The sequence below is a fragment of the Triturus cristatus genome, chromosome 7 (assembly GCF_964204655.1).
Source record: "Triturus cristatus chromosome 7, aTriCri1.1, whole genome shotgun sequence".
Lineage (NCBI taxonomy): Eukaryota > Metazoa > Chordata > Amphibia > Caudata > Salamandridae > Triturus > Triturus cristatus.
The window spans coordinates 1,845,256,693-1,845,545,050 of record NC_140590.1 but is presented as its reverse complement, the minus strand read 5'-3'; the positions used below and the strand labels follow the sequence as shown (position 1 = coordinate 1,845,545,050).

Genomic DNA, 288,358 nt, shown 5'->3' with positions numbered 1-288,358 from the left:
CAATGCTCTCACATCTTTCGATACTGACACTTGTTGCAGCAACGGATTTGAGACATCCGGGCAATGCAGATGCTACTGGATCTAAAGTAGCTGAAAAATAGGCAACTGGTCTACGGACATTTCCATGAACCTGAGTTAGAACTGCCAATGCACAACCTTCCCTTTCACAGCAGAATAAGGCAAATGCCTTGTTGTAATCAGGCATTCCCAAAGCTGGAGCGCAACACAAAGCTTCTCTCAGCCTCAAAAATGACCATAAACAGTCTTCGTCCCATGGTACCGGATCACTCACATCCTTACGCCTAAGCCGCTGTAAAGGCTTCGCTTCAAAGGAGAAGTTTGGGATCCATTGGCGACAGTAACCAACCATTCCCAAGAACATTAGAACTTCGCTTTGAGTAGTAGGAACAGGCATTCTCATAATAGCCTCAATGCGATCGGGTGACACCTTTCTCTTGCCTTTCTCAATTCTGTGACCCAAATACTGTACCTCACTCAGGCAGTACTGCAGTTTGTTCGGAGACACTTTATGCCCATTCTCCGCCAGATAGTTCAGCAGAGCAACGGTATCGATCCTGCAAGCGTCTTCAGTTTCCGACGCAACAAGCAGATCGTCAATGTACTGCACTGGAACAGAGTTCTGCGGCAACACAAGACCTTTGAGATTTTTCTTCAAGATCTGATTAAAGATAGACGGGCTCTCCGTATACCCCTGTGGGATACGACACCACGTTAACATACGATTTCCAGCCGAAAAGCAAAAAGAAATTGGCTCTCCTCATGCAGAGGAATCGAGAAAAAGGCTTGACACAAGTCAATCACTGTGAACCATTCGGCTTTACATGGGATCTGAAACGGGATCACAGATGGATTCGGTACCACTGGACAACATGGAACGACTATCTCATTAATCTTTCGCAAATCTTGTACAATCCTGAATTTCCCACTCGGTTTCTGTAGTCCCATAATAGGTGAATTGCATGGGCTAGGCTACCCATGATCTCCTTCAGAATTCCCTGCTTGATCATAGACTCAATTACAGGCTTAATCCCTGCAATAGTTTCGGGTGACAAGTTATACTGCGGCGTCCTAGGGAACTCTACATTCGGCTTAATCTGGATTTTCACTGGGTCTACCCCCTTGACTAATCCAATCTCCTCCCCACTGAGGTCCCATACATCAATTGACACTGAATCCCTCAGATCAAGTGGGAGTTCCTCCACCGTCCACGCTGGGTATATTTCTATACACACACGCTGATTCGCAACCTTAAAGGTCGCATCGTCATCCCTCGTCTGTACTTCCACTCCCTTCGGGGTACAATAGATGGGTAGAGACCTGTTGTGCAAGCTGAATTGCACAACAGGTCTCTACCTAACAGGCAAACTGGACTAGAATCGCACACCACAAACTGGTGTTTATCTCTAAAGTGCCCTATCTTTACTGGAATTGGTTCCGTCAATGGGCTAGTCAGCTTCTTATTTGCTACGCCAACGACTTGGATTGATTGTCCAGAAAGGGGTAGGTCTGGGACCACTGCAAATCATACAGTCGATCGAGTAGCGCCCGTATCAACCAAAAAGGTCGTAGGGTGACCATCAATATCTGCTTCCACAAAGGGTCCCCTCTGATCTACCTCTAAGACAGCTTCAAGCGCACAATCCTCTTTTCCTCTCAAGCATGGTCGTGCCAACAAATTTGGGTCGTATTCCTCACTCTCTTCAAACATAGGCATCTGCAAATCTGTTCGAGCTCCCTGTTGCATATTCTGTATCTTGGGTGGTTGGGGAACCTGCATCTGAGGAACACCCGTCCCGCCTTTGGCCATTTTAGGTCGCGTCCCCGTAGGGACCATGTCCGCCACAGGAACCTGAACTATTTCTCCTTCCTGCTGTATCTGATTCAAAGGGTTCAAAGGACACTCGCGTCTCCAGTGTCCAATCTGGTGACAAAGATGACATGCTGTAGTCTTTTTCAATGTCGCCACATCCATCCCTGTCTTAGGATCTATTGACTTTGGCCTTCCCTGACCCTGAACATTCTGGATTCCTCCTTGATTGTTTCCCTGTTTCCTTCCAAATGTTCCCCCATTAGGCTGTCCCTAGGCTGTTTGCATTTGAACAAGCATCACTTTATCCTTTAACTTCGTGTGCTTGGATTCTATCTCACCGCTACAGTATCTAGCATACCGTAAAATCTCATCTACAGGCTTGTTCTGCCAACAAATCAGATGCTGCTGTATGCTGCTGTATCATGAGACTAACCTCTGGCCTCAATCCCAACACAAACTTGGAAACAAACTGTCCCATGTCCTTTGTATCCAACACATCTAGACCACTATACTGTTTAAAAGCCTGCAAAAGTCTCTCATAAAACTCATGCACAGTCTCCTTAGGCTCTTGAACTGTCCTATCTATCTTCACCCAATCGATGTCCTGAGGTGAGATTTTCGACTTCAACCAAGTAATCACCTGTTCAAACTTTTTCATCACTATAGGCGACGGACCATTCGAGATTGGATCCCTGTCAGGCTCCGAAGTCGGCCACTCAACAGCAATTTTACATGCCGTCCACAAATCACTCGCAACCACAATATCAATAAGGTGTTCAAATCAACCCACAACACTTTTGAGATTTTGACAAAGCGATCGACTTGCTTATACCACTCCACAGGTTTCTCCCTTAATCAGGGAAAATCATTTGTGAAGGCAGCCAAATCACCCCTACTCCAAGGTACATGTACATTTCCTCCATTCTGCACCTCTCGTAAAGGGTAATTCCCTATCTTCGTCATCCCTCCACCCGGAGGTGGTGTCCCTCCTATTGTCCTCTTAGAGCTTTTCTTCTTGGACCACCTTTCTTCCCACTTATCAAGCATAATCCATGCACGCATTGCTATGATCAGATCTTTGATATGGGTTCTCAATCCCATGACTCTTTTCTCTTCCAATTCCTGATCACTGTACTGCAACCTATAACTTCCTTGCAATGATTTCGTTTTGGACAAATCCACATCATACCGCTTGGCCAATTCTGACAATTTCTCATGAGCGGTTCGTGCTTTGCGAGTCACGTCTTTCGCAACGAAGAGTAACTCATCTTGTTCGTACATTAATGTTCTCTCGAGGTAAATTTTCACTTATTATCTCATCTACCTCTGCCTTCAACCTTACAACATCTAACATCCTCCCTTTCAGGGCTCCCTTCAGTACTTCTCGACAAGCTACACCATCCCTTTCATTTTACTCACATTCTCGTTCCTGTTACCTACTCTCTTCTGACATACTCATGGTAACAGAACGATTCACTATTGTGCCTCGTTCGCTCTCTGCTGTTATCACACTCTGGGTCTGATTTCTCACTGGTGGTGTCCACATTCGCAAGTCTGATCTTGACTCAGCCAACGACCTCGGTCTCACTGGTCTCGGCTCTCCCTGTCCCCTCGAGGAGTCTGCTGTGGCTGGTAATGGCGTACTCCATTCTATAGGCTTTGGAATCTGCTCCATTCCACTCACTGACCCACTTCCCTCGGCCACACTCCTACAGCTGAATGTACTGAGCTTCCAACCTTCTCTTGATCTGGGTTGTAAACGGAAACAATAGGTCCAATAGTGACCGGTACCTTTTAGAGCATCCGGTAACCTCGCACCTCTCCCAACCTCTGCGCTAACTACAGACTGATTCCTAGTGCCCTCAGCTCCTGTCGAGATCTTCCCTTCTACTCTCACATCTGACTGAATTGGTACTCCCCCAGTCCCTTCCATTTGAGCTGACCTCCCTTCAGGGGCATCTGAGTTGTATGGGAGTGGTTTCGGATAATAACCTCACTAGTAGGCTATCATCGGTATCACTGTCTTCCTCATCATCCACTCTCTTTTCCTTTGAACCATCAGTCTTTACTAATAAGGGATACAATCTGTGTCCTTCTATTGCCTGTGCTCTCCATCTTTTCTCTTCTGCATCCCATCTCGCATCCTGAAATGCCTTAATCGACTTTTTCACCCTTTCCTGGTTTCTGTCTCTTCTCCTATCATGCGCTGCTCTAATCCACGCATGCAATGCTTCAAACTGTGTTGGCCTTGGCAAAGGTCGTAAAGCCGCCATCACAGACTTCAACTGACACAACACTTCCAACCTGAATGAACCAGATCTCGGTAAAGCTAATTCTCCCTCACCCTGGGTCATTTTATACCAATTTTCAAGCCAAATTATAGTATGCAATCCCACATTTCTTGCCATATAATGTGCCGGAGTATCCTCAGGAGGGGCTTCTTCTCCCCCACGAGTAACCACATGTTTGTCACCTCTACACAATTCTTGGAAAACTTTAAAACATTTCATGATGGCCAAGTTTCGATCGCACACAATATTTTTGTTTACTTCCTGTCAATCCTCCAATAACAGCGCGACCCAGACCAACCGACCTATTGCAGCGCGACACCCTCTGACGTCACTTTTCCTCCATTCGCAGAAGTTTCCCTCCTTCACAACCCACGTCTCACCCTTGCATTCGTCCCATTCATACGCTGAAATAACCGTTTGTCCCAAACAACTTACTTCTCTGACTGTACGTCCACAGTCTCTCGAAGTTGTCGACCTCGGTTGGCAACTGTCTCTCCCTGTCCGGCCAGACAAATCGCCTCTGATAGGTTACAAATACTCAAATCCACATACAACAACCTACGACCAGCATCGGTTTGTCATGCACTCACACATTCGTTCCCCCTATCTCGGTCCAGGTGTTCGATGGCGCCTCACGATCTCCTTCGGGTGGTCAACAAAATCTACCGCGGGTGTCTTCTACACCACAATCGCTTAAGCTACTCGTCGAGCCTAAGACTTTCCCGGGCTGCGCGCGCTCACAGCCGATCTCACAATCACTCAACATTCACACCAACTCCGCAAGACATCACACAACAAATCAACACCGCAATCTACAAACCTCTCACCCTATTCATACTCACTCCTCCTCGAACTGCTGCTTTCCGCCGCACTGCTACTCTCGGTCAACATCCATCAGCCGCCGTCGTCCGCTGCTCACCATCTGATGATTCACCATCACTTAGCGTCTATGGGCCTCAAGGATCACTTATCCTAATCTAAATCTTCCCTCACTATCGGAAATAGCCATCCGTCTCTGCTACCAACTGATGGGGCCGGATTCTTGTCTATCTAATTACCCACAAGAACCCTCTCAGGTCGCCAAGATCTTTTTACTTGCTGGATAGCGTAGAGGGAGTAAACACAATTATCAAAATGTATCTGCCGCAATTTGACATCGTTGGAAAGGATAAAGACTCCGGATTTAGAATTTTCGAGATTTTATTATGAGCAAAAACATCTGGACATAAAGGCATCTTAATACAAGGCACAACAGATAAATGGGCACTAATACAAACGCCAACCTACGCAGGATTCGCATTTGACTAAAAATGAAAAGAATTACTGATTCTAAAAGCATCAAATAAAGGATCGTTATGCTGATATCAATCTTTGGAATCATTGGTTAGAACATTTCTGTCCCTGCACTATTCTAAAGTGGCATCCCTACTTCGCATTCCCTCCCAGGCAAGAGAATCATGAAAAGGTGTCAGAAGTGAAACTTCCTAAGAAGTCTTCACTTAGTGAGAGCTCGATCTAAGATGCTCCTTCTAGCTTCCCACCTAATCCTCATCTGCTCAACCTACGGGGCACTGTCCCTAATACAAAATCCCAAAATCGTAAAACACGCCTTCGGCACACCTCTTCAGCCAGGTCTTCATCCGGTAAGTTTCCATCCCGAGCTGTCCATCTTCCATCGTCCGTTGGCTTGACCTTGGGTCCCAGGCACCTTCCATACTAAAAGTTATAATTGCACATTCCAATGCACTCCCCTGTCGGCTTCTCACAGCATTTCAACTCCTAAACAAAGACTTATTCTCACTAACGAGCTAAATGTCCTTGCACCTGCAACAGAAACATGGGAATGAAAGGAAAAACTCTTCGCATCTTGAAGTTTTACATTTCTCTACACCCCGAGCCTTTACCAAGGGAATCCTTTTTGGCCTACAAAATTTAGCTAATATAAGAAATGAACAGGCCTTCTCTTCTAATGCATATGCGGTTAGGCCTTACAAAATTAAACACACTACGAAATAACATTTGAAGCATTAATTCGACATCATCATCTTGTAAATAAGCAACCTACATTTTTTATTCTAACGTGGCACACGTTTAATCTATTACATTGCTTTGTGAAAACTAATGATCCGCATTATACTAAATACATTCACGATAATCTACAACATTAATTCTTGCACAACGTTATTACAATTTCCATCACTTCTATGTTAGACGATTATAGTAAACCCAGTTCTATGGCACTTCTAAACCTATGTTGATTAATATGCGGGTGCTGACTAACGGTGAATATGATGCACCCCTACAAATTTCAGGATCATATGGCGCTCTATCACGATCGTCCGCAACAGCGGCACTAGATATCCTACACTGGCTACTAATTCACAAACTCATTCTGTTTAAGGTCCTCGTTATCACTTTTAGGGCCTTCCATTCTCGGGGCCCGAATACCTTCGCACTGGTTTTAAGCGCTATGTTCCCTCCAGACGCTTGAGATCAGCAAATGCCAATCTGCTTACAAAACCTGCCTTTAGATTGGTGTCAAAGGGAGGAAAATCGCTCACGGTCTTAAGCTCAAAGGCTTGAAATAAACTCCCCCTCCCCCCCCCCCCAAACTCCGCCAGATCACATCAGGGTTCCTGTTCAGGAAGGCACTAAACACCTGGATCTCCAGTGGTCCGGACACTCTATGCAAAACGCTGATCTGACCTCCCATCCCTACTGTCTTGCAGTAAACCACCTTTCTTTTCCATCATTGTTAGGTCTCGGGACCATCCGGTCGGCAGACCGGAAGTCCGGAGATTTAATGACTTGGAGAAGAGGGGCTTGCACCCGCCCCTCTTCTCCCCTGTTCTCCATTGGCTGGCCTCTTGAATGCTGGCCAGCCACTGGAGAACAGGTCAGTCACTCCGTTGAAGCCCTGTCTTTTTCGGATCGGGGGGCGTGTTTTTTGCGTTCCGTTAAACCGCAAAACACGCCCCCGAATCCGAAAAAGACGCTGCCTTTCTCCGAAGCATTTCTGCTCTGCCTCGGAGAAAGGCGGTGGTGTCTTCCGGTGCCCTTGGCTTGTTTTCTGAATGTCAAAAGAGTGTTTTTCCCCTCAATACAAATCATTAAAAAAAAAAACGCAAGGAAACGGAACACTTGAGTTCAAAAAGCTCCTGCGCGAGCAACAATGACAGTCCCGCATTTATTTATTTTTTAATTAAGGTGTTAACAACGCGCAGCCGCTCCAGACGAGAAACAGGGCACATCCGCTTGACTAGCAATGAGCACTGCCGCGAAGAACAAAGAACAGACGAGATGCGATTATTCGTGTTGCCTGTAGTTAATTTCCTTCTAATTCTACCTGCTCTTGTGTGCGGGTTTCAGGACCTGAAGCAGAACCAGCTGAATCCAATTTAGTTTAACACATGCTGGTTCACGATTGATTCTATCGGTGGACCGCCTGTGCCACGCGCGGCGCTTCAAGGAGGACGCCGCGCTGGTTTATGGTTCTCGAATTTGCTCCTCGACTTGTAAATTTGCAGTCTAGTGGAATGAGGGCTCACATCCAATCACTGAAGGAGGAGAGCTCGTGGCAACGCGCTGGCCGTGGAATGCAAATGTGCCAATAGTCCATATGCACCCGAGAATGAGAACATTAAATATATTTTTCATATAAGTCAGATCAATGGATATCTAATGAAATTACCCGGTATCCGAAAGATGCTATATTGTCATGGTGGAGCTGTCACTCAGAAAGCCCGCAACACTATTGAAGGCACTGCTGATCGATAGTATTATTAATTTTTGACAAACTATGTTTATATTATGCTACATAATATCAACAATAAAAGTCCATGTGTTATATAAAAATACTTCGGTGTGTCTAAAAGTTCAATGCTGATTTCTGTGCCCAGTCATCCCAAGAAAAAATACCCTTTTACTGCTTAGTTATTATTCGCGCTGCTAGTCCATTCCTTTCCAGTCAGGCTTTACTTCATTTGAATTTTATAACCTTTTCCCACTCATTTATTGCTGGAATATTTTAATAGTGAACTATTCACTGTACAAGGAAAGCAGATCGCAAGATTGCTTGGTTTCAAGCAAGAATATTATCATAGAAGCCCAATGTAACAAGCATTTACAATGCAATGGTCTCGGCATTGGTAAAGTTAGAGCTATTGGCATTGCTTATGACATTATTTTTGTTTATGTTTTTGCTTTCAAAACATTTAAATAAACGGCATTGTTAAAAACAAAAACAAACAAAAATAATGTCATGAGCAATGCCAATAGGTCTAACTTTAACAATGCCGAGACCGTTGCATTGTAAATGCTTGTTCTTAACTGTACTGTCTTGCAAGGCCACTAATTGCTCTCGTTATATATACCCTTTGAAATGCTCCTATGTTATTTAGTAAATACAGTATCAATTTTGTTCATGTAACCTGCCTACAAGCAATAGTAACTCTTTTCATATAAAACGCACTGATAGTTCTGGGTCCAGTCTCTGTGTAAATCTGCAAATAAATTAAATCAATACTAAATTAAATAAACAGACGTTTGCGATTAGAGAAACAGGTAGACGGCATGCAGGGCTTGGAGCAGGACATCACTACAGTCTCAGCTTAAATTCCAGGAACAGGAGCAAGGGACCAAAGGAAATCACCAATTCAAACACAATACAGTATTCCAATCCCAACATCCAAAGCCTGAAAACCCACAGGGGCAGCAGCAAGAAACATGTACTGCGGTGCAAATAGCAGAGTGCATTTTGTGCAGGGAGTGCATCATGCGCACTGTAAGCTTCAGTCCTCACTGCTTTCTGCTGCTCATCAGACTGAAGGAAAGATCAAAACTTGAGGCAAACTTTCTAGAACTTTGGAGACGTCATGTATTAAACAAAAGATGCGGTTGCACTGGTGCATTCATGCGTGAGGTGGGAGCTGTACCATAAAGCGTTGCATTTTTAAGGATACATGTGAGGATGCCCTTGTGGGTTTCTTGCACTTATTGTCCCTTGCACAATGCTGTTTGATATTCAGAGGACTAACAAGCAGCATTGGAAGCATGCTTTTCCAACAGGCCACTTCCCTCGTGTTTTTCAGGATGGCGTCCAATGCATGTGCAGTGAGTCTGCTATTGTTGATTTAGTTTCTATGTCAACAACAGAAACAAAATAATCCAACACCGCTGATGACATCACGCGTGAGGTTCACCTTGGGCAAGTAAGAAGTTCAAGTATTTATCAGCAGGCTAATGTGTCACCACATTAATGCATATGTGCTCTTTGATTTGAAGAATATTAATAAGTTCCATGAGAGGGAAGAGGAAACCCTGGGTGGAGGAGAGGAATCCCAGGGTGTGGGTGAGGAATCCCTGGGTGGAGGAGAGGAATCCCAGGGTGTGGGTGAGGAATCCCTGGGTGGAGGAGAGGAATCCCAGGGTGTGGGTGAGGAATCCCTGGGTGGAGGAGAGGAATCCCAGGGTGTGGGTGAGGAATCCCTGGGTGGAGGAGAGGAATCCCAGGGTGTGGGTGAGGAATCCCTGGGTGGAGGAGAGGAATCCCAGGGTGTGGGTGAGGAATCCCTGGGTGGAGGAGAGGAATCCCAGGGTGTGGGTGAGGAATCCCTGGGTGGAGCTCCTGGCATCCCTACAGGCAGGACCAGGCAGGTTGGAATTAATTGCAGTGAGTCTCTGAGACCTGGACATGCTTTCATCATTGACTGTGGGTTAAAATGCTGTGTGCTGTGCAATCTCCAGCTGCCTAACTCTGTTGGTAGGGGCGGTTGCGTAACTGAGGGATTAATTATTGTGTCCTGAGTGTTACCTTTCCACTGACATATTTTCATCTAAGGTATATAAAGAGAATTGTAATGAGAAGCTAATTTCTTTTTTATTTCCCGTAAATACTTCAAACAAGTGTTTACAGTTGACGTTGCACTGCACTTACATAATCAGCGCTGGAATGAAAGAAAAACAAACTTTGTCTGAGTAAATGAGACTTAGTTGAAAAGCGGATTTAGGTTCACTAATGGGTCCAAGAGCAAGCCAAGGAAGCAGCTCTTGGGCCCCTAATGCGGAATTCAAAAGCTGCAAGGGTTCATTATTTTAAAATACCCTTATAATGCATTATTTCTTCATTAATGGAAAACTGAAGATAAAAATGCAGTTCACAGAGTGTGGAAAAGACAGTTCCGAGTTGCAGTTTATATTGTACACTGGCTGTAATCTCCTGCTGGGCTGCTAGCTTTTTATACTGATACCAAAATGTTATTGTTCAAAATATTTTCTGTGAATACTTACTGCAGCATGTGAATGAAGCACTAGACAATTTATTGTTTCACACAGGGGTCGAAGTGCATTAAAAAAAAGTATGGGAAGTGTGATGCTGCGTGCAAGAGGGCAGGGTAAGTGAGCGTGCGGGCATGGCTAAAAACCAAAATATTCTGTAACTTTTTTCGGTCTTTCACCTTCAGGTAACTACGTATAAAACGATGCACAGCTTAAATGAAAATGTAGTACCAGTTATATAAATCAGTAGGTTATGCTCTATCGTACATTACAAAACCTCGATTCACCGCAAAAGTGAGTCACACAATTCAATCCTGGTTGGTGCAGTGGAAAATAGTGACTTGGGTATGTTTAGTGCTACAAGGTCCCAGTCTGTGACAGAAAGCACTGTAAACATGCAAGTCATCATTTTAAACTTGGTATCACATGGTATAAGATAGTCTGCCACGGAATGTGCAAAAAGGTTTAAGATAAAAAGTGTTTCCAAAATATAGAATTTTTGCAGACTGTATGTAATGCAGTGTTTTGTTTATAATTTTGTTTTAAAAGCACACACCTCACAGCTGAGTTGGTAACTCCCTTACAATAGCGCTCAAAAAAGAATAAATGTGTGTCATTAGGCAGTTCTTTGGGCAGCTGTCATTTAAAAGCACAAACTTCCCATCTTAACTGGTAGCTCTTTTACAATACCTCTAAAAAAAGAATGAATTTGTGTCACCAGGAGGCTTCAAGTGATTCCATCAATTAAAGCCAATACCGGCTTCCAAGCACCCTTTACATTTGCAGATTGAACAGTTGCACACATTTACATTTCTTACAGGAAACAGGCACCTTGGCTAGAAGACTTGGTTTGCTGTCTGCTCCTCCCTCTATTTAACAGCACAGGAGACTCTCTGCCTTACACTTCAGTTAATAACCTTTTCTGGATGGTTGTCTTTTGACAAAAAGTAGGGGAACTGCTTTTCTAAAATTAAAAAGGTATTGTCAGGTTGTGCCCTTCAGATCCAGCCTGCCCTCCACTTCGACTATTGGTTTCACAGACCTCTAGGCGTGCATGAAGCTCTCCCTCGTTTGGTTCCTTTGTGAGGAATGCGGCACCACCTTGGTGGCCAGGAAAGAGGATTCCACCTTTGATGAGCAGAGACACTGAGCAGTTCTTGCAGTTCTTGCAGTTCACTGAGCAGTTCTTAAGGTTTGTCCAATTAAAGTGGATGATACTCGGAGGAACATAGCAAAGGAGCTGACTTGAAAATAAAGCAATTACTGCAATTGGATTTCCATACGCCACTACCTTTAGAGTCGAATGTACATGTCTAGGATGAACTATTTGCATACCGATTTGTGATCCCATATGAATGCCAATGAAAGTGCAGGGATGATGGTCTACAAAAGAAAGCAGACAACCTCCAATCAATCAATCAATCAAGGGCTTGTAAAACACAGCTCTCACCCATGAGGGTCTCATGGCACTGGGGGATGGAGGCTTCTTTGCATTTACATTTACTTTCCAAAACAATCATTTGCTGTTTCAACAAACTTTAATTGCTTGTGTCCATTAAAGACAGGCCCTACTTTTTAGGTCTCGGCTAGCGAAGGCTGCGCTTGCGCAGTCTCGCTCGCGAGATCTAATGACTTGGAGAAGAGGGGCTTGCACCCGCCCCTCTTCTCCCCTGTTCTCCATTGGCTGACCTCTTGAATGCTGGCCAGCCACTGGAGAAGAGGTCAGTCACTCCGATTACGCCCCGTCCTTTTCGGATCGGGGGGCGTGTTTTTTGCATTCCGTTTCATTAACTCCTCCAGCCAATGGCTGGAGGAGATAACAGCAAAACACGCCCCCGAATCCGAAAAGGACGCTGCCTTTCTCCGAGGCATTTCTGCTCTGCCTCGGAGAAAGGCGGTGGTGTCTTTCGGTGCCCTCGGCTCGTTTTTGGAGGGGGGGTTAGTATATACAAATGCGTGGAGTCTCTGTAGTCGCAATAGCTCGTTTTTCTAGCAAAAGGTGTAAAATGGTTAGAATGCAAATGACCTGCGAAGTTAACCTCAATTGCGATGTTCTAAGAGATGCCGTCTTCTGCTTTCTCATTTGATTTGAATCTGCCGGCTCTCCGCCAGCCTTGGCTGCTTCTCTTGAGTCGGCGGTCTCGGGGCGCTTCGCAGTCAGGGTATGCGAGCCGCTTCAGTGCTTAATTTGTAAAATATTAAGTGCTGGAGTCCTATGGAAGGTACCGCAGGAAGGCTGACAAGTGTTATGATCTTGCGCGCACTGTTTGTCTATAAACCCGTAAGCTCTGGTTGCATGCAGCCGATGTGTGGGGCAGGGTGGGCGTGAGGGAGAGTGCTTGTTGTGTTGTCAGAGCTAATGCTGCCCCTCAGTCCCACTATCCCTCGCCCTCACGCACCTGTGCACTGAGGTTGGCCTCAAAAGCGACCGGCTTCCCTGGGGCTGCAGTAGAACACGTGCACCGGAATGGTAAACTTCACAACGTACTTGTGAAAAAGAGGGGAGGGGATGTGGCCTCACGGCCAGAGATGCCGACTTTGGAGTTGGGGACCTCCGTTCGAGCCTCTGCCCAACATGCGGTGATTCTGGGAAATAATCTCCCCGCGCCTACCAAAATATGAATGTGTCCTTGTGTAACGTAACGGGTGCTCGGGTGAGGTGCCCCGATACCTTCGGGTCGAGTTCGCGCTATATAAATCGGCAAAAAAAGAACCATCTGTTCAGAGAGCTCAGAAAGTTACAGAGTGTCGTAATTCAACTATATCGAGAAGATTTTACATATTAGCAACAAAAACCGTCATAAAAGAAGTCAGCCTTGTGTGAGTGGCAGCTATGTTCCTCATTCAAAACAGATACTTGCTGCGTCTGTGTGGAACAGCGGGGTGCCGTCTCCGGTCCTGTAAAACCCTTCTCGGGGTTTTCGTCATTCCAGAGAGAACTGTGAACCAATGAAAACCTTACAAATCCACTTCTACGTGCAATACACCAAACCAGGCAGCGGTGCCCTCGCCTTCCAAGGCTGTTCTGACATTCTGCGGCGCGGGCGAAGCGAGAGGCCAAACAGTGCCTTGGAAACGTTACTAGAACCGCCAGATAGCATTAACGTGTGCCATGTATGTATCATCGGTACTACATTGTCCATATTGTATTCAAGGTTCGCTTTACCATGACGAATAAATAGTAATTCCTATTTGCATAGCGCCCACTCTGCCCTGTGCAGGTCCTCGTGGCGCTGGGCGGTGCTCCAGGGATCAGATATCACTTTCTGTTCATGTCCATCCCAGACCAGAGTCAGGTTGGTGTTTGTGGAGACAAGGGTCAGAGCAGTGTATTTGTCAGTTTTAATGAGGTGTGAGGTGTTTTCTGTGGATAATGCTAGCACAATTATTTATTTGGCAGTAGTGAAAAGAAAAGGAAATTCGCTAATATGATTCAGCGCAGCGTGTAGATTTTTAAAATGAAATCTCACTTACCGGCGTGCACTGGTTACACAGAGTGAACTCTGCAAAATAATCATAGAAATACTGTGCCTTTCTGCCCTCTGCTCCTGTCCCTCTCGTTTTTCCTTCGTTTTTTGTGCCTCTCTGCGCCACTCGTTTTTCTCTCTGTCTGTGCCTTTCTGCCCTCTGCTCCTGACGTTTTTGGTGCCCTTCTGTGCCATTCGTTTCTGTGCCTTTCTGCCCTCTGTGCCTTTGACCGGCATTAATCTCCAATCATTTTCAAAGCTGCTAGTTGCCGTTCGCTTTGGTCTGAACTTTTTTTCCCCCTGCATGCATGCCTTGTTTTTCTCAGATCAGTTTGCCGGTGGGCTGGGCCTCGAACCAGGTCCTGGAGATTTGTCTATCTTTTTGTTACATTCTCCGATCTAATAAAGATTGTTGTTGTATAATGGACACCGGCTCCCCTTCAACCAACCTTGTGACATCTGCCCTCCTCCAGGTCGTTTAGGCCAATCAGCAAATGGATTGTTGTGGTCAATCCAGCAGGCAGGTTACGTGCCCTCTGGTCTTTGTTCCACTTCCAGGTCATGTTGTTGAAACCGAGGGACATGCAGAGGCTTCGAGCAGAGCGTTTTGGTGTTATCCTTAGGAAATAAATATATCTCTAGCTGTATCTGTTTTTGCTGCGATTAAATTGGCAAAGGTGTAGGATGTTAAACCGGCAGGAAGGGATTGCGTGTAGTGAGATAAGTAGGGAGAAACCGAGACTAACGAGGCATCCTCCCCATCCCCCAAGGTGAGAGCTTTGAAACTTTTCCTATTTTTTAAACAAGAGGGCACAGGGATACCTTTCGCTCTGAGCCATATTCGAATACATTTGGTATTTTTCTATCCACATCTACAATCTACCCTGTTCTTTACCTTCCACGTTTATTTTTAACTAAACAGTGCAATTTCGACCCGAAGGTTTTGGAGCGCCTTATCACAGCATCATTTATATTACACAGGATAGGTTCATTTTTTAGACACAAAGCAATTAAGTGATTTACCAAGAATCACAGGATATTGAGCGATGCTGAGACTCGAACATGGCTCCTCAGTTCTAAACTGCATTCATAAAGCCACATCCTCCCCCCCCCCCCCATACGCTACAGGTAATGTATCCGCTTTCTGCCCTAATCCACGCATTTCTCCACGATTTACGTCAGTTCTCTGCATCCTCACTTAACCTCTCCGCATTTGATCTCGACTCTCCTCATGTTGCCTTTCCAACTTCTCTATCATCTGCACCCTGCACTCTACATGCTCAGTACCTACGCTATCACATTTATTCTAAAAACGGTAATTCTGCTGTTTACTTGGGCTTATCCTTCTTAAGGGCTGTCCACTCACCACATGCAGTCCTGACGCTTCATATGTGTTCTCCACTCACACACTCTACACTCTGAACATTCATTCACCACTGTGTAAATTCACCCTCTGTCCTACACAGCTGCTTTTCACCCCCACATGCACTTTTCATACAGTCTCCACACATTCTCTCTACTATCCACATACTCTTACATGTTTTCTCCATGATCAACACCACTGTGCCCACACTGTTAATATTTACATCACTTTCCAGTGAACTTCCACTGTTTACCATTTACATCAATTGCCACCCAGGTGTATGCTCTACACTCCACTTTTGTACCCCATCCTGCACTTGTACTCTACACCCTGTTCATCTGCTCTTAAGCCTGCACATTTTCTTTATCCATCATTTGCTCTCTCCATACTGTGCAGTATCCATTCTCAACACCACTTCACCACATCTACGGTGTAGAATGTATATCTTTTCTCTCACCATGAACATCAGCCCTCCATGGTCCACACCCACTCTCCATTTTTGCTGTCACACTGGGAATTTGCTATTCATTCTGTTCATCCTCTTTCCATTGTCTCCACTGCACAATAGTCTTCCCCCCCCATCTAGATGCATTGTCCACCCATGCTCTCCACTATGTACATCGGCTGTCCACCCTCCACTCGAGATCCTTCCTCAAGTCTACACACATGCTCCTTCAACCTTCATGTATACTCTCCACACAACAGATCGAACCATCAATAATGCAGCAGGTGCAGTGGCAAGGGAGTCCAGACGGGGTGAGGGGCATCTGCACCCTAATCATGGCACTGTTTCACTGCCTAAACAGGGCAGTAGGCCTTTTTCCGTTTCGGCATTGGGAGCCATGGTACTCTAGCACATGCTCTGTCTGTTGCGAGACATTTTGGTAGCTTACAGTAGGCTTAGAGCCCACCTATTGCTTACCCTGGTTGCCTTTATTGTGCCTCTTATTTATTTTCTCATTAGTCAGCTTATGTAGGCTTTCTTTAAACTTTTTATGTTTTTTCCTACCCTGGAGCATGGACGTGTTACTCACGTTTCAGACAATACTTTTTTTTGGTTTTGTTGAAGCACCCTGAGAGTACCTGTGCTTTCCAGCTGTCTCTTTTGTACGTCTCTCCCTGCTGTATTCCTCTTTTTCACCATCTCTAAGTTGCCGTTGTTGGTTCCTCCTCACCCACCTTACCTTGCTCTTCTTGCTCCCCACCACCCCTTTGTCCATGTACTTCCCCCATTCACTCCCTCCATTGTCCATTTGCTAGCCAGAGCTGATTCCCCACCTTGAGTTGTCAGCTTACGGCACCATCTCCTCCTTGCTTCTCTAGCCACGTCTGTCTACCCTCCGGGTGGGAGGGGCAGGGACAGCAAGCTGACAATGGAGAGTGGGCGAAAGGGACTGTGGCTCGGCATTGTTAAAGTTAGAGCTATTGGCATTGCTCATGACTGCCGTTTCTTTAAATGTTTTAAAAACAAAACCATAAACAAAAATAATGTCATTAGCAATGCCAATAGTTCTAACTTTACCAATGCCGAGACCATTGCATTGTAAATGCTTGTTTTTTCTGTTCTCAGCGCCAAAATGCTCCTCAGAGTGATAGTTGTGCTATATAAATACAACATTACATTACATAATTGCACTGCACACCACACAAGTCCTCAACTAACCATTCCAGTTCAGCCCATACAATCCCTCTCCAAACCAAATACATGCAGTGCACTCCAATCCAAACTGAAACACATGGGTAAAAGACATTGTCATTTACAGGGGCAATAGCTCTAACTCTAACCTATTGCATTGCAAGTGCTTGTTTTTCTTCCTGCGCCCTTGGGTGGGGCTCATGTTCCGGTGCTACACTTTCACGCGGGTTTAAATGCGCCCCGGTAATCGGGCATCAAAGCGTCAGGCTAAAGGCAGTAAATGTTTGGACGGAGAACACTCTTTATTCCAAAAGAGAATAAAGGACTTGTAGCCCTCTGTGAAAACTGTTAAGAGCTTCAAAGAACGAGGGCTGCTCAGCCCAGCAGCCTGCAGAGAGATGTGTTCATTTTTCCTCCTTCTTCTGCAATGCAACTTCATTATCATTGAAAGGGCAATTAAAAGGAGAAAACGCGGTGTCACAGAGAACAAAAGGTCCCATCCAGCTCACTCCGACCCCCCCTGCGAGTGTGAGCAGAGCAAACACCCCGCCGTTCGAGCTCGCGTCCACATCCTGTGATTCTGGGATAATCACTTCAAAAAAAACTTTTCCCTGGCTTCATTGTTAGTCAGGTGCACCCGCTGTCATTGGTGAGCGCGAGTGAGAAACGGGTGTCTCCTCCTCGTGAGCGGCTGCAGACTCTCCACCGGTCCGGCGAAGACCAGGTACATTGAAATCTTCAAGGCGCTGTGCAAGATGCCGGCGGGGGCACAAGAGCACGCAGAGGGGGCACCGGGGAGTGCCGGCCCCCGGAGCTCCGCGCACCCCTCTGCCCCCGGCCCGGGGGAGGATCAACCCTCCCGGGCTCTGCTCCAGGCGGAACAGACTCCATCCTCTGGGGGTGCGGGGGCGCAGAGGGGGCCCTTCCGCGGCCCCAGGAGCCGGGCCCGTGGTCAGGACGTGGAGGCGGCCGTGAGCCCCGAAGCAGAGCTGCCGATCACCCCAGAACAGACCCAGCAGCAAGAGGGGGCCGGAGCCCACCCCCGGGAGGAGCACGAGGGGGCCGGAGCCCACCCCCGGGAGGAGCATGAGGGGGCCGGAGCGCACCCCCGGGAGGAGCACGAGGGCGGCGTGGAAGGTGAGCCCCCACCCCATGGATTCAATGCTTAAGGGCCCCCATGTCATCCGTGCTATCATGAGGATATAACAGTCTGGCGACCGGCTCTTTAGGTCTCGCCTGCGCACAAGACCTTTTCAATCGCTTCGGATTTTCAAGTGTCTCCTGGAGTAAGGCGATTTTAACAAATGGTGACCAGGTTTCTGATTAAATTATGTATGCCTTGTATGCTCCCGGGGCTGCCCACAAATCGCCTCCTAACCTCCCAGGTGTGTCGCTGGTCACTGCTAGAGCCGCATAGCCTCGGTACTCGCGGCATGTTACGGTAGTTGGTGCGAAAAAAATACTGCGCCTACGCCGGAGGCTCACAAGTGCACAGCCTTCTTGGTGGCGCTCGCGGCCACGCCTTGATAGAAGTTTTAAACTTGTAACAAACACGTTTTCGCTCACGGAGAAAATAAGTGATCATAATATGGCTGTTGTTCATTATTATAGCGGTGTTGTGTTTGTATGTATGGCGCTCCTTCCTGTGTATAGCCTGCTAACGCATTCAGGGCCTTCTGGGGGAATCCAGTAACTGCAGTCATCTAGTTGACTGGTTCTGCCAGCATGACTGTATCCAGAGCACCTTTGTTCTTATGAAGTTTCTGGTGCGCACACATTCAATTGAATTCATAAGTTTAAAGTCCATGTTATTCCTATCTTATATGTACATTGTACATTTTTTGTTTTGAAATAGGAAAACTCTTTGTCCGTTTGTTTCTATTATAATATGCACTGATGTGTGTTACTCCTGGTCAATTCCAAACAAATGCATGCTTTGCTGTTTAAAACCACTTCTTCAGGGCTCAAAGCAAAATTTCAGGGTGTCGCTAGAAAACTTTCAGAGCCACATATGGCGTCAAATCCAGAGTCTTTGAGTTCTATGTTTAATCACAAGTCCTCAAAATGGGTTTTAACTTTTTAAACATCCGAAGATTACATTCCATACTCGCTCTTCAGTGCGTTACCTACTGCACTCACTCACATCCTTGAGCCATGTTCTAACTACGAGAAATATTTATTATTTCTCCCAACTTTTCAGATGTTGGCTGTGTTCTACATTGCACGACACCCATGTTTATTAGTTAATCTGAACATAGCGTTGTCTACTGGAAGGATACCCTTCCTGTACAAAACCTATGCTGGACATCATGCTTGCACCTATGCACTATGGCGCAATGGTGTGTGCGTTGCAGTGGGCAGCCTTAGGGAGCACTGAGAGAATACATCCGCACTCTCCCCCTAGTGCAATGTAACACAACTGGCTTTTGCATCCGGTTTTGCTATAAATTAGTAAACCTCCCCGTATGAGTGACTTTTACTGTGCACTGTGAGTCATTGATCTGTGTCCCTCTTTCCTTTCTCAGGATGCTGCCGTTACATGCTCGGCACCGTAGCCGTCCCTCGCTGGACTCTCGCCGCAACGTTTGGGGTCCTTCTGGTGGTGGCCGCCCTCGCAGGAATGTTGGGTAAAGTATTTCACCAGTTCTTACTTGGCATAGACAATATTATCAAAAACTGCATATGAGGACGTCTGCCATAACCAGGGCCACTGGAATTATGTGACAGCGGAACACCAAGTTATGCAGCAGAGTTGACTAACTTGTATGGCATGAAAAGCTGAATTATATGGCATAATGTGCCACATTTTTGATAACATTCAGTATTTTGTCATTTTTCCACATAGTAATACTGTCTGGGCAAATATTTCACTTCATTAGTGTCAGTTTTCCAATTGAATACAGAAATGAAATGAAAGATGACAAGTTAGGCTTGCCTTCCACTGTGAGTGAACATGTGCCGCCACGTTTTTACTAACTTAATCCGCCTGAGCTAGAAACAATTTTTTTGTTTAAATCTTCAGATTATGCAGCAGATGATGGATTTTATGGCAAATAGAGCAAATCAAAAATAATGCGAAATCCGCCACGGTCGCACAATCACATCATTCCAGTGACCCTGATCATAACAATTTCACGTCAGCATATTGTTCTCGCCATAGCGGGGCTGGAGGCCCGTGTGAGGTTCCCAAAGTGCAGGCAAAGTGATTAGCATCATCCTGATTTGCCCATGGGGAGGAGGTACTTCATTCTAATGTGCAGCAGCCTCGTACCGCCCAATCGAAACCACACAACGGCTGCCAGTAAAATGTGTGAAACCCTTCGAGGGTTTGATTGCTAGTTTTATACATTCTCTGAAGGACACAGTTTACATTCCTTAAGTGTGTAAGAAAGTGGAGTAGGCAATACAAAGTTTGTGTAGATTACTTAAAACCATGACAATAGAAAACATTTAAAAAGCATAGTATACGAAGGCAAAAGAGAATAATGGTTCCTTGCAAGACCCTACAGTGTAGCTGGCCTATTATGCCCGAAAAAAGAGAACTCTTGGTGTGCAGGCTTTCTGTCTACCTTCTTCCCTTTTCCTTATCTTTTATGGAGATAATGAATTAAAGAGTTAAAAATCCACCATAAAATGGATTGAGTGTTTCATCTAAGAAAAACTCAATTAGAGTGGTCAGACTCCACAACGCTTGATGTCAGCGATCCAAAAGCCAAGAGTTAACGGTTCCTGATCAACTCAGTGCTTTGTTGTGAGTTTTTAAGGAAGTCCTGCACTGCTTTGAAAAATGTGCCTATTCTTGCCAATACGACGGGAACCATGGTGCTAAAAATCCAGTTCATTGCAGGTTCTTATACCATGAATTAAGAGTGGCTTTAATAAGGATCGGTGGGAGTCGAGCAACATCGAACAGCTGCACAGTAGATGTAAAAAAAAGTTTCCGATTTATAGCCGCAAAGTCTTCACTTAGCTACTTTAGAAAGCAGCGGCCAGTTAGGATTAAAGTCTTTGATGTGTAATGCCAGCATCCTTACTGCCAAGATTTGGGTCAGGCAAGCTTTCCCTTTTGTGCAGTTAAGATAAGGTTGTGCCCGGAGTCCAACTTGGCTGTCATTGTTGTATGATGCTGCCAGGGCCCTTAATGGCGGTGTGGAATTATTTTTTTTGCAAGTCTGTGGTCTTGGAAAGTAGTTTAATCTGTTTTTTTCATTACTCTTTATTGCAGTAGACGTAAGTGAAGAAGTCTTTAGAGTGGGCAGGTCGATTTGTAGCACTACTACTGCCGTCCTTAAATAAGTGGACCACGGGTTGAGTTTGTTTGAAACTGTCTTGCAAAATAAATTTCAGGGTACCCAGCAATTACTTTTTTTTCCTCTATCTTTAGTATTGAGATAGCCAGGGTTTGAATTAGGTCAAGTTGCAATTCCAATTTATCGGACTGCCATGACAGGGCCTCTGCTGTATTTGCTAAAGTTGCATTTATAGAAGCCAATAGAGTCTTGTTCAATGTTTGTAATATTTTTAGATGCAGATAATATTAGGCTTTGCATAATGCTTGAACTTGGCGTGGAGCTGTGAGCCGCTGGGGGTTAAAGCTCATGCTGCTCAAATGTTTGCCTGGACTCTATAGATTCCCCGTTCGAGTCCTTGCCGGTGTTAGCTCTCCTTTGGCTGCCTTTAAAATTTTTATAGGCTGCTTGATCAGTGGTCCAGAGGCTGCAGATTGCGATGACCTGTTGTCCTGTAACGCCTGTGCCTATTTCCTTGGAGCTGTAAATCTGTGCAGCCGTGATTATAGAGTTTAGTTTAAGATGGTGTTGTGCCTTCTCCAGGCTATTCTTGAGAGGCGAATCCCCTTTTCGACTCCTGGGTCTTTCTCTGTCATGCTAGTTAAGTCCATGTCCGCCAACAGGCTGTCCGAGGGACTTCCAGAAGATATATCAATGACTGTGCTATTAAGTGTGGTTGCGCCTGGTTGTGCTTGCTATTTGTTGTGGGAGACGGAGTTATGAGCGAGATTGTACCCGCAGTGGAGGCTGGGGTAGCTGCTGGGCCTCCATTGGGTTCTTTTTTCTTAATTGAGTCTGAGGTGTCCAAGGGGTCAATGGCTGAATAATATGGGATTTTTTAAAAGAAAGTCCATCTATTGAGGTTTTTTTTCCATTTCTGAGGGGCTTCCGCTACTAATATAGCTAGCCCTTTTACTGTCCATGCGAGCCCTTACGATAGATGAGTATGTGGGTTCTAATGGGGTTACACAATCTCCGTCTTTGGTAGATTTAGTAGCTACCAGGGTCTCCAAGGTTGGTTGGTTTGTCTGATTGAGGCTGAGGTTGGACACCCCACCGAAGGAGAGGGGTGTACATGACCCATCTTGAGTTGTCATCTGCACTTCCCCCTTCTTTAGATATTTTTTTTGTATTGTGCTGCGTGACTTAGATTTTTGATCCTTCCATTTTTCGAGAGCGTTAGCTCGCCGTTGGTGCAATGCTCTGTGAGATGACTTTCATACTTTGAGAAATGGAAGTGCCCTCCTCGTTGCCTCATGGTTTGGGCCCTTGGCTGCTCTGTGGAGGTAGCAATTTCTCCGAATAGGCTGGGCCTCAGGCGAGGGCATTGGGGCTGCCTCATTTGGCCTGATTTGACCCTATTTAATCGCACGCTGAGCGGCTGTCCTCCCCTCCAGGTGTCCTTCAGTAATTTCCCAAACGACGATTTCCAGAGCAGGCTGGAGGGTCAGAGTGGAGGGCCAATCCTGGTTGTAACCTGGTTGTGACAGTGAGGCGGAGGAGGGCCTTCTCCACTGATACTCCTTTGCCCCTCTCTACTCCTCCACAGGGCAGTCTGTGGGGGATAGCTTATAGGAAGAAGGGGGATTGTCAGCGGGGCAAGGCAATGCCCAAGGGAGTAGCCCACACAAATGTTCAGCTCAGTGCGGTCAAAGAAATGGAGAGTTGAAGACACGCCGGCTGACCCAGACCCAGCCTGTTTCCAACTGTTCACTGAGTGGGGCAGACAGACGGTCAGGCGAAACCGAGGCTCCAGCAAGTGGACCTCCCAACAATTGCCCAGCGTTGCCGCGTCATTCTGGGCCGCCGTAGTCCTCCGTGGCTGCTGCTGCCACTGGTGGCGGCCTTTTAACCAGCGTCTGCGGAGGATCGTGGACAAGTGGGGCTGCAGGGAGCCTGTCTTGCGCTCTACCCACTCAAGCTGCCTGCATGCCTGCCTTCAAGCCTTCAGTCAGTCTCCACAGTTGCGGCTCTCCCAACCGGGAAACTCCTGCGCCCTGCACAGCTGCTCTGACACAAACGAAAGCCCAGAACATAATCCCTATCCAAGCAACACCATTGTGTTTGAAAGTGAATATTATTTGGCTTGTGTGACTACCCACCGCAAGGCATAAGAACAACCCATGTCAGGATGAAAACTCAAAATAACTAAATTAACCTCAGCTCACCCCCTGGTAACTGCCGCACAGAACAGACATGCTTAACTTAGGGCAATGTGCAAAATACTTATAAAATATCACAACATTAATGAAGTCTAAATGCAAAACAGTACAAAGTTCCAAGAAAAATAGACAAATGTAATTAACAAAATAACAAAAATCCAAGCAGGGTAACCAGGGATATGAACTTATAAAGTTTTATGTAGAAATAGTGTTGAAAAGCACAAACCTTCAATATGTCAGTTGTCTCCGTAGAACGGGACCTAGGAGCAATTTGAGGATGAGCGCAAGGAAGCGCGAGTCAGAAAACCAATCCGGCTCGAACAAGTCAAACATTTTACCTTCTGATTTATGGGCTGATTTAGAGTTTGGCGGAGAGTGTACTTCATCGCTATTGCAACAGAGTACTGTCAAACTGGAGGTCCTCCGGTCTCATTTAGAGTTGGGCAGAGCTTCATTATGTCGACGGCGGTAACTTCTCTGTCTCCACCGCCGACCAAAACCTCCACTGCCCGATAGGGTGAGGGCTGTCAGAGCTTTGGCCAAGTGTCCGCCCACTCGATTTAGAGTGGATGAACACATAACCCAGTTTTCACGGTCTGTCACTGCCAGGTAAAACCTGGCAGTAAAGGTAAGTGAAAACTGCAAAATGCCCCCCTTCTCATGGGTAAAAACTCCCATGACAAAGGGGGCAGCTTTTTTTATTTTCCACAACAAAATCCCACTTTGATTTTTGGGGGGGGGAATAAAAACAGCAGTGCCTGTCAACGCTAGAGATGTCTGCTGGGCTGAAGGACACCACAAAATTTGTCAGGCAGGGCCTCTATCAGGGAGACTGAGTATGTTACTACATGACCCTGATTAAATAAAATCTTGTCAGCCAAACTGTAAATCGACACATTAGTCTTTTAAGATTAAATCCACCACAGGAGTACACTTCTAAAGTATCCCAGGGGAGCCACTAAGGCCTTGATTACAACTTTTGGTGGTGTGGAAGTAGGCAGCACGCTAAGAATTGCCACCGCCCGCATGCTACAATATAATTAATTTTGTGGTCGGGCGGGCAGCGTGGTGGTCCTGCAGCAGTGCTCTTTAAAAGCTCTGTGTGAGCCTGAAACAGCACCTCGGCGGGACTGCCGGTGCATGTCCCTGCACAAGAAGAAAAGCACCATGTCCTGCATTTCGTCTTGTGCAGGACTGGGGGTGCAGAAAAACAGGGGGGCACAACATGGTCCACCCTGCATGCACCCCTGTACACCGGAACAAGAGGGGGCTCTGTAGGGCCCCCTTTCTTTCCTCACCGCCAGCCTTTTCATGGAGGAAGAACCTCCATGGCGGCCGTGATGATGAGGAAAGTCGTAATATGCTTGGTTGTGCTTCGGGGCACAACAAGCATATTTCGGCCCTCAGGCCACCGCACGGGGAATGTCTGTTAACTAGCGGCTGTGGCAGTGAAACGGTGGTCCAACCGCCCAACTCGTTATAGGACGGTCGAACCTCCAGTGTGGCAGTCGCTGGACTGCCACTGTGACGCCCGGCAAATCTGGCTGTCCTCTGACCACCAGTCTCGTATTTAGGCCCTAGGGTCATTCAGAGGCCAATAGCAGGGTCCAGTCCAGGTCGCCACTGGTCAGCTGGGTACTTCCAGAAAAACGCCTCTTGCAGCCTATTGTCTCCTTGTAGCCACACAGGTCAGCTAACTGACCCTTGGAGTCCACTTCTTTGTCCTGGGAACAAAAGGGAGCAGGTCCAGTCCTTCAGGGCTCCTCTGAGGTCCCAGCCAGCAGGTCCAGTCCTCTTCTGATCTTCCACAGGTCCAGAAAGTGTTCTGAAGTGGGTGCCTGAAGGTACCACATTTATGTATTGAACCAGATAGGAGGCGGTGTGACTCCTAGGCATGTCCTAAACGATGGGTTAAATGTTTCCAGGGCCAAACCGGCCCAAAATATCATGTGTCTGGATTTTATGATGGCGAAGGTCTACAGCCACACTATAAACAAGTGTGTGTGATATCCTACTGTTCTGCCACATATAATACTAAAATCCAGCACGCGGCAGGGACTGCACCCACGACAAACCCAGAGACAGGTATCCGGTAGGACAAAAGCAGGGTCCTCCAGGAATCGGACCGTGGATACACATGAGTTGTCTTGGTATATTATAGTGTTCTCTCCCTTTTAATTTTGCCCCAAGTGTGACATGTGGCTAAATAGACTTGTTAAGCATTATTTGACACTTTGAGGTCACAAGGACCAGAGACCCCACCCTACATATTCTGTGGAGTTCAGAAGAGTTCTCCCTGCCCATTCAGGTCAGCATATTATTTTCCCTTGGGAGGCACTTCGTGTCCTTTAAACACATATTTAATGGCACTGACTAGCTTGGAGAAGCTGGAGAGCCAATGCAAATTAGCCTACAATAATTTCAGGAAGGGGAAAAATAAGTTTCTAAAAGTCACTTTTCCTTAATATTCATTAAAAGATAGCTGTCACAATTGACTTGGACTTTTAATAGCTGTTAGAGAGTACATATATTTGTAAGATCACCCCCAGTATACTGGCCCTGCTGACCAGGCCCCAGGGCATGTGATGTGACCCTTAAAGTGTAAGTGCAATTGCCTAATCCCTGATTGGCGTATTTAATATTCCTATGAGTCCCTACTATATGGTACAACGTGTACCCAGAGCAATATATTAAGTTGAATATCACTAGTGGCTTGCAGCACTCATTTTGCGACTACTGCAGTGGAAAAGTGAAAGCATGGCTTTAGGTCTGACCTCGCATCCTAGTTTGGGAGCTTTTGAACTATCAACCCAACATGGCAAAATCAACCCTTTTGCAAAGTCGAAACCTTCCTTTTAAATATTTATAAGTCTTCTCTGGAATGCCTTAGTAGCCCTGAAGGCAGGGTGCTAAATATTAAAGGTCATCCCATTTGTTAACATGGAGTTTCACTAGCCAATGTTATAAGTGCGAACCTTCAATTGGGACCGCCAAATATAGTAGGCCAAGAAACTAAATTGTTTCATTAAAATTGACTCATTATTGAAGTCCAATATAGTCACTTAATAGTAAGGTGACTTTAGAAAGTCACCACTTTCCCGCTCTTAACTTCCAGTAGCCATTTCTGATTAACTACAGCACTTGTCACCTTAGACAGCCTGCAGACTTCCTACCAGGAGATGTGAAGTGCTTCCAGGAACAGGAAAGAAAGACTGAGTGGGAGGAGGTGTGTCCTCCCCCCCCCCCCCCCATCAGGATGGCCAGAGGGTTATGGCCACAGATGGCTCAGCTTCAAAGAGGCTACCACTCCTTTTGTGTAGATAGACAGGCTTGCATCTCTCCCAAACATGGGAAAAACCCATTGCAGAACTGGTTCCCCAGCAGGGGTAGCTAATAATACTGGACACACCTCAGGGGTGTGCCTCTAGCTCGGATCCAGAAAAGAAGTGTCCCAACAACTGGGATTTGGGCAGGGAGATTCACTGTGGGGTTGTTTAGTGCCAACCCCTACAGGAAATGATGTAAGAGTGGGTAGGGTTGCCCCATGGGAATTGTTGCCCTATTGACTAGGGAGTCCTCTACAGCCACAGTCGAAATTGGTATAAAAGTGGCACTCCTGGCTACCAGCCCAAGAACATTGCTGAGCTCTGAAAGAATAGAAGGACTGTACCTGTTGAACCTGTGGAACTCGGAATGAAAAGCTGCACCAAGGAACACTGCACCTGCTGCACTTACTGAAACAATACAGGACTTCAGAAAGAGAAGGGCTGCTCCTGTTGAATCCGTGGCGAAAGACCTCGAGGGTTGGACCTGCTCCCACTTGTCTCAAGTGTGAGAAGTTGGCCTGATATATGATGTTACTAATTCTAGTGTACACCTTGTATCAGTCCAAACAACCCTTATGGTGATTGGTTGTAAAGTCAACCTTATAGACCTGCTATCCTAGTGGTAGCATGGACAAGAGCAGTCTTAGGCTAAACTCTGAATGGCATGTGAAGCCAGCTGTTATACCATTTGTAACCCCTTGAATATCAAATGAAAGGACACCACAACAGATATATATATAAAATAAAGTGTATTTATTCTTGTCAAAATATCCTCGGCACTCTTTGAGATTAGAGGAAAGTACAACACAATCTTAATCAAGCATACATAAGTTACACAGGTAAGTAATACAGTTAGGCCCTAGGGGCCACGCAAACCATATACTAAGTAAGAGGTATAAAAACCACTGTCACGAACACAGGATAGGCCTAGGGAATCGCTGGGGCTACACTACACTACCAAGAGTTAGGAAGTGGGAGGCCCACGAGATTCAGGTGCAGAGTCGAAACACTCACGCGTAATGCGTAAAAGTCGATAGAAATGAAGTATTTAGAATTGAAGAGTTTTGGGACACTTCAGAAGTAACTAGGAGTTAGAGACTTGGAGACTAGACCCTAGGATAGTCAATACCCACGTGAGCACCGAAGTACTCGGTTTACCTAGCCCACGGGCTGCGCGTGCATAGGTGTGAACTTGTGTCGGGTTTCGTCGTCGACTCATATGGATGCCTGAAGAAAGATGCTGACAGGCAGTCAGTGAAGAGTGTCCGGTGGATCCCAAGATTGGAATCAGGAAGAAGGAGACCTGCAAGCAGAGGGGACAGAGTCTAGGTCACCAGCCAGGAGCCAGGAAGGAACCAGGAAGGAACCAGGCGATGTCATGAAGATGCAGGTGAAGAGATGAAGCTTGTCGCAGCAGCCACGGGTACCAGGAGGCGTCGAGGTCGTCCAGGACCAGGAGGTGAGCTGTTCCACGCAGGCTCTTGCTGGTGGCGTAGATGTCGAGTTAGGACCCAACAAGCCTTGGCAAGCTGAGGAAATATGAATTTTTATGATCAATTGTGTCCCCTATCTTAGACCCCAACGGCTCCATGTATATGCTACAAGTACATGTATGTTCCCTCCACTTCAAGCCATGAAGACGCAAATACATATGCGTCCAACGTCAACATGTCCTCTTTCAGATCCGCCATGAATGGGTCGAATATTCCGTTCCTAAGTATGCCTTGCCACCGTCTTTATATGGTATACTTTTCACGTTTCTCAGTTCTGGCAAGGTAGGCCCTGAATTCTGCCATCAAGCTTTTCCTGCCTTCTGCCTCTGAATGCTCCAGCCTGGACCTACATCTGTATCCATGACCTTCGTCTTACTTCCTGCGCGGCTAACGGTGCCTGGCCCGGCCTGTTGCCTGCCAAGACTGTATTCAGCCTTCAAGTTATCTGCTCCGCTCCTCGAGAAATGCATTCCTGTCTAGTAGTTTAGGTAAACATCCTTCCAGCTACAGAGCAAAGGGCCCGGCCTTACTGTCTCCGTGCAAGTAATTCATGGCTTTTGTTGCCATGGTAGGCCCATGCCCCCTCGCATCTCATGTAGACACATAGACGCTTATACACGCACTAGAAGTCAGTATAGGATAGCCTCTGCCTGAGTGACCTTCCCTTCCAGATAATACAGTTCCTTAAACACAAGATATTAGATACGATTTGGGATTAGGTTGTTCTGACATCCCAGACTTCTGTCTCCTCATGTAGGGCTAAATGTCAAGTCCCCTTCACCCTCCAGTTACACGTCAAACACACGTCATGCTACTGCGCGCACATCTCTGTCATGTATTTCTGCTGACTTAGCAGGATTCTTTTATGGATCCACCCACCTGTGTCATAATCATAATGACGTTTCTAAGTACACGCCTATTGTAACGCCTTGATTCATTACGTATGTGTATTCTTATCTCTCTTCTCAACTGTCACGCCTTCTGCATATGTCTTTACTGTAATGCATTGACTATATATATGACAACCTGTCAATAAAGTATTGCTCTATCCCTTCCCGAACCTTAGTGGTGACGGAATACGATTGCCTGGTTCGAACCAATTCCTTTGTAAGGAATAAACCCATTTTTAGACCTCAAATGCCACGGATTCTGCCTCTTATTTTTACTGAGTTATTCTTATTTAATTTTACCGCATAAATTAAGTCTAGGTAATTAAATTTACCACAAAATTGGCGCCCGAACAGGGACTCCTCTCACACCCCACGCGCCGGAGGTGCGTTGCAGACCCGGTCTCCTGCCACAGCCGGACGGACAACTACGCGTACCCGCAGGATTTCCTGTACCTCCCTCAGGCCAACGGAGGTGACTGAGGCTGCGATCAACACCCAGACGAGGCGGTGAGGAGTGCGGAGGATCCCGACCAGAGCCTAGCTGAGAGAGCAAGATCCGAGGTATACAGAGGCCCACCAGATTCCGAAGTTCCGAAGTAACTAAGTCACGAGTCGAGTCTAGTCCAGGTTGGTCTAGTCCAGACCAGACTTTCCGAGGCCTTCTGTTCCGTTCCGTGCTTCCCGGTGAGTACCGTTGCTGGGGACGCATCTAGACGTGCGCATTGGTTTGTGCCGGTCAAGACGGGTTTGGGTACACAGACCTGGTCTGCACTGTTTCAGCAGTGTATCTGTACTGTTTAGCAGTATATCTAGTATTATGCAGTTAACTAGTTTTTTCTAATTATTATTGTTCGTTCTAAAATGTTTTAATATGTTTTAAATGTCGTGGTATGAGTGATTGTTCGACCTTCATTATTGTGTTTATTGTATTAATTGTGTTCAAGTCCGAGTAAAAACCAAGTAGCAAGGTTCAAGATGCCGTTATTCTCGAAATTAAGACAGATAAAAACTAGGAAAGGGATACTCGAGGAAGCCGTTCCCATTCCACCTAGGGACACTCCAGGGTACTTTATGTACCATAAACATGGCCTAGATGCCGTATTATATCTCGAATTATGGGTAGACTACACCAAGGATTTAGCAGAGAATCAGAGATGGCCCACTACTGGGACATGGGATGCAGATTGCATCATGAGAGTAGAAGAAGCATTATGGAAAAAGAAAGCCAGACAGTCACAGAAAGATGCCATTGAATTATGGCGTAAAGAATCGCATAGACGCACAGAGAAAGCGCTCAGAAAAGAAGAGAGAAGTAGGGAGGATTCAGACAAAGCCCGAGAAAACGTATTGATTGGGGAAGGTATCCGAGTAAAAGCCGAACAAGTAGACAGACAACGAAACACTCTTATGAATGGTATGTATCCTCTTCTGGCCGAGGGTTTACCTAAGGCCACCCTGGAAGTACCGAAAGATCTGCCACCTCCATTGCTTCCGACTAAATTGCACCCCAAGACTGCAAAGGACATTTTCCTTTCTTCCTATTTAGACGATGTAGCCCCCGAATATGTTAACCCTCCGCAGCCACGCACACCGCCTGCTAATGGCGCTTGACCCCGAGAAAATCTGTCCCCACTCCCGCAGCAACATACTCCTCCGTCCGTTCAAAACCTTCCGCCCGTTCCTTCACTTCTCCCTGCATCTATTCTTCCTACCTTACACCCAACGAATCCTTTTGGACCTAGCACCTCAGGAGGTGCGACAGGAAGTTTTCATACGCCGCCATCAGTGCGTCGATTGACTTATAGGGATTTAGCACACCAACGTACACCGCAAACAGCGAATTATGACATACTTGAAGAGCCTCTTACAGATTGTAGATATGATCCAGTACCAGGTAAAGACGACAGAATGATGCTATCATCAGTACGTCTACGACGAGTTGCGAACTATTTAATGATACTACCAGGAATGATTGGTCATCTAGACAAAATATATCACTTTGTCCAAACAGGGCAAGGTCCTGAAAGTATTGGCGAGGCCATGGCATACCAGAAAGTGGACACGCAGAAACTGTTGTTACGCTTCTTCATAAACTGCCTGATAAGACACAGAGATAGGCCAGGTGTAGATGCGGAAGAAATGAGAGCCCTTAACAAATGGGGCCAGAATATAGCAGACGGAAAACATGATAAACAGAATAGTATAGAAAGTATGTATCGAAGGATCAGAAAAAAAGTAGAACACATATGTGAAAAAGAACAGCCTGAAAGAGAAACAGATGCAGATAAAACCGAGTCCTCAGGGGATGAGGAACAACTAGAAATAACAACAGGACAATTACAATTACCAGCTAGAGAGACGATAGCTTATGTAGGAAAAGGAAGATCCTTCAATAATCCAATACGTCCAGAAAGTACGAGAATTTTTCAAGCAGCTATGTCAAACCCAAAGACCCCCGAACACTTATTTCAGGCTACTGATAAAATACTTCAAGAACGAATGGGGTACCATGTACTCGATTCTATGGATGAACAAGAATTAGCCAGGTCAGCAGTACAATGGGCTGACAGTTCTGATAAATATAGTGATGATGCGCTAGTACATACGTTTTTGAATCTTTCACCAGACGAACAGCGATTAGCTGGTATATACATGATACAACATCTCCTCATATTATATAAAGGCCAACACTCCGATCCTGGTCCCCTACCTGATATACTGATAGAACTACTCATGAATAAATGGAGAGGTCTAGGTACAGATCTAATTAAAATAATTCTAGAACATCGACACAGATATAGTGCCTTTCTGTGTCCAGAACACGATCCAGCTCCCTCCATGGAAAGAAAGACGTATTACATAGACAGACAGAATCCCTTACGCGAAGTGCACCCAGTTAGAAACGATGATAATACTTTTAGACGCGTGTTCGTATACACGCCTATAACTAAAATAGAACTATTGGAAATGAAAAAAGTAGTGCCCAGCCATGACAGAGATCCAGCAGGTTTTCACCGTGAAATAAAAGACATGCTACTCATGGGTGGTTATACCTATCCTGACATTATGAAAATATTGAAAGTATTATTGCCTGCCGGTATTTACGAGAAACTCAAAGAAAAAGAGTGGGAGGTGGGAGAGCAAAAGATTGATTGGACAGCATTAGAAAACGAAGAAAATACCCGAACTGCAGGCCTAGGGCTTGGAGACAAAACTAAAGCGTTACCAGGATTATTAGTACAAGTGTTGCCACGTTTATTAACTACGAAAAAGGAAGACTGGGGAGCAATCTCAGCTTGCAAACAGAAACCCGATGAAGACACTAGTGATTTTTATTCCCGATTTGAAAAATGTTTTGGTATTAATAGCGGTCTGAAAGCAAGTAGCGATTCATATCCACATCTTTTTGTAACGAAACTAGTCGAAAATTCCTTGCCTCAGGTTAAGAATAGAGTATTGAAAGTAGAGAGCTCTTGGCAAGCTAATACCCCATCACAAATGTTACAGATGTTACAGTACCACCAGAATAGAATTAGAGAAGAACAAGAACACGAACAAAGACGTATGAAAGACACGAAAATGAAAATGCTTGTCGCCCAGTCAGTTCCAGCTGACAGTCATAAAAAGGGTGCGACACAGTTCAGTAATTCAGCAGTTCCTGTTAAAGGGACATGCAACTATTGTAAACAGCCAGGTCATTATATAAACGATTGTGCAGTTCTGAAACATAATATCTCTACGGGTAAAACCAAGGAGATACCGCGTCCACCTAGACAGGATCAGATCCAACAACAAGTACCTCAGAACGTACAGCCTATGCAAGCTGCACAACAGACCGTAGCGGTACCACAGCCACAGCCTAGTGCCGCAACACAAAACACGACACAACAGATGTACCAGTATGCACAAAATGACTATCCAGATTATCAGCGATACACATGAAACAGCCTAGAGAGGGAAGTTGGCTTACCCCTTATAGAGGTACCTGTAGATCAAGAGGGTCCTTATGTACATAGTCCAGTATTAGGGAAAGACAGAAAGTTTTTAATTGATACAGGGGCAAGCAGAACAACTATAAGTCACGACGAGGTTCCAGGGGCACCCCTCTCAGGCTCACAGAATATTTCCCTTGGATTTTCAGGAAAACCTATTGTTAATGAAGTATCGCAACCTCTGCCTCTTGCAGTTGGTCCATTGACACGGACTACAGATTTATTGCTTACAAAATCATGCCCAGAAAACTTGTTAGGTATAAAGACACTAAAAGCTCTGGGAGCTGTAATATGTTGTTCCCCGGAGGGGGTACGACTATTTTTGCGTGACTTTAAAGGTCACTATGTATTTAGAGACATGGATCACAGGTTACAGAATGTCCCTGCACATTTATGGGCACAAGGCCCCACTGACGTAGGTTGTATGCATATTACACCATATCTGGTCACACTCAAAGCAGGAGTGGTATTACCACGAATCCGACAATACAAGTTACCTCCAGATGCTGTAGTGGCTTTGCTGCAAATCATTGACGAGCTCATTGCACAAGGAGTGGTTGTGGAAACTGACTCCAATGTGTGTAATTCTCCTATTATTCCAATTCTTAAACGAACTGATCCAAAAGCATCTCCAGTGTATCGATTAATTATTGATCTGCGCGAATTGAATAAATGCATTGTACCACAATACCCCGTGGTTCCAGATATCTCTTCATTATTGACAGCTATTGATTCAGAAGCAACGTTCTTTACTGTAATTGACCTCAAGAACGCCTTCTTTAGCGTCCCAATTGATCCGGAAAGCCAATATTTGTTCGGATTTAGTTTAAATGGACGAAGCTTCAAATTTGCACGCGCACCTCAAGGATTCACAGAAAGCCCCAGCATCTATAGCCAAGCACTGAAAAGACAACTTGACAGTATCCACATGCCTGTTAACACTGCCCTGCTTCAGTATGTCGATGATCTGCTGATCACCGCCCGAAGCGAACCCGAAGGTGAAAAAGCATCACTGACGGTTTTACATTTTCTGGCCGACAAGGGGCACAAGGTGTCCCCTTCGAAGCTGCAATTTTGTGTTCAGCAAGTTGTGTACCTTGGGCACTTGCTGTCCAAGGGGGGGAGACAGCTCACACCTGATCGCATCCAGTTAATTATAAACATGCCACCACCCAAGACACAAAAGGAGGTGCAGGCCTTCATAGGTCTCACTTCATACTGTAGACAATGGATTCCCCAATATGCATTTCTAGTAAAGCCACTCATTCGGTTGACAACCCAGGAGGCAGCGACTTCGACTGTCCTCCCTTGGACCCAGGCACATACACAAGCTTTTGAAGACTTAAAGAAAGCCTTATGTCAAGCACCTGTTTTAGCGACACCATGTTACAGTAAGCCTTTTACACTCTTTGTTACAGAACGCGAAGGTACTGCCTTGTCAGTACTCACTCAGGAACAAGCAGGTTCACACAAGCCGTGTGCTTACTTTTCTAGCACATTAGATCCAGTAGCTCAGGCTCTGCCTACATGCCTGAAATCAGTCGCAGCGACAGCTTTAGCAATCAGACAAAGCGATTCCATAGTATTAGGACATCAATTGACAGTGCAAGTTCCACATTCCGTGGAAGTTCTTTTAAACAGAACTCAGACTCAGCATTTGACTATAGCACGACTGACAGGTTACGAATTAACATTATTTCAGCCACACATAGAAATCAGACGCTGTAGTACATTAAATCCAGCCACACTTTTGCCATTAAGTGGAACAGACCCATTGGCACATGATTGTATTGAAGTCATTACTATTACGACGAAACCCAGACAAGACCTGACAGACATTCCATTACCAGATCCAGACCTGACACTTTATGTGGATGGTTCATGCATGAGAACAAGTACAGGAGAATTAGTGGCCGCTTACGCAGTCACGACAGACACCGAAGTTATTGAAACAAATTGTATTGACACATTGTCAGCTCAAGCAGCAGAGCTCATCGCTCTGACACAAGCCTGTATTCAAGCCAAAAATAAAAGAGTCAACATATACACAGATTCACGTTATGCATTCGGAGTTGTACACGACTTCGGAGTCCTTTGGCGAGAGAGAGGTTATTTGACTTCTCACGGTGCCAACATTCAACACGGTCCCCTTATTCAAGCTCTGTTAGATGCAATACATCTGCCTACTTCGATATCTATCATGAAGTGCAAGGCTCATACAAAAGTCACCGTTATCATTTCCCAGGGTAACGACCTAACAGATCGAACGGCTAAGCAAACAGCACAGAATCGGACCCATGCAACTGACTTGACAAAGCCAATAGTTCAGACGTCGACACACTGCATGACAGTTAAGGATCCCGCCCTTGATGTAATCGACATACAGACACATGCTACGCCAGAGGAAATAAAGAAATGGACTGAACTAGGAGGGATCCAAACAGATCAGGGATGGATGACGAAGGGAAAATCTACATGGTTTCTCCCTGACTCAATGGTTCAAGTTATCATTAATACAATACATAGTTCAGCACATCTAGGAGAGAAAGCTATGTTAGACAGTATTCAAAACATTTGGTTTAATAAACACTTACGAGCTGCAGCCAAACAGAAAGTCCGTACTTGCATGATTTGTTGTCAGTTCAACCCAGGTAAAGGCGTACCTGTAGAGCAAGGTGGATTTCAACCTCCTGATCACCCTTTTGAAGTCCTCCAGATGGATTATATCCAGATGGAACGATGTCGAGGATTCAAATATGTCCTCGTAGTTGTATGCGCTCTTTCCCGTTGGACAGAAGCATATCCAGTCTCAGATTACACTGCCCCGACCACTGCCAAGCAGCTGGTTCGTGAATTCTTCCCACGGTATGGTTTGCCCCGTATCGTGTATTCAGATAACGGCCAACCGTTCTCATCCGAGCTAATGAAACACATTTCACTCCTGTTAGGTTATCAATGGAAATTCCACTGTGTCCGGCATCCCGAGGCAGCAGGTCTCGTGGAACGTCATAACCAGACTCTGAAAATTCGACTCTCTAAAATCTGTAGAGAGAAAGGCGTCGACTGGATAGTAGCCTTACCAGTTGCACTATTTTACATGAGAATGATAGCACATTCTCGAACAGGGCTATCCCCGTACGAGGTGGTCTTCGGTAGGCCACCAAATATGTGGGGGACGCCTATACCTCGTAAAATCACTGATGTTGATTGTAATATGCTGACAGATTACCTTGCTTCCTTGATGTCTGCACTACAATCTTGCCGTTCACAGGTAGCTGCAGCCTTTCCTGACAATACCGAGGTGAAGCCCCATGAAGTGGTTCCCGGAGATTTTGTCTTCATAAGAAATTTCGACAGGAGGAGCCCGCTGGAGCCTCGCTGGCAAACGCCGAAATTGGTACTTCTGACCACGAGGACAGCAGTGAAGGTCGAGGGTCGCAAGGGTTGGCTACACTCGAGCCATATCAAGAAATTTCATGGACTACCTTCTGATTTGAACTCTCAGCCCTGCCCCCCTCCACAGACTGATTCAAAACTTCCCCTGGTCGAGAACACTGCTTCCCAAAACTATAAACTGAAACTAAGGTCTAGCAAGTCAGACAATTTGATTGTTTAAGTCCTTTCCTAGGTGAATCGGTTAAATTAGTCTGACATGTATCCTCTAGACCGAAATCGAGAGAGAGATAGACAAAAACAGCTCAAAAAACGCGCATATTGTAAATTACTTCATAGTCACTGTATAGTGACATTGTTGATTATGTTTTTTCTAAATCTTCTGATTATTGCTGCAAGTATACTGTTGCACATATACTATCCTATTTTCAAGCGTGCTCATTCTGCTTACAATGTTACTGCCGAACATTCTTTTAGCGAATTACCTTCACATGAGTTGCCTTATAGACTTGCGCTGCGCAACAACACATTCATTAATATGTTACATCACTCCCATCAAGCCAACAACGCTACAAATTGTTGGATATGTGGCCGACTCCCTCCCTATCAGAAATACAAGGGAGTTCTGCCTCTCTTTCCTTATCCATTCACGCACAATGGTTCCTGTGGTGCATGGTTTAGTTTGATTAATTCCTTAGATTCAAATACCGTAGTTTACCAGAGCAACTGGGTATGGGGAAACCTGAACTTAGTTTTGCTTAAAGCCTGCTACCCTAACAAGGAGGGACTTCCCAAAAGGACAGGAACTGATCTAGAAAACGAAGTATATGGATTAGGTAACTTTACACTTAACCTCATGATTCTGAATGTTGAATCCGAAGCCGCATCAGTCTTGCCTGCTATGTCCGTGTTACCAGTCAAAGGTGAATTATGTGTAAGAAAGAATGGTACAGTACACTTGGGTCATAGTATATGTACTACTGTGATCGAATTCAGTGATAAAGGCAAGTCTACATTTAGAGCTTCCCGTCATTCCTACTTCATTTGTGGTCATACCGCATATATACGCTTACCTCTAGATTGGGATGCTACCTGTTACATTGCATTCCTTCTGCCACCTGTTTTCCTAGCCCCTCCTGATTATCATAGAAATACCCATCTAGTACACAATAGACCTCAGAGAGATCTCCCGATTGTCGACTACACTGAAACAGCATGGGAACAATATACAGACTTCAATAAAGGTCTCTTTCCCTACATAGGTGTTGTCTCTAATAGTAAACTGATACGCAGATTATCCAGAACTCTTGAAGCAGTAGTGAATGAAACTACCTCTGCCCTAGGCAACTTAACAGAGGAGCAGTCTGCGATGCGGATTGTTGTTCTCCAAAATCGTCTTGTCCTTGACGTCATCCTGGCCGATAGGGGCGGAGCCTGTAGAGTCATCGGATCAAGTTGCTGTGTTTTCATTCCAGAAAACGCGCCATCCGTATATAAAGCCATAACTCGTCTTCATAAGATTGCAAGCCAGATACATCAGAATCCAGGCACCTGGACGTGGTCCGGTTGGTTCTGGAGCATGTTGTCAGCCTGGGGATGGAAAGTCCTATCCTTCCTAGGTATTGCCCTTCTCATAGTATTCAGTTGCTGCCTGTGTCTACAATGTGGACCAGCGATTTGCGGCCTGTGTGCCACATCATGTATTCCACATTCAAGTTCTCGTTCAAAATCCCGGAAGAAGAAAGAAGAGCAAATGATGTTACATGAACAGATTGATGGATTCCTGAGGATCGATATTTCATGAAGGGTCCGTAGGGGACAAGGAGGGAATGAGGAAATATGAATTTTTATGATCAATTGTGTCCCCTATCTTAGACCCCAACGGCTCCATGTATATGCTACAAGTACATGTATGTTCCCTCCACTTCAAGCCATGAAGACGCAAATACATATGCGTCCAACGTCAACATGTCCTCTTTCAGATCCGCCATGAATGGGTCGAATATTCCGTTCCTAAGTATGCCTTGCCACCATCTTTATATGGTATACTTTTCACGTTTCTCAGTTCTGGCAAGGTAGGCCCTGAATTCTGCCATCAAGCTTTTCCTGCCTTCTGCCTCTGAATGCTCCAGCCTGGACCTACATCTGTATCCATGACCTTCGTCTTACTTCCTGCGCGGCTAACGGTGCCTGGCCCGGCCTGTTGCCTGCCAAGACTGTATTCAGCCTTCAAGTTATCTGCTCCGCTCCTCGAGAAATGCATTCCTGTCTAGTAGTTTAGGTAAACATCCTTCCAGCTACAGAGCAAAGGGCCCGGCCTTACTGTCTCCGTGCAAGTAATTCATGGCTTTTGTTGCCATGGTAGGCCCATGCCCCCTCGCATCTCATGTAGACACATAGACGCTTATACACGCACTAGAAGTCAGTATAGGATAGCCTCTGCCTGAGAGACCTTCCCTTCCAGATAATACAGTTCCTTAAACACAAGATATTAGATACGATTTGGGATTAGGTTGTTCTGACATCCCAGACTTCTGTCTCCTCATGTAGGGCTAAATGTCAAGTCCCCTTCACCCTCCAGTTACACGTCAAACACACGTCATGCTACTGCGCGCACATCTCTGTCATGTATTTCTGCTGACTTAGCAGGATTCTTTTATGGATCCACCCACCTGTGTCATCATCATAATGACGTTTCTAAGTACACGCCTATTGTAACGCCTTGATTCATTACGTATGTGTATTCTTATCTCTCTTCTCAACTGTCACGCCTTCTGCATATGTCTTTACTGTAATGCATTGACTATATATATGACAACCTGTCAATAAAGTATTGCTCTATCCCTTCCCGAACCTTAGTGGTGACGGAATACGATTGCCTGGTTCGAACCAATTCCTTTGTAAGGAATAAACCCATTTTTAGACCTCAAATGCCACGGATTCTGCCTCTTATTTTTACTGAGTTATTCTTATTTAATTTTACCGCATAAATTAAGTCTAGGTAATTAAATTTACCACAAAGCGTAACCTACGCAGGATGGAGGACTTGCTTCTGATGCAGACCAGGAAGGTCTGGGGTGCTTCTCTTTTGCAGGGAAGCAAGGGCTAGTCTGGAGGAGCCAAACCAGCGGTGGAAAGTTACAGGTTCGTCGTCGCAAAGGTTACTAGCCAACGGGCCAGCAACCGGACAGACGCGTCAAGCAGGAAAATGCAGAAGGGCCCCACGCAGAACTCGTGGAGTGTGGAGGGCTGATCTTCGGTGCAGATGGTGCTCTGGGTTGGGGCTTCTCAATCCCCAGGGCACAACTTCGATGATGCCTCAGAAGCTGCGCTGGAAGCTAGTAGCCTATTTTCCCAGGTAGCCGGTCCCACGTCTCTCGTCGCCTCCACGGATCTCAGCTGGGCTGTGGATGTGGATCAGGGTCGGAGAAGTCTGGAAGTCTCGGCGCTGGTCGGGCTCTGCAGTCGGTTCCTCGTAGAACGTGGGCAAAGCAAATGGCAGGTCGCTTGATGGTGCCTGTTTGCACAGGGTGGCCACTCCTTGGCCACAAGGGAGATTCTCCAGTCTTCTTGTCGTCGAATGTCGAAGGTCCAGAGTTTCTGTTCAAGTTGCAGGTTTTCAGGATAATATCCCGTCGTAAGGACCCAGCTCCCACTCTTATACTAATCTGGGGGGCTGGTTTACCTGTTGGGTCCCTCCTATGGGTGGGACCAGGGAGGGGGTGGTTACACCCCCTTCCCTTTGTCCAGTTTTGCGCCAGAGCTGGTGCTGGAGTGCCCCAGGACCGGTTTGAACTAGACTATGCATGGAGCACCTAGTGTGCCCCAGGCAGTGTCTCATTCCTTTCAGCCCACCCTGCCCCAATATACTAAAGTCTGTCTGGGGAGGTGCTAGCACCTCCCCAAGCAGGAAACCTATTGTCCAGGCCTCCCTGGCTGGGAGGGCTCCCGGCTGCAGGAGGTCAGACTCGTGTCTGTGGCAGCAGCATCCATTTTGTGATGCTGAGGCTTTGGTTAGAGTTAAACAGCAAAGTAGGATTTTAACGTCTCTCCCTCTAGATGGGAGGAATAATATCCTCATCCCCAGAAATGGTATTGGGGTATTATTCCAAAGTGTTAGACACCTTACACGACATGTTTTGATAAAGCCAAACCATAGTTACCATAACCGTTTAAGATTATAAGGCACTTAAGAGTATATGGTAGGCGATATCATAGAACGGCTATAAGGACATGGTTCCGAAAGCTGCAGACAGGCTCAGTTCATGCTAGAGCACCATCTCACATGTTATCAAGCACTCTGCCTCCAGGATTGTTAAGGCCTGCCATAGGAGTTGTTCACAGGTACACATGTCTATTTTAAGTGTAGATACAGGTATACTATATCTAAGCAAGGGGTGATTACACGACCTTGCCCCAGCTGAGTGATCAGCCAGTTGTGTCTGATTGTGAGGCCAGGCCAGGGGTGGCATAATACATGCTGCAGCCCCTGGTAGGCCTAGGGTACACCTATGCCCTGGGTACCTATGGTACACTGTACAGGGGCTTATAAGGTGATCCCTCCCAATTGTGTATGTACCTAGGGTACATGGAGTCCATTTTAAAGAGAGCAGACAGCCTGAGACCCTGAATGGCAGGATCTCAGGCCAACTAAGTCGAAAAACCAGCTAGACACTGGGCAAAAAGTTGGGGGTAACCATAGTCAGATATTCACCTTCCTACATCAAGGACCAGCGAGTGGACGCCAAAAGCTAGTTAGCTAGCCTCCTGTTAAGCTTCAGGGCCACAAAAGGTAAGTAGGCCTGTACCTGCAAAGTGGCCAGCTGACCAATAGCCACTAGACCTGCCCTGGGCCCCGCTGGTGTACTCCATGATATCTATTCATAGCCCCTAGAGGTGTCTCCCAGCTCCTGGACCCTTGGCTGGTGCTAGAGTGTGCTCTTTTTCTCCCTCCAGAACTGCAACTTGCAAGCCAAAGGCAAAAGATAAAGTCCAAGGCTTCTAGTCTAGCACTATTTGCAGGGATATGGGTAACCCCAAATGACACCCAGAACCAAGGCTCTCCGCTGGACTGTTGGACATCGCCTATCCTTTGACGTGGGCGCTACCTGCAGAGGAACCACCGCCCTCACTGTTGATGAGAAAAAGAACCAGGAAAGTTTTTAAGTGCAAAGGTAAAATTTCGACCGTGGTAAGCCCGGCGTCTGCATCCAACCCTGACTTCATTGCCATCGGCCTGAATCTTTGCCTTTGCCCCATATCATCAAGTTTGAGGTTCATTGACTACTGGTGCGAGTAAAAAGCAGTGATTGACAAATATTAGACCTGGGGGGTCGCTAGTTGGCTGAGGTAGGTACCTTAGGCCAAATGGGGACCCTTGCTTCCACGTCGGGCAAAGGAAGGACACCTTCTCAGACAGCCCCTGCTCACCCCCTCGGTAGCTTGGCACGAGCAGCCAGGCTTATCTTCAAGGCAAGTGTATAAAGTATTTGCAACCACGCTGTCAGTAACTCAATGATGACACCACAAATGGACTCCACACGAGTTTCATAAAAATAAGTATAAATTTATATAAAAAGATATACGATGAGACCACACAATATAAATCCGACATATGCGTATTTGTAAGATTCCTCCTGGCCGGTTATTAGCCCAGCAAGCCCTTGTAAGTTCTGGCGATATTAATGAGCAATTCTAAATGATCCACTGCAGTCCTAGTGCAATGCTATGCCGGTCGTAATGCAAGAATTGGACACTTTGCAATGTAAAAATAGTGCAGTTTGTTATGCAATAATCAAGCAGTTTGTAATGCCAAAATAGTGCAGTGCGTAATGCAACAATCGGGCAGTTCGTAAATGCAGAAATAATGCAATGCGTAATACACTAATCGGGTATTTCGTCCTGCAGAAATAATGCAATGCGTAATACACTTCAGTTAGTTTGTTATGCAGAAATAATGCAAAGCACACAGCGTCGCAGAGACTCACTTGAACTCTGGGTGCACGATAACAGGGCAATTCTCACAAAGGTCTCAGGCTGCACAAAGCACTCGCACACTGCGCCGCTGAGACTCACTTGGACTCCAGTGCACACGATCACAAGACTATCTTCATGAAGGGCTTGGGCTGCAAAAAGCACACCCCCCCCTACAGCTTTGCTGAGACTCGCTTGGACTCCAGGTGCCCACGATCACAGGGCAATTCTTACAAGGGTCTCAGGCTGCAAAAAGCACATGCACACAGTGTTGCTGAGAATCTCCTGGAAACTTTTGTGTTCCTGAGTTTCCGCAACAGGGAGCCAGCTCACCTCGGGCCCTTGGGGATAAGTTACTTCCGGACACAGCACACCGCAAAGTCCTTTCAAGCAGAGTCCCTATAGCCTCTCCTTGGTTAAAGCAGCAAACTGCAGGCCAGCCCCAGAACACACAGCAAGGGTCAGTCCTTTCCTTCAGTCTTTTTAGCGGTTTCTTTCTTGGCAGAGGCTCCTCTTGACCACAAAGTAGGTTCAATCCTTTTCAGTCTTGATCAATCCATTTCTCCCAAGTTCAGGGCTTCAGCTCTCTAGTTATGCCCCTAAATATCTTTGAAATCTTTGTGTTACTCCAGTATTGGAACTTACATAGATTCCCATGCTTGTTCTTTCCCCGTCGTCGGAATGGGAGTCCCCGGTATAAATAAAATAGCAATAGACACCATCACTAAAACTGAACATAGGCCCAGGCCCATCTCCGTTTTGCAAGATAGCCACCTCTTTTTGTAAAAGAGACCAAAAAAAATTAACAACCGATCAGATTAGCCTCACCCCCTAGAACCCTCCTGAGAGAAGCTCAGAACCTTAGATTTTCTACCGCACGTTGTGCAAGGGAGTCTCCACTGAGTTCTGCTCAGTTTTGTTCCTAGAACTTGTTTTTTTCTATACCCAGACCACAAGGCTTCAGACTGCAAGATATGCCGCACCTTTATTACCAAGACTTTGCGTGATCGTGAGGGGCGTCTTCTGACCTGGCTTCAGAAGCTAAACTCAAGAAAGGAGCCAGTGTCCAGTGACAGCGATGAGTTATCTTCTGCGTCCTCCTCCAGAAGGTCTAAGAAAAGGGGTGGAGCTTCGCCCTCTGAGAAACTCCCTGGTAAGGCGTTGAAAAAGACCTCTGATGGGTCTGAAGGGCTTAGTTCTGTTGAATCTCCTCACCATGGTGTATAGGAGAGGGAAGGACTATCTAAAGGAGTAAGTCTGGAGAGGAAATCCAAGTCTGTTCCTCCAAAGTCTCCTCCTGAGGCTTCTAAGTCCGTCAAAGCAGTCATCGTTGCCTTCTGAGGTAAGATCATCAAAAAAGACCCTCTCGTCGATGACTCATCGATTCAGTCGACGAAAAAGCCTAAGGTACAGTCTTCTTCATCTTCTATCACCCCGTCGACGGGCTCATCAACTGTTTCCTCATCACTGGTACTGACAGGGCTCTGTGTCGACGAGTTCAACGTCTGTGGCATTGGGCTCGTCGTCGTCGTCGACGATGGTGACGACGATGATGTCGTCTGACGTAGACTACTAGTGTAACAGCGAAGACGTCGATGTCATCGAATGGTGCGTCGACGACAGCTGCGTCGACTAAGGCGATTTATTTGTCGACGGTGGAAAAAAGGAGGGTGACTCCTTTACCTCCTGCACTTCTTCTTGAAGAAGAAGAATCAGTTGAGGAGGATGGACCTTTTGGCTATGCTGACAGCCCTTCTTAGCTACATGTAAAATGCCAGGACACGGACTCCGAAGGGGAGTATTAGGATTTTGAGCAGTATGATCCTCCCTCTCATTATCAACGCGACCATCATCAGGAGATGGTCCAGATGTCCTCCTCCTTACTAACCGATTTACAAGCTATGCTCTTGGATTACAGAAAACGATTTGCAGCAGAGCCTCCTGTTCCACTAGGAGTGCCGGTTTCTACTGTTTCTCCTGTGGCTCCACAATTACCACATCCTCAGCCACTGCTTTAAGTGCAGGATATTCTGCCAGTTACTCTTCCTGTCCAGGATGACACCTCTGACGACGACCAAGGCAATGTCCCAATCCAGGATCCAGATGTGAAGTGGGATGACTGTTATTCCAGATTCAGCTTCTCCTGCTCAGGCACCTGTTGATTTCCCCCCTTTGGATATAGGGGTTTTCCATAATTTAATGGAGAGGGCCGCCAAGAGGTTCGACCTGCCCATGACCAAGGTGGATTCGGAGTGCTTCCTTTATGATTTTAAGGAACCTTATAAGAAATTGGTCTGGTCAATTCCGATTGTGGACCATGTATGGGAGGAAGGCTTGAAGGCTATGCAAAATCCAGCCACGGTCATTCCAGTTTTACCTCGTCTGGAGAAAAATATAAGGCTCCGGAAGGTAGCCCAGCCTGTTTGACTAGTCAGTCAAAACCAGACTGTCATCTCGCAGGCCGCTGAAAGGAAATCGAGGAATCCATCAGCTCCCCTTACTACTCCACCAGATAAAGAGGGCAGGAGTCTGGATAATGTAGGCAAACTATTTTCATCTATGTCCAGCCTGCTGGTCAGAGCAGCTAATTCTTTGGCTATACTTGGACGTTGCGATCGCCAGATGTGGTGCGATTTGTCCCCGTATCTCGATCAGTTGCTGGAAGAAGCACAGAGAAGTGAAGAGGATTCTCTAGTAAGGTGAGATCACATCAGCAGAAATCATCGATTGTGCAATGGATATTGCAACTACTGCTTTTCGGTCCTTGGCGGGAGCGGCTGTTCTTCGCCGACAGGGCCTGTTGAGTGCCACTTGGTTGCGCCCGGAAGTACAGAATAAGATTTTAGATTTGTCCTCTGATAGAGAAACGCTGTTTGGAAAACATTGATGCTGCACTCCAAGACATTAAGAAGGATACAGAAACAGCAAAATCCTTAAGGACGCTTCAGTACCGCATGTTCCCATTCTGAAGAGCGCGGGGAAGAGGTAACTCCTCTTATAGGGGAGGCTACCAACAACGGTACTCCTCGTATGGTTCAGTCACAATCCTACAAGCCGAATTATAACCAATGACAGAATCATTCTTCTGCTTTCTCTCGCTTGAACAGAGTAAGACAAGGTCGCCAGGGCAGAGACCACTCTAAGTGCCAATAGTGGCTTGCTGGCTCTGACTACTGCCCCTCTCCTCCTGGATCATCAGTGGGAGGCAGAGTTTCATACTTCCTCCACAACTGGCAGCAAATAACATCAGACTGTTGGGTATTGAACATCATCCAAAACGACCATACCCTGGAGTTTGTCCAACCACCACCATCCAAGCCCCCTCGTGCCACAGTATTGAAATATCTCCGTCTGCTATGGTTAGAAGTCGATCAAATGCTCCTCAAAGGAACTATAGAACCGGTCCCTATTTCTCAAAGAGGAAAGGGGTTTTGCTCTCGGTTCTTCCTGATCCGGCAGACGGACGACAAGTGGCGCCGTATACTAGATCTGAGGGAGCTCAACACCTATCTCACAAAACAATAATTTTGGATGGTTTCTCTGCAGGACATCCTTCGTCTTCTCAACTCAGGAGATTTCATGGCCACTTGGGATCTAGAGGACGCCTATTTTCACGTACCCATTCAGCCAGCTCACAGGAGGTTTCTTCCCTTCACAGTAGCCAAGAGCCATTTTCAATTCAGAGTTCTTCCCTTTGGACTGCGATCTGCTCCACGGATCTTCACAAAGGTGTTTGCTCCGGTAGCAGCCTTACTGCAGAAACAAAAGCTTCAGGTCTTCCCTTACCTGGACGACTGATTGCTGAAAGCTTCTACCAAACAGGTGGCACAGGAAACAGCCATAGCGTGTACAGACCTGTTTGCAAATCAAGGGCTAACGATCAGAAGTCTCCTCTCCGTCCTTCAAGGACTGCCGGATTTCTGGGAGCAATTCTGAACACATCCGCAAACAAGGCTTTCCCGACCTTGGAGAGGCAAGAGAAGCTAAGGTCCATGGCTTCCCGATTGTTAAAAAGGTCACTTTCAGTTCGCCTCTAAAAGTCCCTGCTGGGTTCCATCTCCTCATGCATACTTCTAATTCCTCACTGCAGATTAAGAATGCATCCACTCCAAGAAGAAGTGGACTTGCAGTGGTGCCAAGTCAATAGATCCTTCGACAAGATCTGTTACTGAGGCCATGAGAGAGGCCGCGTCATGGTGGATGACCAAGGAAAACATTTCTCAAGGTCTAGCTTTCAGACTAGCTCCAGCTCCACATATAATAACTACGGACGTCTCTCTCGAAGTCTGGGGAGCGGTGTTACAAGATCTTCATGTAAGTGGCTGGTGGCTGTCTCTGCATCGTCTGATGCATATCAATCTGCTGGAGCTCAGAGTGATTCGCTTAGCTTTGCAAGCCTTTCTTCCACAAATACAACGGTCGACAGTTCTTGTTCGTACGGACAACATGACGGCCATGCATTACTTAAACAAAGGAGGCCCCAGATCTCGGCTGTAGTCGCAAGAAGCCCAGTCAATCTGGGAGTGAGCAATTCAACAAGAGATATCACTCGGAGCGGAACGCCTTCCAGGTGTCCTCAACAAGAAAGACCCGCTCAGCAGACTGAAGTCAGTCCGCCACGAGTGGGAACTGGACAACTGCACTCGACAGGTTTTTCACAGATGGTGCACACCTTCCATATTTCTCTCTGCCACCCCGGAGAACAAGAAATGCCGGTTCTATGCCAGCAGGATTTACCATCCGGGATTGTTGGGGAATGCGCTTTAGATGGCCTGGTCAGGCGCATTTGTTTACGCTTTTCCCTCCATTCCTCTGATTCACAGACTTCTCAGGAAGCTCAAAGAACAGTGCAGGATGATTCTGATAGCTCCGGTGTGGCCCAGACCGTTTTGGTTCACAGAACTTCACCTTCTCTACCTGGACCTTCCTCTTCCTCTGCAACCGATTCCTTCGCTGCTGACTATGTCTCAGGGCCAGTTCTGGCATCCGGATCCTCAATCTCTTCAGCTCTTGGCATGGCTCCTGAGCAGCGAGAATTTCTTGGTCTGAATTTCTCAGCAGAATGTAAAGAGGTGCTGTTTCAGGCAAGAGCCCAAGGTACGAATAGGACTTACAGGTTGAAGTGGAAGAGGTTCTGTATTTTGTGCCAGCATAACGGCCTTAATCCTTTTAAATCGGAACCGCATGAAGTTCTTCCGTACATTATATCATTAGCAAAAGCTGGACTGGCCCACTCTTCTATCAAGGTGCATCTGGCAGCAATTTTTCGCTTCAGGCTCACGTCTTCAGGCTCTTCCCTCTGGTCGGCGAGGATTATTAAACAGTTTCTCAAGGGACTTTTCAGAGTTTTCCCTCCTGTCAGGCCTCCTCCTCCTCTTTGGTATCTGAATTTAGTTCTCGCCCAGCTTATGAAGCCTCCTTTCGAGCCTATTCACAAAGCAGAATCGAAATTCCTCTCCTGGAAAGTAGCAATTCTTCTAGCTCTAACTTCTGCGAGGCGTGCGGGAGAAATGCAGTCTCTCACCATTCAGGAACCCTCTTTACAGTTTAAAAAGATCAGTAATTCAACGTACTAACCCATAATTCATTCCTAAAGCTCCTTCGGACTTTCATTTGGATGAGCTGGTCATTCTTAAGACTTTTTTCCCCTCACCCGGCTACTCCACCAGAGAAAGCACTTCACACACTAGACATTCAGAGGTGCTTGAAGTTCTATCTTCAACGAACTAAGGACTTCAGAAAGTCTTAAATGTTTGTGTCTTTTAGCAACCCTTGTAAGGGTTTCCCGCTTTCCAAGCAAGGGATTGCTCGTTGGATCACCAATACTATCCAGTGTTGTCACAGAGCAGCGGGAAAGCCCTTGGAAGGTTGAGTCCGTGCTCATTCCATGAGGGCGATTTCATCTTCTACAGCTCTTTGCTGGTGTCCCTGTCCAGGAGATCTGCCGTGCAGCGACCTGGAGCAGTACACATACGTTTACGAGGCATTACTGCCTGGATTCTGCGATGCAGAGTGACCCAGCAGTCGGCCAGGCAGTCCTGAGGAATCTTTCAGTAGTGGTGAGCTTGCCCTTTCATCCCTCCTTCCATGTTACTGTTATCAGCTTTAGCACATTTTTGAACCCTATGTATTTGTTTTCTATAGTTTCTAAATATATTATTAACCATTGAAAATGCGTTTTATAACAGATATTGACTATGCCTTTGTTCCTAATTTGATATTGGTCATGGTTCCAAATAATATGTGGATAACTGCTAGCTACTCTGATACAAGCATGGGAATCTATGGAAGTTCCAATACTGGAGTAAGAAAAAAAGTTACTTGCCTGTAACTTTGGTTCTCCAGTATTGGAAACCTTCGTAGATTACCATGCGACCCATCTGCCTCCCCTGGGAAAGCTCAGCCTCTACCATCTTCAGTGGTGTGGTTACACAACGGCTACCAAAATCTGAGGTTCTGAGCTTCACTCAGGAGGGTTCTAGAGGGCGAGGCTAATCTGATTGGTTAATTTTTTTTTTTTTTTGGTCTCTTTTACAAAAAGATGTAGATATAATGCAAAACAGATACGCATAGGTTCTGTTTTAGTGATGGTTTCTATTGCTGTTTTATGTATACCGGGGACTCTCATTCCGACGACGGGGAATGGTACGAGCATGGGAATCTATGAAAGTTTCCAATACTGGAGAACCAAGTTACAGGTAAGTAACTTGTTTTCTTCAGAAGGGTACTGACCCCTGTTGAAACCAGTTCTGGGTGCCTCCCTGCCACTGACACCTTCTTCCTTTGATTAGTGGGGGGGGTCTGGATTCTCAATCACCCAGCAGGAGATGGGACCATTGTTTTATGGCAGCAACCCAGGCCTCTTCACCTCCAGGGGCTTCTCTTCCCCCTACACTCTAGATGCAGGTCAGCCTGTTGCTGGCTCACCACCTCCCCAGGGTCAAGACATTCCCCAGATCCTATCACTTTCAAATCCAGACAGTCCATCCACAACCAGGCAGACACACAGAAGTGTTAGAGCACAAAAACCCAGTCACTTCTAAAAGAGTGGTTTCTAGACGCACAATGCAAAAACCACCTTCATAAAAACATGTTATTACATTGTGAGTTCAGGCACACTAAACTTCACCTCTCCATCTTAAGCCTTTGGGAAGATAGGCTGGAAAACATAGTACACAGCCTCCCCCTTCTGTCCTATGGGCAAGATGGCCTTTCAACAGTGAAACGTAATGGAGAGTATTTGACTGTCAGGACATGGTACACACCTCAGTAAATCTCCTATCTTTCACATGCACTGCACCCTGCCCAGGGGGTACCTCTGACCTACCATAGGGGTGTCTGATGTGCATAGAGAGGGAAGGGTAAGGTCTGGCAAGTGGGCGCACTTGTCAGGACAACATGGCAGTTTAACTAACTGCGTGCAGGCACTGCAATGGCAAGCCTGAGTTCCCTTTTTAAGGCTACTTGAGTGGGTGGCACAATTAGTGCTGCAGGCCCACTAGTAGCAGTTACATTACCAGCCCTGGCACACATAGTGCACCTTACTAGGGACTCTACTAGTAAGGCAAACATGCCAATCATGGGCCACCAATTACCATTACACTTTACACAGGGAGCACTTACACTTTGACACTGATCAGCAGTGGCAAAGTGCCCAAAGCATCTTAAGTTGGCAACACCATGTCAGAAAAAAGGGCTAGGGGGAAAGCAAAATGTTTGGGGAACTTTAGCCAAAAAGGGCCAAGTCCAACAACAAACTTTTAAAAACGTTTCAGAATGAAAAGCAGTGATTGATGAACATCTTGGAAAGATCATGACTCAGGTTTCCAGCATCTGATTTGTCATTTTGTTGTTTATTTAAAGAAAAAAAAATGTATACTATTTTGAAAATTGGTGTAAGTGGTTTTGACCTGTCTTTTACGTATTAATTGGTTTTGTACTCATAAATGCTTTACGGTTGTTTTCCTTTGAGTTAAGCCCGAATGCTCAGTGCCATAGCCACCCAGAACTGAGCTAAGGTTTTTATTTAAAGAACCGGCACAGAATAGTGACATTATTACTTTGTGAGCTCTCCCAAAAATCCCAACTAATAATCCACTTTACTCACAATAGCTATTAAAAAGTAGTTGTTTAATTATTTTTCTGTACAACAATGAGGGGCAAAGTCCTTGTAGGCACACACAGACTCCAGATGCTCTGTGTTAATTTAGTTTAGTCTATTTTTGTCAATCGCATTGAGCATGAACACTTGTAAACTAATATTTTTCGATACAGTCTCGTGTACGACATTCTTCTTTATGAAGATAGATTCCCTAAGTATTACACACAGTTGCTTCTAGCCAACATGTGTTTTGTCTGGTCCGCCATGACCTTGTCTTGCCCAGGGCTCAAAGAAATCAACATAGGTTACTATCAGTTATGATGGCATAGTAGATATGCGTCTTATCTTGTGCACCAGACTGCCCCATGGGAAAGTGCTCTTAAATCACCAGCTATAATTAACACCATGGAGAACTTCAATGGTTTCTAAATGAAACCAAAGTGTAAGCACTACTGCTACTAAAAAAGAAGAGTTCCTCTAAAATATTGATCATCTCCTGTGCATCTATTAATTTTATTCACACTGTAGCACAAAGTGCTGTTACCTATTCTTAACTAATTTGTAAATGCTTCTATTATTGACTGAAATAAGTAACTTGAAGGGAAGTTGAGTAGGAGCCCTAAAGACCAGAGGACTCTTAGGGTCACTCAATAGATGACTGTCTTAAGATAGGCCTTTTTAGAGATATTGGCCCCATGAACATGGGTACTGAAACAGGTCTGCTTGATGTGATTAGAGCTTGGTGTGGCATTTTGCTAAAGCCTTGACTTTGAGGTCCTAAGTAAAAGTAAATCTTGTCAAAGCCAACAGTACTGATGATTTTAAACGTCAACATCTTCTCTGTTTGGCAAGATTGTGTGCGTGCTTCTGTGGCTATGTGATCTTGTGAATGTGAAAAGTAACTCCATGGTTGGAGGAACGAATGGATTGATGGATGAATAATTGAGTGACCGAATGCATGGCTATCTAAATGCATGCTTTGAATAATAACCGCAAAGATGGATGGATGGAAGGCTAGATGAAAGGGTAAGTCAGTGCATGGATGGATGCAGACACGTTACATCAGTTTGACAGACCAAAACTAAATATATCAGTGGTGATAATCTTATGAAAACGATAATAGGTACCAACAGAATGCCAGTTCAAGCTTTACTCCAGATCTGTGCACAACAAACAGGCTAAAACACTTGCTACAGTAATATAGAACATGTGTGACTGAGTCGGTGTTAAGTGGGAAGTCATCAAAAGCTGTAAATAGTCTTTCACAGACTGAAAAGTCATAGATTCACCAAAAATTGAGCCCTCTTCATCACCAGTGGCAGTCTGCACCTCTGCACAGGTGTAAAGTAACCGGCTCTTTCTAGCCACTTTCCTTTTAAACAAACCAGTAAAAGAAAACGTTGACTGTTTAAGGCGATAACCGTAACCACAGTTTCAAGAGACTAAGATAGATGCTGACATTTGTAGATCTACTCCCACACTCAGGTGTAACTCTCCACTTTTTTACTATTCGCTATTTACGAGTGGAGATTTGCACCCAGGTGAAGTGGCTTATTTCTCTACATCCACTCCAATGAGGGGGTGGAGCCTCCTACATCTGAATTTACAAGTGTAAGATTGCTATTGGTAACTTTCCATCTGTTGGTGGAGATCTTAACCACTGGGGCAGAGACCTTCCTACAGGAAGATATAGGGACATTTTATGAAGTTTGTTAAAATAATTAAAACAACTTTAATGTATAATATAAAATACAAATTATCTTTCTAATGTGACACTGACAGACTCAGTTTTAGAAAAAAACGAAACATTGTTTCCAAAGTCTTTCTCCAATTGCATTGATGACCTCTAATGATAGATTCTCCATGTCTTTAGCACTCGTTTCAAATATATGGACCTAAATTTCTCTGATTAGCATCGGTTAATCTGACAACCTATGGACGGTGAATGTAGAAGGGTCTGTGCATTTGCCATTCTCGAGGAATCTAGACCTCGGATATCTTAATTGGAGGTGCCCTTGGTGAGGTGATGTGATAAAACAAGGAGTATATCTGAATGTAAATCGTATTGCATTGCACTAGAAATAAAGTTTTCATTTTTGATGCATGTTTTCTCAGCTATCACAGTAAAGCAGAATGGGCAAGAAAGAAGAGACCGCATCACAGAAACATTTAGTAGTAAGTATCATATTATTGCCAAATCGTATCGCAAAACAGAAGGTTCAGTATTATAAAACACCCGGCACAGAGTGCAGTAAGTGTGGGCCTAGAGCTACTGTAAGGATTTCAACCCATCTCCAAAGGCAGAGAAACATTCTTAAGAGACTTGGATTCAAGACTGGCAGCAAGAAAGTAGGTTTGCCTAAGATGACTAAACAAGCGTTTCTTAGCCAACAATGAATGCATCTTTTGTAGCACATGATCATAGATGTAAAAGTCAGACTGTCTGATGAGAAATTCAAACATATAAAAATGATTCACCTCCGTATGGGAAAGAGTTTAAAAAGCAGATACCAAGTTTAATGGAGTCAAAAGGGTGTGGAAGTGTGACCGAAAATTACCCGGATACAGACAATCGGCAAAATCTAGTGAAATTAGTTAAACTCTAAAATTATGGAAAATTGTGATGGGGTCGCATCTAGTGATGAAGTGGTCAGAGATCGCAACTGGTAATCTGTTCAAATGTTACGCTTGGGTAACTCAAAATGAACAAAGAAAAATACTGTGACATAAAAAATACTGTGTTAAAGTATTGCTAACAATCTAGATTTGTAATGCGTAAAAGTAAAGTAACAAAACTATTGCAAATATAAATATACAAAATAGAAAATATTTCCTGCAATGATCTAGCGTGCAGAAAAATAGTATTGTATAAAAAATATACAAATAAATAGAAATAGATGCAACTGTATTATAGTTTGCATTTTTATATATAGTTTAACAATATTAAAAAAAATATTAAAATCTAATTAATAAAAAGAAATTTAATTATTTTATTTAATTATGGTTTTTTTTGTAACACATGCATTTTTAACTAAACAATCAAGCTCTACATACAATATAAATGATAATTTAATTTTTTTCATAAAAACACTAATCTGTTTTAAAAATATCAATTTTATGTTTTTAATTACAGTTCTTTCTATTATTTACCTTTACAGGTTACTATGCTATTAACTTAAAATTCCATTTAAAAAAAGGAGAAAAAAGCCTGGTACTAAATATATTTGTAAATTAAATAGATTAATATTTTCGAGGGGGTCAGAAGACCTATTTTTATTTTAGTTCCAAAAACATTGGGGAAAGGGCATATATAAAGTAGTCAGATGTACAGTTCTATCTCCAGTGCCATAAACACCGGGTAGAGTCTATATATTTGGGGGTAGTAAAAGTGGGAGCAATATATTATATAAAACCACACCCACACATCTTCGGTAATGTTCATATATTTAATGGGCGGTTTGGAGGGTGGAGATTTACTGTTTACACCACATCAACAATTATTTCAGAATGTACAGCTGTTGATGGAGGGGGATACAATTTATTGTCCTAATTCCAAGTATACTATTTTTTGGTAAATAAGAAAGTATTGAGTACACAACGTTCAATCTTTTAAAACTATAATATTTTAGTTATATAACAAACAGTTTTGTTAAATATATTTAATTTTAGAGTACAATTAGTCTGTCATTTATTGAAATTGTTTTTATATTTGTAAGAAGCCCATTACTTACGTTCATATTAAAGTTACAATTTTCAAATTTTTAAGACTAATAATAAAAATAAGAAAAATAAAGGTTTGAAACCCCATCTTTTTGTTTAAATTAAATGAAAAATCCTAAAAATATAAAATAAAATAGTTCCTCTGTAACCCCCCGGAAGACAGGTCGTTCAGCTTAATTTTTAGTAAACTTGCTTGCAGCCATCTTGTAATTAATTATTTTCCTCTCTTCTGATTTTTTGCTCCCTGAGCCAACATCCATTCTACATTTTGCTTTGATTGCCTTCTCTTTTCTAAAACTATCCAATCTGGTGGGACTCTTAATACCTGTTCTGTTTGGGTTCATTTGAGGTACTTACTGTCGTAAAGGAGGTGGTAAAGACCTTTTTTATTCCAGCTTGTTGCTTCTTCTAAAGGAATTTTCCTTTCTTGTTTTCTTTAGTTACTACTCTGGTCCTGACCATTTTGCTCTGCCTCAGTCCTCAGGAGGTTTTTCTATTTGTCTGTTATCTTCTAAGTAGTTGTTTTCTTCAGTATGCTTCCTTCACTGTCTCCGATTCAGTCCCAATTGTGGAATTAGTGCTTAAGAAAGGAAACAGTGAGCCTTTTCTTTACTGAAGAGTGTATCAAACAGTGTCATTATGAAGACAACACTTGGTAAAATCCCTTTAGAATACAAATTTGTTGCCTTTTTTTGATTTCAGTAATTCAATAATCTGTTTTGGATTACTCATGGTGTTTTGGTTGCTTGAGCGGCATATCTCATTCTTTTTTTTTTTTTATTATTTAATCTTTATTTCGGCCGATTTGGCCATAAAAGATGTACAAAAGAAGCACATGAACATGTAAAACCATCAGAGAAAGTAATCGAGAAACACATCAGATAAAAGACCATACAATTAAAATTAGAACTTAAAATTAGGTGAGAGCCTGCGACTTTAAAATACGGGTGCGAATATGCCAGACATTAGTGAGAAATTTGGCTAGTGCAAACACAATTGGACCTGAAACATCAGTTTTTAAAATTCTATACACCGGGAGGTACTCCCTAAAACCAAGGTTTCTAATGAGTGGTAGGAGCCAATATTTCCTGGCGGCCTTGTAAGTTGGACAAAACAAGACCACATGCAGATCGCTTTCCTCTGCTCCCACACATGCCGGACATAGCTTGGTAGATGGCAGTGTTGACCAGGAGCAGGTGTAGGATCGCAGAGGCAATGTTCCATATCTCCATTGGAGAAATTGCTTCCTGGCCAACACAGGAGACATAGCGTCCACAACCCTCTCCAGCCGATATGAGTCCTTACTTTGCGCAAATACAAATGTTAAAGACCCCTCATCCTTGCAGTCTAAGGCCATAGATAATTTCTGCTCGTGATCAGCACTGACCAAAGCTCTTCGTGGGATCCTTAGTGAGGCATTAGCAGGATCCGACCACAGGTCGGGGAGCCCCAATCCCGTACAGGACTTTTTTATATATTTTATCCACGGGATCTGTAGAGCTTTAGGGTGGGTTAGAAACTCCCTCAGTTCCGCCCTATACGAAGAAAGTTCTTCGCTGCTCCATAGCCTTCGCCAGTAGACTATGGGTCTGAGACCTAGTTCATCTGCTAATGGTCTCAGCCCCAGGTCCATCCTCAGGGGGAGGAGCGGGGTACTGGACGGGAGTGCTACTATCTGTCTAATGAAGTTGTTCTCAGTTATAGACAAGCTGCAGGAAGCTGTGTGACCCCACATTTCCGCCCCGTACATCAGAGCTCCTCTTGCCTGAGCCTTGTATATCTGGATAAGCGGCCCCAGCGGTCGATATGTCGAGCTTTTCATCAACCGAACAATGCCACCAGTGGTCTGCACTAATTTAAGATTAACCCTAGTCTGGTGGGTTCCCCAAGACATGGTTTCATTCAACGTTACACCTAGATATTCAAAGGTGGAGACTCTCTCTAAACGTGATGCTCCCAGTAAAGGGTTCGGGCGTGATCTTGGGGTTGGGTTCAGGACCATAAACTTGGTTTTGGTAGAATTAATTTCTAACCCCCTATCTGTGCAGAAAGCCACAAAAGAATCAAGGATCCTCTGTATCCCCATGGGAGTTTTGGACAGCAGCAGGGTGTAATTTGCAAACATAATTGCAGGCACCCTGCTGCCATTCAATTTTGGGGCATCCGTGGATTCAGTTCCATTGAGATGGGCGATTACCCCGTTGACGAAGAGGCAGAACAGGGTCGGTGCCAATACACAGCCCTGTCTGACCCCCCTGTCAACGGGGAATCTGTCCGTTAGTTCCCCAAGTTTCCCGCACCTGACCCGGGCATAGTTATTATGGTGCAATCTCTTTAAAATTATCAGGATGTCTGGGGGACCCCCATCTCAACCAGAACACTTCAGAGTTTTCCTCTGGGCACGAGGTCAAAGGCAGCCCTCAGGTCCACAAATATAGTGTATAAACTACCCCCTTCCAATATTGCTGCCCTCCAGTAGATAACGTTCAGACGGAAAACCTGATCCACTGTGGAGACTCCCTTTCTAAATCCCGCCTGGTACGGACTGAGGGCGCCTGTTTCCTCCACCCAGTCCTGAAGCCGATTCAGCAGAATCCTGCCAAACAGCTTCTGTGACACGTCAATTAAACTGATTGGTCTATAGTTGGCTGGGAGCAGGGGCGAGCCCTTTTTAAATATAGGAACCACCTCTGCCCCCAGCCAAGTACTCGGAATTTACATGCCACGTAAGACTCCATTAAACACAGCAGCCAGATAGGGGGCCCATACACCGGGCTCCTGCTTGAACAGGTCCCCGGGCAGGCCATCCAGACCTGGCGCCTTTCCGCCTTTAAGTCCCATTAATGCTACCTTCACCTCGCCCACTGTTATCAAATCCCCGCCATACTCTGCCAGTCCAGTACCGATGTCAATCTTAGTTACTCCCAGCTCAGAACTGTAGAGAGACTGGAAGTGTGCCTGCCACACCCCTGCTGCAATATTTGGCTCTATTGCCGAAAGGAGGTTCCCCGACCCCCCGTTTACTACTCTCCAAAACGTTCGGTGGTCTCTTACTGCGAGGGAAGTGGTGAGCTCCTCCCACTGGTTCTCCTCCCATTCGGTTTTAGCATGGGTAACCAGTTTTTTATAAGCCCGTCTATTTTCTCGCAGCTTCTCTCTGCCTGTTCCCTCCTTGATGCTTCTAAGGAGTTCTCCCTTTGCCTTCCTGCAGGCTGCATTGTACCATAGGGCCTTATGTTGCTGGGTCCTCCTCTGATTCTGAACCCTGCCAAAAAGCTCAGAAGCCGCTCCCTTTATAAGGTCCTCATGAGCCTGATATAATTTCTCATGATGGTCTGTATTGCCCACATCATTGGCTAGCTCTCCCACTTTTTCCAAAATAGGGATTAAACCTGCGTAGAGCTTCGAAAGTTTCACTTGGCTCGTAGCTAGTTTATCCCACCTGATTCTTCTCCTGTTATTATCTAATAGTAGTTCAGGGTTTAACTCCTCCATGGTTGTTGTGGAGGCCTTTAGCCCAGGATGGCTAAGATCGAGTTCAAGGGCGTTATGGTCACTATCCAATCTCTCCACAACCCTAAAGTCCAAGATAGAAGACCAGTTCACTATCTGCACAAGGGCATAGTCCAAGCGGGACTCTCTTCCCAGTCTGTTGTACGTGGTTTTGCTTGGTACATCAGACTTAATACGTCCATTGCAGGCTCTAATTCCATGCTTTAGGGTAAGGGCAGTAATCTGCAATGCCACAGGCGTCCATACCTTTGGGGAAGGTCCTACGACAGAGGGTACTGACCACCTGAACTCTTCTTCCATGGGAAATCCCTCTACGAGGCCGACCAGCGGCTCGAAATGGGAATTTAAATCCCCTCCCACTATATAAGGAATGTCTCTTGGCATTTCCGCTAGGTATACTGAAAGCTCCTCTATAGTGGGAGATTCACGCGAAGCTCCCACTGGCCTGGAGTAAATATTTATCAGGGCAAGTTTTGCTAGGTTCGCCCAGGCCAGTAAAACCACTAGGATATCATCTGATGGCACCGGTAGGCGTGAAGCCTGACATCCTAAGTGGGATGCCACCCAGGTTGTGAGTCCACCAGAGGGGCGGCCCTTACCCTCCCACCTAGCCGGGATGGAAAATGACTCGTAACCTTGGTGGTTGTAATCTTCCCTTGCCCAAGTCTCTTGGAGCATGCAAACATCCCCGGACTCGATGTAAGTTGTCCAATCTTGAGTGCCCAGTTTACTGGCAAGGCCAGCCACATTCCACCAAATTAGTCTCATGTGCGCTGGAGAAGCCACAGAACAGATTGCAGAGGTGGAGTGGGGGGAAGAGCCATTCTTTTATATCCGTCTTTGTAAAGCAATTACTTTTGAGTGCGCGCCTGCTTTGCTAACCACAAAGTGTGGTATGTTTTATTTCATCAGGTTTGAACTCTGTTGGAAAAAGCAATCATGGATCCTTTTTTGCAAAAAAAGTGATAGGGCGCCGTGTCATGTATTTACGACTTCACCTGATGGTAGAACAAACGTTCTTTAGAGAATATTGATCGGGGTCTAACATTAGATGCTTCCGTGCCAAATGGCAGGTTGCGACTGGCAGATGATGGGAGCACTGCTAGTCCTGCACAGAAAGACTGCTAGTCTTTCTCAAACTCTCATTGGCCTGAGATTGTGTCGATTATAAGATTCTCATTTCTGTCTTGAGAGAAGATGGGTGGTGGGGGTGGGACTGCTGGGTGAGTGGGTTTTCTCACTTGTGTCTTATTTTTGTATCTATTTATTATTGCGCCTATCTAGCAGCGTCGTCAATGCAGCACCTCACACATTACAAGAAATATAGTAACAAAGTGAGATACGCTTTCAGGTTTTTCTGGAAGGAGAACAGATGGGTTAAGCTTGAGATCTTCATTGAAGTGATTCCAGAGTCTTGTTGCTTGACAAGGGAACATGTTTTTAATGTCTTTGTTTTCCGGGTTTCAAGGAGTAGGCGTGTTTCTTGTATGGGGTTTCTTTTCCCTCCTGTGATGAGGAGGTTCCCTTTAATACATTTGCTCTTTCCAGCAGGTAATGATCATTCAATGTCCCATAGGGCTTCATCCCATCACTTTTGTTGCTCAGTTCAAACAGAAACAGGTTCTCTTGACCAGTGTGCCTGTGCACTTTAGACATATCACATCCACGTATCGGAGGGTCTCCCACATAAAGAGCATCTGGTGTCAGACACACTCTGTTGCATTCTGGATTTTATGCCCAGGCAGTTTAGCCTGTCAATGAGTTGATTCGTTTGTGGATTATGGAACAGTTTAGCAGCTTCTCTCAAAGCATCTCCCAAATGCTGGATTCATTCTCATCTCGGCATGTTCTACCCTACCTTATTCATTCTGTTGGAAGCTGTCAACTACAAGCTTTAGCTCTTGCAGAAAATCTAGTGTACCTCATAATGACTTCCGGATGATTTAATCCTTTTTTATTAAGGCTAGGGGAAGAAACTGTGTGTGAAGGGTTCCCTAAATCCTTTCTTACCACCTTGGGATGGTGAACCTCCGGGAGCAGCCTGGTTAAATCCTGCTCCCAAGAAGATTTGGTCAAATTGCTTACATTCTCACTTCAACTAGAGCAGGGGTGCCCATTGTTGGTCTACAAGGGCGTGAGCCACACACATGTTTTAGGATATCCTCATGAGTTAAATTTATATTCAATTAACTTGCTGATAATGAACCACTTTAGGGATGGTTATCCAAAAATTCTGGCTCAGTTGCTGCTATTGCTGCATGTGTCTTCCATAGAGGCACCTGCGTCTTTCAAAGTACACTGATGTTTCACATGGTACACGTAAATTTTGCTAAGAGAACGCAAAATCTTGCAAGACCTGACAAATGGATGAATTTAAAAAAAAAAAAAGAGAACAAAAAAATATCATAGCTGCAGCAGCAAACTGAGGTAAATTACCAGCTGAACCGAAAGTCATGCAGTTAGTGTTAGGAAAAATACAAAACTGCAGTAGGTTGTCGTCATGCCACCATTTTCTAGTTTTGTTAGAAGTATAGGGGGTTTGTTTCAACCATTTTCCTGTGTAAAGCTCTGGTACCTTTGGGTAATGTTCACACTGAAAGAAACCTTAAAATTCTAAATTACTTGAATACATTTGTAGATTCACACCAATGCATGCAAGGCCCCAAATATCGGTTGTAGCATTTGAAGGGGTATGTGTGGTCTAGTGGCTGAGCTGTTGACGTTGGAAACTTGTGACCGGCAATTCCAATCCGGGCTCCAGCATTTGACTGAAAACCTTGTGATCCTGGACAAATCACATACTTGACTGCACATAAATTATAAATTTGTAAGGAAAGTATGTGTAAACGTGACATGTAATGCCATTGAAATGTGTAAATTCCTAAATAAAGTACACAACAGAATCTTTTAATTTTGCCTAGCACCCACATTAATGTGCAGTGCTCTGTTGCTACCGAGTTAGGTTTCTGCTAACAAATTCTCACTAAATACAACCATGGCTTTCAAATATTCAGGCTACACATTTAGGAATTAGGCAGGTTTCATTGCTCTTACCTGCATGAAACAAACAAGATCCCACACACAAGAGGACCGGGTTCTGGTCAACAATAAAATTACAAAATTCTCTAATGGACAAAAACAATGAAATCACATAAACCAGTCAAATTCCACTATACATGCACCACACCCTCAAAAAATACACAACATCCAAATACTACAGAAGCCTGAAAAAATATATATGGCTTTAATCCTGTTATACATGTAACATCATTTTACATTAATATTCTCTATCAAATATCACCTTCATATTAAAAACACATGTACATCACACAAAACAATAATAAATATAATGACATTAGGGAGAACAATTAAGACCTAATCACCAGTCTTCATAAACTGGCAAATCAGCCTATTATATCAACAAGGGTCCATGAAAATATAATATCCAATATAAAAAAAAACCTGTGCACTGCAGATTTTGGTTTAATATTTTGTTGACTTGTTTCAGTGGACACACTTATTAATAACCACCTTCTTCAGGACTACATAATGTTTCTCCAAATTTTTTTCATATAAAATCTAAGAAAGAAGATAATAATAAAACATAAACATTACACAAATAGATACAACCATTAAGTCAAGACCCCATAGTCCTAAAACAATGACTGGATGAAACAACCATCAAAATGAAGGGCTAATTTAAACCATATACATCCCATAACTTCATGTGGTACTAGTTTCTTTATTAAAAAAACAAATCCTGCTTACTGTCCATAATAACTACATCCAGATTCAAAATTCTTGTTAATATAATAAGCTTATTTGCTGGTTTATGAAGACTGATTGTCTTAATTTTTCTCCCTAATGTCATTGTATTTATTACTGTTTTTTTTTGTGTGAAATGCATGTTTTAAAACGAAGGTGATATAGAATATTAGTGTGAATTTTTTTTTTTTATATATATAAGATTAAAGCCGTATATATTCTTCTGAACGTCTAATGTTTGGATGTTGGTGTATTCTTTTGAATGTTGGAGTACGTGTAGCAAAGTTTGAGTGGTTTATGGGATTTTGGGGTTTTTATCTTGCGGGGAAATTTGCAATTGTATTCATTGCTCTTACCTACATTTGTGAAATAGCTTTTAATGTTTTGCCTATTCCCACGCAAACCAAATCTAAATTTACTGTGATTGTAGGAAGATTGTCACCTTTTTCCGAACCACAAAACAGTCCTTTCAGACAGACATTTAAACAAATATTATTAAAATGTGCCTATTAATAATCTTGAGCCTTTGATTAATCAAATGAACATATTATACTATGTTTGATTTGCACAAACCTATTTTGGTGAAAAGTCTGTTTAGGGTGGAAAAAATTATTCAGTTGGACCTTATAAGAGACGGCTTCCTTCCTACTGCTCATAGTTTTAAGTGAATATTACTTTTACCCCTCCTCCTAGCTGCAGCTCCCTGTCCACAGTCCTACCCAGCATGCACTTCTCCATTGTGACTCAGGCTCCTCGGGCCTGTCTCTCTATAAGGAAATGGTGCACATAAGAGGGTTTCTTACATCAGTGTTTCCACAGTTAGATGACTGAGAACAGGTACGTTTTTTTTATGGTCCTGATCTACTTTTCTGTCCCCTCTGAGGCCTGGACCCCCCCTGCCCGCGTCAGTGGATGTGGTACGAAGGAAGGTGCTACCTGTTTTCCAACGAGACCAAGTCCTGGGATGCTAGTCACGCGTTCTGTGCTTCGCAAAATGCAAACATGTCTACGATAGCAACTCTACAGGACAAGGTAGGACGATGATGGATGCCAATGTTGTGGCGGTAAGATGTGTATGCGTAAACCAGTGGGCAGATCATGTTTTTATATTTCCCCCCCTTGGAGAAATCCCATCACCTGCAGCACTGCACTTCTATGGGCTTCTTGTCTTCCCATTCCCACCCTGGAACTGGATTTATTCCTGTCCTTGACAGTGAATATCCAACTGTTTAAAACCCGGATTTCTGAGCACAAAAGTACAATCAGAACACTCAACAAACACAGCAGCTTGGCCATGCATTGGAATGAAGAGAAGCACAGTATCGCCCAACTCAGATTCTCTGTCCTAGAACGAGTAGAGCAACGTCAAGATACAGATCTGACCAGAAGTCTCCTACAGAGGGAAACCTATTGGATTAAGCGTTTGGACACCTTAATGGAGAAAGGCATTAATGACAAAATAGACTATGCTTGTTATTTATGATGTATTTGTGTCAAAGGTTTTTTTGTATCAGGATAGGACTGCATATTCATATATACCTATGTGATCAACCTTTCTTCTTGGGTTAGATTACCCTGACCAGTGACCCTCACCAACACACGTTTTATTTTTTCCGGTCATTCCGACTATTTTTTAACGTTTTTAAATTTTTCACCATTTTTCTCATGTCCAGGTTCATTTTTCGCTCTCTTTCAAGATGGCGGCACCATTCATCCAGCCACCTTGTTTAAAAAATTTTTTTCAGTAGCACAGTATGCACGCGAGTATTACCTCCACTTTGATTCAGGCTTTTGCGCTTTGTCATGTCGTTTATTTTTTATAGTGGAACCAGTTTTACCTTTGATGATAGTCCATGTATCATTAGTCACTTTTTTTGAGATAGTTCCTCCCATTTTGAGTAAGGTATCGTTGTTCAGTCACCTTTTTTATGTCTAAACATGCTCTGATTTAAGCGCATGCTCCCAACATACCGCCATGATTTTCACCTGGTGATTTTTTGAGCCAGCAGTCGAACAGGTTCCTTTCATTGAATCGACCACGTTGTACTGTGTCGGTAAGATTTCTCATTTTGAATTTTCTCTTCATTTCTCTTGCCAGCTACGTTCAGAGACGACATTCTAGTGTGTTCTGTTTTCAGGTTGATCCATTCGTTTTGAAAAGCGGTTGTTTATTGCCCAACAAGGTAACAGTCTCTCTGAGTTTTTTCGGCTTCTTTCACCGTCTACACAACTTTATTTAAACATTCTTGGTGATGGTCATTTTGGGTCATTATGCGGTCACTCAACTTATTCACTTAGTTGTTTCAGTATGGAATGTTGTTATGAATTTCTGAGTTTGATCATGTATTTGCAAACTGATGTTTTTGCCATCATTGTAATGGTCAATGTGTAAATATGCATTATTTATTTCTTTAGATACGTAGCCCCTGATGAAGAGCCGGCTGGCTCGAAATGCATTGGGCATTCACAAAAAGTGAACTTCTTGTAAGAGCGTAATTTGGATTTATATGAAGGATTGAATGAAGATTTAACTAACGAATATTTTTGCAATGAATAAATTGCTTTAATCACTGAGACATTGATTTAATTCATTCACTACAAATGCTGGATTAAGTATGAACTACAGTTTTGAGAATTATTTCAAGGCATTGTCCTGAACGCAACTGTGCGTGGAGACTAGGGCCCTACTGGTCCTAGCATTGAAGGTTTGAAGTGTCAGGAATCCATGACTGTTGGAATCCACTCCACAGCACGCCATTGAGAAGAAGTGTTAAACGAGTAAAACTTTGTTTCTGAAACAAATTCGGAGTGCCTCTACCACCCATTTTGTTGTTAGCCTTGCATACTACACCTTAGGCAAAAAAGGGGGCCACCTAGAAACAGGCTGTAGAGGGGGACTTTGGTACTAGTCCGGGAGCTCCCACTAGTGGGCTCAGTTCGTGAAGGTCTTCGGAGCAGGGGGGCTGGGAAGTTCGGGTGATGCGGGTTTTTTGTCGGCTATTCCAGTGCGTAGTACGCACTAATGGTTTTCGGTTGAACCTGCATAGGGGGGCAAAAGAAGACCGTGGGGCCACGCTCTATGCTGGCCTGTGCAAAGCTGACATACCTTTCGACTGGTTGGCATTGGAGTACGGATTGATCTTCAAAGAAGCTTTGCTTGCTGCAAAGGGTCTGGTACCGGGGTTTGGTGCAGGGTGGCTCCTGGGGCTCCTGGCATCACCAAACCTGGTGGGGAGACGGATCTGACCACTGGGAGCACGGTGACCTCCTCCTGGGTGGCTGCTGCGCTGATGGAACCAGTGGTCAGCAGTTCGGTGAACTAGATGTTGCGGTCAATTCCTGCTGCCTGCAGGGAAGGAGTTCCTCCACTTTAAGGGAGATGCTGACAGCTTGGCAGAGTGCTGGTGGCCCTCTGAGGCTTCTAGAGGATGCACAGCTGCAGGACATGTCTGGTTGTAGTGATTGTGGGGACAGGAGAAGGCATGGTTTGATGCCAAAGTCCACCGGTAGTCCGCTTCTTTATCCTTTTTCTTTTGTCAGGTGTATCTGAGTTTGTGGTGTCAGGGGGCTACCTAAATACTGAATTTAGGGGAATTAAGCGCAGTGAAGGATAGAAGCCAATGGGCTAAGTAACCTTGGGCTCACTACAGCCCCTATAGGACCAGGTCTTGTGGGGAGTAGGCATAACCCTGTCCCAGAGTTCCTAATTCCACCAAAATCAAAATGGTGGAATCCTTCTTTCGTGGAGCACATCAGGCAGCCCTCCTTAAGGGTGTGATTGGTCTGGTAGTGCACCACGCCTCCTTACATAGCTAATTTCCGCCTGTCCTGGTGCCAAATGTTCCTCGGGTGGCATATCCTATGTCTGGGTAAAGCTGGGGTCTCATATCAAAGGCGGCAGAGACTTTAAAGCTCCTGGCCTTGATATGCTAAATCCCTAGCCATCCTGCTGGAGGATGTGTGAAACCCTTCCTATGGAGCAGGCACTGTTTCTGGCCTGAGAGTGTGGGCTCACCTGCAGGGTGTCAGAAACATGTCTGCAGCACACATTGCAGGAGGAATATGCCTCTCAGGATTACTTTTGTGCAGGAATGTGTCCCTTCCTGCGCAAAAACAAACCTGCATGCAACGGAGGCACCCTTGCACCATAGTGCAAGGGTGTCTGCGTTGGCACTAGGCTGCCAAAACTGCAGGAATGTGATGTATTGCCTTAAATACAGTACAGAAGTGACTTGCTGCGCTGCACGACTTTTTCGTAAATAGGCCCCTAAAGTGGTCGTCACAGTTCATACAACGTATCAATGGATGTAACAAATACCTGAAATTCACCCATAGAAGAAGCAATAATGAAGTGACTTTCATGGGTGCGTGAGTTTTTGCAGAGGGTAGTCTTGGGCTCTGAGACACATCACAAATCGAAGGACAACAATTTTTATTTTTTTTATTTGACCGTTTCTACATACTCATTGTGGGAAAATCTTCCATATGAATAATTCCTTAGATCACAGAGAAATTGCAGTAACTTGACTGACTTCAAAAGTCAGGCAGAGCCTTTCAGTGACAAATTTAGAGCAAAGGAGTACCACAGATGACAATTTAGAATGGGAACAAGAGGGCATGGAATAGCAGAGGTCTTGCACAAGATCAAAATGGGCATACCAAGGATGAACTGATCTATGTGACTACCTATAATGTAGTCTCCAAACCAGTGAAGATCATTAATAGAAAATAGCGATAATGGAGAAATGGAGAGGGAACCTCCCCAATATGATGCCTATGTCCTCAAACAGAAGATGGAGGAGCCTTAAGGATACACTTGTCCACATGTGGGAAACGAAATGCACAAATCAGACCCAGAATTTGACATTATGAGGCCTACCAAAACTCACAGGACACTCTCCTTGTGGGAAGTGTAGGGTCTGTCATTTGAAAAGACCTACCAAAATATTAGACCTGGCACGGCGCTGATGGCTACCCGCCCGGGTCGGGCCCCCGGACCGAACGGATTCCCCAGAGACTTTCTGCGGCCCCTTATGCCGACGCTAGGCCCCTATCTGCTCCAGGTTGTACAAGAGGCCAAGGAGACTCAACTGCTACCACCTGATTGGTGACATGCCGAAATAGTCGTGTTTCTGAAGCCGGGCAGACTCCCTGAGGATCCGGGGTCGTATCGTCCCATATCATTATTGAAGTTTGAACCTAAACTATTGGGCAAGGTCTTGGCCGATCGTCTACGAACATACATACTAGAGCTGATCCACCCGGACCAATCCGGCTTTATGCCGCATCGGGCAACGAGGCATAATATCCGACAGTTGCATAATGCGATAGCAGAAGCCCATAAGCTAGGCTGCCCGGTCGCGGTACTGCTGGCCGATATAGACAAGGCGTTCGACTCCCTTAGTTGGGAATACCTTTTCCGCCTCCTAGAGGCAGTAAACTTTGGTCCCCGATTCCTGACGTATATCAAGCTCCTATACACAGGTCTCACGGCGTCGGTCCGGGTGGCCGGTCATCGGTCGGCCTCGTTCCCGCTCTTTCGTGGCACCCGACATGGATGCCCACTATCCCCACTGTTATTCGCGCTTGCTATAGAGCCACTAGCCGAATGGGTGAGGAGGGACGCAGTGATGCGTGAGTTGTCATGGACTCCAGACTACACAGACAAAATAGCCCTGTACGCGGATGACGTACTATTTTACATGGCTGACCCACGGGTCTCGGGGCCTAGGGTCCTTCAGATCCTCCGCATCTTCGGTGAGACGTCTGGTCTGTGCGCTAATCCTTCTAAATCTATTTTATTCCTGGTGTGCGGGGACCTAGGACACATGGCTTGGGCAAACCAGGTGACTGTCGCTACCGACGGGTTTAAATACCTCGGGGTCTACGTGACCCGAGATCAAGATATGGCGTGGGCCCGGAATATAGCCCCTCTTCTCCCGGCGGTGCGGGACGACACCACGATATGGTCACAACTACCCCTCTCCCTCTATGGCCGATCGGCGATCTTTAAGATGATTTCACTGCCCCGCATGCTTTATCGCCTCCAGAATTACCCATACCCGATCCCGCAGACGTGGTTCACGCAACTAAACGCCCTGATGAACAGGTTCCTCTGGCAAGGGGGCACCGTGCGGGTGGCCCTGGCGACCTGTGTACAATCTACATACTGCGGGGGAATAGCAGCGGCGGATATGCGCGCCTATTACTGGGCATCCCAGCTGCTAGTGGTCAACGACTGGTGGTATGGGTCGCTCCAAGATCTGGCGTATGCGGTAGAGCGTTTAAATCTCCCTCACACGCGGCTGCTACACTTACTATACAACTCCTCTTCAGTAGCCGGCCATCCTCCGGCATGCGGTACGGTGATTCAGATCTGGCGGCGCGTGGTGCGTATGATGGGCTGGTGGGGGAAACTTACCGAGATGACACCCCTATGGCGCGGCGCCTTCATCCGGCCGGTGGCGGCCCTGGAGGGATTCCGGGGGTGGGATACAATAGGAATCTCCACGTTGGGGGATGTCATGCGAGGGCCCACAATTAAATCCTTCCAACAACTACAAACCGAATTTGACCTACACAAATCCCAGTTCTACCGATACTTACAGCTTCGACATGCGTTGATGCCGGCGGTGCGTTCACTGACGTCCCTACCAGAATATCACCCCCTAGAGAGTCGCCGTTTGACGGGGGACCTCGGCCCTCATAAGATCCGACAAATCTATCAAACCCTTACAACACGCGCGCAACACAATCTCCATAAGACACGTGAGCGATGGCAGGCCGATCTCCCTGACCTTACAGATGATGATAGGGCGGAGGCACTGGCGAGCCCCCGCTATACAGCAGTTTCCACTAGATATCGCCTGATCCAATATAAATACCTACACAGGGTCTACTACACTAGAACGCGATTGTGGAAAATGGGGGTGATTCAGTCCCCGATATGTTTACGTTGTGGCGCGACCGAAGGCACGTTCTTACATATAGTATGGCTCTGTGTAGTGATACAACCCTATTGGCGCAAGGTCCTTGGGTGTTTGGGGAACGTTCTGGCCTGGGAGCTCCCACTCGAGCCAAGACTCACACTACTACATAGCACCGAGGACATCGGGGGGAACAGATATAAACGACACTTACTGTTTCTGGGGCTCGTGTTGGCGAAGCGGGATATAGTGCAGAGCTGGAAGGAGACCTCCCCGCCCCGCCTAGGCAAGTGGAAGAAAGCCATGGACCAATGTATGATGGCGGAGATTGCGGTCTTTGTGGCACGTGGCTACCCCCGGAAACATGGGAAGATATGGGGGAAATGGGCCATATACAGGGGTGTGGACCTGCCACAACTTACTCCAGACGATTCAGGGGATCCCATAGAACGCCTGAGACAGGAGAGATAAATACAAGGTGTGGGGTGACTGTGTACAAACATATTAGGATAATAGTAATGATGCCATCCTGGAAACGGATGGGACTACGTGTTGACACGGGGTGGGTGGGGTGGGTGTGGGAGTCTGATGTTTGCAGACTAGAGGTTGGGGGCGGTAAATCAGCACAATGTGTACCCTGGGGGATGTACTTGCCCCATAATCTCTGGATAACTGTGCTGGTTGTTTGTTTAATAAAATCAATAAAATATGTTGTTAAAAAAAAATATTAGACCTGGGCCTCCAAAAAAAAAAGTGGATTTTGAAAGAAACCACAAATTGTAAATCAGGAGTAGTGGATGTGGTTATTTTACCCTTGGAACATGAAATACGTGGGCATGACCATGAGGAAGGTGAGGACAAGAATAAGAGCACAGGAGCAGTTTGAGATGTAAGCGACTCTACAAAAATCTCTCATCTTTTCTGACAGTAGTACAGACAGAGCATGGCCTAAAATGGGCGTCATTGAACAGGCAGAGATCCAGGTGAGCTCTGCAACATTGATGAAAGCTTTATTTGAAAAGGAACAGAGGAACTCTCATATCAATTGAGCTGTGGGCTGTCTCTCCTGGTGGAGCAGGCCCATGACGTAAGAAGCTTCTCCCTCCCTCGGCTTTGAATACTTTAAATGGGACTGAACTGGCACTTCTCGGAAGTAAATAAATCATGACCAGTAATTTAATCATTCGCCCATTTGTTTGCACGTGAAATGATCAGTCCTGTGCAAATACTACAAACCTTTAAATAGTACCCCCCCTCTAAAAATGTATGTGTAGAAAGCGTGCATTGTTATACAGCACTTGTTTAAAGCAGCATTGTCCTAGCCAATTCATCTGATTACCTTTAAGCTCCGGAGGGGCTATTTCATTTGTTGACTAGATTGTGTGTGTAGATAGATGAATGCAGCAATGAGTTAATGGAGAAATATGTGAGTTTGTGGCTGGATGAAGGGGTGACTGGCTGCATAGAAAGATGAAGAGGTAAATGTCTGGGTGCTTGGCTGGATGAAGGGGCGAGTGTCTGAGCACAGGATGAAGGTATGAGAGTGCACAGAAAGATGAAGGACTGAGTGTGCAAGTGCATAGATGGATTAAAGGGTGAATGCCTGAGAGCATGGTTGGTTGAAGGGGCGTATGTCAGAGTGCATGAAAGGATAAAGAAGTGAATCAATGGGGCTGGATGGATGGATGAGTGAGTGAGCGAGCAGCAATGGCAGGAGGAGGGAGTATCCCCCCAATCGAGACCTAAAATCGTTTGCTCTTCAATGAGCGACCGATGGTTCAGAACAAATCCTGATGTTGTGTTTGTTCTTTCCTCAGTATCCAGTTAAAGAACAGCGGCCCCGGCCTGGACTGCGCCGCCTTAAACACTGAAACGCTTGGCGCGCTGGACTGCGCGACTTCAAGGCACTGGATCTGCACAAAGGATGGACACTAACCTACAGCCCAACAGCACATGTACACCCATCAGTTCAGCCACCTTTGTATACGCTTTCCCAGCACAGAATGAAATACTTTATAAGGATCCTTTAGCTGCTCTCGAAGATGTATAGGCCTAACATACTTCCCAGCCGCCTTTGTGGGGGTATTTATAGAGTGCAAACTTAGCTGCAAAGAAATGGAACAGGTTCCAGACTTGGAGGAGCCAGTGAGTGCAGGAAGGGGTGCAGGCGGTGAGAAGTGCTGCAGGTGTGGCACACAGAGGAAGAGAAGGCACATCGACAGGTGTAGGGTCTTTAGAAACTGTCCGCCACCCCAGGGAGATCAGACTGGGAGATGTAGCTAAAAACAAAGGGTCTCCGGGTTCTCCAACAAGAAAGGCACGAGGACAAGGCTCACTTATGTCTCACACCGTTTGAAGGATCCAGTGGAGCAAAGCCCTTAGTGTTGAATGGCCCTAAATCAAAGTTTCTAACCAGTATTGGCAATGTGAATTGGTCACGCTCAGTGGTTGAAGTGCATTTGAAAAAGTAAGGGAACTGTGATGTTGTGCAGAATGGGGTCAGGGCGAGTAACATGGGGCGAGGTCATCCAATGGGGCCTACATATCAGAAATACAAAAGCCAAAGCATCTAGAGCTATAGAAGTCCTGAACAGATATATATGTGACCAAGACCACGGACGTGGTCGAAACACGTCGTTCTGCTCTGCCTAATTGAAAATAATCTGCTACACTGATCGAGCGGGCTCGTGTGGATCCTTTATTTTCCTCCTGTGGGTTAACATCTGGTGAAAAAAAAAAAAAAAATATATATATATATATATATATATATATATATATATTCATATTCACTTAAAAAACCATAGGTTTCACACGTTATAGTTAGCTGTACATTTCACTCGTAAAAAACCAATGAAATTCCACGTTATAGTTAGATGAGGTAACTATAACTTGCGCGCCCACAATAAACTGCTGATGACGTCACATAGTACATCACTCATGACATGGTCAGTGACATCACTCATGACATCAATGATGACATCTGAAATTACAAATTGTGGATTGCGGTCGCGCAAGTTATAGTTACCTCATCTAACTATAACGTGGAATTTCATAGGTTTTTTACGAGTGAAATGTACAGCTAACTATAACATGTGTGAAACCTATGGTTTTTTAAGTGAACTTGCAAGGTTTTGTAAATGATAATTCCTAACTATAACGTGTGTGAAACCTATGGTTTTTTCAGTGAATTTGTACGTTTTTTTAAATGCTAAGTTATGTATTTATTTTTTATTTTTTTTCTGGTTTTTCACTATGCGCACACCCTGCGCGCACGGTGCGCGCCTCGCCTTTTTTTACGCAGTAACATTTGTTTTTTTCTCCCTTGTGGGTCCTTTAATTTATTTAATAAATGTGATTGTTACTTCTTTATTTTTTATTTTTTATTTTTTTTGCCGTGCGCGTACGGTAAGCTTACCGTACGCGTACCCCGCGATTTTTTTAAAAAAATTATTAAATTTATTTTTCGTACTTTTGGGTCCTTCTTGGACCCCCTGACAAAAACTAGGGCGTCTGCAACTCTCTTCGTTGCCCCCGTTTCACGTTCCCCACCTTTGTTTCTCAGTGCGAGAGACAGAAAATGGCGGCCGACACTTCCTGATTTCGACCGATTCGAATGTTTACAGTCATGTAACCACCAATCAGAATTGAGCTCGCGCACGGCACCGTACGCGTACGGTAAGCTTACGGTAAGCGCACGGAGCGCGCTTACAGATATATATATTGATTTAAATGCTATTTTCTCAGGACCTACTGAACAGATTTACACCAGACCTACAAAAGGCACATCCTTGACCTGAGGACTACCTCTCTGCCAAATTTCAAGTAATTCTGTTCAGCCGTTCGGGCTGTAGCTGTGTCTAAAGGTCCTATGGAAAAATGCATGGGGAAAACGCGTTTTGGGACCCCCCTTTTTTCTCAGCCCCCGCTTGATGAATCCCCCCGAGACTTTCAGGGTAGGAGCGGAGCGTAGCGCCCCATTAGTTTTGAAAATTTTGCGAGGATTCGTCGACCGGCGCCAAAGATATTCCAAATAGAATGTTGCGGATTTCCTATGGAAACACGGTCCTAACTATAACTATCTACTGGCGACCGCCAGTAGATAATATATATCTATCTATCCCTACTACTATTTCTGGAGCAACTGTATGGGGCACGGCACATAGTACTCCCCTCCAAACCCAGGAAAATGGGTTTCTATAGAAGACAGTGGCTTTACCTTTCCCCACTTCATCCTGTATAGCCCTAAAGGAGTTGGATATGCCATTCATGGAATATTTGATCAACCAGAGCACTGTTATCTGTTAGCACAACATATGGAGCAAGGCAGGCTTGAAATTTACAAACTATGTTATACTCGATTTGTCTAAACCTTGACGAGCACCACAAGATTCCCTGGGTAAGCTATGTAAATAGATTGCTTCCCGAGTTATTTGAGGGAGTAACTATTGCTATTCTAGAAAGTATTCTGCTGTTTAGCAAGAGGGAGATAAAACTGGTTTTCAATAACCATATGAGGAGTTTGAGGGGGAATATTGAGAATGGCAAATCTCCTGTGACTAGATACATTTCTATCCAGTCTCAGCCAGGTCTACCCAAGTACCTATCTTTAGTGAAAAACACACAGTAGAGGTTTTACCTGACACGCATGTGGTTGAGCGTATTACATCAATTAGTGGCTTGCCCTAAACGGGCCGCCTGGACATCCGGCTTGCCGAAATCTCCTTGCGATGGCCAAACAAAATAATCACTATCCATCTTATGCTATTATGCAGCCTATACAGAGACCTCAGGAGTAGTTTATTACACCCACCTTTTCTCCCTCAGAAGCTCTTCTTGTACCAGGATGCATTCAAATGGCTGTGTAAACTAGAGAATGAATGAGTCTGTTATACAGTCTCAATGTGCCTCACACACGTTATTGCCAGAAGAAAACAACAAACATAATTGGATAATTTGAGCTATGAAGAATCGAGCCCATACAACCTTGATTCATGAAGTACAAGTTTGACCTAACTTTTGAAGTAATATATTTTATAAAATGGATATTAACGGCATATTAGGATTTTAGATTATATATTTGTCTAGATTACAATAGGATGTCAATCGCATCAAGACTAACTGTATAATTATAAATGATCCTGCTTAATGTATTCCTTTTTAGAAGGTATTTGTGTGAAATTTTTAAGCTGAGTATTTTTAAACTGCTTTTATGGTTGTTTAATTATTTGAATGAAGATACGAGGATTATGGTACAACCAAATGATGGCCCAAGTGGATTGACAGTTTTAAGACGTTCACGATAGCTCAGTTTGATTCCTGTTAACATAGCCGTCCCTCTTGAAGTTTTTCTTGTTGGGGATATGCAGAGAATACTTTTTTAACCGTATATAGCAACCTTTGCACTTTATACTCAAAATGTATAAGTATACATTTCTGCCTATTGTTTTTACATGTACTTTTGTGATTGATATTAACCAAATGAAGATATTTTGATTAACAAAATATGCTGTAATCTTTTTTGTCTTTCATCTTCAGGTATGTAGTTATAAAATAACACACAGCTTAAATGTAAACTAAATGAAAGTTAAGTTAATCATTGGAATTTTCTTTTAATGACACCTTTATTAGTTAATGCACTGCAGAGATCTGTGTCTGTAACCACAGACAGCCACGGAACTGAATCCTCATGGGAGAAGGAGAAAATAGTTGGGGGCTAAAACATGCCCTTCAGGCCTGTGTTACGCTCCTTAGAAAGGACACACTTCACCACTCAGCTGGTAACTCCTTTCCAATACCACTCAAAAAAGAATAAATCTGTGTCATCCGGAAGTGTCAAGTGATTCCATTAATCAAAGCCAGTACTGCCTTCTAAGCTCCCTACACATTTGCAGATTGACCTTTTGTGCGCATTTACATTTTTCAGGCAGTAGCATCCTGGCAAGAAGGCTTGTTTAGCTGCCTGCCCGCCTATAGTTTCACAGCACAGAAGACTCCCTGCCTTACACTTCAGCTGAAGCATTTCAGCTGTCGGAATTAACCATCCCAGGAAGATTGTCTTTTCACAGAAAGTAGGGAACCTATTTTTGTTAGAAATGGGTGTCGCTAGTTGGCAGGTTGTTACCCTGTCCAACTAGGGACCCTCCTTCTTAGTCTGGATAAGAGGGATACACAACTGAAATGACCTCAACCCCTTGGTTGCTTGGCAGAGCAGTCTGGCTTATCTCAGAGGCAGTGTGTAAAGCATTTGCACCTTACCACGAGTAACACAGTGAAAACATCACAAAAGGACACCACACCATCATTTTCAGAAATATAACCAATATTTTATCTGTACAAACAAGATCAAACATAATAAAAATCCACCATACAGTTCTCAGAAATCTCAATAGTCAAAAATAGGCATAAAAGCCAGTTCCTTGAAGTAGATGGCTCCGTCCGGGGCTATCACGGTGTCAAGAACAACAAATCCAAACAGTTCTGGCTGACCACTGCATCACGGGCCAGCTACGGTGTCGGGAAGAACCGCAAAATAGTACCTTTAGAATTGTTGTGCGTCTGCGACCTCTCGATGAGCTCCGAAGAGCCCGTGTCAGCAGGTCTCAGTTCTGGAGGTCGGTGCAGGAGTCGTTGGGTCACACGCGTTGCACGGTTGAAGTCAGGAGCACAGGCGGCAGGGTTGCGGTGCGAAGTGCAGCGTGTGGTGCCCTCAGGTCACGGTGCAGGCAGCGGCTCAGAGATGGTCCTCCAGCGGTGTCTGTGAGACCAGGGCTGTGGTGTGAAGTGATGCGGTGCTAGTCAAGGTGCTAGCAGGTCACGGTGCAAGCAGGTCACGGTGCCAGCAGCATCGTTGTTGTTGCTGAATCGCTGTCGTCAGCTGATGAACTGGAATTGATGGCATTGGTAGGCCAAGGCTCCGGTGCGGGATGAGGGCGGTGCATTGTGTGACTTGTGTGGTGCCCTCAAACCACGGTGCAAGCAGCGGCAGCAATGTGGTATGGAGTGGCGGCGGTGGGCATACCAGGGCAGAGGTGTGAAGTGAGGTGCCCACAAGTAGGGGTACCTTGGGTCTACCTTATGGGTGACTAACATGTAATAAAAAGGAAGGTTAGGGCTTGGCAAGTGGGTGCACTTCCCAAGTCGACATGGCCGTAAAATCTGCGCTCGGACTCTGCAGTGGCAGGTCTGAGATACCTTTACAGGACTACTTCTGTGAGAGGCATTATCAGTGCTGCAGGCCCACTAGTAGCATTGGATTTACAGGCCCTGGCACTCTCGGTGCACATACTAGGGACTTACCAGTAAATCAAATATGCTAATCATGGAAACACCAATCCATAACATAATTTACAGCCGGAGCACTTGCACTTTAACACTGAACAGCAGTGAGAATGTGTGAGGAAACACTAAACCATCAAAAACAGTCAAAACCAGGAGGTCAGAAAGCAAAAAGACAGGGGAACTACGCCAAAAGATGCAAGGTCTAACAGTTTTCCTTAAATTAAAAAAGTATGGGCGGGACGTGCCCCTCCAATTCTGCCCACTTCAACTACTGGTCACGCTTACCTTTATGTACAAGCAAGATGGATTGGCATTGCCGATGCCTGTTTATAGCAGCCTTCAATGTTTGTCCAGACCGATGTTTAAGCTTCCATTTTTCTGCTGCAGTTTTCTCCAGTGACCACTAGGTGACAATGAATGGCAGCAACCTCCTGCTGTTTAAACGTGACTCTATTTTATTATATGTAATGCTGCGTTCAAAGCTGGATGAATGATGCATCTACTGGCATTGAACCAAGAAACGCATATGGGCGGGTCATAGCCAGAAACGGGTGAAAGCACCAATAACAGCACAGCAACTGAGACTGAAAGGAAAGTCATCTAATCTTGAGCAAGGTCGGTTCTGTGAAGTATTGTATATAATTAAGTCTGCGACCCACAGCTGGAGCGGTCTACACTGAGACTGCGAAAAGGAGCCAATGGACAAATTTTAAGATCAGTAATGCTCTTGTACATTTCTGATCCGTAAGGCACACAATATAGTCACGGCATCTAACTTTATTGACCACCTCTCTAGAATCTCTTGAAGTGTAAAAGTGAAAACTACCATTATCTATTGCAATATGAGCTGGAAATTCTTCCACTTAAGCTGCAGTGGTAGAGCTAGGGTCAGCCTTTCACATACTTGGGATATGACCAAACAGAAAAGTAAAGATATTTTGTTAAGTTAAATTCCACTTTGATTCTGTCTAAAATCAAGCAGGATTTCCGAAATCAGAAATTGGTAACTTGAGCAGGCAGGTGGGCAGGCCTGCCACACGTGCCAAACACACATACTCACACTCACTCATAGCCATACATTCACAGCACGCCCACATACACCCACCATTCACAAGCACGTACACACGCACACACCCATTCCTAGCACACACGCAGTAATACACATACATTCACACATAAAGACACACATGCACGTGCCCGCATTAAATATTAAAAAATATATGTACCAGGCATCGGCGGCAATCTCAAGTGGCGGGACAGAGTCTGTGAGGTATTTGGAGGGCTCAGACTGCCGCCTCCAGTGAGAGGAGACACCAGTCCCTTACTTCCCACAGAGTGGGACAGGGTCGATATGACCCTGTCCCACTCTTTAACAAGGTGCAGCGGCGGCTGCTCCTCTGAGGCGAGTAGCGTCACCCCACTGAACAAAAGGAAAAAACATAACTATTATAATTTTATTTTTCCTATATAATTCAGTGGTTCTCGGGCGGGGCAGGGCTGGCAGAGTAAAGAGAGGAGTGGTTTTCACTCCCAAAGTGCGCAGGACTGCTTGGCAGGCCTTCTTGGGACGCCCCAAGCACTCCTGTACACTTTGCATGTCCACCACCAGGCAGCATTACACAGCCTGGTGAGGAACATGCAAACACTCCTAGTCCCCGTCTGAGCGCCGATCCATCACGCTCAGGCCAATCATAATGCTGCATTGTGATTGGCTATGGGGAGGTTGGGAGGACGGGTGCTTCCTGCTGCTGGCCGAGAGTGCAGGAAGATGTCAGAGGGACAGAGGACGAGGGAGAGGCGGTGCCAATTTCAGGTAAGTGTTTTTTTTCTTTTTTTTGCAATGCCCCCCGCCCACCACCCCGGTCTGGTAGAAGCCGTTAACGACGAGGTGTCACTCATTAACACTCGTCCCTGGTCACTTTAGGGCTTTAAACTGAAGGGCCAAGTTCCGAATCTATCGTTAACGCGCCCTCTCATCGTGAAGGGGAGACCTTGAGGCAGGTCAAAGTTCAGCTCAGGCAGCCAGACGCCTGTGCATTTAGCGCACATATAGCGTCAGTCTGCCTGACCTGATCATAAAGAGTGCCTTTTCTCAGCCTGACAGAAGTTCTTTGTTTGTAAAAAGGTGTGGTGGTCGGGTCCTCTCCGCCCTTAATGATGGGCCGTGCCTCGATGAAATTTCTTTATTTACCAACAACTATGTAGCCTTTAATACAGATCTGCAGGAAGCCTCCTGGGGTAACCTACAGGTTGTCGTTTCAGCAGGGCCCTCTCGTTTGTCCAAAGCACAAAAAGGTTGGCGCTAGTTGATCTGTAGATATTGGGCGTGATCTTACAGATGAAGTACAGAAGTCCATCGGTGCTAATCTAACTTGCGTCCAGGACTATTCTGTAAGGCGCGCTACCTTTACCACGCAGCCATTACTTCATAGTATACTTACCAATTTTATTACACCCGGCTCATCTGAATACACTTGCAGGCGTATATTTATTCGTGAGTGGGTTGTTGGACCCTAGCAAAGTTTTGGTGGTTTGGTCTGTCAAACAGCGAATTTGTGGAGATGGAAATGGAACCGAAATAATTATGCATATATTTTTGGCATGGATTGAAATCAATGTCGTAATTTTGGCAATTTTAGAATAAACCCTTTATATAATTATCTACTTTGTATCAATTGTACATTTGTTGATTTTCACAATGCACCTTTTTGTTTATATTTCTTTTTTCTACTTTTCCAATAAAAATGAGCAAAGTAAATAACATGCCTATGCATCATCAAACTCTCCAGGTGTGAACACCTTTGAAGGAACTGAAATTAAACCGGTAAGGTTAGGCTTCTGGGAGTTACTGAGCACCTCTGACGGCTTTTGGATAGTGGTTGTACGGCGGCACTGATCCTGCTCAACCTAAGCGCGGCTTTTGATACCGTGTCTCATAAAATACTTCTAGACAGACTTGAGAACATGGGTCTCCAAGCCGCAGATCTGTCTTGGACGACCTCGTTCTTGCAGGATCAGACCTTTCAGGTCTTCTCATATCTCTCTTCCCGAGTGCCTTAGGGATCCGCTCTGAGCCCAATGTTGTTCAACATCCATGGTTAACAAAAAAGGGGGGAAAAAGAGGTATTCAACGGTTAGGTTCACCCTCCATTTTATACATAAATCAAAAAGAACCTGAATGAACAGGTAAAAGAGCCTAACCTGTAATGGGTAAGTGTGCCTAGCATATGGTCCATATGCTAGGCACACTTACCCATTACAGTTAGGGCCTTTAGCATATTACCCCGTTTTTAACCAATTAGCTAGGAGCAAGAATAAAGTATATTTGGCCCACTAGTTGATTATTTTAAATCACTTTATCCCTCTCCACTTCACAACACTTGCACTACACATAAAACTTGTTTTAAGTGCTCCTACGTAATACGCAAGTTGCAGCACGCCTCAGCCCGTAGAGGACTGAGAGGACCCCAATGATGAAGCATGTCACCAAGGGGAAACCCTGGCGAGTGAGGGGACTCAAGAAAGGCACAGTCTTGCCCTTTCCTTTCTTTTGGGTGACTAGCGGAATCATATTGTTTTTTCCGACACCCCCAGGTTAGGCTCTTTTACCTGTTCATTCAGGTTCTTTTTGATTTATTCAACATCCATGGTCATCCCTTTGCTGATATTGTGGAAGGCTGTGGCTGTGGCAGTGCCCTACGCTGCTGGCACTCGGATCATCTTTTCTTTGCCATCTGCAGAGGCTCACAGCAGGGGTAGCCCGAACTCCTGACCTCTCAAGATTTCCACCTGTATGAACAGCAAGTTGAATGGTGACAAGACCACTGTTATGGTGATGGATGAGAACCCCTCGTGGTAGGGCCCCCAACACTGGTCGGACACCCTAGGAGTCCTACCTATGCTGATCTCCAAGGTTAAGAACCTCGGTTTCTGGCTGGATGCTGAACTATCCATTAAAATCCAAATCTCCAAGGTAGCCTCCACTTGTTTTGGAGTCTTAATGGCAGAAAAATCATTTGGATGCTCCCCTTTTCGACTCGGAGGACGATTATCCTGGCCTTGATTTTGTCAAGGCTGGACTACAGGAATATTCTCTGTCTGGGGCTGGCAAGTCCTCAATCAAACGCCTACAAGTGATTCAGAATTCCACATAAATAATTCCACTATATGACCTAGACTAACACCATCAATATAGGATACAAGTGCGGAGTGCTCCGCTATTCTTTGTTTTGTTCTATTTCATCTCCTCAGTATCTCGCCTCCTTTGCAACCTCCACTGGCTTCCGGTGGACAAACGCATGCAATTTAGAGCCCGATGCTACATGCATAATGCTAGGTCGAATGTTGGTCCGCTCTATCTGCAACAGCTAGTGGAACCCTACCTCCTCAAGTGCTTACTTTGGTCGAGCAACCCCAACTTCTGCAAGGTCCCCAGTTAAAAAAGCCTGCATGGGTGGTCATTTGTTTATCTACCTGGGCCCTGAGCTCTGGGACATAATGCTGGATTCACTAACAAGCTGCCAATCTCTGACCATCTTTCGCAAAAACCTCAAAACCTGGCAGTTTTTTTTTTATTTCTGCCTCTTGCTTGTCCCCTACCTTTCTTTAGTGCTGGGAAAAACGGTTGGGCAGCTATGCACTATAAAAGACCTTATAATAATATTATGACAGTGGTTAATGCTGACTGCAACACTAAGTGAGATGTTATTCACGACACTGTGTTAACGAAAAACAAACATTTGCTTAACAATCCAAAATGCAATCTCGTCTTGTTTTGAGAGTGCTTTTCGACTGTAGTATTAATACTCTGTGGACTAAGTGCCTGGACTGCAGGATACGCTTGTTATGCAGGGCAGGGAAGAAATGCCGCAGTCGATTGTAAAACTAACTGTCGAAGTCGCTTATACATAGCTACTAGCTGATTTAGTAAGAGTTAAATCTAGAGCAGGCAGATTTACTCTGTCTTGATGGGGTGTATATCCGGCAAACATGTCCCAGGAGCCCCTTTATTACTCAAGCAGCCAATTCGAATATTCGGAACTACTTGAGGTAGTTGTCCACTAAACCATGCTGGACGCTCTTCATATCCTATTGGGATTTCTAAATCTCGCTAGGGTTCATAATAAGCAGGTACTGCCGCAGTCCTGGACGTATGAAAGTTCTCTGTATTGGGATCTACAGGGTCAAACTGCACCCATAAAAAATATTTCGAAGGGATATTCATTAAGGGTGGGCGACAATTACCTTTCCGCTCGCAGAAATTGCAAAAATTCTACATTTTCGCGCGGAACGCGAAGATGTCGAAACGTCCGCGATCCACGGCGAAACGGGAATATGCAGGGCAGGATTCATTCTGGCACGATGCTCCTGTCATTTTAAACCTCAACAGAAACCAGTTACAGATTTAAATAAAGCAGGTGCCCTAGTTGAAGGTCAAATTCAGTAACGCATTAATCGGCACAAAAGATTCGTGAGCACAGTGGAGGCTAGCCAGGTGTGCTTTCTCCCCCATATCTACCGTCAACAATTTGCTGTAATCCCTGGAGGTCTGTGCATCCATGAGTTTCTCGAGCACAATCCCCGTGTGGTTTCTGACACCAGGAGGTTCTGTCTCCTCATTGGCTGCTCTGATCCGTCTCTGGCCCTTTATAAACAAAAAACATGTCAACTGCATAGAAGCCCCGCCGTTTGGCCCCAGCCCACACACCAGCGGTGTGCAACGTCTTCCCGCCCTTTCTCCACTATGATGGACAGCTCACTGGAGGGACCCTGGCGCCCAACGGCGCGGTGGCAAAAGTTACAGACACACATGGTCGCTGGAGACAACTCTTCTGGCCCTTTACGCAGCTGTATTGTAGGAAAAGCACTATACATTTACCCACCGAGGTAGCACTTACTGATTAGCCAGTAGAAAGTACTCCAGTTGAGTATTGCACAAAACGGTGGCATCTTCTTGTAAAATATGCAGGGCAGGATTCCTTCTGGCAAGATGCTCCTGTCACAAAAATTAAACCTCAACAGGAAGCACTTACAGATATAAATAAAGCAGGTGCCCGAGTTGAAGGTCAAATTCAGTAACGCATTCATCAGCACAAAATCACATTCGCATGTTCGCGGTGATTTTTTTCCGGTTTGGTGTAATTTTGCGTAAGGCACTTTCGCAAATTCCGCCCGCCCTTAATATTCATCATGTGCGTTTGCAACTTGCATTACTCCACCCCCTGCATTGGGAAAACCCCATGTCAAAATGCCGGGAAAGAACAAGCTACAAGAGGCCTTTACTACAACTGCCCAGCTGCCAACCTGGACTGGACCATAGTGTTGGCCTTTGCCTGACACCCTACGAGTCTCTAAGTTCATCCCCAGAGTCACTTGAGGGCTCCTGTGGTGGATGGGGACTGAAAGTACTAAAGTCAGAATGTACAATCCTTGACTAGCACGAACCTAGTTGGTGTATCCGACCTGCACTCCATCGCAGTCAGCGTCAAATTGCAACAAGGGGTCTTCCGCAACTATTGAATATCATTGGCACTTTATGCTTCTTGGAGATATTCATACTAAGGCTTTAGAAAATACACATCTCCGGTTCCCCTTATTAGACTTTCGTCTTTTTGGTGTCATTTTGCATATGAAATTTTACTCTATTTTTCAAATTTCGTTTGGGATTTTTATTCATTTGTCTTTATACTTACTGTTTGGTTACTTGTAGGAAAGTGCCCCTTTTGTGTGGGACCCCCTTTTGCTTGATGCCAACTTTACTGAGTGTGTGCTGGGCTCCTGCTAACCAGGCCCATCCCCTGTGTTCTTTCCCAAAAACTGTACCTTTGTTGCCCCAATTGGGAGTTTGTCAACACGAACTCCACAGCTCCATAATGGCTTTATGAAGACTGAGAAGTTTGTTGTCAAACTTCTCAGCACATTAAACCCGCACTGATGCCAGTGTCTGATTTAATGTAACATGCACTGAAAAACAACCCGCCCTGGTGTGGTTCCTGAATGGCTAACCAACATCTGCCACCACCAGACAGGTTTCTGGACCCCTGGGTAGAGAGCCTTCAGCTCTCTGGGTCTGGAAACCAAGCATATCCTGGGCAGAGGTGTCATACCTCCTCCCCCAGGATGGGTAGGGTCTGCAAAGTGGGAGCTTCAATGGCCTGCTGCCTTTGTTAGCTACCCTTTGTTAGCTGCCTCTTCAGATTCAACAAGATAAGACGATGACGAGTGCTTTGGCCCCAGCCCTACCGGCTGGTCTCCTGCTTTGGAACTTCTACAAGCTGAACCTGGTGTGTCCTGCAGCCATCAGCCTTCACTAACCCCAGGATCTGCCCTGCCTTCAAAGACTGACTCTGATCTGGTCACCAGATTTGTCCAACAACATGCTCAAGCCCAGACTGCGTGTCTTCAATCACTCTGCACAGGTCACCAACGGCCTGACTCAGTGGCCTAACCCCACAGAGAGGTCCCCCTGATGATCCTGACCTGGGATCCAGCATTGGACGACCTCCTCTGATCTTCACCTCGATGCCTGCAGCCTCAACTTGAAATGTACCCCCAACCTCGTGCGGATCTGGTGAGAAAATCCAACATGAAAAGACACCCCGGCACCTACAGCCCCCTGACCTTGGGGTGCCTGACCGACAGTGTCTGTGTGTCCAGCAACACTCCAAACTCGCCTTCCAGTCTCTGTGTCTCTTCTCCAAGTCACCTGAGCCGAGCCTTCAGCATTTCTTTGTGACTGACATCCTCCATTGAGTTGCCTTAGGATCCTGATGCCACTTTGCGCACTGCAGCCTGCCGCCCAAGTGCCACTGGAGGTGCGCTTTCTGTGCTCCCTTGAGCCCCCTTTGTGCTGATGTTCACTCCCTGGGTCCTGGCCCTAAATTCGCAGGTACTTACCTGTGACCGGTGCTCTTTAGAGTACTCCCACTCTGACCTGCGCACCAGCTGCCCCCTCTGCTGGTGAGGGTGCACTCTCTGCCTATCTGACCCTTGCCCTGTGTAAGTGCTACCAGCCCCAGACTGACTTACAAGTCCGCTTATTTACCTGTAAGTAACTTACCTCCTTTTTTCCACAGGACTACATTGTACTCTCACCAATTGCCTTGCACTGTCTATCTTTTACCTTGCCATGGCTAAAATTGTATTTGGTTTACAATTACAAAAGTAACGAACAACTGTACAAGTATATTTTGACATTCTTAAACCAGAACTGCATTTTTCTGAAAAGCATTGATACTTTGAAAGTGTTAAAACTTAACTGCATTAAAAACCCTTTTTTCGTATATAAAATAAAAACTATAAATTTTTATACTTACCAGTTGGTCTGGATTCAGTCTTTGAGTGTGTGTCATCATTTCTTGCCTAAGTGTCTACAACAAATACTTAATTCTGCCTTCTGATAAGCCTAACTGCTTGACCACCCTACCACAAATAGAGGGTTTGGTATTATCTACTTTAGCCTCTGCTATACCTCTGGGGATCCACTGGACTCTGTGCATACTATACCTTACTTTGGTATAGTATATATCGAGCCAGCTTCCTACATTGGTGGATACGCGGTGGGGTCTACAACTGCATTTGTTGGACTACTTAGCCAACACCTGAGTACAGGACTACAATCCAAAAATTTCCTTTAGTTCAACTCATGTATTGACAATGTTTCTAAATTTCTAAAAGTCTTGTTATGGGCTGGATTAAGTCTCTTTAGCAATTGTAAACTGACAGCTCACTATAGTTAGGAGAAAGTATTCTAGAAGTTTTTGACATCTAGTAAAAAGATCCCCACTATTAGTGAAATAAAGAGCGAGACACAAGCTAGGGTTGAGGAGCTCGACCTCGCCCCTTACATCCATATAGAGATGAGAAAGTTAAGATTCTGGTTTGAACTTAAAAACATAGCCATGGGGTCCCGTGCCTCCAAGAATAAGCTCCAGGGACTCTTGGCAGAGTATGCAAAGGGACACCTTCCGGCATATAAACAATTATTCATGGTTTGTTGCTGTTCTGTGTGTTGCACAATGCAGCACACGTAGAATCAGCAAAACTGAGGAGAAAGCAAGCATTTCTCCTAATTTTGGCATGTTAAGACCAGGTTTTTCCTGGTCTTAATTTTGGCGCTGCCCCATATTTACGCCAGCCTTGTAAATATGGGGCAGCGGCAAAATCAATAGGTGTTGTGCCGGAACGCCCACCACAACACCCATTGCCCACCCCTTTCACACCAAGTATAACATGAAAGGATGCCTTATTTACAAGGCGGCGTTAAGCCACATTAAGTGGCTTAACACCGTCTTGTAAATAAGGTGAAGCCCCTATTGCCACAGGAACGTTGTAAAAAGTGACTTTCATGTGGCAATAGGGGCTTGTAATTATGCCCCCCAAGAGTCCAGACTTCTGGCTCTGGAAAAAGATAGCGGAGATGGGCTTAGCTCCCATCAATGGTAGCAGAAAACCGCAATAGGGAAATAGAGCACTTTTATGACCCTAAACCGTTCACTGGTAACTGCAGGGACAGACTTCTGGGGCTGATGCTGAGTTCTATGACCTCATGAAGGGCACCCTGATTGAGGGCTTTGGACTCACAACAGAGGAGTATAGGATAAGATTCAGGGGGGCTCACAAACCCAAAGCCAGTCCTGGGTTGACTTCAAGGACTACTCAGTAAAAACACTAGATGGTTGGTTAACTGGAAGTGTTAGGCTTTATAATCTGTTGAAGAAAGAACACATGTTCAGTAACTGCGCAAATGAAAAGTTGCAACGGTATCTGGAGGATCTAGGTCTAATATCCCCCCAAGAATTGGGAAAGAAGGCAGACCATTAGGTCAAGGCTAGGGTGGCCAAAACCTTCCACTGGGAGTGACCAAAAGAAAGGGGTTACAAAACCTCCCCAGGGGAAAGTGGGTGAGAATCCCTAAAGACAAAAAGCCAGAGTCTTCTAAAGGGCCCCAAAAACCTGCTCAGGAGGGTGGGCCCCAAAAATCTTCCCAGCCCACTGGTGGGTACAAGGGTAAAAACTTTGATCCCCTAAAGACCTAGTTTCTCACCAGTAGGAAGGATGAGCACCAAATTGGAGATTCCGGCTGTCCTAGCAAGAATGCTCCTAGCCCACCACCAGTTAGCACTGGTGTGGCAAAACTCCAGATGGGATCAATAGTGTGCCCAGAGCAAATCAGGGATCACACTGAGGTTGTTTAAGTTTCTGAAGGGGAGGTAGAGTTGGCCACTTCAGTTGTCTGGCCCCCTAACTTAAAAAAAATACCTTCAAAACCCCTTAGCGATTGGGTCTAGAAGAAAAGCCCAGAGGAATACAGGTGCCAGCTATACACTGGTTTTCCCAGAGCAATACCTGATTGGAAACACCCATCTAGTCACCAACCCTGACAGTGTCACTACAGACAATTTCATGGCCATGGTGACATTAGACGGGGGTGGCGTAACTGGCCTGAAGCAGGTAGTGGTTTTGCCAAAGCTTACAGCTGCCTGTCTGCTTGGAAATGTCCTGAAGACCTCAGCATGGGCTAAAGTAGATCTTAGAAGCCATGCTACAGATCCCTGAGATAGTGTGTGTCAAGACCAGAGCACAAAGCCTGAAGGGATGGCCCAACCTTCCAAGAGGAAAGGCAAGCAGACTGTGGGAGCAGCTTCTGAACAGCAGAAAGCTCAGGACCCCTCTCCTCAGGTAGAGGACTTGTCAACCCTAGAAAGGAACTGAGCCTATGGTACTTCAACCTTACCAGGTTGAGCTCCTGGGCCCGGGAGACCCTATAGGTCTGTCCCACTCTTGAGAGCCTGTGACAGCAAGCTGCTGCACAGGAAAAGGAAGACGTCAGTGGCTCCCACCGGACCTATTGGGAGGAGGGACTCCTGTATACTGAGGTCAGAGACCCAAGCCTGGTGCCACTAGGAGAGAGGTAGTGCCTCAGTTATATAGGGAGTTCTTACTCACCTTGGCCCATGACATCCTCCTAGCTGGGCATCTAGCCCAGAGTAAAACTTGGGAAAGGCTGTTAGCTATTTCCACTGGCCCCAGATGTTCCGGAAAGTGAAGGAGTTTGTCAGCTCCTGTGTCACCTGTCAAGCCTGTGGCAAAGCAGGTGAATACTCTAAGCCCCCCTTAATTCCACTACCTTTGTTTTGGGGGCATTTTGAAAGGGTTGGTGTGGATGTAGTGGGTCCCCTGCAGCCACCCACAGCCTCAGGAAACAAATTCATACTGGTAGTAGTAAATCGTGCTACCAGGTATCCTAATACCTTAGGACTACCACAACTCCTGTAGTTGCCAAGGCCCTCAGTGGTGTCTTCACCAGGGTAGTGTTCCCTAAGTAGGTTGTATCAGACAGAGGTACCAACTTCATGTCGGCATACCTGAAACACGTGGGATGAGTGATGAGTGAACTACAAATTCATTAACCCCTTACCACCCACAAACCAATGGCCTTGTTGAGAGATTCAACAAGACATTGAAAGGTATGATAATGGGGCTCCTTTAAAAACTCAAAAGGAGATGGGATGTTCTCTTGCCAGGCCTGCTCTTTGCTTACAGAGAAGTGCCACAGAATGGAGTAGGGTTTTCCCCCTTCAAGCTTCTGTTTGGCCATCCTGTGAGGGTACCACTTGCTCATGTAAAAGACGGTTGGGAGAGGTCTCTCCATGAACCTTAACAAGATGTGGTAAACTATGTACTAGCCCGACGTTCCCGGATGTTATAGTACATGAAAAAGGCATCCAAAAACCTTGAGGCCAGCCAACAGCTTCAGAAGCTGTGGTATGACCAGAAAGCTGCACTGGCAACATTCCAACCAGAGCAAAAGGTGTGGGTTTCGGAGCCAGTGGCCCCAAGGGCGCTCCAGGCCAGATGGAGTGGCACTTACCCTATCTTTGAAAAGAAAAGTGAGGTTGCCTGGGCCTAGCAGGCACCCCAAGAGGGTGATCCATGTGAAACGCCTGAAACTTTACTGCGACAGGGCTGATATGTCCATGCTGTTGGTCACTGATGAGGATCAGAAGACGGAGAATGAACCTCTCCCTGACCTCCTCTCTTACAGTACACAAGATGGCTCAGTTATTGGGGCTATCTATTCAGAAACCCTCCCTACCCAACAGCAGGCTGACTGCAGGCGTGCCCTGCAACAGTGTGTTGAGCTCTTCTCCCTAACCACTGGTCAGACACACTCTTGTACCCATGAGTAAACGCTAGGTACAGCTTGCCTGTCAAAACAAAGTTCTATCAGCAGACTGACCAAGTTAGAGAGATCATCAGGGCTGAAGTAAGCAAGATGTTGAAGTTCGGAGTTATTGAGCCCCCTGTAAGTCCTTGGGCTAGCCCAGTGGTCTTCATCCCCAAACCTCACCCATAAAGTGGAAAAAGAGATGAGGTTTTGTGTAGACTATAGAGGTCTCCATGCTGTTACTAAGACAGATGTTCACACCATACCCAGGGCGGATGAGACAGATTAGGGACAGCCACATTTCTCCGTACCTTTGACTTAACTGCAGGGTACTGGCAGATTGGCATGGCCCCAGGAGCAAAGGAAAAACATAATTCTCAACACCTTATGGGCATTATGAGTTCACTGTGATGCCCTTTGGTTTAAAAAAATGCCCCTGCCACCTTCCAGAGGTCGGGGAATCAAGTTCTTGTTTGCTTGGAGACCCTTAGTGCAGCTTATCTAGATGACATTGCTGTCTTTAGCGCCTCCTGGCAGGATCACCTGGGCCACCTAGGGAAGGTGTTACAGGCCCTGAAAACTGCAAGCCTAACTATCAAGGCATCTAAGTGGCAAATAGGGCAAGGCACTGTTGCATACTTGGGCCACCTTGTAGGTGGAAGTCAAGTAAAACCCTCACAACCCCAGATCCAGACAATTCTGGACTGGGAGATTCACACAACCCAGACCTAAGTCAGGGCATTCCTTGGCTTGACTAGGTATTACAGGAGGTTTGTGAAGGGATATGGGTCCATTGTGGCCCCCCTCATAGAACTCTTCTCCAAGAAGATGCCTAAGAAAGTGAACTGGACTGTTATCTGTCAAAAGGCTTTTGACACCCTAAAGGAGGCAATGTGCTCAGCACCTATTCTCAAAGCTCCCGACTACTCCAAGCAGTTCATTGTGCAGCCTGATATCTCTGAGCTAGGGATAGGAGTGGTCCTGTCCCAGACCAATGATGATGGCCAGGATCAACCGGTTTCTTTTATAAGCAGAAGGCTTCTCCACAGGGAGCAGCGTTGGATGGAGTGCCATTGAGAGGAAGGCCTTTGCTGTGGTTTGGTCTCTGAATGGTCCCTGAAGAAGCTGAGACCCTACCTGTTTGGAACTCACTTCCTAATCCAAACTGACTACAGACCTCTCAGATGGCTAATGCACACGAAGGGTGAAAATCCCTAACTCTTGAGGTGGTCCATCTCCCTACAGGGAATGGACTTTACAGTGGAGCATAGACCTGGGACTGCCCATGCCAAAGCAGATGGACTTTCCAGGTTCTTCTTAGACAATAAAGAGTCTCTTGGGAAAGGTTAGTCTCCTCCTCTTTCGTTTGGGGGGGGGGGGGTTGTGTATGAAAGTTCCCCTTTTTTTGCATGGCTACCCCTAACTTTTTGCCAGACACTCGATGCCAACTTGACTGAGTGTGTGCTGGGATCCTGCTAACCAGGCCCCAGCACATGTGCTCTTTCCCAAAAACTATTTTCTTGGCTCCAGAATTAGCACAACTCTGACCTACATGTAAGCCCCTTGTAAAAGGTACCCCTGGTACCAAGGGCCTTTTGACCAGAGAGGGCTTCAGCATGTATGCCACCCTCAGTGACTCCTCACCTGACACATCCCTGTGTGCCATGCCCACCAAACACTGCCTGTGGCAAAGATAAGCCACCTCTCTAGCAGGTTGCCCTATACCACAGGTAAGGGCATGACTGCATGAGCACTATACCGCTACAGTGTCTGTGCCATTCATAGACATTGCAAATGCAGTGAAGCCATTTTGAGTACATGGGCTGGTAGTTTGTCAACACGAGCTCCAAAGCTCCATGATGGCTTTACTGAAGACTGAGAAGTTTGGTATCAAACTTCTCACCATATTAAACCCGCACTGATGTCAGTGTCGGATTTAATGTAACATGCATTCAGAGCGCATCTGCGAGATACCCCCTGAAAAACAACCAACCCTGATGTGGTTCCTGAATGGCTACCCACCATCTGTCACCACCAGACAGGTTTCTGGACCCCTGGAGAGAGAGCCCTCCGCTCTCTGGGTCTGGAAACAAAGCGCATCCTGGGCAGAGGTGTCATGCCTCCTCCCACAGGTTGGGAAGGGTCCATGAGGAGGAAGCTTCAAAGGCCTGCCACCTTTGTTAGCTACCCCCTAGACTTTTGCTGCTATCGGCAACTGGCTCCCACCAGTTCTGATCCCCAACTGGGAGCGAGAACTGGTGGAAACACTTGGACAGGAAGGAAGGTATGCCCACCTGTGCCAACCCCCCCTTCAGGTGGGGGGTGCGAAGTGAAGCACACATATCAGTTCCCTCCACCTTGAAGATTGCACTCGCACAATCAGGAAGAGGCTTATGCCTCCTCCCGCTGGAGAGTGGCAACCTAGGGGGTGTAGACACCCCAGGGAAGGGACACATTGGTTCTGACCTGTACACCCCTGTAACGCCCCTAAATATAGTATTTAGGAGCACCCCTGAATGTTGCCTCTTCAGATTTGACAAGAAGAACCAAGGAGCCATGCTGCAGAGAAGAGGACTACGAAAACTGCTTTAGCCCCATCCCTACCAGCCTGTCTCCTGCTTCGAAACTCCTGCAAGCAGAACCCAGCATGTCCTGCAGCCATCGGAAACCCCGGGACCTGCCCTGCCTTCAAAGACAGACTGATCTCCCGTGGACACCAGATTTGTCCAACAACAAGCTCAAGCCCAGACACCGGATCCATATGGAACCGCGTGTCTGCAACCACTCTGAACCTGTCGCCTATGACCCGATTCCTAGTGGCCCAATGCCACAGAGTTCTCCCCCCGGCGATCCTGGCCTGGGATTCAGCGTTGGACGACCTCCTCCGATCTTCACCTTGACGCCTGTAGCCTCAACTTGAAGGGCCCCCTGAACGCAACTGTATCTGGTGAGAAACCCTGACATGAAAAGACACCCCTACACTGCTCCCCCCTGACCTTCAGGTGCCCGACCGACGGCGTCTGTGTCCAGCAGCCCTCCAAACTTGCCTTCCGGTCACTTGGCCTCTTCTACAAGCATCCTGAGTGGAGCCTACAGCATTTCTTCGTGACAGACATCCTCCACTGAGGTGCATTGAGATCCAGGTGCCACTTTGCACTTAGCACCCTACTGCCCAAGTGTGCTTTCTGTTCTCCCTTGTGGCCCCCTTCACCCTCTGGGCCCTGGCCCTAAATTCGCAGATGCTCTTTTGAGTACCCCTTGTCTCCATTGCACTACATTGGGTCTCAACCTTCCCTTTGACCTTTGCACCCAGTCGCTCTAGGGCTACTGAGGGTGCACTCTTTTTCCCTATTTGACCCCTACCCTGTGTAGGTGCTACCAGCCTGAGACTGACCTACAAGTCCGCTTACTTATCTGTAAGTTACTAACCTCGTTTTTATCCACAGGACTACATTGAACTCTCGGCTATTGCCTTGCACTGCCTGTCTTTTACCTAGCCAAGGCAAACATTTTTTTTTTTTTTTTTACAATTACAAAAGTTTTGAGCAACTGTACTAGTATATTTTGACATTCTTAAACCAGAATTGCATTTTTCTGAAAAGCATTGATATTTTGAAAGTGTTACAACTTACCTGCATTAAAAATCCTTGGTTCTTAAATACAATACGAAGTCTAAATATTCTGGGTTGGGCCTTAAAGAGCTGTTGTATCCTCTTCTATGGGCTTTTGGAACACCCACCAATTGCCATTGGTTGTTATATGTGGCATTCAGAAATACTGGCTTGTTATTGGTATTTGTCCGTGTTGGTCCCTCCTATCTCTATCTTTTCCCACCCCATGGCGATTTCACTAATGGTTTATTGGTCAGCTGCAGTGCTCCTTCACTGCGTGCAATGGCCTCTCCTCCTGGCTGGGCATTGCAGCCTTATTATTCTTTTGGGTGTCCATAACCGGTGCTTAGCTGGCACCAAAAGCAAAGCAAGCAACAGAAACCAAAGCGGCCCTTGACACTCACTGTACGTGAGGGCTCAACAGAGTGCTCTCCGGTGTCTTCATGCTTGCTGCCGACTGTTCCTCCTGGTCAGCCATTTCCAAAGCAAGCAATGAAAGATGGTTGAAAATTTCTACATTCACTACTATTGCATAATTTTGCTTATCATAGGAGTAATAAATAAAAAGACCACTAGAGGACAGTATTCCTTAAAGATCATTTACAGTGATTACCAGCAGAGAGGTACATTGCCTGGACCTCTTGTAGTCCTGGTTGGGTTTATTGTGCCCCTACGTTTCCCAGCAGTTCGTACACCCGTCATGGGTGGGGAGGGGCAGTGCATGGCATGTGGTCCTCTGCCAGCATTCCTAGGGGTGACCTATGGGCACCCACAGTAATGGCAGTTGTAGAGTAGCTTAGCCAGCGTGACATGAACCCAGGCGCAAGAAGGAAAACTAGTCCCCCCCCCCCCCAGCTGCTGTTTAAATGATAAAATACAGTAATAATGTGTGTTCAGTTGGCCCCTCAGACCTCCGTGCCCTGGTGCCACTGCACCTGCTGCACCAAGGGAACTATGCCCCCTACATTTGAGCCCTTTGCTACATGGCTTACTCCCTCAAAAAGGGTTAAACCTCAAACATGCCTTCCACAGCAGACAAAATCTGCAGTGCTCTCTGCAAGGCTGATTCTTTGGACAGAATGAACTATGCATTCTTGAGAATAAGCTCTTTAGCTAGAGCAACAAAACAGATCTCAGCTGCAGCCTGTCCAGGGCCAACCCCATCACTTCTCCTGTTGCACCGATGGACCATCCGGCCTGGCAAGACTATGTCTTGAAATTACTGCAAGCTGAAGTAATGAGATGCACGCACTCATCCAGCTCTCACACTTCGACCAACGACTCATCCATCCACCAGCCTCTTAACAAATGTGCACATTCATCCATGTGCTCACTCATTCATCCATTTATGCCTTGTGCATCCATCAACTCTGTGGTTGAGATGCGCCTATTCACTCACTCATCATGCACCCACCTATCTAGCTAGAGGCCTGTGTGCTTGCATACTTTATTGAACTAGTCACTCAGTGACTCACTAACTCATCCACTCAGTATCCTATCTATCCATCACCATGCAATGCATCAACCCTCACTCAGCCTTCCACTCACTCATTATTTTTGAGATAATATTATAAGCGTTCTCACCGATTCATTGACCACCTGTAAACTGCATAATCAGGAGCTGCCTGAGGTGTTGGTATGTTTAATGAGGAACCTGTATGATTTCTAGTTCAGGGAAGACATAAGGCAGCAGTGAGTTTTGTTTTCACCCATGTGGTGATGGGACTTGACGCCATTCCAGTCACTGGTCCCTGTGCCATTGAAAGTTGAGTATGAGAGTGAAATCCTCATAATAGTTAGGGTTCCTTTGTCCTCAAACTTTGAATGCGTGGTGTGAGGCATTATGGTAATATTTCTTTGAAAATCAAGAGGGATTTATTCAATATCCTCTCCAGACTCCAAGCAGGCTCAGGCTTGTTTCTGTCACTAGGGGGCGCTGTGCTGCAGGCAGGCCATCTCCTGTGGCTAGTGAGTTGCATTTCTGTGTTACACTCTACTCCGGTGGCCCGCTTCTCTGTGTTGAACAGATCTCTGTAGGTACAGGTGGGTGTAAGAAGCATAATGCTGGAAGCTAAACCCGTCCCACGCTTCTCAAGGAAGGCAACAGCTCCTCAGGGTGTACAGGGGTGTACAATTTTACTTTATATTAGCCACCAAACTCCCCCATGGTTTAAAATTTTAGAGGGGGCTGCACCTGATTATTTGACGGAGCGCTTACACAGTGATACATTTATAGCCACGGAAATCAACGTTGCACTAATGTGCTACATGCTATAACACTAAATACTTATAAGGTCCCAGAGGAGAGACCGATTGCATTGCAAATGCTTGTTATACTTTCCAATTGGTCTGGATTCAGTCTTTGAGTGTGTGACATCATTTCTTGCCTGATTGTGTACAACAAATGATTAACACCACCCTCTGTTAAGTCTAACTGCTCGACCACCCTAACACAAATAGAGCTTTTGGTATTATCTACTCCACTGGACTCTGTGCACACTATACCTTACTTTGGCATAGTATATACAGAGCCAGCTTCCTGTAGTACTGCATACATACTTTATACATTGCCCTAAGTTGAGCCTGTCTGCTATGTGCCACAGCTACCAGTAGGTAAAACTCGGGTTAATTTAATGACTTTAGTGGTTCACCCAGACAAGGGCTGGGATTATTCCTTGAGGCCTTGAATTCGGTAGCCCCCCCCCCAAAAAATATGAATTCAGATTTCTTACAATGAGTATCCTCAACCCATCCCTTTCCTTGTCTAAATATGCTGATCTCAGCAATAAAAGGGTCCTGAGGGGGTGAGTTTCTTAGATGGTCTTGCTCACACCCACATACATTTTTAGAACAACTGATGCAGAGTTGATAAGCAAGGCAGCTGTTCTTTCTGTCTCTGTGCCACAGCTGCTTATTTGTCTTCAGGCAGATACGCCTGTCTGAAGACTCCATGGGTCTTCTCTGTCACCTTTAGCAAGGAAAGATGTTCACAGCTAAAGCGTTCGTCTGTGCAGCCCTCCGCCAGCGATCCCTGGATCTAAGTTCCTCTCTATTTAAAAATGATTCTGTGCAGCTTATACACTCTGTCTGAACACTGTTGAATATTATCAAAATAAATAATCAATATAAAAGACCCTCTTGTCGTTCACCTACCTATGTCCTGTGAAATATTGTTTAGAACTAATAATTGAGAAATCAAGATTTCAGATTCTATGAAAACTATTTAGAAATAATAACCAGAAATCAAAATATCAGGCCATGCTGAAACCAGCATCTAAACACTATCTTCAAATAAGCTGAAGAATCTCATTTCACTGAAACAAATATTCCAACATTGGCAATTGTACATTTATATTTAAAATGTGTACATAAATAAATGAACATGTACAAAGCAAAAGAGGATACCTAAATAGAAAATATATTAATATATTACGTCACTCTGAGACCTCTGAAAATCCCAGCAGGGAGAGAACAAGCCCCTTTTTATTCATGACCCAACCTGCCTCTTGCTGAGACTGAGAATGGTCCTCTGCTCCCAAGTCCTGGTACTCTTTGTCCAGTCTCCCTCAAGGTGCATCAACTCCTCCTTTGCCCTCACAAAGGAGCCGCTCTACTCCGCATCTCCACTCCCCTCCACCAGGCTCTCCATGCCACCAGGTCATGTGCTACCTCATTTATTCTCATTACATTGTTGTTTCAGGGAGTGGGGAGTTGCCTCGTCTGCCTTTAGATGTTCAAGCTCTGACCATCAATGTATTGTCTTCAGGTATTGGAGATTTCAGACAGTAGGTAGGCGAGATGACATGCTCTTGAGTCAGATCCTGGCCACGCCCCACCTACTTCAAACACTTTTATAGATTATGAAAGATATTCCAAAGCTGATTGTTCCAAGTTCTGTGGCTTTTGAGTGATCGGTTTCAGGGGCCTCTGAGAAGGAATTCATGAATCCATCTCGCATCTCAAAATGTCCTGAATTTAACCCAGGAGGAATATCCAAGCACCACTACAAAAAACATGTGTGTGTTCTTTAGGCATGTTAGCTATCCATCATCCATGCACACACTCTTAACAGAAGATCCAGAGGAGACAGATTTGCTCATTGGTCCAGGCAGCGAGTCACTCAATTTGCTGTGCTGCATTACGCAAGGGGAAAGAAAGCAGTGCAGAGACCTATCTAAGACTGGCCTGCTGCTGCTGGCGTACCCTGTGCTTGTGCACTAACAAGGAGCCTTGCATGAGTGCGTTACACACAGCCTCGCAGCATGGTGCAGAGGGGAGTGTGCACTGTCTAACAAAGGATTACGCGGGAATGATAGCATTCCAGTAGACCTTCCTATGTCTGGACAAGTTCTGAATGGTCCCATGCATTGGATGTGCGCTGTGCACTGCAGCACACATGCAACGCGTGGGCTATATTGAGGAATTAAAATATTTCTCCTTGCTACGCCTGCTTCAAGGAAGTGTTACTTTTTGACGAAAAGCCTGTATGGCTATCTTAGTAGATCAAGCTTTGCACCAAAACATATGGGTGTTTGCGGTAATAAACCCAAGTAATGCCCCAGTAACATCGCTGCTAAACGAATTGCTTTTTGCGCTGGGAAAAGGGCCTCTTGCCATCACAAAAACCTTTGGCGCTGGAAGGTAAATACCAATGCGTTGATTTGCATCACTTGACAGCCAAAGTCTCCGTAAATTTGGGTCCTGCTTTCCAAAGATGATCTAACACTTCTTTGATTTTTTTTTTTAAAGTTAAAAAAGAAGTTTATTGAGAGAACTCAAAATAACAATACAAAGGACAATAAAAACAGCGAATAATTTCATAAATTAAACTAAAATTCAGAATCAAAATTGTTAGATGTATGAGTCAGGTTAACATATCTTAAGATAGAGAAAATATGATAGGGGTATGCAAGGTAATCGGTGTAGATAAAAGGAGGTTACAATTCATATATAAATCTTAATATAAAATGTAGAATAACCAATTAATATAATATCAACATGAGGAAAGTCAAGGAGGTTTAGAGACTTCATGTTGCGCTGGATTCGGGGAGAGTGAGCATTTAGCACTAGCATCAATAAACAATGTGATAGGTAACCATAAATTTGAACGTTTCGTTGCCATGTGATTGGGGTAAACAAAAGTTGTATCTAATCTATGATTGTAGCAAACAGCGTACCACTATGCTTGATATGATAATTTTGGTAAAGTCCTTCCAATTTTTGGTTATTTGTTGTAGAGCAGCTGCTAACAATAAGTCTATGTTTGTAATATAATTAGACTCTGTCCAGATAGGGGATAAGCTTCCCAAAAATATATGAGAAGTAGAGAAAGGACAACTGGAGCCAAAAATTGAATTAATTTGAGTCCAAACCTTTTTCCAAAAGCTATGGACAAGCGGACATGTAAAAAGTAAGTGGTATAAATCCGAGTGAGGACAGATACATCCTGCAGGTATCTGAGAGCTCAGCATGTCTTGCATTTAGAGTAACCCGGAACAATAAAAGTCTATTGCATATAAAGAAAAGTGTCTGTGTGGTGTTTGCTGCTCTAGAGGATTTCCTAATTTTAGTCCATATTTTATTCCATAATGTCGTGGGCCAGCAAACTTCTAAATCATGTTCCCATGATAACTCCACCTTAGTTTTTTCTCGCGGTTTACCTGAAATATGTAAATAATTATAAATAACAGAGGCTTTGGGACTAACACGCAGAAGAGTATGTAGGTTGTTATTATTTGAGGAAGGTGCATGATCATTGAAAGAGTATGGGAGTGTGTATTTGGCGTGAGCGTTTAAGCTGGCCTGTTTCAGAAAGAGAACCTTAAGGAGGCAAGATGCAGGTAAGTCAAAAAGTCTACTAGCTTGCGAGAAAGACTTAATCTCATCTTGTAAATATAGTTGGTGTATCCATATTAGACCTTTTTGCCTCCAGGATTTCCATTACAAAGGCTTGTCGCGAATCAAGATCATGTTATTGTGCCATATAGTGGATCCCGAGAAGGAAGTCCAATCCATAGGACCTAACAAAGAGCTGGGATTTAAAAATTTTGATTTGTGTTTAAGTATAGGAGTAGATAGAGATTGTGGCTTGTGGGAAAAAGATAAATATTCTTGAAATGAAAAAGGGGAAATTAAAGAGCGTTCATGTCCAGCCCATAGGGGACAATCCACGATGGAATTGGCTAGCCATCTTGACGCTTGACGGAGTAAAAAAGACTTGTGATATGTAGGGAAATCAGAAAAATTAACACCACCCTCAGACTTTGGACAAATTAATTTTGATAAAGACATAAGTGACTTTTTGTTGCTCTATAAAAAAGAAGATAATATAGATTTTTTAAAAAAAAGTTTTAGAGAGATAGATATTGGGATGTTAGAAATCTTGTAAAGAACTATAGGAGACATCATCATCATCTTAATGGTATCCACATGGCCCCACCAAGATAAATACAGAGGGTGCCATCTGGTGGTCAAGGAAGATAATCTCTGTATGCAATTTTCCATACAACGGGAAACTGTACCTGAAATAGAGGAAGTAAACTGTAAATCTAAATATTTAATCTGCTGGGGGCTCCATGCAAAACTTAAAATAAGGAAGTCCTCCTTAAAAGTATATTTTGTTAAAGGCAAAATTTCACATTTATCTTTATTTAATTTATATCCAGATACAGCTGCAAAGGAATCAACTTCTTGTAAGAATGCGTCGAGAGAGGTTTGCGGTTGTGAAACAAATAACAAAACATCATCAGCATACGCTGCCTATTTAATTTGAGTGTCTTTAAAGTCAAATCCATGGATATCCTTATTTTGACGGATTCTTGAAAGAAAAGGTTCTGGGGCTAAATAGAAGAGGAAAGGAGAAAGCGGACATCCCTGTCTGACACCTTTACCTAAATTAAAATAAGATGTACTACCGTTCACACATACAGCTGCTCGTGGGCTAGAATATAGAATTGATATTAAATAAATAATTTTAGGGCCAAAACCAAACCATTTAAGTGTATGAAAAAGGTAGGGCCATTTCACTCTATCAAATGCTTTTTCCGCATCTAGGGCTATTGCTGCCAAGGAATGTGGGACATGGGAGGATTTGGATAAAACGTCGAAAAATAAACGGGTATTATCGGTAAGAAGGCGACCTTTAACAAAAACTTTTTATAATCAATATTGGAATGTTGGTAGCTCCATTGAAAACAGTGGAGTGCTCGGGGCTTATAATGGCTGGTATAAGCCTGGAGCTCGAACATTCCAATGTTTCTTTGTTCACAAATCTGGCTGTGAACAAAGGCTTCAGGGAGCCTGAGGGGATTTCAATCCCCTTGCTCTCCTTAAAGGCTTTGTTTTATTTGTTAGAACATTCTGCCATCTAGTGGCAGAATGTTCTAATAGCCTTATAGCCCTTCGTAGCAGGGCTATACCGGCTTTTAAAGTCCCGCTGCCTTGTTAAAGTCCCTCGCCTTCGGCTCGTGCCTTTAACGCTGCAGCGGGCCTTTAATAGCCGTTATAGCCCGCTACGGCAGGCTATAAGGCTATATTAACTAGAGAAACAGGCCGGTAATTTTTACAATATTTTAAGTCTTTGCCTTCCTTAGGAATAAGACAAATTAGGGCATCTGAAAAGCAACCAAGGGATTTATCTGAATGTACAAAAGAGTCTAAAAGATTATGTAATTTGGGGATTAGCAAAATGTGAAAAGAACTCAACAGTGAAACCATCTGGTCCTGGGGCTTTGTCTTTCTTAAGTGTCTGTAATGCGGTGAGTCGTTCCTTTTGTGATAAGTCTGATTCCAAGAGTGTGAAATCTGGTTGAGTAACAGAAGGTTGTTGAATATCAGAATAAAATTGAGAAATGTGATGTTCTGAGGGAGGGATTTCTGATCTGTATAAGCTCTTATAAAATTAGAGCAATTCATTTATAATATCAGTGTCTTTAAATTTCAATGTTTGATGTTTATCCATAATGGACTCTATATTGAGTTTATGTTTAACTTTCAAATAGTTATCTAGTACTTTCCCTGCTTTATTCTGACCCCATAAAACTTCGCACTGGATTTTAATAAATAATTGAATTGAATCTGTCGATGCCTTATTAAACTGAAATTTGACTTTTATGAGTTCAGATAAACATGTTTTAGACTTAGAAGAGTAATAAGAATGCTCCAGTCTCTTTATCTTGTCTGGGAGGGTTTTTGTGAATTCTTAGGCTTTTTAAAGTTTTTTAGCGACATAGCAAATAATAAAATCTCTCGCTGTTGCTTCGAAAGCATCCCAGACCACATGAAAAGACAGAGTATCAGACTGATTAAATAAAAAATATTCAGGATCTAACTCTTCTGAGGGTGCAGGTTTAGTGAAACATGTTGCAAGTCAGTGGGGCTTATTTAGAAATTGACTGATGCCAGTCGTGCGGCACAAATTGGCAGTTGACCCATCTGCCCAATATATGTCTATACACTCTAAAAAGGGCAGACCAGACATTGCCAGATTTTGGCCCCCTGATGGGTATCTGCCAAATTCAAAACAACCCTTCGTGTTTGCTAGCTAGGACTGTAGCACGCCATTCATCCAGCATCCTGTGGAACTGACTTGTCACACGTTTCACTAAACCAGGCCTTTAAATATTGTAGAGATGACCTGAGATGGCCAGCTGTGCGGACTGCAAGCATGGAAGCACATTTTTGCAAAACAAAGTTTATTTAAGCATGGTAACGTACTTCATAGTTGTGCATTCCAAACGTTGTGTGAAGAAAGCCAGCTACAGCAATTTAAAAACAATTTGTAGTAATAAAGCCATTTCCCAAATGTTACTCTTCACTTTGTCTGCACACGAACAATCACTGAAACTAATCCATAAAGACTGATGCACCGGTCATGATGCCCAGAATATGGTGGTCATTTGCCTGCGTCTGTCGCCTGAGCGCTTACATTCCAGGCATGAAGGTGATTTTTGAAAGGTTGGTGGGAGCACCCCAGAGCCAGACACTCTATCCCGTTGAAAGCAAGATACATGAAGGGGTGCAGGAATAATACAGAGGTTTGGAGCAGGGGTGCACAAGGTAGGTCCAGGATTGCAGGACCTTCACAAGAGATACAAACACAAACAATTACCCTAAATGAAATCTATTTAGACAGATGCTGGTTCTCCTTGAAATGTGCCCCGGATCCACCCTCCTGGACCCGAGCTTCACAGCCATGGTTTGAACCATCCTCAAATCTCACACTTGATCCTCCCCATCTATTACAACCTGAAACTGCTCAGTTCACAAGGGCAATAGTGGCCAACAGCAGCGACGATGGATTATAGGCATTAACAATGCAATACATTTTAATGACTGAGACAAGAACACACACTGGCTGTTATCTGGCAGTGAAGACACAGTCTATTGTAACTACACAGAATTCCCAAAATGTACAAAAATAATATTTGTAAAGTAAACACAATCGCTTCTTTTTTAACATGAACCTATAACAGGCTGAGGGAAAGAATGCAACAAGTCCATTAATTGTAGAGTTCCGAGGCAGGTGGGAAAACTGTGGCATTCTTCACACATATCCATTTGTTTGGATTTTTGCAAGGATCACTGGCAACTTTACCACCATTCATGGTGCCGCAGCTTCCCTTGGCATCTGCACCACCATTGATTCTACAATAAGAAAAATGTTATTTAGGAGATATTCAATACCTACACATGAGGAGAGTTGGACATGTTATAAATTTGGCTCCATGGCCATTAGGGTCCATACATGTAAGCACTGTTCATTGGCAGACAAGAATAAACAATGACCGATTTAGCAAACCTATTGCATGTCATCTACAGGTGATAAAAGAGGACAGATTTGATAACTGATGTCATACATGCATTTCATGTTTGTAAATTCTAACTAAACTAAGTTCTGGAAGTGTGACTATCCCTTGAGGTCATTTCACCACTTTCTGAGACAAAACCTGCCTTGATCTCACGCCCACGCCAGGGCATCCTCCGAGAACACGCCCAGCTCTTTTGGCTGTTGAGTTTATTCATTGAGACTAGTGCTGACCTCCTGTGGGCTCCACAAATGTTTTCTTTGCCCTAATATTTAGCCCTTTCTTTTTTTCTTAATCAGTTTTATTTTTACATCCTTGAAATACAACTTTTTGAAAGCCAAAATATTTTAGAAAATTGTTTCTGGAAGGCTATGTTAAGTCTAGCACATTATTGCCCAATTGTAATATCAATTATGTATTGTCGACCCCTAATAGTCACCTTATCAAAATGCTGTTGCATAAAAAACATATAAAATATGTTGGAATTCTTTCCAAACCACATAAGCATGGCTGCATTCTCACAAAAGTTACCTTAACCAAAGTCTGGTGCCTGAACAGTCAGGACAACCTGTGATCCAATATTGCACAATAAGACACGACACCCTAAGCCATCGGTCTGAAAGACCATCTCAGCACTAGTACAACCCTCTCCCGCCTCAAAGATCACCGCTCACTGAATACAGCTGGATCCTGGTCTGCTCCACTACTGGTTTTGGTCCAACAGGACCTGCACCGGCCATTTTAGCTCTTCGGTTGTTCAGAAAGCCTCAGAGAGCCTTGGGGCGGGTCTGGAACTTGTACACATAACTTCTACACTCTATTGATCTGGGTCACACATAGAATTGAAATGACCATGACTGTTCTCCTGGGCCTTTTCACTGCCTCTTGACACTGCACAGCATCCGGCCACACTTGGGAAGAAGGTGGCTTGCATTGCTACCAAAAAACATTCCCAGCAACATTGGATTCAAGTAGCTGCTGGTGATTCTGTAGCTCCACCAAGGCTACAATGCAGATTTCTTTAAGTTCCAGAACTGGCCACACTCACCTAACACTTCATCGTTATTACCCCATCCATTTCTTGGGTTTGCTTTTGAGGGGATGTGTGATATGTGCTCCCAGCAATGCAGGATGGGAGAGGAAGGAGATTGTTCTAATATCACGTCAGCTTTATACAGACAGAAATAACTCACCCTGATATACGTAAAGTTGAAGAAATTCAGAAGGTAAAACACTGAAAGACTACCGTGCTTTGTTAACCTGCTGCCTCTTGACTAAGTTACCAAGTTTGTTGACAATTGACCAGTGTGCAGAAAAGATTGATTGGGACCCTCTCCCCTGGATGCTTAGCTGTGGGTAGCTGCAGTGATTACCACTAGCCCATTGGTCATCAGATATCTGGGGGTATGTGATGAAGAAACTAGTGAAAAGTGTTTCATGTTTTTTCTTTTCATCATCTTCATTCACTTGACCACTAGCTGGAGGTCTAAACCGGAGTTGTTTTTCAATAGTCCTTTTATCTTCTCTAGCTGATCAATTCTACCACTGGCATGTGGATCACCAGTTTTCTAGAAACCTTTCTAGTCTATGTTCCTGGTGTTCAATGCTTAATTTGAGGTGGTGGTTGCAGGTGCGGCACGGGCACTTATGTTTCCTCATAAGACTTTGACCCAGAGCAAGAGATAGAAAAACAAAGGTGAGGGGGAAATGGAAAAAAGTGACCAACAATGAAATTGGGGATGAAAGAGAACCTGAAAGAGGGAGATATAGAGACAGGCAGTGTCTGGTGGTGGATGAAAGAGGCGTGAGGTGCAATCAAGACTAAGCAGCTTTGGAGTTCAGCCCCCCTGACATTCGATAGCACCGACTGCAGGTTTCTGAGAAAAGCCTTGGGCCCAGCATTTAATCTTATCCTCATCAAGCGCTGTGGATGTTCATTTATCAGTACAGGGCAGTATACTGAAGCCTTGCAGGGGGGGGGGGGTCTAGAAAAGATTCAAGAACAGCTAAAACATCACAGACCCTGTTATGAGGACTCCAAAAAACAAATGCATATTGGGTGACAATAAAACTCGAGAAAAAATAAGCTTTGCATAGCAGCTGGCAGAGAAGTTGTCTTCTTCGGAAATCATGCAATAACTCAGAGACACACCGAGGGGCAGCACAGACCGGGTGTTATTGAGGTTGCATATCATGTCATGGAGGTTTACTGAAGATTACAAGAGCAGAATACAAATCTGCACTAAAGAAGCGGAAACAAGCTTATTCAGACTGAATATGATCAAGGGTGTCCAAAGGATGATGCCAATCCGAACGGGCACTTTCCAGTTGACAAGACAACGGAGGTGATCAGAGAGTTAGCCTCCTGAGAATCACCTGCCGCAGAGGGGGTAGAAAATTTTCAGGTGTCCGTAGGTTACTACAGTTGTTTGGCCGGGGAATTAGACTCCCGTCTCCGCCCGGCTATCATGATGGAGACTCAAATTATTGTCCTTGCGAAACCTAATGAAAGTCTGAGGCAAGGTTGGTCCCATTTGCTGATCACAGCCTACTGTGAAAAGTTTGCAAAATTCATCCTTACCAGGATTTCACTTGTCATACCCAGGTGTGTACACCGTGATTAGGAAAGCTTTATTGTGAATGGATCAACAAGTAATGGCATAAAAATGCAGTTTAAGGTCAATGGTGGGTGCGTTGGGGATGCTGAAGCTATTGCGGTGACTCTCAATGCAGAAAAGGCGTTTGACTGGATGCCACGGGTGAACTTGCTGCCTGCCACACAGGCTTGGGGGAATACCTGATCCACCAGAAATCCATCTACTACACGGTACCTACTGCTTCTTCTGTAATCAATAACATTGCTTAAACCCCCCCCCCCCCGTTGTTGTCATTGCACCGAGCTACTAGGCAGCGGTGCACAGGCAAGAATTGGTGGGTGCTGGCATTTCAGCAAGATTTCTAATCTCTTATCACCTCACATCTGGCTGATATCATTCTTTAAGTCAAAGGTCTGGCTTAATTTGCATATTGCATTACATGTACTCGATCTGTCCAGCAAGATTTCTAAGTTTTGTACACACAACTAGTCCCATTTAAGTAGCTCTCACTCCCCCTAAAGGTAAGTGTCATACTGTTGCATTGAGCCCATATCTATTTCACACACAGTGATCAACACTTTTAAAGGGTGTCTGTGCACATAATGTCACATAAATATGAAATACCGGTATTTGTAAAGCGCAAACAATTACCCCTAAGGGTGTCAAGGCGCTGGCGGCCATCTGGAAGATTAAGCAAGCTATTGACCAGAGTCACACGGTGCTGGGCTAACCTGCCGCTGGTACCGGGGATAGAACCGTGAGCCCCAGTTTTCCGAAGTCCGGCGCCCTAGCCGCTGCGCCACACCTCTTCCACATGTCTCCTTGACATGTATTCATCTAAGACTGACATGTGAATTGAATTTCCCGAGTTCTTTGTGGACAGAATTGCTTTAACTGAGCCTCAGTATCACATACATTTATCATGTTGAACTATTTATTTGAAGAGTAACGAGTACCGTTGGTAAAGCAGTCTTCCGACTATGGCCCTCATAGATTTTATTATGAACCCCTGCTGTCATTATTTTCTATGGGAGGGTGTTGCAGTACCAGTGGTTGGCCATGTGTGGTGTTGGAATTGCTTCAGCTCTGCACTGGAGTAATTTACTACTGTTTTGGGGCACTTTTTGTCTGCCGCAGTAGCGGCTCCTGGAGGGATTGCTGCGGGGTGGGGCAGGGGAGGGGCAGGGTGGGGTGTAGTAAACTACGGCATACGGTCGAACCGAGGTAAGTACATAAATAAATAAATAAAACTAATTGCATTGAGCACGCTGCATTGCCATTTGGCGTTGCAGAGTGCACAATGTAATTTGTTTAATTAGTTAATTTATGTACTTACCTCGGTTTGGCCGTATGCTGTAGTTTACTACCCCTCACCCTGCCCCTGCCCCACCCACCGCCCCGCAGCACTCCCTCCAGGAGCCGCTACTGGTCTGCAGTAACTTTAGAATTGTAGTTTGTGAATAGCAATGGGTTTACTCTTTTGGGGGTGCATGCATGGCCCTTCTAACCCCCCCCCCACCCGTCCCTAAACCCTTCTGGTTTAGTAGTAAGTATTAGTAAACATGCCTGAGGATCTCCCCATAGAAAAGAAAGGAGAGGTGGAGGTAGAGACTCACACTCACAGGCTGCGAATAGCATTTTGTAGTACTTTATTGGTAGTATTTTCGTACTACTAAATGTAGTACGAAATGCAGGTTGTGACTAGGCCCAAGGTATTTACAACCAATGATGTATAGAAACCCCCTCTGCAATTTCATAAAAAACAATAACTCAAATTTTATGATTCCTGAGTGCTAAGGGGTAGTGGGGGTTTAGTGACCAGTAGTGTTGCATAGATAAATACATTAATTATCACTGACTACCACTGCGCATGTCCTACCAGCAGGAATGTACATACCATGCTGTAAAGGAATGACTTTTAGAAGGCTAGTACGTACTTATCTGTAAAGTTATTCCCAGTCGCCCATCTCCAGGTGCCATTTTCGTTTCTCAGACCAATCCAGAAAGGAGCTGTGGCCAGCTGGTTAACCAGGAATTCCTAAAACAAATACACAAATAACAGAGAGATGAGAGAGGTTGTGTGTAAACGGGTGTCTGTTTTGACACATGTGTATAATAATGTAGCCCTCCTAATCCACTGGAGTGCTGTGTCCTTCATGAAGTAGTCAAGCAGCTGTTGTGGGAAGAGACCATGGTCGACGGTGTTGGACACCCTTCATAAACGTACAGAGTCAAGACACCTACACCACCGCAACCCAAGATGATTCGCAGATCCTCTACAACAGAGCCCACCACAGCTTCCCTGCGCATGCCATGACAAGCGCACAGACACAATGGTGACCCATCAGGCTGCTAGAGACAGGTTAATAGATTTATTTTAGCCACTTGTCATCCTCCTGCCTCAATGTTACGAGCGATAGATGGGTCTATCCCATAACTTGCAGCTACAACCCGCAGTTATAGCGCATTTATCAGCCACTCCCCCGACCACGTCCTACTGTAGTATACATTCTGTGGTGTCAGAACCCCTTTCAGAGGGCCATGGGGCAAGCAGGTATTACTGGAACCTAACATGGACCTTGAGAGGTGCAGGCCCTCTGCCTCCTCATCATAGGGTTCCTCTGGTCCCGGCAAGCAAACACCTGTGCTCCAGTTCCCTGAGTGATGTCCCTCACCCTGCTGGGAGACCGGCAGACCTTGATCCCCAGACCTGGTCACACGTGGCAGAACTCTTGCTGAGTTTCTCCATGTCGAGATAGAGCCAGGCTGGCTCCTTGACGACTGAGAACGTGAGTGCTCCAAGCTTCACTTTTTACAGTCTATTTCCAGACACGCATGTGATTTAGTGTCTCAGTTTTTGAAGTTCAGGTTGGGGGCTGCATCCTTTGAAGAGCCCATTTCTCTGTCCTTTCACCCAAGAAGCAGTCTGCAGGAGTAGCGACCCTTTCCAGATAGCCTCACAACACAGGCCGGGGGAGGGACTCGGGCTGAATGTCAGCATCACTGGTATACATCTAACATAAGGTTACCAACGGGTCTGAGTCCTACTCTTTGATTCTCTAATCAGCCCCATCGCCTTCTTGAGATGTGCCCAGGCCCTCTGACTAGTGGCCCCTTTTGAAGTGTACTGAAGAGCCTGGCTCTTCTTCCTCCAGTGTGTGTCCAACCGGCTCTCATTAGTGTAGCAATCCACAAATCTATCTGTGGGGAAAGGGGGCGAGGGGAAGCCTCAAAATGCCTCTCCAAAAGATCCTGGGCTTCCAATATGGAACTCACAGGCTTCCATGCATTGCACATATCTCTCTGTTCACACGCAAATCAATCACCCAGGTTCCTGTGTACTGCACCCCTGAAAGGCCTACATCTCAGTGCAGACACGCTATGGGGAACCCCAACGGTCTAAGCAAGAGTGCAGTTTGTGAGACAGGCCTAGGTCATGCTGCACACAGATGATCTGTGTTCACCCATGAGCATAAAGCAGCACCAGGAATCCAGGTATCACTGCAACTGTTAACCTGGAGAGGCCGGGTTGTCAGATCAGTAAAACCAAATAGAAGGGTCCATCAGCATTTTCTTGACTCCACTACAAAGTCTAACTCTTGCAACAAAATAGGCCATCTCTATTATTGTTGGTATTATTGAATTCTTGTATAGCGCATAGCTACTCTTGGGGGTTTCCCAGCGCTTGGAGGACAGGAAGAACAGTTTATTGAGGAGAGCTAAAACAGCCCAGTCTTCAGTTCCTTGCCAAAGGTGGATAAAGATGCACAACATCTCAGGGAGGGAGTTCCACAGCTTATGGCAGAGAAAAGAGAAAGAGCGGGCACCTATCCGGGTGTGTTTATTTATAGGAACCGTGAAAAGCAAGCGATTGCTCAAGCGCAAGGTGCAGGATGGGTGATAGGGAACCATCAATTTTTGTAGGTGCCTGGGTCCCGAGCATGTGCAGATTTTATGCCTAAAGCTGAGCACTTTAAAATGTATTTGCTTATCGACTGGGAGCCAGTTCAGGTGGAGAAGGAGGCTGGAAGCAGAAGCGTGTTTGCAGAGGCGAAACAAGAGCCTGGCATCAGAGTTCAGAACCACCTGAAGGCGCTTTATTACAGTCTAATCTGGCCCTAAAAACAAGATGTTACCGTAACCCACCCTTGATAATATCAAGGCTCAGATGACTGTTCTGTGAGCAGAAAATGGAATTATCCACAGGATCTTTTTGAGCCATTTCAAGTTGGCGAAGTCTCCACAATTTGGTATTCCCTTCCTTCATTGCCATCCACCACTTTAATGGCTTATGATCTGTTTTCACTACAAACCTAATGCCAAACAAGCAAGGGTGAAAGTACACAAGGCCCACTCTACTGCAAAGCAGCCTTTCCCAACAGCCGGCCACTTCTGTTCTGATGTTACAAATCTCCTACTAATAAAAGTCCCCGGATCTTCTGTATGAAAGGCTGGCTCTAGTTCTGTTCGGGTGCAGTGCATACTGCCTTCTTCAGTTCTTCAAATGCTTCCTGACACTCCTCAGTCCAGATCACTATCCTGGGTACCTCCCTGCACAAAAACAATCATTAATGGAATTTTCCGCTTTCTATGCATGCTGGAGTATGCAGCAAGCTCAGAAAGAGGAAAAAATGAGGAGAAAAAAAAGTATTTTTCCTTGTTGCACCACTCTTACGCCTCCCCTTCAGACACATAGGACTCGACACATTCCCAGGTTTAGGACTCTTTGTAAATCTTGGAATGTGTCCGGTTCCATGGATGTTGCGTGGGAACACACACAGCAACACACATCGAGCGCCCCTTTCATGCAGAATAATGCGTGAAAGGGGTCCATATTTACAATGCCATGAAAAGCCATGCAGGGTGACTTTACGTGGCCTTGTAAATATGGGCAGGCCCATTGGCTCGCTGTTGCGCCAAAAAAAGTGACATACCGGCTCTGCAATGAGCTTGTAAATAAGCCTCCTTGTGCATAAAAACTGGACTTCTTATGCCAATGTAGTAAACTGCAAATAGGCCAATGCACAGCACCTGCACCTTGGACTCCTATTTGTTAGGTGCTGCCAATTGTCAGAACCCGTTTCAAAGGGCCATGGGGAAAACAGGGGTCACTGGGCCTAACTGTGGGGGTGCGGCCTTTTACTCCTGATGTTATACAAAAAAGAGGTAGGTACTCATCCCCCCCTCTAACAATGACTTCAGGATATTGGTTGAAAACCCTGAGAGGTGGACAGTGGAAAGTCAACCACTTAGGTTCCAGGTCATTTTGGAGACAATAGGCAACGGGAAGGGGAATGGCACGTTAACCTCGACAGAGCAGTAAAATGGGGCTGAACGTTGAAGCACTGTGGGGCAATGGCTCAACATATTAGGGCCAGGCTCAACAGTTGCCATGATCGCTTGACTTTTTGTGCTGACTTCTTATACATCTGAGAGTCATCTCGCTGAGGTATGAGAAGGTGTTTCGCTTGTTAGAAGGGCGAATAGGACTCTAAAGATGCTTGCACCATCAGACTGAAGGTGGTGTAGGGGTATGCCAACTTGAGACAATAGCTTCCTTCTGGCAGCAGAACTGCACAATTATTGTAATATTTGTTGAAAACTGTGGTTAGGCACCAGAACTGTTACTGAGTTCCTTTTCAAAGGGGGTCTTCGTCAAACATTGGACCTTCCACTTGAACCTACCCAGAATTCACACAAGGATTCCTGGCAGGAGTAATGTTTTACTACAGCACTTTTATCTTATCTAAGTGCAGAGAAATTAGCAGTAGCAGTAGTAAATCCCATCCAAGAGCCAAAGAGTCCGTGTTGTGGTCAGTCGTGTAAGTTTGTAATCGTGCACAAACTTGTACGTTTGTGGACATTCAAAAACTGAAATCCAACCCCTTTTCACCTTGGAAATGATCTGAGATGTTCTCTAGCCGCAGACTGGGTTTACTCTCTTTTAGGATGGGAATTAGAACAGATCACCTCCCATTTCAAGGCAGTGAAGGAAAAGGGCATTCACCAGGGGGAAAATGTGTGTGAAGAAACAAGAAGTTGCTCTGCACTTTGACTACCAATCCAACTGTGTGGAGCTGTGCACCATGTAGAGTTACAGGGGGCACAGAGAACCTTAGAAAGTCACCTGACAAGTGCAAGGGTATGCTGGAAACCTGTGCCTGCGTTGGCCATGGCATCCCATGCGTATTATTACACCTGTCTTGTGAACTGTGAAAAAAAGTGTTCAGACAGAATTGTAGAACTCCGCTAATCATTTAACACTTATCTTCCCCTATCTGGCCCATCAAGGGTACATATTCATAAAGGGACTATGGATATGCCGCCTACATTCACTGTGTAATGTCCAGCTTCTCACATATACCATGGACATTTCCCTTTCTAATGCCCACTGTGTGTCCTCAGTCTCCCATAGTCACTCATTCACAGAGAAGGAGAAGACGCCTGGATTAAAACCTGGGATTAATGTGACATTCCTACTCCACCACTTACCTTTCCGTCCTCCTTCTCAATCACCACCAGTTCAGACCTTCTTGAAGTGCAGTGACGTCTACTTTCATCCCAAGGAGCTTCCTCTTGAGAGATGTAATAACACTTCTCCTCATTGTAGACCCAGTTCTGTGGGCAAAGTTTGCATTTCATTTGTTCTGCAACAAGAACACAGGTGGATTTATCACAAATTTGCTGCCATTTTGAAGGTGAACTCCCATTAGTGTGTTTCCCATCTGGATGCACTCAACTGTACCCTGAAAACCAATGATTGCACTGGATCACTGAGGATAACACGAGACAAAAACCTCAACATGAGAGCCCATTTCAACACCACAAACAAAACAACAACGCACAACCCAAGACTGATCAAAACGCTCAAGCAATCCATTTCTGAAAGTGACCTCATAGAGGTGTTTCTGGCGCTCATGATTTGCAGATTGGACTTCAGAAACACAACTATCACCGGGGCTCCAAAACCCAGCTTACCCCGTGAAGGCCACACTCTGGGCAGGAGCTGGGCTTGTCTCAGGAACCCATGATGCAATCACCTCACTCCCACACTTACCACACTCAATGCAGGAGCTGGGCTTGTCTCAGGAACCCATGATGCAATCACCTCACTCCCTCACTTACTACACTCAATGCAAGAGCTGGGCTTGTCTCAGGAACCCATGATGCAATCACCTCACTCCCACACTTACTACACTCAATGCAAGAGCTGGGCTTGTCTCAGGAACCCATGATGCAATCACCTCACTCCTACACTTACTACACTCAATGCAAGACCTGTGCTTGTCTCAGGAACCCATGATGCAACCACCTCACTCTCACACTTACTACACTCAATGCAAGAGCTGGGCTTGTCTCAGGAACCCATGATGCAATCACCTCACTCCCACACTTACCACACTCAATGCAGGAGCTGGGCTTGTCTCAGGAACCCATGATGCAATCACCTCACTCCCACACTTACTACACTCAATGCAAGAGCTGGTCTTGTCCCAGGAACCCATGATGCAATCACCTCACTCCCACACTTACCACACTCAATGCAAGAGCTGGGCTTGTCTCAGGAACCCATGATGCAATCACCTCACTCCCACACTTACTACACTCAATGCAAGAGCTGGGCTTGTCCCAGGAACCCATGATGCAATCACCTCACTCCCACACTTACCACACTCAATGCAAGAGCTGGGCTTGTCTCAGGAACCCATGATGCAATCACCTCACTCCCACACTTACTACACTCAATGCAAGAGCTGGGCTTGTCTCAGGAACCCATGATGCAATCACCTCACTCCCACACTTACTACACTCAATGCAAGAGCTGGGCTTGTCCCAGGAACCCATGATGCAATCACCTCACTCCCACACTTACCACACTCAATGCAAGAGCTGGGCTAGTCTCAGGAACCCATGACGCAATCACATCACTCCCACACTTACCACACTCTGTGCAGGAGCTGGGCTTGTCTCAGGAACCCATGATGCAATCACCTCACTCCCACACTTACCACACTCAATGCAGGAGCTGGGCTTGTCTCAGGAACCCATGATGCAATCACCTCACTCACTCACTTACTACACTCAATGCAAGAGCTGGGCTTGTCTCAGGAACCCATGATGCAATCACCTCACTCCCACACTTACTACACTCAATGCAAGAGCTGGGCTTGTCTCAGGAACCCATGATGCAATCACCTCACTCCCACACTTACTACACTCAATGCAAGAGCTGGGCTTGTCTCAGGAACCCATGATGCAATCACCTCACTCCCACACTTACTACACTCAATGCAAGAGCTGGGCTTGTCCCAGGAACCCATGATGCAATCACCTCACTCCCACACTTACCACACTCAATGCAAGAGCTGGGCTAGTCTCAGGAACCCATGACGCAATCACATCACTCCCACACTTACCACACTCTGTGCAGGAGCTGGGCTTGTCTCAGGAACCCATGATGCAATCACCTCACTCCCACACTTACTACACTCAATGCAAGAGCTGGGCTTGTCCCAGGAACCCATGATGCAATCACCTCACTCCCACACTTACCACACTCAATGCAAGAGCTGGGCTAGTCTCAGGAACCCATGACGCAATCACATCACTCCCACGATTACCACACTCTGTGCAGGAGCTGGGCTTGTCTCAGGAACCCATGATGCAATCACCTCACTCCCACACTTACTACACTCAATGCAAGAGCTGGGCTTGTCTCAGGAACCCATGATGCAATCACCTCACTCCCACACTTACCACACTCTGTGCAGGAGCTGGGCTCGTCTCAGGAACCCATGATGCAATCACATCACTCCCACACTTACCACACTCAATGCAAGAGCTGGGCTTGTCCCAGGAACCCATGATGCAATCACCTCACTCCCACACTTACTACACTCAATGCAGGAGCTGGGCTTGTCTCAGGAACCCATGATGCAATCACCTCACTCCCACACTTACTACACTCAATGCAAGAGCTGGGCTTGTCTCAGTAACCTGTGATGCAATCACCTCACTCCCACACTTACTACACTCAATGCAAGAGCTGGGCTAGTCTCAGGAACCCATGATGCAATCACCTCACTCCCACACTTACCACACTCTGTGCAGGAGCTGGGCTTGTCTCGGGAACCCATGATGCAATCACCTCACTCCCACACTTACTACACTCAATGCAAGAGCTGGGCTTGTCTCAGGAACCCATGATGCAATCACCTCACTCCCACACTTACCACACTCTGTGCAGGAGCTGGGCTTGTCTCAGGAACCCATGATGCAATCACCTCACTCCCACACTTACTACACTCAATGCAGGAGCTGGGCTTGTCTCAGGAACCCATGATGCAATCACCTCACTCCCACACTTACTACACTCAATGCAAGAGCTGGGCTAGTCTCAGGAACCCATGACGCAATCACATCACTCCCACACTTACCACACTCAATGCAGGAGCTGGGCTTGTCTCAGGAACCCATGATGCAATCACCTCACTCCCACACTTACTACACTCAATGCAGGAGCTGGGCTTGTCCCAGGAACCCATGATGCAATCACCTCACTCCCACACTTACCACACTCTGTGCAGGAGCTGGGCTTGTCTCAGGAACCCATGATGCAATCACCTCACTCCCACACTTACTACACTCAATGCAAGAGCTGGGCTTGTCTCAGGAACCTATGATGCAATCACCTCACTCCCACACTTACCACACTCAATGCAAGAGCTGGGCTTGTCTCAGGAACCCGTGATGCAATCACCTCACTCCCACACTTACTACACTCAATGCAAGAGCTGGGCTTGTCTCAGGAACCCGTGATGCAATCACCTCACTCCCACACTTACCACACTCAATGCAGGAGCTGGGCTTGTCCCAGGAACCCATGATGCAATCACCTCACTCCCACACTTACTACACTCAATGCAAGAGCTGGGCTTGTCTCAGGAACCCATGATGCAATCACCTCACTCCCTCACTTACTACACTCAATGCAAGAGCTGGGCTAGTCTCAGGAACCCATGATGCAATCACCTCACTCCCTCACTTACTACACTCAATGCAAGAGCTGGGCTTGTCCCAGGAACCCATGATGCAATCACATCACTCCCACACTTACTACACTCAATGCAAGAGCTGGGGTAGTCTCAGGAACCCATGATGCAATCACCTCACTCCCACACTTACTACACTCAATGCAAGAGCTGGGCTTGTCTCAGGAACCCATGATGCAATCACCTCACTCCCACACTTACCACACTCAATGCAGGAGCTGGGCTTGTCCCAGGAACCCATGATGCAATCACCTCACTCCCACACTTACCACACTCTGTGCAGGAGCTGGGCTTGTCTCAGGAACCCATGATGCAATCACCTCACTCCCACACTTACTACACTCAATGCAAGAGATGTGCTAGTCTCAGGAACCCATGACGCAATCACATCACTCCCACACTTACCACACTCAATGCAGGAGCTGGGCTTGTCCCAGGAACCCATGATGCAATCACCTCACTCCCACACTTACTACACTCAATGCAAGAGTTGGGCTTGTCCCAGGAACCCATGATGCAATCACCTCACTCCCACACTTACTACACTCAATGCAAGAGCTGAGCTTGTTCCAGGAACCCATGATGCAATCACCTCACTCCCACACTTACTACACTCAATGCAGGAGCTGGGCTTGTCTCAGGAACCCATGATGCAATCACCTCACTCCCACACTTACTACACTCAATGCAAGAGCTGGGCTAGTCTCAGGAACCCATGACGCAATCACATCACTCCCACACTTACCACACTCAATGCAGGAGCTGGGCTTGTCTCAGGAACCCATGATGCAATCACCTCACTCCCACACTTACTACACTCAATGCAGGAGCTGGGCTTGTCCCAGGAACCCATGATGCAATCACCTCACTCCCACACTTACCACACTCTGTGCAGGAGCTGGGCTTGTCTCAGGAACCCATGATGCAATCACCTCACTCCCACACTTACTACACTCAATGCAAGAGCTGGGCTTGTCTCAGGAACCTATGATGCAATCACCTCACTCCCACACTTACCACACTCAATGCAAGAGCTGGGCTTGTCTCAGGAACCCGTGATGCAATCACCTCACTCCCACACTTACTACACTCAATGCAAGAGCTGGGCTTGTCTCAGGAACCCGTGATGCAATCACCTCACTCCCACACTTACCACACTCAATGCAGGAGCTGGGCTTGTCCCAGGAACCCATGATGCAATCACCTCACTCCCACACTTACTACACTCAATGCAAGAGCTGGGCTTGTCTCAGGAACCCATGATGCAATCACCTCACTCCCTCACTTACTACACTCAATGCAAGAGCTGGGCTAGTCTCAGGAACCCATGATGCAATCACCTCACTCCCTCACTTACTACACTCAATGCAAGAGCTGGGCTTGTCCCAGGAACCCATGATGCAATCACATCACTCCCACACTTACTACACTCAATGCAAGAGCTGGGCTAGTCTCAGGAACCCATGATGCAATCACCTCACTCCCACACTTACTACACTCAATGCAAGAGCTGGGCTTGTCTCAGGAACCCATGATGCAATCACCTCACTCCCACACTTACCGCACTCAATGCAGGAGCTGGGCTTGTCCCAGGAACCCATGATGCAATCACCTCACTCCCACACTTACCACACTCTGTGCAGGAGCTGGGCTTGTCTCAGGAACCCATGATGCAATCACCTCACTCCCACACTTACTACACTCAATGCAAGAGATGTGCTAGTCTCAGGAACCCATGACGCAATCACATCACTCCCACACTTACCACACTCAATGCAGGAGCTGGGCTTGTCCCAGGAACCCATGATGCAATCACCTCACTCCCACACTTACTACACTCAATGCAAGAGTTGGGCTTGTCCCAGGAACCCATGATGCAATCACCTCACTCCCACACTTACTACACTCAATGCAAGAGCTGAGCTTGTTCCAGGATCCCATGATGCAATCACCTCACTCCCGCACTTACTACACTCAAGGCAAGAGCTGGGCTTGTCCCAGGAACCCATGATGCAATCACCTCACTCCCACACTTACTACACTCAATGCAAGAGCTGGACTTGTCCCAGGAACCCATGATGCAATCACCTCACTCCCACACTTACTACACTCAATGCAAGAGCTGGGCTTGTCTCAGGAACCCATGATGCAATCACCTCACTCCCACACTTACTACACTCAATGCAGGAGCTGGGCTTGTCTCAGGAACCCATGATGCAATCACCTCACTCCCACAATTACTACACTCAATGCAAGAGCTGGGCTTGTCCCAGGAACCCATGATGCAATCACATCACTCCCACGCTTACCACACTCAATGCAAGAGCTGGGCTTGTCCCAGGAACCCATGATGCAATCACCTCACTCCCACACTTACCACACTCTGTGCAGGAGCTGGGCTTGTCTCAGGAACCCATGATGCAATCACCTCACTCCCACAATTACTACACTCAATGCAAGAGCTGGGTGTGTCTCAGGAACCCATGATGCAATCACCTCACTCCCACACTTACTACACTCAATGCAAGAGCTGGGCTTGTCCCAGGAACCCATGATGCAATCACCTCACTCCCACACTTACTACACTCAATGCAAGAGCTGGGCTTGTCCCAGGAACCCATGATGCAATCACCTCACTCCCACACTTACTACACTCAATGCAAGAGCTGGGCTTGTCCCAGGAACCCATGATGCAATCACCTCACTCCCACACTTACTACACTCAATGCAACAGCTGGGCTTGTCTCAGGAACCCATGATGCAATCACATCACTCCCACACTTACTACACTCAATGCAAGAGCTGGGCTTGTCCCAGGAACCCATGATGCAATCACATCACTCCCACACTTACCACACTCAATGCAAGAGCTGGGCTTGTCTCAGGAACCCATGATGCAATCACCTCACTCCCGCACTTACTACACTCAATGCAAGAGCTGGGTGTGTCTCAGGAACCCGTGATGCAATCACCTCACTCCCACACTTACTACACTCAATGCAAGAGCTGGGCTTGTCTCAGGAACCCATGATGCAATCACCTCACTCCCACACTTACCACACTCAATGCAAGAGCTGGGCTTGTCTCAGGAACCCATGATGCAATCACCTCACTCCCGCACTTACCACACTCAATGCAAGAGCTGGGCTTGTCTCAGGAACCCATGATGCAATCACCTCACTCCCACACTTACCACACTCAATGCAAGAGCTGGGTGTGTCTCAGGAACCCGTGATGCAATCACCTCACTCCCACACTTACTACACTCAATGCAAGAGCTGGGCTTGTCTCAGGAACCCATGATGCAATCACCTCACTCCCACACTTACTACACTCAATGCAGGAGCTGGGCTTGTCTCAGTAACCTGTGATGCAATCACCTCACTCCCACACTTACTACACTCAATGCAAGAGCTGGGCTTGTCTCAGGAACCCATGATGCAATCACCTCACTCCCACACTTACTACACTCAATGCAAGAGCTGGGTGTGTCTCAGGAACCCATGATGCAATCACCTCACTCCCACACTTACCACACTCTGTGCAGGAGCTGGGCTTGTCTCAGGAACCCATGATGCAATCACCTCACTCCCACACTTACTACACTCAATGCAAGAGCTGGGCTTGTCCCAGGAACCCATGATGCAATCACCTCACTCCCACACTTAGCACACTCAATGCAAGAGCTGGGCTTGTCTCAGGAACCCATGATGCAATCACCTCACTCCCACACTTACTACACTCAATGCAAGAGCTGGGTGTGTCTCAGGATCCCATGATGCAATCACATCACTCCCACACTTACCACACTCAATGCAGGAGCTGGGCTTGTCCCAGGAACCCATGATGCAATCACCTCACTCCCACACTTACTACACTCAATGCAAGAGCTGGGCTTGTCTCAGGAACCCATGATGCAATCACCTCACTCCCACACTTACTACACTCAATGCAAGAGCTGGGCTTGTCTCAGGAACCCATGATGCAATCACATCACTCCCACACTTACTACACTCAATGCAAGAGCTGGGCTAGTCTCAGGAACCCATGACGCAATCACATCACTCCCACGATTACCACACTCAATGCAGGAGCTGGGCTTGTCTCAGGAACCCATGATGCAATCACCTCACTCCCACACTTACTACACTCAATGCAAGAGCTGGGCTAGTCTCAGGAACCCATGATGCAATCACCTCACTCCCACACTTACTACACTCAATGCAAGAGCTGGGCTTGTCTCAGGAACCCATGATGCAATCACCTCACTCCCACACTTACTACACTCAATGCAAGAGCTGGGCTTGTCTCAGGAACCCATGACGCAATCACATCACTCCCACGATTACCACACTTAATGCAGGAGCTGACTCCCTGTTCAAGCACGTGGTGTCTTCAAGACTGCATGCATGACCCACAAAGCACTGCCCTATGGATCTCCAAAATACCTAGCACAACAACGAAGGGCCATATGTACTAAAGCATTTTCCCATAGACACAGAATGAGTAAAACCTTTTGATACATCTGGCCCTAAATCGGGAGGGCAGTACTTGCTACGTAGTTCTGATTCAATGCTACTGGAAGCCCCCAAAATCAAGAAAGAAAGACTGCAAGCTTGAGCCTTTTGAGGAAATGCTCCCAGAATCTGGAACTTCCTTCTGCCAGAGATACGCACAAACCTCTCCACGGTCATCATCAGGAGAAATGGCAAACCATTTCTGATCGAAAAATACTTAAGACCTTATGCCCGACCGCAACCAGCTCAACCAAAGACAGACAAAGGTTATGTATTCATTCTCACTGATGTTACCTGTACATAGTGTAATTAAGCAGCACCTTACGATACATTCAGGTTCTATGTAACATTAACTTGTGCTATGTGCAGTGTTCGGATACCCTTGCGTCATGTACTGCTCAATAAAACGCTGAAATATATAACTAAAAATAAATAAATGGCTGCTCCTGTTGGAACAGCTTTGTAGAATGTGCACTTCTATAGTATGCAATAGCAACTTTCCCAAAAGTAATGCTACCAAATTTTAAATTCTCTTTACCATGAGCCAGACATCGCTGTATGGCACCACCGTCAGCCCTTTTCCCTCTTTGGGCGGTCCTTGTCCCCCTCCGGCAACAGAGGTAAAAGATGCGGGACTCCAAGGACCCCCCACTGTCCCAGAGCCACGCCCGAGCGGCGGATCCAAATGAGAATTTCCTTTGCATTTTGGTATATGTAGTCCTGTTTATCCCATTACCAAATCATGACTGCAAGTACCAAAACCAAAACACAATCCGTTTGCACGTCAAAATAAATGTATTAAAGCTAGCTGTTCGTTACTAAACTCACGCCGGTGTAACTTTCCCAAGGCTAAAGCGGGGGGGGGGGGGGGGTGGTACCTACAATAGTTAGAAAATGTGAATTTGATATCCTACACATTTAAATATATTAAGAAGCTATAAAATCTGATAAACTGGAATAGTATAAATGCTTAGTTTTATTCGTTTTCCTTTGCTCGATAGCATGGGTTACATGTGATTAGGTGCAGAATTGTTATGTCTCAGCAACACTTGTTTAGCCCTCAGGCTTGTTGTGGCTGAGACTTACTCAAGGCTGTAAAAATAATGTTCCTGCTAATAAAAGTACATGAAGCAGAGTCCAGTTATTAGTTAATAGATCGTGGCCTAACTTACTTCGTGAGGTACCCTCGTAGGGAGCAAGTGTAAAGCACACGGATGAGTGAGAAAGAAGTGTGAGAGAAGCATAGTGAAAGTACAGGGAGTAGTACAGCAAATATAACAACGTAAAAATATAATTTAAGCAAAGAACCGTGTATATCTATATACTTATCTCTTACTAGCACATGCATCAAAAATGCCATTTGCGATTCCTTATTAGCGAAAAATAAGGATTCGCTAATAAGGAATCGCAAAAGCCTATGCATGTAGAAATCGCTTACAAAATAGCGATTTCTAAATATTTCTTAATTGCGAGTCGCAAATTGCGATTCGCAGTTAAGGAATACCTCTCCATTCATTTCTATGGGCCAAGAGGCCCTTAGGAATGAATGGGAGGACGTTCTCAATTTGCGATTCTCAATTAGAGAATCGCAAATTGAGAATGCAATTTCAAGGGTGCAAGGGTGTCAAAACGACACCCTGTTGCACCCCTGAAATCGATCTGTGTACAAATGTTGCGCACACGCATGTCCAAAGGACGTGTGTGTGTAACCTACGACTTTGAAAAATGCACTTTCGTGCATTTTTCAAAGTTTTTGCAAATTACCATGAAGTTCAACTTCATGGTAATTTGCACCCCCTATCAGCGAAATCGCTAATTATTTTACTTTTATGCATTGCATTTAAGGAATCTCAATTTGCGATTCCTTAAATGCAATCGCAATTTGAGAACTCGCAATTAATTGCGAATTCTCGAATTGCGAGTGCCTTGACCCTTCATGCATCGCAAATGCCCTTTTTGCGGGCGCAAACGGACGATTTTTGCGAATCGCATCGTTTGCGCTCGCAAAAATGGTTGATGCATGTGCCCCTTAGTTCCTAATGGGTGAGTACCTAGAGTTTCTGCTTTCATAGGCAGTAGGTCAAAGTATATTCAGATTTAGCTAGTAAATGATAGATGCCGTAAAATAAGAATATGGGGCTAGGAGAGTGCATTCAGAGATAAGCTCTACCATGTGTTTTTTCACAGCCACAATAGCTGTATATATTGCGCGCAAGAATACACAATCTATATGTAATAATAAAAATAAAAGCCTTATTTTCCCTTTAGATATAATGCTGGGCTAAGGCGCTTTCTAAATTGTGTCGTAGGAGATGTGTTATTACTCTTAGCTATGCAGCAGTCTTCAGGGATGTACACTTAAGGTAAACATTAATAGGCACATGCATCAAAGGAAAAAACGGTCGCAAACGGGCAGATTCTCAGAATCTGCCCCTTTGCGACCGGTATTTTTGCATTTGGGATGCATCATCCCAAATGCAAAAATCGCAATTTAAGGAATCTCTAAATTGCGATTCCTTAAATTGCGATTGCATTTAAGGAAACACAAATTGGGATTCCTTAAATGCAATGCATTAAAGTTAAAAAAATAGCGATTTCGCTAATAGGGGGAGCAAATTACCATGAAGTTGAACTTCATGGTAATTTGCAAAAACTTTGAAAAATGCACTTTTGTGCATTTTTCAAAGTTTCATGTTGCGCACACACATGCCCTTAGAGCATGTGTGTGTGCAACATATATGCACAGATCAATTTCAGGGGTGCAATAGGGTGTCATTTTGACACCCTTGTACCCTTGAAATTGCATGAGCAATTTGCGAGTACCTACTGGTACTCGCAAATTGCTCATGCAATCTCCAATTCATTCCTATGGGCCTGGAGGCCCATAGGAATGAATGGGACGGCATTCCTTAATTGCGACTCGCAATTTGTGAGTCGCAATTAAGGAATTTGTAGCAATCGCTATTTTTAAAGCGATTCCTACATGCATAGGCTTTTGTAATTCCTTAATTGCGATTCCTTAAAAATCGCAATTAAGGAATCGCAAAAGTCTTTGTTGATGCATGTGCCAGTTAGTGGTCTATAAGGGAAGATTGGTCCTAGCACTATTAATAATAACATCTGAGTGCAAAGTAGAAAGTGTTTGAGGAAAGACCCTTAATTCATCAGTTACGAATAGCAACAGAAAGTCATTGTCCCAGGTGTAGTTTTAATTTGTAGTCCATCTCATCTGTAACCAAAAACAAGCATTGGCAAAGCCAATATATATCACCTTTGCAATGTGCCAAGCTATTGCCTTTGCTTGTTTGTAACACATTGTTCAAGAAAAGTAAACAGAAAAATATATTTCAAAATGGCCACTGGTGCATCATGGTGCATACCACACACTGGAGCTCTCTTGCAATGGTTCTGGTGTGAGAAACCCTATTCCAAGATGGCCTCCTGTGCATCCTGACACATGCATCCTGATGCACAAGCGGGCATCCTGGACTGGGTTTTCCCAAACTAAGAGCCTCCAAGATGGCTAACAGAGCATGTGCTGTGAAGTAACAGCACATGTGAACCCAACCTTGCGCACCACCAGTCATTTTGCCTTTTTTTTGTATTTTCAATTTACTATTTGAAGATGGCAACCACCATTTTTGAGCAGTAAACTAAATCACAATAACAAAATCACCTGGACTGCAAAAAGAAAAGAAAAGAGTGTACCGATTGCAGGGTACAGCTGCCGGACAATAAAAAAACAGTAACTTAAAAAAATTAAAATGAAGCAGTGGCTGTGAGGGGTGAGGAAGCAGAAGGCTGAGGAGGGAGGTGTAACTATTCACTGTCGGTCACGTTCAGGAGTGTTGGGTCTCCCCCTGCTGCTCAGGGGGGACCCAACTATTTTGGGGGACCCCAGTTATGAAGGTGACCCATTTAGCCCAATGCCACTTAATATCTGTGAGATATGAGTGACTCTGAAGGGTAGCCCCATCATTTTGCGTTTTCCACTGAATTCATGGCAGGGCAACCTGCTGTCTACTACCAGATGAGGAAGGGGTCTGTGCAGCCTGGCCACACATTAGGGACAGGACACAGGTCAGGGAGGGGGTAGTACAGGAAAGGTTTCAGGGCTAAGTAGGCATAAACAGACAGAGTCAGCAAGGAGGAACTTTCATAACAATGTTCATGTATTGTAGCTTCCTCTTTGCCATATGGGTTTGCACCCCACTTAGCTTCTCTCACCTTTGTTCTGCCGTGGTTCTGGGTGCCCTTATGTTAGTTGTTTTCTCCTTTACCTTTCTGCTGCGGTCCACCCTGCTTCTCTCATGATTGGGGGCTGTATCCTGGTGACCCCTGAGCTCGTCGCACCAGGGGTTGGAGAAGCAGGTAGGACCTGTCACAGCTGGTCCAGTATATGGGTTGTGGGTAGGTGGGGCACTTCAGGGGTAGGCAGGTGGTCTGCTATGTTCTGCAGTATATGGCCTACAGAGGTTACCCACTCCCACTAAATCCCCCATCCCAGAATGCACATCAGACATCCGTGGCTGTGACTACCCCAGCTGCAGTCCAGCCCAGTCTGAATCTTCTGTCCTCCACCCTGCCTCTTCTCGTCCCTCTGGGGATACACTTTCAAAAGTCTCTCCATCACCTCTTCTGAGATGTATGAGGGAGGAAGTTGGGCATTGGCATCAGAGGCGTCCTGTGCAGAATCCCAACCTTGACAGAAGGGAGAGTCATTCATGTGAAGGGGCAAGGGAGTGCAAGGGGGGGGCAGCAATGAAGGATGCACTCCCCAGGACTACTAAAATAAATAAATACATAAAGCGATGAAAGGGAAGGGATGGGAGATCAACGAATGAGCTGAGGTAGGAGGGAGAGGCTCGGACATGAGGAGGAATGAGCTGGGAGGGTGTGGGGGAGAGGAAGGAAAGACATGCTCCTATAGAGTGCTAAAAATAAAATAAAAAATTCAAATAAAGCGGGAAGGGTTGGGAAACCAACACAGAAAGTGGGGAGAAGCAACACGCACATGTGAAAAGAGGGCAAGAATGTTAAAAAAAAAAACAAGCAGACAAGGGCCAGAGAGAAAATAAACACATGCACTCTCATGGAGTAATGAAAAAAAAAACATTGTTGTAAGCAGTGGAAGGAACAAATAATCCAATCAGAAACACTGTTATGCCATGTCTTGTCATGCTATGTCAAGTAAACAAATACGTTATTCTGCTGAATTTAGCCAGAAAAGCAACAAGAGATTATACAATATTAATGTATACACCAATCAAAAATGTCTAAAAATGAACCATAAAACATCATATAAGACCCTTTGTAGAGAATCCATCCCAGTGAATATACAACAAATATACAATATTAATAGGGACAACAGGCCTTTTATCAATAAAAACATAAAATCTGATATCATTTGGCTTCTTTTTTCTAATTCTCAATGCTCCCGCCAGAAAATTTGCCACTCCGTAGCATACCAGTGGACTTGAAAATATGATGCTTAAAGCTGGCTTCAGTAGGATAAAATTCTTCTCTTTTAGCAGGGGGACAATATATTGTGGTTTGTAAACAGAATAATGTTCACGAAAAAAGACAAAATGTACACTATCCTGTGGAGAGAAATGGTGACATAAACATGGGCCCATCTTCTCAATTCCAAAGTAACCATGTGACACTGCCAGAAGCTGATGTACACGGTTAATCCTAAATCTTACTAACAAAAATTGATGATATGGGTTGGCGACCATGACTAGATAGGGCTCTAGAGATGTACATGTTCTTATCAGCATATGAGCCCACACCGAGGGTTTCACAATTTCAATTGCTTCTCTTTCCATCAGTCTGTGTGTAAGGAAATGTTTTTTTAAATTCCTTTTAGATCTTCTTCAACAATAGATTTTGTATTATCGAAAAGCTCTGAGCGGCCCAGCATGCATGACACATTCTTCATATATATGAACCAAGGAAAATGACTGATCCCCTCCATGGATCAATAGTTCTGGATTACTGCCTGATTGAATTTCATTTCAGGGTTCCCCAATACCCAGATCCATCGCAGTATTAGGGGTAAGGCTACAGTATCTGAAATAAGGCCCATGTAACATGTATGCAGGGACTCCGTGAGGGATAGCTAACAGTCTTCTCAGAAAATTATTTTCTATTACTTGTAGGTCACTTACATCCTTGTAACCCCACACATCACTTCCATACGTCGCCAATTGAATGCATTTAGCTTGGTATATTGTAAGCACAGCCTGCATTCGTTTAGCGCCTATCCTTTTTGCAAAATCAAAAGTTGCCCCCACTGCTCTATTCAATATGTTTTTCTTTGCATTCCTTTGGGGATCCAAGACCCCTTCTCGTCAAAGACGCCCCCAAACAAAGAGACGTTGCTACCCTAGTTAATTCAGTATTGCCACCCCAAAAACCTTTCTGAGGGTTTGTTCCTTTGACCACCACCATTGTCTGTGATTTTGAATAGTTTATACTGAGGTCCAAATCCCCCATAAATGCAATAAACGTATCCGGCGAACGCTGTAGCCCTATTGGTGTCCTGGCAACCAGCAAGAATAAGAAGAGAACCTGCCCGAGGGATGTCCTTACAGGCTGCATTTAAAACTGTTCCCAAATTGTTCATATAAAGAGTGAATAATAACAGAGCAGGAATGCACCCTTGTCTCACCCCCCTTTGCACCTTCACTGGGTCAAAAGACTTCCATCCATCTTATACCTAACTACCGCACCTAAATCAAGGTGAGGTTCTAATACGGAATTCACTATGTTCTTGTCTATGCCCAGCTTAATGAGTATGCCACAGAGTTTGACCCTATTTACTCTATCAAAGGCTGCTGTCAGATCCATAAATGCTAGATAAAGTTTATTCTTTTTGGCCACTGTGTATTTACTAATAATCAGTTGGAGAGTTATACATTGATCGGCAGTTACTTTTCCGGGCCTAAATCCATATTGGAAGTTGATAAAACATTGTTATGCTCCAGCCACTTATTCAATCTTGCTAGGACAACCTTCCTCAAAGTGTTCACAGTCCCTTCAATTATTGATATTGGCCGATAACATTGTGGCTCTGCTCTCGACACCCTTTATATGTCAGTAATATAATGGATTTCGGCCAAGATGTTGCTAGACCTGTATTACAAGCAGCATCAAGAACCTGCACTGATATTTTTGCCCAGAAAGGAGGATCCGCCTGAAATAAATCTACCGGCACCCCTTCTGGGCCTGACGCTTTTCCACTGGACATACTTATAATGGCGTCAAATACCTTCTTCTCCCTAAAAAATGAAAAATACTTTTCTTTTACGGTGGCCTGAATGAGGTTAAGATCCTCTGGCATTTCCAATACATACATGCTCAGGGAGTGTCTCACCCATACTTCTGGAGAAATGGTGCACCCATGACTTTTGTTGAAAATGGGCCAATTCATTATCTCCCAGAACTTTTCAGGATTGTCTAACACACTTATCTGGATAAGATCCTTCCTGCTATGCTATGTTATGCTATGTGTATTTGTAGAGCATGCTATCACCCGGGAAAGTATCCTGGAGAGGGGCAGGTGTGTGTGTCCAGCCTTGCCTAGGGCAGGTAGTTAGTTAAATAGCCAGGTCTTCAGCTTCTTGCAAAAACCCTGACACTTATGCTTTACCTTGTGGGCTGCACATTTCTTCTTGTAGATGTTTCAAAAACTCTTTCAGCTGTCTGAATTCACTTGTTGAATTCATATGGTGGTCTGTGTTACTGCTGTAGGGCCTTTCTTCCTCTCTGCTGGTCTGCGGACATGATTGGAGTCCTATTGGAAAATAATAGAGCAAATTTATAAATGACAGATATACGTTAACGCAAGAAGAGAAGAAATTGCCTGACCTTCATGGAGACGGTATACATTATGTGACATCCTTACACTTGCAGAGTATACACACACATTTGCACACACTCCCCCACACTCATTCTCATTTGATTTGATCTTGGTATTTATAAAGCGCTACAACACCTTTTGAGTTTCATAGCACTAACCATGTGCCTGTTAGTCAGAGGACCAGTGAATAAAGGAACAGTACTAGATGGGTAGTTTATCACTTGTTAGACCAGCATGTATACCCTCTTTAACTATGGACACCCAACCCGGAGCAGTGGGATACATACATACATGAAATGAGGGTTCAAGGGTTCATGGATAGCTTGTATTCCAACCATTTTCATTTGTTTCATCTGATTTTTCTCTTAGAATGTCACAAATGGACAACACGTGTTTCGGAAATACCATTTTGCTTCATTAGGGCCAATCACAACTGATACATGTTAAACAGTTAAAAAGATAATCAATTAACTCAAGAAAATATCCCTTTATCACACATCATACCTCTATCAAGTATCTCTAAAACAAAATTTACTTAGTTCCTTACTCAAGCCCACTTAATGCGTCAATTAAACTTGTCTTCTATGCACATATTGCATGTATATGTATAAAAATGCATTCCCTCTCTTGTCAAGCACAGAACAATCAGTTTCAACCATTCCAATTATCTAATTGAATCAATCAATTTTCTTAGTTTATACTGATGTATTGTATATGGTGTTACAATTAAAAAATGAAAAATAAATAATGAAAATCCCCCAGAGAAGTCAAATCAACCATTCCATTTCTTGTAGTGAATAATTCATATTCTTAGGTTTATCTCCCTAGCCCGTATATAGCATTAGAAATGAAGACCTCAAGGGCGTGGCTTAGATGGGATAGCACATTGCTGCCTAGTTCTACCTCTCCTCGCAGTGTGGGGCAAGATATGCTGAATTTCCACTCATCGGGACCTCTTTGCAACACAATAAAGACAATCCCTAACATCGGAAACCACCCTAACAAAGATACGAAGTCTTGATTACTTCGGCGTCCTCCTAGAATACTATAATGGGAGGTTTTTGTGTCATCTACCACCGCATCTACAAAATGTCAGACGCCGCGCTGAACGGAGATCAGATCACCCGACGAATGACTTGAACATTTTTTTACACATCAGTCACCACCTTCGTCAGGTAGAGACACAGGTACCCTCTCAATGTCATTTGCCAGCAGCTTTTTCTTTCTTAAAATGCAGCTCACTCACCAAGCTATTCAGACATTGCCTGCTTTGCCTGACATGAAAGTGGTGGGCAGGAGACAGCGCACCTCAAATTAAGCCTTTACATTTTGCCTCCCCGTCATCTAAACTGCGTATGTGCACGACTGCCCTAAAGATGTTCCTTTGAACACTTCAACAACCTCCTTGAAGGCCATAATCAGATGTTTTTGTGTTCCACAAAATGGCTGCAGCAGCACTGAACAACTTCTAACCACACGACAAACGGCTTAAAAGATTTTCGATTCACCAGCTGCCAGCTTGATATAGAAGATACTAGTACCATAATCAGTTCCACAACGAGCGACTGATACACTCAGATCGAGCCACACCGAGCTATACAATCACTTCCTGACCGTGCCTGATTCCAAGATAGCAGCCTGCATGCATCATGCTTTAGATTAAATCTTGTATTCTGCTGCATGATTGCTCCATACAAGCCTCTCCATAAACCAAATTGCTCTGAATGAACTGTCACCCTAAACCTGATCCTCAACTGCGTTTGCAAACTGTGCAGTGGCTGTAATGCACAGCATGGTACTTGAATTCTGAGGGAGACCTGCATAATACCTTGGTGCACCTTCCCATGCTAACCCTCCCATACTCCAGCAACAGAATTACTGCACCACAACAATTGAAGTGAGAGAGATTATAAGAATTGAAGGTCCATGAGTTAGAAGAAACGCAGAGCAGATCTAAACTCTCTACTGGAGATACCAAACCTATAAATAATACATAACTGATACATCTAAAATGCACTAAACCCACTCTGGATCTACAAAGGACAAGAGCTCAGTAAAATAGTGCCTAGAATACCTACACAAGACACTCATGATCATATAACTGCCAGTAAGTGTAAGTGTCAATATATAACCCTTCATTAGAATAAGAACTTAATACAGCCCATAATACCAACCTTTATTTGAGATAGTCAAGATGGCAGAAAAGGAGTTTAAACCTCACTTTAAAAGATCAAAGTCTGAACTGCCTTCTCCAGACTCACCCATCAAGAACAAAACAGACATAAATAGTTCAATGGACATGATTCTAAAATAGGTTGCTGAGGTGCAAGACCTAGCGAAAAACTCAGACTCTATGCAACTAAAAATGACTGCAATAAGGGCTGACACTATCACTATAAACAATAGGATAACAGATGCAGAACAGAGATTCAGTGCAGTAGAGGATGGGATTCAACCAAGAGAACAATCAAGGAATTACAAGTGCTCCAACTATCTGCGAAATCTATGAAAAAAGATATTGCCAAACTCGAAGATTGGAACTGAAGAGGGAACCTAAGATTCTTTGGTATTCCAGAGGGCTCTGAAGATGTCTCAAGCTCATCTATATGTTTCCTTGAGAATTAGCTCCCGCAAGTCACTGATTTTGAATTCGAGAGAGCTCATAGAGTCCAAACCTTCAAGTCATCGGCTAGGAACCTGACGAAACGTTTGTGAACCATTGATGTTTCAACATGTTGAAGCCATACTGGCCTATGTATGCAAGAATAACCATATTATCTGTAACAGACACAACAGTTATATTTCACAAGACTACTCAAAAACAACTGTTGAAACCAGGAAGAGATGTCTAGCTTTACGAGACAGAGTAAAAGATATGAAGCTCCAGTTTACCTTTGCAGGCCCAGCGATATTCAAACTCATAGTAAAAGGCAAGTTCCATATCTTTGATGATCCTAAAGACCTATCGATCTTTCTGGACGATATCTCAGAAAAAGAAATGGAACTCTCTAGGTCCACTTCCAACAAGAGGAAACCATGAACTTCTCAGACGTCTGCTGTTTAATCGGCCCTGATCGTTGCTTGTGTTCTTTACTTTGTATACTACTTAGACAAGTATATCTTGCACTTGTTATTTCTAACTCAACTAAAGTTCTCATTATACATAGATGTTATCTCCTACAGAGGATGGTAATTAACATTCCACAAAATTTGGATCTAACGGCTATGTACAATATTTGAACAAAGCATCATCTCCTGGTTAGAATCAATGTTATGACCTCACTGATAAGTTCTGATTTATTTTCTATTGCTCTTCAGAATGTGAGACTCTTTGTCTTAACAACTTAAGCAAATTAGCACTGCCTCTGCTGTCCCTCTCCTTGTACTACTTTAAGCGACACACTTACAACTCATCTCATATAGTCAAATAATTCACCTAGTTAAAGGCAGAATCCATATATCCCCAAACGACTTTTGTAATAATTTCACACTTTTTTTCATATTGTCTTTATATATTTAATTCAACGTTACGTTGAACAGGTTCCTAACTATGTTATATTATTGTTAGCATATTGCTCCATGCTTATTTTCACAACAAAGCATCACTTATATAACACCAGAAACTGGTTCCACTAACGTTTCCATACCCACGGTTTTAAATCTTGGAAGATCTCATCCCCTTAGCCTGTTTGCTATCCTTGGATACTATACCTTACATGCACTCTACTCAATGACACATGTTGAGGAAGGCCATAGGCAACTATTACAACAACAATGCTTAGAAGTTATGCTCTCTGTGAGAAGTTGGCCTGGTATATGCTGGTCACTAGTTAAAGTGGCTACCTTGCACCAGTACAATTCGACTCTTATGGTAGATAGGTTTAAGACAACCTTTTAAAGAAAGCTATCCTAGTGGTAGCTGTGGAGAGCAGCCTTTAGGCTAAGTCTTTAGATGAATGTAAAGCAGCTTGTTTTACTTTATAATCTCTTGAATTACTAAATGAAAGGACACCACACAGGTATATATATAAAATATATATGTATTTATTACTAACAACTCTCTGCTAATCTCTTTATGAGATTATAAGTCAGGAACATATGCACAAATCAACATTTCACAACAAGTTAAGCACAAATATGGCTGGGGCCCTAGGGGCGTACCAGACCATATACTAAAAAAGAGACTTAAGAATAACGACTTGCAAAGGGACAAGGCCTAGGGCCTTCAGAAGCGCTGGGGCCTCACTAATCCACCCAAGGCAGGTAAGTAAAGGACCCACGGGAGACGAATGCAGTGTGAGAACACAGCCGCGGGTCCCAATTGACTTCAATGGAGCAAGTCGCGATTGGAAATTTAGAGTTTAAGGATACTTCGGGAGAGTCTACAAGCAAGTCACTTACAGGGTAAGTAGTTCTAGGGCCAACACCCACAGGAGCACCGTAGTGCTGGAGTTACCTCACCCAGGCAAGCCGGGTGCATAGGTGTCTTTTGGTGTCGGGTCGCGGCGTCGTTTTCAATGGGAGCCAAAGAAGACTTGCTGCTTGTGAAGATAGGAGAAGTGTCCGGTGGAATCCAAGGCTGGATTCAGAAGGAGGAAGACCTGAAAGCAGAGGAGACAGTGTTCAAAGTCACTTGGCAGTGACCCAGGGCAGGGAAGATGGATACCCACAGTCGTCGGGTGATTTCAGGTGATCCACGGGTGTCTTGACTCTTCAGCCACGAGGTCCAGGAGGTGTCGACGACAACCAGGAGCTGGATTCGGCGTGTCCCACGAAGTCTGCAGCTTACTGCGGTGTCGTGACCAGATTGTAGCCAACAAGCCTTGGTAACAGCAAGTCTCGTGGAAAGGATAAAAAGTCAGCGGTGCAGACCAGCAAGGTCTGAGGGACTCACCCAGTGAAAGTAAGTCAGGACAGGCCTGGAGCAACCAGGGGAGCCCTTTGGAACTGTAGAAAAGTCTTCAGGGGACCCACAAGCCAACCAGCAGGGGATCGCGAAGACACCTTGGGAGGATTCACTCACCAGGAGCCCACGGTCACTCGGGATGAGGTAGGCCTCTGATCTTCAGAGGGAATCCTGCTGGAGACTTGGACCACATGTGGTCCAAGGCACAAGTTCGTAGAACGTCGTGAAGGGGGTTGCACTCGAAAATAGTGCACGGTACCCAGGGATTGCGGTTCTTCGTCACTCGTGGGGTCCACTTGCCTCAGCATCGCTGGGTACTCACGATGGCCTTGGAGAAGTCAGGAAATCCTCTTCTTGGGCTGCAGGGACTTCGGACTCCGGCGGGAGCAGGAAAGTTTGCGACCGTTGATTGCAAGATTTGGTGCCTGCCAAGCAGGGGAGTCACTCCTTGACTCCAAGGGAGATTCTTCCGTCTTCCAGAGGTAGTGGAATGTCGAAGGTCCAGGATTCTTTTTCAGTGCGTCGTCCAGGGATATCTAGTTTGCAATGGCAAGGGTTCCCTAACTTATACTAGAAGGAAGGGAGGGACTAGCTCTATGACCCCACCTATGGGAGGGTCAGGGGAGTGGGTGGCTACACCCACTTCCCTTTGTCCAGTTTCGTGCAAGAGCAGGGGCAGGTAGCCCCTGAGCCAGTTTGAACTGGTGTATGCACAGAGGAGCCTACTGCTCCTCCAATGCAGGACTTCAAAGCACTCTAGGAGTGCACCCACCCAGCCCCAATACACTAAACCCTGTCTGGGAGGTGGTTACATCTCCCTGTGACAGGATGCCTATTGTTGGGCCTCCTCCACTGCGAGTTTCGGTCAACAGCAGGAGGGCAGCCCAGTGTCTGTGACTCGTGGCATCCATTTTGTGATGCCAGGGCACTTCAGGATTCTACCGTGTTTCCACAGTGGGTACATGTCTATCCCTCTAGAAGGGTGGGATCATACTCCCACACCAATTACTGGTGTGGGGGTATGATTCCAAAGCATTTGACACCAAACACAACATGTTTTGATGCAGCCATCCCAGAGTTAGCATTTACCGCGAGGTTATAATGCACTTAAGAGTATATGGTTTGACCGCATTCACAAACAGCCCCAGAGAATGGACTCTGAGAGCTGCAGAGGGGCCCTGCTCAGGCAGAGGCACCCCCTCACATGGAAACCAAGCACCCTGCCCTCAGGATTGATAGGGCCTGCCTTAGGGGTGACTGTTAGGTTTATATTTGTGTGCAGGGAGAGATATAGTGAACCTATTTCTCAGTGAGGAGTGCTAACACTACCTCACCCAGGCTGCAGTAGCAGGCCTGTGGTGTCAGATTTAGTTTGCTTCCCAGGGGTGGCATAATACATGCTTCAGCCCCTGGTGGGCCTGTGAAGTACCTATGCCCTTGGTACCTAAGGTACCATATACTAGGGGCTCATAAGGTACCACAGTAGCCAATCACTAGTGCATCTAATATGCACTCCATGTTGTTTAGAGAGAACAGAGAGGCTGGGGCCCTGATTAGCAGGGTCCCAGCCAGACTATAGCCAGAAACCAGTGTTAACATCAGAAAAAAAGTGGAGGCAACATAAGAGGCAGATCCTACTCTCCTACATAACCCCCCCAAACGCAGGGACACTAAACTAACCTTGACCAGTTGAGTCTTCGTGTTCTAAGTGGAAATACCTTGAGAGTCCATCTGCATTAGCATGTTGGGTCCCAGGTCTATGTTCCACTGTATAGTCCATCCCCTGTAGGGAAATGGACCACCTTAAAAGTTTTGGATTTTCACCTTTCATCTGTTTGAGTCATAGGAGGGGCTTGTGGTCAGTCTGAACTATGAAGTGAGTGCCAAACAAGTATGGCCTCAGCTTCTTCAGGGCCCACACCACAGCAAAGGCCTCCCTCTCTATAGCTGACCAACGTTTCTCTCTAGGGGTCAGCCTCCTGCTAATGAAAGCTACTGGCTGGTCTTGACCTTCATCATTCAGTTGAGACAGTACAGCTCCCACACCCAGCTCAGAGGCATCTGTCTGGACAATGAACCTTTTGGTGTAGTCTGTACTCTGTAAGATGGGAGCAGTGCACATGGCCTGCTTTAGGTCTTCAAATGCCTTCTGACAGCTAGCTGTCCACTGAACCTTTTTTGGCATTTTCTTTGAGGTAAGATCATTCAAGGGGGTCACTATAGATCCATATCCCTTTACAAACCTCCTATAATACCCAGTCAGGCCTAAAAAGGCTCTCACCTGTGTCTGGGTGGTTGGAGCTACCCAATCCATGATGGTTTGAATTTTGCTTTGTAAAGGCTGAACCTGGCCCCCATCTACAAGGTAGCCCAGGTACACAACCTGACTCTGCCCTATCTGGCACTTAGTGGCCTTTATAGTGAGGCCTGCTTTTTGCAGGGCCTCCAAAACATTTCTGAGGTGGACCAGGTGATCCTGCCAGGAGGAACTAAAGACAGCAATATCATCTAGATAAGCTGAGCAATAAGTTTCCATCCCTGCCAGAACTTTGTTCACCAACCTCTGAAAAGTGGCAGGTGCCTTTTTCAATCCAAAGGGCATCACCACAAAGTGGTAGTGCCCACTAGGGGTCGAAAATGCTGTTTTGGCGTTTGCATCATCAGCTAACCTGATCTGCCAGTAGCCAGCTGTTAGGTCAAATGTACTCAGATACTTGGCTGAGGCCAAAGTATCAATCAGCTCATCTGCCCTGGGAATTGGATAGGCATCAGTCCTGGTGACTGCATTGAGGCCTCTGTAGTCTACACAAAACCTCATTTCTTTATTATCACCCTGGGAATGAGGTTTGGGTACTAGGACTACTGGGCTAGCCCAAAGGCTATCTGAAGGCTCAATCACACCTAATTCCAACATTTTCTGGACTTCAGTCCTGATACAGTCCCTGACATGGTCAGGTTGCCTGTAGATTTTACTCTTGACAGGCAGACTGTCCCCAGTGTCCACCTCATGGGTGCACCAGGTAGTCTGACTAGAGGTCAGGCTAAACATATGTCTGTACTGTTGCAGAACTTGTCTGCATTCAGTTTGTTGATGGTCAGTGAGGCTGCTTGCCAAGGCAACACCTTCTACTGACCCATCATCAGGGTTCTGTGAGAGCAGGTCAGGGACAGGGTCACTCTCCTCTTCCTGTTCCTCATCAGTTGCCATGACCAAGCCCATGTCAGCCCTGTCAACATATGGTTTCAATCTGTTGACATGGAGCACCCTCAAGGGGCTCCTGGGAGTTCCAAGATTCACCAGATAGGTGACTTCTCCCTTTTGCTCAACAATGGTATGGGGGCCACTCCACTTGTCTTGGAGGGCTGCTGAGGCCACAGGCTCCAACACCCACACTTTCTGTCCTGGCTGGTACACAGTCAGCACAGCCTTTTGGTCATACCAAGTTTTTTGTAATTCTTGGCTGGCCTCCAGGTTTTTGGTTGCCTTCTTCATGTATTCGGCCATCCTGGAGCGGAGACCAAGTACATAGTCCATCATATCCTGTTTGGCGGTTTTGAGAGGTAACTCCCAGCCCTCTTTTACCAAACACAATGGACCTCTTACAGGGTGTCCAAACAGAAGCTCAAATGGGCTGTAACCAACCCCCTTCTGTGGAACCTCTCTGTAGGCAAACAAAAAGCAGGGAAGAAGAAGGTCCCATTTTCACCTAAGCTTTTCTGGGAGTCCTTTAATGATTCCCTTAAGGGTTTTGTTGAAACGTTCAACCAACCCATTGCATTGTGGGAGATAGGGAGTGGTGAATTTATAAGTTACACCACACTCCTTCCACATTGCTTTTAAATATCCTGACATGAAGTTTGTATCTCTGTCAGAGATTACCTCCTTTGGGAAACCCACTCTGGAGAAAACTCCAATGAGGGCTCTTGCCACCACAGGGGCTGTGGTGGTCCTCAGGGGAATTGCCTCTGGGTACCTGGTGGCATGATCCACTACCACCAGGATAAATCTGTGCCCAGATGTAGTTGGAGGGTCAAGGGGACCAACAATGTCAATCCCTATCCTTTCAAAGGGTACCCCCACCACAGGTAGTGGTATCAGGGGGGCCTTTGTTGTGCCAGCTGACTTGCCACTGGCTTGGCAAGTGATCATACTCCCACACCAGTTACTGGTGTGGGGATATGATTCCATAGCGTTTGACACCAAACACGACATGTTTTGATGCAGCCATCCCAGAGTTAGCATTTACTGCGAGGTTATAATGCACTTAAGAGTATATGGTTTGACCGCATTCACAAACAGCCCCAGAGAATGGACTCTGAGAGGTGCAGAGGGGCCCTGCTCAGGCAGAGGCACCCTCTCACATGGAAACCAAGCACCCTGCCCTCAGGATTGATAGGGCCTGCCTTAGGGGTGACTGATAGGTTTATATGTGTGTGCAGGGAGAGATATAGTGAACCTTTATCTCAGTGAGGAGTGCTATTGATGGAGCGGGTAGTACAAAATTTTGTATACCCCCTATTCTGCATGTTTATACTAATTAGAATAATCTATTAATTGTAATATTATTAATGTATTTGCATGAAGTTTAATCAACATTACTAATATACGAAATACACGTGGGATGTGCACTTTGCATGGCTAAAATAATTTGTAATTAACATATGTAAGCATGCTAATACTAGAAAAATAGAATATTGCATGATATATGTTGCTTTTGTGACATTATCGTATGTTGCACCAGATGACATCAATGGGTGAATATAAACGCTTTAAATGTCGCTATACGCTAGATAATTACAAGCACATAGGGGAATTAGTGAGGGTTTAACATTTTATTTGTTATTTCTATGTATTAATTATTCTTTTGTGTTTGTTTCGCTTAAGTTGTCCTTTGGGCCTAAAACCAAGATGGCCGACAAACTGACTCGATGCGATGGCCACCATTCCACGAGGTTTCGGGCGAAGTGCGCCTGCGCCACCACATGTACCAGTGGTCTCGACATGACCCTAGACTTACTGTGCCCAAGCAAGGTCATGATGGGACGCTCACCAAGTACTCTAACAAAGGACTAATGCAAGAAACCGGATGGATCATGTCTAATGACATAACCTCCTGAACTGTGTGAAACTTCACTGGACGATCTTAACCGACCAATGAATGATGCCCAAATCTTTTAAAATGTATCTTTTCGACCTTACTTTTATTATAAAAGACGGTAGAATAGAGAGGGAAAAAGGCTGCTGCTAGATTGCGTATTTCTTTGCTGATGGAGACGACGGTGACGATACGTGACGGCTGCATTCCTGAATCTTTGACAGACTGAATTGCTGCCCAATTTCATGATGAACTAAGGACTTCCCAAAATTTATGGGCATTGATCGATGCTTGTACGTCTCTAGTCCTTGACCCAATCTTTGGGACTGTAGCGTGCTGCATGAAGAACTTTCGAATTCTGACTAATTGACGACCAAATTTGATAATTTAGAGGATGACTGATAGCCAGATTAGGTAAATATGGTGTTCTGTGATTTGCGTAATGATTAATAAATTTACTAGATGGAATTAAATTCTTACATTAATTAGATAAACAAAAATATTGATTAACAAGAAAATGTGTTTGGCCGTTTATTGAGAAGGGATAGATCAGGATCTTTGAGTGTGTTTTAGTGGGACTAAATCATCATTCCAATCCAACTAAATGATCCATTGATCACGTGGGAGGAGTATCTTAATGTTTAGGTTTAGGATGTGTAGAGATAAGGATAATAGTGTATAGAGATGTAAATAATTTTCTCTTTATAGGTTATAAGGTATTCCTTTCATGTCAGCGCATGGAACATTCATCTCTCCTGTAAGTGCAGACCAGTGAGAAGTGAAGCGTGAGTGTTATAGGCCCCACCAATGAATGTATGAATGAATGTGTTAGTGTGGTATTTGGTCTGTGACAAGGGAGGATTTGGTATGGGGTTTTGTTCTGATTCCCGTTACCCAGGTTTCCGCGCTGCAGCACTAACACTACCTCACCCAGGCTGCAGTAGCAGGCCTGTGGTGTCAGATTTAGTCCGCTTCCCAGGGGTGGCATAATACATGCTTCAGCCCCTGGTAGGTCTGTGAAGTAACTATGCCCTTGGTACCTAAGGTACCATATACTAGGGGCTCATAAGGTACCACAGTAGCCAATCACTAGTGCATCTAATATGCACTCCATGTTGTTTAGAGAGAACAGAGAGGCTGGGGCCCTGATTAGCAGGGACCCAGACAGACTGTAGCCAGAAACCAGTGTTAACATCAGAAAAAAGTGGGGGCAACATAAGAGGCAGATCCTACTCTCCTACATTCTCCAATTTATACCATAACCTACTAATTCACCTTGGAGGCCCACTTGCAGTGAATTGGGAGTCTGTTTCATTCTCATTCACCGCAGAACCATGACTGTACAGTCAATTACAGACAACCTAAACATTGTCTCTGTAAACGTTAAGGGATTAAACCATCAAGTTAAAAGATGCAAAATAATATACTATCTCTACTGATCCAAGGGAGATATCATTCTCCTCCAAGAGCCGAAAATCACTGACAAAGAAGCCATCACCCTAAAAAATAATTGGATTTCTGAAGTTCACTGCTCTCTGCAATACGTAACAAGCATTTGCAATGCAATAGGTCTCGCATTTACGAGAATTTAAGCTATTGGCATTGTAAAGGACAATGCCTTTTATTTATGTGTTGCTTTTGACACAGATAAATAAAAGGCATTGGAATTTGTTTTTTACAATGCCAATAGCTTAAACTCTTCCAAATGCGAGACCTATTGCATTGCAAATGTGTTTGTACTTTAAAAAAAATTAAAAAGCGTTAGGAGAGAGTGTGTCTTGCCTGCCTGGGATCTCTCTCTCTCTCTGCCTGTGAGTGGTGTGTGCCTTGGGATCTGTCTCTCTGGCTGTGAGTAGTGTGTGTCTTGGGATCTCTCTCTCTCTCTGCCTGTGAGTGGTGTGTGTCTTGGGATCTCTCTCTCTCTGCCTGTGAATGGTGTGTGTCTTCGGATCTCTCTCTCTCCCTGGCTGTGAGTAGTGTGTGCCTTGGGATCTCTCTCTTTCTGCCTGTGAGTGGTGTGTGCCGTGGGATCTCTCTCTCTCTGCCTGTGAGTGGTGTGTGCCTTGGGATCTCTCTCTGGCTGTGAGTGGTGTTTATCTTGGGATCTCTCTCTCTGCCTCTGAGTGGTGTGTGTCTTGGTATCTCTCTCTCTCTCTCTCTCTGCCTGTGTGTGGTGTGTGTCTTGGGATCTCTCTCTCTGCCTGTGAGTAGTGTGTCTTGGGATCTCTCTCTCTCTCTCTCTCTCTGGCTGTGAGTGGTATGTGCATTGGGATCTCTCTCTCTGGCTGTGAGTGTTGTGTGTCTTGGGATCTCTCAATCTCTCTGTGCCTGTAAGTGGTGTGTGCCTTGGGATCTCTCTCTCTCTGCCTGTGAGTGGTGTGTGTCTTGGGATCTCTCTCTCTGCCTGTGAGTGGTGTGTGCCTTGGCATCTCTCTCTCTCTCTCTCTGCCTGTGAGTGGTATGTGCCTTGGGATATCTCTCTCCGGCTGTGAGTGGTGTGTGTCTTGGGATCTCTCTCTCTCTCTGCCTGTGAGTGGTGTGTGCCTTGGGATCTCTCTCTCTGCCTGTGAGTGGTGTGTGCCTTGGTCTCTCTCTCTCTCTCTGCCTGTGAGTGGTGTGTGCCTTGGGATCTCTCTCTGGCTGCCTGTGAGTTGTGTGTGTCTTGGGATCTCTCTCTCTCTCTCTCTCTGCCTGTGAGTGGTGTGTACCTTGGGATCTCTCTCTCTGCCTGTGAGTGGTGTGTGCCTTGAGATCTCTCTCTCTCTGCCTGTGAGTGGTAAGTGCCTTGGGTTCTCTCTCTCTCTGGCTGTGAGTGGTGTGTGTCTTGGGATCTCTCTCTCTCTCTGCCTGTGAGTGGTGTGTGTCTTGGGATCTCTCTCTCTCTCTGCCTGTGAGTGGTGTGTCTTGGGATCTCTCTCTCTCTGCCTGTGAGTGGTGTGTGTCTTGGGATCTCTCTCTCTGCCGGTGAGTGGTGTGTGCCTTGGCATCTCTCTCTCTCTGCCTGTGAGTGGTGTGTGCCTTGGGATCTCTCTCTCTGCCTGTGATTGCTGTGTGCCTTGGGTTCTCTCTCTCTGGCTGTCAGTGGTGTGTGCCTTGGGATCTCTCTCTCTGCCTGTGAGTGGTGTGTTCCTTGGGATCTCTCTCTCTCTGCCTGTGAGTGGTGTGTGCCTTGGGATATCTCTCTCTCTGCCTGTGAGTGGTGTGTGTCTTGGGATCTCTCTCTCTCTCTCTCTGCCTGTGAGTGGTGTGTGCCTTGGAATCTCTCTCTCTCTGCCTGTGAGTGGTGTGTGCCTTGGGATCTCTCTCTCTCTGCCTGTGAGTGGTGTGTGCCTTGGTCTCTCTCTCTCTGCCCGTGAGTGGTGTGTGCCTTGGGATCTCTCTCTGGCTGCCTGTGAGTGGTGTGTGCCTTGGGATCTCTTTCTCTGCCTGTGAGTGGTTTGTGCCTTGAGATCTCTCTCTCTCTGCCTGTGAGTGGTAAGTGCCTTGGGTTCTCTCTCTCTCTCTGGCTGTGAGTGGTGTGTGTCTTGGAATCTCTCTCTCTCTGCCTGTGAGTGGTGTGTCTTGGGATCTCTCTCTCTCTGCCTGTGAGTGGTGTGTGCCTTGGCATCTCTCTCTCTCTCTGCCTGTGAGTGGTGTGTGCCTTGGGATCTCTCTCTCTGCCTGTGAGTGCTGTGTGCCTTGGGTTCTCTCTCTCTGGCTGTCAGTGGTGTGTGCCTTGGGATCTCTCTCTCTGCCTGTGAGTGGTGTGTTCCTTGGGATCTCTCTCTCTCTGCCTGTGAGTGGTGTGTGCCTTGGGATATCTCTCTCTCTGCCTGTGAGTGGTGTGTGTCTTGGGCTCTCTCTCTCTCTCTCTCTGCCTGTGAGTGGTGTGTCTTGGGATCTCTCTCTCTCTGCCTGTGAGTGGTGTGTGTCTTGGGATCTTTCTCTCTGCCTGTGAGTGGTGTGTGCCTTGGCATCTCTCTCTCTCTCTGCCTGTGAGTGGTGTGTGCCTTGGGATCTCTCTCTCTCTGCCTGTGAGTGATGTGTGCCTTGGGATCTCTCTCTCTGGCTGTCAGTGGTGTGTGCCTTGGGATCTCTCTCTCTGCCTGTGAGTGGTGTGTTCCTTGGGATCTCTCTCTCTCTGCCTGTGAGTGGTGTGTGCCTTGGGATATCTCTCTCTCTGCCTGTGAGTGGTGTGTGTCTTGGGATCTCTCTCTCTCTCTCTGCCTGTGAGTGGTGTGTGCCTTAGAATCTCTCTCTCTCTCTGCCTGTGAGTGGTGTGTGCCTTGGGATCTCTCCCTCTGTGGCTGTGAGTGGTGTGTGCCTTGGGATCTCTCTCTCTGCCTGTGAGTGGTGTGTGTCTTGGGATCTCTCTCTCTGCCTGTGAGTGGTGTGTGTGATAGGACCGGATTCTTGCCTACCTGTTATTTCCAAGAATCCTCATAGGTCGCCAGGATCTTTTTATTTGCCAGATAGCTTAGAGGGGGTAAACACAATTATCAATATATCCACTATAATTAGACATCATAGGGAAAGAATCACTGACTCCGATCTAAAATTTGTAAGATTTTATTATAATAAAAAATAGCTGAACATACAAACACCTCAGTATAAGGTGCAAAAGGTAAATGGGCACTAATACAAACGCCAATCTACGCAAGATTCTTAAACGGCTTAATAAAAAAAGAATTACTGATTCCAAAATCATCAAAAAGGCAATGATCAGACTTACATCTACATTAGGAATCATCAGTCAAGAGAAAGAAGCATTAATCTGTCCTTACACTAACTCTAAGGTGACATCCCTACTTAGCATTCCCAACCCAGGCAAGAGAATCAAGGAAAAAGGTGTCAGAAGTGAAGCCTCCCTAAGAAGTACATTCACTTGGTCAGAGCTCGATCCAAGATGCTCCTTCTAGCTTCCCGCCTAAACCGCATCTGCTCAACCCACGGGGTACTGTCCCTAATACAAAACCCCAAAATCGTAGAACACGCCCTTCGGCACACCTCTTCAGCCAGGTCTTCCTTCGGTGATTATCCATCAGGAGCTGTCTGTCGTCCAACGTCTGTTAGCTTGACCTTGGGTCCCAGGCACCTTTTTGCTCGAAGTATCTTTTGCACATTCCAATGCACTCCCCTATTGGCTTCTCACAGCATCTCAACTCTTAAAACAAAGACTTATTCTCTCTAACGAGCTAAATGTCCTTGCACCTGCAACAGAAACATGGGAACGAAAAACCAACTCGTCTCTGTAACTTTTCACATTTTACTGTAGCCCAAAGCCTTTACCAGGGGAATCATTTGCGGCCTACAACATTGGCTAAAATAAGAAAATGAACAGGCCTTTGCTTCTAACATATATGCAATTAAGCCTTCACAATTTAAACACCCTATTTAATCACACTCTAAACATTCATCATTATTCTTAAATGCACAAATAACAAACTACACGTGTAACTTTTAACATGGCACATGTTTAACCTAGTACATTGCATTACACAAACCTAATCATTATGCATTATACTAAATACATTCACAATAAATTGCAACGTTGATCCTCACAAAAGCGTTATTACATTTCTATCACTTCTATGTTAAATGATTACAGCAAATACAATTCTATGGCAATTCTAAACATACATCGATTAATATGTGGGTGCTGACTAACGGTGAATATGATGCACCCCTACAAATTTCGAAATCACATGGCGCTCTATCAGTTCCCCCTTTGATGACAATTGTCATCACACCATCACAACCTCATTCCCTTGGAGAAAGAACCGACCTAAACAGTGCTTGTTGCCATTCTACCTTGTCGGAACCTCTCCATTCTCTTAAGATTCTGATATTGACTGTCCTGCAGTCTTGCCATTCGCCTTTCACTCACTCTAAGAGCTCTTTCAACCCTGTTTCCCCTATACCACTTGCAGGCTCTAATAAGTCCCCACAAGCATATCACACAAACCACATCTATAATGAGTGGCTTCAACACAAATCCAAGGAATCCTTTTCCCAAGTTTGCAAACCAACTTCCAACACGACCAAATCCTTTACCAATCTTTTCCCACACACCTACTTCAGTCAGATCCGCAATCTCTTGATGAATCGTGGTAATGTTGTCTTTATATTTCTCCAGATCTTTACTATTGTCTGGAATATATGTACAACATTCCTGAACTTTCAACAATTTACAGACTCCACCCTCTTTTGCCAATAATACGTCTAAAGCAAGACGATTTTGCAAAACCATCGTCCTTATCGACAACATCTCTCCATCCACCAACAGCAACGACCTCGCAGTATTCATTGACAATTCATCAACCACAGTCGCCAACTTTCTTATCTTCACATCATTCAAAACCACACCTAAACTCGGTATCATCGCTCCAAAGATATCACCAATCACTGCTCCTGCACTTGCAGCTCTCCGTACTTTAGAATGATGTCCTATCTCCAAAAGATTTAAATCTTCTGCATGATAAATCTTCGGGAAAATGATAGCCAAATAACATGTACCATACCAATTCGCAGGCAACCTCACATAAGCATTCCTTCCACACACAAAATACACAGTTGGAATCACTTGTACCGGACTTTTCAAAAAGTTCTTAGTAGAGTCCTCCATAGTAAAGGTATGATCACACGTACTCTGTCCTACCGAAACCTTCTCATAATAGGTTTGAGGACGTCTCACACACAACTTCCCCTTCTGCGTTTGATCTAACGCTATAGGTCCATAACTTCCCTTAGATCTGTGTAATCTCTCCTCATCAGTCCAATCTACTGGACTCTCTCCTGTATTTCGTGTTTGGGTTAGTTTTCTATATCTATCTTCTATTTGCCCAATAAACTTCTTTTCAGTTTCCGACAATAAACATGTCAAGTTATGTCGGTGAGCATAAGCCGTATCTAAACTCAAAGTCGGTATGAAATACTTCCGAAGTCTGTCCTCTGACTTATAATAGTCCTACTTATTCAAATGCTTATAGGCCGGAACTTCAGGAAGTAGTGCATCGTAATTAGAAAATAAATATTCAAACTGTCTCTTCTCGTAAAAAATGCTAAGCAATAAGCTGCAAGAAATCCCATATGTAAGTGGCAGATGATGGTATCTAATACCCTCATCTACAGAAGAAGGTAACTGCATACACACATAGAAATCTTTCGCATCCATTGCATCAACATACTCATACAACAGCTTCGCATAAGCATTGAGCGTAAAATCACTTCTAGACAGGTCTATATGAAATCTACGACTCTCTTCAAGTATCAAAGCTCTTTGAGCTCCTATAGTAACCCCTTTTTGGCTAGGAGTGGTAGGTGTAGGTGTCCCCTGTACCTCCTCCTCTTGCTCATGTGACACTTTATATGAGGCTACAACTATCGCTATCACTACCCCTAAAAGTGTACCTATCACTAGTTTAGCCCTACGGTGAGTATTTCCAGCTTCTGCCATTTTCGTAAAGTTCTCAGGATTCAGTTCAGTTCAACAGCAACAGGTTAAAGTCTCTTTCTCATCCAAGTATTGCTTGTTAAATCAGTTCAATCACCACCTTGAAGCTGGAAAACCCCTGGCAATTTTCAGTTCCTTATTTACACAGTCCATAGAACACTTCCTTAACCCTCTTTCGTTTTCTCTAGCGGAAAGTCCCTAAATTTATTCTTCTTCCACTCGGGCCTAGGTTATCTTCTTTCAGACTTATATACAGCGAAAGAGGTCATCATCAGTCCAGAACAATATTCGGTCCCAAAAGCTCTAAGACCCCTTGCAATATTTCAAGACGAAGTATCACCAATTCCTGAGGTGCTGGCATAACGGCAAAAGTCGGTAAAACCAGTGTCTCCAGAATCAGCTCACAAACTTTACTCAGAAGCGGTGGATTCGGAATATTGAGGGTCAGTATTCCATCTATTTCCAATCCTGGAATTCTCAGCAACACTTCTATTTTCAGGTTCGGAGAATTGCTGATCAATGTCAAGGATCTTAGCCTCCCCGTGCTCGGTATGCCTGGCATCAGTCACAGCGTATGTCCACTCTGGTGAGGCGTACCTTTGACATGGCACTCCTACTCTCCTAGACCTTCTCCGGTTGACTCGAGCTTGGTCCTCGTCACTCTGCTCCGATTCAGATGTTTCAGAAACTGGGGCAAGATCACTTCCAGGTGCCAATCGCAAGTTTACCCGTCTCTGATTCACGGGCCAAACCTTTTCTGCTTCTGTGGCACTTCTGCTCTCCCTTCGGGTACCCTGTGCACTACTTCCTTCTTCAGCAGAATTTGACTCTACTCCACCCACAGCAACACTTTCCTCATCTGAGTCAAATTCGGGGCTTCGACTTGCACATCCCCTTTCAGCTCGATCTAGTGCACAACCAACTGCATCAGCAACCCTCACAGCTTGGCTTGCCCTCTCAGATGGCTCTGCCACCTCAGCTGGATTTTCATTCACAAGAGGGGATGTATCTTCCAAGAGTGCTGGAACTCTGCGGGTATGGGAGGCATGCACCCAGTTCGGCAATCCCCCACACTTCACTGCCGTGTTCGTAACCAGTATTACCTGGTATGGACCACTCCAACGAGCATCCAGGCAACTCTTCCTCATGTGTTTACGCACAAGTACCAAATCCCCTGGGCACAAGTTGTGCCACAAGTCACTTGTGGCTGGAACAGCTGCTGCTTGCACCTGCTGAGACACAGAACGGACTACGTCAGCCAGGCCCTTACAGTAGTCGAGAATCAAGTTATCAGTGATGTTAATCAAAGTAGTGGCAGCTATCGCTGGCAAACGCATCGCTCTTCCCATAAGTATTTCATGTGGTGACAACCCAGTCCTCCTATCAGGAACACTACGAAGGCTCATGAGAACTAAGGGTAATGCGTCAGGCCATTTCAGAGATGTCAAAGAACACACTTTTGCCATCCGTGCTTTCAAAGTCCTATTAACTTGTTCCACAATCCCAGAAGCTTCTGGTCGGTAACTGCAATGCAACCTTTGATCCACATTTAAGGCAGTACAAAGCAATTTCATGATCTCACTATGGAAGTGTGTTCCTCTATCTGTCTCCAAAGAGGTCGGGAAACCGAACCTCGGAATAAGCTCTCTCAGTAATAGCTTAGCTACTGTGAGTGTATCACATCTACGTGTTGGGTAAGCCTCCACCCATCTAGAAAAGACACATACTACAACTGAAATATATCTCAACCCATTACATTTTGGCATCTCAATGAAATCCAACTGCATCCTATTAAAAGGCCCTCCTGACCTCCCAATGTGGCTCAAAGTCACAGCAGTTCTCTTTCCTGCATTCATCTGCTGACATGTAACACACCTCTGACACACAGCTTCAGCAACGGCACGAAACTCCGGATTGTACCACGTCTCTCGAAACACTCGCATCATCACATCTCTACCAAGATGTACAGCACCATGTATCAATCTCGCCATTGGGTTCAACAGAGATTCTGGCAACACAGCTCGTCCATCATTCGAAATCCATACATCCATATCTCCCTTCTCACATCCAGCTCGTATCCAACTATCCCGCTCTTGATCAGAAACCTCATCCTGCAACCGTTTTAGTTCCTACCATGTATCAGCCATGGCTAACATCACGTTGAAATCGGTTCCTTCTTGGCTTTTTTCAACATGCCCTTCAGTGAATATGCATCCCTGTTCTGCACAAAACCGAGCAACTTCATCTGCGTAGCTGTTACCCAGCGACACAAAATCCTTCCCCTTGCTGTGAGCAGAACATTTGACAACTACGATTTCCTCCGGACATTGCAATGCTTCCAACAATTGCCTCACATATTCCCCATTCCTGATGGGTGAACCAGAAGATGTCATGAACCCTCTCTGAGACCATAACTGTCCAAAATCATGAACGACACCAAACCCGTACTGACTATCGGTATACATCGTTACCCGAATCTTGTTAGCAGCCAAACAGGCACGAGTCAAAGCAATAAGTTCAGCCACCTGTGCGGAGTATACTCCTTCTAAACAAGCAGCCTTGACCACTCCTGTGATGGTACATACAGCAAACGCTGCTCTCAGTCGACCAGCACCGTCTCTTAAACATGAACAGTCCATAAAGAAAATTTCATCTGAAACTGGGAGCGGCTCATCAACAATGTCTGGTCTCGGTTTGGTGCACAATTCAGTCACATCAAGACAATCATGGTCCTCACAATCTTCATCATCTACATTTGGAATAGGCAACAAGGTAGCAGGATTTAAAACAGAACACCTCTTCAAAGTCACATTCTCTGCAGCAAGGATGACTTGCTCATAACGCGTCAACCTGTTATTCGTGAGGTGCTGTGTTTTAGTCCTTGTCATCAACAATTCAACAGAGTGCGGTACATAAACTGTAAGCGGGTGACCCATTACAATGCTCTCACATCTTTCGACACTGACACCTGTTGCAGCAACGGATTTGAGACATCCGGGCAACGCAGAAGCTACTGGATCTAAAGTAGCTGAGAAGTAGGCAACTGGTCTACGGACACCTCCATGATTCTGAGTCAAGACAGCCAATGCGCAACCTTCCCTTTCACAGCAGAATAGTGCGAATGCCTTGTTGTAATCAGGCATTCCCAAAGCTGGAGCGCAACACAAAGCTTCTCTCAGCCTCAAAAATGACCTTAGACTGTCTTCGTCCCATGGTACCGGATCACTCACATCCTTACACGTCAGCCGCTGTAAAGGCTTCGCTTCAAAGGAAATGTTTGGGATCCATTGGCGACAATAACCAACCATTCCCAAAAACATTCGGACTTCTCTCTGAGTAGTGGGCACAGGCATATTCATAATAGTCTCAATGCGATCTGGTGACACCTTTCTCTTGCCCTTCTCAATTCTGTGACCCAAATACTGCACTTCGCTCAAACAGTACTGCAGTTTGTTTGGAGACACTTTGTGTCCATTCTCCACCAAATAATTCAAAAAAGCAATGGTATCGATTCTGCAAGCGTCTTCAGTTTTTGACGCTACAAGAAGGTCGTCAATGTATTGCACCAGAACAGAATTCTGTGGCAACACAAGACCTTCAAGATTCTTCTTCAAGATCTGATTAAAGATCGACGGGCTCTCTGTATACCCCTGTGGGATACGACACCACGTTAACACACGATTCTCCAGCCGAAAAGCAAAAATAAATTGGCTCTCCTCATGTAGAGGAATCGAGAAGAATGCTTGACACAGATCAATCACTGTGAACCATTCAGCTTCACATGGGATCTGAAACAGAATCACAGATGGATTCGGTACCACTGGACAACATGGAACGACTATCTCATTAATTTTTCGCAAATCTTGCACGATTCTGAATTTCCCACTTGCTTTCTGTAGTCCCATAATAGGCGAATTGCATGGGCTACCCATGATCTCTTTCAAAATTCCCTGCTTGATCATAGACTCAATTACAGGCTTAATCCCTGCAATTGCTTCAGGTGACAGATTATACTGGGGCGTCCTAGGGAACTCTACATTTGGCTTAATCTGGATTTTCACTGGGTCTACAACTTTGACCAATCCGATCTCCTCTCCACTGAGGTCCCACACGTCAATTGACATGGAATCCCTTAGATCAAGTGGAAGTTCCTCCACCGTCAATGCTGGGTACATTTCTATGCACACATGCTGATTCGCAACCTTAAAGGTCGCATCATCATCCCTCGTCTGTACTTCCACTCCCTTCGGGGTACAATAGATAGTGCAGTTCAGCTTACACAATAGATCTCTACCTAACAGGCAAACCGGACTTGAGTCGCACACCACAAATTGGTGCCGATCTCTGAACTTCCCTATCCTGAATGGGATTGGCTCTGTCAATGGACTAGTCAGGTTTTGATTCGCTACGCCAACAACTTGTATTGATTGTCCCGAGAGAGGTAGGTCAGGGACTACTGCAGATCGTACAGTAGACCGAGTAGCACCAGTGTCAACCAAAAAGGTTGTAGGGTGACCATCAATGTCTGCTTCTGCTGGAGCAGAGTTTTCTGTTGAAAATGTATCGGGTTTTGAAGCTTCAGTTGTCTATACGTGGTAAAATTAAAATTATTAATTTCTAATTATTAATTATTTGTTTTGTGTAAATGTTTTACTAACTAAAATGAACTAATGAGAAGGAAAACGACACATGGGAGTGTGCTTTTGTGTCTGCTTTATAACAAATGTGCATGTTTATTAAATAAACGTTGCTGTGTGCTGTTTATTTTAAAGCACGAAATTCTTTTAAAATGTCATGAACTAGTGCTTTTCTTATGTTGCAAAGGCTAGATAATTACATACACATAAGGGTATTAGTGGGGTTAACACTGTTTAATCACTATGCTGTGGTAACGTTGTTTGTCTCTTTTACATTAAGATTGTGCGTTTTGGCCTTTCGCAAAATGGCTGCCAATTGAAGCCTAGCCTCGAGTGAGAGATTTGTGATGAGAGGGCCTTGCTGAATATGGTCGAGAGGCATCTGACCACAGTCTTCGCCTGGTTAAAATTTTCCATGAAGACAGCAGCAGTACTGGGCCGGTGTCCAAAAGCTTCCGAATAACCTTGGAGGACAAAGGAGCCATAATGAATGGACTCTGAGAGCGTCATGTTAGTTCCGAGGAAATGTGGACGTCGAATGATACATTTTAAATTTTAGTTCCTGTTCTGTCTTTTTATTTTTGTGATTTTTCTGAGCGGAGATTTTCCAAATGTAGCGATGCTACATCCTTTCCTCCTCGCTCTGCTCAGCGATTCAGCGGACGTTTAGAACATTTTATGTTTCTTTAATTTTGTAAGTTTTCTTATAAATATGTTAGACTAGAGAGGGTTGGTGGTCATTGCGTTTTGCCACTTCTTCCCAAACCTGCGTTGGTGAGGATTGCTGCTGTGAAGACGGCGTCTCGAGAGACTTTACTGAGAGACTTGTCCTGACCCATTCTGACATTTAGCTAGAATAGGTAATTATGAGAAAATGTTTTACTTTGATTGATTTTACCTTGACTAATTTTAGATACATTTTCATTATTATAATACAGTGTTGGTGGTTATTTTTTGTCAATTATTGAGTACTTTATTTTGATTATTGATGTTTAGATTGTTGTTTAAATCATGACTCAAGACAGTTCCATTTAGGTCTTATCGACCTTGGTGCAGATGCAGGGTGTTTAGAAGGGTTTTCTTTCCACAGGTTTAGTGGTAATAGAGTAATTGAGTGTATGTTAGTAAAAAGGGCCCAAGTGTATGATGAGTGTATGTGCGTGTAACTGTGAATTTACTCAATCCGTGGAAGTAGGTAGGATTTGTATACCCTGATCTGGATCAATTTCCTGGTAACAGAATTAGGATGGTTTTGTAGATTGTTTTGATCTGATTAGATTGCTTGTACATAGGCTTTTTGATTTATTGATTATTGATTGATGTTGGTATACGTACTAATACTATATGTTGGAGTCGTCGTGTTGAGTTATATGTAGTGCTTCTGGAACTTGGGAGCTAGTAGCAGTTCCGTAGTAGGGCAGAGGGAAGTATATGCTGCTCTCGGGAAAGACGGGATTGTAGGAAAAACGTGTGACAATTGAAGTTGCGCGTCACATTGTCTGGGTTCGGAATCAGTGACATTGTTGTATGTTACTATTAGAATATATATCTGGTATAAAAGGAGTGCGTATGGTAGCGAAGGTTATCTGTGAAACTCTGGTCTTAAGTCCCAGGGATCCGTAAGGTTCACCGTTAAAGCTTATTGCGGGAGGAGTAATAGGTATTCTCTGAACTTGTTTGAAGGACTGGGCAGAGGTAAGCTGCTTGGTTAACGTGTGTTATAATTCTGTAGTAGGGCAGATTGTTCGCTGTTCTCGGGAAGGCAGGATTCTGTGTGTATGTACTATATTTTTTGTATGAATGTGCGTGAATGTATAAGCATTTAGTTGATTGTAAAACTCTTTGGACAAGTCCTAGAGGAAACAGTTAATGAATGCATGTTGGAAGGGCAAAGTAGAGGGATGTGCTACTGTGTCAATGGGATTCTTGTGAAATAGATTTTTCTTTACTATTCTGTGGTTAGCGAAGCAGACAATGGAGATGTTTATATGTTGTAACTAATAGATTTTGTAGAATTTGACACGAAGTCTACTGAAAAGTTTTTGTAAAGGAGGGGTAGACGAGTGACAGGAGACAGAGACAGAGACTACTGCAGCGACTGCTGACGTCATATAGACCGCGCTCTGATTGGATAGTGGATCAGTACAGTGCTCGCGCTAGGATTGGTGCGTTGGTGTGAGCCGCGCACGGATTGGAAGGGATTTTTGTGACGTGGACGCTCCAGGATTGGTGCGTTAGTGTGAGTCGCGCTGTTATTGGACAAAATATCGTATTATTCAGTTGTAATACAAAAGGGATTAGAAAGTGTTGGTAAACGTTAAAATGTATTACCAAGAAGAGAAAAAGAAGAAAACTTTGTTCGGAAAAATCAAAAAGTGACAAGGATAAGGATGTTAAAACAAGAGAGGGTGAATTGTTACCTCAATCGAAAACGCCTGCATCCTTCATGGCTGCAAAATATGGGTATCATACCTGTATATGGTTGGAAAATTGGGTTAGGTACACTAAAGAAGATGGTGTTCTAGCATTCCCAGGACATGGTTCATTTAATTTGGCCGTGTTGAAAAATTTACGGGAAAAGATGTTGTGTCTTGACCCAAGACCAAGGCCGACACAGTTTGAGGCTCTGGTGGAATGGGAAGAGGAAGTACATGAGCGAGAAAAGCAGAGGTCTGGAGGCAATTACAGGTACATGTTCGGAAGGAGACATGATCAAGAAACTCATCATGATCGAATGAAATGATGGCGGGATGCTAGTATGTCAGAGGGATTATATCCTATGAGAACAGTTGAAGAAAGGGTTCCTGAGGCAGAAGTGAGAAGATATGGAGTTAATGAATATGAGGATGAGGTCTTGAATGACATGATTTACAAGAGACCACCTCCATATAGACCAGAACCAGAAGAGAGCACACCGGTTGTTTCTCCGATAAGAGATACATTGCGTATCATTGAGACAGAAAATGTGACACCTGAGTTAAGAAGTGGTAATCCTTTCAGGGAAAAGGAGATGTGGTGGAGAGAATACAAGAGAATTAGCCAGAACGACATCGGAGTTGTCTGAAAAGATTAGAGAGCTGACGAAAAATCTGGAAGCTGTTACGGTGCCTGTAACCATAGGTCCGGTTATGCCTGTGTTTGACAAGCAGAGGATAGGTGAAAATGGTTTGGTGATTCCATATGTTGGAAATAAAATGACAAGTTTGGCAGGTCCTTCAGGAGATTCAGAAAGAAGGATAGAAATTGATGATTCAAGACAATCCAGACATGACACACGTAATGAAGCATTGGATGCTAGTGAAGCTAGTTGTTCAGGAATGCCGATTTTAGAACCGCAGAAGAAAGTGGTTCCAGTGAGAAAATCTACTGAAATAACAGCTGAAGATTTGAATGAATGGATGAAAGTTCTTCAAAAGAGGGATAAAGACTCACAGGCAATTGATGTGGCTAGGTTACGTGTAGAATTAGAGGAGCTTGTTGCAGGGACAATTCCTACAGAAATTCTCAAAAATCATCATGATGGTGAATTATTGTTCATGTGTAAGAATATCACATGGAGAGCTAGAAATACACATGACAGATTGAGAGCAGTGGCGAATGAACAGGGAGTTGACATAGATAAGGTGAAAGCTTTGCAGAAGTCTTACAGGATGGATTTCACGGACAAGGATATTGAAAATTTGAATGGCGCTGGTAGAACAGGACAGATTAAAGAAATGATCGCATTATTGCGAAAATGGGGTGATGTAGAAAAATGGAAGGATAGGTGGTATAAGAAAAGGGAAGAATCAGGAGATAGGACTTATTCAGCATTTCCTGTGAGAGAAAAAGAGAAAGCATCTACTACTGTATATCCTATGAGAGAAATACCTGGAGGAGGATATGTACATGTTCCATGGACCAGACAGGATATTTGATCATTTACGAATGATTTTCCTCGACTGAGAGAAAAGCCCGTCGAGTGGTATAGGCAGGTAGATAGGTTTGTGAAATTGTCAAAAGTGCTGTGGGTTGACCTGAATAGTCTGTTTGATATAATTGTTCCAGCAGACTTGTGGACTGAGTGTAAAATAGTTGTGAGTTGGCCTACTGAGGAATATCCAAGAGATCAGAGAACAGGAGCACCAGATCCAGAGGTGATGAGAAAATATGATCAGGTGATGGTATACCTGAAAAGTAAAGTACCTCCAAAAGAAACAGACTGGGTTAAGATAGATCGAACACATCAGGAAGCAAAAGAATCAGTTCATGCTTTTTACGAGAGGCTGATACTGGCTTTTAAACAATTCAGTGGAGATGAACACCTGGGTGACAAAGATTTGAGTCATTTTGTATACAGATTTGTATATGGCCTGAGACCTGAGATTGGTGAGAGAATTCGTGAGCATACAGTGGACTGGCAGAGTAAGAAAATAGATGAAATTCTGAGACATGCAAAATACTTCAGTGATGAAATTGAAGCAAAACAGAGAAAGCTGAAAGAAAAAGCAATGTGGGCACAAGTGAAAGTTGCGGAAAGACAAGAAGTACAGTTGGTGGAACAGGCAAATAATCCAGGAAACAATGCAGGAAATAGGCCTAGGTATGCAGGGAAAGGAAAGGGAAATCTTGAGGAAGCGAAAAAGAAGTTTCCGTGTCACAACTGTGGCCAACTGGGACATTGGAGATCTGAATGTACCAACCCACCATTAGTGAATAACGAAGGTAAACCCTTAAATCAACAGGTGCAGAACGAAGGGAATAATCAGCAGCAACAACAGAAAGTTGTGAGACAGCAGAGTCAAGAGCCGAAACCGCCCTTGCCGCAGAATAGAGGGTTACAAAAGTACAATCAGGATTCAGGATTCTACAATGATGAGCAGGTAAACAAACCAAGGCGTTCTAATCAGGTACAACAGTACTTGTTAAAGAATGAAGGGAGTGAGTCTGAGGGTGATTATTGACGGTGCCGAAGAGAGGAGGAAGTGTGCATACTTGGTGCAACTCTAGAAATAGACCAGGCAGGACCATTTGTGGATGGGAAAATAAATGAAGAAAGTGTTACTTTTTTAGTAGACACAGGTGCGACAAGATCAACTGTCAGGTCAGCAGATATTATAAATCTTCCTCTCTCGGATGAAGCAATCCAAGTAGTTGGTGTAGCGAATACACAAATCAGGACACGTCTTACTGAACCAGTAAGAGTACAAATAGGGAAAATTTCAGACATGCACAGATTTATTGTCTGTGACACTAGTCCAGTGAATCTGTTAGGTAGGGATCTATTGTGCAAGATGAACTGTACAATTTTTTGTACATCGGATGGAATAGCTTTTGAAACACCAGATGAGGATGTGTTGTACCGAATGACTCTAGAAAATAGAGAGAGTGAGTTAATTGGTACATATGCTGTGTTTGATCCGGAAGATTTACCTAGAGAGCTGAGAGACACAGTGAAAAGGACAGTTTGGGATTTTACTGGAGAGGATGCGGGATTGATGAATAATGTAGATCCAGTGAAAATTGCAGTGAAAGAGGGAATTACTTATCCTAACATTCCTCAGTACAAAATGACACCAGAAAGAATTGAAGGAATAACTCCTATTATTGAGAAAATGATTCAGCAGGGAGTTTTGAGAGAAATACTGAGTAGTCCATGTAATTCGCCGATTATGGGGCTAAAGAAGCCTAATGGAAAGTTCAGGATTGTACAGGATTTGAGAAAAGTTAACAAAATTGTGGTGGCATGTTGTCCCATTGTGCCAAATCCGTCAGTGATTTTGTATCAGATTCCACATGATGCTGAGTGGTACACAGTGATTGATTTGTGTCATGCTTTCTTTTCAATTCCATTGCATCATGACAGCCAGCCGATTTTTGCATTTAGGTTTGGCCAGCGTATTTTAGCATGGTGTAGAATCCCACAGGGGTATACAGAGAGTCCTTCGATTTTCAATCAGCTGTTGAAAAAGTCATTAGAGAGTTTGATCATGCCTGAAAACTCAGTACTAGTACAGTATATTGATGACCTACTTGTGGCATCAAAAACACGTGAAGCTTGTGAAGTAGATACCATAGCTTTACTGAATCATCTAGCAGATGGAGGGTTAAAGGTATCTCCAGCCAAATTGCAATTTTGCAAGAAAGAGGTGCATTATCTTGGACACAATATTGAAAAAGGTCTGAGAAAGGTGACTAATGACAGGATCAGAATCATCAGAGAAATGAAAGCCCCAAAAACCCAGAGGGAAGTGAGAATGTTCCTGGGTATGGTAGGTTATTGTCGTCAGTGGATAATTAATTTCTCGCTGATAGCAAAGCCACTGATTGAGCTGACAAAAAGTGAGATGACAGACCCATTGGAACTAGATGGAGAACAGATGGCAGCATTTGAGGAGCTGAAAAACAGAATGTGTGAAGCCCCTGCTTTGGGTATGCCAGACTATGAAAAAGAGTTTGAGTTGTATTGCAGTGAGAGAAATGGATGTGCACTTTCAGTGTTAATCCAGAAGCATGGATTACTGAGAAGGCCTATTGCGTACTTCTCATCGACACTTGACCCTGTAGCTGTGGGTTTACCAGGTTGTCTGAAATCTGTGGCTGCAACATGCAGAAGCCTAGAACAGAGTGAGGGAATCATAATGGGATATCCTGTAAGGGTATTCGTACCTCATAATGTGGCAATTCTTTTGACAAGGAGCAGAACCCAGTATATGTCACATAGTCGGCTGACTAAATATGAAAAGGTGATTCTGGGAGCATCAAATGTGACTCTTGAGAGATGTGTGAATGTGAATCCAGCGACATTGTTGCCGGATATTGAAAATGTGGGTGTGAAGATGATCACAATTGTTTGGATGTGCTGGATTACTGTACAAAACCGAGACCAGACATAAGGGATCTTCCCTTGCTTGAGAGTGATCATGTGTTGTTTGTGGATGGATCATGCCTGAGGAATGATGAGGGTGTGCTATGTGCAGCATATGCAGTGTGTAAGGTTTCAGAGGTAATGGAAGCATCACCATTGAAAGGAGTGAAATCTGCACAAATTGCTGAATTGGTGGCATTGACAAAAGCTTGTGAAATTGGGAAAGATCTGAGAGTGACTGTGATGACCGATAGTCAGTATGGATTTGGAGTTGTGCATGATTTTGGCCAGCTTTGGCTACAGAGAGGTTTCTTGACGTCGAGTGGGACTCCAATAAAGAATGCTGAAGTGATTAGGAAATTACTTGAGGCGATACAGCTGCCTAAGGAGTGAGCAATTGTGAAATGTGCTGCTCATGGACAAGGAGATGATTTTGTAACAGTTGGCAATAGATATGCCAATGATATTGCTCAGTATTGTGCGAAGTACAATCAATCCATTAATCGGGAACGAGAAGGGGAAATGTCTTTTTGCTCTGTGATGTTTACTAATATCCTAGAAACGTGGGATGAAGTGAAACAGTTGCAGGATGAGGCAGGAAAGGAAGAAAAGAAAGATTGGATCAAGGCAGGTTGTGCCCCAAGAGAAACAGACCATGTTTGGGTCTATAGAGATGGCAGACCAGTCATGCCTAACTCTATGCTGTCGACAATGGCAAGGATGTATCATGGCCAAGGACATTTGGGAAGGGATGCGATGATCAGGTCTTTTAAACAAACTTGGTACAATGCAAAGTTCAGGACAATTGCAGAGAGCATCTGTCAAAGATGTTTGATTTGTCAGCAATTTAACACTGGGAAAAAGACAGTAGTGAGTCTGGGAACAATAGGCAGAGAAGGTGGTCCTTTTACGAGAATGCAGATTGATTTCATTGAAATGCCCCAAGTGAACAGATTGAGGTATGTTCTAGTGGTAGTCTGCTTGTTCTCAAGATGGGTGGAGGCCTATCCGACTAGGAGAAATGATGGAATAACAGTGGCAAAGTTACTGTTAAGAGAGCTGATTCCTAGGTACGGATTTCCAGTAACGATTGAGTCTGATAGAGGTGGACACTTCTATAATGAACTCATGAGTCTGATTTGTGAAGCATTAGGCATACAGCAGAAGCTACATTGTGCATACAGGCCAGAAGCTTCTGGCGTTGTTGAGCAGATGAATGGCACAATCAAGAACAGGATTGGTAAGATGTGTTTAGCCACTGGTATGAAATGGCCGGATGTCTTGCCTCTAGTGCTAATGACTATTAGATCTACTCCAGATAGAACTACTGGTTTAAGTCCACACGAAATTCTAATGGGACGTGCAATGCGCCATGCATTTGTACCTGTCAATAAGTTGGTGACAATAACTGATGACATGATTTTGGATTACTGTAAAGGCCTGGCTGACGCAGTTCATTCTGTGTTTCACCAGGTTGGAGAAGAAGCTACCACACTTGAGAAGAAGCAAGCTCATGATCTGAGTCCAGGGGACTGGGTGAGGATTAAAGTACACAGAAGAAGAAATTGCTTGGTTCCAAGGTGGGGAAGGCCGAGACAAGTTATTCTGACTACGACAACTGCAGTGAAGTGTGCTGGTGTGAAAAACTGGGTACATGCAAGTCATACTCTGAGAGTTCCAAACCCAAAAGAAGGGACTGGTAAAGAGTATTTTGAAGAGTCAGATTCTAGTGATGATGAAGACCCAGAAACAGTGAGAAAGAATCAGAGTTCAGAAAAAGAAGCAGAAAGAGTTTCGAGAGAACCATTGAGGGTCTCAGAAGAAAGATCAGATTCTGTGAGAGAGCCTGAAGTTCCAAAAAGCAGTGGAGGAAAAAGAAAAGAAAAGAGAAATTCCACAGAGACTACTCCTGAATCAGAAGAGGAGATTGAGATTGAAGAATCACTTGAGATTATATCTGAAGAAGTAGGGTCAGAAGAAGATAGAGAGGGACAGATTGCGGAAGACCCCCGAGGAGGTGTAGGGAACATTCCTGATAAGCTAGGTGAAGGGACAAGTAGACAGCAAGAAGATTGCGTGTCGGAGACCCGAGGAGGGATAGAAATAGGGAAGTCTCAAACAGTGGTGAAAAAGACTGTGGAGCGAAAAAAAACTGCTAAGAAACAAGAACGAAAGGCATTTGAAACAGAATCGGATGAAGGTGAGAATGAGAAATCAGAGGGTCGAGTTCTGAGAAAGAGAACTTGGATCGGAGAAAGAAATAATAAAGAAATAAGGCCGAAAAAGGTTATAAAAGGAGATCTTTGGCCTAACAACAGAATAAAGAGGCTGAGATACAGATTGATAAGAGCAAATACCTCGAAAGCTGAACAAGTGAATGAGGTATCGAGTCAGAGTTCAACGAAAGGTGAAGAGTGAGAAGAATCAAAAGAACCAGAGGAGATCAAAAGAATAAGAAAACCTAACCAGAAGTATAGGTCACCGGAATGGACGTACGTGGCACTGTCTGAAGGTGAAGAGACAGAAAGTCAAGGAAATCCAGAGGAGGCCATACGTGAAGTGGTTTAGGAAGGTACAGGTGAAATCCTGAAAGTAATCTTGACTGATATTGAAGAAAAGTCGGATACTGAGGATTTTGATGTTGGAGATCTAATACAATTTGATGTCGAAGAAGTTGAAGTGAAGAGTGATAAGTATCCAAACTGAATAAACAGAAGAAGAATTCATTTGGATTGAGTGAACAGAAACACTTGGAGAAAAGTGAAAAGAAAAGAGTCTGAAAATTAATTGTTGGAAAATTCCAAAGTTCAAGAAATTTCAGTAGTGGAGTAGTAGAGGCTAAGTCAAAAGACAAGGTCAAAGTAGTAAAATGGCTAACATAGAGAATAACCAAAGTAGATGTGCCTTCTTGAAAAGATGGTGTAGAATGTGCTGCTGTTGTACTGCATTTTTAATGCTATTATGGGGTGTTTTAGCTTTATTGGTTACTTTTAGAGTTACAATAGGTACATTTGAGATACATAAAGAAAATGTGACTGGCGTAGAGAAGAGTTCACAAAAAGTAGTTCCAACTAGAATTAGTAATACTCACATACATAAAGATAAGTCAATTAATGATTTTTCTAGTAATGTTTTTTCAAAATTGTTATACGAATATGTGAAAACAATGGAAGTGAGGGATTGCTACATTTGTATGCAGTTACCTGCATCCGTTTCAGAGGGTGTTACTTATCACCATTTACCAGCTACGTATGGAATTTCATGTAGTGTATTAAGTAGTGTTTTTTATTTGTTAGGAAAAATAGATTATAAGATGTCTAACAAAGATAGTATTTTTGGGCATTTGCCAATGAACAAAGAGCTGAATCCAGCTAAAGAAGCTAACATTTTTGGTGAGATTTTTATTGAGAGAGAAGAATTAACTTTAGATTACATTTTTAAGAATAATTTAACTTGCAGTCTGAAAGAAGAGGAGAAAGCTTTCCTAAATATGGTGGAGGAAAGGAGATTGAGCATGCATGAGAAAGCAGGGAAATATAAAGTGAGTGAGACAATTTGGGACATTGAGATGGGAAAAGAATTGAGAAATGGAGCTAGTCCAACTTTAGCTCTAGATGCACCACAGAAGGGTAAGCTGTGCATTACAAGAAGGAAATCCCAATATGATACATATTTTGTTGGGACTAGTGAGTGTCATGATACATACTTCATTGCAACAGGATGGGGTTTCAAAGGTGGAGAAGATACAATTTTCCCAGGAGTGTACTATGTTTGTGGGAACAAGGCTTATTACAGGTTGCCTGACCATTGGTATGGCACGTGTTATGTGGGCCTGGTCTTTCCAAAGATTTTTCATATAGATAGAATAGAAGACGTAGAACATATTAATTTACTAACAAGATTTAAGAGAGAAACTTGGTCAGAAATAGTGGGTGACATTTTTGGAGCTTTAATTCCAGCAGTGGGAATTTCTTTGAATGCTTATGGAATTCGGAAACTGTCAACAGTGGTTGATCGTTTATTGACAAATACCGCTGGAGGGTTTGTTTTGGTGAATACGGAATTGATTGCCGTACGTGCCATGTCTATGCAAAATCCACTTGCCCTTGATATTCTATTAGCTAAGGAGGGTGGAGTTTGTGGAATGCTGAAAATTCAACATTGTTGCACTTACATTCCAGACGAAAGCAAAGACCTGAAGGTCTATATCAAAAATATTACTGATTTGCATGAAGAATTAGTACCACTGGAAGCTGAGAGTATTTGGACTAAAATAGCTAATAAAATAGTTGCTGTTAAGAATTTTATTGCAAAAATAGGTAGTACTATTATAGGTAAAATATTGTTTCCTTTGACTTGTATAATTGTTGCTTTATTGATACTGAAATTGGTGTGTGTGTGTTGTAAAAACAGGGGAGGGAAAAAGAATTTAATTAAAAGAAATAATGAAAAGAGAAATAAAAGGTTGAAAAGAGAACCGCAAGAAATAGAATTAGAAGAATTGAGGGAGAGTGTTTATCTGGAAACAAAGAGGGATGATGAAAGGGAGTCTGGTGTCTAGTGTTGTGAAAAGAAAAGACATTTCCAGTTTCTCCTAAAAATTGGGACTAAATTTTACTAATTTTTTTTTTGTTTTTGGGTTTATTTGGTGATAAAATCACCAAAGGGGGGATTGCTGGAGCAGAGTTTTCTGTTGAAAATTTATCGGGTTTTGAAGCTTCAGTTGTCTATACGTGGTAAAATTAAAATTATTAATTTCTAATTATTAATTATTTGTTTTGTGTAAATGTTTTACTAACTAAAATGAACTAATGAGAAGGAAAACGACACATGGGAGTGTGCTTTTGTGTCTGCTTTATAACAAATGTGCATGTTTATTAAATAAACGTTGCTGTGTGCTGTTTATTTTAAAGCACGAAATGCTTTTAAAATGTCATGAACTAGTGCTTTTCTTATGTTGCAAAGGCTAGATAATTACATACACATAAGGGTATTAGTGGGGTTAACACTGTTTAATCACTATGCTGTGGTAACGTTGTTTGTCTCTTTTACATTAAGATTGTGCGTTTTGGCCTTTCGCAAAATGGCTGCCAATTGAAGCCTAGCCTCGAGTGAGAGATTTGTGATGAGAGGGCCTTGCTGAATATGGTCGAGAGGCATCTGACCACAGTCTTCGCCTGGTTAAAATTTTCCATGAAGACAGCAGCAGTACTGGGCCGGTGTCCAAAAGCTTCCGAATAACCTTGGAGGACAAAGGAGCCATAATGAATGGACTCTGAGAGCGTCATGTTAGTTCCGAGGAAATGTGGACGTCGAATGATACATTTTAAATTTTAGTTCCTGTTCTGTCTTTTTATTTTTGTGATTTTTCTGAGCGGAGATTTTCCAAATGTAGCGATGCTACATCCTTTCCTCCTCGCTCTGCTCAGCGATTCAGCGGACGTTTAGAACATTTTATGTTTCTTTAATTTTGTAAGTTTTCTTATAAATATGTTAGACTAGAGAGGGTTGGTGGTCATTGCGTTTTGCCACTTCTTCCCAAACCTGCGTTGGTGAGGATCGTTGCTGTGAAGACGGCGTCTCGAGAGACTTTACTGAGAGACTTGTCCCGACCCATTCTGACATTTAGCTAGAATAGGTAATTATGAGAAAATGTTTTACTTTGATTGATTTTACCTTGACTAATTTTAGATAAATTTTCATTATTATAATACAGTGTTGGTGGTTATTTTTTGTCAATTATTGAGTACTTTATTTTGATTATTGATGTTTAGATTGTTGTTTAAATCATGACTCAAGACAGTTCCATTTAGGTCTTATCGACCTTGGTGCAGATGCAGGGTGTTTAGAAGGGTTTTCTTTCCACAGGTTTAGTGGTAATAGAGTAATTGAGTGTATGTTAGTAAAATGGGCCCAAGTGTATGATGAGTGTATGTGTGTGTAACTGTGAATTTACTCTATCCGTGGAAGTAGGTAGGATTTGTATACCCTGATCTGGATCACTTCCACAAATGGTCCCCTCTGATCTACCTCTAAGACTGCTCCAAGCGCGCAGTCCTCTTCCCCTCTCAAGCACGGTCGTGCCAACGGATCTGGGCCGAATTCCTCACTCCCCTCAAACATAGGCATCTGCAAGTATGTTCAAGCTCCCTGTTGCATATTTTGTATCTTGGGTGGTTGAGTAACCTCCACCTGCGGAACACCCGTCCCCCCTTTGACCATCTTAGGTCGAGTCACTGTAGGGACCATGTCCGTTACAGGAACCTGAACTATCTCTCCTTCCTGCTGTATCTGATTCAATGGATTCAAAGGACACTCGCGTTTCCAGTGTCCGACCTGGTGACAAAGATGACATGCTGTGGTCTTTTTCAATGTCGCCACATCCACCCCTGTCTTTGGATCGATTGATTTTGATTTTTCCTGACCTTGACCATTCTGATTTCCTCCTTGATTGTTTCCCTGTTTTCTTCCCAACGTCCCTCCATTAAACTGTCCCTGAGCTGTTTGCATCTGAACAAGCATCAATTTATCTTTTAACTTCCTGTGCTTGGATTCTATCTCATCACTACAGTACCTAGCATACCGTAAGATCTCATCCAAAGGCTTATTCTGCCAACAGATCAAATGCTGCTGTATCATGAGACTAACCTCTGGTCTCAATCCCAACACAAACTTCGAAACAAACTGTCCCATGTCTTTCGTATCCAACACATCTAGTCCACTGTACTGCTTAAAAGCCTGCAAAAGTCTCTCATAAAACTCATGCACAGTCTCCTTTGGCTCTTGCACTGTCCTATCTATCTTCACCCAATCAATGTCCTGAGGTGAGATTTTCGACTTCAACCATGTAATCACTTGTTCAAACTTTTTCATCACTGTGGGCGACAGACCATACGAAATTGGATCTCTGTCAGGCTCTGAAGTCGGCCACTCAACAGCAATTTTACATGCTGACCACAAGTCACTCGGCACTACAATGTCAAACAATGTATTCAAATCAACCCACAATACCTTCGATATTTTGACAAAACGATCAACTTGCTTGTACCACTCCACAGGCTTCTCTCTTAGTCGGGGAAAATCATTCGTGAAGGCAGCCAGATCACCCCTACTCCAAGGCACATGCACATATCCTCCATTCTGTACCCCTCGTAGAGGATAATTCCCTACCTCTGTCATTCCCCCACCCGGAGGTGGCGTTTCTCCTATTGTCCTCCTAGAGCTTTTCTTCTTGGACCATCTTTCTTCCCACTTATCAAGCATGATCCATGCACGCATTGCTATGATCAAATCTTTGATATGGGCTCTCAAACCCATGACTCTTTTTTCTTCCAGCTCCTGATCACTATACTGCAATCTATGACTTCCTTGCACTGATTTCGTTTTGGACAAATCCACATCGTACTTTTTGGCCAATTCTGACAACTTCTCATGTGCAGTTCGTGCTTTACGAGTCACATCTTTCGCTACAAAGAGTAACTCATCTTGTTCGTACATTAATGTTCTCTCAAGAGGCAAATTTCCACTTATCATCTCATCTACTTCTGCCTTCAACCTTACAACATCTATCATCCTCCCCTTCAGGGCTCCCTTCAGTACCTCTCGACAAGCTGCACCATCCCTCTCATCATAATCGCATTCCCGTTCCTGAGACCTACTCTCTTTAGACATACTCATAGGAACAGAACGATTCACTACTGTGCCTCGTTCGCTTTCTGCTGTCCTCACACTCTGATTCTGATTCCTCACTGGTGGTGCCCACAACCGCAAGTCTGATCTGGACTCAGCCAAAGACCTCGGTCTCACTGGTCTCGACTCTCCCTGTCCCCTAGAGGAGTCTGCTGTAGCTGGCAATGGCGTACTCCATTCTATAGGTTTTGGAGTTTGCTCCATTCGGCTCACTGATCCACTTCCCTCAACTACACTCCTCGCTCCTACAACTGACTGTACTGAACTCCCAATCTTCTCTTGATCTGGATTGTAAACAGAAACAATGGGTCCAATCGTAACCGGTACCTTTAGAGCATCCGGTAACCTCACACCTCTCCCAACATCTGTGCTAACTGCAGGCTGGTTTCTAGTACCCTCAGCTCCTGTCGAAATCTTCCCTTCTACTCTCACTTCTGACTGAGTTGGTACTCCACTAGTCCCTTCTACTTGAGCCGACTCTCCTTCAGAGGCATCTGGATTGTATGGAGGTGGTCTTTCAGACAATAACCTCTCTAATAGGCTATCATCTGTATCGCTGTCATCATCATCATCCACACTCTTTACCTTCGAACCATCAGTCTTTACCAATAAGGGGTACAACCTGTCTCCTTCTATTGTTTGTACTCTCCACCTTTTCTCTTCTGCATCCCATCTCACATCCTGAAATGCCTTAATCGACTTTTTCACCCTTTCTTGATTTCGATCTCTTTTTCTGTCATGTGCTGCTCTAATCCATGCATGCAAGGCTTCAAACTGTGTTGGTCTCGGCAAAGGTCGCAAAGCCGCCATCACAGACTTCAACTGGTACAACACTTCCAACCTGAATGAACCATATCTCGGGAAAGCTAATTCTCCTTCACCCTGAGTCATTTTATGCCAATTTTCAAGCCAAATTATAGTATGCAATCCCACATTTCTTGCTATGTAATGTGCCGGAGTATCCTCGGGAGGGGCCTCTTCTCCCCCACGAGTAACCACATGTTTGTCACCTCTGCACAATTCTCGGAAAACTCTAAAACAATTCATGATGAACAAATTTCAATCGCACACAATGTTTTCGACTACTTCCTGATGTCAAATCCACCAATAACAGCGCGATTCACACCAACCGACCTATCGCAGTGCAACACCTTCTGACGTCACTTTTCCTCCGCTCGCAGCAGTTCCCCTCCTTCACAACTCACGTCTCACCCTTGCATTCGTCCCATTCATACGCTGAAATAACCGTTTGTCCGAAACAAGTTACTTCTCTGACTGTTCGTCCACAGTCTCTCGAAATTGTCGACCTCGGTTGGCAACTGTCTGCCCACGTCCGACCAGACAATCACCTCTGATAGGTTACAATACAACAACCCACGACCAGCGTCGGTTACTCATGCACTCACATTCGCACCCCCTATCTCGGTCCAGGCGATCGATGACGTCTTACGATCCCCTTTCGGTGGTCAACAAAATCAACCTTGGGTGTCTTCTACACCACAATCGCTTAAGCTACTCGTCGAGCCTAAGACTTTCCCGGGCTGCGCGCGCTCACAGCCTGATCTCACAATCACTCAACACTCACTCCAACTCCGCAAGACATCACACAACAAATCAACACCGCAATCTACAAACATCTCACCCTATTCATACTCACTCCTCCTCAAACTGCTGCTTTCCGCCGCACTGCTACTCTCCATCAATCTCCATCAGTCGCTGTCGTCCGCTGCTCACCATCTGATGAGTCACCACCACTTAACTTCTATGGGCCTCAAGGATCTCTTATCCTGATCTAGGATCTCCCCTCGCTATCGGAAATAAACCATCCTACTCTGCTACCAACTGATAGGACCGGATTCTTGCCTACCTGTTATTTCCAAGAATCCTCATAGGTCGCTAGGATATTTTTATTTGCCAGATAGCGTAGAGGGGGTAAACACAATTATCAATATATATCCACTATAATTAGACATCATAGGGAAAGAATCACTGGCTCCGAATCTAAAATTTGTAAGATTTTATCATAATCAAAAATAGCTGAACATACAAACACCTCAATATAAGGTGCAAAAGGTAAATGGGCACTAATACAAACGCCAATTAACGCAAGATTCTTAAACGGCTTAGTAAAAAAAGAATTACTGATTCCAAAATCATCAAAAAGGCAATGATCAGACCTACATCTACATTAGGAATCATCAGTCAAGAGAAAGAAGCATTAATCTGTCCCTACACTAACTCTAAGGTGACATCCCTACTTAGCATTCCCAACCCAGGCAAGAGAATCAAGGAAAAAGGTGTCAGAAGTGAAGACTCCCTAAGAAGTACATTCACTTGGTCAGAGCTCGATCTAAGATGCTCCTTCTAGCTTCCCGCCTAAACCTCATCTGCTCAACCCACGGGGCACTGTCCCTAGTACAAAACACCAAAATCGTAGAACACGCCCTTCGGCACACCTCTTCAGCCAGGTCTTCCTTCGGTGATTATCCATCAGGAGCTGTCTGTCGTCCAACGTCCATTAGCTTGACCTTGGGTCCCAGGCACCTTCTTGCTCGAAGTATCTTTTGCACATTCCAATGCACTCCCCTATTGGCTTCTCACAGCATCTCAACTCCTAAAACAAAGACTTATTCTCTCTAACGAGCTAAATGTCCTTGCACCTGCAACAGAAACATGGGAACGAAAAACCAACTAGTCTCTGTAACTTTTCACATTTTCCTGTAGCCCAAAGCCTTTACCAAGGGAATCATTTACGGCCTACAACATTGGCTAAAATAAGAAAATGAACAGGCCTTTGCTTCTAACATATATGCAATTAAGCCTTCACAATTTAAACACCCTACTAAATCACACTCTAAACATTAATCATTATTCTTAAATGCACAAATAACAAACTACACGTGTAACATTTAACATGGCACACGTTTAACCTAGTACATTGCATTACACAAACCTAATCATTATGCATTATACTAAATACATTCACGACAAATTGCAACGTTGATCCTCACAAAAGCGTTATTACATTTCTATCACTTCTATGTTAAATGATTACAGCAAATACAATTCTATGGCAATTCTAAACATACATCGATTAATATGTGGGTGCTGACTAACAGTGAATATGATGCACCCCTACGAATTTCGAAATCACATGGCGCTCTATCATGTGCCTTGGCATCTCTCTCTCTCTCTGCCTGTGAGTGGTGTGTGCCTTGGGATCTCTCTCTCTCTCTGCCTGTGAGTGGTGTGTGCCTTGGGATCTCTCTCTCTGGCTGTCAGTGGTGTGTGTCTTGGGATCTCTCTCTCTGCCTGTGAGTGGTGTGTTCCGTGGGATCTCTCTCTCTCTGGCTGTGAGTGGTGTGTGCCTTGGGATCTCTCTCTCTGGCTGTGAGTGGAGTGTGTCTTGGGATCTCTCTCTCTCTCTCTCTGCCTGTGAGTGGTGTGTGCCTTAGAATCTCTCTCTCTCTCTGCCTGTGAGTGGTGTATACCTTGGGATCTCTCTCTCTGTGGCTGTGAATGGTGTGTGCCTTGGGATCTCTCTCTCTGGCAGTTCGTGGTGTGTGTCTTGGGATCTCTCTCTCTGTGGCTGTGAGTGGTGTGTCTTGGGATCTCTCTCTCTCTGCCTGTGAGTGGTGTGTGCCTTGGGATCTCTCTCTCTCTACCTATGAGTGGTGTGTGTCTTGGGATCGCTCTCCCTGGCTGTGAGTGGTGTGTGCCTTGGGATCTCTGTCTCTCTCTGGAAGTGAGTGGTGTGTGCCTTGGGATCTCTCTCTCTGCCTGTGAGTAGTGTGTGTCTTGGGATCTCTCTCTCTCTCTCTCTGGCTGTGAGTGGTGTGTGCCTTAGGATCTCTCTTTCTCTGCCTGTGAGTAGTGTGTGCCTTAGGATCTCTCTCACTCTCTCTCTGCCTGTGAGTGGTGTGTGCCTTGGGATCTCTCTCTCTCTGCCTGTGAGTGGTGTGTGCCTTGGGATTTCTCTCTCTCTCTGCCTGTGAGTGGTGTGTGCCTTGGGATCTCTCTCTCTCTGCCTGTGAGTGGTGTGTGCCTTTGGATCTCTCTCTCTCTCTCTCTGCCTGTGAGTGGTGTGTGCCTTGGCATCTCTCTCTCTCTGCCTGTGAGTGGGGTATGCCTTAGGATCTCTCTCTCTCTGCCTGTGAGTAGTGTGTGCCTTAGGATCTCTCTCTCTCTCTCTCTGCCTGTGAGTGGTGTGTGCCTTGGGATCTCTCTCTCTCTGCCTGTGAGTGGTGTGTGCCTTGGGATCTCCCTCTCTCTGCTTGTGAGTGGTGTGTGCCTTGGGATCTATCTCTCTCTGCCTGTGAGTGGTGTGTGCCTTGGGATCTCTCTCTCTCTCTTCCTTTTTAGTGGTTTGTGTCTTGGGATCTCTCTCTCTCTGCCTGTGAGTGGTGTGTGTCTTGGGATCTGTCTCTCTCTCTTCCTTTTTAGTGGTTTGTGTCTTGGGATATCTCTCTTTCTCTGCCTGTGAGAGGTGTGTGTCTTGGGATCTCTCTTTCTCTGCCTGTGAGAGGTGTGTGCCTTAGGATCTCTCTCTCTTTGCCTGTGAGTGGTGTGTGCCTTGGGATCTCTCTTTCTCTGCCTGTGAGTGGTGTGTGTCTTGGGATCTCTCTCTGCCTGTGAGTGATGTGTGCCTTGGGATCTCTTTCTCTCTGCCTGTGAGTGATGTGTGCCTTAGGATCTCTCTCTCTCTGCCTGTGAGTGGTGTGTGCCTTGGGCTCTCTCTCTCTTTGCCTGTGAGTGGTGTGTGCCTTGGGATCTCTCTCTCTTTGCCTCTGAGTGGTGTGTGCCTTGGGATCTCTCTCTCTTTGCCTGTGAGAGGTGTGTGTCCCTGGGCCTCTCTCACCGTTCTTTAGCCCACTCTACCACCCCAGTTCAGACATGGCCATATACAAATCAGTCTGACCCTGTGCCTCATGGGAACAGTCCAGCCCCAACTGCCAAGCCATGTCTTCCCTGGACTGGAAACAAGCTTCCTAGGACCGGTTTCTGGCATTTCAGCCGTCTTCAGCCAGGCTTGCTTGAATCCAGTGGCAAAGTGAGCAAGGGACTCACGTCTGAGCATACCCTGCCAACTTATGGCAAACAAAGCAAAACCTAAGGAAATGATGGACAGAGTGTTGAACACTGCAAGCACTCACCCCCAGTCAACTGATCTGGGTTTAATCCATCACCGTTCTTTAGCCCACTCTGCCACCCCAGTTCAGACATGGCCATATGCAAATCAGTCTGACCCTGTGCCTCATGGGAACAGTCCAGCCCGAACTGCCAAGCCATGTCTTCCCTGGACCGGAAACAAACTTCCTAGGACCGGTTTCTGGCATTTCAGCCGTCTTCAGCCAGGCTTGCTTGAATCCAGTGGCAAAGTGAGCAAGGGACTCACGTCTGAGCATACCCTGCCATTTGCATATGGCCATGTCTGAACTGGGGTGGCAGAGTGGGCTAAAGAACGGTGATGGATTAAACCCAGATCAGTTGACTGGGGGTGAGTGCTTGCAATGTTCAACACTCCGTCCATCAATTCCTTTGGTTTGGCTTTGTTCGCCATAAGTTGTCAGGGTATGCTCAGACGTGAGTCCCTTGCTCACTTTGCCACTGGATTCAAGCAAGCCTGGCTGAAGACGGATGAAATGCCAGAAACCGGTCCTAGGAAGCTTGTTTCCGGTCCAGGGAAGACATGGCTTGGCAGTTCGGGCTGGACTGTTCCCATGAGGCACAGGGTCAGACTGATTTGCATATGGCCATGTCTGAACTGGGGTGGCAGAGTGGGCTAAAGAACGGTGATGGATTAAACCCAGATCAGTTGACTGGGGGTGAGTGCTTGCAGTGTTCAACACTCCGTCCATCATTTCCTTTGGTTTTGCTTTGTTTGCCATAAGTTGGCAGGGTATGCTCAGACGTGAGTCCCTTGCTCACTTTGCCACTGGATTCAAGCAAGCCTGGCTGAAATGCCAGAAACCGGTCCTAGGAAGCTTGTTTCCGGTCCAGGGAAGACATGGCTTGGCAGTTCGGGCTGGACTGTTCCCATGAGGCACAGGGTCAGACTGATTTGCATATGGCCATGTCTGAACTGGGGTGGCAGAGTGGGCTAAAGAACGGTGATGGATTAAACCCAGATCAGTTGACTGGGGGTGAGTGCTTGCAGTGTTCAGCACTCCGTCCATCATTTCCTTTGGTTTTGCTTTGTTTGCCATAAGTTGGCAGGGTATGCTCAGACGTGAGTCCCTTGCTCACTTTGCCACTGGATTCAAGCAAGCCTGGCTGACGACGGCTGAAATGCCAGAAACCGGTCCTAGGAAGCTTGTTTCCGGTCCAGGGAAGACATGGCTTGGCAGTTCGGGCTGGACTGTTCCCATGAGGCACAGGGTCAGACTGATTTGCATATGGTCATGTCTGAACTGGGGTGGCAGAGTGGGCTAAAGAACGTTGATGAATTAAACCCAGATCAGTTGACTGGGGGTGAGTGCTTGCAGTGTTCAACACTCCGTCCATCATTTCATTTGGTTTTGCTTTGTTTGCCATAAGTTGGCAGGGTGTGCTCAGACGTGAGTCCCTTGCTCACTTTGCCACTGGATTCAAGCAAGCCTGGCTGAAGACGGCTGAAATGCCAGAAACCGGTCCTAGGAAGCTTGTTTCCGGTCCAGGGAAGACATGGCTTGGCAGTTCGGGCTGGACTGTTTCCATGAGGCACAGGGTCAGACTGATTTGCATATGGCCATGTCTGAACTGGGGTGGCACAGTGGGCTAAAGAACGGTGATGGATTAAACCCAGATCAGTTGACTGGGGGTGAGTGCTTGCAGTGTTCAACACTCCGTCCATCATTTACTTTGGTTTTGCTTTGTTCGCCATAAGTTGGCAGGGTATGCTCAGACGTGAGTCCCTTGCTCACTTTGACACTGGATTCAAGCAAGCCTGGCTGAAGACGGCTGAAATGCCAGAAACCGGTCCTAGGAAGCTTGTTTCCGGTCCAGGGAAGACATGGCTTGGCAGTTCGGGCTGGACTGTTCCCATGAGGCACAGGGTCAGACTGATTTGCATATGGCCATGTCTGAACTGGGGTGGCAGAGTGGGCTAAAGAACGGTGATGGATTAAACCCAGATCAGTTGACTGGGGGTGAGTGCTTGCAGTGTTCAACACTCCGTCCATCATTTCCTTTGATTTTGCTTCGTTGTGAAAACTACTCTGGTCATTCATGCCGTAACAGTCAGCGATGCAGCAGGTGCAGTGGCACGAGTCCCAGAGGCCAAAGGTCCCATTCAGCCCTTATAATGTCTATTTCACTACACAAACAGAGGCTAGGGGTGTATTTTCCTTGCTTGCACAGGGGCTCTTGACCCCCTTGGTGCGAGTGGGGGACCTCTAAGTCTGCCCTCCACTGCAGCCGAGGTGCCGGTTTTGAGCTCTTTGCTCGGGAGGGGTCACTTCACTAACAATAGATGGAGTTTTTTTCCCCTCCTCATCCTCCAGGCCCAGTCCTTCCAACCGCATTGTTTGGGCCTTGAGACACCCCCCCCCCTTCAGCACTCATACAAATCATGGAGGATATTGATAACCATTCAGTGGGGGTGGAGGCTTTGAGGGGGTGTGGGGTTACTGTTAAATCCACCTGCCGCTTCCTGTCTGCAGGCTGGAGCCCATTGTCTATAGTATCACCATTGGCATCCCTTCCCACCCCTCCAACATAACATGCATGCAAATAAATAAACACACAACACATTTCTTATTTGGGTAAAGTTGCTGCATGTTTATTACATACACCATTATGTAATAGGTGGGTTATCTTACGGGCGATCCAAGGGCAGGCAACCAACTGGGCCACCTGCCCGCCTGATGAGCCAGGCAGCACTGGGGCGAACCCCACCTGTGCTGCCCTTACTGGTGATCCTCTTCCCGGATCACGTGACCTTATTGCTCACGCCCCTTTCAAGGCGGAGCGTAGCAATACAAACCCCCAGTTGTTCAGGCCCACAACCGCCCGAAGGACTAACGGGGCACAGACACGGTTTTCCAGGAACCTCCCCTGAGGCTCCTAGGATTTGGCTCTGGCACCCCCTATGGTGCCGCGCAGAGGTACCCTTCTGTACCCGTCTGCTTCCAGATCGCCTTGTAACTCCGCCACAGCTCTGGAGGCAGCCACTGTCACCGCCAGAGCCCCCCACCACAACAGCTATAGTCTTACCTGCAACTTCTCCTGTCTAGAGCCTCCTGCAACTCTAGATGAAAGTGAACCATCCCTACTGGTGATAGATGGACTCATCTATATCACAATAGCCCCTGACGTTAGCCTGGATCAGCTGTTGTTTGATGAAACCAAAGGCCCTTTTGGCCTGTGAACTTGTGCCAAGAACTATTCACCCTCCTGCAGGAAAGTTCCACTGCATCACATGACCTAGCCCCGGGCCAACTCTGGGTGGGATGATTGCAGACGCCATGGCTCACATTGCCCCATCTATTTGCTGATGTCACCTAGCTGCTGTCCTTCTAGCACCGTGTGTGCCTGGACCTCTGCGTGCCCCATTTATGGGACAGCAGCCCACTTGCTAGGTGACCGCTCCCCCAACACGCCTGCCTACTTTGGCTATTAGGGCGAGAAGGATTATACTAACCTATGAAAGTCCCTTTGCTGTCTGAATCATGACGCCCAGGAATGTTCATAACTAGAAGTATGTGACAATGAGCAAGGCTGCCCTCCTGCCCTTGCTATGTATCCCTTATTCCTTATGGGCAACAGTGCCCACTGTCTATAATATGGTGTCGAACATTAATGATAGACTAAGTCCTACTTTACCCCCTCCTAGAATACTCCCAGATGGCGGGCGGGGTGGGGGGGTTCACACCTTGCACCCTGTGCAGCCCCAGCGGTGGGAAATTATCTGCTCCCTTAAATTGTAATTGTTGAACACTGGACGTGCTAAATGTTCTCTTTACATAGTAGCCTTTTGTGATTGACACCTTGTTCCCCCATTTCGTGGGACCGCAGCACACCATGATGGCTGACAGCATCCCCAACCATTGGGGCTACTATAGCTAACCGGGTGGGGCATTAGTGCTTAACTGCAGGAACATGTCACCTACCCTTGGTTCTGGGGTGCCCTTACTTCGCCCCGTTGACCAGACAATTGCACAAACCCCTTTGATTGCTAAACCCTGGAGAACACCTTAATGGTATCAAAGCTGGTTTGAAACTATATATCGTGTACCCCCTGTAGGAGACACCTCAGCCTTTCGTGCAATTCCAACTTTCGCAGCGCAACCCGCTTGCCTAACTGCCGTCGGATCACAGATGCACAGTTCCTACTGTCCATTTACGACCCTGGATGCTTTAAACCTGGCACAGTGACTGAAACCCAGATTCCCAGTTCCCTGCTTAGCTGCAGTACAACTTCAGTGGGTCCGCTAGGAGATACCACAAACCGCATTGGTCATGCAAACCTTAAATACACAATTTTCACTGGGACAACCCAGGAAGTAATCATGCTCTTCAAGGTACATCTACCCCAGCACTACAACGTATTTGGGACACAGGTCGCAGCAGGTGCCCCTTCCAGTCTATGGTTCTAGCCCATAGAAGGATAACCCAGGGGGCAGACAAGTCTGTGGGAACCAGAGGGGAACATTATATGCAAATACCTGCCCTTTCCTGAATATTGGGAATGCCACATGGTCTGAATACCCTGTCGCCATTTTGCTCTAACGCCGTGTTTACCAAACATTTTGCAGCACAGCACACTTGTTCGATGACAACTACCACAACCCGCCTGCTGCCCTGGCTAAAGCGGGGGTGAATATGTCTTAACTGAAGCGACCTGTAACCTGTCCTTGTTTGCAGAGGGCACATTTTAGCTGCATCGACCAGACATAGCAAGACGAGACGAGCTTTCGAGCCCCACTCCCACACAACTACAATTAAACATAGTCCCCCAGGGGCCGAGGCATTGCCTTCGCAGCACCTCTCCTTCCGTTGTAATTGCCCAGAGTAAGTGTAAAATTGTACTTTCTCACCACTGGGCTGGTAACCGAAGGCAAAGAAAGACGGAACCTGGGTATAAGATCCCCGTTTCCTAGAGTAAAACAATAATTATCCTGCACCATTATCCAATGTGCCTTAAGCAACCAATGGGCTATCCACCTGTTGCTATGCAGATGTCATCCAATTCAATGACATAGGCTACATAACAGCCTGTTCTGCCTTTGTGTTCAACAAAATACCATCTGCCGGGATTTCTCCACTAATCCTATGATGCTGAACCTGGATTTGTAAGGCGCATGGGAGGTTCGGCGATTGTCCCAATACTAGATGCCATGTATCCAATTTATCAATATCGTCCCATTAGAGAGGGCACTACGAGGACACGTGGGACAGAATAGAGGTCTAAAGCATTAGTGCCAATTAAGAACCGCCAGGAAACCTCTGCATCATGCAGGAACTAGCCAATGGGGCCACTTCCCCGAAAATCGGCCACAAACCAGTAACCCCCCTGATATCGCAATCCAGATATACACCCGGGGGGCAAACAGGCGACTCTGGTAAAGGTGAAAGAACGTGCGAATTCCATCCTTGACACCCGGGCATAATACTAAGTTAGAACCCCACATCGATATAACGCAAACTAACGGACAGCCGGACACAGCCGTGCCACATCCAAGAAGAACCCGCTACGGTTTAAAGCCCCCTGAGGGGAGAAGTACAGCCTACTTCGAAACCAACAAAACTAAAGAGAAGGTGGACCTCTCTGGAGCGCTCCACCTTGGCACCCCTGACATGCACGAGTGCTAGTGGGGGGGGGGGCAGGGAAACAATGACCAACTAAGTGGTCACTCGCGACATCGATTGGGTCGACTGCCCAGACAGAACTGATATTGAAACAATTGAAACCTACATGGTCCGTGATTTAACTCGGGCGCCATGCGACAGTCTTCAACAAGGACCGGCGGACAGCGAGTCACCAGATCGTCAATGAAATATTGATGGATTTGAGACAAAGGCACCATCCAAACTACTGAATTGAAATTGGTTCTATGAAAGAAGCATTGAATGAATCGCTCATCAACGTCAAAGGACATGTCGACCCGCTTTGGTCTACCTTGCTGAGAAGGATGGAGCAATGCCCATTATCGGTATTAGTGAATGAAGACATTATTCATTCCTGTTCAGCCAAAGTGAGATACACTGCCCCCAAGTGGTCTTCCCACTTTATGGTGCCCTGAAATACAAATTGGTTTAATGCACCAATAATCAACCCCAAACTGATATACTGTTTTGCTCCACCCAGGGCACCCTGGCAGACGCACCGCAATGCCAACTGAGTAAAACACAAGTTCTGACCTAGAGCTGTTCACGGCGACACATACATAGAGACGCCCAATATTGCGAGAAACTAGAATCAGCATACGCCCGCACTACATACGGCAAGGCAGTTCTGCGGAACACCTGACAACTGTGCCACTATATGCCAGGACTCACGCCAGGCGGCCACTTCCTTTTGCACCACACCTTGCTCCTGCCGTGCTGCCGAGCATAGTTACACCACAACTACTAACCCTGACACTCGTGCAAGCGTGATAATTCTGCCTATTCCAAGCCCTCCAATCTATACGAAGGGCTTGGGCAGCAGGCAATAGTGATTTTAATTGCAATTGAATTAGTCTGTGCCTGTCGGGTCATCTCTAAAATAGACAGACAGCGCCAACTCGTGGCAGACTGTCACAAGCGTCAGTGAGACAATTAAGTCACGTGCAGTGTGACTGACTGAACTGCAGAGCCCTCCCTCCCTGCACATCTCTCCAGACCGCACCCCCAATGCCTGACAGAGTTGGCCCAAAACATGGCCCTTGTGGCCTTGCAAACGGTGAAAGCAATCTAATACGACTTATTCACGTTCAATGATGTGAGGCTCTTCAGGGTCATGGCTGTCTCCTAAACCTTCCTGCATTGCAGGATGCTGCGGTGCAATTGCCCACAAGTTACGCCAGCCAATGTTCCCGCTCCATACTCTCTCGCAACACAGTCAACCTGTGTGCGCTGTCCTGCTGGGCCAAATACTGCCTTATAGAACAACTAACTGCTTCTTTTCAATTCCGACTGGCTGGAATAATGAAATTCACCCACCCTATGGCCTGTGGAGGACCCCAGGCAAGTTGTTGCGGTTATGTATCGCGTGAACCCGACCAGCAGGTATAGAGCGCTTTAACATGAGGACCAGTAACATTACACAAGGACACAGTCAATTAACGTAGACCCGGGGAGATTAAGGGATTAGCCCAGAATCACAGGTTTGTGAGCCAGTGCCAAAACTCGCCAAACACTGCAGCTCTGGCTGGTATGCCACATCGTAAGAGATTAACAACAGCTTAAAAAGGCAGTCGGTGACCCTGCCTGGTATGGTATGAAACTGACGTAGCTCAGATGGAGCACAGTAGCACAAATATACACAGTCAGTCTGAACAGCCTGGCACCGTTAAGTACAGGAGATGGGCGACTGAAAACTCGCTGAATTACTGAGGAAGAAAGAACATGTAAATATCCGGCATGTCATCAGGAATGAGTTCTGATACTGGCATAGCCAGGGACCTGTAGCCACTGTCTGCTAAGTTAATAGGTGTTGCATGGTAAACAAAACCACGACGTATACCGGGATTTCCTGCTCAAAAGTCAGTAATTCTGGCCGTTATGCCACTTCCTCTCCTCTCACAATAAGATTCCCTAAAGCACTTAAAGAGTATCGTTTCAGAGTGCCTATCAAGTTTGCAGGTTTTTGCCGGATACCTAGGGAAAGGGGCATAGATTACATTCCCTTGACACTCAGCGTTCAGGTGATTATAACCAGCTGTCCGTGGAAAATGTAGGCTAACTTGCACACAGGTCGTTTCCATCCACCTCCGCTGAGTAAGCATGATATGCCCCACCGAAAACACTGCACTCCATGACGTGATATCTTTTGATAACCGAATAACAACCTTGCCTTGGAGCAGCAGCTCCAATGCATAAAGTGTGCCACTCTTACCCATGGCGCCACTTACTTCACTTCACTGTTCGTTGCTACGATCTTATTCTGACGACACTGGGGTTGGGGGAGTGGGGGGGATCTTGATGAACCCTGCGTGCGGAGGATGAAGAGAAAATTATTATCCAATCAACACCTAGCGACTACCGGGCACTGGTGCGGCTCAATCCTCTGCCATCCCGTCGCTGTCGACCCCCCACTTTACTGGTGAGACTCTTGTATCCCACCAAGCCTTGCCCCCTCACACATGCTCACACTACCATGTGTGTTACCTCAGAAAACCGCCTCCTGTCGATGGGCCTGTGTTGAACCCTACACTTCGACAAGCATCCGAGGGCACGGATCGTGGATGAAAAACAAAGACAGCGCGGCGTAAGACAAGGCTAGACATATTCCATCATTAAGCCGTGGGTCCTAATGTATGAACACATTTGATGACAGCTGACCAGGTGATGGCATGCTAAAACGACCCTGTAATCATTCTCAATGCACCGGTGTTACTTCACCGACTAAATTGACACTTCTAATGAGCCTGGTAGCGCAAGGAAGAACATTAGCATCGAATCGAACCAAACGCTTAAAATGTTGATGGAACCCCCGCTGCGTGCGTCGCACTGTGCAGTGCCGGGAAACTCCCCTCACGTTGTATTGCCCATCGCGACTCTTCCCCATTACCTGCTGATGCGTGTCTGGGCGGAGCCGTAGGAAGGGGTGAAATGCCTGCTGTCCCTTACCTGCACAGATAAACAATTTCAAATCATTAGCCACGTTCGCACCCCATGTAGCGTGCTTAGCAACTACCCAACCAACAGTGATCACAAAATATTTTCCAACATTTCCCTGAGAACATACCAATGCGTATACATTTCTCAAAGCCTTAACCACAGCAGCAACAGGATTTGAACACATCACCTTCAGACTAACGGTGTGAGAACTTAACCCCTAGGCCACCTTGCCCCAGGATCCGCGGTGTGGCCTGTGTACCGCAATGACAAAATCATTGCAACCTGCCTTTAACGGGGTGGGGGGGAGAAACAAGCAGCCCCACCCACTTCAGGTAAACACGCTACCGCTGCCGTGCCGATACTTTCTCCGCTACCCCAGGCAGCAAAGAACGTTGCTCCGACTTGCGTTGTGACACCTCCGCCGGTCTACTTTGGGCTTTCGGTGCCCGTAGCCAATAGCAGGGTCACGTCCTAGGCCCCCCACTCATCCACGCCCAGAGTAACCCCAATCGCTGCGTGCGGAGAGAGAGCCTCCGGCCCTCCCCCTTTTTTTTTTTTTTAGCAGAGTTTTATATAGCGCGAACTTGACCTGAATCCAATCAGTTATCAGAGCGCTTTACATAGCACCAGTTACGTTCCATGAGGACACACATTCATTTTTTTGTTAGGCATGGGGAGATTAAGTGATTTGCTCGGAATCACAGGATGTTTAGCGTCGTTACCGAGACTCGAACCCTTGCAGCCTGGTGACCTCCGGCCTGCCGACATGGAGCAAGAATGATCTGGGGGCTGGGCAGTGGGCTGCCGCGGCGGAACCCCGCCCGAGTCCATCCCGTAGCTGCAGCAAAGTTCGCCGCCCCCTCCCCCACCACCCAGCGACAACCAGAGCATGCCACTGATCAAGCCCGTGCCCCCGGTGCAGCCTCCGACCCCTGGAAGCGTACCCCGCCGGGGGGGGGGGGGGACACCTAGCAGAAGTTCCCTCTCGCCGCCCGCGCGGTCAAGACAAAAACAGCATGGGAGGGGTTGAGGGCCTCGCGTGGAACCCAGGGAGCCCCCTCCCGATCCAGGCTTGGGACACACTGTTGGGGTCCATGCCGCGTGGGGCTCCCCCATGGTGCGGACCCACGTGGTAGGCCCAGTGAAGGCCAGTGTTAACCCACTGCACCGGGGCAACTCTGGCTCAAAACCGCAGTGCCCCCGAACACATGCCCGGAGGCACCGAGCAACACCGACCATGCCCATACCTGAGCTTCGTCATAACCCCCCCATCTCAAGCGGCCAGCCCTAGCCTGGCCGCCCGGCCCCGCCTTACCCTCGATGGGAATCAGGCTGCGAGGGGGCACTGAGATGACCGGGTGGGAGACAACATGTCCAGCTCCAAAGAGGTCAGACGGCGTATCGGGCGTGCAAAAGAGGTCGCTAAGATGGTGGGGGTGGTCTATATACCCTCCCCCAGACCAGGCGCCCAGGAAGTGATGCTCCATAGTGTGCAGCGACCAGGCTGGGTGGACTCTGCCCGAGTCCCTGCCCCTAAAAGGTGGGGGGGAGGTGTGTGGTGCCCAGGTGATACTAGAGGGCTGACCACTCTAGTGGCCCCCTGCGGGGGCCGCGGTCGGCCGCAAAGTAGGCAGCGAATACAGTGCACGCGCAGGCTGGGTTCACAGGGTACGGCCAGGTAATGTACACAGTGCACACACAATGTGCAGGTCCAGTGTGTGCACACTAGGCACTGAGAATATTGCCCACACAAAGTGTGTAGTATATACACATTGGTAATAAGTCCAGGGCAGTGCATTCACTGGTCCTTGACTGTACTCATGCACAAGCGATCCGTGCAGCGCACGCACGCGGATCCATCATTCGCTGCAGTTATTTGTGCAGACAAACAGACAGTGACTGTGTTTATTGAGCCCACAGGCAAAACTGCACAGTTTGCCTTTTTGTATTTAGTGTGCAGTGCACACACTGCATTCAGTATGTGGATACAAAGCACACAAAGATGGAACTTAACCCTCGCACCATGCACAGTTAAATCCTTGCAGTACAAATAACCAGTGAATGCATACTGCGCACACAAAGGCGGTGAGCAAGCCCATTGACCTGCATGCTGGTGCGTGTTTGTGCAGTGCACATACACATGCAGCCAATGACGGCAGAGGAAAAACGGGAAAGGGGTGGACCATTGGCACGGCACTTAATTTCCTCTTTGAGCATCGCACATGCACATCCAGGGAGTGAATACAGCACACATCCAGTGAGTGAATACAGCGCACATTCAGTGAGAGCACGCAGAGCACACAATGACCATTTGCATCAATTGCATGTGTTGCTTAATTGTTCAGTGCACACGCATATCCAGTGAGTGCGTGAGGCACAGAGCTAGTGAGTGAATGAATGCACTCAGGGCACATAAAGTGAGTGAATTCAGCGCATTCAGTGAGGCATGTAGCGCACACCCAGTGTGTGCATCCAGAGACACACAGACATGTAACGGGCAGTTTGCACTAACTGCACCGACTGCCTGTTTGTTCAGTGCACATGCGCATATAGTGAATGCATACAGCCTACGACCAGCCAGGGAGCGGACCATTTGCACTAACTGCATCGGCTGCCTGTTTGTCACGTGCATGCAGTGAATGCATACAGGGCATACACAGACACGTATAGGACAGTGCACTAACTGCATCGATTGCCTCTTTGTTCAGTGCACACGCGCCTGTACTGAATGCATACAGCCTACAAGCAGCCAGGGAGCTGACCATTTGCACTAACTTCACCGACTGCCTGTTTGTTCAGTGCTCACGTGCATGAAGTGAGTGCATACAGGGCACATACCTTCAGGTAACGGATTGTTTGCACTAACTGCATCAATTGCCTGTGTGTTCGGTGCACACATGAGTGCGTGCAGCCAGGGAGCGGACCCGTTGCACTGACTGCACCGGCTGCTTGTTTGTTTTGTACACACACGCATGCAGTGAGTGCAGGCAGCACACACGCAGCCAGAGAGAAGGCAGACCTTGCACAGTACCGTACAGAGAGCGCGCTCTTTAGTTATTTTAGCACCGCACACTCGGACGGCCGCGGAGCCCCGCGGTGGTAGTAGACTGAGGCAGACGGGGAGAGCTTCCGACGGAGCTCGGGGAGACTGGTGGTGGGAGATCCCAGATCCTGGGCAGACAGCTGTGAGTTCCCCCATTAGACTGTAGCGCGGCGCCCACTTCCAAGCTGGGTCCTCCGGGAGACGGGCAGAACGGCTGCTGCGTATCCCCGTCAGGCCACCAGAAAGCAGCGCATCGGACACCGGAGAGGTTCCCGGACTGGCAGCGCTGCGGATCCTGGTGAAGTCCTTGGCTAGGCGGCGGGCGGACAGCTCGGCGGGACCCTGCCTGGTCCTTGTTTGACGGCGGTGCAGCTCTATCCGACCCGCGGCATGAACACGCCTGAATCCTCAGAGCGGCAGAACCTCAACGAACAAAGGATGAATCTGAGTAAGGAAGCCGCTGCCTTCTAGGCGCTAGCAAGTCAGGGGCCGCGTCACTCACGTTGGCCGGCCCAGCGGGTGAACCCCTGGCCTGGCTGGCCACGAAACCTAAACCTTGGTTCCGGAGTTCATGGCGAACCCACGAGCGAGCCTTGAGCTGTGCCTGAACCCCGAAAAGTACTGCGTACCCAGTGTGCAAAAAGTCACCTACAAATGCCGTACCATGAGAGGGGATTTAGCATGTACCCTCAAAACATTCTTGTGAGACCCCCAAATCACTGTGCAAACTCCAAACCTTACTGGCGAACCACGCGGCACAAACAAATTTTAAGGGAAGAAGTGTGAGTTGGACATGTGAGTTGGACCTCCTCCTTGTCCCAAGAAACCCGAGGAGGCGAGGCTAAGGGGCGGAGAGGAGGAGAATGTGTGCGGACAACGAAAACAAAAGTCGCTAACCAATGACAGAGCCATGAAGGCAGAAAGTCAGCGCAGTTGCAGGAAGCCCAGAGCGTGCAGTACACGTGACGCCTTGTAAAATAAGAAAAGCATTTGCGACACATGGAAAACAGGCGAGCCAGTCCGGGTGGCCCGGATAAAAAAGCGAAAAGGAGGCACCCCAGAAAGCTTATTTCCAATGGCCGCCCACCGTTTACCATAAACAGTGACGCAAGCCAATGGAAATAAGGGGCGGGGCTTCAAGGCCTTTTCTCAAACTCCTCATTTACAATAAATCTCGCCAAGCGAGCTACGCATGCGTGCAGCAACGCTAGGCGAAACCTAAAAAACAGGGTTAATATTCTAATCTCTGAGCGCTCTAATGCCACTCTTGAAACATATTCTATAGATGGAGAAGGCAGATGGATCACCACTACTCTACGTAGAGGGGAATCCTTCTTCCACGTAGTCAATATATATGTCTCTAACAATGATGACAGCTCCTTCTGGAATAAAATATCAGACAAGATTGGACATATACCCTCCAATGAACTTATCATTGTAAGTGGTGATTTCAACCTCCCACTTGACACGACCCTCGATTGTCAATCCACCTTAACTACCATCCACCTAAAGCCCATGACATTTTTCAAAAAATATGCTCTAAATACAATCTTAAAGACACCTGGTGGTTACAACATTCCGACACCATAGATTACACTTTTTATTCTGCACCATATAATTCGTATACAAGAATCTATTATATTCTAATTTCTGGATCGCATACACATCTAATATATCAAGCAAACATATCCCCAAGATTACGCTCTGATCACTCCTGTATCAATATGCTGCTAGCCGGAACGAACCCTAAAGCCTCCACTAAAATATGGCGATTCAATAATGATGTTCTAGCTATTCCAGACAATATAACGAAAACTGACGGTGCTATATCAAACTACATCATTGACAACAGCTCCCAAGACACAAACATACAAACATTCTGGGGCGTTGAGAGGAACCCTTATTGACATGAAAGCAAAAATCAACAAAACAATAAGGCAGTACTACTGAAACGAGAAGAAGTAATTAGACAGCTTGAATTAACACACATTAAAAACCTAAATAAAAACACTCTTTCCCTACTGCCTCAGAAAAAATAGGAATATTACTAATTTTATCTTAGTGAAAAAACAGGTGTGTGGATTAAACTTTGTGAAGTCAACAAAGCAGGCAAAATGTTGGCCTCGTACCTCAAACACAAACAGAACCAATAAAAGTTAACGGTAATCAAAGATAGCAAAAATGAAATCTATACTAACCCTCAGAAAATCTTGGACCCTTTCAGACAATTCCATGAGATGCTATATTCTGACGACCAAAAGATCACCCTGGATCAATTTAAGAACCTCCCTAACCAATTAAAAATAAAATGTCCCTATCCAAACCAATGTCGTTGATCGAAATCACTGAAGTAATTTGTACGCTTAAAGAAAACAAAGCTCCGGGTCTGGTTAATTTTAACAACACATTTTACAAAACATTCACATTAGAGCTATTTAACCACTTTGCGAATTCTGGAGTTATCACAGGTACCACAGCAGAAGCCAACATTGTGGTGGTAAGACAAGGAAGGGAAGGAACTAACACTTCCTAAAAACTACAGACCCATCTCGTTGATAAACTTAGACTGCAAAATATACGCAATAATATTATCCAGGTGCCTAAACCTTTTTTTACCACAATTAATAAATAACACCCACGTCAAACTTTTTTTACAACCGCGGGCCTCATTTATGAGGCACTACCGTAACTTTTGCGCCACGAGAACGTCACTTTTTTTATGTACCTGTGGCGCAAGGTGCCACAGCATATTTATAAGGCCAGGTAAACCCACATTAATCAGCTTTTCATGGCCTTATAAATATGTGCCCCTTTCACGCAGAAACTGCGTGAAAGGAGTGTTCCATGGGTGTTGCTGTGGGTGTTCCCACGTAACACCCATGGAGCCAGACACATGATCAGATTTAGGAAAACTCGTAAACCTAGGAATACGTCAGAATCTAACGCCCCCCCAGGGTTGGAGTTAGGGAGGCGCAACAAGGATAAATGTTTTTATTTCTCCTCATGCTTTCCTTTTCCTATGTGTGCTGCAGCCTGCAGCTCACATAGAAAAAGGAAATTGCCTCTTGAGATTGATTTTGTGCAGGAAGGTGTCTCTTCCTGCACAAATTCTATCAGCCCTGCAATGCAAGCTCCCTTTCACCAAGGGTGCCTGTGTTGGCGCATGGCAGTCCATTGTGCGCCGGCGCTGGAGAAAAGAACAGGAATGAGCCTTATCACATAGATACATGCATTCCTGCCCTTTTGTTTTGATGCAGGGCAGCAAAGCAATATTTCTTGCGACGCTGTTCTACGTCAAAACCTCATAAATGAGGTCCTGTATGTCCAACGATTATGCCCGTTTTCTATGCCATGTTCAAGAAAAGCAAATCATCTACATCGGCCCCTATAGCGATTGCACTTGACACTGAGAAAGTGTTTGACAGGATACCATGGACCTTTCTAGAACACTCCCATAAAACCTTAAACTTGGGTGAGGTGATAATAAAAATGGTTATGGCTTTATATAATAATCCAAGCGCCCATATATGCCTAATGGTTCCTTATCACACCAACTTAAAATAGAAAAAGGTACCAGACAAGGCTGTCCGCTGTCCCCTTCCCTTTTCCTGTTGGCTTTTTAACTCTCTCCTTGACACACAATTCAACCCCAATATATCAGTAATCAATTTTCACAGAAAAATGTTAAAACTGTCTGCTTATGCAGATGACAAACTAATAGTCACTGATAATCCAAGCTCTTCCATCCAAGCTCTCATGTAAACTTCTGAACAATATTTGAAAGGATATAAATTAAATAGAGACAAATCGGAAGTTAAATCCCTTAACTCTCATGGCACGAGGGAGACACTAGGAGACTCAGACCTGACTTGACAACCCCATTATATCAAATATTTAGGTATTGAATTTGGCTCTGCTCTAATAGACACCATAAAACATAATGAAAAACTCACCCTTCAGAAAACAAAAAACTTACAGAAATCCATCCCATCACCTGGTGGGGCTGAATCAAATCTATAAAAATGATGATCACCCCAATAATTAACTATTTAATCAGCATGCTTCCTCTACTACTTTCAGACCACTTCCATCATACATTCTATCTGGCAAGGCAAACAAGAAAAACAGAATAGCACTGAAAAACCTCCGCCTGCCCGATACACTAGGAGGCCTAAATTTAGCCAATTTTTAGACTATCAGAGAGCCTAGCTAAACAAGGAACTTATTGGTTCCATATGCCTGATACTTACACCTCCACTTGTCCGGAGGTTTAAAGAATCATCCTAGATAAATTAGACTCTGTACCTCCTCTCACATTCAACTACAAACACCTCACTGTGAGAAGTTGGCCTGATGTATGATGTCACTAGTTCTAGTGTACACCTTACATCAGTCCAAATACCCTTATGGTGATTGGTTGTAAAGTCAACCTTATAGACCAGTTATCCTAGTGGTAGCATGGACAAGAGCAGTCTTAGGCTAAACTCTGAATGGCATGTGAAGCCAGCTGTGATACCATATATAATCCCTTGAATACCAAATGAAAGGACACCACAACAGATATATATATAAAATAAAGTGTATTTATTCTAGTCAAACCCTCAGCACTCTTTATGAGATTAGAGGTAAGTACAACACAGTCTTATTTAAGCATACATTAAGTCACACAGGTAAGTAATACAGTTAGGCCCTAGGGGCCACGCAAACCATATACTAAGTAAGTGGTATAAGAACCACTGTCACGGAAGTAGAATAGGCCTAGGCCTAGGGAATCGCTGGGGCTACACTACACTAGCGTTAGTTAGGAAGTGGGAGGCCCACGGGATTCGTGTGCAGAGTGGAAACACTCACGCGTAATGCGTAAAAGTCAATAGCAATAGTACAGTTTAGAAAACGGTAGATTTAGGACACTTCCGGAGTAGCTAGGAAGTTGAGACTTGAAAACTAGACACTAGGATAGTCACTATCCTGATGAGCACCGGAGTACCCAAGTTACCTAGCCCACAGGCTGCGGGTGCATAGGGGTGAAGATGCGTCGTTTTCGTCGTCGACTCCTATGGATGCCTGAAGAAAGATGCTGACAGGCAGTCAGTGAAGAGTGTCCGGTGGATCCCAACGCTGGGATCAAGAAGAAAGGAAACCTGCAAGCAGAAGGGACAGAGTCAAGGTCACTAGCCAGTGACCACGTGGAACCAGGAAGGAACCAGGCGATATCGTGAAGATTGCAGGTGAAGGTGAAGCTTGTCGCTGCAGCCAGGAGGACCAGGAAGCGTCGAGGACGACCAGGACCAGGAGGCGAGCTGTCCCACGAAGGCTCTTGCTGTCGGCCGTGTCGAAGTTGGACTAGGACTCACCAAGCCTTGGCAAGCGGAACCCACGAAGAACGGAGGACTTGCTTCTGGTGCAGACCAGGAAGGTCTGGGGTGCTTCTTCTTTGAAGAGAAGTGGGAGCCAGTCTGGAGGAGCCAAACCAGCGCAGAAGATTTCAGGGTGCATCGTCGCAAAGGCCACTAGCCAGCGGGCAAGCAACCGGACAGGCGCAGCAAGCAGGAAAATGCAGAAGGGCCCCACGCAGGACTCGTGGAGTGTGGGGGGCTGATCTTTGGTGCAGATGGTGCTTGGGGTTGGGGCTTCTCAATCCCCGGTGCACAACTTCGAGGGTACCTCAGAAGCTGCGCTTTAAGTTACTAGCCACTTTTTCCAGGTAGCCGGTCCCACGTCGCTCGTCGCCTCCACGGATCTCAGCTTTGCTGTCGATGTGGATCAGGGTCGGAGAAGTCTGGAAGTCAAGGCTCTGGTCGGGCTCTGCAGTCGGTTCCTCGTAGAACGTGGGCAAAGCAAAGGGTAGTCTCTTGATGGTGCCTGTTTGCACAGGGTAGCCACTCCTTGGCTACAAGGGAGATTCTTCAGTCTTCTTCTTTCGTCGAATGTCGAAGGTCCAGAGTTTCTGTTCAGTTTTGTAGGTTCAGGATAATCTAAAGTCTTGAGGCCCAACTCCCACTCTTATACTAATCTGGGGGGCTGGGATACCTGCTAGGTCACGCCTTATGGGTGGGACCTGGGAGGGGGTGGTTACACCCACTTCCCTTTGTCCAGTTTCGCGCCAGAGCTGGGGCTGGAGGGCCCCAGCGCCGGTTTGATCTGGACTATGCAAGGAACACCTTGTGTGCCCCAGGCATGTCTCATTCCTTTCAGCCCACCCTGCCCCAATACACTAAAGGCTGTCTGGGGAGGTGCTAGCACCTCCCCAAGCAGGAAACCTATTGTCCAGGCCTCCCTGGCTGGGATCACTCCCAGCTGCAGGAGGTCAGACTTGTGTCGTGGCAGCAGCATCCATTTTGTGATGCTGAGGCTTTGGTCAGAGGCTAACAGTTGAAGTATGATTTTAACATGTCTTTCCCTCTAGAAGGGGGGAATAATATTCTCATGTCCAGAAATGGCATGGGGGTATTATTCCACAGTGTTAGACACCTTACACGACATGTTTCGATAAAGCCAAACCATAGTTACCATAACCGTCTAAGATTATAAGGCACTTTAAGAGTATATGGTAGGCTATATCATAGAACAGCTATAAGGACAAGGTTCCGAAAGCTGCAGACAGGCTCAGCTCATGCTAGAGCACCATCTCACATGTTACCAAGCACTCTGCCTCCAGGATTGTTAAGGCCTGCCATAGGAGTGACTGATAGGTACACATGTGTCTATATGTAAGTTAGGTATAGGAATACTACACCTAAGCAAGGGGTGATTACACGACCTTGCCCCAGCTGAGTGATCAGCCAGTTGTGTCAAAATGGAAGGCCAGGCCAGGGGTGGCATAATACATGCTGCAGCCCCTGGTAGGCCTAGGGTACACCTATGCCCTGGGTACCTAGGGTACACTGTACAGGGGCCAATAAGGTGATCCTATCCAAATGGGTTATGCACCTAAAGTACATAGTATTAATTTAGAGAGAGAACAGCAGGGCTGTGGGTCTGATTAGCAGGCCCACAGCCACATCTAAGTCGAAAACCAGTAAAGCAAAAGCAAAAAGTGGGGGTGAACATAGAAAGCAGACCCTACTCTCCTACACCCCCCCCCCAAACTTAGGGACATTAAACTAACCTTGACCAGTTGAGTCTTCATGTTCTAAGTGGAAATATCTGGAGAGTCCATCTGCATTGGCATGGTCAGTCCCAGGTCTCTGTTCCACTGTGAAGTCCATCCCCTGTAGGGAAATGGACCACCTAAGAAGTTTGGGATTTTCACCCTTAATCTGATTTAGCCACAAGAGGGGCTTATGGTCTGTCTGAATCTTGAAGTGAGTGCCAAACAAGTATGGCCTCAGCTTCTTCAGGGCCCAAACCACAGCAAAGGCCTCCCTCTCAATAGCTGACCAACGTTTCTCTCTAGGGGTCAGCCTTCTACTTATAAAAGCAATGGGCTGGTCTTGACCATCTACATTCAGTTGTGAAAGAACAGCTCCCACACCTAACTCAGAAGCATCTGTCTGGACAATGAACTCTTTGGAGTAGTCTGGACTTTTCAGAATAGGTGCACTGCACATGGCCTGCTTCAGGTCATCAAATGCTTTTTGACAGCTTACTGTCCACTGAACTTTCTTTGGCATCTTCTTGGAGGTCAAGTCATTAAGTGGTGTCACTATGGACCCATAGTTCTTAACAAACTTTCTGTAGTACCCAGTCAGGCCCAAGAAAGCTCTGACCTGAGTCTGGGTAGTTGGAGGAGCCCAGTCCTTTATGGTCTGGATCTTGCTCTCCAGTGGTTGAACCTGACCCCCACCAACTAGGTGGCCCAGGTATACAACCTTGCTCTGCCCTATCTGGCACTTAGTGGCCTTGATAGTGAGGCCTGTCTTTTGCAGGGCCTCTAAAACATTCCTCAGGTGGACCAGGTGATCCTCCCAGGTGGAGCTAAAGACAGCAATATCATCAAGATAAGCGGCACAATAATCATCCAACCCAGTAAGGACTTGATTCACCAACCTTTGGAAAGTGGCAGGTGCATTCTTCAAACCAAAGGGCATTACCACAAATTGATAATGTCCTCCTGGGGTCGAGAAAGCAGTTTTGGCCTTTGCACTCTCAGCTAGTCTGATTTGCCAGTAGCCTGCTGTCAGGTCAAATGTGCTCAAAAACTTAGCAGCTGCCAGTCTGTCAATGAGCTCATCTGCCCTAGGTATTGGGTGGGCATCTGTCCTAGTGACAGCATTGAGACCTCTGTAATCCACGCAAAACCTCATCTCTCTCTTACCATCTTGGGTGTGAGGTTTTGGCACAAGAACTACAGGACTAGCCCAAGGGCTCTCTGAAGGTTCAATGACTCCCAGCTCCAACATCTTTTGTACCTCAACTTTTATGCAGTCCCTGACATGGTCAGGTTGCCTGTAGATTTTACTCTTCACAGGCAGACTGTCACCAGTGTCCACCTCATGGGTGCACCAGTTTGTCTGACTTGGGGTCAGAGAGAACATATGTCTGTAGGATTGCAGAACCTGTCTGCAGTCCTGTTGCTGATGGACAGTGAGGCTGTCAGAAAAGACCACACCATCAACTGAGCCATCATCAGGGTTCTGAGTCAACAGGTCTGGGAGAGGGTCACTCTCTTCCTCCTGCCCCTCATCTGTAGCCATGAGTAGCCCCATGTCTGCCCTGTCAACATATGCCTTCAATCTGTTGACATGAAGCACCCTGTGGGGGCTTCTGGGAGTCCCAAGGTCCACCAAGTAGGTGACTTCTCCCTTTTTCTCAACAATAGTGTGGGGTCCAGACCATTTGTCTTGGAGTGCTGCTGGGGCCACTGGCTCCAACACCCACACTTTCTGTCCTGGCTGGTAAACAGTCAGTACAGCCTTTTGGTCATGCCAAGCTTTTTGGAGTTCTTGGCTTGCCTCAAGGTTTTTAGAAGCCTTCTTCATATACTCTGCCATCCTGGAGCGGAGACCAAGTACATAATCCACTATGTCTAGTTTGGGTTGTCTGAGAGGTCTCTCCCATCCTTCCTTCACCAAACACAGGGGTCCTCTTACAGGATGCCCAAACAAAAGCTCAAAAGGGCTGTAGCCAACCCCCTTTTGTGGGACCTCTCTGTAAGCAAACAGAAGGCAGGGTAAAAGGATGTCCCATCTTCGCCTAAGCTTGTCTGGTAATCCTTTTATCATTCCCTTTAGGGTCTTGTTGAATCTCTCAACAAGCCCATTGCACTGTGGGTGATAGGGTGTGGTGAACTTGTAGTTAACACCACACTCCTTCCACATTGCAGTCAAGTATCCTGACATGAAGTTGGTACCTCTGTCAGAAATGACCTCCTTTGGAAAACCCACTCTGGAGAATACTCCAAGCAGGGCCCTTGCCACTACAGGAGCTGTTGTGGTCCTCAGGGGAATTGCTTCTGGGTACCTGGTGGCATGGTCCACTATCACCAGTATGAATCTGTGCCCAGATGCTGTTTGTGGGTCCATTGGTCCTACAATATCTATGCCCACTCTTTCAAAGGGGACCCCCACCACAGGTAGTGGTATGAGGGGGGCCTTTGTGGTGTCACCTGATTTGCCACTGGCTTGGCAGGTGACACAGGAGCGACAAAACTCCTTAGTATCTTCTGACATATGGGGCCAGTGAAAGTGAGGGACAAGCCTGTCCCAAGTCTTGTTCTGGCCTGGATGTCCTGCAAGGGGAATATCATGGGCCAAGGTAAGAAGGAAGCCTCTGAACTTCAGTGGTATGACCAACCTCCTGGATGCACCAGGCTTGGGGTCTCTAGCCTCTGAATACAGTAGCCCTTCATCCCAATACACTCTATGGGTACCTTGAGCATTCCCTGCAGCCTTAGCAGCAGCCAGATGTCTGAGGGGTTCAAGAGAGGGACAGCCTAATTGAGCCTGCCTCAGATCTGCCCTGGAAGGTCCCCCTGTCCCAAGAAACTCAACCTGATCAGGTTCAAGTTCTTCTAGGACAGTTCCTTCAGGGCTCTCAGAATCATCCTCCTGGGAGGGCTGATCCACCACCTGAGGCAGGGGGGAAGGCACAGCCTTAACCCTACTGCTCTTTCTCTTGGGTTGTGACTGGTCCATAGTTTCAGGATCCAGCATTTGTTCAGTGGTGCACTTTTTGGCCTGTGACCTGGTCACAGCAAGGACATGTGCATCTATCCCCAGCATTTCTGCATGGGTCCTATACTCCACTTCAGACCAAACTGAAGTTTCAAGATCATTGCCCAGTAAACACTCTACAGGAAGGTCTGAACTAACAACAACTTTCTTGAGGCCAGTTACCCCTCCCCAGGAGAAGTTAACAATAGCCACACTATGGGAGGTAGTGGCATTGCTAGCGTTGGTCACTAGGTAATTCTCACCTAGTATGATCTGTCCAGGGTCCACAAAAGCAGGTGTCACCATTGTGACACTAGCTCCAGTGTCCCTGTAGGCCTGAGCCATTCTTTGGTTGATAAAAGGAGTCTGTCTGTACTTGCCCAGGTTACTGGGGCCTACAGTAGAGGACAAAGCTAAGTCCCCATCACAGATCAGAACAGCCTGAGTAGGTACTCTGACTAGGCCAGAATCCTCCTCAGTTCCCAGGGTTAACCCTACTACACCCTTTTGCTGGGAACCACCACTTACAGCTGAACTAGGGGGTACAGTTGCCTTAGGGGCAATGGTGGCTGGGGGCTTATCTTTTTTGGTGCACTCACTAAACCAATGTGAGTTGGACTTACAATAGTTGCACCATGGTTTCTTTTGGCCATCTTTCTTTTTATCCTTTTTGGGACCACCCTCCCCCTGAGCCTTTTGGGGGCCTGGTGAAGACTTCTGGTCTTTTTGTTTCTGCTCATTACCCTTCTGGTCTGCCTTTTTCTGATCACCGCCCTGGTTCTGGTTTTTCTGCTTAACTCTAGTCCTGACCCATCTATCTGCCTTCTTTCCCAATTCTTGGGGAGAAGTCAGATCAGAATCAATCAGGTGTTGATGCAATAGCTGGTTTTGACAGTTGTTAAGTATTTGTTCTCTCATGATCAAATTATACAATCCTGTATAGTCCTTAACCTTACTTCCCATTAGCCAGCCTTCCAGAGCCTTAGTGGCACAATCTACAAAGTCAGTCCAGTCCTGAGTCTGTGTCTTCTGGGTATCCCTGAACAACAACCTGTATTGTTCAGTGGTTAGGCCAAACCCATCAATCAGAGCACTCTTCAGGACAGTGTAATTATCTGCATCCTCATCACTAACTGTGAGGAGCTTGTCTCTACCTTTCTCAGAGAAGGAGAGCCACAAGATAGCTGCCCACTGACTTTGGGGTACCTGCTGTACTTTGCAAGCTCTCTCCACAGCAGTTATCCATTTGTGGATGTCATCCCCACACTTGTAGGGAGGGACAATCTTGCTCAGGTTTCTATTATCATAGTGCCTGTCTCTATCCTTAGGGATATTGCTGCCACCAGTGGGTTCTGACCCACTTAACTTTTGTTCTCTAGCCAGAGCAGGCTTCTCCTTGGCAAGGGCAAGTTCTTCCCTCTGAATCCTCAGATTAGCTTCCCTCATTCTGGCTTCATGCTCCTTTCTCTCAGGGGAAGTCATTCCCCTGTGAGAGGAAGCATTAGAGATGTTAGAGACATGGGAGTGGATGGATTCCCTTGAAGGGGATCTGTCCCTCCTGCTTCTCTGTGTAAGCCTACTTGGGGGTCTGTAAGGGGGGACCCCATGCAAACTCCCATGTAAGCTTAGGTTAGCCTGGCTAAGTCTTCCTACTTGGCCCTGGCTGTCTACCTCTTCATCTGAAGTCCCATCTGACTCCTCTGTGGTGGGTAGACCCTCCTCTGTACCTAGGGTACCTGCCTGAGATGCCCTAAGAGTATCATACTCCTCTAGGAGTTGTCTTAACTGAAGGAGGGTAGGGTTTGCACCCTGTTTTATTCCTCTGGAGGTACACAAGTGTCTCATCTCCTGGAATGTTAAGGTATCATATCTAGAGGGGGTCTTTTGCAGACCTGACCCTCCTGAGGGAGCATCTACTTGATCTCCTCTCAGAGACATGATCTAGTGAGGGTGTGGTGTGTGCACCTACCTACACTAGTTGTTTCTACTAAACCTCTCTAGTAGTTGCAGTCAGGGTGTGTTACTCCCTTCAACCTACAACTACTAAGTCCAGTAGGACTTAAGTATTATAATCTATGTTATATGTACCTAGACAATATCTGTGTGATCTTTCAATTTAGTATCTCAAGATTACAATGGTATTACAACAGCAAGCTCAGATCCCAACCGCTGCTCACCAATGTGAGAAGTTGGCCTGATGTATGATGTCACTAGTTCTAGTGTACACCTTATATCAGTCCAAATACCCTTATGGTGATTGGTTGTAAAGTCAACCTTATAGACCAGCTATCCTAGTGGTAGCATGGACAAGAGCAGTCTTAGGCTAAACTCTGAATGGCATGTGAAGCCAGCTGTGATACCATATATAACCCCTTGAATACCAAATGAAAGGACACCACAACAGATATATATATAAAATAAAGTGTATTTATTCTAGTCAAACCATCAGCACTCTTTATGAGATTAGAGGTAAGTACAACACAGTCTTATTTAAGCATACATTAAGTCACACAGGTAAGTAATACAGTTAGGCCCTAGGGGCCACGCAAACCATATACTAAGTAAGTGGTATAAGAACCACTGTCACGGAAGTAGAATAGGCCTAGGCCTAGGGAATCGCTGGGACTACACTACACTAGCGTTAGTTAGGAAGTGGGAGGCCCACGGGATTCGTGTGCAGAGTGGAAACACTCACGCGTAATGCGTAAAAGTCAATAGCAATAGTACAGTTTAGAAAACGGTAGATTTAGGACACTTCCGGAGTAGCTAGGAAGTTGAGACTTGAAAACTAGACACTAGGATAGTCACTATCCTGATGAGCACCGGAGTACCCAAGTTACCTAGCCCACAGGCTGCGGGTGCATAGGGGTGAAGATGCGTCGTTTTCGTCGTCGACTCCTATGGATGCCTGAAGAAAGATGCTGACAGGCAGTCAGTGAAGAGTGTCCGGTGGATCCCAAGGCTGGGATCAAGAAGAAAGGAAACCTGCAAGCAGAAGGGACAGAGTCAAGGTCACTAGCCAGTGACCACGTGGAACCAGGAAGGAACCAGGCGATGTCGTGAAGATTGCAGGTGAAGGTGAAGCTTGTCGCTGCAGCCAGGAGGACCAGGAAGCGTCGAGGACGACCAGGACCAGGAGGCGAGCTGTCCCACGAAGGCTCTTGCTGTCGGCGGCGTCGAAGTTGGACTAGGACTCACCAAGCCTTGGCAAGCGGAACCCACGAAGAACGGAGGACTTGCTTCTGGTGCAGACCAGGAAGGTCTGGGGTGCTTCTTCTTTGCAGAGAAGTGGGAGCCAGTCTGGAGGAGCCAAACCAGCGCAGAAGATTTCAGGGTGCGTCGTCGCAAAGGCCACTAGCCAGCGGGCAAGCAACCGGACAGGCGCGGCAAGCAGGAAAATGCAGAAGGGCCCCACGCAGGACTCGTGGAGTGTGGGGGGCTGATCTTCGGTGCAGATGGTGCTTGGGGTTGGGGCTTCTCAATCCCCGGTGCACAACTTCGAGGGTACCTCAGAAGCTGCGCTTTAAGTTACTAGCCACTTTTTCCAGGTAGCCGGTCCCACGTCGCTCGTCGCCTCCACGGATCTCAGCTTTGCTGTCGATGTGGATCAGGGTCGGAGAAGTCTGGAAGTCAAGGCTCTGGTTGGGCTCTGCAGTCGGTTCCTCATAGAACGTGGGCAAAGCAAAGGGTAGTCTCTTGATGGTGCCTGTTTGCACAGGGTAGCCACTCCTTGGCTACAAGGGAGATTCTTCAGTCTTCTTCTTTCGTCGAATGTCGAAGGTCCAGAGTTTCTGTTCAGTTTTGCAGGTTCAGGATAATCTAAAGTCTTGAGGCCCAACTCCCACTCTTATACTAATCTGTGGGGCTGGGATACCTGCTAGGTCACGCCTTATGGGTGGGACCTGGGAGGGGGTGGTTACACCCACTTCCCTTTGTCCAGTTTCGCACCAGAGCTGGGGCTGGAGGGCCCCAGCGCCGGTTTGAACTGGACTATGCAAGGAACACCTTGTGTGCCCCAGGCATGTCTCATTCCTTTCAGCCCACCCTGCCCCAATACACTAAAGGCTGTCTGGGGAGGTGCTAGCACCTCCCCAAGCAGGAAACCTATTGTCCAGGCCTCCCTGGCTGGGATCACTCCCAGCTGCAGGAGGTCAGACTTGTGTCGTGGCAGCAGCATCCATTTTGTGATGCTGAGGCTTTGGTCAGAGGCTAACAGTGAAGTATGATTTTAACATGTCTTTCCCTCTAGAAGGGGGGAATAATATCCTCATGTCCAGAAATGGTATGGGGGTATTATTCCACAGTGTTAGACACCTTACACGACATGTTTCGATAAATCCAAACCATAGTTACCATAACCGTCTAAGATTATAAGGCACTTTAAGAGTATATGGTAGGCTATATCATAGAACAGCTATAAGGACAAGGTTCTGAAAGCTGCAGACAGGCTCAGCTCATGCTAGAGCACCATCTCACATGTTACCAAGCACTCTGCCTCCAGGATTGTTAAGGCCTGCCATAGGAGTGACTGATAGGTACACATGTGTCTCTATGTAAGTTAGGTATAGGAATACTACACCTAAGCAAGGGGTGATTACACGACCTTGCCCCAGCTGAGTGATCAGCCAGTTGTGTCAAAATGGAAGGCCAGGCCAGGGGTCGCATAATACATGCTGCAGCCCCTGGTAGGCCTAGGGTACACCTATGCCCTGGGTACCTAGGGTACACTGTACAGGGGCCAATAAGGTGATCCTATCCAAATGGGTTATGCACCTAAAGTACATAGTATTAATTTAGAGAGAGAACAGCAGGGCTGTGGGTCTGATTAGCAGGCCCACAGCCACATCTAAGTCGAAAACCAGTAAAGCAAAAGCAAAAAGTGGGGGTGAACATAGAAAGCAGACCCTACTCTCCTACACTCACCACTTTCAAATATGTATTCAAAAATACCAGAAATGCTCCATTAACCATTGATAAAAATTGGTATATCTTTAAGAGGGAACACATACTCAGTGTGTGGGATTGCCCAAGTGTGGATTAAAAGTGACAATCAGCCATGTGCTTGTCTGTCTTCTTACCTCTGTAGAGTGCTCAGTTACAGCAGATTAGCACGCATTATGAGACTGATACATGGCCATAGGGCACATGTACTAGGTATGAAGAAATACAGGTAAGGAGGTGGTATTGGGCATAGGATAGGCGCAAAAGAAAAAATACACTAGCCGTAGGGAGACTAACACTGTATAGGGACGGTGCAATAAGGAGGAGAGAACCACCAACTGCTCCTAATTAGCAGCCAAGGCCGCCGTAAGATACAAAGTATAAAACCTTAGCACACGTCAATTCTTATATACACAATCACATTCCATCTATGAAGTTGTAGGTAAGAAAACACATCAAAAATCCACAGCTGGTAGCAGGTATATTCTTGATATTTCTTCAATCTTTAATCCAAGTTGTCATTCTTTGTTATTCATAAAAGTTCACTGTAGCTGGTCCAGGTAGTACACCATATAGAGCCCGAAGCCAACACGTGTTTCGTCGCTATTACTAGTATGTATATGCGACTTTTTCAAGGCTGAAGAAAAGATATCCCAAAATCTCTATATAAAATAGAGTCAGCATCAAAGTTTATCCAGAAGGTGGCGGTAACGTAGTGGACATCAATTAAAGTCCAAGGTAAGAGTCGTGTGGGCATCAATAGTCAATATTCATAGCTGAAAGTAATGAGGAAATGAAATCGCATCTGCCACGTTTCTGCCGATGTTCTCTCGCACTCGAGAACATCGGCAGAAACGTGGCGGATGCGAAAAAGTCGCATATACATACTAGTAATAGCGACGAAACACGTGTTGGCTTCGGGCTCTATATGGTGTACTACCTGGACCAGCTACAGTGAACTTTTATGAATAACAAAGAATGACAACTTGGATTAAAGATTGAAGAAATATCAAGAATATACCTGCTACCAGCTGTGGATTTTTGATGTGTTTTCTTACCTACAACTTCATAGATGGAATGTGATTGTGTATATAAGAATTGACGAGTGCTAAGGTTTTATACTTCACATGTACTAGGTATGTAGGTCTGATGTCACATTTGTACGGCCATCCCAGTCCACATTAAGAGCTCTCAGGCAAGGCGTAGGAGCGGACATTGCGTGCCTATACACATATGGTAACAATAATGCATGACCATGTTTGTATATTCGTGAACTCCCATAAGTGCTTGGACATGCATTAAGATGGTAAGGAATCATGGGAATAAAAGACTGTCACATCCTGACAAGTGACTCTGGAAATGCTTTACGTCCATGACTACAGACATATATGTGAAATCCATGACCCACTCTACAGGTGATGAAATATAACAACGTCCCTTTACACCTCTGGAAATCCACAGTGCCTGCCTCTGTGGACTTGGAGTTCAGGAGGGTGCTTGCCCATCACTGCTAGATTGTTGATGTACCCCCAAGGAGTGCTGCACTCTGCCACCCTGTTTGATCCCTCACATCACCAGATGAGTTTTTAAATCTACCAAGAGGACCCACTTCGTGCCATTGATGATGTACCCAGGAAACCACTAGAATTAGGTGAAATGACACTAGGCATCCTGACATAAGATGGTGTCATCTCTAACCTATTTTGAAGTTTCAATGCAAGCTCCCACATACATCATTTCCTAAACACTTCCTGAAATGTGACTCTCAGCAGGTTACAGGTTCCTCCAGAGCCCAGAGATGAGTGTGGTCTTATGAGAGATGCTAGTCCCCCCCATTCGTTGTGTGATATTTAATCAGCATCTTGAGGGCACAACATCTCATACACAGACCTCTAGGTCCCTACCTATTGGGACATCAGCCTTGACCGTGTCGCCCTTCCTGTCTCAAGTTCTGCTGTGTGCAGATGGATTTGCTGGTCGTCAGACGACTAAAGAGTGGGTGTGGTTTACCCCTGACAGCATCACCTAGCAGCCCCAGATCTGGGCCGTAAATTAGATTTTGCCACCATGACATTGAAATATTTGACTGAACATGGCCTGTTTCCTGTACATGCCCCATCATTACATCACAAATGCAGGAACATAATTTTGTTCATGGAGAGACTTACTGAGGACAACGGCTACGGTTAGCAGAATCAGAAGCGCGGAGACCAGGGCTCCCAGAAGCAGCCTGCAGAGGGGGCGGGACAGCAGCGACCTGGAAGAGACTACAGGGAAGGAGTTAAGGTCAACTTATGTACATACCGGAACTCATACCAAATCTAGAACACACTGACATATCTGCATTATTGATGCTGTGCATGTGGCACTGAAACGTGTCGGCTTCCAACCACTTGAGAGTACTTTACACAAAGGGCTATACCTCGGGCTCTTGCTAAAGTACAACCTTAGGATGATGGTGTGTAAATATGATCCTAGCAGTTATTTTTCTACTGTAGGGGGATCCGTGTGTGAGTGGAAGTAAGGCTGACAATTTTGAAGGGGATTTGGTGCAAATCTGTTTGGTAGCTTTTAAGAAATGAAGGTGCAAAAATATTTGTATATCTGGATGGTTGGGTCCGAGGGACTCCTGGGAGAGTCCCGCCGGGAGCGCCAGTTCAAAAATAGAGCATGCTAATTTGTACTCGGAGCTTTTATTACCTTGGGCCATCTCAAACCTGCAAAAGCTCTGATTAGCTGCCAGGACTCGGCAACTTAGTCCCCTGTCCTGAAGTAAAAAAAAAGAAGAATTTAAAGCTAGGGTTGGGATACCCTTCTGCTCTTGGCCCTCTGAGGTGGGATTAAACCAGAGGGATCAACGTGGGACCAAAATAAATTTTTAAAAGCAATTGCCACTTTTTGCCGCGATCCCGCCGGATAGCAGCAACAATAAAAAACAAAGTCCCGCAATTATTTTTTTAATTTATGGGCGGGGGGCGTGAGTAGGGTCCTCCTCCCCGGGACATTTTGGGCCCAGGGGACCCCATCCCCCAGAGCTGATCAGTAAACACATTAAGATTTTAAATAAAGTTTTAGATCTACAAAGGGATAAACAGTAATATAGGTCTAGCTCTAGCTGATTTAATACAATTTTCCATAAAAAGGGGTTTTAAATAGCGCCATCTGGGGGATTTTAAAAGAGGGCAGACAAATAGAATGGCATCAACTCCTATGGACACAACTTATTCTCCAATCAGTAAATGTTAGACTTGACATCTTTTGGCATGTGTCCCCTGAGGTTTTGCTTTCTGCCTCCCGGTTTTGACTCTGTTTTTGCTAGCGTTGCGTTTCTGCGCACTTTTTGCACTGCTGACCAGTGGTGAAGTGCAGGTGTGCCTATGGTAAATTGTGTGGATTAGTGTTTCCATGATTGGATATTTGATTTACCTGTCAGCACCCAGTAAAGTGCACTCAGTGTGCCAGGACCGGTAAATCAAATGCTACTAGGGGGCCTGCAGCACGGGTTGTGCCACCCCCGTGAGTAGCCCTAAAAAGGTAACTCAGACCTGCCATTGCAGAGTCTGCGCGCAGTTTGTAACTGCCATGTCGACTTGGCCAGTGCACACACTTGCCAGTCTCTACCCTTCCCTTTTCGTACACGTCAGGCACCCCTCAGTTAGGCCCGAGGTACCCCTGTGGGCAGGGTGCAGTGTATGTGAAAGGTGGGACATGTCCTGGTGTGTGTGGCATGTCCTAATAGTGAACTACAGCCAATTTCGTTTTTCATTATTGCAAGGCTACCTGTTGCCCATTGGACAGAATGGGAAGTTTGTTTATAACCTTTTATAAACATAACTCGCCTGGGGAATTAAGTAGGAAAATAAAGTTTAGTACGCCTGAACTCTGAATCTAAAGATGCATCTTTTAGTAAAGGTGATTTTTACATTCTGTGTTTGAAAATACCACTTTCAGAAAGTACGTATTTTCTGGCTCAGTCATCCCGTGTGCCTCTGCTGGAATGTGGATTGCCTGTCTGGGTTTTGGGCAACAGATGGCTAGGAAGCAGGAGTGGCTCCAGATAGTCCAGGTAGGTCAGGAAAGGGCTGAATAGACCTGCGCTGCGATGGGGGAAGAGGGAAGAGATTTCCTTGCACCTCAAAGGGCCTGGTCTGCCTCTGACAATGCTGTCTCCACCTCCTGTCAGGAAATCACACCAGAGAAAGCAGAACTGGTTCTGACTGGGCACAGGCCCTCTCTGCCTAAGAGATCAAAGGATTTTTGGATACAAATACTGGGGCCCAGACCCCTGAACTTTAGAACTCATCTGTATCAAGAAGACCACCAAGAAGAAGAGCCAGAGAAGCTGTAAGAAGGAATGACCGCTGTGCTGGGTGCTTTGCTGGGATGACCTGCAGTGGCTGCTTCTGTCTTGGGCAGTGAAAGGCCTGGACTGGACTTTCTACAACCTAATTTGTGAGTCTCTCCAAGGGCTTGAGGTAGAGCTTGCCCCCTGTTCACGAAGTCTCAGGAACAGCAAAGACTTCAAGGTCTTCCGACCGCAGCAGCACTGGGGGCTGTGTGTTTTGTGATGTAATAGAGGAAAAGCAACACGATGATGTCTACGATGCCACTGCCGACTCTGTGTCCTGAAGGCACCGCAGAGGGCACCGCCGCAACGCCGCACCGCAACCTTGGTCTCACCGACGACGCCTGTTGATGCCGCCACCGAGCCGCTGCCTGCACCGCGACCTGTGGGCACCTCACTTTGCACCGCCTCGCTTCACGCTGAAGCTTTGGCATCGCAGAGAGCACCACTGCAATGCCTCACCGTGACCCTGGTCTCACCGACACCGTCTATTGACACCACCACTGAGCCGCTGCTCGCACCGCGACCTGTGGACCCGCACTCCGCACCGCCTTGCTTCACGAGGACGCCTTGGCCTCCCTGACACTGCCGCTCCACGCCAAAATCGACGCCGCTGCTTGCACCGTGGTTCGAGGGCACTGCTCATAAGTCACACGACGCACCGCCCTCATCCCGCAGCCTTGGCCCACTGACGCCGGCATCATTGACTCCTGCTCGTCAGCTGACGACTGCGCTCCAACGACGACGATGCTGCTTGCACTGTGGCCTTCTAGCACCGCGACAAGCACTGCCTTCATCTCGCACCGTGACCCTGGTCTCACCGACGGCGCCATCTGACGCTGCCACTGAGCCGCTGCTTGCACCGCAACCTGGGGGCACCGCACGTCGCACTGCTGCACTTTGCTCCACAGCACCCGGCGCCTGCCCACGCCAGCACTCCTGATTCCATCAGAGAGGACCTCGACCTTGACTTCAAGGGCCCCATCGCCCTGCATTTCTCACAGGTACTGTTTGCGGGTTATTTCCGACAATCGTAGCTGGCCCGCGACCCCGTGACCAGCCAGAATTGTTGGATTTGTTGTTCATGACGCCGTGATAGCCTCAAACGGAGCTATCGACATCAAGGAACTTTGTTTGAAACTTATTTTGATAACGGCAGATTTTTTAGTATAGTATTGTGGATTTTTGTCATATTTGGTCTTGTCTTAAAGTATATAAAAATATTGGCTATTTTTCTAAACCGGTTTGGTGTCCTTTTGTAGTGCTTACACTGTAATACTGTGGGTTATGTGCAAACGCTTTACACACTGCCTCTAAGTTAAGCCTGCCTGCTTGTGCCAAGCTACCAAGGGGGTGAGCAGGGGTTATTTTAGGAGTGCAACTCCCTTATCCTGACTAGGAAGACGGGTCCCTACTTGGACCCCCATTTCTAACACCGATGTACACGGTTAAACCTACACCTTACTAACAAAAATCGATGATATGGTTAGGGACCATCACTAGATAGGGCTCTAGAGATGTTCAAGTTCTGCATATGAGCCCACACCGAGGGTTTCACAATTTCAATTGCTTCTCTTTCCATCAGTCTGTGTGTAAGGAAATAGTTTTTTTTGTCCCTTTTAGATCTTCTTTAACAATAGATTTTAGATTATCGAAAAGCTCTGAGCTGACCAGCTTGCATGTCACATTCTTCATATATATGAACTAAGGAATATGACTGATACCCTCGAAGGAATAATAGTTCTCGAATACTGCCTGATTGAATTTCATTTCAGGGTTCACCCATACCCAGATCCATCGCCGTATCGGGGATAAGGCTACAGTATCCAAAATATGGCCCATGTAACATGTATGCAGGGACTCCGTGAGGGATAGCTAACAGTCTTCTCAGAAATTATTTCCTATTACTTGTAGGTCACTTACATCCTTGTAACCCCACACATCACTTCCATAAGTCGCGAATGGAATGCATTTAGCTTGGAATTTTTTAAGCAAAGCCTTTGTTGGTTTAGCACCTATCCCCACGCGGCGGGGCTTGCAGCAGGCTGTTCAGGAGCCACGCCCACTGAGGCGAGTGTCACTGTTGAAAAAGGTGCCGGTATTCGAAGCTTGATGCTTGCTGACCCCTCCCATGAAGAAGTGCTCGAGGAAGCACGAAACGCGTCGGGAAGATTTGAATGGAAGGTCTGTGCCTCACTGTTGAAAGCTGTTGTTTTTGTCAATAAATCGCTGAATACTTACCTCCTGCTGAGTGGCTTCTTACATGAGGACAACTTTAGTGTTGGATATATATATATATATATATATATATTCACAGAAAAAACAAAGGTTTAAGTAATTCATAGTTATGTGAGCATAAATAGACAAATATGGCAGTTTGTGTACTTGACATCAAACAGAGATCCGGGAGGGCTGGATCCTTGCCAGATATTCAGGATTATCATCAACTATGCAAACTATTTCTGAATATACATTCAATGTCTGTAAATGCATCTTTTGTGTGTTTTGAAAACCTGGCCTGGATCTGGACCTCCTCCTCCAGGACTAGTGATGAACACCCCTGATTTAGTCCTTATTTTATCCGAAATAAGACTCCTAACTTTACTACTACTAAACTGAGAAAAATCCTAATTTTAAGGCTTTTGGTATTCACAGAAGGCATTTAGGAGCCCTAAAGTTAGGAGTCCTAACTATACTACTACTAAACTGAGAAAAATCCTAATTTTAAGGCTTTCGGTATTCACAGAAGGCATTTAGGAGTCCTAAAGTTAGGAGTCCTAACTATACTACTACTAAACTGAGAAAAATCCTAATTTTAAGGCTTTCGGTATTCACAGAAGGCATTTAGGAGTCCTAAAGTTAGGAGTCCTAACTATACTACTACTAAACTGAGAAAAATCCTAATTTTAAGACTTTCGGTATTCACAGAAGGCATTTAGGAGTCCTAAAGTTAGGACTCCTAACTTCTGTGAATACCGAAATAAGTAAGTGCCTTCTGTGAATACCAAAATGAGTAATTGCCTTCTGTGAATACCAAAATGGTAGTAAGTTTAGGAATTTGTCTTAAGTTAGTTCTGTGAATCGGGCCCTTAATATTTTACAAGTTAAGCACTGCTTTTCAGATATACATAGTCCCTCATGCATTTTAATGGAAGCACTTCCTGGCATGGAGCTTGATACAAGAAACAAGCTATAAGCATGACGGTGAGACTAAAATACCCCTCAGGGTAATCCAAGATTTGATTGACAGTGTATTAAGCCAATGGCTGACAGAGGGCGCTCCAAACAGCCAATGGCTATAAAGGACAGACAAAAAGCTCCCTCTATGCATGTTGTAGACAATAGGTATTCAGACAGCTACTCTGTGGATCCAGGCCTAAAAAGGAAATAAAAATACACTTGTAAGATGTCGGGCAGAAGAAATAAAAGGCATTGGTAACTTGGCACTTTTGTTTGGGACGTTTTTAGTAATTGTAGCCACACATTTGTGCATCATGTAGGTGCAGAGTGCAATGATCACCAAAGCCCACAGGCGGCTCCGGGTAAAAAGTGATCCGATGTATGGGTGCAAATTTCACCTGCAGACATGCCCTTTTGTGCTTGCACATTTCCACAAGGTGTCCGCACTTTACGAAGCACGCTTCCATAGTAGTCACAGAAAGGTTTCTACCCGAGAGCCAGGGGGTAGCTCTGTCAGTAAGATTGGCGGGCGTAAGCTTCAAATTACCCCAAAATCACGCTGGCATATTTTTTAAAAATATATTATGAGAAGCAGGACAGAAGGGGGGCTTAAGAGGCAGTAGAAAGAGAGAGAAGTGCAGATTGTTAGGGGTACTTAAAACACAATAGTTTTCAATCTAACCAAGTATAAGGCAGAGACGAGAGAGAGAGAGAGTGTGTGTGTGTGTTTTTGTCAGTTTGGGCTTGTAAAAATCCAGGGTGAAATCCGACAGACGCCTCACCATACCCGACTGAAAGCGCCTGCACCCAACTGTTTGCAACAGAATACATTCTTTTACGGGAGTGTAACACCCCAAAGACCCCATCTGAAGCTACCCCCCTGCTGGGAGCTCTGTTCCCTTGTACACCCCTGCGTGGTACCCTCACCTGATGTAAACACCGTGCTGTGGGTCTTATCGTGGGCTGCGGCCTGCTGTGGGGCCTGCTGTGGGGTACAGGCATCTTCTGCAGCCCCCCTCTGCACTCCCACGTAGACTGTGTTCATCGTCTTCGGTGGCTGTTCACCCTCTACGCCAACTGGAAAAGAGCACAGATGTTGTCGGTCTCTGATATTTCTCTACATGAAGCGACGCACGCATGTACATTTTGTGTAGCAAAGTAGTGTTGGAAATTTTCATACCAGAACACCTTTTTAAGAGGGTCCCCACAGATGCTTCCATGGTGCCCTGCACATACCACCTAGTTGTAAAGCACATGTTCACCCAAGGGTATCTTGGTGCTGTATAAGATGTTTATTGTTACCCAACTCAATGGTACTCATTTTGTCAACCTCAGAAGGATGAAAGGCTGAGTGGACCCACCGGGATTTGAACCGTGGTTGAGTTGTATTGTTACCCAACTCAATGGTGCGAATTCTATTGACCTTAGAAGGATGAAAGGCTGAGTGGACCCACCGGGATTTGAACCGTGGTTGAGTTGTATTGTTACCCAACTCAATGGTGCGAATTCTATTGACCTTAGAAGGATGAAAGGCTGAGTGGACCCACCGGGATTTGAACCTGTGACTATGAGGTCAAACACAGGCTCCTATAGTGGACACAAGTCCACTAAGCCACCAGGCCTGGCATACCTTGTGGCCCATCCTGCCTTTGTCTTTTACAGACCTCTGTAGCTTTACAGCTAAGTGTGCGCTTTATGTTTGCATCCATAGGTGATTTACGTACATACATGATGGGGCCATGTGTGTTTCACAATACTTTACTGTAACATCAAACCGAACATTGGCAAAGTCAATACTACTGACCTGCGAAGCTGTGCGGTACTTAATCTTGGGCGGGGATTTATTACAACAGGTATACTACATATGAGAAAAAAACAAGCATTCTGCCAACTAAACCTGCCAGCCTTATGCTTACAATAAAAATAACCTTAGCACATCATTTTTAAAGAACATTACTTTTTGTTTCCAACTGAGCAGGTATAGAAACCTTTTATAAAAATGTTTATGCATATCACAGGAAAATCTGATTCTTATTAATATTAAAGGAAAGGTGCTACTGCCTTTGAATTTCTATAGTCTCAAGACACAGCTTAAAAACACAAGGATGAAATAAAAAAGGAAAGGAGAGCAATGGCCCACCAGCTTTGGTACCACAGTGCACTCTTTGAGGTGGATGTGTACAAGTGATGGAGCTAAAAATGACGTCACTCACAGTACAAGACAGAGAGTGGCCGGAGTGGGCGGACCCATTGCATTATTGGTGGAAACAAAATGTGAATGACGTTAGAGCAGACTAATGCATAAAGAGGGCAGATCCACAGGCCCTCTATTGTATGTATGAATGCATGTACACATGTATGTATGTATTTAAGGCCTAGTGAAAGGCAAGAGCTTTTTCTTTATAGTAAAAAAATATATTAAAAAGGGATTACATAGAGAGACTTTCAGTCAGGCCCCTTCATCCATTGGTCTGTGCAATTGTCATTCTTATTTTGCTTCCTTCCCCCATAGATTACAACATGGCCTGGAGTTCAGTCCGCTTGAACCCTTGGTGCCCAACGGAATGTCGCCACCCACAAAGAAAGTAGTCCCTTTCTGTGTCAGGAACTGACTGGTGGGCAAGTGTGCTTTTATTTAAAACATTTTTTTTACTTACTTTCAGTCCCAGTTTTGGTGGCTCAGTGGACTCAAACGTCCACACTAGGCGCTTTTTACGGAAAGTGCCTCAAGGATGCAACGGGCCTGTGCACCCCCGGAGCACTTTGGTGATACAGAAGGAAGCCGCAGATGCTTGTGCGCCCCCATCTGTAATGCTGGTAGCACTAGTACACGTGCAGTGTCAGTGCTATCATGTAAGGGCGTTCCTTCATTTGCCGCTGCGCCCGTGCTGTATTACAGATACAGGTGCAGACGCAGACACGTCCTTGGGAGGTGCACTGAAAGTGCGCCTAACAAAGGTGGTGCACTGTCTGTGCACCCCCTGAGTCCAGCCCTCCGAAAGGAGGGTCATATGGACCCCACAGACTTCGCCCTGCAGGCAGGTGCAGTCACTCACTGCACCCACCTGCAGGGGATCGCTCTTCCCTTTTTAAAGTGCAGGCGGCATGCCACCTGCTGTGTGAAACGCGGAGCGACTGTGAAGCAGTCTATCCACGTTTCACTGAACGCGCTGCACCCAGGGCAGCACAAGTTTGTGTGGTTCCCTCCAGGGCAGTGCATTCATTGTAATAGGGCGCATTGTCCCTGTCTGCACCCAGTGAACCTTTTGGAAGGTACACCATGGGCAAACAGGGAAGGGCACTTTATGCATAAGACAGCCCCAGGTGTCTGTGATGGACACCATGGGCATAAGTTCAAATCCTGGTGGGTCCATTCAGCCTTTCATCCTTCCGAGGTTGAAAAAAATCCTACCAATGAGTTAGGTAACAATAAACATCTATGACTCTGCAGCAAGACGCCCCAAGACGTGAACTTGCTCTTTACAAATGCACATTATGTTAAACTTTGTGAGGGCCCCGCAACTCCCCAGACTCTGGTAGCAGACTCTCACAGGTACTCGCAGTGCGTCATAGCCCACATGCACTGCTTTGGGTTGCCATGTTTTAACATGGGCTTTCAACCCATTCCAAAATGGCAGCCCTTTGTGTGCGCATGCAGAACATGTTTATTCGAAAGGGGCCATCTTTGAATGCTTTTGTTAAACTTTATTTCAAAAAAGCATTTAATGATGTTAGCTTTTGAGTGCCCAAACATGCACATATAGGGCTGTAATCATTTATTTTTGTAAAACTTTATTTTAAAAAATCGGCCTTTACTTGTGCATGTGCATGCATGCACAAACTGCCATTTTTTAAATGTTTTTGTAAAACGTTTTAGAAAACACTAAGAAGCACCATTATTGGCAAACTCAATAGGCTAGCAGATAACACCCAGTATTTTGGTTTTACCTATGCTTGTTTATGAATCTAGCGTTCAAGCTAAAGGTAAACTGTATATGCCAGACCTGGAACATGCAAGTTCCTATCTCTTGTCCAAGAGTGCCGCCTAATGGCAGAAGGAGGATACTCATCAGTAAATATAGGCAGAACTGTTTAATAAAGCTGTAAAAAAAGGGCTGGATTCACAATCTGCATTTCACAGTAAGTATTACAGCAGTACTAGTCATGCACCACAAAATGTAAATCACAAACCTATGGTCAGAGGACTCCACAGCTTTCGTCTTTCTGGGTAGAAATCTACACCACAGTGGCAGAGATCTGCACACACTTTGGTGTATGTTTTAGTAGAAAATGTGGGAAGGACCAAGGGGAAGCTGTATGAAAATGAGAAATATCTATTGATAAATAGGAGGGGTTTAGGAAAATGGAAGGAGGCATTTGGTAAAGGAAATACCAACATAAACACACACTCACAGAAGAGTAAAACGATTGCAATTCACAAACTACACTTCTAAAGTTAGCGGTGCCCTAAAGCTGTTGAAACAGATGTAAAAGTGGTTCAGCCCACCGTTGGAGTAAGTCCAGCACCATACATGGCCAACCACTGGTACTGCAACAAACTCCTGCAGCAAAATAATGGAGGCAGGGAAATAAACTAACACACCACAAGAACTAATGTTAAGTAAACTAAATTATTTTGAAATCTAAATCACACACACACATTTAAACATACACTCATATATATGTATTTAGTTAGATAGATAGATAGATAGATAGATAGATAGATAGATAGATAGATAGATAGATAGATAGATAGATAGATAGATAGATAGATAGATAGATAGATACATATATATAATTATTTATATTTGATAATAAACTTGAATAAAATAGTTGAAATATACCTTTACACTTTTAACAAAAAATGTAAATTATTTAAATTAAATAACCGCATAACATTTAACAAAAGTTACTAAATAGTACAAAAAAAGTTATTGACATTTTATAAATTTTTGTTTGAAAAGTATAATTAATACATTAGTATAATATATTTAAATTAATGTAGTACTTAATCACATTTCATTTGAGGAGTTACTATGCTATAATTTTTTCTTTCATCAGTTCTAAATTATTCATAAATATTTTGAATTCATTTAGAATTATATATTAAAATATATATTTGTTTTAAAACATAAACTTTAGTAATGTTCTTTGTTCTTTCTGATAAGGTAGAGATTGGCAGAATTCTCCATCAATAGGTAAAACTTTCACACTCATAAATTCTGTGATAGGAGGCTCCACCCCCCTCCTGAGTTTGTGGGGTGGAGAGAAGTATACACCTAGGTATAAATCCACTAGGAAATGATGAACAGAAAAAACAGCGGAGAGTTATACTTGGGTGTAATAATGCATAATACGTGAGTAAGTATAGATGTGTATGCTAAATATTTTGCAAATGCATTTACATGCAGCACTTCAAATGTACATATTTGGTTTCCCAATGTACGGTACTTAAATGAGATGTACTCTTTTTGGATAAAACACATTGTACAGTAAGACATGACAAAACAAAATTGAGCAGTATTTGATACATACTTGAAAAAACACGTAAATAAACTACAGATTGGTATAATGGCCGCTGTCCATTTTGGGACGGTGCATGGTGCTTCAGCACTCAGGGCAAAATAGCATTTTGTCAGCTGGATTGCTCCCAATGCACAAGACGACACTTAACAGGCTTTTTGCTGTAGTTCAACGGCAGTGCTAGGCTGCGCCCCAACATTGCTGTCTTCCTTGTGTGGGCGAACTGAGAATTACATCTTTGAGTTCTTGGAGCTACAGAAAGATAGCACCCCCTGTTGGGGGTTTTCTAGACAGCCATAAGGCACAGACTAGGACCTGCCTTAACTTGACAATATTTTTTATCTCCACCAGGCTTCAGAGGTTATCTTTGGGGACAGACATGAGGGATACCTCTCTGTCACACAGAGCATCTGATGAGGAAAGACATGAGCTTGTATACCTCCACTCAAGGACATTAACACCTGCTTCTAGACCGAGAAGTTACTAAATTTGTGGTGCATTGTCAGAAAGTGCTTCAACGTCTCACCAGGGGTAGTAATAGTTGAAAAATGTCAGATCGCAAAGACCATTGCAGCCAGGACACATTTCAGTTCTGTGAACACAAGGCATGGGCTAATGGCTCCTGGTTCCAGGCTAATAAGAAAAGACCAAAACCTCCAGGTATCTTCAAATAAAAAAGACCAGCCAGACGTTAGGATGCCATCTGTGTCCAGGACACCATGGAGGTGAAACAAAGGTTTGCACCTGGGACGTCAGGAGAAGATGCTTAATAATAACTGATCACAGTTCACAATCTTTCTGGCCTAATTTCAAGAGCCTTTCATGATGCACAATCCAGAGTTGCATGGACTTAACTTCAACCAATAAAACTTCATCTATCTGGTCACGTTGGCCATTCAGGACTTCAGACACCTATATCTTGTTTCAGGGCTTGGACACATGCTTAGATCTGGGTGACATCAGATATCGATATAAATATAGATGAAGATCTCAAGTATACTACCTTGAGGATACCGCTAGGCCTTGCTGGACACCCTTGTCATCCATGACTTCAGATACTTACATGCTGTCTCAGGGCTTGAACCCATGCTTGGATCTGGGGTCATCAGAATGTTCATGGAATCATAGATGAAGAGCACACAAGTAGACTAGCTTTCGGATACCTCTAGGCCTTGCTAGACACCCTTGTCACAAAGGACTTCAGACACCTAGATATCGTCTCAGAGCTTGAACCCATGCTTAGATCTGGGGTCATCAAAATGTTCAATTACCATCTTTGCAGGAGGTAATAACATCGACTTCAGCCACACAACAAACCCCCATGGACGGACCACCACTGCGTACACTTCTACATCAACAAACCCACGGCGCCCAAACCTACACCCCGTCCTCCACGAAGAAACTGGAGCAAGATCACAGAGGAGCAGCTCAACTCCACCCACAACCGAGATGCTCCCACCACCCCGACCGACACCAACACTGAAGCCAGAGAACTCCAGAGATGGATCACTAACTGCGCAGATGAACTCGCACCCCTACGTAAACCTGAAAGACAGTGCACTAGGAAGGCCACCTGGTTCACCACTGACCTCCAAGAATCCAGGCACACCTGTAGATGTCTCAAGAAGAACTGGAGAAACAGCAAATCCGCGGAAGACCGTCCATATACAAGAACGCCATGAAAGAATACCACCAACACATCAGATCCACCAAAAGGACCTTCATCCAGAACAAGGTCCTTGCCAATCCCAGCAACTCCAAGGAACTCTTCAGCATCATCCAGGATTTCACCAAACCCCCCAGCGAAACCACGGACATCATACCCTCCCAGGACCTCTGCAACAAGCTCAGATCCAACTTCCATCTGAAGATCAAGGGCCTCTACGACAACTTCAACGACCAGACACCTGACTCCGGAAACACTCCATCCTCCGGCAACACCAGCCAGCACACCATCTCCTCCTGGACCCCAGTCACCACCGAAGACACCGCATCGACCAAGAAAGGCATCCACTCAGGAGCCCCCATGGACCCCTGCCCTCCGCACATCTTCCACAGAGCCGCCGCCATTGCTCCAGAACTACGACGCACCATCAATGCCACCTTCGAAACCGGCATCTTTCCCGACTACTGGAAATGTGCAGAAGTCAAACCCCTACTCAAGAAGCCATCAGCAGATCCCATGGACTTCAAGAATTACTGACATATCTCCCTCTTCCCTTCGCAGCAAAAGTCACCAAGAAGACAGTCAACATCCAACTAACGAAATTCATCGAAGAAGCCTCCATCCTCGACCCCTCCCAATCCGGATTCCACAGCAACAACAGCACGCAGACTGCTCTACTTGCTGACAAAGACGACATCCATACCATCCTTGACCATGGACACACCGCAGCCCTGATCCTACACGACCTCTCTGCAGCCTTCAACACCGTCTCCCACCGCACACTCACCGCCAGACTCAACAAAGCCGGAATTCAGGGAACCGCCCTCGACTGGCTCCGCTCCTTCCTCACCGGGCGAACCCAAAGAATCAGACTTCCACCCTTTCTCTCCGAACCCACAGAAAATCAGCTGCGGAGTACCCCAAGGTTTGTTGCTCAGCCCCACGCTCTTCAACATCTACATGGTCCCTCTCGCCGCCATCGTCAGACAACACGGACTCAGCATAGTAGTATCCTATGCCAACGACACCCAGCTCATCCTCTCCCTCAACAAAGACCCCATCACTACCAGACTCAACTTCCAGGAAAGAATGAAAGACGTTGCATCCTGGATGAGCAGCAGTTACCTGAAGCTCAACTCGGAGAAGACAGAGGTTCTTGTCCTCGGACCCTCCCCCTCTGCATGGGACAACTCTTGGTGGCCCACTACCCTCGACAGCCCACCTACCCCCACAGACCATGCCCGAAACCTTGGCATCGTACTCAGCTCCTCCCTCTTCATGACCTGACAGGTCAACACCGCCACCTCCACCTGCTTCAACACCCCCGCATCCTCCGAAAAACCTTCAAATTGATCCCCTCCGAATCAAGGAAGACTGTGACCCATGCACTCATAACCAGCAGACTGAACTATGGAAAAACCCTCTACGCCGAGATCAACAAGTCTCTGCTTTGCAACTGCAGACAATACAGAACACCGCAGCCAGACTTGTCCTCTGCGTCCCTCGACAAGAACACATCACTCAGCACCTGTGTAACCTCCTCTGGCTCCCCGTTGAGAAAATAGTAACCTTCAAGATACTCACCCATGCCTACAAATGCCTCCACAACACCGGACCCCAATATCTTAACGACAGAATCTCCTTCCACGTACCCAAGAGGAACCTCCGATCTGCCGACCTCGCCCTAGCTGAACCCCTGTGCATCCACAGAACAAGGACGGGTGGAAGAACCTTCTCCTACATCACGGCCAAGACTTGGAACGAGCTGCCGAGCAACATCGGCGCGCCCCCAACCTGCACATCTTCAGGAAGACCCTCAAGACCTGGCTCTTAGAATGACCGGAGCTGATCACCCCCACCCACCCCAGCACCTTGAGACCCTCACAGGTGAGTAGCGCGCTTTTAATCTCCCTGATTGATTGATTTGTAAAACCACAGATGAAGAGCACCCAAGTAGACTAGTTTGTGGATACCTCTAGGCCTTGGTGGCGATCCTTGTCATCCAGGACGTCAGACACCGAGGTGTTGTCTCAGGCTTGAACCCATGCTTGGATCTGGGTGACATCAGAAAGTTGATCACTCTATAGATGAAGAGCATACAAGGAGACTAGCTTCCAGATACCCCTAGGCCTTGGTGGCCACCCTTGTTATCCAGGACAGCCTGGACATCCTCCTCCCCACACGCTCAGTGATGATCTACTTACTAGGGCATTGTATATAGTGCCAGTAAATGTTGCCTCAAGGGCGCTTCAGAGCGCTATGATGGATATGTGAGTTGATGGACAGTAAGTAGATCCCAGTGACTGGGTCAGTCGTTGGTCATTGCATCCGTTCGATATTTGGTGAATCCAGAGTCAAGGGGCAAGGTCTTCGTGTGAGTCTGTCTGGTGGAGCGGCTTGGATACTCCCTTCAGGTGGGGTTCACACCTCCTTGGGTGGTACTCAGCTAGGAGCTTGCCTACCACAAGGGCCTGGTTCCGGTGTGTGTCGTTTGTACAAACATAAAAGAATGATCTTACTTCAAAATCTCCATATCACATCCAGGGCCAACATATGACCTGAATGTCCTGAACAGTGGAAGTTCCTGGATCCTATTAATGGGAACTTTGTGCCTGAGAAATGGAGCCAGAACCATGTTTGCAACACAACAAGGACCTGAATGAATCAAGCGAGTGGAGGTTTTGGAACACCAGGAACTGAAGGTGTGTGCCCTCACACTTGCATCAGTCTGCGGACCCCACGGTATCTCAAGTAAAGCTGTGATGAGAAAAGGGATGTTTGTGGGTTAAAGAGTCCCTGTGAAATGAGCACTTTAAAGCTTCGCCTTTTCAAACAGAGCGCAAGGAAGTGGTCTTCAGAAGCCCTCCACCGCCGAAATACTCTACATCCTGTTGGGGTTTATAAGCTGTAAATCACGTGGTGTTTTACAAGAGAAGAAATCCCCTTTACATAGTTACTTCAATTAAGCACCGATAAATTAGGCAGCAGTGACACCTGTTATTTACAGCGCTTAGAGGATGCAGGAGTGCGCTTTTGAAGCGCTATCTAAAATCAAGATATTATTATTTCCAGTGCAAATCATCTCTATTTCAATGTGAACTTCCGGTGTCTAAAATGAGCGCCGCACACAGTAATGCCTCAGACGGTGCTTTGGAAAATTAAGAGCTGCCTCTTAGAATGTGAGGAGGGGCATCGAGTAAACAAACCAGAATGTGTGATTTAGAACAGTTTCCCAGAAGTGTGGGGTCAGAGGTCCGCTTTGGGTTTACAAACCGGGCACCTTTACATCCTGTTTAGATTAAAGTTGTGTTTCGATCCCAAAGAGTCCGTGGACCGAGGACACGATTTACGGCACAATTAGTAAACCTCCCACTGCTTGGCCTAGCCTGCAGTCTCCGTGGCCTGGCCCGGTTTTGGGATCCCTACAATCTGCAGGCGCACATCATTCTGTTCATCCTATAAGAGCCAGCCCAGGGGCTGGACAGACAGATGTCTGTGAGGCCACCTTGTACAACCCTCAGCAGAGGAATGCTGGTCTTTAACTAGCAGCTTTGGAAGCTGTGGAGCTGGGGCCCCTCAAGCAGCCGCTATTCACTTCCTTCCAGACTGTCATGGCGCCTGTGGGGGGGGGGGGGGGGGAGAGAGGCAGCTGTAGTGCGGCGGGGCCACGTGGAAGCTAGGCCGCTGCAGCGCTGAAATAAGGTGAGACACAAATGATATTACTAGTAATGGCCGGAAGACCACGAGCGGTCTTCTGCCGTTTATGTATCCCCTCGGGAGGAGCCCGCCCCGAGGGGTGTATGCATGCGTGTAAGTGGCAACATTTTAGCGGAGAGGGCGGATGGCTCTCTACATCCCTCCTTTCTTTTAGTGACAGACCATCGGGCACACCAGTTCATGGAGACGTATATACAAAGTCCTTCAGTCTTTGATTCGGTGAAGGGTTTGGCCGGAGTCCATACTTCTGGCTCCGGGAGCTGGAGCTGACCACTGCACTGGACGAAATACCCTGGGACGACTCCGACGCTTCGCCAGAATAGGCTGACCAGCCATGGGGATGCTACCTTCGCTCACACTTCTAGATTCCCCCGGCGACAGGCTCAAGGTTCCTGGCGAGGTAGGTGTGGGGAAGCTCGGGGTTGTCACCTGATGATCGAGTTCTTTGTGGCCAGACACTTCCTCGCCCGTCTTCTTGAAGCTAGACACATTTCTCGTGACGGAGTGGTGTCCTCTCCGAGCGGTGACCATGGTCCCTCGAATGCCCATGACGGTCCACACCTCCGGCTCATAGGGCGTCTGGAACTTCCACCCGGGGTGTCGGTCTTTGATCACCACTCGGTCTCCCACATTTAGCTGGGGCTCTTGTGCCTGACGGGCCTCGCTGGTCTTGCGGTTCGTCATCTCCCTTCGGGCCTGAACCGCATTGTTGTCTCACTCTGAGGGTTCCCACATCGGATCTGACAGGATGCTGTCACGCGGGGGCCGCTTGAACAGCAGGTGAGATGGGGCACATTTGGTGGTGCTGTGGGGCGTCTGGCGGTAGGTGCCAAGGAATGGGTCCAGAGCTGTCTCTACGTCTCCATCTTGGTCCACGGCGATGCGCAGCGCCCGGTTCAGCGTCCGCATCAGCCGTTCCACCTTTCCATTGGCTTGAGGCCACAGCGGGGTGATCTTCCTGTGACGAATCGCCTTGCTCTCAAGGTATTCCTGAAATTCCAGGCCCTGGAATGGCGGGCCATTGTCTAACTTAACCTCCTCGGGCAGTCCCATCATTGCGAATGTCTTGTCTAGAACTCGCTTCACGTGAGTGAACGCGGTGGATGCCACCACCTCCACAATAGGGAATTTCGAGAACGAGTCACCCATGACCAGCATGTGACGTTCATCCGGGAAGCTCCAGAAATCTAGGTTGACTTTCGCCCAGGGGGTCTCATTCGGTTCTTCAGTAATCACCGGTGCCGGCGTCGGATCTCCTCCTGTGATTGTGCAGGCATGGCACTGTCTCACCATCTCGTCCACCATGGAGTCCATTGCGGTAAAACAGACCTTGTTTAGCAGCCTTGCTTTCGTCTTAGCCATCCCCTCGTGGCCGACATGTGCCAGTGCGAGAATCCTCCTCTGTAGCCCTTCTGGAATTACAATTAGGTGCCCTCTCAGAACAACTCCCTGATCCCCCACACTCAGTTTGTGGCGCACTTGCCAGAGCTGTTGTCGGGCGTGTCTGACGTCCGTCCGGAGAGGGCGAGTTCCATCAATGAAGTGTGTCCAGCCATTGTTTGCCAGTGCAGCTTTCACCCGTGACAGTGTCTCATCTTTCTTAGTGGCACAACCTATCTCCTCGAGTGTCATGGCTGTGGGGCACGCACCTTGCGACACCATCTTCACTAATGCTTCAGCGTTGCAGGCGTCCGTTGAAGGGTCTGGAGGTGACATGCACTCCGGGTGGCGTGATAAGTAATCGGCTGGGTTGTGGGCCCCAGGACGGAACAAGACCTTGAAATTGTAAGACTGCAGCTGTACAGCCCATCGCTCGATTCTCGGGGTTGCCAGTCTGGATGAGCCTGCGAAGAGCGGGAGTAATGGTTTGTGATCAGTCACAACCTGGGGTTCTTGGCCACAGAGGTAGAGGTGGAAGTGTTGACACGCCCACTTGATGGCCAAAGCCTCCCTTTCAATCTGGGCGTATCTTGTCTCTGTGTCAGTGAGGGCCTTGTTGCCGTAGGCTACTGGCTTCCAGACCTCAGGGCTGAGTTCTTGAAGGAGGACCGCTCCTAGACCCACTGGACTGGCATCCACGATCAGTTCAGTGAGCCGCACCGGATAGAAGTAGGCCATTACTGTCTTGTCAAGCAGTCTCGCCTTGCTGTCATTGAATGCCTTGTGGGCAACCCCAGTCCATTCCCACTTGTGATCATTGCGAGTGAGGGCCCGGAGCGGCTCCGACATGGCTGCCAGGTTTGGAATGAAGTGCCCGCAATATGTGGCAATGCCGAGAAAGCTTCTTACTTCTCTGGGGTTCTTTGGGGTGCTGGCTGCTCGGATGGCTTCCGCCTTCTTGGGGTCCACTAGCAGCCCCTCCCGGGTGAAGGTATATCCAAAGAAATTGACGGATTCTTGGTAAAACGAGCACTTGGACTTATGAAGAGTCAATCCGCAGTCTTCAAGTCTCTTGAGGGTGGCTCGGAGATGATTGTGATGATCCTCTAATGTACTTGAGAACACCAAGATGTCATCACTGAGGTTAATCACGCCTTGCAGCCCGGACACTGTCTCTCTGATGGCATTTTAGAAAACTTCGGCTGCCGACGACACCCCAAAGCTGAGCCTCTTATACCTTCGGAGACCAACGTGCGTCGAGAAGGTGGTGATGTACCTGTTCTCGGGTTCAAGTTCCAGCTGATGATACCCAGCGTTCAAATCCAGTTTGGAGAACCACTTGGCCCCATTTAGGTCAGCCACTATGTCATCCATGGTGGGGGTAATGTGGCGTTCTCTTTTCACACCCGTGTTCGGTAGCCTCATGTCCACATAGAGCCGGATGGCTCGGGGTTGCTTGGGTTTGGGAGCCACGACCAGCGAGGACACCTAGGGGGTGGGGCCGGAGACCTTCTTGATCACGTCGAGATCTTCAAGTTTCCTCAGCTCTTCTTCCACCTGCAGGCGAAGATTGAACGGCACTCTCCGGTGCCTGAGGGCGACTGGTCTCACTGAGGGGTCAATGTGGAGTTTGAACTTCTTGCCCTTAAGTTTCCCTAGTCCTGTAAATAGAGCCGGGAACTCTTTCAGAATGGCTTCGGCGTGTGAATCATGGACCTGATTAGCAAAGAAGATGAGTCCCAGGTCTTCTGAAGTGTGGCAGCTGAGCAGTGTCCCTTTTCTTCCTTCGGTGATGTGGAACTTGGTGTCCGTGATGTAATTTCCGCTGGCGACCTTGGCTTGAATGACTCCTCAGAGAGGAAGTGGATCAGTCCCTCCGTAGGTGTAGATCCGGGCCTTCGAGGGTGCAAGTGGGGGCCGTGGTGACAGGCGGTCGTATTGCTCTGAGTCCAAAACATTGACAGAGGCACCGGTGTCAATGAGGGCCTAAACTGCCGTGCCTCCTACCGAGACGGAGCACATTGGAGGTGGTCTTTGGCGATGGTCCGTCCTGTTGACGAATGACACCACAAACACTTCATCGTCATCATCTTCAAACATAGGATGCCGTTCCTGCTGCTGAGCCTCCGATGTCGACGGCGGATCGTTGAGGGAGATCTGGCGAATGCGCTGCGACATTCTCCTTGGCTTTGACAGAGTCTGTCTGAACCGTCCGCCGCGGCACACTTTGGCGTAGTGATTGAGCCTTCCGCAGCGGGAGCATGTCTTCCTCTTCGCCCCACAGACGGCTGTTGCTGAGTGGTCTTCCCCACAGAATCTACACTGCCCTCCGGGTGGCGGTCTCAGAGCTTGACGAGCTGTGTTGAGGCGTCTTTGGATTGCCTCCACTCTCTCTTCTTTGACCCTTGGGTGTCTGGTTGCTTGCGAGGCGGCAACTGGCGTGTGTAGGGCAACCTCCATCTCCTCAGCATGGACATCCAACAGCTCGTGGGAGTGGGCCAGGACAAGGATCTCGTCCAGCGAGATCCCCGGTTGACGAAGGATCAGCTTCCGCAGAAGTTTGGAGCTGTATCCCAGGATGATCTGGTCCCGTATCTCCTCCCGGTGGTCCGTGAAGGTGCACGTGCTGGCCAGCCGGCACAACCATGCATAAAACATGTCAACAGACTCCGAGTCCATTTGCGATGCTCTCCGGAACTTGAACTTCTCAAAGTCAGGGTTGAATTGGTGGTCAAAATGCCTGTTGAGCGCGGTGACCGCCGCCTCGTAGTCGTCGTCATTGCCTGTGTTGCGGAGCGTTTCGAAGAGGTCATACATCTCTGAGCCTCCATAGTATATGAGAAGCAACCTTTTCACGGTGCCGTCAGTCTCTCTTGTCCCCTTGAAGTAGTGGTTGAGCCGTCCGACCCACGCCTTCCATCGTGGCGCGGCTGTGGCAGGGTCCGAGGCCTTGCTGAAGGGTGGTAGATGTCCGACAGCTATGTGGATGTGCCCTGGCGGAGGCGCATTGGCGCCCCTCACTGGATTGCTCCCTCCGACTTGTTGGCTGGCAGCGCCATTCACCGGTTGGTTGCTCATCGTGGCCTAGCGTCTGCACGCAGGTGTTCAGGGGGTGGTGTAGGTGCTGGAAAATGGAAGACTCTGTGGGTGTGCGTGCGTTCTACTGCTTTGCCACGTGTGCTGAACTGTTCTCTGGCCTTGATGGGTAGAGGAGAGGTCTTGCTCCTTGGTGCTGGCTGGAGGGGGGGCTCATGTATTCCCTGGGCTGCGCAGCCTTGTCTTCTAGTGCGCCTTCCTCACCTCCTTTCCATGCATCTGGTGCCAGGGGGGGTCTTCACCATGCTTCACCTCTCCCCCTCATGAGTGACCAGGCATCCGGCAGGGCAGCACAACCTGGGGGGGCCTTGCAGCAGTCAAGCCGGACGGCGAGTTTCTCCAGTGCTCCCCTCTCTTTTCCCCAGATCAGATCAGGCAGCTGGCAGGGCAGCACACTCTTGGGGGCCGTGCCGACAGTTTAGACCGGACCAGGAGGCAGGGCTCCTCTGACAGGCCCAGGTGCTGGAGCGCAGTGTGAGAGGGCACAGAGACCTGGGCAGGCAGATCCTGAGGTGAGAGCAGGAGGGGCACGTGCGCGGCGGTCACTCACTGCAAACACCTGCCTCAGCAAGCCCAGCCGGCTGAACGCGCTCCCATTGGGCAGGGAGACGTGTGGGCGGGTGAGCACAGCGGTCCTCTTCCGACGGCGGGCGATGCAGGCCGCAGATGTCACGTGGGCCGTTGGGGACAACAGGCAGATGGAGCAGGGTGATGCGGGTGGGCACCGCGAGCTCCCAGCAGGATATCGAGCGATGGCAAGACACGCGTGGGGTGCGACCGGCCTCGTCACCAGTGTAGCGCATCAGGGCCACATGGAAACTAGGCCGCTGCAGCGCTGAAATAAGGTGAGACACAAATGGTATTACTAGTGATGGCTGGAAGACCCAGAGCGGTCTTCCGCCGTTTATTCATCCCCTCAAGACGAGCCCGCCCGAGGGGTGTATGCATGCGTGTAAGTGGCAACATTTTAGCGGAGAGCCCGGATGGCTCTTGTAGGAGAGTAGGATCTGCTTCACATGGGTACCCCCACTTTTTGCTGGTGTTTCACTGTTTTTCGACCTTAGTCTGGCTGTGGCCCTGCTAATCAGGACCCCAGCCTAGCTGCTTCTTCTCTAAAATGGTTTCCATGTACATTAGGTGCATTTCTAATTGGATTCTTGGGTGCCTTATAAGCCCCTAGTATATCCTATACTATGTACCTAGGGCATAGGTACCTCAGAGGCCTACCAGGGGCTGAAGCGTGTATTATGCCACCCCTGGGAAGCACTCCAAAATGACACAACAGGTCTGCTACTGCAGCCTGGGTAAGGTGGTGCATGCACCCCTTACTGCGGTATAGGCTACCTATATCACTACCATTGCACACACATATAAAACCTATAAGTCACTCCTATGGCAGGCCTTAACAATCCTGAAGGCAGAGTGCTACGTTTTTATGTGAGAGGGTGCCCCTGCATGAGCAGAACCCCTCTGCAGCGTTCGGAGTACCTCCTCTGATGCTGTTTGTGGTGCAGCCTGATCATATACTCTTAAGTGCATTATAACCTCGCTGCAAATGCTAAATTTGGACTGGCTGCACGGAAACATGTCGTGTTTGGTGTCAAACGCTTTGGAATACGACCCCCCCGCCAGTTCTGGCAGCGGGGGTAGCATTCTACCCTTCTAGAGGGAGAGGCGTGTTCACACTGGTCTACCCGGTAAAGACTTTCTACAGCCCTGGCATCACAAAATGGATGCCACTGCCACAGACACGGGTCTGGCCTCCTGCTGCTGACCGAAACTCCGGAAGGAGAGGCCTGGACAATAGGTTTCCTGTCCCTGGGAGGTGTAACCACCTCCCCAGACAGGCAGATGTGTATTGGGGCTGGGCGTGAGCACTCTCTGGTGCTTTGAAGTCCTGCACTGGGGGCACACTTGGTGTCCCTGTGCATAGTCCAGTTCAAACCGGTTGCAGGGGCTACCTGCCCCTGCTCTGGTGTGAAACTGGACAAAGGAAATGGGTGTAACCACCCCTCTTTCCAAACCCTCCCATAGGTGGGGCCCGTGGCTATCGTGGGTGATGTGGAACCGTGACCCCTGGACACTGTGATCTTTTGCTGAGCCATCATCTTCCTGGTCTTCCTCGAAGTTGTGCTTTGGGCTCCAAGTAGCCCCAGCCTTGAGCACCTCCTGCACCAAAGATCTCTGGCCTCCACTCCACAAGTGACCCATGGGCCAGTTTCAAGTGCGACAGCTCGAGGCTCCTTCGCGATCACTAGCCCGCTGGCTAGTGGGTCCCCACGAAGGCAACTCCTCTTCTGATTGGGATTTCCTGGTTGCTCCAGCTGTGCCCTGACTTATCCTCACTGGGTGAGTCCCCCAGACCTTGCTGGTCTGCACCAACGTCCTTTTTCTATTTCTAAGTGAATTGCCATTGCCAAGGCTTGTTGAGTTCAATCTGGTCGCCAACATTGCAGCACTCAACAGACTTTGTAGGACAGCTCGAATACTGCTCCTGGTCATCGTTGACACCTCCTGGACCTCGTGGCTGAAGAATCAAGACACTTGTCAACTCCCCTGAAGCACCCGACATCTGTGGGCATTGGACTATCGTGCCCCTGGTCACTGGTAAGTGACCCAGACTCTGTCCCCTCTGCTTTCAGGTTCCTTCCATCCTAGATCCAGGCTTGGATCTCTCTGGACACTTCTCTTCTTCACAGCAGCAGCACTTCTTTGCCAGCTTCCATTGGAAACAGTGACATGACCTGACACCAAAAGACACCTATGCACCCGGCTTCCCTGGGTGAGGTAACTCGAGTACTCCGGTGCTCCTGTGGGTGTTGGCCCTAGACACCTCTAAGTCCAAAAGGTTCACTCGTAGTCATCCTCTAAGTGTCCTTAAACTCTTAATTTCCAACCGCGACTTTCCCCATAGAAGTTACCGGCGATTCGCGTCTGTGTTCTCACACTGCACGTGTCCCCAGTGGGTCCCCTGCGTCACTACCTTGGGTGGTTCCTTGTGGTCCAACCACTTCTACAGGCTCTAGGCCTTGTGTTTAGTTCAGTCGTGGTTCTTATACCACTTTATTGGTATATGATTTGGTACGCCCCTAGGGCCCAAACGTGTATTTGTGCTTTTACTGTTGAATACTGACTTGTAACTTAAGTACTTCGAACTCCAGCCTCATAAAGAAACTAGAGGGGTGTGTTTTATATTAAATACATATATTGTGAATATATACCTGGTGTGGTTGTCCTTTCATTTGGTCATTCAAGAGATTATAGACTGGTAAAACAAGCTGCTTTACATTCCTTCAAGACTTAGCCTGAAGGCTGCTCTCCATAGCTACCACTAGGATAGATTTCAATAAAGGTTGTCTTTAACCTATCCAAGGTTTCAACCTCTTAACCGACCTTTCACTCTTTTTTCTGGTAGATACTCCCAAGAATCTGGATATCAGTACATCAGTAATTCCCCATAAATTCGATGTCTACAAACAATTTTTTCTTTTTTTCAGTTTTGATTTTTTATTATTTATCAAGAAAAATTTAGTATCAAAAATATATTAATAGAGGAGGAGCCTAGCGCGCAACCAAGATAGCCGCGTAGGTGCGAGGCTCCCGAGGACCTCCGCGACCTCCTGCATAAATCCTGACAGAATCCTGTCCCAGATGAGGGGACTGTATTTGTGAGCCCGAGCAGAGGTGACGCCCGTTTTCCGTTTTTAAATCGGACCTCGGACACCGTCAGGAGCATCGATTGGGGTTTGCGGCCTTCTCCACACCGGCCCCCCGTACTGGAGTTGTGGGGCGATCCGGACACAAAGTGAACAACAGCGGCGGGCAAGGCTGGGTGACTCGCGTACCCCGCACTTTCACTTTCGCTTTTGCGCCCTCCTTGCTGCCAGGCGAGGTTGGGTTGCGGGGCGGTGTGCGGTGGTGGGGTCTCGCCGGGGTGCCCCGCCGGTCCGCCAGCTGCGGTCCGTCCTGCGGGGCGGTGGTCGCTCCCCCCTGGACCCCCTGAACTGGATTGTCGGCCCCCCGTTTCTTGAGGAGATTGACTCGTCTTGGGGATTGAAACTATGTCCACGAAACAAGATGGCGATCGGGCTAAGATAAAATCGACCCGCCGGGGCGCGGCCCAGCAATCCAACAGTATGGACCGCTACACCCTCCAGAAGGGATCCCCAGAGGCGCCGCGTAAGTCCCCTACGGGCCCGACTGATGCTTCCGCTCTGCCCACGGACCTGACCCTCCGAGACGTCATGGGTGCCATCGCCGAGATGAAGGCCTCGGTGGACCAGCGCTTCGACACTCTGGCGCAGAAGATTGACTCGGTCCTCGTGGACGTGGGCCTCGTGAGGGCTGATTTGTCTAAAACCAACGACCGGGTCGACTCTTTGGCCCACTCTACCACGGGCCTCACAACGGACGTAGCGGCCCTCCAACAGGAGGTGCGCAGGCTTGGCCAGGCGAGCGCCCTGATGAATCGTCGGCTGGAGGATTCCGAGGGTCGGGCCCGGAGGAACAACGTCCGCATTATCGGGGTGCCGGAGGGACGCGAGGCGGAGGCAGCGGATCTATTTGTCGAGGACCTGGTTCTCACCCATCTCCAGCCTCGGGGGCTGAGTAAATTCTTTGCGGTGGAGCGTGCCCACAGGGTCCCCGGGGGTAGGCCTAAGGTTGGAGCCCCTCCGAGGCCTCTCATCGCCCGGATCTTCAATTTTCGGGACAGAGACGCTATCCTACAGACTTCCAGGCTACAAGGGCCGGTCAAACTTGACAATATGGACATCAATTTCTATCCTGACTTCACTCCGGCAGTCCAAAAACAGAGACTGAGCTTTCTTGGCGTTAAACGTCGCCTAAGGGACCTGAATCTCAAATATGCGATGCTTTTTCCAGCTAAGCTGAGAGTGGAGGTGGATGGCCGCACGCACTTTTTTGATCGACCCGAAGTGGCCGGGGACTGGCTGGACACTTTGCCCGGAGATCGGGACCGGGGGGGTGGGGGGGGTGCGGTTGGTGGGGAGGGCCCGCCGGATCAGGACTGAGGGACTAATGGTAGGCCTTGCTCTGGACTGTGTTGTTGTCACTATTGACTGTTAGGGTAAGTTCCCCTCCTGTGGAGGTCGTGTGGGGTCTCTTGGGGGATCTCCCTCCTCCTCTGGGGGACTAGTTAGTTTTCTTATCTATGGGGCGACAGGCACACTGCACTTTGGGGGGGCTGTTTGGGCTCATGCAGGGGTGCAGGGTGGGGGGAGTTCTGTTGGGTTGGGTGGGTTGGGGTGGGGTGTGGTTCGTTTCTACCGCAAGGCAAACCCGTTATTGTATTGTTGTTTTTGAGATGCTCTGGGGGGGACAAATGATGGCTTTGTTATGTGATGGGGGGTAGGGATTTGACGTTGTTGTCCTGGAATGTTAACGGACTGGGTGATAGGATCAAGCGGGGTGTGGTCCTGCAGTATTTGAAACGGATTTCGCCTGATGTGGTCTTTCTGCAAGAGACACACCTTATTGGTAACTCCTTTTGTGCCATGAATCGCCGTGGCTTTCGCTTGGTGGCCCACTCGGGCTTTACATCGGGCTCGCGGGGGGTGGGCATCATGATCAAGACCTCGCTCCCGCTAGAAATAGACGAGGTGCGCCATGATGAGAGGGGACGCTACACTGTCTTGGTGGGGAGGATGGAGGGCAGGGTAGTTGTCTTTGTCTCTGTGTACGTCCCACCGGGGCTACAGTCCACCACCTTTGCAGATCTGGGACGCCTCCTTCTTGACCTCCCGGGGGGGCTTCTGGTGGTTGGGGGGGACTTCAATGCGGTGGCTTCTGGGACTATGGATCGTCATCCCCCTAGGGACCTCCCCCGGGCACAGGCGTGGTTAGCGGGCCTTTTGGACACATTGGGATTGGTGGACTGCTGGCGTTTAAAGCATCCCACCCAGCTGCAGTACACCTTCCATTCGGGTGCCCATGGTAGCCTCTCGCGGCTTGATTATGTCCTTGTCCCTGCGGCCTATGCTGGGAGGGTGGGTGAGGTGCGCCATCTGGCGCGGGGTATTTCAGATCATTCCCCGCTCCTGTTGCACTTGGGTGTCTTCCCGAGGGGAGAGGGCAGGGTAGCCCCAATCAATGCTTGGTACCTGCGTGACCCCACTATTCGCGCTGACCTAATTAAGTCATTGCAACGGTATTTTGAGGAGAATGTGGGGTCCGTTCCGTCGGCTATCTTCCTGTGGGAAGCCTTTAAAACAGTTCTCAGAGGGGAGGCCCTCTCCTTTATCTCCCATGCCCGCAGACGCGCACAGGAGGAGGTGACCCGGGTGGAGGCCGAAATTACTGAATTGGAGGGCGATCTGGGGAGTGGGGTGACTGACGCGGCGCTGCATGTTCTACACCTTAAACAGGCGGCCTATAGGGCCCTCGTCACGGAGGCGGCCAGGGGCCTTAGCAGAGAGCAACAGGGGCGACTGTATGATGTGGGTGATAAGGCTTGCAAATTGATTGCGTGGTTGGATAAGAAGGAGAGAGCTAGTCGTGTGGTCCTGCTGATTGAGAGGATGGATGGTGTACGAATTACTGAGCCGGAAGGCATTGTTTCTTGCTTCGCGGATTATTTCCGCGAGGTATATTCTCCGGTCTCTCCCTGCTCGGAGGAGGACTCCCATGCCCTGCTGCTGGACATCGCGCTGCCCTCGCTTTCAGTGGAAGACAGGGATTCGTTGGACGCCGCTCCCACCTCGGATGAAATTGCCCTCGCCATACGCTCGGTCGCCTCGGGCAAGGCCATGGGCCCGAATGGCCTTCCTATCGAATTGTATAAGCTGCGACCGGATGTACTGGCACCTCACCTCCGTGCGATGTTCCTTGCGGCCCACTCGCGGGGCTCCCTCCCGCCAGACCAGCGTCTAGCTACCATCGTGGTCATCCACAAGGAGGGGAGACCGCGAGACCGGGTTACATCCTATCGGCCGATCTCGCTTTTGAATGCGGAGCCTAAAATCCTCGCCAAGGTGCTTGCCAACCGGCTGGTCGGCGTGGTGGGCGATCTGGTCCACCAAGACCAGTCCGGCTTCATTCCCCATCGCAACACGGCTCTTAACTTGCGGCGCTTGCACGGGGTGCTCGCGCGTGTTCCATTCGTGCGGGAGCCGGCCATCTTGGCGTCCTTGGACGCCACCATGGCGTTTGACACGCTCGAATGGCCGTACATCTGGGCGATGTTGGCGAAATTTGGATTTGGCCCGGGATTCATCAGCTGGGTCAAATTGTTGTACTCTGATCCATTGGCGCAGGTGGCGGTGAATGGTCGAGTCTCGGCCCCATTCGTGCTGGGACGGGGCACGCGACAGGGTTGCCCCCTGTCGCCGCTCCTGTTTGCACTGGCCTTGGAACCCCTGGCAGAGTGGCTGCGGTGGCACCCTTCTATCCGTGGTCTCCGTTGGACCCCTGAGTATGAGGACCGCGTGTCCCTCTATGCCGACGACATCCTGCTGTACTTAGCCTCCCCGCGTAAATCACTGATTGTCCTGGTCGATGTTCTGCGCTCCTTCGGCCGTAACTCAGGTCTTGTCATCAACTGGGCTAAATCCTGTATCTATGTGCTTTCCGGGGAGGCTCCTGTTCTCCCGCGGGGCTGCTCGATCCAGATTGCCTCGCAGGGGTTTCGTTACCTGGGCGTCTATATTACGCTGGACCCGGTGGCCCGCTACGAGCGGAATTTGCTTCCCCCCCTCCAGCGTTTGAAGGAGGACGTCGCGCGCTGGCGGCGCTTGCCGCTTTCACCGCTCGGCCGGGCTGCATTGTTCAAAATGATGTCCTTGCCGCGCTTTTTGTATGCTCTCCAGAACTCGATGGATCTGGTCCCGGCGCGCTACTTCCGTGAGGTGGAGAGCTTGCAGCGCCGCCTGTTCTGGGACGGGAGGCCACGTATAGCCCTGGCAAAGTTGACGCTCCCGTGGTATGACGGAGGGATTGCCCTCCCGGATATTAAGCGGTATTACTGGGCCTCCCAATTAGCTGCAATTAATCATGGCCTTTACGGGCCCGCTTTAAACCCGGCATTTGAAATGGACAAGATGCTCCTGCCCGGTGGCGATTATAATCGAGCGCTCTACACTAGCGTGCCCGATTCCCGCCTTACGGGACCCACGCGTGTCATGGTGCGAGTATGGCACGCGGCCAATGCAGCTATGGGATGGAAGGACCGTTTGACCCGGGCGTCACCGTTGTATGCGTCTGAGAGGTTGGGCTCCCTATGGACCTCGAAGGGCTTCGATAGGTGGGACACGATAGGCATTAGTACAGTGGGGGACCTCTGGACGAGGGGAGGATTCAAAACATTTGAGACACTGCAGGCGGAGTTTCAGCTGCAGGGCAGTGAATACTTTCGATACCTGCAGGTCCGTCACGCTCTGGGTTCAGTCTTCCCAGACGTGGCCGCCATCCCGGAGTCCTCCCCATTGGAGGATAGAGTGCTAGATGGCCACGTTCCAGACAGCACGATTTCCCTCATCTACAAGAAGCTGATTAATGACCGCTCGGGCTTACTGACTGGGCTCCGCGAGGCTTGGGTTGCCGATGGGTTGGAGCTGGACGACGAGGACTGGATTTCCGCGGTGGCCTCCCCGAAGGAGGTGGCCATCCCGGCTCGCCTTCGCTTCGTCCAGCTTAAGATACTTCACCGGGTGTATATGACGGGGCCAGGGCTTCTGCGTATGGGCTATGCCGAGGATGGACTGTGTAGGTGTGGGTGCGGTGCATTGGCGACTTTTTTACATATTCTGTGGGAATGTCCGAGAGTGGAGCGATTCTGGCGTGGTGTGCATGAGGTCCTGCGAGCGGTTACGCATGTCGTGCTGGTGCCTGAAGCAAGGAGATGCCTGCTGAATGTGTGGGAACCGACCGACTATTCGGTTCCACAGACGCGATGGGTGACGCTGGGTTATATGATCGCTAAACGTGACATCGCTCAACTGTGGGGATCCCAGAGGCCCCCGGCAGTGTCGGCCTGGAAAGAACACATGGATTGGTGCATGTTCCGAGAGAAAGTGGTGTATGTGGCGCGGGGTAAGCCTGGGGCGTGGCTGAAGGTGTGGGGCCCCTGGAACGCCTACCGCGGGGGTATTTGCGAGCCGCCATTGTTGCCTCCCGCTTCACCAGCTCCGTCCCCCTAGATGACCCCCTCCCCCAATCCCGGGCACAGTGTTTTCCCAGTCCCGGACCTATTTCCCTTCCCCTCCTTCGATTCTAGTGTAGGATTGGGGTCCCCCCATTTGAGGAGCATATGTTGTCACTCTTGTTCTCGGGTTGCCTTGCGGGTGTGGTTTTATGTTGTTAGTGTTGTATAAAACGAAACCGTATTGTGGGCTCAGTGTCATGTGGCCCACGCTGTTGATATCTCCTGCTAGCGTCTCTGTAACGCCAAGTGCCTTATTGTATATATGTCACTAATTGCTGTCACTTTAGCGGCCGGCCGGAAGGTTGTAGGCCCATACCTGTATATATTTGAGAATGTAATAAACGGTTTCAAAAAAAAAAAAAAAAAAAAATATATTAATATTTTGCCAAAATAGAAATAGTTGTCCAGTTGTGAAACAGCTATTTCACAACTGGACAACTATTTCTATACGGATCAACTTAAACAAAAGACAAGAAGAAACACAAACTGTTATACTTATCACAGAAAAATTTTGGCAAATTATTCAAAAATTACACTGTAGCTGATCCATCCAGTTGTGTATTTTCAAATTTCTTTTTTTTATTATAACTTTTTCTCTGTGTGGTATGTTTGTTGGTAGGTAAGAAAAGTATGTGAGATGGGAATGCAGATATTGATGTTATTTTTTCTAGGGAGAGTCTTAATTGCTTAAATATTGTGATCTGAGACCAATGTATTCGATGTTCACATCATAGATTGTATGTATATGAATGTTTCAAGATCCATTGTATATCATGAGAGAAAACACAGAAATGAAATATTAATATATTTTTGATACTAAATTTTTCTTGATAAATAATAAAAAATCAAAAAAGAAAAAAAGAAAAAATTGTTTGTAGACATCGAATTTATGGGTAATTACTGATGTACTGATATCCAGATTCTTGGGAGTATCTACCAGAAAAAAGAGTGAAAGGTCGGTTAAGAGGTTGAAACCTTGCATATCTGTTTTTTCCCCCCTCTTGGACCTAAAAGCAACTGGGGAAAACCTTTCTCCAATAATTGTCTTTAACCTATCACCATAAGGGGTTTGTTTGGACTGATACAAGGTGCCCACTATAACTAGTGGACAGCATGTATCAGGCCAACTTCTCACAGCTCTCTACAGCAGCCATGTCCAGCGCGGAAGAGACAGCTTCAGAGTGAAGTGTAAGACCCTGCAGCTTGCTGGGCAGGAAAGAACCCAAGGGTGAGTGTGACAGAAGCAGGGAGGGTAGGTGGAGCCTGAGAATGTGGCCAGACAGAGACCTAAGAGCTTACAACTCAATAACAACAAGCATTGGCAAAACCAATATGTCTGACATGTGTTTGGCTTGCGAATCGGGCGTGTACTTGTTGCACTGGAAGCCCTGTGGAGGGAAGACAGGCAAAACACATTTGAAAAATTGATGCTACAGAAAATGATACAACTGTTTTGGTAGCATCCATTTATTAAAAGGTTTTGTCAGTGCTTGATTTCCAGTGTTGTTAGGCTGCTTTTCAGGTGATTTAAATTAATTATTCATGCATTCCAATGGAGGTGGAAGAACACACCTAAACAGCCAATAGAATAACAGTGAGACTGAAATATACTCCTGTGGACTGATCCAAGCTGTGATTGACAATGTCTCAAGCAGTCCGTGATGGTTCTGGAGCAAAGAAGCCACTGGCTGAAGAAAGCCGACCCAAAGCCCCTTAAAGTGAGTATTTAATATGTTCACCACGAATGGCGTAAGTGATATTACACGTTAGACACAACTAGCCCTTTTAGCCAACACTCTTTAAATTAAGAATATAAAGATAGAAGCAGATTCTGTGTTGGATCTATAATATTAGGTAACAGGACTTCACTGCAGCTTGCGCCACACATTGCCCCTGCCACATACTGCCAATGATAGTAACAACACAACTACTCACCATCACACTCCTACAAGTGTGACAATTCGGACTATTTCAGACCCCGAAAGCTATAACAATGGCGTGAGCGGCAGGTAATAGTCATTTTTAATGTATATTGAATTATTAGTTAACTGTTGTTGCGGTCATCTCTAAATTAGCCAGGCAGGCTGTCACACGTGCTAGTGTTGACAATTAAATGCCGGTGCCGAGCACCGGAAGCCACCAGCTCAAATTAAGCACTGGCATTTATCCACAGCTTTGGCTGTAACCCATATAAATGTTTACCAACATACTCATTGATCCTTGGCGTGGGCTGTAACCGATGTAAATGTTTACAGACACACTCATTGATCCGCAACATCAGCTGTAACCATTGCAAATGTTTACAGAGACACTCGTTGATCCGCAGCATGGGCTGTCACCAATACTAATATTTACAGAGATACACATTGACCAGCTTGGTCTGCAACCCATACACATATTTATAGACACGCTCCTTGATCCTCAGTGTGGGCTGTGACCCATAAAAATGGTTACAGAGACACTCAGTGATTCACAGGGTGGTCTGTAACCCATACAAATGTTTACAGAAACACTTGCTGATCCAAAGCTCAGCTATAACCCACACAGAAGTTTACAGAAACACTCATTAATCAGCAGCATGGACTGTAAGCATTACAGATGTTTACAGAGACACTCATTGACCCGAAGCTTTCTCTGTAACCCACAGAAATGTTTACAGAAACACTAATTGATCATCAGTGTGGCCTGTAATAATTACAAATGTTTACAGCAACGCTCATTCATCATCAGTGTGGCCTATAACCAATACAAATGTTTACTGAGGCATCTATTGACTCACAGCTTAGTCTGTAACCCATGCAAATGTTTAAAAAAAACACTTATTGCTCCACAGCGTGGGCTGTAACCCATAGAAAGGTTTATAGAGGCACACATTGATCCACAGATTGGGGTCTAACCCATACCTGTTTACAAACACATGCATTAATTCATAGCGTGGGCTGTCACCCATGCAAATGTTTACAGGGACACTCATTGATCCATCGCGTGGGCTGTCACCCATACAAATGTTTACAGGGACACTCATTGATCCATCGCTTGGGCTGTCACCCATACAAATGTTTACAGGGACACTCATTGATCCATCGCTTGGGCTGTCACCCATACAAATGTTTACAGGGACACTCATTGATCCATCGCTTGGGCAGTCACCCATACAAATGTTTACAGGGACACTCATTGATCCATCGCTTGGGCTGTCACCCATACAAATGTTTACAGGGACACTCATTGATCCATCGCTTGGGCTGTCACCCATACAAATGTTTACAGGGATACTCATTGATCCATCGCTTGGGCTGTCACCCATACAAATGTTTACAGGGACACTCATTGATCCACAGCTTGAGCTGTCACCCATACAAATGTTTACAAGGACACTCATTGATCCACCGCTTGGGCTGTCACCCATACAAATGTTTACAGGGACACTCATTGATCCACAGCTTGGGCTGTCACTCATACAAATGTTTACAGGGACACTCATTGATCCACAGCTTGGGCTGTCACCCATACAAATGTTTCAGAAACACTCAGCAGTGTGGCCTGTAAACAATACATGTTTTAGAGAGATACTCATTGATCCATAGCTTGGGTTGTAACCAATACAAATGTTTACAGAGACTCATTAATTAGCTGCCTGGACTGTGATCTATAAACATGTTTACAGAGACACTATTGATCCACAGCATCAGCTGTAACCAATACAAATGTTTACAGTCACATTCATTGATCCACTGTATGGACTGTAACCAAAATAATTGTTTAGAAAGACACTAATTGAGCCGCAGCACGGGCTGTGACAATACAAATGTTTACAGGCACTCATTGATCAGCAGTGTGGGCTGTAAGCAATACAAATGTTTACAATGGCACTCACTGATCAACAGGGTGGTCTGTAACCAATGCAGATGTTTACAGAGACACTTATTGATCAAGAGCATGAACTGTAACCAATACAAATGTTTGCCATGGCACTCAGACACTCAGCAGAAACAGGCATTTGCAAAGCAAATAGGTCTCACATTTGTGAGTTAGAGCTATTGACATTGTAAATGGCAATGCTTTTTACCTGCACATTTTATTTCTGGAGTGAATGTATGTAGTGTGCAAAATCCCTTGGAAAGGTGCTGCACTTCGTAATAAATATATTGAAAAAGACGCAAAGTGTGGATTGTGTCAACAATTCCTTGGCACGTACCTCATGGGTGAAGTGTCGCCACACATGCACACTGTGGTGCTTTACTAATGCGAAACTCATTAATAAAAGTAGTGCTTACAGACTAACCAACGCGATCGGGATCGAAGCATGTGAATCCGAATCCCGGCTTCTCTTTCATTTTCTAGACTATTTGACTCACTCTCCTGCGTCTTGGTTTTCCCCAAACACTGGGAGGCAATGAAGTTTGCCAAGGGGGCAGGGGGGCCTCGAGGGTACATGAAAATGTGTTAATTGCCTAGTTGTCAAAGGTCGCCCGGTGCTATTAGTTAAAAGTGTGCAGATTTCATTAAAGATATTAAGAGTACTTTACTCGCATCTATGAGAAAATCGACATTAACTAAACAAAATGCGTGACAGTTTTCACAGTGTTTTAGACAGTACTGGTTGCTTAGTTTCATTGCATTAATTTTTGTATTTACTCTTTTACACAGCATCCAAAGTAGGTTACCGAGCCCCAAAACCCCAAATTGTTAAATGACCCATAGAATTTACAGTTGAGCAAATGTGTCCAAATGTAATTTTGGTAGAGCCATGGAATGATCAGCCAATGAGGTACTCGATGAGCAGGTATTTAACTACATGTTCAAAACGTACGGTATTGTGGCTGTTGTTTGTTTGTACACAACCACCTCTCTGAATGTGTTTATTAACCCCTTCGGTGCCCCGCCTTTTCCCCGCCCTGTGCCGCGGTTTGCGTTAGCGGGCGGGGTTCATGACGAGCTGGACTCGTCATGGGCACAGCGCGACCGTGCTCCATGACGAGTCCAGCTCGTCATGGGCACAGAAGGGGTTAACACAGAGCTTCATCTACCAGACAGTGCTCACAGAGGGGCGACTAAAGCACAGAACAAAATGTATTCATTTACCCTGAGTGTGAAGGCGCCCGGAAGGCTTAGGTGCCCGCCCGGAGAGGCTAGGGATCCTAGCGTTTCTACAGACTCTGCCATGCTCCTCTGCACCAGCAGGGCACAGCTCAGAATCTGCCACTTCTGCTAAGAATAGGTGAGGGGGGTGAGGTTGGGGCATGCGGGAGTTGCCAGCAGATTTCCAGGTTATCGAAAGTGATGATTCTGATGTGAGGCACTGGAGACTGACTTTGTCTGTTTGTCTGCACCAGTCTATTTCTCAACCATCTACCAGGCTCACTGTCATGTATCCATTCATCTCTCTTTGTTAGTGGTGCGCGAGCCAAAATATTAATTAACAGGTAGAGCCAGCCCGAGACGAGCCAAGCGTATACAAGCCAGTGGGCGAGCCGTGAAAATGATCGGCATGTTAATCATACAGTAAACATGATGTAAATGTGCGATAATGTCTCTTAAGAATTCAAAAAAGTGCATTTCTTTAGCGCGTCACCTCAGTACACAAGATTATAGCACTTAATTGAGAGGAAGTTATTAAAAGTGCTAGTTTTAAGCATGAGTTAAAACACTGCCGCTCCTCCCGCCCGACAACAATGCCATTTGTGAACTAAAAGGCGTCAGCTGCCATGCATACCCCGAATGTTGCCTAGAGTCTTATTATATTTAGAGTAACATTAAAATCTAGTTCATTAAACACGAGAAGTTTTTGTACAGCACGCATCTTGAACTCGCATATTTCAAGGTGGCAATAATAAAGAGGAAAACAGAAGTGCCAACAGGCAAGAAAACACGAACGGGAATGGGGGGGTGGGGGAGGCTGAGAAGTCACAGACTGAGGGAGGGAGCGGTGGGGTGGGGAGACAGGGAAGAAAATAGTGTTGGGAGTAAAGGGGACAATAGCCGTGGAAGGATACAAATGATAAATGAGGAGGGACTAACAAGCCTCAAACCAATCGGAAGGCAGCATTTAGGACAAAAGCCAATTGGCAGAGAGTGGGCGGAGCTTCCACAAAGCTTCCACACTACAGTATATACTGTATGTCTCGCAAAGTGATCAATCAATCAATCAATCAGTACATTTGTAGAGCGGACAACTCACCCATGAGGGTATCAAGGTGCTAGGGGGTGCTGCTACTGCTCGAACAGCCAGGACTTGAGGAGTCTCCTGAAGGCCAGCAGGTCCTGGGTCTGTTGTAGGCGGATGGGGAGGGTGTTTCAGGTCTTTGCGGCGAGGTGAGAGAATGATCTGCTGCCGGCGGTCGCTCGACGGATGCGGGGGACGGTAGCGAGGTCAGCGGAGCGAAGATGGCCGTTCGGGTGTAGAAGGTGAGTCGTTCGTTGAGGTATGCTGGATTGGTGTTGTTGAGAGCTTTGCGTGGGTGAGGAGCTTGAAGGTGATCCTCTTGTTGATGGGGAGCCAGTGTAGGTCTTTCAAGTGGGCTGTGATGTGGCTGTGGCGGGGGATGTTGAGGATGAGGCATGCTGAGGCGTTCTGTACGCGTTGTAGTCGTTTCTGGAGTTTGGCTGATGTTCCTGCGTAGAGAGCATTGCCGTAGTCCAGTCTGCTGCTGACGAGGGCCTGGGTGACCGTCCATCTGGTGCCGGTGGGGATCCATCTGTAGATCTTGCGGAGCATGCGGAGGGTGTTGAAGCAGGAGGAGGAGACGGCGTTCACTTGCTGGGTCATTGACAGTGCACAGTCCAGGATGACTCCCAGGTTGCGTGCGTGGTTAGTGGGTGTCGGTGCAGGTCCCAGTGCGGTCAGCCACCATGAGTCGTCCCAGGTGGAGGGGGTGGAGCCGATGATGAGGACCTCCGTCTTGTCCGAGTTCAGTTTCAGGCGGCTGGTCGTCATCCACTCGGCGATGGCCTTCATTCCTTCGTGGAGGTTGGATTTGGCAGTGGTGGGGGCCTTGGTGAGGGAGAGGATCAGCTGGGTGTCATTGGCGTATGAGACGATGTTGAGGTCGTGCGATCTGTCGATGTTGGCGAGTGGTGCCATGTAGATGTTGAAGAGTGTCGGGCTGAGGTACGCCGCAGATGATCTTGGTGTCTTTAGAGCGGAAAGGGGAGGCGGAACCTCTAGGTTCTGCTGGTGAAGAAGGAGGTGGTCCAGTCCAGTTCTCTGTCGCGGATCCCTGCTTTGTGGAGGCGTGTGTCGAAGGCGGCTGGGAGATCCAGGAGGATGAGGGCCGCGGTTTCTCCGTTTCCATCATGGCCCTGATGTCGTCAGTTGCGGCTGTTTTGGTGCTGTGGTTGCTGCGGAATCCAGATTGGGACGGGTCCAGGATGTTGTTGTCTTTGAGGAACGAGGTCAGTTGCTTGTTGATGATCTTCTCAATGACTTTCGCCGGGAATGGGAGGAGGGAGATGGGCCGGAAGTTCTTGAGGTCCTTGGGGTCAGCTTTGGGTTTCTTGAGTAGGGCGTTGATTTCGGCGTGGTTCCAGCTCTCCGGGAAGGTGGCGGTCTCGAAGGAGCTGTTGATGATCTTGCGGAGATGGGGTGCAATGGTGGAGCTTGCTTTGTTGAAGATGTGGTGCGGGCAGGGGTCGGATGGTGAACCTGAGTGGATGGTGTTCATGATTTTGATGGTGTCTTCGTCGTTGATAGAGAGTGGGCTGAGCTTCCACGAACCTTCCACACTACAGTACATACTGCCTGCCTCGCAAAGCGATGCAGCGCATTCACGCTGCAACGCTAGGCGAGACCTAAAAGACCAAAGAATAAGGAGTAGAGATTACTTGGGGTAAGGAAGAGTAAAAAGGGTAGCGTCGAAACAAAAAGGAAAGGGACGCCAGAGAAAGAAGACCAAAGAGGGAGCAGAAGGCAGGGTTAAGGAGGATAATAAGAGAGAAGAAAGAAACCTGGAACCCAATGGGGAAGGAGAGCTGGAAGGCATACTAGAAGATGAAAGGGTAAGGAATGACCTTCACAGGGTTAATCTAATTCCCAGTGTTCGCAGACTAGCGTTTGTGAACTTCTTCATATCTCACTCCCATTTACATATTTAAAGGGTTTTTATTCTTCTTACCTCTGCTGACCTGTGACTCATCTACGTGTGATACATAACACAAGGTGCTACACAAGATGGAAGCTTGGGGGTCTCGTCCCTGACCGCCTTCTGCTCATTCACCCAGTGCATCGGATTCTCGGTTCTTGTCCTCCATCCCTGGAGGTGATGTACAGCCAACAGCTGAAGTTATCCGCGTCAGTGAGGCTTCAGTGATGGTGTCGTTCCTCTGTGTGTGGTGTTTGAGGAAGTGGTTATCTCTGCTGCTGAAAAAGAACTGCGGTCCCAGAAGAATGCTTTGAAAAGTGTGAATGTGAAACGCAGTAGTACCGCTGAATGTGTTACTGGCCAGCTGTGAGTTGACATTTAAGATAGCACCACTAAATAGAAGTGTGCAATAGACGCAGTTCATTGTTTTAAAACTATATGTCGCCAGATTGGGGTCAGGAAAGCATTGCCAACCACTGGCCAGGCCTTAAAGCTTAATAGACAGTGGAGGCAAACAGTGTTAAAGCAATATCAGAGACAATTGTGACGTACCTTGAGAGTAAGGCGGGGTGTGGGCGGGGTGTGGAGGGGTGTCTGGCCATCTTCCAGATGGGTCAAATGCCAGGCTGTAGGGGGGCTTCAAAGCTTCCAGGACTACAGATGCCTCATCAGAGACAGCGAGGCCTCTTTGTTGCCATACCTACCTGTATAAGTATAGCATGACGCCTACTGTGTTGCAGAACTTCACATAAACCAAAGGCTCTCCATTTGCCAGGTACTTCTACTACAGCAGTAGGAGCCTCCATGTCACGTGTGGGAACTGTATGAGCCTGGAGAGTGCTGCTTATATCCAGTGCATTGATAGTTGGGCTCCTGCTACACACATTTAAAATGGGCCCTGTATGTTCTAGGGTAACTGCAATACAAATCGCTTTTTCTTCCTGTATTCTATAGCAGCCTGCAAACATGACCACTGTCACTGCGGTTGTGGGTTGCCCACAGGTGACATCTTGCTATGCAGAAGCTCTTGGTTGCTGGCTTCTTAAGCAGGAAATACACATAACTCATCTCCATTAGTAACAATCAGTTCTGCACTCTCAATAAAGAATGCTCTGCTGCCATCTGGTGGACAAATGTTTTATGCGTCTACTAAATAACTCACATTTCTAAGATGTTACTGGCAATTTATGACTTGAATTTGACAATCTTAAACCTTTGGAGCGTGGCGCCCCTGGCTAGTTTGGAAGGTGCACCAGGGCGCCATGGCGCACAGATTGGGAACCAGTAGAAGTTTACACAATTCAGAGGCAACATGGGCCTGTAGCAGTCTAGCTAGGAAAGGGAGCAAAGATATTTCAATAAAGGTGCATGAAACGACACCTTATCGGAGTGATAAATTAAGAAGATTTACCAGAGGCAGCTATAATACAGCATTAAAATATTTTAGCACCTCCAGAAGACATGGGCCTATAGGGCAACCCGTTTTTACTTTGGAGAATAGAGTACCTAACATGTCCTCATTAATTTCAGGGAAGTTCGATATTGTATTCTTAATCCTTTCTCTGTTTAGCTCCTCTGATGCTAAAGAGCACCTGAGAATACTCATTTTGTATTCTTCTGTATTTTGTCAGTGAAATGATTATTAAGTTCATAGCAAAATTCCTAATTTCAGGAGAAGTATGGGACATATGTACAACAGAACTGGCAGAGCGCAACGTTAGCCTCCTTGGCTTAACGCCACGCTCCGCCACTTCAGAAACACAGGGCTGCACCATATTTGCAACACTAGGGTGCAGCCCTGCTGTTCCTCCTGCCCTGGCGCTACATTTAGCTGCCTGGTGCCTGTGTTGCAGAGGAATATTGTTATTATTGTTTGTAATATTGCAGGTTGGTGTCCCTTCCCGCACATAAACCATCTTTAAATGGCGTTTTGTAATTTCTATGTGTGTTGCTTAATGCAGTACACATAGAAGTTGAAAAACGTAATTTTTGTAATGATTGTTTATGTGCAGGAAGGGACACCGACCTGCACATAAACAATCATTTATGGTGTTTTGGCTCTTTCTAAGTGTGCTGCATAATGCAGCACACATAGAAACAGCAAAAACGGGGAAAAATAAAGCATTTCTCGGCATTGCACCATGGTAAGACCAGGGAAGGTAAGACCAGGTTTTCCCTGGTCTTAATTTATGACGCTGCCCCATATTTACGCCCCCCCTTGTAAATAGGGGGCAGCGTCAAAACCAAATCACCCCTTGCCCTCCCCTTTCACGCTAAGTATAGCGTGAAAGGGTGCCTTGATTACTAGGCAGCGTTAAGCCACTTTAACGCTGCCTTGTAAATAAGGCAAAGCCCCTATCGCCACCACAGCGTAGTGAAAAGTGGCGCTGTGGTGGCGATGGGGGCCTGTAAATATGTCCCTAAGTTCCTTCAGTAGTTTGAAAGTTTCTCACTGCTGATGAGGAGCTTCCATAGTTCTGTTGGTATAGTACTTTGATTTACTGAAAGTTATCATGTTTTATATTTTAGTAACCCATCCTTGTATTTTACTTTAGACTCTTCCTTGTACTTTGTTTAGCCACTGCCACTCTAGCTGCCTTAGTTTGAGTACGGCTCCTTAAGCTCTTTCGTGAACCAGGGTCCAATCTGGTCCGGAACGGTGAACGTTGACTATAGGCGCATGAAGGTCACTGGCTGCTGTTGGCCATTTCGTACATTCACACTTAGCCTCTAGGGCGGACTCGCTGCCGGGGGGTTTAGTCTGCCGGAGTGTGTCCTCCATACCGCCTTTGATGACTAATTGTCACTTTCATACCAGCCTGGCTTCCGATGGGTGCAGGGCTGGACTGAGAACCCAGAGCAGCCCTGGCAATTTTGACGGACCAGCCCCTCTGCGTCTGTTGTTAATGGGGGCTGATTTAGCAGCACCCCTGCAAAAACCGGCCCCCAGTAACAAAAAAGGCAACCGGTGCTGCAAAATCGCCCCCCAGGGGAACCGCCCAATGCCCGCTATGGCCAGTCCGGCCCTGGATGGCTTGGTAGAAAAGGACTTCCAATTTACAAACGTAAACTCAATTAAATGCATGTTTTTCTATTAAAGTCAGCCACCCGAATAGTCTGTGACCAGATTAGGTGCATTATATGACACCGTTGTGACCGAGTAACTTGTCCACCAAGATCTAAATCAGACCCTTTGTCCTCTAATGCATGTGCCTGCAGAGTCAATCCAGAAATTACAATTCCTTATGATCAATAATTATGAGTTTTGTGAAACCAAGGGACTAATTATTTCAAACATTTGCTCAATTAAAATTGGCCACACAATGGGGGGACAATATACCAGAAGGCAGACAGGCATTCAAGCTTTTATTAAATTGAATTTGAAACAGAAAGAGATCTACCAAATCAAATGGTTTACATTGAAGCTGGACCGCCTGCAGCTGTTTGCTTATAATGGATGCTACTCCCCCTCCTCCCCTATTTCCCCCTCCATTTACATGCAAAAAAATACTGTCAATAGTAATACCTCAGGCTTATGGCTTGTAATATAATCCTATACCACCCTGTCTTTCACCAGGGAATGAGTGTTTAAGTACGCCACTTTCATTTCCTATACCAAAGGTTTCCTACTTGCCTTGTCTAATAGTCAACAGCTTGAATTTCCAGCAGGTTTATGTCCTTTGTCTTTAGGTAGGCATGCGGGAGATTTAATCAACTCATGTGCCTTTAACTCAGATGCCAAATGAGAGGTAACTTGCATCACTACCAGGTTCAACTCAAGACATGGGCGTAGGAAGTGTGGATTTTGGAGTGGGGGGACGAGGGTCTGTCACTTCCATGATGCGCAGGGCCATCAGCGCGCCTATAATGGCCCTGTACTTGACCTGCTCACCTGCCTCCAGTTATCAGTGACCAATCCGATGGTCACAGACTGAAGGTGAGACAGGAGGCCATCTGCGCCCTGAGCCCTTTTGTTTGTGTTGTTTACAGCTGCCCTCATTCTGCGCGTGGCCCTACCCCCACCTGCCGCTTTGAAGAGTAACCCTGCAGGGCAATAAGAAAGATATAAAGAGGGACGAGTCCGATTCAGCCCGACACCTGCAGGCTAAAACAGAGGTTCCCTGAACTGTAACAGTGTCTAGGATCACACCTTTTGGTGAAATAGGGAAGCTGAGATTGGCACAGAATTTACATTCACACACGGCACAATTCAGCTTCTAGAAGTGTATCTCTTTCTGACATATATTCTTAATGTTTTTCACCTAATTAATGAATGGTTAGATTACAGCGTGGGTGACAGGGAGAAGTTTTGTCTAGCATTATAAGTTATGTTGTTGTTATCGTTACGTACTTGAGCATATTGAAGTATATTGTGATCTCTTCTGTTTTTAATATTCTTGTTTGACTTGTATTCTAATTTGTTTAATTAATTTGCACATTTTAGTAGTACAGACAGGTTACTTAGGCATCAAGGATTGTAGAGGAGCTTGAGCTGAGCCAGACCCAGGCTAATAACGTTTTGCCATATTGCTATAAGGCTACGGGGGAACTGTACTTTAATTTCCTGCATCTGTTTATTAGGTCTCGCCTAGCGTTGCAGCGAATGTGCTATTTGCTTTGCGAGGTATGCAGTATATACTATAGCGGGGTAGCTTTGTGTAATCTCCACCCACTCACCGCCCATCTTTTTGATTGGCTTACATCCTAAATGCTGCCTTCTGATTGGTTTTCGGCTTGTTAGTCCCTCCTCCTGACGGCCATGTCATCATTTGTATACTTCCATGGCTATCGCCCCTTTACTTTAAAAACAATTTTGTTTCCGTGGCTCACCCTCTTCCCTGTCACAGTCCATGACTTCTCGGATCAGCACCCCCCTGCACTCCTGTTTGTGCCTTTTTGCCCGCCCGTTTCAAATGCAATAGGACTAGCGTAAATGCGAGTTCCATTGCATTGCAAATGCTTGTTTTTAAAGTAGTGCGCATTAACATGCGCGCGATGCCTTACATCGTACGCATGCGCCGAAAGTCTTGCACAAGGAAAACCAGGAAGTGATGTGGATAGGAGGGAGTTTAGTTTCCAGCGCTCGCACACACCACTTGTGGCGTGCTGTTGTTTAATTTATATTACGCTGGTCTCCCTGTGCCGTGTTTGCCAACCCCCAGCTCTCCTCCGAGATTGCTGCTTTTTATTCTCCCCACCAGCAGGTCGCAGTGAGGCTCCCAAGGAGGAGGTGGGTAAAGCAGCGGTGGCATAGTGAGCAAACTCAGCAAAACTATATGGATTGACGTTAGGAACTCCAGGGAGGAATGCACAAAAGTACATTTGCACTATGCGAAAATGTCATTTTTATGCAGTAGGCAACCGGCAGCTTCATTGTACTTAATTGCTGTCTGCATTTGCCGTGTGTCTGCTTCCTCTCATGAAAGCTCCTGGAAATAAAGATTCATCAAACCATCTTATCCCATCAGGCAAGTCACGCACAGCCAGATGGGGCAAGATAGCTTCAGTTGGTCTTTCTGATTTGCTGCCATATTTCAATGGATTCTGAGATATGACCACAACCTCAGCTGAGCCAAGCTAATTGCAGCGCATTGATAAATCGTTTTTTTATAGTCTTTGCTCTGCTCAGCACGCACTGTGCTTAATAAAAATAGATTCTTTTTTGAACAGCTGTCCTCTGTTATTCTTAATTTCGTTCCGCCTGGAGTTTGAGTGGCGAGATGCGTCAAATCAGGTACTGAAAAGTGCCACCGTCTTTTCACTAGTATATCAAAGTAGTGGTTTCACGAATCTAGGTCAAATTTAGGTGCCGATTCGGATCCTGGAGAAACCGGGTACGAACCGTCGGTCGGAGGGTTTTCTCCGTCTGACTCGTACCCGGTTGTAAAACTTTACAAACATGCAAGTACGATTCGCACGGAAACACTATTTCCGTACGAGTCGTACAAAACACCAACCGAGGAAAATAAACATACAAATGACATCCGGAAAAGCGCCGACGTGACGTCGGAACGCATGCAGCCTGCGTTCCACGAACCAGGAAGTACAATTCGCACCGACGTCATCCCGCACGGAGAATATTTCCCGGCAGCCAAAAACTGCAGGGAAATCAGGACGACGCGCACAAGGAGCACCTGTACGCGACGGACAGACATGGACCCGAACCTACGTGTCATCCCGGCTCTCATAGCAGTCGACCTCCTCTACAGGTACCGACGCAGACGCCGCAGAAGGTCAGAACAACACCCAGGGGCAAAGGGGGGGGGGCAGGGGCAGGACAGAAAACCCCCACCCAAGTCACACAGCACACATGCCCTGGACATACCTGACCTCCAGGCCCTGGTCACTTCGAGGGGGTGGGGGCGTGTCCAGCAACGCCAGCGTCCGCCACAACGGAAGTGGGCGACAACGCGAACAGGCAACACAACAATACAGGTACGTACCGTACCCACGCCTTAAGAGCGTGGGTACGAGTTGCACCATGCCCACACCTACATCACCCCAACAATGGCGGTACGGGCCGTACCCATGTGCCAAAGGCCTGGGTATGGGCCGCACAAGCATTCCACAGCGTGGGCACAGGTACGTACGGACCGTACCCCCACCCATGTATGTATGGAGCGTACCCCCACCCCAACAGTGTATGTACGGACCGTACCCTCACCCGTGTATGTATGGAGCGTACCCCCACCCCAACAGTGTATGTACGGACCGTACCCCCACCCGTGTATGTATGGAGCGTACCCCCACCCCAACAGTGTATGTATGGACCGTACCCTCACCCGCGTATGTATGGAGCGTACCCCCACCCCAACAGTGTATGTACGGACCGTACCCCCACCCGTGTATGTATGGAGCGTACCCCCACCCCAACAGTGTATGTACGGACCGTACCCTCACCCGCGTATGTATGGAGCGTACCCCCACCCCAACAGTGTATGTACGGACCGTACCCTCACCCGCGTATGTATGGAGCGTACCCCCACCCCAACAGTGTATGTACGGACCGTACCCCCACCCGCGTACGTATGGAGCGTACCCCCACCCCAACAGTGTATGTACGGACCGTACCCCCACCCGCGTATGTATGGAGCGTACCCCCACCCCAACAGTGTATGTACGGACCGTACCCTCACCCGTGTATGTATGGAGCGTACCCCCACCCCAACAGTGTATGTACAGACCGTACCCCCACCCGCGTATGTATGGAGCGTACCCCCACCCCAACAGTGTATGTACGGACCGTACCCTCACCCGCGTATGTATGGAGCGTACCCCCACCCCAACAGTGTATGTACAGACCGTACCCCCACCCGCGTATGTATGGAGCGTACCCCCACCCCAACAGTGTATGTACGGACCGTACCCTCACCCGCGTATGTATGGAGCGTACCCCCACCCCAACAGTGTATGTACGGACCGTACCCCCACCCGCGTATGTATGGAGCGTACCCCCACCCCAACAGTGCATGTATGGACCGTACCCTCACCCGCGTATGTATGGAGCGTACCCCCACCCCAACAGTGTAGGTACGGACCGTACCCTCACCCGCGTATGTATGGAGCGTACCCCCACCCCAACAGTGTATGTACGGACCGTACCCCCACCCGCGTATGTATGGAGCGTACCCCCACCCCAACAGTGTATGTACGGACCATACCCCCACCCGCGTATGTATGGAGCGTACCCCCACCCCAACAGTGTATGTACGGACCGTACCCTCACCCGCGTATGTATGGAGCGTACCCCCACCCCAACAGTGTATGTACGGACCGTACCCCCACCCGCGTATGTATGGAGCATACCCCCACCCCAACAGTGTATGTACGGACCGTACCCCCACCCGCGTATGTATGGAGCGTACCCCCACCCCAACAGTGTATGTACGGACCGTACCCTCACCCGCGTATGTATGGAGCGTATCCCCACCCCAACAGTGTATGTACGGACCGTACCCCCACCCGTGTATGTATGGAGCGTACATGGCCAGACGCAGGAGGGGTGGGTGCAGAGTCCTCCCAGCAGTGCCCATACACAGGAGGGGTGGGTGTAGAGTCCTCCCAGCAGTGCCCAGACACAGGAGGGGTGGGTGTAGAGTCCTCCCAGCAGTGCCCAGACACAGGAGGGGTGGGTGTAGAGTCCTCCCAGCAGTGCCCAGACACAGGAGGGGTGTGTGTAGAGTCCTCCCAGCAGTGCCCAGACGCAGGAGGGGTGAGTGCCTATCACTCCCAGCAGTGCCCAGACACAGGAGGGGTGGGTGTAGAGTCCTCCCAGCAGTGCCCAGACACAGGAGGGGTGGGTGTAGAGTCCTCCCAGCAGTGCCCAGACACAGGAGGGGTGGGTGCAGAGTCCTCCTAGCAGTGCCCATGGAACGCAAAGGGCGGAGTACCCACAGATACAATGCCCACAAATGTCAGTCAGGTGCACAAAGACCCTGCAGTACATGTACCACATGTGTGCGAGGCTGGGAGTACACACATGCATAGCGCCTAATAGAGAACATGTCCACATGAAGTCATTTCAACAGTCTACATACACAAGTACAGTGACCACCAAGGATGCCACGAATGATGCAGGTGGAGACATCGCTCAGCATGCATGTCCAAAGTTGAAGGAGTCCGTCACACACCCAGTTGATGTAGACACAGCTCAGCACCACATATTGGAAACACCCTGCAGGGAAGATGTCAGGTTACACAGAGGAAGGAACACACTTGGGACGATGTCACCATGCAGTAACTGCTTACATGAACAAAGTAATTTAGCCAACAGCTTGTGATGGCACACAGATACCAGGGTCCACCCTATGACCAGCACAAGACTACATTTCCCACACACCCAACACATTATCACCACCCAAAATCATGGAGCAGGTCCACCAACAGCAATACCAGATAAACAGTAGTGTTCCATGGAAAAAACAAATTGCTCTATTCAGCAGGATGTAAGTAAGATTCATCATAAATTTCAATATATACAAGGCCCATAGGGCAGTCCATGACTCAAATCCGGATGGGGGACACAGTGGGACGTGTGTCCCCTAGCTTGCCTGCACAGTCAGACTCCTTTGTCTTCCACAGGGGGGGGGCATCATGTTGGGGGGAAGGACCAGGCACCGCAGGGACAGGAGGGGCAAGGGTAGGTGTTGTGGGTGCAGGGACGGACGACTCCAACACAGGGGGTGGGGCAGCGCCAAAGGTGGATTGGAGCACAGCGCTGCACACTACTGCCAGGTCGCCCAGCGTCTCCCCTGCACCCGAAGGAACCACAGGCCCCAAGGAGGGGGGGGGTCACAGGGATGGGTCGCAGCGCTACCCGGGGAGGGTGTGGACAGGGGGGGGACTCAACCACCCTGACCGGGGACTCCTTATACCGCTTGCGGGGTGGTGTCACTGTGGGGCTCAGGGACAGAGCGGCCATGAAGGAGCCTTTGCTGGACTTGTGGCCAGGAGAGCTGAGGGGAGTGGATTTGGAGGGAGTGGATTTTGCAGAATGCGGACTCCCACTCTGGCTGCGTGTCTTACGTTTGCCCCCTGACCCAGTGGGTGTGCCTACTTCACCCTGTGTGTGCGTGCCAGGAGGTGTGCGCTTGTCCTTCCCTGCTGGTGTGGTGCCTGTGTCTGGTGGGGTGTGTGCATGCTGACGTCTGGGTGTACGTGGGACAGGCATGGGAGTGGGAAGTGTGGATGGGGCATAGGTAGGGGGTGGGACGAAGTGCTGCAGGAGACCCACTGCTGCAGTCAGTGTCGAGTCAATAGACCGCAGCAAGTTGCGTTGGTCAGCCTGCGATGCTGAAATGCCCTCCAAGTATGCCTCCATGTTGTTGAGCACTCGGCTGTGGCCATGGAGGACATTAAGCATCACAGCCTGACCAACCTGCAACTGCCGCAGGATGTCCACAGACTCGGCATTTGCGGCAGCAGTGGAGACAGGGGCAGGGGGTGCGGTGCCTGGCAGGAAGGAGACACGTGGTGACCTAGCACGCCGGGAAGGGACACGAGCAAGTGGGAGGCCGCTGATGGCAATGGAGGGGGCGGGGAGAGATGTTGTGCTGCTGTCAGCTGTTGGAGCAGCCTCCGCCCCCTCGGAGAGCTCAGCCTCGGACCCGTCAGCTTCATATTCTGTGGTGGCAGTGGACAGGTCCTCCGGCTGACTCCCCTCGGCCTCAGTTCCACTCGATGTGCCAGCTAAGATGTCACTGCTGGCACTGGTGCTCGGTCCCTCCGCACGGTCCGTGCCGGTGTCTCCATCCGTGTCCCCCGACGATGCTGTGAGCAAGGTGAAGAAACAGGAATTAATAAGACACCTGTATACATATGTCACATGAGTCAAATCTACATAGGTTACAGTGCATAGCCTGAAAAGAAAGATGAGTAACATCTACAATACAAGGTACATATATAGGCCCTGCAACACACAGTTGGTTGACCCACCATGCCACTGAAAAACTATGGAGAGCATGACACAATTGCAAATGACATGAAATGGATTTTGACAGAGGAGCCAGGCTCTGGGGACAATCCAGCACTGCATCTGCACCACACAGCGTTGCCGTAACTAGGGATGAGCAGGGACCATCTCTATGAACTTGAGGCACATGCTGCAAAGGTAATACTTAAAGACATGCCCAACATGAATGGGTCACTGCACCTTGAGTGTATGTCCAGACAGACATCACACACTGGCCAGACCGAGCAATGAGATTTCAGGTGTCAACATGCAGGCCTTGCCCGCACCATCCACCCCCTACATGAGACAATATGATGAGACACAGGAAGCACTTGTATCTCTTAGTCTGGGAGAAATACACATGGGCTGCAAGAAACCCATATTGGACCCAAAATACCCCATGTGCGCCTGTACAACGATCTCATTTACAAATGGCCATCATCAGATAATTGTAACAAGACACACAGGCACTGGCCACCGTGAGTATGAACGCGGAAAATTAGGTCAGGCTGTACAGTGGACACTTGTAGAACACGTTACGTAAATATACAAGGTGCCAGGGGACAATTGCACAGAGCACATCCTATGCTGTAGACACTGAGACTGTCCACATATTGTGATGACACACATGATACCTAGCAAAATATGCCCCAGGGGACAGTAGTGGCCACAATATTCCATGGTCCTGAATGGTAATGACTGCAACACAGGCCACCATCCCTGAACTCTGCGTATCGAACACTCATGCACATCATGTCACAGGCCACAACATAGGACATGCTTGCTGTAAGGCATTACACTTCAGAGACATACTCCTATGTCTGGACTCAGCATCAGTGCCAATTGACATGGACCCCACAAGTACTGAACTGGACAGGGCACAGGCAAGGTCCCAAAACCTGTTACACACCACCCCCACACATGATGCTGCAAGCATTGGTCACGTGGATAAACTGCCAGCCCAGATGACCTTGTGAAAGAGTGACTACACACAGACCAGGGAACACATGGCAAGGAGGGGAAGGGAGGAAGGACAGCACCGCTATACTCTGGGTGACAGGACCTGCACCGCACATTTAAACACTGGCAGTGTATCCATGCAACTGCGCACTTACAAATGCTGGTGACACACAACAAACACACATGTACCTACCCCCTTCCTGCTGCTGCTTCTCCCGTAAGCGCCTGTCCATGTCAGGAAAGACCACCGCCAGCACACGCTTGTGGATGTGGGTCAGACGGCGACGCCCATGGTTCTTAGGGCCCAGAGGTGAGTCCCCCAGCAGGACCCGTGCGATCCTCCGCGTCCAGCACCGGATATCCTGCCAGCGTTTTCTCACCTGGGCCAGGCGCCGCTTGCGACCATCCGTCCTCCTCACGGCACTGACGGCGTCCCTCCAGATCTGCTCCTTGGCAGAGGCGCCTACCTGTGGGGTTGAAAAAGTGAGACTACATCAATACACCTGCCACATGTCACAGAGACACACATTAGAACCATTTTGCTGGTTTCAACAAGGCATAGTATGCAGCCAAAGCATTGCACCTTTGTCATAGGGACATTTTCCTCTGTGTAAGGGCAAATGCACCACGTGCCATTGAAAGTACACAGGTGGCATGAGGGGTACGACACAATAAATGATCCAGACTCACACTGTGCATCAGAAGGTACACCAGGATTATGTGCAGCACCTCAAAGCAGTCACATGCCACAGGCCACTGACGCTACCTCAGCAGAGTACACAGACACACACAGGCACAGGACATTCACCTGCCATTGCCAACTGCAGCTACAAACCTCACTCTGCACATGTGCCACTAGACTGGGGGGGCTCACAGGTGTGGGGCTGGCTCTGCACGTCAGACACACAGCACTGCTCCCTGCTCATATCAGATGTGCAGGGTATATCCATCCCTCATGCAGCTGGGGTGCTACACTCCACATATGCACCCACCCACATGACAGGGGACTTACACACACACACCGATGTCCAGGGTACGAACACATCATGTGGACACTCTCAGCACAGGTACACTGAACAAACACACATCTGTGGGTACAGTCACCTGTCACACTGGGGTGACCACAGAATCACATGAGGACTGTAGAAGCAACATTCCCAGGAGGATTAGACAGGCAGAATGTGGCATGCACCATGCAGTGATTGTCACAGTAAACACAATGCAAGTGAGGACGGCAGACATGCACCACAGCATGCTCTGGCTGGGAGACATTAGGCATTCCCCCCCTGGGACCCACCCTACAGTACAATGCATGTGTGTCACACCTGGACACAATGCCAGAAGTCACAGTCACAAAAAAGGGCCACAGTCTGTGCTAGTGGACTCAGCACTCACCTGAAACCCTGGTCGGCCATACAGCATGGGGTACTGTAGGAGGATGACATCCAGCAATGCCACATTCTCCTCCAGGGTGAAAGGCTGGGCCCTCTCCACAGACCTGGACATGGTGCCAGGGAATCACGAGCAGCAGCAGTGTTGTGGAATCAAAAGATGTGCAGGCAAGTGCTCTCTCATGGGACCTGGCTGCCTTATATCTGCCTTGCTGGCCTGTTTCATGCACAGGAGTACAGAGTGATGGGTCACTCACATTTGCATCCTATGTTTCCTCCAATCCATTTAAACCTACCCCTGTGAGGGGGTTAGATTTTTTTAGAATTCAGCATGATGTAATTTCAACAACAACTTTGCAACAACGTAGATTATTTTAAAACGACTTTTGCAGGCCACCTCATTCAACAAATTCACAGTTTAAACTCGATCTCCATGGCAACCAGCATGCATCTCTGGCTTCATACTTGTCCCTCATGTGTCCCCTTTGTAATTTGGAGATTCACACACAGGTACGGTGCGTTCCGGGGCCCTAGGGCACCCCAAATGCATAGCAACGGGCCGTACAGGCGTGTGTACGGTCCGTATCACTATGGGTACGCATACGCGAGCAAACCCATAGTGATACGGACCGTACACACGCGTGTACGCTCACTATCACTATGGGTTTGCTCGCGTATGCGTACCCATAGTGATACGGACCGTACACACGCGTGTACGCTCACTATCACTATGGGTTTGCTCGCGTATGCGTACCCATAGTGATACGGACCGTACACACGCGTCTACGCTCACTATCACTATGGGTAGGCCTACGGCAGCACTCCCATAGTGATAGGGAACATACACACGCCCTCAGAGCGAATGTACGGTGCCTTTCACACGTAACAGTGGTGACAGGCAGCACACAGAAAGGAATAGAGCTGACATACTTGTCCATGGATGGACATCAAGGCATTGTCTGTGCAGTACTACATGTGTGGGGCACAGGTGTGAAAGGCTGTGATGTGGCACATTACTCCTGAGTTGTGAAGGCAATAGATGTATGATGAGATGTGTACAGATGTTATGTGTGATGGTGTACTATGTGCCAGACATGCCCTTCACTCCTTTGACATGTGTGCATGTCGTACAGAACACTTGAGATAAGCGTCACTGTCATAGCACAGTCAACAACACACGCAAGTGTCCCCTGATGCCAGCTACAGGGGTTACCACACCTGACATGTGACTACCCACGTTGCACAATGTGACTATGTCATGTATGTGTGGTGTGTTCCCATTAGCTTGATGTTGGTGTTCCCTCAAATGCATCTGCAGTTGCTGCAACCAACATGTGTCTGTGTGTAGATGGCCATGGCACACTGTTACGCACACCAGGCCACATGTGGTATCAGATGTAAGGTGTGTATGTATGCATGGGACACGGAGTCGCGTAACAAGGACCTGTCTGCATACTCTCAATGTATGTGTGATCAGTCATGACATGTACACCTTCATGGCAAGGTGTGTGGGCTGTCCTAGTGTTATGTCATGTGACCTGTGGCTCTAGTGTTCCGCTACCTGTCTCTGCAATCAACATCCTACATCTGCTGATATGTTGATGTATGTCACTCCTGTATTGCGTCTGGCTGTTCACTTACACTGGGACACAGCTAGTCCCATGCCATGGGATGTGGAGGTTCACAATCCCCGTGTGTAGCTGGGTCTTGGTAGGAGTGTCACCTCGCAGCCATACGTGTCCAGGGCATGTACCTGACTCCGTATGTAGCATATGTGTATTGACAGATTAACATGTGCTTAGTACATATAAATTGTTGTTGTAGTGCACTCACTCTTCCTTGTCACTTCCAAATTACTGCAGAGCGCCGCCTCTTCCCCGACCAATTCCGGACTTGGCTGACATGCGGGAGAATGACTGTATACGCTGCTACTGCTTCCCCCAACCGTTGATTGAGGAGTTGACGGCAAGGCTGGCACCACACCTGCAACCGCTGCACAGGTATCCTACGGCACTGACACCCAAGCTGAAGGTAATGGCAGCCCTACATTTTTTTGCCACGGGTACCTTTCAACATACCATAGCTCATGTTGGTGGCATGTCCCAGACCATGTTCAGCCGTGTGCTGCATGATTTTTTAGAGGCCATGTTGCTTCACCTGGATGAGTTTATCCATTTCCCAACTCCTGAACAGTTGACAGGTGTCAAGCGTGGATTCTATGCCCTGGGAGCGATGCCCCATGTCATTGGGTCCATAGATGGAACACATGTGGCTTTGGTACCACCACAGGCACAGGAGGTAGCGTACAGGAATCGCAAGCACTACCACTCCATCAATGCCCTTGTGGTGTGTCTGTCCAACATGGTGATTTCACATGTCTGTGCTCGTTTTCCAGGATCAGCACACGATGCCTACATCATGAGGCATAGCAGGGTGCCTGAAATGATGACGCAGCTGCGCAACGAACGAGCATGTGTTGTTGGTGGGTACACTCTGTCTGTCCTGTATTTTGCGTAGACTTCCTGCCCGACTGCTTCTCCTGTCCTACTTATGTCCATGTGGTTTCCATGTAGGGGACGCTGGCTATCCCAACATGCCATGGCTGATCACACCTCTCCGCAACCCCAGCACGCCGGCCCAGCTCCGCTACAACACCGCCCATGGCCGGACAAGGCGAGTGATAGAGAGGACATTTGGCCTCCTGAAGAGCCGATTCAGGTGCCTACACAAGACCGGCGGCGCCCTCCCATGTGCCCCGGTGAAGGTCTGCAAAATCTTCATGGTCTGCTGCATGCTGCACAACATGGCAGTTGAGAAAGCTGTGCCACTCATCCTGGATCAAGATGATCAGGACCATCCACCCGTGGAGGACGAAGGGCTTGGCAATGGGGCTAGTGATGTGGAGGATGTGGAGCTGCAAGAGGACATCCGGAGTCGGCTCATACGCGACTTCTTTGCTTAGTGGTGAGTACCAGTGTCTGAGTGTGCACGCATTGGTCCTTGTGTGGCATGTGTTGCAATGTGTGTGTCCATCTGCATGTATGCCACGTGAGTCAGAGGTGTGTGTGGATGTGTCACTCGAGTGATGGTGCCAGTGATGAGTGTATTTCCGCAGTCATAATTGTGACCTAGCATGTTGTCATCCTTATATGTGTCGAGTACATGCACATGCAAGTGGATGAGCTTTTTGTGGCTGACTTCTTGTGTGTCTCTCATCCCCAGGTACTTGCGCATGCCGTCTGCTGGTTGCATTGTTGTGGCACTGCTATTCCTCATGGACACGTCATCGTGTGCTGACTCAGCGTTACACGCACGGACAAGTTTGGAAGACTCCTTAGGGTAAGGGATGCATCAGGGGTGTATTGGGTGTGGCAGTTGTTTACGATGTGTGTACACTGCCCCTGTCGATGTTTGGTTCCTCTGCAGACATGTCGCATCACCATGGGACACATGACATGTAGCTGGATTCACCTGAATAGATGGTCAGACTTGTTGACAGTCATCTGTAATGGGATAGTGGATTGTGATGAAGGCATCAATGTGTGTAACACTGCTCTCGGACACATACGGTTTGCATTGGCTTGACATGGTGTGGGACTTCCACATCAGAGGATCAATGGTGTATGGCAGCCTCTCCGTGAGCAGCAGGGGGTGTTTTAGCTGTTACCCGACACTTGTGTGCCAGTTCCATGGAAATCAAGCATTTGTGGTGCAGAAGGGGGGTGCCAGTGTTGGACCCACATGTTACTCCACATGACCTGTGATTAGACTCTGTATTGTGCATGATGTCCATGACTGTGTGGGTATTGTGACATGTGCCATCCCCATGCATCCAACGTTGGTCAGGCCACCATTCTCTGCATCCACCTGACTCAAGCTTGCAGGACATGGTTCTGCCACCTGTCTACACATACCTGGGTGCCCCCCAGGACACTCCACATGATCCCTGACCTCTGCGCATGACTGTTGCTGTACTCAATATGTCTGTCGGCACAGTTGTGCGGCCACCCCCTCAGCTGGTTGGGCCCATCATGGGTGTGTATGGTGCTCCATGTCTGTCTTGCCTAATACATTGTGACCCATGTGTGTCCTGTGCCAGACTCAGGCCCCAGGGTATGGATGGTTGAAGTCATATGAGAACTCAGGCATGGTTAGACTTTACAAGACACATGTAATGTAATAATGCAAAATGTAGGCATCATCTCTTGATCGTGTAAGTTTTTATTTGTGTTGGGGTACGTGTTGGGGCGGGGGGGGCATGACAAGAGGGGCTTTCCGGGTGTGTGTGAAATCCAAAGTTCACTGGGGGAGTTGGTATCCTTGCCATTGGAGATCATCAGAGTCCATGCCACAGTCTTTGTCAACATTGGTCAGACAGTGACCAGCAAGTCCATGTGGCAGAAAATGTCATTTGCTGATGTGCTGCTGTTGGGCCAGTGGGCCAGGTGCCAGGCCAGGTGTCCTGGGAGATGGTGCTGTTGCGCCGACCCTCATGGTCTTTTCCGTGGATGACCCTCCCTCCTGCGGGAACCCTCAGAAGCAGGCCGTGACGATGCTTGGGATGCTCCGTCGGATGTATCCTCCTGATCCCTCCCTGTGGGTGGTGATGTTCTTCGCCTGGTGGCACAGGGAGGGTTGCCCATGTTGTCGGCTATCCGACGGAGTGAACGGTTAATTCCCGTGAGCACCGTCACGAGCTCAGCCTGTCTGTCCTCCATCCGTCCTTGGTGTCGCTGTTGACAGGCATGTTGCCCCGCATGTTGCTGGGCCTGCAGGGTCTTGATCTCCTCGAGGGTCCCCTTCATCTCGTTGAGGGTGGACACAACCTGGCTCATGCCCGTGGTGTCCTGCCGGTATGTGTCCAGGATGTTTCTTACATGGGAATATACCGGTTCCGCAGCCAACTGGTCAGGCTCGCGCCTCCGCCGTCCTCCACTCCCACCACCCCTGCCCACTTGCGCCTGGCCTGCCCTTGTGGGCACATCGGGTCTCCGGGACCCTTGAGGGGTGGCATTTGCGTTGTCGCCTGCCTCCTCCTGGGTGCCCGGTACACCGTGTCCCTCCTGGTCAGCCTGGCTGCGTTGTGGTGGTGGGCAGGGATCCTGGGTGTCTCCTGGGATGTGGCAGGAGTGGGGGTGGTGGTTGGCCCAGTTGTACCTGACGCAGGTGCTGCAGGTCGTTGGACACCAGAGGGGCCAGGTTGGTCGGGGTCGTCCACAGAGTGGTGAGAGTCGTCGCTGCCAGTGGGATCGTCATCCCGCAGAGCCAGGTCCTGTGAGTCTTCCCCCCAGTGTTGGGGGGTGATCCACGACGTTGACCTGTGTGTGAGAGAGACAATGTTATTTTTGTTCCATGCAACATCCATGTTTCATTCGTTTCAAAGTTGGCACATTTCCTCTGGGTATTTGGATATGTCTTGCATTCCACTCACAGTGCACTTGTGCATGGGTATGTCCCTTGGCCACAGCTTTTGAGACTTTACCTATGTGTGACACAGTCTTACTTGCTGCGTCAATTGTGACTGCAGTCAGCAGTGGAGTGAGCAGGTGTGGCGAGCCATGCATTGGCGCCCTCCGTGTTGCACTGTACGTGGGCAAATGGAGTTGTTCCACACACTTATATAATGCAGGTAGCTGGCGTTGTGCTCGTGCACAGGTTGACACATGGCCCAGTGTTTTGCCATGGAGAAGAGAGTGGGTTTCAGGCACTGGCCACCCTTGTCTACATGCACGCAGTCCACCTGCTGATGAGCAGACATTCCCCCACCACCCAAGGCTGAATTGGTCTCCCTGTGTATCCCTTTCTCACTCCCTCTCTGTCCCCCTCTCCCTCCCTCCCTGTGTCAGCCTCCTCCCTCTGTCCGTCTCCCTGTGTCTCCCTCCCTCTCTCTCCCCCTCTCCCTCCCTCTGTGTGTCACCCTCTGTCACCTCAGCCCAGCTTCCTAGGCACACACTGTTTGCAGATCTTTGAATGGCCCTTGGCTTGTTCATGTGAGTTTGTTTCTGATCTCCAGGCACCCATTGGGTGTAGTGTCTGTGTCTGCGCTGCTGCTGTGGTGGTGTGTGTTGCCACTCTTTCACAGTGTTGGCTGTTCATTAGCTGCTGTCATGTGCAAAAAGTGCCTTCACCCCCATGTCTTCATGCAAGGCGTCCGCCATTTGCAGGCAAATCTTTCTTGTGTGGGGACACACTGTTTGTCTGGCTGTGACCTAGGCCATATGGGCTGAGGGCATTGTTGTCTGCTTCTGAGTTGCACTATGTGATTTTTGAGGCCCACACTCCCGCCATCCGGGGTTACCGTGTCTTGTGTTGGTGTTTTCTGTGGCCTGTGACTTGGCATTGTCTAGCTGGGTGCATGGGGCATGGTGGCGCTAGTGGCATGTGCGTGTTTATGGAGTGTGGTTGAGTCATGCGATAGCTTTGTGGTGGTTGCGTGCATGATTGTGAGTTTGGTTGTGGATGACGTTCCCCCCATGTGAGGTTAGTTGTTTGTGTACTCACCAGGCTCTCGGAGTCCTTCTACTCCCTCCACTCCCACCAGCGGCAGCATGGCCATCACCTTCTCCTCCCAGGGATGGTAGTGTACCGGTCTGCAGGGCGGCCCTCCTCCAGTGATGTTGGCCTGGTTGTGGTCGTCGGTCATTTTGCAGCGGACCGTCCTCCGCAGATCGTACCACCTGGCTTGGCATTCATGCCTGGTCCTTCTGGTGCACCCAACAGCATTCACAGCATCGACAATCGTCTGCCACATGGCTGATTTTTCGGAAATGCTGGTCTGTCTGACCAATGTTCCAAAGAGGTGTGGCTCGACTCTGATGATTTAGTCGACAAGGACCTCCAACTCTCGGCTAGTGAACTTTGGATTCTTGTTAGTGGGCATGGTGAGGGGTGTGGGTGTGGATTGTTGTGGGGGTGTGGGTGTGGATGGGGGGGTGTTTGTGAAGGTGGTTGTGTGAAGGTGTGCAGGTGTAAGGTGTAGTGGAGGTTGTAGTATGGTGCAGTTGTTTCTCTGTGTGGTCTGGCAGCATTGGGTCTGTTGCAAAGGATCATGGTTTGTGTGTGTTGGGCCTTTTTATTGGTCCATTGGTGGGTGTGGCTGTGTTTGAACTTTGGGTGGGTGTGTTATAAGGAGTGGTTGTGTTTTGGGCCTCTGTTTGGGAGTTTGGCAGTTGCAGGTCAGTGAATAGGTTGTATTTGTGCTTGTTGTACATGTTTTGTGGCTTTGTGCGATTCGAATGGAGTCTTCTTGTGTTGTTTTGCTTTGTCCTGGTTGTGTACGTGTGTTTTTAGCGTCTGTACGGTGCGTACATCAGCCATTTTGTTGTACAGTGCTGTCCTTGTCCCTGGCTTGGTACGACTCGTACATGCGCGATGTTGGGTGAGGGTGCTGGTGTTGGGGCCTGGGGTGCGCTCCGTACTTAGACTGGTGGGGTGTGTGTTCGCTCCGTACATACACGGGTGGGGGTACGGTCCGTACATACACTGTTGGGGTGGGGGTACGCTCCATACATACGCGGGTGAGGGTACGGTCCGTACATACACTGTTGGGGTGGGGGTATGCTCCATACATACGCGGGTGAGGGTACGGTCCGTACATACACTGTTGGGGTGGGGGTACGCTCCATACATATGCGGGTGGGGGTACGGTCCGTACATACACTGTTGGGGTGGGGGTACGCTCCATACATACACGGGTGGGGGTACGGTCCGTACATACACTGTTGGGGTGGGGGTACGCTCCATACATACGCGGGTGAGGGTACGGTCTGTACATACACTGTTGGTGTGGGGGTACGCTACATACATACGCGGGTGGGGGCACGGTCCGTACATACACTGTTGGGGTGGGGGTACGCTCCATACATACGCGGGTGGGGGTACGGTTCGTACATACACTGGTGTACATACACGGGTGGGGGTACGGTCCGTACATACACTGTTGGGGTGGGGGTACGCTCCATACATACGCGGGTGGGGGTACGGTCCATACATACACTGTTGGGGTGGGGGTACGCTCCATACATACGTGGGTGGGGGTACGGTCCGTACATCCACTGTTGGGGTGGGGGTACGGTCCGTACATCCACTGTTGGGGTGGGGGTACGCTCCATACGTACGCGGCTGGGGGTACGGTCCGTACATCCACTGTTGGGGTGGGGGTACGCTCCATACATACACGGGTGGGGGTACGGGCCGTACGTACACAGGTGTATATACACGGGTGGGTGTACGGTCCGTACGTACGGGGGTGTACATGCACGGGTGGGGGTTCGGTGCGTACATACGAGGGCTGGGGGGGTGGTTGGGCTCGTACATACGGGGGCTGGGGGGGTGTTCGGCACGTATGCGGGCACATGTCTCCATGGTTGCTATGGGAGTTCGGTGCGGACGGTGTTTTTTCCATACGGTTGTAACATCGGACGCACGGGATGGATCGTACTTGCGCGGTGTGCTAAATATTTCGTTACCGGTACTATTTTTTATGCGGTAAAGTCTATTAAAAATAACTCAGTAAAACGAGAGGCAGAATCCGTGGTATTAGAGGTTTAAAAAGGCTTTATTCCTATACAAAGGAACACAATTCGAATTGTTTGCGTTCTGTTCCATCACCACGAAAGTTCAGGAAGGAAGGGCATATATTATTGACAGGTAATCATTTTTATAGAAAAGGCATTACAGTAAAACAGATGCAGTAGGCGTATCAACTGATAAGAAAAATAAACTATGCATGCGTAACTAGAATAGGCGTAACTAGACAACATTATCATACATGATGTCATAAGTGGGTGTATCCATAAGAGAATCCTGCAATGTCAGCAGAAATATTTGGCAGAGATGCGTGCGCAGCCGCATGACGTGTGATTGACGTGCAACTAGAGGGAGAAAGGGACTTGACATTTAGCTCTATATGTGGAGACAAAAGTCTGGGGTTATGTCAACCTAATCCCAAATCATATCTAATATCCTATGTTTAAAGAACTGTGTTATCCAAAAAGAGAGGTCTCTTAGGATAGAATCTTATTCTATACTGACTATAATGACTAGTGCGTGTACAAGCGTCTAAGTGTCTACACTAAATGCGAGGGGGTAGGAATATTCCATGGTAACAGGGTTATGAATTACTTGCATGAGGACAGCGAAGCCTGGCCCCTTTGCACGGTAGCTGGAGGAATGTTTACCTAAACTGCTAGACAGGAATGCATCGGATGAGGGGCGGAGGAGATAATCTTGAAGGTGAAATACAGTTTTTTGGCAGGCTACGGGCTAGATCAGGCACCGTGAGCCGCGCAGGGAGTAAGACAAAGTTCATGGTCACAGATGCAGGCTCAGACTGGAGTTTTCAGAGGCAGAAGGCAGGAAAAGGCTTGATGACAGAATTCGGGCCTACTCGCCTGAATCTGTAAAATGTGGAAAGTAAACCACATAAAGTCGGTGGCCTTTCATACTTAGGAAAGGAATATCTGACCCATTCATAGTGGATCTGAAAGAGGACATGTTGACGGTGGACGCACATATATTTGCGTCTTCAAAACTGGAGCAGGAGGGAACATACATGTACGTGTAGCATGTACATGGAGCCGTTGGGGTCTACGATAGGGGACATAACTGATCACAAAATTCATATTTCCTCATTCCCTCCTTGTCCCCTTCGGACCCTTAGGAGATATCGATCTTCATTAATCCATCGATCTGTTCATATAGCATCATTTGCTCTTCTTTCTTCTTCCGGGATCTCGAACGAAAACTTGGATGTGGGATACACGAGGTGGCACACAGACCACAAATCGCTGGCCCACATTGTAAACATAAGCAGCAACTGAATAGTATGAGAAAGCCAATACCTAGGAAGGAGAGCATTCTCCATCCCCATGCTGACAACACGCCCCAGAACCAACCGGACCAAGTCCAGGTGCCTGGACTCTGGTGTATCTGGCTTACAATCTTATGAAGGCGGGTTATAGCTTTATATACTGACGGCAAATTTTCTGGTATGAAAATGCAACAACTTGATCCGATGACCCTACAAGCTCCGCCCCTATCAGCTAGGATGACGTCAAGGACAAGACGATTTTGAAGCACAACAATCCGCATAGCAGACTGCTCTTCTGTTAAATTGCCTAAGGCGGAAATAGTTTCGTTCACTACTGCTTCAAGGGTTCTGGTTAATCTACGTATCAGCTTACTATTAGTGACTGTACCTATATAGGGAAAGAAACCTTTATTGAAATCTGTGTATTTTTCCCATGCTGTTTCAGTGTAATCAACAATTGGGAGATCTCTCTGCTGTCTATTGTGTACTAAATGGGTATTTCTGTGATAATCAGGAGGAGCTAGGAAAACAGGTGGTAGGAGGAATGCTATGTAACAGGTACCATCCCAATCTAAAGGTAGGCGTATATATGCGGTCTGGCCACATATAAAGTAGGAATGACGAGAAGCTCTAAATGTAGACTTGCCTTGATCACTGAATTTTATTACAGTGGTGCATTTACTATGGCCCATGTGTATGGAGCCATTCTTTCTTATACATAGTTCCCCTTTTGCTGGGAATACTGACATGGCGGGCAAGATTGGTGTAGCTTCAGATTCAACGTTCAGGATCATGAGGTTAAGCGTAAAATTACCTAATCCATATACTTCATTTTCTAGATCAGTTCCTGTTCTTTTGGGAAGTCCCTCCTTGTTAGGGTAGCAGACTTTAAGCAAAACTAAGTTCAGGTTTCCCCATACCCAGTTGTCTTGATAAACTGCGGAATTCGAATCTAGGGAATTGATCAAACTAAACCATGCTCCACAGGAGCCATTGTGTGTGAACGGATAGGGAAAGAGGGGCAAAACTCCCTTATAGTTCTGATAGGGAGGGAGTCGGCCACATATCCAACAATTCGTGGCATTGCTGGTTTGATGAGAATGATGTAGCATACTAATGAAAGTGTTATTGCGCAGCGCAAATCTATAGGACAATTCATGTGGAGGTAATTCACTAAAAGAATGTTCTGCAGTTATATTATAAGCATGCTTAGGAATAGGGTAATACATGTGCAATAGGATGCTGACAATGATGATCAGAAGACTTAGAAAAAACAAAATTAATAATGTTACTGTACAATGACTACGAAATGATTTACAATACGCATGCTTCTTGAGCAGCATTTGATTATTTCTTTCTCTATTCCGGTCCAGAGGATACATGTCAGAGACAAATTCAACCGATTCACCTTGGAGAGGACTTAAACAATCAAATTGTCTGACTTACTGGACCTCAATTTTAGTTTATACAGTTCTTGTTTCGTAGATTCAGCCAAAGGGAGCTTTAAGTCTGTTTGTGAGGGAATACAGGGTTGAGTCTCTACGCTGGATGGTAGTCCATAAAATTTCTTGATATGACTCGAGTGCAGCCACCCTTTCTTCCCTCGATTTTCACAGCTGTCCTTGTGGTAAGTAAAACCAACTTCGGTGACTTCCACCTAGGATCCAGTTGGGTCTTCCGGTCGAAATTCCTGACTAAAACCAGATCCCCAGGAACCACGTCATGGGGTTTCACCTCAGTATTGTCGGGAAAAGCTGCGGATACCTGTGAACGACAAGATTGTAGTGCAGACATCAAGGAAGCCAGGTAATCTGTCAGCATATTACAGTCAACGTCAGTTATTTTACGAGGTATAGGCGTCCCCCACATATTTGGTGGTCTACCGAAGATCACCTCATACGGGGATAGCCCTGTTCGAGAATGTGCTACCATTCTTATGTAAAAGAGCGCAACTGGTAAGGCTACTATCCAATCGACTCCTTTCTCTCTACATATTTTGGACAATCTAATTTTCAGAGTTTGATTATGGCGTTCCACGAGACCTGCCGCCTCGGGATGTCGGACACAGTGAAATCTCCATTGGTATCCTAATAGAAGGGAAACGTGTTTCATTAGTTCGGATGAGAACGGCTGGCCGTTATCTGAGTAGACAACACGTGGTAAACCGTACCGTGGGAAGAATTCTCGAACTAACTGTTTGGCAGTAGTCGGGGCAGTGTAATCTGAAACCGGGTATGCCTCTGTCCAACGGGAAAGAGCACAGACAACTACGAGAACATATTTGAATCCTCGACATCGTTCCATCTGGATATAATCCATCTGGAGGACTTCAAAAGGGTGATCGGGAGTTTGGAATCCACCCTGCTCTACGGGGATGCTTTTACCTGGATTAAACTGACAACATATCATACAGGTACGAACTTTTTGTTTCGCTGCGGCTCGCAAGTGTTTGTTGAACCAAATGTGTTGAATGCTGTCTAGCATAGCTTTTTCTCCTAGGTGCGCTGGACTATGTACAGTGTTTATGATGACTTGGACCATTGAGTCGGGAAGAAACCATATAGATTTTTCCTTCGTCATCCATCCTTGATCTGTTTGGATCCCTCCTAATTCAGTCCATTTCTTTATTTCTTCTGGTGTAGCATGTGTCTGTATGTCAATTACATCAAGGGCGGGATCCTTAACTGTCATGCAATGTGTTGGTGTCGGGACTATTGTCTTTGTCATGTCAGTTGTGTGAGTCTGATTCTGAGCAGTCTGTTTAGCTGTTCTGTCAGCTAGGTCATTACCCTGAGAAATGATATCGGTAACTTTTGTGTGGGCTTTGCATTTCATAATCGATATTGCAGTAGGTAAATGAATCGCGTCTAATAGGGCTTGAATGAGGGGTCCGTGTTGGATGTGGGCACCGTGAGAAGTTAAATAACCTCTCTCTCGCCACAGTACGCCGAAGTCATGGACGACTCCGAATGCATAACGTGAATCTGTGTATATGTTGACTTTTTTATTTGTGGCTTGAATACAGGCTTGTGTCAGAGCGATGAGCTCTGCTGCTTGAGCTGACAAAGTGTTAATACAATTTGTTTCAATGACTTCAGTGTCTGTTGTGACTGCGTAAGCGGCCACTAACTCTCCTGTACTTGTTCTCATACATGACCCATCTACATATAATGTCAAGTCTGGATCTGTCAAAGGGATATCTGTCAAGTCTTGTCTGGGTTTCGTCGTGATAGTAATGACTTCGACACAATCATGTGCCAATGGATCTGTTCCGCCTACTGGTAACAGTGTGGCAGGATTTAACGTATTACAACGTCTGATTTCTATGTGTGGCTGAAACAATGTTAATTCGTAACCGGTGAGTCTTGCTATAGTCAAGTGTTGTGTTTGTGTGCGGTTCAAGAGAACCTCTACTGCGTGTGGTACTTGTACTGTTAATTGATGTCCTAACACTATGGCATCGCTTTGTCTGATTGCTAAAGCTGTTGCTGCCACTGATTTCAGGCACGCTGGAAGTGCCTGCGCTACTGGATCTAATGTACTAGAGAAATAAGCACAAGGTTTGTGTGATCCTGCTTGTTCCTGAGTGAGTACTGACAAAGCAGTACCTTCGCGTTCTGTAACAAAGAGTGTAAACTGTTTACTGTAACATGGTGTTGCTAGAACAGGTGCTTGACATAAAGCTTTCTTTAAGCTTTCGAAGGCATGTGTATGTTCTGGAGTCCAAGGGAGGACAGTCGATGTGGCTGCCTCCTGTGTTGTCAACTGGATGAGTGGTTTTGCTAGGAATGCATATTGAGGGATCCACTGCCTACAGTATGAAGTGAGGCCTATGAAAGCCCGCACCTCCTTTTGTGTCTTGGGTGGTGGCATGTTAGCAATTAACTGGATGCGATCGGGTGTAAGCTGCCTTCCCTCCTTGGACAGCGAGTGCCCAAGATAAACAACTCGCTGGACACAGAATTGCAGCTTGGAAGGGGACACCTTGTGCCCCTTGTCAGCCAGAAATTTCAAAACCGTCAGTGACGCTGTTTCACATTCATGTTCGCTTCGGGCGGTGATCAGCAGATCATCGACATATTGAAGCAAGGCAGTGTTAACTGGCATGTGGATACTGTCAAGTTCTCGTTTCAGTGCTTGGCTATAGATGCTGGGGCTTTCTGTAAATCCTTGAGGTGCGCGTGTGAATTTAAAACTTCGTCCATTTAAACTAAAACCGAATAAGTATTGACTTTCTGGATCAATTGGGACACTAAAGAAAGCATTCTTGAGATCAATTACAGTGAAAAACGTTGCTTCTGAGTCAATAGCTGTGAGTAATGAGGAGATATCTGGGACCACAGGGTATTGTGGTACAATACATTTATTTAATTCGCGCAAATCAATAACCAATCGATATACTGGCGGAGCTTTTCGATCCGTTCTTTTAAGAATCGGAATTATCGGGGAATTACATACATTGGAGTCAGTTTCGACAACCACTCCTTGGGCAATAAGCTCGTCAATGATTTGCAGTAAAGCCACTACAGCATCTGGGGGTAACTTGTATTGTCGCATTCGTGGTAGTACCACTCCTGCCTTTAGTGTGACTCGATATGGTGTAATGTTCATGCAACCAACATCAGTGGGGCCTTGTGCCCATAAATGTGTAGGTAAATTCTGCAGTCGGTGATCCATGTCTCTGGATACGTAGTGACCTTTAAAGTCACGTAAAAATAGTCGCACTCCTTCCGGAGAACAACATATTATGGCTCCTAGAGCTTTCAATGTTTTTATACCTAACAAGTTTTCTGGACATGATTTAGTAAGCAATAAATCTGTAGTACGTGTTAATGGACCGACTGTAAGTGGAAGAGGTTGTGTTACGTCATTAATTATAGGTTTTCCTGAAAATCCAAGGGAAATATTTTGTGAGCCTGAGAGGGGTGCCCCTGGAACTTCACTGCGTCTTATAGTTGTTCTGCTTGCCCCTGTATCAAGTAAAAACTTTCTGTCTTCCCCTAATAGTTCACTATGTACATAAGGTCCCTCTTGGTCTACAGGAACCTCTATAAGGGGTAAGCCAACTTCCCTCTCTAGGCTATCTCATGAGTATCGTTGATAATCGGGATAATCTGTTTGTGCATACTGATACATTTGTTGTGTTGTTGCTTGAGTTGCAGCGACAGGCTGCGCTTGTGGTGGTGCTACGATCTGTTGTGGAGCTGTCTGTTGCGGAGCTAGTTGTTGCGGAGCTAACCTAGGTTGTGCCTGCTGAGGCATTAGTTGTTGATTCTGATCCTGTCTAGGTGGACGTGGTCTCTCATGTGTTCTACCTGTGGCAATATTATGTTTCAGGACTGGACAATCGTGTATATAATGACCTGGTTGTTTACAATAGTTGCATGTCCCTTTCGCAGGACCTGCGGAATCACCCTTTTGATGACTATCGGCTGGAACTGACTGTGCAACAAGCATTTTCATCTTTGTATCTTTCATACGTCTTTGTTCGTGTTCTTGTTCTTCTCTAATTCTATTGTGGTGATATTGTAACATCTGCAGCATCTGTGATGGGGTATTACCTTGCCAGGTACTTTCGAATTTCAATACTCTATTCTTGACTTGTAGCAGAGAATTTTCAACTAATTTTGTCACAAACAGATGTGGATATGACTCACTACTGGCTTTTATACCACTATTTATACTAAAACATTTTTCAAATCTGGAATAGAAATCACTAGTGTCTTCATCTGGTTTTTGTTTACAGGCTGAGATTGCACCCCAGTCTTCCTTTTTCGTAGTTAATAAACGTGGCAGTACCTGTATTAGTAATCCTGCTAATGCTGTAGTCTTATCCCCAAGCCCTGCTCCTGCAGCTCGGGCCTTTTCTTCGTTTTCTAATGCTGTCCAATCTATCTTTTGGTCTCCCACATCCCATTCCTTTTCTTTGAGTTTCTCATAAACACCGGCAGGTAATAGTACTTTCAATATTTTCATAATGTCGGGGTAGGTATACTCTCCCATGAGTAACATGTCCTTTATCTCACGGTGGAAACCTGCTGGGTCTTTGTCATGGCTGGGTACTACTTTCTTCATTTCTAATAATTCCAGTTTAGTTATAGGCGTGTATACAAACACGCGTGTAAAATTATCATCGGCACCTCTAATTGGGTGTACTTCGCGTAACGGATTCTGTCTATCTATGTGATACATTTTCCTCCCCATAATGGGAACTGGAACGTGTTCTGGGCATACGAAATTTAAATATTGGTTTCGGGATTCTAGAATTTCCTTAATCAAATCAGTACCTGACCCTCTCCATATATTCGTGAGTAGTTCTGTCAATATGTCAGGTAAGGGTCCTGGATCGGAGTGTTGGTTTTTATATAATATAAGGAGGTGTTGAATCATGTATATACTAGCTAAACGCTGTTCATAGGGGTCTAGATTCAGAAACGTGTGTGCAAGTACATCATCATTGTATTCGCCGGGACTGTCTGCCCATTGTACTGCTGACCTGGCTAATTCTTGTTCGTCCATGGAATCGAGCACGTGGTATCCCCTTCGATCTCGGAGTAATTTATCAGCGGCTTGGAATAAATGTTCAGGGGATTTTGTATTTAGCATAGGGTTTGGAAGATGTCTATTACATTCTGGACGTATTGGACGTATTGGGTCGTTAAAACCTCTGGTATTATTATGGGATCTTCCTCTACCTACATAAGCTATTGTATCTACTTGGTCTGATTCTTGCTCCTCCTCCTCTCTGTTTAGGTCAGTGGGGTCTACCTCTAATCTTTCTTCGTGTATTCTTTCTACTTCTTTGCGGATCTTTCGGTACATAGCTACTATACATAACAGTTTATCATGTCTCCCTTCTGATATATTCTTACCCCAAGTGACAAGTTTTTGCATTTCTTCCGTATTTACCCCAGGCCGGTCTTGATTTCTGATTACACAGTTTATGAGGAAACGTAACAGTTGTCCCTGTACCTCCACTTTCTGGTACTCCATGGCTCTGCTAATACTTTCAGGACCTCGTCCTGACTGGACAAAGTGATATATATTTTCTAAATGTGTAGCCATTCCTGGTAGCTTCGTTAAATATATCGCGGCTCGTCGAATACGTAATGATGACAGCAGCATTTCGTCCCGTTTACCGGGCACAGGATCATATCTACAATCTACTAGAAGTTCCTTGAGCATGTCGGGGGTTGCTAGTTTGGGCGTACGTTGGTGTGCTAATTCTCTAAGGGAAAATTTATCTCCTCTGGGTGGCGTAGAAAAAATGTCTGTCGTACCTCCTATAGCACCGTCTGGGGTGCTGGACGTGAAAGGGTTTGTTGAGGGTGAGACAGCAACCGTTGTTGCGGGAAAAGCTGTAGAAACAGATGTGCTTGTCGGAATGTGTGTCGAAGCTTGTTGTTGTGGAGGTACAGACGGAGAATCTTGGCGATGCACATCATCGGCAAGCGGTCTATGTGGTGCGGTATTTGCATACTCGGGAGCTGCGTCATCTAAATAGGAGGAAAGGAAAACATCTTCTGCGGTTCTAGGATGCCCCTTGGGATGTGCTTTTATCGGAAACAATGGAGGTGGCAAGTCTTTTGGTATTTCCGGAGTAGCCTTAGGTAACCCTTCGGCCAGAAGTGGATACATACCATTCATAAGAGCGTTTCTTTGTCTGTCTACTTGTTCTGATTTTACTCGGGTACCTTCCTCAAGTAATAGATTTTCTCGGGTTTTATTCGAATTCTCCCTACCTTTCTCTTCCTGTCTGAGTGCTTTTTCCGTGCGTCTATATGATTCTTTACGCCATAATTCAATGGCATCTTTCTGCGACTGTCTGGCTTTCTTTTTCCATAATTCTTCTTCTACTCTCATGATGCAATCTGCATCCCAGGTCCCCGCTGCGGGCCATCTCTGACTCTCTGGTAATTCTTTGGTGTAGTCCACCCATAAATCAAGAAATAATACGGCATCTAGGCCATGCTTATGATACATAAAGTACCCTGGAGTGTCCCTAGGTGGGATGGGAACGGCTTCTTCGAGTACACCTTTTCTAGTTTTGATCTGTCTTAGTTTTGAAAAGAGCGGCATTTTTAGACCTTCTTACTAGAACACACTTTACAAAAACACAATAATGAACAGTCATTCACACCACAGTATATAGAACGTATTTAAAACATTTAACACTTAACAGTTTTACGAACAATGATAACTAATAGAAAACTAGTTACTGACATAATACTGACACTAGATAATACTTATTTATATTTATTTATATGCACAACATACTATATATACTGCTAAACAGTACAGATACACTGCTAGAACAGTGCAGACCGGATTTGTGTACCCAAACCCGTCTTGACCGGCACAGACTATGTGCACGTTAAATGCCTCCCCGGTAATGGTACTCACCGGGTAGCTCGGAACGGAAGGCCTCTGAACGGAACTGAAACTGGACTGGACCGGACTGGACTCGGAACTTCGGAACCTGGCGGGTCTCTGTATACCTCGGATCTTGCTCTCTCAGCTAGGCTCTGGTCGGGATACTTCGCACTTCTCACCGCCTCGTCTGGGTGTTGATCGCAGCCTCAGTCGTCCCCGCTTGGCCGGAGGGAGATACAGGAAATCCTGCGGATACGCGTTTTTGTCCGTTCAGCTGTGGCAGGAGACCGGGCCTGCAACGCACCGCCGGCGCGTGAGATGAGAAAGTGTCCCTGTTCGGGCGCCAATTTATGTGGTAAATATTTCGTTACCGGTACTATTTTTTATGCGGTAAAGTCTATTAAAAATAACTCAGTAAAACGAGAGGCAGAATCCGTGGTATTAGAGGTTTAAAAAGGCTTTATTCCTATACAAAGGAACACAATTCGAATTGTTTGCGTTCTGTTCCATCACCACGAAAGTTCAGGAAGGAAGGGCATATATTATTGACAGGTAATCATTTTTATAGAAAAGGCATTACAGTAAAACAGATGCAGTAGGCGTATCAACTGATAAGAAAAATAAACTATGCATGCGTAACTAGAATAGGCGTAACTAGACAACATTATCATACATGATGTCATAAGTGGGTGTATCCATAAGAGAATCCTGCAATGTCAGCAGAAATATTTGGCAGAGATGCGTGCGCAGCCGCATGACGTGTGATTGACGTGCAACTAGAGGGAGAAAGGGACTTGACATTTAGCTCTATATGTGGAGACAAAAGTCTGGGGTTATGTCAACCTAATCCCAAATCATATCTAATATCCTATGTTTAAAGAACTGTGTTATCCAAAAAGAGAGGTCTCTTAGGATAGAATCTTATTCTATACTGACTATACTGACTAGTGCGTGTACAAGCGTCTAAGTGTCTACACTAAATGCGAGGGGGTAGGAATATTCCATGGTAACAGGGTTATGAATTACTTGCATGAGGACAGCGAAGCCTGGCCCCTTTGCACGGTAGCTGGAGGAATGTTTACCTAAACTGCTAGACAGGAATGCATCGGATGAGGGGCGGAGGAGATAATCTTGAAGGTGAAATACAGTTTTTTGGCAGGCTACGGGCTAGATCAGGCACCGTGAGCCGCGCAGGGAGTAAGACAAAGTTCATGGTCACAGATGCAGGCTCAGACTGGAGTTTTCAGAGGCAGAAGGCAGGAAAAGGCTTGATGACAGAATTCGGGCCTACTCGCCTGAATCTGTAAAATGTGGAAAGTAAACCACATAAAGTCGGTGGCCTTTCATACTTAGGAAAGGAATATCTGACCCATTCATAGTGGATCTGAAAGAGGACATGTTGACGGTGGACGCACATATATTTGCGTCTTCAAAACTGGAGCAGGAGGGAACATACATGTACGTGTAGCATGTACATGGAGCCGTTGGGGTCTACGATAGGGGACATAACTGATCACAAAATTCATATTTCCTCAGCGGTCGGACTTCACTTTTCACATTTGTATGGTAAATCGTCTGGGGACGTGTCGGACATATTTTCCGACCAGAGGACGTGTGGGGAATTATTCCCAATGCGATTCGTATGGACTTTTTCCCATGCGAATCGTACTTGGCAGTTTGTACGGCACTTGTACGAATCGTACGGTAAAAAGACCGGATACGAGTCGTACGGGGAAATTTTTTCCAGGATCCGAATCGGCACCTAAGTGTTCAAAACATAGACGTCGGCGTGCTTTATTGTTTGGAAAACTGGTAGCAGTCTCAGGTGTTTTGGGGGATTTTTCTATGCTATTTTTATCATTGTTTATTTGAGCCACGTCAAAAGTAAACAATTTCTGGACACAATGCCTGCTGCTGCTGCGTGCTGTCAGTCAGGACCCACTGTGTGCACTGCAGCCAACTTTGTAAGGGTTCTAATGAGGTTCGCCCATCTCTGCAACAAGGAAACAGCCAGGGAAGGAGAAATTGTTTGGCACGAAGTGACCAGTCTAAGCATCACTGCCAACCAGTAGGAGAGGTGGAAGAAACAACGTTGGTAATTCTAAACGGAAGGGAAGAAAGTGGTATGATATTGCACGTTACACAGATTTGCCTTTTGTTGTATTGCCATAGTGTGTCGTTGTCAGATGCGGGTGGATTCAAGCCTTGATCTCAAGCATTCAATTATACACCGGATTCTGCTTTCTGATTGGTTGAGTGGGATCTGTTGTGATTCATAGGTTGATGTTGTGTTTTCGTTTTGTCGTCAGATTGTTGCACTGTTGATCGTTGTTCGGTGTGTGTAGTCGTAGATTTACCAATGTGAGTAAATGCCTTTGACAGTGTTGGCGTGAGCTAGAAAGCTATGGCAACAACATGAATACCCAATTAGAAATCTTCTTTTTGTCTGGGGACAGAACATCTTCAATTGAAGCAGCCAAGGCATATCATTCTCTGCAATGATTGCATTCTGCTCTGATTCTAGTATACTCTCGTTAAAGAAAGCTCTGGAAACTTATAGACAGGGCTTTAAGTCAGATGAAGAAACTGGGGGGAGGTCTCTCACAGGGGCGTGGCCAATCTAATAAAGGGCGTGGCTTAAAGACGTAAGCTAAACATCTGTGCTTAGCGTAGTGTGCCACACTACTGGCATTTTGCTGCTTCTGTCCTAGCATCCACATATATGATACAACAAGTAACATTACACCTACAACAAGCCAGGACTATTGGCTTTGACAATGAATGTTAGTTGCATATTACTAAGGACAATTGAAAAATGTACTGCCTCTCTGTGCTTGTTTTAATAGCATCATGGTGTTTAAGGCCACGTAATATCTAAGACTAGATTTTCATAATCGCACTGAACCAGTTATGGCATCCATTGGCATTCTAAAATATAGAATTTATACTCATTGTTTTTTTTGTCTGCATAGCTAAAAACTTATAAGGTCCCAAAGGCGAGACCGATTGCACTGCAAATGCTTGTTTTTTACAGCCGACAATGGCACACACCTGGGCACACACCTGAGTGACCTAAGCCAACCCCACCCCTTCTTAGCACACACAGGAAAAGAAAGCAAAAAGAAAACACACGCTATCTCCTCCAAAACTTTAAATTATGCTTCTCAGAATTTGTTGTAACCTGGCTAAAGAACCGGCCCCTGGGTTGTCATTGGCCCTGCTGGCACCGGGTCGGAAATTCAAAGACCCTTCACAGCAGAATCCTCACTATATAAGACAAGTACAGGCAGTGCTGCAGCCTGCAGGCCAGAGGGGCTTTGTCTGTGTCCAGCTTGCAAGCGCCTGTACCCCTCGCCATAGATGGGACCCCAAGGATCGGCTGCTAGATGAGTTCGGCCAGCATGCTGCGGCCACAAGCTGCACGCACCCATCACTCCTTGTTCCAACCTCTATCTATCCTACCCCTGGCACCACAGTAATCACGCTGCACTTCTTGATGGCAGCACAAGGCTCTTACGTCACCAGCACTTTACCCCTAACCCTCTTCAGACCATAAGATGATGAATACAGAATGTGCCTCAGCATGAACTTTCTTTACAAGTGTGTGTGTCTAAGCCCCCGTAATTCTTGCTAGTGACAAGGCATCATGGGTAGGCTGCTAGGTGAGTTCGGCCATTACATGCTGCACGTTTGGATCACTGACAAAATATCGAAGGTCAAAAAATCGACCCACAAAAATATCGGAGCAAAAATATCGATGTCAAGAATATTGACATCCTATCTACAACATGGTAAGTACAAAAATATCGAAAATAAAATATAGATGTCAAAAATATCGTTATTAAAAAATATTGTTTTTTCTTTAGTTAAAAAAAATATGTAAAATAAACCAAATATTACTTATAAATAAAATAAACAGAATTAAAGATATTTTATAATGTTTAAAATTAATAATTAATATATATAATTTAATAAAACATTAATTAAACATATACATATAGGTGCTGATTCCGATCCTGTAAAACCCGGGTACAAATGGTCGTACGGAGCGTTTTCTCCGTACGACTCGTACCCGGGAATTCCACCGTACAAACCAGCAAGTACGATTCGTACAGAAATACCATTTCCGTACAAATCGTAAAAAACACTCTGCGGCTAAAAAATACATACAATTCCGATCCTGGACAGCGCGTACGCTACGTCCGCACGGAGTCAGGCAGCATTTTACAGACCAGCAAGTACGATTCGTACCCACAGCACTCCGCACGGCTATATTTTTACGGGAGCCAAAAAGTGCCGGAAAAGCTAAGTACGCCGCGATGCACGAGGAAAAGGGGGCCCGGTACGCACCGTACCCCCAGCCCCCCGTATGTACGCACCGTACCCCCAGCCCCGTATGTACGCACCGTACCCCCAGCCCCCGTATGTATGCACCGTACCCCCAGCCCCCCTTATGTACATACCGTACCCCCAGCCCCGTATGTACGCACCGTACCCCCAGCCCCCATATGTACGCACCGTACCCCCAGTCCCCATATGTACGCACCGTACCCCCAGCCCCGTATGTACGCACGTACCCCCAGCCCCCCGTATGTATGCACCGTACCCCCAGCCCCCCGTATGTACGCACCATACCCCCAGCGCATACCCCCAGCCCCGTATGTACACACCGTACCCCCAGCCCCCCGTATGTATGCACCGTACCGCCAGCCCCCCATATGTACGCACCGTACCCCCAGCCCCCTGTATGTACACACCGTACCCCCAGCGCATACCCTCAGCCCCGTATGTATGCACCGTACCCCCAGCCCCCCGTATGTACGCACCGTACCCCCAGCCCCCGTATGTATGCACCGTACCCCCAGCCCCCGTATGTACACACCGTACCCCAAGCACATACCCCCAGCCCCGTATGTACGCACCGTACCCCCAGCCCCCCGTATGTACGCACTGTAACCCCAGCCCCCGTATGTATGCACCATACCCCCAGCCCCCCGTATGTACGCACCATACCCCCAGCGCATACCCCCAGCCCCGTATGTACACACCGTACCCCCAGCCCCCCGTATGTATGCACCGTACCCCCAGCCCCCCGTATGTACGCACCGTACCCCCAGCGCATACCCTCAGCCCCGTATGTATGCACCGTACCCCCAGCCCCCCGTATGTAGGCACCGTACCCCCAGGCCCCGTATGTATGCACCGTACCCCCAGCCCCCGTATGTACACACCGTACCCCCAGCGCATACCCCCAGCCCCGTATGTACGCACCGTACCCCCAGCCCCCCGTATGTACGCACTGTAACCCCAGCCCCCCGTATGTACGCACCGTACCCCCAGCCCCCGTATGTACGCACCGTACCCCCAGCCCCTGTATGTACGCACCGTACCCCCAGCCCCCCGTATGTACGCAACATACCCCCAGCCCCCCGTATGTACGCACCGTACCCCCAGCGCATACCCCCAGCTCCGTATGTACGCACCGTACTCCCAGCCCCCGTATGTACGCACCGTACCCCCAGCCCCCGTATATACGCACCGTACCCCCAGCCCCCCGTATGTACGCAAAAAAATTAAATATATACGTATAACAAATTAAAAAAAATACATTTAATTTGAATATTTGTAATTATTAATTATATATTACATTAGCTAAAATAATACAAAAAATATTAAATATCAGAGAGAATAACATTACTACTCCAACTCCAACAAAAACAACAGTAAGGAAAATGTTGGATAGCGTAGGGCTAAAAATTACTATTTCCACTCCAGGGAGTGTAACAGTAGGGAAAGTGTTGGATAGCGTAGGGGTAAAAATGACTATTCCAACTCCAAAGAGTGCAACAGTAGGGAAAGTGTTGGATAGCGTAGGGGTAAAAATGACTATTCCAACTCCAGAGAGTGCAACAGTAGGGAAAGTGTTGGATAGCGTAGGGGTAAAAATTACTATTCCAACTCCAAAGAGTGCAACAGTAGGGAAAGTGTTGAATAGCGTAGGGGTAAAAATTACTATTCCAACTCCAGAGAGTGCAACAGTAGGGAAAGTGTTGGATAGCGTAAGGGTAAAAATTACTATTCCAACTCCAGAGAGTGCAACAGTAGAGAAAGTGTTGGATAGCGTAGGGGTAAAAATTACTATTCCCACTCCAGAGAGTGCAACAGTAGGGAAAGTGTTGGATAGCGTAGGGGTAAAAATTACTATTCCAACTCCAGAGAGTGCAACAGTAGGGAAAGTGTTGGATAGCGTAGGGATAAAAATTACTATTCCCACTCCAGAGAGTGCAACAGTAGGGAAAGTGTTGGATAGCGTAGGGGTAAAAATTACTATTCCAATTCCAGAGAGTGCAACAGTAGGGAAAGTGTTGGATAGCGTAAGGGTCAAAATTACTATTCCCACTCCAGAGAGTGCAACAGTAGGGAAAGTGTTGGATAGCGTAGGGGTAAAAATTACTATTCCAACTCCAGAGAGTGCAACAGTAGGGAAAGAGTTGGATAGCGTAGAAGTTAAAAATAACATACATATAAATAAAGTAATTATTTAAAATATTTATAGATTTAATTATTAAATAACTCTAAATTATTTACAAATACCAACAAATAATTATTACAAACACCACTAACAATGAATAATTAATTAGCAATAAATCAATAATAAATGCCAATAAATAATAATTAATAAACATTAATTACAACATAATAAACATTGAACAATAAAATATGTTTCATAACAAAAAACATATTAATTATTAAAAAGTAATTACCAATTAAAATATATTGAACAATTAAATATTTGTTATACCCAAAAATAATAATTATTAAACATTAATTACCAATTAAAGAATATTGAACAACAGTTTTTTTTATGCCAAAACACATTAATTATTAAACATTAATTACCAATTAATAATTACTTATTAATATATTAATTAGAAATGTCAATGAATAATATTGAATCATATTTAATTAACAATTAATGATTAATAAGAAATAAATTATTTTTCATAACCAACATATTATAATTTAAAATATTTACTAATTAATAATTCATGTCCAATAAATTAATTATCAATACCCAACAACAAATTTAATAATGACTTAATTAGATTTCAATTACTTCCAACACTATTCCCCTATAAACGCACGACACACTCCAATAATAAAATAATACACTTAACATAATTATCAATTAATGACTTAATAAAAACTAATTACCAATTAATACAAATTAATTACCAATTAATACTTAATTAACAATAATATAATTATCAGTACCAATAAATGAAAATTAGTTATTACTTAATTACAATTAAATTACTTCCCACCCTATTCCCCTATAAACCCACAACCCGCTACAGAAGTAAAACGCAAAAATTAATTACAATTAATTAATAATTCCTAACAATTTATAATTAATTTCATATAATTAAATTACTTCCCACCCTATTCCCCTATAAACCCACAACCCGCTACGGTACTAAAACACAAAATTGACTTAAAAAACCATTATTAACATATAAAAATTGTATACATTTATTTTAAAACCAGTAGAACACAACAAAAAACATATAACACATACATATTAAATACATATTAAAATACATAACAATAATATAAATATCGATGTTAGTAACATCAATATTAGTAACATCGATATATTTGATTTCGATATTACTAACTTCGATATTACTAACATCGATATAAAAAAAACTATATTACTTACCTTAGGGTCGATATTCTGTCCATAGATATTCTTAACATCGATATTCTGTCCCTTCGATATTGTCAACTCAATATTATTGTAGGTCGACATTTAATTTTCGATATTTTGACAGCTCACCATATTGTATAGCACTGCTCATCCCAGTATAGGGTGCTTTACATCACACCCACATGTTATACAAGGACCATGAATCATACAAGTATGGACATCAATGTACAAGAAATGCTACAGAAGACAAGTTTATTCATTTTTGCACGATTAAGCAAAATCATTGCAAAGTTTAAAAAAGAACAGACACGATCATCACCAATTAAAAACAGTGGAGATAGAGATGGAATAAGATGTAAAAAAAGCACACTCTTGCAGGCTTCATCAAAATCATGGCACATTTTTTAAAAGAGCACAGAAGATTATTACCAATTAAAACAGCGGAGATACAATAAGATATAAAAAGAAAAACAAGAAAGCTCACAGAACTCAATATGGGCTACAAAGTGTAGGAGTCACATATAATCCATACTGGTATGTGAAGAGCGATTAGTCGGAGAAACACAAAGTCAGCATTTAAATGTAACACACTGGTTAGGGTTGTCTACACAAATAGGAATGCATTAATACTCAAAGAAATGCTTTTAGCAAACAGAAAAGAACAAGTAGAGAAAAACTGTAATGTTCTAAAGCTATGCATTTTTTATTTTGCATACAGCGCTTTGAAGCCGGTGCATGGCTCACTCTTTTCTCTCAGAATGCTTGCAGCTTGAACTGAAAAGAACCAAAGAGCCTCTGTGCACAGCTGGATATTTACATAAAAAACAAATCTATGATCTGCATGTTACACATTGTGCTTTGCCACAGGCGCATTGAGCCTCTGCGCTACTGAATGATGAGTCAAAACTGACACTAGGCAAAACTCAGATCTCTCCAGCAACTACACTAATCACCAGAGCTATCTTGGCATTTCATTATTGTGTGATAATTGGCTGCCACACAAAGGACACTGCTGCAGGTGCCTTTTACCCCATAAGATATTTTGAACTGCAGCACCCCCCACTCCGCAGGTTGGTGCCTGCTGCGACAGTACCGGTCACAGTGCCCTGAAGCTGGCACTAAGCACATGCCTTTTGCTCTGTTTGATGCACATCTCACAGAATAGCAGACAGGGAAGAGGGTGGGATCTGATCAGCTTGTCTGTGTCTTGCGTCACATGGCTAGTCTACGTGTGTGTGTGTGCGCACTTTTCGCACGCCAGGCTTCTCATGTTTGCATGCATCTCATGTGTCATTCTTCTCATATTGGCGAGCATCACTCGTTGTAATGAGCATTTTATATAACATGCAGTTCATTTTGTGAGGATCCCACATATCACGTGTTTGTGCTTGTGAGCGTCCCACACAATACTCATTTGTGACCTTCCACCCGCTGTATTCAGTTGTAAGCTTCACACACAAGAACAAAATTCCCATTTCAATGAGAAATACATGAAAATAAAAATAAAAAAAGCCGGCAGCTTCACACACAAACACTGTTTTCTAGTGTTTAAAAGTATCACACTCAGCCCCTCATATCTGTGTTCATTGCTGGAGCAGAGTTTTCATTTAGAAAATTCAGGGGCTTTTGAAGCTCTAGTATGTCTATGCGTTTTATTAAATATTAATAAATAACAAATTAATTATTTGTCTTGTGCAAGTGTGTATTTATTAATCAATTCGTTTGTCTTAACATAAGAGAAAGTTACACAAGGGTTAGCATGTGTGTGCTGTTTTTGTTTCCTAAAAAATAACGTGCAAGTTTTCATGTTTAAACGTTGCTGTGTGCTGTTTATTTCAAGCACAAAACGCTGTCTGAATTAATGCTTTCCTATGTCGCAAAAGCTAGATAGATGCATACACATAAGGGTATTAGTGGGGTTAACACTGTTTAATCATTATGCTGTAGTAACGTTGTTTTTATTTCTTTTAATTGAGATGGTCTATTGTGGCCTATGGAGGCCTAATCCATGATGGCTAATTTTGAAGCCTGGCCTCGAGTGAACTGACCATGGTCCTTCTATGAAACTTTCCATGAGGACAGCAGCAGTTTTTGGGAGTTCTCCAAGAAAAGTGAAAGTGTCCTTGGCAATCTCGAAAGACAAAGGAGCCTTAGAGGGAAACTCCGAACTGTGGCTCGATGGCCGAGGAGAAGCCGGATTAAATGTGATACATGTTTTATTTTCTTGGTTCCTGTTCCGTAGTCTTCGCTATGTGTATTTTGTCCTGAGCGGAGGTTTACAAATGTTACAATGTTGCATCCTTTCCTTCTCGCTCTGCTCAGTGATGCAGTGTATTCTGCAAACTTAATGTGAGTTTCCATTGTAATTTTCACTATAAAAATTGTTAGCCTAGGGAGGGCTTTGCCACTTGCCATTTTACCTTTGCTGCGTGAAGCTGCGTTGCTGAGGATTGATGCTGAGGACTTCGTCTTGAGAGACTTTACCGAGAGACTTGTCCTGACCCGTTCTGACACTTAGTTAGAATAGGTAACTATGAGAAATGATTTATTCTGATTGATTTTACTTTGACTAATTTTAGATAAAGCAATATAATTTTAAACATGGTGTTGAATTTTCTTTCTTGTTAATTATTGGGTTTATATTTTTGATCATTATTGTATATGTTGTGTAGATTATGTTATTGATTAGGACAGTCACTAAACCAGACCTGATCGACCTGATATTGATGCAGGGTGTTTAGGTGTTTTCTTTCCACAGGTTTATTGCTGGTAGAGTATTTGAGCGTATGTTAGTGAAATGGGCCCTAGCGTATGATGAATGTATGTGCGTGTAACTGTGTGATTACTCTATCCGTGGTAGTGGGCATATTTTAGATACCCTGATCTCTATCAATTTCCTGGTAGCAGAGGATGGTTTTAGATGGTTGTCTTGATCTGATAAGATTGCTTGTACATTGGCTTATTGATTATTGATTTTATTTTTTCAATATTGGTATATGTACTAATATTATATGTTGAAGTCGTCATGTTGAGTTATATGTAGTGCTTCTGGAACTTGGAAGCTGTTGTAGCAGTTCCGTAGTAGGGCAGAGGGAAGTATATGCTGCTCTCGGGAAAGACGGGATTGTAAGGAATAACGTGTGACAATTGAAGTTGCGCGTTCACATTGTCTGGGTTCGGAATCAGTGACATCGTCGTATGTTACTATTAGATATATTTCTGGTATGTAAGGAGTGTGTATCGTAGTGAAGGTTATCTTTGAAACTCTGGTCTTAAGTCCCAGGGATCCGTAAGGATTTCCGTTAAAGCTTATCGCGGGAGGAATAATAGGTATTCTCTGAGCTTGTTTGAGGAACTGGGCGAAGTTGCTTAGTTAATGTGTGTTATAATTCTGTAGTGGAGCAGATTGTCTGTTCTCGGGAAACAGGATTCTGTGCGTATGTACTATATTTTTCTTGCATGAATGTGCGTGAATGTATATACACTTATTGATTGTAAGACTCTTTGGATAAGTCCTAGAGGAAACAGTTATGAGATGTATGAAAGTTTGTTGACTCTTGAAAAATAGACTCTTTTTACTATCCTGTGGTTAGCGAAGCAGACAAAGGAGATGTTTTAATGTTGTAACTAATAGATTTTGTAGAAATCTTGACACGAAGTCTACTGAGAGATTTTGTAAAGGAGGGGTAGACGAGTGACAGAAGACAGAGACAAACTGCAGCGACTGTTGACGTCAGAAAGTCCGCGCTCTGATTGGATAGTGGACCAGAATAGGGTTCGCGCTAGGATTGGTGCGTTAGTGTGAGTCGCGCAGGGATTGGAAGAGCTGTTTAGTGACGTAGACGCTCCAGGATTGGTGCGTTAGTGTGAGTCGCGCTGCTATTGGTTGAGAAGCTCGTATTGTATATTTATAATACGGAGAGAGTAGAGAGTTTTAGTAAGCGCTTAAATGTATTATCAAGAGGAGAAAAAGAAAAAAACATTATTTGGGAAAGTTAAAAGGTGGTTTACCAAGGATAAAGAGGTTAAAACAAGAGAGGGTGAGTTGCTACCTCCAGCGAAAACACCTGCATCCTTCATGGTTGCGAAATATGGATTACATACCTGTATATGGTTGCAGAATTGGGTTAGGTATACTAAAGAAGATGGTGTTCTAGCATTTCCAGAACATGGTTCATTTAATTTGGCCGTGTTGAGAAATTTACGGGAAAAGATGGTACGTTTGGACCCGAAGCCGAGACCTACACAGTTCGAGGCTTTAGTGGAATGGGAAGAGGAAGTTCATGAGCGAGAAAAGCAAAGATCTGGAGGGTATTACAGGAATATGTTTGGGAGGAGACATGATCGTGAAACACATCATGATCGGATGAAAAGATGGCGAGATGTTAATATGTCAGAGGGATTATATCCTATGAGAACAATTGAAGAGGGAGAAGTTGGAGTTAATGAGTATGATGATGAGGTCTTAAATGACATGATTTACAAGAGACCACCTCCATATAGACCAGAACCAGATGAGAGTACACCAGTTGTTTCTCCGATAAGAGATACAGTCTGTATTATTGAAAAAGAAAAAGTGACACCTGAATCAAGAAGTAATAGTTCTTTCAGGGAGAGAGAGAATCGAAGTAGTGAGGAAAATGCCAGAAAGTTAGCAAAAACGACAACAGAACTGACTGAGAAAATTAGGGAGTTAACGAAGAATCTGGAAGCTGTTACGGTGCCTGTAACAATAGGTCCAGTTATGCCTGTGTTTGACAAACAGAGAGCAGGTGAGAATGGACTGGTGATTCCATATGTTGGGAATAATCTGACAAATTCGGTTGGTCCTTCAGGAGATTCAGATAAAAGAGCAGAAAGAAGTGACCTGAGACAAACAAGACATGACACATGTAGTGAACTATTGGATACTAGTGAACCTGGTTGTTCAGGGATGCCAATTTTAGAACCGCAGAAAAGAGTGGTTCCAGTGAGAAAAACTGCTGAAATAACAGTTGATGATTTGAATGATTGGATGAAGGTTCTTCAGAAAAAGGATAAGGATTCACAAGTTATTGATGTGGCTAGGTTACGTATAGAATTAGAAGAGCTGGTGACAGGAACAGTTCCAGTAGAAATCCTGAAGAGTCATCATGATGGTGAGCTGTTGTTTATGTGCAAAAGTGTTACCTGGAGAGCAAGGAATACACATGACAGGCTAAGAGCAATAGCAAATGAACAAGGAGTTTACAGGATGGATTTTACAGAGAAGGACATTGAAAATTTGAATGTTTCTGGTAGAACAGGACAGATTAAAGAAATGGTGGCATTACTGCGAAGATGGGGTGATGTTGAAAAGTGGAAGGATAGGTGGTATAAGAAAAGAGAGGAATCTGTAGATAGAACAACTTATTCAGCATTTCCAGTGAGAGAAAAGGAGAAACCAGTGGATAATTATCCTATGAAAGAAATACCTGGAGGAGGATATGTACATGTTCCATGGACCAGACAAGATATTTTATCATTTACGAATGATTTCCCTCGATTGAGAGAAAAGCCCGTCGAGTGGTATAGGCAGGTAGATAGGTTTGTGAAATTGTCAAAAGTGCTGTGGGTTGATCTGAATAGTCTGTTTGATATAATTGTTCCAGCAGACTTGTGGACTGAGTGTAAAATAGTTGTGAGTTGGCCTACTGAGGAATATCCAAGAGATCCAAGAACAGGGGCACCAGATCCAGAAGTAATGAGGAAGTATGATCAGGTGATGGTATACCTGAAGAGTAAAGTTCCTCCAAAAGAGACAGACTGGGTTAAGATAGATCGAACACAACAGGAAGCAAAAGAATCAGTTCATGCTTTTTACGAGAGGCTGATACTGGCTTTTAAACAATTCAGTGGAGATGAACACCTGGGTGACAAAGACTTGAGTCACTTTGTATACAGATTTGTATATGGCCTAAGACCTGAAATTGGTGAGAGAATTCGTGAACACACAGTGGATTGGCAGAGTAAAAAAGTAGATTTTGAGACATGCAAAATACTTCAGTGATGAAATTGAAGCAAAACAAAGAAAGCTGAAAGAGAAAGCAATGTGGGCACAAGTGAAAGTTGCAGAAAGACAGGAAGCATAGTTAGTGGAACAGGCGAATAATCCAGGAAATAATGCAGGAAATAGACCCAGATTTGCAGGAAAAGGGAAAGGAAGTCTTGAGGAAGCAAAGAAAAAGTTCCCTTGTCACAACTGTGGCCAGCTGGGACATTGGAGATCTGAATGTCCTAATCCACCATTAGTGAGTAATGAGAATAAACCTTTAAATCAACAGGTGCAGAACCAGAATGAAGGGAATAATCAACAGCAACAACAGAAAGTTGTGAGACAGCAGAGTCAAGAGCCAAAACCGCCCTTTCCGCAGAATAGAGGGGTACAAAAATATAATCAGGACTCAGGATTCTACAATGATGAGCAGGTAAACAAACCAAGACGTTCTAACAAAGTACAGCAGTACTTGTTAAAGAGTGAAGGGAGTGAGTCTGAGGGTGATTATTGACGGTGCCGAAGAGAGGAGGAAGAGTGCATACTTGGTGCAACTCTAGAAATAGACCAGGCAGGACCATTTGTGGATGGGAAAATAAATGAGGAGAGTGTTACTTTTTTGGTAGACACAGGTGCGACAAGATCAACTGTCAGGTCAACAGATGTTAAAAATCTTCCTCTCTCGGATGAAGCAATCCAAGTAGTTGGTGTAGCCAATACACAAATTAGAACACGTCTTACTGAACCAGTAAGAGTACAGATAGGGAAATTTTCAGACATGCACAGATTTATTGTCTGTGATACGAGTCCAGTGAACCTGTTAGGTAGGGACTTATTGTGTAAAATGAATTGCACAATTTTTTGTACACCAGATGGAATAGCTTTTGAGACACCAGATGATGATGTTTTCTACCGAATGACTCTAGAAAATAGAGAAAGTGAGTTAATTGGTGCATTTGCTGTGTTTAATCCGGAGGATTTGCCTCAAGAGCTGAGAAACGCTGTGAAAAGAGCAGTTTGGGATTTTACAGGAGAGGATGTGGGATTGATGAATAATGTAGATCCAGTGAAAATTGCAGTGAAAGAGGGAATCACATATCCTAACATTCCTCAGTACAAAATGACACCAGAAATAATTGAAGGGATAACTCCTATAATTGAGAAAATGATTCAGCAAGGAGTTCTGAGAGAACTATTGAGTAGTCCGTGTAATTCACCGATAATGGAACTGAAAAAGCCCAATGGCAAATTTAGGATCGTGCAAGATCTGAGAAAAGTTAATCAAATTGTGGTGGCATGTTGTCCTATTGTGCCAAATCCATCAGTGATTCTGTATCAAATTCCACATGATGCTGAGTGGTATACAGTGATTGATTTGTGTCATGCGTTCTTTTCAATTCCATTGCATCATGACAGCCAGCCGATTTTTGCATTTAGGTTTGGCCAGCGTATCTTAGCATGGTGTCGAATCCCACAGGGGTATACAGAAAGTCCTTCGATATTCAATCAGTTATTGAAGAAATCGTTGGAGAGTTTGATTATGCCTGAAAACTCAGTGTTAGTGCAGTACATTGATGACTTACTGGTGGCATCAAAGACACGTGAAGCTTGTGAAGTGGATACCATAGCTTTACTGAATCATCTGGCAGATGGAGGGTTAAAGGTATCTCCAGCCAAATTGCAATTTTGCAAGAAAGAGGTTCATTATCTGGGACACAATATTGAAAAAGGTCTGAGAAAAGTGACTACTGACAGGATCAGAATAATCAGAGAAATGAAAGCTCCAAAAACCCAGAGAGAAGTGAGAATGTTCCTGGGTATGGTGGGATATTGTCGTCAGTGGATAATTAATTTTTCCCTGATAGCTAAGCCACTGATTAAGCTGACAAAAAGTGAAATGACAGATCCATTGGATCTAGATGCAGAACAATTGGCAGCATTTGAAGAGCTCAAAAGTAAAATGTGTGAGGCTCCAGCTTTGGGTATGCCTGACTATGAGAAAGAATTCGAGCTGTACTGCAGTGAGAGAAATGGATGTGCACTTTCAGTGTTAATCCAGAAACATGGACAATTGAGAAGGCCTATTGCGTACTTCTCATCAACACTTGACCCTGTAGCTGTGGGTTTACCAGGTTGTCTGAAATCTGTAGCTGCAACATGCAGGAGCCTGGAACAGAGTGAGGGAATCATAATGGGATATCCTGTAAGGGTATTTGTACCTCACAATGTGGCAATTCTTTTGACAAGAAGCAGAACTCAGTACATGTCACATAGTCGGTTGACTAAGTATGAAAAAGTGATACTGGGTGCATCAAATGTGACTCTTGAGAGATGTGTGAATGTGAATCCAGCGACACTCTTGCCGGATATTGAAAATGTGGGTATAAAGATGGAAGATGATCATGATTGTTTGGATGTGCTTGAGTACTGTACAAAACCAAGACCAGACATAAGGGATATTCCCTTACCTGAGAATGACCATGTGTTGTTTGTGGATGGATCATGCTTGAGGAATGATGATGGTGTGCTATGTGCAGCATATGCGGTGTGCAAAGTTTCAGAGGTCATGGAAGCATCACCATTGAAAGGAGTGAAATCTGCGCAAGTTGCTGAATTAATAGCATTGACAAAAGCTTGTGAGATTGGGAAAGATTTGAGGACGACTGTGTTGACTGATAGTCAGTATGGATTTGGAGTGGTGCATGATTTTGGCCAACTTTGGCTACAAAGAGGTTTCTTGACATCGAGTGGAACTCCAATAAAGAATGCTGAAATGATTGGAAAATTGCTTGAGGCGATACAGCTGCCTAAAGAGTTAGCAGTTGTAAAGTGTGCTGCCCATGGTCAGGGGGAAGATTTTATAACGATTGGAAACAGGTACGCTAATGATGTTGCACAGTATTGTGCCAAGACCAATCAGTCCATTAACAGGGAAAGAGAGAGGGAAATGTCTTTTCTTTCTGTGATGTTTACTAATGTCCTAGAAACTTGGGATGAAGTGAAACAGTTACAAGATGAGGCAGGAGATGAAGAGAAACAAGATTGGATTAAGGCAGGATGTGCTCCAAGAGAAACAGACCATGTTTGGGTCTACAGAGATGGCAGACCAGTGATGCCTAACTCTATCTTGTCGTCAATGGCAAGGATGTATCATGGCCAGGGACATTTGGGGAGAGACGCGATGGTTAGGTCGTTTAAACAGACCTGGTACAATGCAAAGTTCAGGACAATTGCAGAGAGCATCTGTCAGAGGTGTTTAGTTTGTCAGCAATTTAACACTGGGAAAAAGACAGTGGTGAGTCTGGGGACAATAGGCAGAGAAGGAGGTCCTTTTACAAGAATGCAGATTGATTTCATTGAAATGCCCCAAGTGAACAGACTGAGGTATGTTCTAGTGGTAGTCTGTTTGTTTTCAAGGTGGGTGGAAGCTTACCCGACTAGAAGAAATGATGGATTAACAGTGGCAAAGTTACTGTTGAGGGAGTTGATTCCTAGGTACGGGTTTCCAGTTACAGTTGAGTCTGATAGAGGTAGACATTTTCAAAATGAGCTCATGGGTTTGATTTGTGAAGCATTGAAAATTCAGCAGAAGCTACATTGTGCATACCGACCAGAGGCTTCTGGTGTGGTTGAGCAGATTAATGGCACAATCAAGAATAGGATTGGAAAGATGTGCTTAGCCACTGGCATGAAATGGCCAGATGTTTTGCCTTTAGTTCTGATGACAATGAGATCTACTCCAGATAGAACTACTGGTTTGAGCCCGCATGAAATAATCATGGGACGTGCTATGCGCCATGCATTCGTGCCTGTCAATAAGTTGGTGACAATAACTGATGACATGATTTTGGATTACTGTAAAGGCCTGGCTGACGCAGTTCATTCTGTGTTTCACCAGGTTGGAGAAGAAGCTACCACACTTGAGAAGAAGCAAGCCCATGATCTGAGTCCAGGAGACTGGGTGAGGATTAAGGTACACAGAAGAAGAAATTGCTTGATTCCAAGGTGGGGAAGGCCGAGACAAGTTATTCTGACTACAACGACTGCAGTAAAGTGTGCTGGAGTGAAGCACTGGGTACATGCGAGTCATACTCTGAGAGTTCCAAACCCGAAAGAAGGGACTGGTAAAGAGTATTTTGAAGAGTCAGATTCTAGTGATGATGAAGATACTGAAGATACGGAATCAGTGAGAAAAGAAGCAGAGAGAGCTTCAAGAGAATCACTGCGAGTATCAGAAAGAAGATCAGATTCTGTAAGAGAGCCTGAAGTTTCAAACAGCAGTGAAGGAAAAAGAAAAGAAAAAAGAAATCACACAGAGACTACTCCTGAATCAGAAGAGGAGGAGATTGAAGAACCACTTGAGATTATACTTGAAGAAGTAGGGTTAGAAGAAGATAGAGAGGGACAGATTGCGGAAGACCCCCGAGGAGGTGTAGGGAACATTCATGAGGAGCTAGGTGAAGGGACAAGTAGACAGCAAGAAGATTGCGTGTCGGAGACCCGAGGAGGGACAGGAGTAGGGAAGTCTCAAACAGTGGTGAAAAAATCTGTGGAGAAGAAGAAAACTGCTGGAAAACGGAAACAAGAGGCACTTGAAACAGATGATGAGGATGAACAAACAGAGGGTCGAGTTCTGAGAAAAAGAACTTGGATTGGAGAAAGGAGTAATAAGGAAACAAAGCCGAAAAAGGTGTTAAGAGGAGATCGTTGGCCTAACAACAGAGTTAAGAGGCTGAGATACAGAGTAATAAGAGCAAATTCATCGAAAGCTGAACAAGTGAATGAAGTTTCGAGTCAAAGTTCAAAAGCTGAAGGAGAAGAATCAAAGGAGACAAACGAACCAGTGGAAATAAAAAGAGTAAGAAGACCCAACCAAAAGTACAGATCACCGGAATGGTCTTATGTGACACTGTCTGAAGGAGGAGAAGAAGAAACAGTGACTCGAGATAATCCGGAAGTGGTCTTGAGAGAAGTGGTTGAGGAAGATACTGGTGAAATTCTGAAAGTACTCTTGACTGACATTGGAGAAGAGTCGAGTACTGAGGATCTTGATGTTGGAGATCTGATACAATTTGATGTCGAAGAAATTGAAGTGAAGAATGACAAGTATCCAAACTGAGTGAAAGAAGGATTCACTTGGATCAAGTGAACGAAGAGATCATTTGGATAAACTGAAAGCTGAAGAATTGTTGAAAAATTGAAGAACTTCAAACAGTAGTGGAGTAGTAGAGGCTAAACTAAAATGGCTAACATAGAGGATAATAGAAATAGATGTGCCTTCTTTAAGAGGTGGTGTAGAATGTGCTGCTGTTGTACTGGATTATTAATGCTTCTATGGGGTGTTTTAATTTTATTAATTACTTTTAGAGTAGAGTTTGGAATGAATATAGAAAATGTGACTAATGTAGAGAAGAATTCACAAAAAGTAGTTCCAATTAGAAGTAGTAGTTACATACACAAAGATAGGTCAATTAATAATTTCTCTAGTAATGTTTTTTCTAAACTGTTATATGAATATGTGAAAACAATGGAAGTAAGGGATTGCTACGTCTGTATGCAATTACCTGCATCCGTCTCAGAGGGTGTTACTTATCACCATCTACCAGCTACATATGGTATTTCCTGTAGTATTTTAAGTAGTGTTTTTTATTTGTTAGGGAAAATAGATTATAAGATGTCTAACAGAGATAGTATTTTTGGGCACTTGCCAATGAACAAAGAGCTGAATCCAGCTAAAGAAGCTAACACTTTTGGTGAGATTTTTATTGAAGAAAAAGGATTAACATTAGATTATATTTTTAAGAATAATTTAACTTGCAGTTTGAAAGAAGAGGAGAGAGCTTTCCTGGATATGGTAGAAGAAAGGAGAGTGAACATGCATGAGAAAGGGGGAAAATATGAAGTGAGTGAGACAATTTGGGACATTGAGATGGGAAAAGAGTTGAGAAATGGGGCTAGTCCAACTCTAGCTCTAGATGCGCCACAGAAGGGTAAACTTTGCATTACCAGAAGGAAATCCCAATATGATACATATTTTGTGGGAACTAGTGAGTGCCATGATACATACTTCATTGCGACAGGTTGGGGTTTCAGAGGTGGAGAAGATACGATTTTTCCAGGAGTGTACTATGTTTGTGGGAACAAGGCTTATTACAAGTTGCCTGACCATTGGTATGGCACGTGTTATGTGGGCCTGGTTTTTCCTAAGATTTTTCATACAGATAAAATAAGAGATGTAGAAGATATTAACTTATTAACACGTTTTAAGAGAGAAACTTGGTCTGAAATTGTGGGTGATATTTTTGGGGTTTTGATTCCAGCAGTGGGAATTTCTTTAAATGCTTATGGAATTCGGAAACTGTCCACAGTGGTTGATCGCTTATCGACAAATACCGCAGGAGGGTTTCTTTTGGTGAATACGGAATTAAGTGCCGTACGTGCCATGTCTATGCAAAATCGGCTTGCCCTTGATATTCTATTGGCCAAGGAGGGTGGAGTTTGTGGAATATTGAAAATTCAACATTGTTGTACTTACATTCCTGACGAAAGTAAAGACCTGAAGGTCTATATCAAAAATATTACTGATTTACATGAAGAATTAGTACCACTTGAAGCTGGGAGTTTGTGGACTAAAATAGCTAATAAAATGATAGCTGTTAAGGATTTTATTGCAAAAATAGGTAGTACAATTATAGGTAGAATATTGTTTCCCTTGTCTTGTATAATTGTGGCTTTATTAATAATAAGATTGGTGTGTGTGTGTTGTAAAAACAGGGGAGGGAAAAAGAAATTGAATAAGGGAAAGAAAAATAAGAAGTTGAAAAGAGAACCTCAAGAAATTGAACTAGAAGAATTGAGGGAGAGTGTTTACTTAGAGACAAAGAGAGATGATGAAAGAGTGACTAGTGTTTAATGTTGTGTAAGGGGAAAAGACATTTCTGATTTCTCCTAAAATGGGACTAAATTTTCACAATTTTTTTTTTTTTTTTGGGTTATTTGGTGATAAAATCACCAAAGGGGGGATTGCTGGAGCAGAGTTTTCATTTAGAAAATTCAGGGGCTTTTGAAGGTCTAGTATGTCTATGCGTTTTATTAAATATTAATAAATAACAAATTAATTATTTGTCTTGTGCAAGTGTGTATTTATTAATCAATTCGTTTGTCTTAACATAAGAGAAAGTTACACAAGGGTTAGCATGTGTGTGCTGTTTTTGTTTCCTAAAAAATAACGTGCAAGTTTTCATGTTTAAACGTTGCTGTGTGCTGTTTATTTCAAGCACAAAACGCTGTCTGAATTAATGCTTTCCTATGTCGCAAAAGCTAGATAGATGCATACACATAAGGGTATTAGTGGGGTTAACACTGTTTAATCATTATGCTGTAGTAACGTTGTTTTTATTTCTTTTAATTGAGATGGTCTATTGTGGCCTATGGAGGCCTAATCCATGATGGCTAATTTTGAAGCCTGGCCTCGAGTGAATATGTGAAAGACGTGACGAGGGAGACCCCTGCTGGAAATGGTCTTGAGGGTGACTGACCATGGTTCTTCTATGAAACTTTCCATGAGGACAGCAGCAGTTTTGGGTGTTCTCCAAGAAAAGTGAAAGTGTCCTTGGCAATCTCGAAAGACAAAGGAGCCTTAGAGGGAAACTCCGAACTGTGGCTCGATGGCCGAGGAGAAGCCGGATTAAATGTGATACATGTTTTATTTTCTTGGTTCCTGTTCCGTAGTCTTCGCTATGTGTATTTTTCCTGAGCGGAGGTTTACAAATGTTGCAATGTTGCATCCTTTCCTTCTCGCTCTGCTCAGTGATTCAGTGTATTCTGCAAACTTAATGTGAGTTTCCATTGTAATTTTCACTATAAAAATTGTTAGCCTAGGGAGGGCTTTGCCACTTGCCATTTTACCTTTGCTGCGTGAAGCTGCGTTGCTGAGGATTGATGCTGAGGACTTCGTCTTGAGAGACTTTACCGAGAGACTTGTCCTGACCCGTTCTGACACTTAGTTAGAATAGGTAACTATGAGAAATGATTTATTCTGATTGATTTTACTTTGACTAATTTTAGATAAAGCAATATAATTTTAAACATGGTGTTGAATTTTCTTTCTTGTTAATTATTGGGTTTATATTTTTGATCATTATTGTATATGTTGTGTAGATTATGTTATTGATTAGGACAGTCACTAAACCAGATCTGATCGACCTGATATTGATGCAGGGTGTTTAGGTGTTTTCTTTCCACAGGTTTATTGCTGGTAGAGTATTTGAGCGTATGTTAGTGAAATGGGCCCTAGCGTATGATGAATGTATGTGCGTGTAACTGTGTGATTACTCTATCCGTGGTAGTGGGCATATTTTTCACTAACACCTCCCTTCTGAGATTCCCCCACAGCTCATTCTGCATATCTCACTAAACCCGTCTTCTGTGAGCATCTCACACACCATGCCTCTTGCGCTTGTAAGCATCTCGCATGCACACCAGATTTTACGTTCTTGCCAGGATATCGCTTACTACTCTTCTTGCGTATGTGTCTCGCACCGCAGGCTTTTTCACATTTTAAGCTTCTTTCTTCCACACAAACACTGAGGCTCATTCTTATTACAAATGTGTCTCATAGGCGTCTCGTGTTTGTGTGCAAGATATGCGGTTCGTGTGCACTCTGCACGTGTCATCCATCTGCAATAACTCTACCCATAGATTAGACAACACAAGTTTGAAGTTTTTGTATTGAAGGCTTTTCAAATGTGTTGAAAATAAAGCCATATTGTC

At 46.1% G+C, this 288,358-nt stretch overlaps 2 protein-coding genes across 3 annotated transcripts; one reads left to right on the top strand and one right to left on the bottom strand.

The window, feature by feature from the left end:
• Positions 1 to 17,414: 17,414 nt before the first annotated feature.
• LOC146813411 (uncharacterized) lies at positions 17,415 to 71,136 on the top strand. Of its 2 annotated transcripts, none has more exons than XM_085614759.1 (5): positions 17,415 to 18,001; positions 19,390 to 19,491; positions 52,599 to 52,658; positions 62,365 to 62,513; positions 70,225 to 71,136. In XM_085614759.1, exons 1-5 carry the CDS (start codon positions 17,620 to 17,622, stop codon positions 70,276 to 70,278), a joined length of 747 nt encoding a protein of 248 aa, XP_085470885.1. In that variant the 5' UTR covers positions 17,415 to 17,619; the 3' UTR covers positions 70,279 to 71,136. The 2 variants fall into 2 exon arrangements, with proteins under 2 accessions (XP_085470885.1, XP_085470886.1); XM_085614760.1 differs by lacking the exon at positions 70,225 to 71,136 and adding an exon at positions 63,897 to 64,013.
• Positions 71,137 to 100,141: 29,005 nt separating this feature from the next.
• Positions 100,142 to 235,095, bottom strand: LOC146813410 (C-type lectin domain family 12 member A-like). Its single transcript, XM_085614758.1, has 7 exons — positions 234,911 to 235,095; positions 203,182 to 203,331; positions 196,898 to 196,996; positions 126,092 to 126,235; positions 110,361 to 110,515; positions 105,806 to 105,906; positions 100,142 to 101,110 (listed from the first exon to the last, which is right to left on the bottom strand). Exons 2-7 carry the CDS (start codon positions 203,297 to 203,299, stop codon positions 100,966 to 100,968), a joined length of 762 nt encoding a protein of 253 aa, XP_085470884.1. The 5' UTR covers positions 203,300 to 203,331; positions 234,911 to 235,095; the 3' UTR covers positions 100,142 to 100,965.
• Between the last annotated feature and the right edge of the window lie 53,263 nt (positions 235,096 to 288,358).

Excerpts from the sequence above, each read along its gene's own strand:
- LOC146813411 (XM_085614759.1), top strand. The coding sequence starts at position 17,620 with ATGCCGGCGGGGGCACAAGAGCACGCAGAGGGGGCACCGGGGAGTGCC. Across the intron at positions 19,492-52,598 it reads CGCCCTCGCAGGAATGTTGG|CTATCACAGTAAAGCAGAAT; the intron begins GTAAAGTATTTC and ends ATGTTTTCTCAG. Across the intron at positions 52,659-62,364 it reads CATCACAGAAACATTTAGTA|GCCTGGACCCCCCCTGCCCG; the intron begins GTAAGTATCATA and ends GTCCCCTCTGAG.
- LOC146813410 (XM_085614758.1), bottom strand. The coding sequence starts at position 203,299 with ATGAACACAGTCTACGTGGGAGTGCAGAGGGGGGCTGCAGAAGATGCC. Across the intron at positions 196,997-203,181 it reads CAGCACGGTGTTTACATCAG|TCTCTTCCAGGTCGCTGCTG; the intron begins GTGAGGGTACCA and ends CCTTCCCTGTAG. Across the intron at positions 110,516-126,091 it reads AGAAATGTGCAGCCCACAAG|AACAAATGAAATGCAAACTT; the intron begins GTAAAGCATAAG and ends TTCTTGTTGCAG.